The 288358-nt window shown below is 42.8% G+C and overlaps 2 protein-coding genes and 1 non-coding gene across 11 annotated transcripts; 2 read left to right on the top strand and 1 right to left on the bottom strand.

Moving 5' to 3' along the window:
- Positions 1 to 50076: 50076 nt before the first annotated feature.
- On the bottom strand, positions 50077 to 139102 carry snx17 (sorting nexin 17). Of its 5 annotated transcripts, XM_041187443.1 has the most exons (16): positions 138931 to 139094; positions 136363 to 136442; positions 114635 to 114709; positions 113412 to 113529; positions 111917 to 111981; positions 110583 to 110693; positions 106011 to 106101; positions 101149 to 101236; positions 90992 to 91061; positions 86904 to 86996; positions 76033 to 76236; positions 73950 to 74072; positions 63091 to 63168; positions 61123 to 61197; positions 56836 to 56877; positions 50077 to 52536 (listed from the first exon to the last, which is right to left on the bottom strand). In XM_041187443.1, the coding sequence occupies exons 2-16, from the start codon at positions 136414 to 136416 to the stop codon at positions 52417 to 52419; spliced, it is 1407 nt and encodes a 468-aa protein (XP_041043377.1). In that variant the 5' UTR covers positions 136417 to 136442; positions 138931 to 139094; the 3' UTR covers positions 50077 to 52416. The 5 variants fall into 5 exon arrangements, with proteins under 5 accessions (XP_041043377.1, XP_041043375.1, XP_041043378.1 ...); XM_041187441.1 differs by lacking the exon at positions 136363 to 136442 and having other exon boundaries at positions 138931 to 139102; XM_041187444.1 differs by lacking the exons at positions 136363 to 136442; positions 138931 to 139094 and adding an exon at positions 114817 to 114852.
- Positions 139103 to 139312: 210 nt separating this feature from the next.
- On the top strand, positions 139313 to 206000 carry eif2b4 (eukaryotic translation initiation factor 2B, subunit 4 delta). 5 transcript variants are annotated; one of them, XM_041188653.1, is made up of 14 exons: positions 139313 to 139330; positions 147233 to 147321; positions 148310 to 148341; positions 162588 to 162738; positions 164271 to 164462; positions 166246 to 166328; positions 174162 to 174253; positions 175271 to 175385; positions 182234 to 182310; positions 184227 to 184329; positions 191954 to 192081; positions 192637 to 192811; positions 193790 to 193970; positions 205742 to 206000. In XM_041188653.1, the coding sequence occupies exons 2-14, from the start codon at positions 147306 to 147308 to the stop codon at positions 205936 to 205938; spliced, it is 1542 nt and encodes a 513-aa protein (XP_041044587.1). In that variant the 5' UTR covers positions 139313 to 139330; positions 147233 to 147305; the 3' UTR covers positions 205939 to 206000. The 5 variants fall into 5 exon arrangements, with proteins under 5 accessions (XP_041044587.1, XP_041044585.1, XP_041044584.1 ...); XM_041188650.1 differs by lacking the exon at positions 139313 to 139330 and adding an exon at positions 146744 to 146838; XM_041188652.1 differs by lacking the exon at positions 139313 to 139330 and adding an exon at positions 146749 to 146833.
- A 67509-nt stretch (positions 206001 to 273509) lies between these two features.
- Positions 273510 to 273628, top strand: LOC121278593. The gene has a single exon (XR_005943249.1). It is a non-coding gene; the product is annotated as a 5S ribosomal RNA (ribosomal RNA).
- Positions 273629 to 288358: the final 14730 nt, after the last annotated feature.

Raw genomic sequence — 288358 nt, 5'->3', positions numbered from 1 at the left:
TCTTATTTTTCCAATTTATATGTAGATTAAAGTCACCCATGATTATTGCCATCCCTTCATCATAAACACTCAATATTTCTTCTTGTACACTTTGCACTACATTGTGGTTACTGTTAGGGAGCCTATAGACCACTCCCACTAGTGGCTTCTTTCCCCTACTATTCCTTATCTCCACCCAAACCGATTCTACATCCTGATCTCTTGAACCAAGGTCATCTCTAATTATCACACAAATGTCATCCATGATCAGCATCCTTGCCCCTTTACCTAGCTCCAATTCTTCTTGAATGTGATATACCCCTCAATATTCAGCACCAAATCCTTGTTGTCCCGCAATGGTTATAAATTCATATCTCTTTACTTCAATGTGCGCTATCAATTCATTTACTTTGTTCTTGAGCCTTTAGTTTTATCTTATTGTTATCTTTGTGACATCTAGTCTTGATTCTTAGTGCATTCTTTGGCTTTTTCTCTCTTCCTTCCATTCTCCAACCCTCATTTCCCGTATTACTATTTTCCTCTCTTACCTTGTGTCTACTCTTTGATATACCACATCTTTCCACATTTGATCCCAAGCCTCCACTATTTAACTTAAAACCCTCTCTACTTCCCTAGTTATGCAGTTCACAAGGACACTGTTCCCAGCACGGTTCAGGTGTAGACCATCCCAACGGTACACCCCCTGACTTTGCCCAGCACTGGTGCCAGTGTCCCACAAACCAGAACCCACTTCTCCTACACCAGTCTTTGAGTTACATGTTCATCTCTCTAATTTAGTGTACCCTATGCCAATTTGCAAGTGGCTCTTAATAATCCAGAGAATGTAACCATTGAGATCCAGCTTTTCAATTTAGTACCTAGCTTCTCATATTCTCAAAGCGGAACCTCTTTCCTAGTTCTAAGTATGTCGTTGGTACCTATATGGACCACAATAATCAGATCCTTCCCCTTGCACTGCAAGTTCTTCTCCAGCCCTGAGCAGATGTCCCAAACCCTGGCACCAAGCAAGAAACACAAGAATTTGGACTCTCGCTCTTTGCTGCAGAGAACAGTGTCAATCCCCTTTATTATACTGTCCCCAACTACTACTACGTTCCTTTTTAAACCCCAACTTGAAAGATTTCCTGTACCACAGTGCCATGGTCAGTTTGCTCAATCACCTTGCAGCCCCCTCAAACCTATTGGACAATTGCAGAGGCTGACACTCATACACTCCTACCTTCTGGGCCCCCTTACCTGCCTCGCTTGCAGTCACACCCTCCTGTCCCTGACCACTGACCAAATCGGAAGACCCTATCCTAAGTGTTCTGATTGTCTCTTGGTACCAAGCATCCACGTAACTTTCCCCGTCCCTGATATGTCGCTGAGTCTGCAGCTCAGCCTCCAGCTCGATGAATCTGAACTGAAGTTGCTTGAGGCACAAACACTTACTGCAGATTTGTTTGCCCTGGGCTACAATATTATCCAGAAGCCTTGCTGCAGCTTTGACACATCACCTGTCCTGCCATCCTTAATATATTTTAATTTTATATTTATTCATTCACGGGATGTGGGCTTTGCTGGTTGGGCCAGAATTTACTGCTCATCATTAGATGCCCTTGAGAAGGTGACGGTGAGCTGTCTTCTTGAACCATTGCAGTCCATGTGGTGTAGGTACACCCACAGTGCTGTTAGGAAGGGAGTTCCAGAATTTTGACCCAGCGACAGTGAAGTAACCGTGATATATTTCTAAGTCAAGATGATGAGTGACTTGGAGGAACTTCCAGGTGATGGTGTTCCCATCTATCTGCTGCCCTTGTCCTTCTAGATGGTGGTGGTAATCAGTTTGGAAGATGCTGTTTAAGGAGCCCTGCATTGCATCTTGTAGATGGTACACACTGCTGCTACTGTGCGTCAGTGGTGGAGGGAGTGAATGTTTGTGGATGTGGTGCCAATCAAGTGAGCTGCTTTGTCCTGGAGGGTGTCAACTTTCTTGAGTCTTGTGGGAGCTGCACTCTTCCAGGCAAGTGGAGAGTATTCCATCACACTCCTGACTTATGCCTTATTGGACAGACTTTGGGGAGCCAGGAGGTGAATTACTTGTCACAGGATTCCTAGCCTCTGACCTGCTCTTGTAGCCACAGTATTTATATGGCTAGTCCAGTTCAGTTTATAGTCAATCGTAACCCCCAGGATGTTGATAGCGGGGGATTCAGTGATGGTAATGCCATTGAACATCAAGGGGTGATGGTTGGATTCTCTCTTGTTGGAGATGGTCATTGCCTGACACTTGTGTGGCGCAAATGTTACTTGCCACTTGTCAGCCCAAGCCTGGATATTGTCCAGGTCTTGCTGCATTTGGACATGGATTGCTTCAGTATCTGAGGAGTCGCAAAGGGTGCTGAACATTGTGCAATCATCAACGAACATCCCCACTTCTGACCTTATGGAAGGAAGGTCACTGATGAAGCAGCTGAAGATGGTTGGGCCGAGGACATTACCCTGAGGAACTCCTACAGTGTCCTGGAGCTGAGATGACTGACCAAAACCATCTTCCTTTGTGCTAGGTGTGACTCCGATGAGCGGGGAGTTTTCCCACTGATTCCCTTTGACTCCAGTTTTGCTTGGGATCCTTGATATCACACTCGGTCAAATGCTGCCTTGATATCCATGGCAGTCACTCTCACCTCCCCTCAGGAGTTCAGCTCTTTTGTCCATGTTTGAACGAAGGCTGTGATGAGGTCAGGAGCTGAGTGGCCCTGGCGAAACCCAAACTGGGCATCAGTGAGCAGGTTATTCCTAATCAAGTACCGCTTGATAGCACTGTTGATGACCCCTTTCAATCTTCACGGATGATCGAGTGTAGGCTGATGGGGTAGTAAGTGGTTGAGTTGGATTTGTCCTGCTTTTTGTGTACAGGACATACCTGGGCAATTTTCCACATAGCCGGTTAGATGTCAGTGTTGTAGCTGTACTGGAACAGCTTGGCTAGGGATGTGGCAAATAATTAATTATATTATTCACTTAGTTGTGCTTTTTAAAATATATTTTATTAGCTTTACCACCAATTTGTATACTATTTTAAACCTTAGGAATAGAATAGATCAAATCACTCACCAGATACTCACCAAACAACTAGCTCCTTTCCCTGTAGTAGAGTAAGCACCAATTCCAAAGTCCAAGTCTGCACTCAGTTTCCTCAGCTGCACTCTGTCTGCCATATAATAATGTGCACTATGTGGTAGGACTGTAAAGAAATCATAAAACTGAATTGACAGTGCTGTAGATTGGATTGAAAGTTGCCCCAGGGTGATTCAATCACTTATGCTATGGACATTCCTAAATCACCCATGCTATGCTCAGTTTATGGGTCCATCACTCTCTGAACGAATGAAATGCACAAGCGCTACTGCAATTAATCAGCACTTAATTTACACTTACTTTGGAAATCCAGTCATCTCCACGTCCCCCTTCAACTCAATGAATAAAATTCAAAGCATGCTGGACCCTACCAACATCCTGGGGGTTACCAGTGAAATTGAACTGGACCAGCTATATAAATATTGTGGCCACAGGAGCAGGCCAGAGCCTGGGAGTTCTGCAGAGACTAACTTAGCTCCTGACTCCCCAAAGCCTGTCCACCATCTACAAGGCACAAGGATTGTGATGGAATATTCTACACTTGCCCGGATGAGTGCAGTTTCAAAAACACTCAAGGAGCTCATTACTATCCGCAGCCGGCTCAATTCGCACCCCATCCACCACCTTCAACACCCACTCCCTCCACCACCAATACTCAGTGGCAGAAGTGTGTAACATCTACAAGATGCACTGCAGCAACTCATCAAGGCTTCTTCAACAGCACCTTCCAGACTCATGACCTCTACCATCTAGAAGGATAAGGGCAGCAGATGCATGGGAACACCACCACCAGCAGTTCCTCTCCAAGTCACTCACCATCCTGACTTGGAACAATGGGCAGAATTTTGCCCTTGTCGGGCTGGCTTGGCAATGGCAGGTGGGAATAGTCAGGAAGCTGACTGCTGCCCGTGATCGGGGCCGGACCACGATTTCAAGCGTGAAATGTGTGCTTCAGGCTCAGTGCTCAGCGCTACCTGTTTGGGGAGGGGAGGAGGGCGAGTGCACAAGTTCACGCATGCGCACGGGTGCATGCAGGAAAAGCCTCCTGAGGCACAGAGCTGCCTCAGGGAGAAGAAGATATTAAAAAATTTAAAATAAAGCATTTAGGATGCTAAAAAACATGCCCCCTCATGTGACTCTGTTAGAAATTAATATAAACATTTTAATTTTTTTTTAATGACGGATTGAAACCTCATCCTGTCTGTGGATGAGGTTGCGCAAAAAATTCAAAGCCTGCTTGGCATTTTCACCTGCCTGCCAACCGTAAGGCTGGGTGGGGAGCAAAAAATTTAATTCAATTAGATTGTTAATGGCCTTAATAGGCCTTTAATTGTTGGCGAGTACGCTGGCAATTCCCATGCACGCCTGCCGATCGAAATATCGCATGAGTGCGCGATGACACGGGACGCTCGCCTAATGTCATCACGCACCATTTTACACTTCTTCGGGTCAGGCGTGCGCCCACCCAACGAGTGAAAGATTCTGCCCTATATCACAGTGCCTTCACTGTTGCTGTGTTAAAATCCTGGAACTCCCTCCCTAACAGCGCTATGGGTGTACCTATGGACACCCATGGACTGCAGCGGTTCAAGAAGGCAGCTCACCACTATCATCTCAAGGGCAATTAAGGATGGGCAATAAAAAATGCCGGCCTAGCCGGAGATGCCCATATTCTGTGAAAGAATAAAAAAAACCCTTAGCTATCATTGTCAGTGATTCAAGATTAAACAAGCACAGCTAGCTCTCTCTTGAGCAGAATTCTTATTTACTTATTAAGTATTAATAATGTTCATAAATGTGAATTCAGGGACCATTCCCAGTGACCCCTATAACCACAGGAACCATAAACATCGTTATAACTTCTCCTTTGACGGAGGTGTAAAACAGGTGATAACATATCGGCCACACATTCTACACTCAGCCCGATTAAAATTAAATCCAGCAGGGTATATAATGGACGGTCAATACAATATTCCCCGCTTTACATCCATGAAGACAGATTCTTGTTTGTCTTAAATTTGTCTTACCCAGTTCCTACCTGTGTTCCCTTGTCTGAATCTCACAATTAGTATTCCAGATTTACTTTTTCTGTATCATTTCTCACTTTATCTACCTTTAAAAGTGACCACCCTTCTAGGTTGTAAAGCCCAAGTTTACAATCTTTTTATGTAAATTGATCTACTGAAGCTGGGCAGTGGTCTTGTAGCTTTTCTTGAACAACGTCCAAGGCTACAATGTCTCCCTTGTATCTTAGTGACCAAAACACAACACTAAGTAAGGTGTACTCTGACCATTGAATTGTAACCATGACTTCTCCTGACTTAATTTTCCCAGTCTTTATTCAATAGATTGCTTTGTTGATTGTTGCTTCACAGTGACTGAACATCCAAAATATTTTGCAGCTTAAAATTAGGCATTATTGAGTAGAATTTGAGGATGCTGCTGCTGCAATTTACAACTTAATTCCATATGAAGCTTTTTGAGATGTTGCAGTCATAAGACACTATTTAAATGCAGATATTATAATTACTATTAATAATAATAACAAAAATGTCCCTGATGCACTCCATCAGGGTTTTCCCATCAGGCTGATTTGTAACTAAATTATTTGGCCATGCATGTTATCTATCATAACATTTTTTAAGCATGTAAGCATTGTCCTTAGATTTTTGTTATTACATAGTGCATGTTATTTTATTACTGTCAGTGAAAACTGCTGTGTGAATATTGACTTGATTGTTGCAAAGTCGACAGAGGCTTAGGAAAGGTACCATCTGATGTGAATTTGAGGGGCCCAGGTTTGATTGCTGGTCTCTGCTGGGTTATCTCATCCCAGCTGGGACACAGCAGAGGCTTCTTCACGTGGCCCCAGTGAAAACAACAGTCCAGTCAGCTCTCAGTTGTTCAAAATGAACACTCCAGGGTTTCTTTTACATCAAAACTGGCTAATAAGAGATGAATCTTTTAATCACTATCAAAGGAAGAGCCAGTAGCAGGTGCTTTAGTTTTTTTATAATTACAAATATTTCATTATTGCTTGTAAATTTCGGGCATGTGTAAGTGAGAGTAAAATTTGGCAAGAGTAGTGAATATGAAGTGTGGAAATGAGATAAGATCATTCAACCCACTGAGCCCATTTCTTGTTATAGAACCATAAAATTATACAGCACGGAAGGAGACCAATCGGCCTATTGTGCCTAGGCCAGCTCTTACCAATTAGTCCCGCTACTCTTTCTCTATGTCCTACAAATTTCTCCTCATCAAGTATTTATTCCATTTTCTTTTGAAAGTTACTGTTAAATCTGCTTCCACCATGCTTTTAGGCAGTGCATTCACTCATTATATACATTAAAAAAAAATCTCATCTCACCTCTGGTACTTTTGCCAATAAACTCTTCATGTTCCACTTCCTGGCCCTTCTGCATTCTCTTTTTCAAATAATTTTGTAATTGTCCTTTAAAAGAATTTGTGGATTATTTCAACAATGGCTTGAATTGCCTACCTTCCATTTTGAGAAAATCCGTTTTAAAAAATTTTGTGACTAGGATGGGCCTTCTTATTTGAGCACGGCAGAATATTTTTGTCCACCAAGGCACAAGGAAAACATCCTAGAAAAGTTGCAGAGAGGGTCACCAACCTGATCCCTTACTGAGTTATGAGGACTGGATAGAAAAGCATGCAACTCTCCAGCCTTGAAAGGTCAGTGAAAGGGATTCTTGTCATGGTATTTAAGATACCAAATGGAATTAAAAATTGTTAGTGTTAAGCATTATTTCATTAACCATGATTGCTGGGCAGGAGTGCATGGATATAAACTGGTAAATGTTCAGGACTGATTACAGAAAAGACTTTTTCACACAGTGATTAATAAGATAGCAGAAACAAAAAGTCAGGAGTCCTGCAATCATCAGTCAGATTTGTGATGGGAGAATCTTGGTTTCTTTGGTAGGAGCTGAATGGTCTACCTTATCTATACTTATCTTTGTGATTAAACTGTATTGAATCAATTGTGTATCAGTACAAATATTGTAAATAAGCCTAGTTATAACACTGCATGGTATAATGGATCCTTGTGAGATGGCATTTTTTTTTAATTCACCATTGTTCATAGTGCACCTTTATTCCTTGCAGGCACCCACAATATCTTATGATGGTTTAGTCAAGTTTGATTTGTGACTAATACCTTATTTACAGGTTTTAGAAACTCGGCAGATATTCACCACAGTTCAAGTTATCCCTCATGAAAGCACAATAACTTTTATTTCCCAAATAAAGTTTTCATATCCCAACAATTTCAATGGCTTATTTATTACATAATGACATGGAGCTCTTGTTTTTTGTACTGTATTGCATTGTGTATTGTACATTGTAAGGATTCACTAAAACAATGTTCCTTGTTTGCCCAAGTCTATCTGTGATTGATAACCATAATGTCTCAGATGCAGGGATAAAAGGAATGTTGGATAAACGCTAATAAAAGGTCATGTTCAAATTTTAGAACATCCTGCTCTGAAAATTATCAAAATAAAACTTCTGACCTTTTTATCCTTTGTTTACATTTGTTTTTGGTTCTTGTGTTGTTGAAATCATTCAGGTAGTTCCCAAGTAAAAAAATCCTTCCTTTCCAGCAATTACAATGTATTGTAATATTTCTGTTGCAAAGAATATTCTCATAGCTTAATTTCTAGTTTTGTTTGACTGAGTATTTGGGCCCATACCATATATTCAGACATTTCCAAATATGCTCGACCAGATTATGGCATTTTGGGGCTCTAGACCACATTCTTCAACAAGAATAACCCCTTAATAGATTTAAGTTTCTGCCGGGCCCAGGGCAGTCATGAGTATTTTTATAAGTTGTCCTTGCAATGTCAACCACCTAGGCTACAATGGGTAAAAGGTTCCTGTTGGGATTTTTAACACAACCTGGCAGCTTTCACAGTCAGAATACCACATTTACAATTTGACATGGTGAAACTTTAACTAACGACATCTGTGATACATGATCTTCACTTTGCAGCAAATTCAAGAGAAGTGCAAGAACAACACCAAACACTTTACTTGGTATTGTGACACAGCTGATGGTAAATGCTGAGCTGCCCAAATCCCAGAGGGAAACTTGCAACAGCTGCCAAAACGGTTTTTGCAATTTGTAGAGTATGAGGAGAAGTTCTGAAATCAGGAAATGATGCCCCAAAATACTTGTGATGATCTTATAGTAAAGTAAACATTTATCAAAAGAAAATAGAAAAAAACACAATTACACTTAAACACACAAATGGCTTCACACAGCAAACAGTACTTTAAAACAGTTCTGCAAATCTTAACTTAACTACCCTCAGAGCTAACCTTTCCCTTTTCTGTTCAGCAACTATCCTTATAGATTTTAAGACCTATAGAAGTCCAGTAATTTTATCACACAGTACTTCATCTTTGGGGTGTCCTCTGAGGCTAACAGCAACTGGTTCTTCAGGCATAGCCTTCTGCACGCTGCTTTCTGAGAGTTCTGACCAGCTACCCTGCTGTTTTCTGGGAGATCTAAGCAGCTACCCCCTTGCACAGGCTTCAGTATTTCCTTAAATTCCCTTTTATATCTCTATTGTTTCAACCAGTCTCGTCAGAAACGCTTTCTTCCCAGAATTGAATAAATCGTTCTTTACTTTAGCTCTTAGGCTTGTAAAAACAAACTTACCCCCTCTTTAACTCACTTCCTTACACCTTTTTACAACTTGCATATACCCTCCTTTGAACTAAACCAACTCAATTCAAACTATTCCTGTTATTGCTTTATGTAAAACTCTGATTGACATTCCTCTTGGTTCATTAACATATTAAAACCACTTCTTACCGTTGGCTTTAGACCCTTGCCATCACTCTAGCTCGTAATCCAATTACAGCCTGATTTCCAGTACATAAGAAAATATGCCAGGGTTAATACCAGAAGAAAAATATTATGATTTGTTTTCTTGATAATGGCCTTTTTTAACCTCACAAAAGCCTTTGACTCTGTCAACCATGTAGATTTATAGAGTATCCTCCAATTCGGCTGACCATTCTCTGCCTACTCCATAGTGACATGTAAGTTATTATCATCACCAACCACCATAAACCCTATCTCAATGAAAACTGGGGGTCAAACCAAGCTGTGCCATTGCACCAACTCTTTTTTCCATTCTTCTCACTGCAATACTGTGCCTCACCTCTAGCAAATTATCCACAAGCATGGAGACAATCTATGGAATAGACAAGAACCTATTCAACCTACAGTGACGCCAATCCAAAACCAAAGAGCCATAGTTCTTCAGTATGCAGATGACATTTGTGTGTGTGTGCTCACTCAGAAACTGAGCTCCAGGTTATTGCCGACTCCTCCTTTGAAGCGTGAGAAAATTGGCTTTTCCCGAACAACCAGAAAACTAAGGTGCTCTTCCAACCACTTTCAACAAAAAAGATATCTGTCCCCATCAATTAAGATCAACGGTGAGAACCTAGAAAATGTGGACCACTTTCTGTATCTTGGGAGCCTCCTCTCTATGAAGGCAAACGTTGATGATGAAATTCACCATCACCTCCAATGTGCCAGCTCAGCCTTCGGCTGACTGGGGAAAAGATTACTCAAGGACCAGGATTTCAAACCAAGACAGGATAGCAGTGATCCCTGAGCTCCCACATGCTTCAGAGACTCAGGTGACCTACAGCAGCATTTCAAAACACTGGAGAAGTGCCACCAGTGGTGCTTTTCATGATCCTTCAAATCCAGTGGCAAGAAAGGTGGCCCAACAGCAGCGTCCTCTCCCAAACCAAAATGCCCAGCATCAAGGTACTAATCAATTAAAGGAAGTTCTGCTGGGTGGGGCATGAAGTCCATATGCCTGATACCAGACTCTCAAAGCAATTGCTCTACTTGGAACTCGGTTGCGACAGGAAACTCCCAGGAGGACAGCATAAATGCTATCAGGATGTTCTCTAGGCACTCCTGAAGAGGTCAAACATGCCCATTGATTCATTGTGGGCCCTGGTTTGTGACTGACCAAAATGGAGAAGGCTCATTTGGAAAGATACTGAACAGATCGAGAGACTTCGCCGGGAAGGTGCAGAGATGAAGTTGGGGCATTGGAGAGAGTGCACAAACCTCCAAACAACCCATCTATCCAACCATTCAAGCACCACCTTCCCCACATGTGGCAGAGTCTGCAGATCACGCGTTGGTCTTATCAACCATCCCAGAACCCATCATACCAGAGTGGAAACAAGTTATCCTCGATTCCGGAGGACTGCCTGAGAAGAAGACTAATCTAGTAGCATAACTACTAGGCTACTATACAAATTTTATAGCCTAATACATTGAACATAAGAGTGGTAACTGTTCTACTGCACTGACCCAATTTTATCTTTTGTTAATACCTCTGAATGTTCACTGCTATCCCATTTGACGAGTATGGTCTGATCGTCACATAACTGGATTCAATATTGTAGTTAAGACTTAAATGAGATATGGCTTAGGAAAGAAAACTTTGGGCCATAGAAGGAAAGTAGGAGGACTTAAAAGAAAATTTGTGCCAGAAATTACAGGAAAAAAATATTTTTGAAAGATTTTACTTTAAGAGTTGTTGAATTGAAGCATAGAGCTGTCCCACAGACTTGTTGAGCAACAGACTAACATAGTCATAGTCATGGAATCATACCTTAACAGACAATGTCCCCGATACCATCATCACCATCCCTGGGTAAGTCCTGTCTCACCAACAAGACAGACCCACCAGAGGTGGTGACACGGTGGTATAGTCAGGAGGAGTTGCCCTGGGAGACCTCAACCTCAACTCTGGACCTCATGATGCCTTATAGCATCAAGTCAAACATGGGCAAGGTAACATCATTCTGATTACCAACTACCATCTCCTCTCAGCTGATAAATCAGTGCTCCTCCATGTTGAACATCACTTGCAGGAAGCACTGAGGGTGGCAAGGGTGCAAGATGTGCTCTGGATGGGGGACTTCAATGTCCATCCAACAAAGAGTGGCTTGGTAACACCAAGCTGGCTGTGACCTAAAGGACATAGCTGCTAGACAGGGTCTATGGCAGGTGGTGTGGGAACCATCAAGAGAGAAAAACATACTTGACCTCATCCTCACCAACCTACCTGCCGCAGATGCATCTGTCCATGTCAGTATTGGCAGGAGTGACCACCGCACAGTCACTGTGAAGACAAATCACTGGGGGCCATTAGCAGCAGCAGATTGTGTACAACTACAATCTGTAAATTCATAGCCCGAAATATCCCCCTCTCTACCATTACCATCTTCACATTGAGGAAAGCCTCCATCGTATTTTGTGGCACTACAACCATGCTAAATGGGATAAGTTTCGAACAGATCTAGCAATTCAAAACTGGCCTTCCATGAGGCACTGGGGGTCATCAGCAGCAGCAGAATTGTGCACAACTACAATCTGTAAATTCATAGCCTGAAATATCCCCCTCTCTACCATTACTATTAAGCTGGAGGGGTGGGGTTGAGGGGTAATCAACCCTGGTTCAATGAAGAGTGCAGGAGGGCATGCCCGGAGCAGCACCAAGCATACCTAAAAATGAGGCGTCAACCTGGTGAAGCCACACATAGGACTACTTGTGTGCCAAACAACATAAGCAGCATGCAATAGACAGAGCTAAATGATCCCACAACCAACGGATCAGATCTAAGCTCTGCAGTTCTGCCACAAACAGTTGCGAATGGTGGTAGACAATTAAACAACTCACTGGAGGAGGAGGGTCCACAAATATCCCCATCCTCAGTGATGGGGCAGCCCAGCACATCAGTGCAAAAGATAAGGCTGAAGAATTTGCAACAATCTTCAGCCAGAAGTACCAAGTGGATGACCCACTCAGCATCACAGATGCCAGTTTTCATCCAATTCAATTCACTCCACATGATATCAAGGCATATCAGTAGGGGAGCATTTTGGAGATAGTGACCATAATTCAGTTAGATTTAGGATAATTACGGAAAAGGATAAGTTCGGGCTGGGAATAAAAGTTTTAAACTGGGGAAAGGCTAATTTTACTAAAATGAGATATGATTTGGCCCACGTAGTCTGGAAGCAGCTCCTTACAGATAAAACTGTGTCACAACAGTGGGGGAATTCAAGGGGGAAATAGCGAGTGTACAGGGCCAATAAAGACAAAGAGGGGGGACCATGTCTGGAGAAGTTTGAATGTCAAGGGACATAAAGGTTAGGATTAAGAAAAAAGAGAAGCTTTTGTCAGATACCGAGGGCTCAATACAGCAGAGTCCTTAGAGGAGTATAAAAAGTGCAGAGGGGAACTTAAAAGGAAATTAGAAAAGCTAAGAGAGTGCATGAGAAAGCATTGGTGGGTAGAATAAAGGAAAACCCAAAAGGGTTTTTAAAATGTATAAAGAACAAGAGAATAACTAGGGAAAGGGTAGGGCCAATTAGGGACCAGAGAGGTAATGTGTGTGTGAGCCCGGAAGATGTGGGTACGGTCCTCAATGAATAATTTGTGTCAGTCTTCACAATGAAAAAGGGCAATGCAGGTATAGATATCAGGGAAGAGGACTGTGAAATATTAGAGGAAATTAACATAGAGAGAGAGGAGGTTCTAGTGGCCTTAAAGGTGGAATAATCCGTAGGCCTGGATGAGATGTAGCCCAGGCTGTTGAGGGAGGCAAGGGAAGAGATTTCGGGGGCCCTGGCAGGAATTTTCAAATCCTCTCTGGCCACAGGTGAGGTGCCAGAGGATTGGAGGAGTGCTAATGTTGTCACATTATTAAAGAGGAGGAAAGGATAGACCAGGAAATTATAGGCTAGTCAGTCTAACCTTCATGTTGGGCATGTTACTAGAAAGGATTCTGAGGGACTGCATATATCTGCACTTGGAGAGACACAGATTAATCAGGGATAATCAGCATGGATTTGTTATGGGAAGGTTATGTTAGACAAATTTGATTGAATTTTTTGAGGAGGTAACCAGGGGTGTTGATGAGGGTAATGCACTTGATGTGGTCTACATTGGTTTTAGCAAGGCTTCATGGCAGACTGGTCAAGAAAGTAAGAGCCCATGGGACCCAAGGCAAAGTTGCACATTGGATCTAAAACTGGCTGAGAGGCAGAAAGCAGAGGTTAATGCTAGGGGGAAGTCTCTGTGACTGGAAGTTTGTTTCCAGTGGAGTTCCACAGGGCTCAGTACTGGGGCCATTGCTATTTATGGTGGACATAAATTATTTGGACTTAAATGTAGAGGGTATGATGAAAAAGTTTAAGGATGACACGAAAATTGGTAGGGCGGCAAGTAGTGAGGAGGATAGTCGTAAACTGCAGGAAGATATCAATGGACTGGTCAGGTGGGCAAGAGCAGTGGCAAATGGAATTCAACCTGGAAAAGTGTGAGGTAATGGACTTGGAGAGGGCTAACAGGGCAAGGAATTTCACTATGAATGGTAGGACCCTGGAAAGTACTGCAGATCAGAGGGACCTTGGTGTGCATATCCATAGATCCCTGAAGATAGCAGGGCAGGTGGATAAGGTGGTTAAGAAGGCAAATGGGATACTTGCCTTTATTAGCCGAGGCATAGAATACAAGAACAGGGAGGTTATGCTGGAACTGTGTAAAACACTGGTTAGGTCACAACTGGAGTACTGCGTGCAGTTCTGGTCACCACATTGTATGAAGCATGTGATTGCACTGGAGAGGGGTAGAGGAGATTTACCAGGGTGCTGCCTGGGCTCGAGTGTCTGAGCTATGAGGAAAGATTGGAAAGGCTGGGGTTGTTTCCCTTGATAAAAACCAGCGGACATATATTTAAGGTAAGAGATAGAAGGATAAGAGGGGAATTGTGGAGAAATCTTTTCACCCAGAGGGTGGTGGGAGTCTGGAACTCACTGCCTGAAAGGACGGTTGAGTCAGAAACTCTCTTAACTTTTAAGAAGCATTTAGATATTCACTTGCATTGTCATAGCCTCCAGGGCTATGGGCTAAGCGCTGAAAAATGGGATTAGTGTAGTTAGATCTTTGAACAGCATGGACATGATGGACTGAATAGCCTCCTTCTGTACTGTAGACATCTATGAGCCTATGAAATGGCTGAAGACGATGGAAATTGCAAAGGCTAAGGGCCCTGACAACATTCCAGCAATATACTTGTGCTCCAGAAGTAGCCACACACTTAGTTGAGCTGTTCCAGTACAGCTACAAAACTGGCATCTATCCAGCAATGTGGAAAATTATCCAGGTATGTCCTGTCCACAAAAAGCAGGACAAATCCAACTCAGCCAATTAATGTCCCAACAATCTATTCTCGATAATCCGCAAAGTGATGGAATGTGTCATCGACAGTGCTATCAAGTGACACTTATTCAGCAGTAAACTGCTTGCTGAATGCATTTTGGGTTCAGCCAAGGCCACTCAGCTCCTGACTTCATTACATCCTTGGTCCAATCAAGGGGTGAGGTGAAAGAAACTGCCCTTGACATCAAGGCAGCATTTGACCCAATGTGGCATCAATGAGCCCTAGCAGAACTGGAGTTAATGAGAATCAGGGGAAATACTCCATTGGTTAGTCATACCTACCACAAGGAAGATGGTTGTGGTTGTTGGAGATCAGCCATCTCAGTCCCAGGACATTGCTGCAGGAGTTCCTCAGGGTAGTGTACTAGGCCCAACCATCTTCAGCTGCTTCATCAATGACTTTCCTTCCATCTTACAGTCAGAAGTGGGGATGTTAGCTGATGATTGCACGATGTTCAGCACCATTCGCTACTCCTCAGATACTGAAGCAGCCCATGTCCAAATGCAGGAAGACCTGGACAATATCCAGGCTTGGGCTGATAAGTGGCAAGTAACATTCATGTCACTCAAGTATTAGGCAATGACCATCTCCAACAAGAGAGAATCTAACCATCTTCCCTTGACATTCAATGGCATTACCATCACTGAATCCTCCACTATCAACATCCTGGGGGGTTACCATTGACCAGAAACTGAACTAGACTAGCCATATAAAAACTATGCCTACAAGAGCACATCAGAGACTAGGAATCGTGCAACAAGTGACTCACCTCCTGACTCCCCAAAGTCTGTCCACCATCTAGAAGGCGCAAGTCAGGAGTGTGATGGCATACTCCCCACTTGCCTGGATGAGTGCAGCTCCCACAACACTCAAGAAACTTGACACCAACCAGGACAAAGCAACCCATTTGATTGGCACCCCATCCACCACTTCAACATTCACACCCTCCACCACTGACACACAATGGCAGCAGTGTATACCATCTACAAGATGCACTGCTAGAACTTACCAAAGCTCCTTCAACAGCATCTTCCAAATTGGTGACCCCTACCATCTAGAAGGTCAAGGGCAGCAGATAGATGGGAACACCACCACCTGCAAGTTACCCTCCAAGTCACTCACCACCCTGACTTGGAAATATATCGCTGCTCCTACATTGTTGCCCGGTCAAATCCTGGAAGTTCCTCTCTAATAGCACCACAGGGACAGCAGCACTTCCAGAAGGGAGCTTACCACTGCCTTCTCAAGGGCAATTAGGGATGGGCAATAAATGCTGGTCTAGCCAGTGATGCCCATATCCCATGAACAAATAAACAAAATGAATAAAAATAGTGCAACAAACACTGCACTGACTGAATAAAGAGATCATATGCATAAAACATTCGATGAAACAACGAGGTCTGGAAGTCATATAGATATTCAATGACAATAACATTGCAAGTTGGCCATCGTGATAATCTGAATCAATGTTTTTAAACTGTGTGAAAAGGCCAGTTGAACCCATTAACTTATATTTCAGGTGAAACTCGCGTCCAGCATCCCACATTCTACCCTCTGTAACCTTGAGGTCATCTGAAACTCTGCTGCCCATATCTTTACTCACACCAACACCAGGAGTTTTCCTATGATGGGCGGACTGGGTAGGAATGGACAGGGGCAGGTGTGGAACGGATCGGTGCCATGATTGGCTCCGCACCACCATATTATGCGGGCAGGCCAATTAAGGTCCGTTCAGTGTAATATGCAGCCAGTAGCGCTCAGCACTACCTGTGGCGGACGGGGAAGACGAGGGAGTGTCGGGTCCTGCGCTCTTTTGCTCATGCGCGCAAAAGAATGCAGCAATCTCCCTGAGGCATGGAGCTGCCTCAGGGAGACTGAATGGATATTAAAATAATTAAAGAATTGATTTAAAAATTTATTTTAACATGTCCCCTCATGTGACTGTGTCACATGAGCGGGAACATGTTTTTATGAAAATTAATTAATTAATTTAATAAAAGCTTCGGGAAACCTCATCCTGCTCGTGGATGAGGTTGCCTGAAAAACACAAAGGCCGCTTGGGCTCTTCGCCTGTCACCAACCTTAAGGTTGGATGGGCAGCGTTCACAAGTGGTTCAATTAATTTCTTAATGGCCTTAATAGGCCGTTTACATTTCGGCGGGCACGCATCTGACACCGGCGTGCACCCGCCGAACAAAATATCGCGATGGCGTGCGTAACATCGGGATGCACGTCCGACGCCATCGCACATCATTTTACGTGTTGGCATGTCGGGCCCATCCTCGCATGCCGACCGGAAAATTCTGTCCCAAGCCCTATTCAACCATTACTCCTGTGCTCTCTGACCCAGTTGGCTCACAGTCAAGGAATCCCTCAATTTTAAAATTCACATACTTGTTTTCAAATACCTCCAGGTCCTCACTCCTCTCTGTAATCTCCTCCGGCTCCACGACCCTCCGAGATACCTGTGCTCATCCGATTCTGGCCTCTTGAACTTCCTTGACTTTAATTGCTCCACCATTGGTGGCTGTGTCTTCAGCTGCTTACTGGTCTAGAATTCCCTCTCTAAACCTTGACCTATTTTTCCTCCTTTAAGACATTCCTTAAAAACCTGCCCCTGGACCAAGCTTTTGGCCATCTGCCCTATAATATTGTCTTGTGTAGCTCGGTGTCTAATTTTGCATCATAATGCAAAACTGTGAAGTTCCTTATAACATTTTATTAAGTTAAAGGTGGTGATGAGCATTCTCTGCTTCACTTGCCTTCTCTCTTTCAGCTTTGCTCATTACAACGCACCTTTAAATTCTTATTTCATTGGATTTGGGTGTTGCTGGCCAGGCCAGCATTTATTGCCCATCTTCAGAGGGCATTTGAGAGTGAACCACATAGCTGTGGGTCTGGAGTCACATGTAGGCCAGACCAGGTAAGGACAACAGGTTTCCTTCCCTAAAGGACATTAGTGAACCAGATGAGTTTTTATGACAATTGGTTCATAGTCATCATTAGACTCTTAATTCCAGATTATTATTTTTTCTTTTGCCATGATGGGATTTGAACCCAGGTCTTCAGGGCATTACCTTGGGTCTCTGAATTACTAGCCCAGCAACAATATCACTACACCACTGCCACACCACTTAATGTAGTAAAGCATCCCTAAGTGCTTCACATGACTGTTTCCACACAAAACTTGACACTAAGCCACATTAGGAGCCATTAGGCTAGTTGCCCCAAAACTTGGTCAAAAGAGATAAGTTTTAAAGAGTGCCTTACAGAAGAAGGGGGAGCTGGAGATGCAAAGAGATTTAGAGATGGAATTCCAGAACTTAGGGCCTTGACAGTTGAAAGCAATGGTGAAACAATTAAAATTGGGGATGGTCAAGAGGCCAGAATTGGAGATTGCAGGTTTTAACTGGATTATAGAATCATAGAATGATACAATACTAAAAATCCATTGATCCATTATGTCTATCTCCTTGACACAGCTCTCTAAATAGTCCTATTGCTGTTCTCTTTCCCCATAGCCCAGGACATTCTTTTTATTTACAAATATTAATTCAATTGCTTTTGGGAAGTTATTCGTGAATCTAATTTCAAGCAATATATTCCAGATCATTACAACATGCTTTATAAAACATGTTTTCTTCATGTCACCTCCAGTTTTTTCTTTGCCAATTACATTAAACTTATGTCCTCTGCTTACTGACCCTCTGTGCCACTGAAAACATGCCATCAAAATCCTTCAAGATTTTTCACACCTTTGTTAAATTTCCTCTTAACCTCCTTTCCTCTAAGGACAAGCTCTTTAAGATTCTCTAGTGCCTTCATGTAACTGGAGTTTTTGATTTCCTCTGCACCCTCTCTAAGGTCTTGATATCCATCCTGAAGCATGGTGCCCATGAATTGGCTGCAATACTCCAGCTAAGGCTTAACCAGTGTTTTATAAAGACACATAACTTCATTGCTTTTTTTACTCTATGCTTCTGTTCATAAAGGATCCTGTATGCATTTGAGCTGCCTTCTTGTCCTGCTATCTTCAATGAAGTTTTTACATATATCCCAGTCTCTCTTCCTGCAACCCATTTAACATTGTGCCATTTAGTTTATGTTGCCTCTCCCTCATTCATCATACCAAAATGAATCATTTCAGATTCCTTTGAGTTGAATTTTATTTACCATGCGTCCGTCCATTTCATCAGTATATATCCTCCTAAAGTTTCATACTAGTCCCTTCGCTTTTCATCTTTGGTATCATCTGCAAATTTTGAAATTATGTCTTGTACACCCACATCCAAGTTATTATCCTACCAGAGTCTAGTTTGGGTCAGTAAGGGTCACGCGAGAAGACAGGTGACTATGCTGGACTGAGATGGAGACCAAGTGAGTAGCAAATTAGGCTCAGATGGGGATTTGGTGCACGGGGGAAAGAAGTGTGGCATACAAAGGAATTATTCTAATTTGGGAACTGGAGCAGCTGAGCAGAAATGGCCCTGTACATAAACCTCATCTTCAGAGCTGAATTAAAAAACAGTGACATCACAGGAAAACTGTAAGTTCATTGGTTGGTAAGAAACTGCTGTTAGGGTGTGTCTTTAAATAGCTGTAAATTAGATAAACATATTATTTTTAAAGAAGTAGCTACTTGGATTTGAGTAAGAAACACTAGGAATAAGGGGAAGCCAGGACCAACAACATAAAGTAATATAAGTAAACCAAAGCAAAATAATGTTAACATAAGGGAAGTAAAGTTAAGGCATGACAGGGCAGCTTGGTCGGGTGGAATGTGTATCCTGCAATATGTGGGAAGTTGTGGACACTACTGGTGACCTAGACGACCACATGCAGCAAGTACTGTCAGCTGCAGAAACTTGAGCCCCAGGTTTCGGAGCTCAAATGGCAGCTGGAGTCAATGTGGCACATCCGTGATGCTGGGAGCTACATGGATAGCACATTCAGAGAGGTAGTCATACTGCAGCTTAGGAGCATGGAAGCAGAAAGTGAATGGATGACTTCCAGGCAGTCCAAGAGAACCAGGAGTCCCCTGGGGTCCTGCTCGCCAATCGGTTTTCCATTTTGGATACTGGTGAGGGCATTGGTTCCTCAGAGGGGTGCAGTCACAGCCAGGTTTGTGGTACCATGAGCGGTTTGGCTGTACAGAAGGGGAGGAAGAAGAAAGGAAGAGCATTAGTGATAGGGGATTCATTAGTTAGGGGTATAGACAGGCATTTCTGCAGCTGTGGACATGACTCCAGGATGGTACCTTGCCTCCCTGGTGCCAGGGTCAAGGATACAATCGAGTGGCTGCAGGGCATTCTTCTGAGGGAGGGTGAACTGCCAGAAGTTGTGGTCCATGTTGTTAACAATGATTTAGGTAGGAAGGGGGATGTAGTCCTGCAATCAGAATTTAGGGAGCTTGACAGAAAATTAGCAAGTAGGACTTCAAAAGCGGTAATCTCCAGATTATTCCCAGTGCCACGTGCCATTGAGTACAGAAATAGGAGGCAGATGAATGCATGGCTGGAAATATGGTGCAGGAGGGAGGGCTTCAGATTCATGGGACACTGGGACTGTCTCTGGGGAAGATGGCACCTGTACAAGCCAGAAGCATTTCACCTGAACAGGACTGAATTCCTTGTGGGGATTTTGCTAGTGCTGTTGTGGGGGTGGGGTGGAGTGTGGGCTTTAAACTAACTCAGCAGGGGTATGGGAATATTAGAAAGTAATAGAATATTAGAAAGTAATGTAAAGGGGCACAAAATACTGGGAGAGACAGGTAGCTTTAGAATAGAGAATAGTAAGTTAATATGTGGCGTCAGAGTGAGGGAGAAATCAAACAAGTCTAAATCAGGGTTATACAGCATGTATGTGAATGAGTATAGTAAATAAGATTGGGGAGTTACAGGCACAGATTGCATATAATGATGTATGGATAACAGAAACCTGGCTCAAGGAAGTGCAGAACTAGGTGTTAAATATTCCTGGGCACAAGGTGTTCAGGAAAGATAGGACAGGAAGAAAAGGAGGTGGGGTGGCTGCATTGGTTAAGGAAAGCATTGCAGTGCTGGAGAAAAAGAATGTCCCAGAGGGTTCAAATCTGAATCAATTTGGCTAGAGCTAAGGAACAAAAAGGGTGCAATTACATTGCTCGGTGTAATATATAGACCACCAGCTAGTGGGAAGGATATAGCGGAACAAATTTGCAGGGAAATTACAGATACGGGCAAACATTATAGAGTAATTATAATGGGGGACTTTAATTACCCGGATATAGACTGGGACAGTGGTGGTGTAAAGGGTGAAGAGGGGCAAGAGTTCCCAGTGTGTGTTCAGGAGAATTTCCTACAGCAGTATGTGTCCAGTCCAAAAAGAAAGGAGACACTGTTTGACCTGGTTCTTGGAAATGAGGTGGGCCAAGTAGATCAGGTGGCAGTGGGGAACATTTAAAAGACAGTGATAATTGTACTGTAAGGTTTAGGATGATGTTGGAAAAGGACAATGTGCAATCCAGCGCAAGAATAATTAACTGGGGGAGAGCCGACTTCAACAGGCGAAAAAAGGCACTGGGCTGGATAGACTGGAACCAAAGGTTGGCGGAAAAAACTGTAGCTGCACAATGGGCTATCTACAAAGAAGAAATGGCTCGGGCACAGTCAAGTTATAATCCCTCAAAAGGGAAAAGTAGGGTAAACAAATCCAGAGCTCCCTGAATGAAAAAGGAGATAGAAATTAAGGTAAAGAAGAAAAAATGTGCATATGACAGGTATCAGGTAGAAAATACAATTGAGAACCAAGTGGAATACAACAAGTTCAGAGGGGTGGTGAAGAAGCAAATAGAGAAGCAAAGAGGGGTTATGAGAAAAGACTGGCAGCCAACGTAAAGGGGAATCTCAAAGTCTTCTATCGGCACATAAATAATAAAAAGGTGGTAAAAGGAGGAGTAGGGCTGATTAGGAACCAAAGAGGGGATTTACACATGGAGGCAGGGGACATTGCTGAGATATTAAATGAATACTTTGCATCTGTCTTTACCAAGGAAGCAGATACTACCCAGAGGAGGAAACTCTGTCACTAGAAGGGTTCAAAACTGATAATGAGAAAGCATTAGATAGACTGTCGGTGCTTAAAGTTGACAAGGCACCGGGAGCCGGATGAGATGAATCCAAGGATATTGAAGGAAGTGAGAGTGGAAATTGCAGGGGCACTGGCCATAATCTTTCAGTCTTCCCTAGACTCGGGGTGGTGCCAGAGGTCTGGAGAATTATAAACATTATGCCCTTGTTCAAAAAATTTTGTAAGGATAAGCCCAGCAATTACATACCAGTCAGTTTAACTTCAGTGGTGGGGAAGCTCCTAGAAACAAATTATTCAGGATAGGATTAATAGTCACATGAAAAAATGTGGGTTGATTAGGAAGAGCCAGCATGGATTTCTTAAGGGGAAATCATGTTTAACTAACTTTCTGGACTTTTTTTGAAGAAATAACAAAAGGGTTGATGAGGGTAATGGTGTTATGTGGTGTACATGGACTTGTGAGAAAAGTTATAGCTCATAGAATAAAAGGGACAGTAGCAATGTGGATAAAAAATTGGCTGAGTAATAGGAAACAGCGAGTAATGCTTGCTGGATATTTTTTGGGCTGGTGGAAGGTTCGTAGTTAGTAGTTTGTAGTTTCTAATTCCCCAGGGGTCGGTTTGGGACCCTTGCTTTTCCTGATATATATTAATGATCCAGATCTTGGTGTGCAGGGGACAGTTTCAAAGTTTGTGGATGTTATAAAGCTTGGAAGTATTGTAAACTGTGAGGAGGATTGTGCAGAACTTCAAAAGGACATTGACAGGCTGGTGGACTGGGCAGATAGGTGGCAGATGAAGTTCAATGCAAAGAAGTGTAAGGTGATTCATTTTGGTAGGAAGAACATGGAGGGACAAAATAGAAAAAGGGGTACAACTGTGAAAGGTGTGCAGGTGCAGAGAGACTTGGAAGTATATGTGGATATGTCATTAAAAGTGGCAGGACAGGTTAAGAGAGCATTCAATAAAGCATATGGTATCCTAGGTTTTATTAATAGGGACATAGAGTATAAGAGCAAGGAGGTTATGCTGAACTGCACACTAGTTAGACCTCAGCTGGAGTGTACAATTCTGGGTGCCACAATTTAGGAAGGATGTGAACGCATTGGAGAGAGTGCAGTAGAGGTTTACAAAAATGGTTCCAGGGATGAGAAACTTCAGTTATGAAGATAGATTGGAGAAATTGGGACTGTTCTCATTGGAGAGGAGAAGGCTAAGAGGAGATTTGATAGAGGGGGCTGGACAGAGTAGATAGGGAGAAACTGTTCCTGCTCGTAAAAGGATCGAGAACAAGACGGCACAGATTTAAAGTGATTTGCAAAAGAATCAAATGTAAGGTGAGAAAAAACTTTTTCTTACGAGTGGTTCGAGACTGGAATGCACTGCCTGGAAGTGTGGTAGAGGCAGGTTCAATCGAGGCATTCAAGAGGGCAATAGATGATTATTTGAATAAAAACAGTGTGCAGGGGTACTGGGAAAATGCAGGAGAATGGCACTCAGTCATAATGCTCATTTGGAGAGCTGGTGCAGACACAATGGGCCGAATGGCCTCCTTCTGCACCATAAGAATTCTGTGATTCTAGGATTTTGGTAATATATACCAAAATGAGCAGTGGTCCCAACACTGACCCCTGGGGTACACCACTTCACACCTTCCTCCAGTCTGAAAAACAAACATTCGCTGCTCTCTGCTTTCTGTCCCAGAGCTTATTTCACATCCATGCAGCCAATGCCCCTTTTAATCCCAAGGGCTTCAATTTTGCTAACAAGTATATTATATGGTACTTTATCAAAAGCCTTTTCAAAGTCCATATACACGCCATCAAACTTCACCCATGCTCTCTGTTACTTCAAAGAACTTGATCAAATTAGTCAAATATAATTTGTTTTTAACAAATCCATGCTGGATTTCATTTCTTAACATATGCTTTTCCAAGTATAAATTCATTTTGTCCTGGATTAATGCCTCAAAGCTTTCCCATGCTTAGGCTGACTGGCTACCTTCTCCTTTACTGAAGGAGAAATTGGCTGAAATCTTTTTTTTTATTGAACCCATATACAAAGTATTCAATTAGTACCTTGGTTAAACCTTCTGCCTCCATAATATCACCTTTCTGGTCCCCAAGAGGTCTGAATTGTCATAACAGAATGTATGGAGAGGAAGGAAGGACAGCGTTTGTGGAGGGGGACTCTGAGGTATGGGTGTGAGATCACAATAAGCTGAGGGTGAGAATGAACATTGGCTAATCAGATAGGGCTGTGATGTGCCTGAACAGACAGGAATGAGTGGAGCTGGAAATTGTATTGATGTGGGGAGTGCTGTGCAGGAGAATGCTGGGCAACTTTGAGGCCTGGCACCTGAAAGTGTTATTGCCAATCATCCATCATGCCCTCCTAAGGTCCTGAATCCTTTTGGCGCACCGTCTCTATGTTGGGGGGAGTGCAGCCCTGCTACTGATTTCCTTGGCCACTTCCATCCAAGCCTGCTTTTGTTTGCGAGGTTGACTGCTCCTCCTGTTCTTGGAAGAGCGCACCACATTGCATGCCAGATTGCACAGCAGGACATCCATTTAAGAGTAAGAGACCCAGGGAGCAGACTTCCAGGTCTCCTCGCCATTCCTGTGGATGCTGCTGCCTCAAAAGTCCAAGACCTTGTGAGTTCCTGTAACTCATGCTGGGGCCTCTAATTAGAAATCCGCCCTTTGACAGAATGGACACATCATCCTGCACACCCTCCCAAGAAAGACCAGAGGTGAAATGTTAAAGCTTTGGGATAGAAATTTGCAAAGCCTACACATTAGGAAATAGAGCTCCCGACATGAAACTACGGACCAAGTTTATAAGATTTTGCCCCATGTTTCTATTGATAAAGCAGAGAATCGCAAATGCTTTATTAAAAACATTCTCAACTTATACTTCAAAACATGCATTTATACACTTCCAAGTTTTTCTGTTCCTCCACCCCTTTTAAAATTGGATCATTTAATTTATGGTCTTTGTACCCTCAAGGACATCAATCCTTTCCAGTGTGGAAGCATCTTTAATCAATACTTCTATGCCCTCTCCGCAGTCTTCTCTATCGTTCCTGAATAGAGTGTAACAGGAATGTTAAGTGCCCATTCTTCCCCTTGTTAGAGCCACATCTGCATTGTTGTCACTATCTTTTTTTCATTCATACGACGTGAGTGTCACTGGCTAGGCCTGCACTTATTGTCCATTCCTAATTGCCCTTAGAAGGTGATGGTGAGCTGCCTTCTTGAGCCACTGTTGTCCATGTGGTGTAGGTACACCCAGAGTGCCATTAGGAAGGGGATTCCAGGATTTTGACCAAGCGATAATGGCAATATATTTCCAAGTCAGTGAGTGGCTTGGAAGGGAACATCCAGATGGTGGTGCTCCCATGTGTCTGTTGCACTTGCCCTTCTAGATGGTAATTAACATGGGTTTGGAAGGTGCTGTCTAATGAGGCTTGGTGAGTTCCTGTGGTGCATCTTGCAGACGGTAAACACTGCTGCCACTGTGCATCGGTGGTGGAAGGGGTGAATGTTTGTGGATGGGTTACCAATCAAGTAGACTGCTTTGTTTTGGATGATGTCAAGCTTCTTGGTGTTGTTGGAGCTGCACTCATCCTGGCAAGTGGAGAGTATTCCATCACACTCCTGACTTGTACCTTGTAGATTTGTGGACGGGCTTTGGAGAGTCAGATGGTGAGTTACTCGTCTCAGGATTCCTAGCCTCTGACCTGCTCTTATCGCTGCAGTACTTATATGGCTAGTCCAGTTCAGTTTCTGGTCAACAGTAGCCCCCAGGACTTTGATAGTGGGGGATTCAGTGATGTTAATGCCACTGAATATCATGGGGTGATGGTTAGATTCTCTCTTGTTGGAGATGGTCATTGCCTGACACATGTGTAGCATGAATATTACTTGTCACTTGTCAGCCCAAGCCTAGATATTGTCCAGGTCTTGCTGCATTTGGACTTACTGCTTCAGTATCTGAGGAGTTGCAAATGATGTTGAATATTATGAATCATCAGCAAACATCCCCACTTCTGACCTTATGAAGGAAGGAAGGTCATTGATGAAGCAGACTGAGTCTAAGTGGGGGCAGTGTGAGCAGAGAGATTATTAAAGAACAAGTCTACGAGGGAGTAGTGTGAATGGAGAGAGGATTAAAGAGCGAGTCTGAAAGGGTACCTTATGAATGGAGGGAAAATATAGGAACCTGAGAGGGAAGAAGCGTGAGCAGAGAGTGGTGTAAAGAGCAAAGCTGAGAGGGAGCAGTGTGGGTGGAGAGAGGATTATGGGGCGATCTGAGAGGGAGCCATGTGAGTGGAGTGAGGATTAAAGAACCAGTCTAAGAGGGAGAAATGTGAGCGGAGAGAGGATTATGGTACGAGTCGGAGGGGGTGCAGGCTGAGCGGAGAGAGGATTAAAAAGCAAAGCTGAGAGGGAGCAGTGTGAAAGGAGAGAGGGTTAAAGAGAGCGTCTAAGAGGGAGCAGAGAGAGAGTTAAAGAGGTAGCCTGACTGGGAGCAGTAATCTAAGAGAGAGCAGTGTGAGTTGAAAGAGGATTTGAAAGTAAGCTTGGCGGGGAGCAGTGTGAGCAGAGAGAGGATTAAAGATCGAGTCTAAGAGGGAGCAGTGTGAGAGCAGAGACAGAATAAAAGAATGAGCCTAAGGGGCAGAAATGTGAGTGGCAAAGTTATTAATGAGAAAGTCTAAGAGGGAGGACTGTGAATGGATGTCGGATCAAAGAGCAAGTCTGAGAGGGGGAAGTGTGAGCTGAGAGAGAGAATTAAGGTGCAAGTCAGAGGGTAAGAAGTGTGAGTGGAGAGAGGTTTAAAAAGCAAAGCTGAGGGGAGGAAATGTGAGTGGAGGGAGGATTATGGAGCAAGACTGAGAGGGAGCAGTGTGAGGGGGGAGAAGATTAATGTGCAAGCATGAGAGAAAGCAGTATGACAGCTGCAAAAGGATTAAAGAGAGAATCAGAGAGGCAGCAGTGTGAAAACGGTAAGAGGATAAAAGTGCGAGTCTGAGAGTGAATAGTGTGAGTGGAGAGAGGCATAAATACCAAGTCTGAGACGGAGCAGTGTGAGTGGAGAGAGGATTAAAGAGCGCATCTAAAAGGAAGTGGTGTGTGAATGGGGAGGGGATTAATGAGTGAATCTGAGAGGAAGCAGTGTAAGAGTAGAGAAAGGGTTAAACAGTGAGCCTGACGGGGAGCAGTGCAAGTGGAGAGGATTAAACGTTGAGTCTAAGAAGAAGTGGCGTGAGAGCAGAGAGAGCATTATTGAGCGAGCCTGACAGGGAGCAGTGTGCGCGGAGAGATTATTATGGAGTGAGTCCGAAGGGGAGCAGGCTGAGTGGAGAGAGGATTAAAAAGTGAGTCTGGGGGACAGCAGTGTGAATAGAGGGTGGATCAAAGATCGAGGCTGGGAGGGAGCAGTGTGAGTGGAGGGGGGATTAAAGAGTGAGACTGAGAGGGAACAGTCTGAGCAGAGAGAGGATTAAAGAGTGAGTCTAAGAGGGAGCTGTGTGAGCAGAGAGAATATTAAAAGAAAAGTCTGATGGGGTGCAGTGTGAGCAGAGAGAGAATTAAAGACTGAGCCTAAGAGGGAGCTGTGTGACTGGAGAGAGGATTAAAGGGGAGTCTAACAGGGATCAGTGTGAATGTATAGAGGATCAAAGAGTGAGTCTGAGAGGGGGAAGTGCGAGTCAAGAGAGAGAATTAAGGTGCGAGTCAGAGGGGAAGAATTGTGAGAGGAGAGAGGTTTAAAGAGCAAAGCTGTGGGCAAGAAGTGTGAACGGAGAGAGGCTTATGGAGCGAGTTTGAGGGGGAGCAGTGTGAGCGGAGAGAGGTTTAAAAAGCAAAGCTGAGGCAAAGTGTGAATGCACGAGGATCATGGAGCGAATCTGACTGGGAGCTGGTATAGCAGAGAGAGGATTAAAGAGTGAGTTTGCAGGGGAGCAGTGTGAGCGGAGAGTGGATTAAAGGTTGAGTCTAAGGGAGGGCAGTGTGAGCGGAGAGAGGATTAAAGAGTGAGTCTAAGAAGGAGCAGTGTGAATGGATAGCGGATCAAAGATTGAGCCTGAGAGGGAGAAGTGTGAGGAGAAAGAATGAAGGTGAGAGTCTAAGAGGGAGGAGTGTGAGCAGAGAGAGGATTAAAGAGCTAGTCTGAGAGGGAGCAGTGTGAGCGGAGAGGCATTCAAAGAGCGGGCCAGAGAGGAGGAAGTAAGAGAAGAGAAAGAATTAAGGCGTGAGGCAGAGGGGAAAAGTGTGAGCGGAGAGAGGATTAAACAGCAAAGCTGAGGGGAGTAATTGAGAGTGGAGAGATGATTATGAAGCGAGCCTGAGAGGGGGAAGTGTGATTGGAGAGAGGATTAAAGAGCCAGTCAGAGACGGAGCAGTCTGAGCAGAGAGAGGATTAAATAGCGAATCTAAGAGAGAGCAGTGAGAGCGCAGAAAGAATTAAAGAGCAAATTGAAGACAGATCAGTGTGAGCGGTCAGAGGATTCAAGAGCAACGCTGAGAAGGAGCAAGTGTGCGTGGAGAAAGGATTAAAGAGCGAGCCTGACGTGGAGCAGTGCGAGTGGAGAGAGGATTAAAGACCGAGTATAAGAGAGAGTAGTGTGACTGGAGAGAGGATGAAGGCGTGAGTCTAAGAGGGAGCGGTGTGAGAGCAAAGTGAGGATAAAAGACCAAGTCTAAGGGGGAGCAGTGTGAACGGAGAAATTATTAAAGAGTGAGTCTAAGAGGAACAGTGGGATTAGATAGAGGATCAAAGAGCGAGGCTGAGAGGGGGAAGTGTGAGCGGAGAGAGAATTAAGGCCTGTGTCAGAGGGAAAGAAGTGTGAACAGAGAGTGGTGTAAAGAGCAAAGCTGAGGGAATGAAATGTGAGTGGAGAGAGGATTATGGAGCAATCTAAGAGGGAATCATGTGAGCACAGTGAGGATTAAAGAGCAAAGCTGAGAGAGAGATGTGAGAGTGGAGAGAGGGTAAAGAGTGAGTCTAAGAGGGAGAGCTGTGAGCGGAGAGAGGATCATGGTGTGAGTCTGAGGGGGTGCAGGCTGAGCGGAGAGAGGATTAAAGAGCAAAGCTGAGAGGGTAAAAGCAAAAAACTGCGGATGCTGGAAATCTAGATCAAAAACAAAAATAACTGGAAAAACTCAGCAGGTCTGACAGCATCTGTGGAGAGGGGTACAGTTGACGTTTCGAGTCCGTATGACCCTTCATCAGAACTAAGACATATAGAAATTAGATGAAATATAAGCTAGTAGAAGGGGGTGGGACAGGAGAGCTCGATAGGGGGCCAAGAAGAGACTGCCAACGATGTCATAGACAAAAGGACAAAGGGATGTTGACGGTGGCGATATTAGCTAAAGGATGTGCTAATGGGGACATTAAGGGAAGCAAGCAAATGGCAGATGGCCCTAGTGCAGGTGGGGTGGGGGGAAGGGATCAAAATGGGCTAAGAGGTGAAGATGAAACAATAGATTGAAATAAATTTAAAAATAGGAGGGAAGAGAAAAAAATATAGATGTTAAAAAAAATTATAAAGTTTTGGAAAAAGGGGGATCAGAAAGGGGGTGGGGATGGAGGAGAGAGTTCATGATCTGAAATTGTTGAATTCAATATTAAGTGTGGAAGGCTGTAGATTGCCTAGTCGGAAGATGAGGTGTTGTTCCTCCAGTTTGCGTTGAGCTTCACTGGAACATTGCAGCAGGCCAAGGATGGAAATGTGGGCATGAGAGCAGGGTGGTGTGTTGAAATGGCAAGCGACAGGGAGGTCTGGGTCATGCTTGCATTCAGACCGAAGATGTTCCGCAAAGCGGTCACCCAGTCTGCGTTTGGTCTCTCCAATGTAGAGGAAACCGCATTGGGAGCAGCGAATGCAATAGACTAAATTGAGGGAAGTGCAAGTGAAATGCTGCTTCACTTGAAAGAAGTGTTTAGGCCCTTGGACGGTGAGGAGGGGGGAAGTAAAGGGGCAGGTGCTGCACCTTCTGCGGTTGCATGGGAAGGCGCCGTGGGAGGGGGTTGAGGTGTAGGGGTTGATGGAGGAGTGGACCAGGGTGTCCCAGAGGGAATGATCCCTGCGGAAAGCCGCCAAGAGGGGTGAAGGGAACATGAGTTTGGTAGTGGCATCATGCTGGAGTTGGCGGAAATGGCAGAAGATGATCCTTTGAACGCGGAGGCTGGTGGGGGGATACGTGAGGTCAAGGGGGACCCTATCATAGTTCTGGGAGGGAGAGGAAGGTGTGAGGATGGATGCACGGGAGATGGGGCTGGACATGGTTGAGGGCCCAGTCAACCACCGTTGGTGGAAAACCTTGGTTAAGGAAGAAGGAAGACATATCAGAGGAACTGTTTTGGAAAGTGGCAATTTCAGAACAGATGCAACGGAGGCGAAGGAACTGAGAGAATGGGATGGAGTCCTTACAGGAAGCAGGGTGTGAGGAGCTGTAGTCAAGGTAGCTGTGGGAGTTGATAGGCTTGTAATGAATATTGGTGGACAGTCTATCACCAGAAATTGAGACAGAGAGATCAAGGAAGGGAAGGGAAGTGTCAGTGATGGACATTGTGAAAATGATGGAGGGGTGGAAATTGGAAGCAAAATTAATAAATTTTTCCAGATCAGATGAGAGCATGAAGCGGCACTGACGCAGTCATTTATGTACCGGAGAAGGAGTTGTGGGAGGGGGCCGGAGTTGGACTGGAACAAGGAATATTCCACACACCCCATAAAGAGACAGGCATAGCTGGGGCCCATGCGGGTACCCATAGCTACACCTTTTATTTGGAGGAAGTGAGAGGAGTTGAAGGAGAACTTGTTCAGTGAGAGAACAAATTCAGTCAGACGGAGGAGAGTAGTGGTGGATGGGGATTGTTCGGGCCTCTGTTCGAGGAAGAAGCTAAGGGCCCTCAGACCATCCTGGTGGGGGATGGAGGTGTAGAGGGATTGGACGTCCATGGTGAAGAGGAGGTGGTTGGAGGCCAGGGAACTGGGAATTGTTGATATGATGTAGGGCATGAGAGGGAGCAGTAAAGCTGAGAGGGAGCAGTGTGGACAGAAAGGGTTAAAGGTCGAGGCTGAGAGGGAGTAATGACGCTTGGAGATAGGATTAAAGAGCGAGACTGAGAGGGAGAAATCTGAGCGGAGTTAGGATTAAACAGTGAGTCTGAGAAGAAGCAGTGTGAGAGCATCGAGAGGATGAAACAGTGAGGCTGCGAGGGAGCAGTGTGAGAGGGTGAGGATTAATGAGAGTCTTAGAGGGAGCAGAGAGAGGGTTAAAGAGCGAGCCTGACAGGGAGCAGTGTGAGCGGAGTGAGTATTAAAGAGTTAGTCTAAGAGAGAGCAGTGTGAATGGATGGAGGATCAAATAGCGAGTCTGAGAGGGGTAAGTGTGAGCTGAGAGAGAGAATTAAGGCACGAGATTGAGGCTGAAATGGATCGAGGCTGAGAGAGAGCAGCGATGCTTGGAGAGAGGATTAAAGAGCGAGTCAGAGAGGGAGCAGAGAGAGGATTAAAGAGGTAGCTTGACTGGGAGCAGTGTGAGCAGACAGGGTATGAAATAACGAAGCTAAGAGAAAGCACTGTGAAAGGAAAGAGGATTCAAGAGCGAGCATGATGGGAAGCAGTGTGAGCAGAGAGAGTATTAAAGAGTGAGTCTAAGAGGGAGCAGTGTGAATGGATGGAGGATCAAACAGCAAGTCTGAGCGAGAATTAAGCACGAGTCAGAAGGGAAGAAGTGTGAGTGGCAAGAGGTTTAAAGAGCAAAACTGAAAGGACGAAATGTGAGTGGAGAGAGGATTAAAGAGCAAAGCTGAGGGCAACAAGTGTGAACGGAGAGAGGCCTTTGGAGTGAATTTGAGGGGGAGCAGTGTGAGCTGAGGGAGGATAAAAGAGTGATCCTAAGAGGGAGCAGTGTGAATGGATGGAGGATAAAAGAGCAAGTCTGAGAAGGGGAAGTGTGAGCTGAGAGAGAGACTTAAGGCTTGAGTCAGAGGGGACGAAATGTGAGTGGAGAGAGGATTCTGGAGCAAGTCTGAGAAGAAGCTTTGTGAATGGTGGGAGGATTAAAGAGCAAATCTGAAGGCAAGAAGTGTGAATGGAGAGAGGGTTAAAGAGTGAGCCTAAAGAGGAGCAGGAAAGTGGAGAGTGGATTAAAGATCGAGTCTGAGAGGGAGAAGTGTGAGCAGAGACAGGATAAAAGACTGAATCTAAGTGGGGAGGGGGGTGGGGGGCGGGGGGCAGCTTGAGCGGAGAGATTAAAGAGAGAGTCCAAGAGGGATCAGTTGAATGGATAGAGGATCAAAGAGCGAGTCTGAGTAGGAGAAATGTGAGCGGAGAGAGAATTCAGGCACAAGATTGAGAGAGTGCAGAGAAGATTTATTAGGATGTTGCCGGGTCTTAAGGAGTTGAGTTACAGGGAAAGATTAAACAGGTTAGGACTTTACTCCTTAGAGCGTAGAAGAATGAGGGGAGATATGATAGAAGTTTACAAAATTATGACGGGTATAGACAGAGTAAATGCGAGTAGGCTCTTTCCACTTAGATTAGGAGAAATAAACACGAGAGGACATGGCTTTAGGGTGAAAAGGGAAAGGTTTAGGGGGAACATTAGGGGGAACTTCTTCACTCAGAGTGGTGAAAGTGTGGAACGAGCTACCATCTGACATGGTAAATGTGGGCTCACACTTAAGTTTTAAGAATAAGTTAGATAGATACATGGATGAGAGAGGTCTGGAGGGTTATGGACTAGGTGCAGGTCAATGGGACTAGCGGAATAATATATCAGCACAGACGAGAAGGGCCGAATGGCCTGTTTTTCTGTGCTGTAGTGTTCTATGATTCTAAGTCAGAAGGGAAGAAGTGTGAGCTGAGAGAGGTTTAAAGAGCAAAGCTGAGGGGATGAAAAATGAATGGAGAGAGGGTTATGGAGCAAGTCTGAGAGGGAGCAGTGTGAGTGGAGAGGGCATTAAAGAGCGAGATGGAGAGTGAGTAGTCTGCACCGAGGTAGGATTAAACAGTAAGGCTGAGAGGGAGTAATGTGGGTGGAGAGAAAATTAAAGAGCGAGTCTAAGATGGAGCAGTGCGGGTGGAGAGAGATTAAAGAGCAAAGCTGAGGGGGAGGAGTGTGAGCAGATAGAGCATTATGGAGTGAGTACAAGGGGCAGCATGATCTGCGGAGAGAGGATTAAAGAGCGAGTCTGAGAGGGGGAACTGAGTTCCGAGAAAGAATTAAGACACGAGGCAGAGGGGGAGAAATGTGAGTGGAGACAGGATTAAAGAGCAAGACTGAGAGGGAGAAGTGTGAGTAGAGAGAGAATTAAGAGCAAAGCTGAGGGGGAGAAGTGAGAGTGGAGTGAGGATTATGGAGCGATTCTGAGAGGGAGCAGTGTGAGTGGAGACAGAATAAAAGAACGAGACCGAGAGCGAGCAGTGTGAGAGGGGAGAGAATAAAAGAATGAGACTGAGAGGGCACAGTGCGAGGGGAGAGAAGATTAAAGAGCGAGTCTCAGGGGAGCAGTGTGAGCAGAGAGAGGTTTAAAGAGCGAGTCTCAGAGGGACAATGTGAGTGGAGAGAGGATAAAAGAGCGAGTCTGAGACAGAGAAGTTTGAGCAGAGGGGATTAAAGCGTAAAGCTGAGGGGGAGCAGTGTGAGCGGAAAGAGGATCAAAGAACAAGTCTGAGAGGGGGAAGTGGGAGCAGAGAGAGAATTAAAGTGCGAGGCAGAGGGGAAGAAGTGTGAGTGTGAGGATTAAAGAGCAATTTGAGGGAGAGAAATGTGAGTGGAGACAGGATTGTGGGGCATGTCTAAGGGGGAGCAATGTGAGCGGAGAGAGGATTAAAGAGAGAGTCTAAGAGGGAGCAGTCTCAATGGAGATAGGATTAAATAGGGCGCCTGTGAGGGAGCAGAGTGAGGATTAAAAGACGGGTGTAAATGGGAGCAGTGTGAGAGTGGAGTAAATCGCAAGTCAAAGAGGGAGCAGTGTGACTGGAGAGAGGATTGAAGAGCGAGCCTCACGGGGAGCAGTATGATCGTGGTGTGGATTAAAGGATGAGTCTAAGAGGGAGTAGTGTGAAAGTGGAGACAGGATTAAAGGGCAAGTCTAAGAGGGAGCGGCATGAGAGTGAAGAGAGGGTAAAAGAATGAGCCTATGAGGGGGCAGTGTGAACGGAGAGAAGATTAATGAGCGAATCTGATGAGGGGCAGTGTGAATGGCAAGAGGTTTAAAGTGTGAGTCTAAGAGGAAGCAGTACGAGAGCAGAGAGGAGATCAAAGACCAAGTGTAAGGGGGGTCAGTGAGTGGATGGAGGATCAACGAGCAAGTCCGTGAGGGGAAAATCTGAGCGGAGAGAGAATTAAGGCGCGTGTCGAGGGGATAAAGTGTTAGCGGTGAGATGTTTAAAGAGCAAAGCTGAGAGGAGGAAATGTGAGTGGAGAGAGGATTATGGACTGAGTCTGTTAGGAAGGAGTGTGAGTGGACTGAGGATTAAAGGGTGAGTCAAAGAGGGAGCAGTATGAGCAGACAAAGGATTAAAGAGTGGGTCTGAGAGAGCAGTGTGAGCGGAGAGAGGATTGAAGGATGAGTCTAAGAGGGAGCGGCATGAGAGCAGATAGAGGATAAAAGAGCAAATTGTAGAGAGCAGGAAGACTAGTCAAGAGTGAGCCTGATGGGGAGCAGTGAGAGTGGAGAGGGGATTAAAGACTGAGTCTAAGGGGAAATGGTGTGAGTGGAGAGATTATTAAAGAGTGAGTCTAAGAGAGAGCAGCGTGAATGGATGGAGGATCAAAGAGTGAGTCAGAAGGGAAGAAGTATGAACAGATAGAAGTATAAAGAGCAGACCTGAGGGGAGGAAAAGTGAGTGGAGAGAGGATTATGAAGTGAGTCTGAGAGGGAGTAATGTGAATGAGACTGAGAGGGAGCAGCCTGAGTGGAGATAGGATTAAACAGTAAGTCTGAGAGGGAGCAGTGTGAGAGTGGCAAGAGGATGAAACACTGAGGCTAAGAAAGTAGCAGTGTGACCAGAGAGAGGATTATTGGGTGAGACTGAGGGGGACCAGTGTGAGTGGAGAGAGGATTAAAGAACAAGGCTGAGAGGTAGCGGTGTGAGAGTGGAGAGAGGATAAAGAGCGAGTCTAAGATGGGGAAGAGTGAGCGGAGAGAGGATAAATGAGGGAGCCTGACAGGGATCAGTGTGAGAGGACAGAGAATTAAAGAGTGAAGCTAAGAGAGAGCAGTGTGAGTGAAAAGAGGATTCAAGAGTGACCCTGACGGGGGACAGTGTGAGCGGAGAGAAGATTAATGAGCAAGTCTTAGAGGGAGCAGTGTGAATGGATAGAGGATCAAAGAGTGAGTCTGAGAGGGCGAAGTGTGATCAAAGAGACAATTAAGGCATGAGTCAGAGGAGAAGAAGTGTGACCGGACAGAGAATTAAACAGCAAGTCTGAGGCAGGGTAGTGTGATCGGATGGAGGATTAAAGGGCGACTCTAAGAGGGAGCAGTTTGAGAGCAGAGGGAGGATTAAAGAGCAAGCATGATGGGGTAGTGTGAGCAGAGGGAGGATTAGGATTGAGCCTAAGAGGGAGCAGTGTGAAAGGATAGAGGATCAAAGAGCGATTGAGAAGGGGAAGCATGGGCAGAGAGAGAACTAAGGCACGAGTAAGAGGGGAAGACCTTTGAGCAGAGATATGGTTAAAGAGCAAAGCTGAGGGGGAGAAATGTGAGTGGAGAGAGGGTTATAGAGCGAGTCTGTGAGGGAGCAGAGTGAGGGGAGAAAGGATTAAGGAGCAAAACTGAAGGGGGACAGTGTGAGTGGAGAGGGTATTTTGGAGTGAGTTTGAGGGGGAGTAGAGCGAGCGGAGAGAGGATTAATGTTCGAGTCTAAGAAGAAGCAGTGTGAGAGCGGCGAGAGGATTAAACAGTGAGCCTGAGGGAGCAATGTGAGTGGAGAGAGGATTAAAGAGTGAGTCTGAGATGGAACAGTGTGAGCATAGAGAGGATTAAAGAGTGAATCTGAGAGGGAGCAGAGCAAGTGGAGAGAGCGTAAAAGAATGAGACTGAGAGGGAGCAATGTTACCAGAGACAGTATTGGAGAGAGAGAGCCTGAGAGAGATTAGTATGAGAGGAGAGAGGATTACAGAGAGAGTCTGAGGGGGTGTAGGGTGAGCAGAGAGAGGAGTAAAGAGCATGCCTCAGAGGGAGCAATCTGAGGGCAAAGAGAGGATAAAAGAATGGGTCTGAAGGGAGCAGTGTGGGCAGTGAGAGGATTAAAGATAGAGTCTGAAAGGGAGCAGTCTGAGTGGAGCTAGGACTAAACAATGATTCTGAGAGGGGCAGTGAGAGAGTGGCAAGAGGATTAAACAGTGAAGCTGAGGGAGCAATGTGAGTGGAGAGAGGATGAAAGAGCGAGTCTGAGGTAGAGCAGTGTGAGTGGAGAAAGGATTAAAGAGCGAGCCTGATGGGGAGCAGTGTGAGCGGCAGAGTACTAAAGGGCGAGTCTAAGAGGGAGCGGTTTGAAAGTGGAGGTTGGGTTAAAGACCAAGCATGATGGGGTAGTGTGAGTGGATAGAGGATTAAAGAGTGAACCTAAGAGGGAGCATGGTGAATGTATAGAGGATCAAAGAGCGAGTCTGAGAAGGGGAAAAGTGGGCAGAGAGAGAATTTAGGCATGAGTCAGAGGGGAACAAGTTTGAGTTGAGATGGGATTAAAGGGTAAAGCTGAGGGTGAGAAATGTGAGTGGAAAGAGGATTATGGAGTGAGTCTGAGGTGGAAGGATTTAGTGGTGAGAGGATTAAAGAGCAATTCTGAGAGTGCAGTGTGAGACGATAAAAGAGCGAGCCTTACTGGGAGCAGTGTGAACAGAGAGAGAATCAAAGAGCAAGTCTGAGAGGGAGCAGTGTGAGACCAGAGAGAGGATTAAAGAGCGAGCCTGACTGGGAGCAGTGTGAGCGGAGAAAGCATTAAAGAGCTAATCTAAGAAAGCATAGTGCGAGCGGAGAGAGGATTAAAGGGCAATTCTAAGAGAGAACAGTTTGAGAGAGAAGGGAGGATTAAAGAGCGAGCCTGACACTGTAGTGTGAGCAGAGAGAAGATTAAAGAGCAAGTCTAAGATGGAGAAGTGTGAGTGGAGAGACGATAATGGAGTGAGTCCGAGCGGGAGCAGAATAAGGGGAGAGAGGATTAAAGGGAAAACTTGAACGGGGACAGTGTGAGTGGAGGGAGAATTAAAGAGTGTGTCTGAGAGGAAGCAGTGTGAGAGCGAAGAGTAGATAAAAGAATGAGTCTAGGAGGGAGCAGTGTGAGTGGAGAGGGGATTAAAGAGCGGGACTGAGAGGGCACAGTCTGAGCGGAGAGAAGATTAAACAGTGAAGCTGAGGTAGCGCAGTGTGAGCGTAGAGAAGAGTAAAGAGCGAATCTGAGAGGGAATAGTCTAAGTGGATAGAGCTTAAAAGAACGAGACTGAGAGAGAGCAGTGTGTGGGGGAGAGAGGATTAAAGAGAGAGTCTGAGAAGGAGTAATGTGAGAAGAGACCAGATTACAGAGAGAACCTGAGAGAGATTAGTGTGAGAGGAGAGAGGGTAAAGGAACTAGTCTGTGGGGGAGCATTATGAGCAGAGAGAGGATTAAAAAGTGAGTCTGAGGGGGAACAGTGTGAGTGGAGAGAGGATTAAAGAACAAGTCCGAGAGGAAGCAGAGTGAGCAGGGAGAGGATTAATAAGTGAGCATGAGAGAGAGCAGTGTGACAATGGCGAGGTGATTAAAGTGTGAATCAGAGAGGCAGCAGTGTGAGAACAGTGAGAGGATAAAAGAGTGAATCTTAGAGCAAGCAGTTTGAGTGGGGAGAAAATTAAAGAGCAAGGTTGAGAGGTAGCAGTGTGAGCGGAGAGACGACTAAAGAGGGGGTGGTGTCAGAGCGGAGGGATGATTAAAGAGTGAACGGTCTGAGCGGGGAGAGGAATAAAGAGCGAGTCGGAGGGATTAGTGTGAGTGGAGAGAGGATTAAAGAATGAATCTGAGAGGGAGAAGTGTAAGCGGAGAGAGGATCAATGAGCGAGTCTGAGAGGGAGCAGAGTGAGACTGAAGAGAGGATTAAACAGCTAGACTGAGAGGGAGCAGTGTGAGCAGAGAAGGGATAAAGAGCGAGCCCGAGAGGGAGCCTTGTGTGTGGAAGGAGGGTTGTAGAATGAGTCTGAGAGGAAGCAGTGTGTGAGCAGAGATAGGATTAAACAGCAAGACTGAGAGGGAGCAGTGTGAGCGGACAAATGATTAAAGAGCAAGTCTGAGGGTGAGTAGTGTGAGCAGAGAGAGGATTAAGGTGTGAGTCAGTGGGGAAGAACTGTGAGCAAAGAGTGACTCTGGGAGGGAGCAGTGTGAGCAGAGAGAGGATTAAACAGCGAGCCTGAGATGGAAGTGTGAGAGCGATGAGAGGATTGAAGAGCAAGACTGAGATGGAACAGTGTGAGTGGAGACAAGATTAAAGACAGAGTTTGAGGGAGAGCCATGTGAGTGGAGAGAGGATTATAGGGTGATTCTGAGAGGATAAAAGAGTGAGCCTGAGAGAGAGAGTAGTGCGAGAGGAGTGCCTAAAGGAGCAAGTCTGAGGGGGAACAGTGTGAGTGGAGAGAGGATTAAAGAGCGAGTCTGAGAGGGGACAGAGTGAGCAGAGAGAGGATTAATGAACGAGCATAAGAGAGCAGTGTGACAGCGGTGAGAGGATTAAAGTGCAAATCTGAGAGGGAGAAGTGCAAGAATGGCGAGAGGAAAGGGTGAGTCTGGGGAGAAGAAGTGTGAGCAGAGAGGGGATCCAAGAGTGAATCTGAGAGGGAGGAGGATGAGTGAAGGGAGGATTAAAGAATGAGTCTGAGAGGGGGAAGAGTGAGCAGAGAAAGGATTGAAGAGTGAGGCAGAGGGAGGAGGATGTGTGGAGGGAGGATTAAAGAATGAGTCTGAGGGAGAAGAGTGAGACTGCGAGGGAGGAGGATGAGTGGAGGGAGGATTAAAGAATGAATCTGAGAGGGAGCAGTATGATAGGAGAGGCAATTAAAGAGCAAGTCTAAGAGGCAGCGGTTTGAGAGCGGTGAGAGGATTAATGAGCAAATTTGAGAAGGACCAGAGTGAGTACGGTGAGATGATAAAAGAGCGAGGCTGAGAGGGAGCAGTGTGAGCGGATAGAGGATCAAGGAACGAGTTTAAGGGGAAGAAGTGTGAGTAGAGAGAAGATTATGGAGAGAGTCTGAGAGGGAACAGTGTGAGCAGAGAGAGGATTAAAGAGAAAAGCTAAGGGGGATAAGTGTAAATGGGGAGAGGATCCTGGAACAAGTCCAAAGAGGTGCAGGGTCAGTAGAGAGAGGAAGCAGTGTGAGCATTAATAGCATTAAACAACAAGTCTGAGAGGTAGCAGTGTGAGAGCAACAAGAAGGTTAATCAGTGATGTTGAGGGGGATCAATGTGAGCAGAGATAGAATAAAAGAACAAGATTGAGAGAGGGCAGTGTGAAAGAATTAAAGAATGTGACAGACAGGGAGAAGTGTAACTGGACAGGCGATTATGGAGCAAGTCCCAGAGGGAGCATGGTGAGAGGAAAGATGATTAAAGAAACGAGTCTGAGGGGGAGCAGTGTGAGGTGGGGTGGGGGTGGGGGGGGGGGGGGAATAAAGGGTAAAACTGAGAGGGAGCAGTGTGAGTGGAGATAGGATTAAACAGAGTCTGAAATGGAGTGGTGTGAGAGAAGCGAGAGGATTAAAGGGAGAGGCAGAGAGGGAGCAGTGTGAGTGGTGACAGGATTAAAGACTGATTCTGAGAGGGAGCAGTGAGTGCGGAGAGAAGATAAAAGAGCGAGCCTGAGAGAGAGTAGTATGAGAGGGGAGAGCATAAAGAGCGAGTCTGAGGGGGAGCAGTATGGGCAGAGAAGATTAAAAAGTGAGTCTGTGGAGGAACAGTGTGAGCGGAGAGAGAATTAATGAAGAAGCATGAGAGACAGCAGTGTGACGGTGGCAGAAGGATTAAAGTGCGAATCTGAGGGGGGGCAGTGCGAGAATGGCGAGAGGATATAAGAGCGAGTTTGAGAGGGAGCAGTGCGAGTGCAGAGAGAGGATTAAAGGGCGAGTTTGAGGTGGAGCAGTGTGAGAGTGGAGAGAGAATTAAACAGTGAGATTGAGAGGGAGCAGTGTGAGAACGGTGAGAGGATAAAAGAGTGAGCCGGACTCGGAACATTGTGAGTGGAGAAGGGTTAAACAGTGTACCTAAGAGTGTGAGCAGAGTGAGGATTAAAGAATGAATCTGAGAGGGAGCATGGTGACAGTGGAGAGAGGATTAATGAGCGAATCTGAGAGGGAGGAGAGTGAAAACAGGGAGAGCATAAAAGAGCGAGTCTGAGGGGGAGCAGTGTGAAGGGAGAAAGATTTAAAGAGCAAATCTAAATGAGAGCAGTGTGAGCAGAGAGAGGGTTAAAGAGTGAGTCTGAGGGGGAGCAGTGTGGGCAGAAAGAGAAATAAAGAGTGAGTCTGAGGGGGAGCACTGTGAGGGGAGAGAGGATTAAAGGGAGAGTCTAAAAGGTAGCGGAGATAGGATAAAACAACTTGACAGAGAGGGAGCAGTGTGAGAAGAGAGAGAATTAAATACCGCGACTGAGAGGGAGCAGCCTGAGCGGAAATAAGATTAAACAGTGAGTCTGAGAAGGGGCAGTGTGAGCAGAGAGTGAATTCAAGAGCAAGTCTAAGTGGGACCGGTTTGAGAACGAAGAGAGGATTAAAGAGAATATCTGATTGGGAGAACTATGAGCAGAGAGAGGATTAAATAGTGAGTCTGAGACGGAGCAGTGAGAGTGGAGAGAGGATTAAAGAGTGAATCCGAGGGGGAGCAGTGTGAACAGAGAGTAGATCAAAGAGCAAGTATGAGACAGAACAGTGAGAGCAGAGAAAGGATTAAAGAGTGAGACTGAGAGGTAGCAGTGTGAAAACAGTGAAAGGATCAAAGAGCGAGTCTGAGATGGAGCAGTGTGAGGGGAGATAGATTAAAGAGCGAGTGAGATAGTGAGTAGTGTGAGCAGAGAGAGGATTAAAGAGCAACTCTGAGGGAGAGCAGTGTAGGTGGAGAGAGGATTAAAGAGTGAGCCTGAGAGGGAAGAGTATGAGTGGAGAGAGGATTAAAAAGTGAGTTCAAGAGGGAGAAGTCTGAGTGGAGAAAGGTTTAAAGAGAGATTCTGAGAGGGACCAGTGTGAGTGGAGAGTGAATTAAAGAGCAGGTATGAGAAGATCCATGTGAGTGGAGAGAAGATCAATGAGCGATTCTGAGAGGGGGAAGTGTGAGCGGAGAGAGAATTAAGGCGAGAGTCAGAGGGGAAGAAGTGTGAGCAGGGAGACAATTCAAGAACGAGTCTGAGAGTGGAGCAGCCTAAGTGGAGAGAGAGGATTAAAGAGTTATTCTGAGAGGGAGTAGTGTGAGAGGGAAGAGAATAAAAGAATGAGACTGAGGGGGAGCAGTGTGAGCAGAGGATTAAATAGTGAGTCTGAGAGGGAGCAGTGTGAGCAGAGGGGATTAAAGTGAGTCTGAGAGGGAGCAGTGTGAGAGTGACGAGAGGATTTAACAGTGAGGCTGAGAGTGGGAGAGAATTAAAGAGCGAGTCTAAATTGGAGTAGAGTGAGCAGAGAGGGAATTAAAGAGCAACTCAGAGGGAGCAATGCAAGCAGAGAGCGGATCAAAGAGCAAGTCTGAGAGGGAGCAGTGTGGGGGAGATAGATTAAAGAGTGAGTCTGAGATGGAGCAGTGAGAGTGGAGAGTGGATGAAAGAGCGAGCCTGAGTGGGAGCAGTATGAGCAGAGAAAGGGTTAAAAAATGAGTCCAAGAGGGATAAGTGTGAGCGGAGAAAGGTTTAAAAAGGGAGTCTGAGAGGGAGCAGTGTGAGTGGAGAGTGAATTAAAGAGCAGGTATGAGAAGAAGCCATGAGAGCCCAGAGAGGATAAAAGAGCCTGTATGAGATGGAGCCATGTGAGTGGAGAGACAATTAAAGAGCAAGTCTGAGATGGAGGACTGTGAGGGAGGGAGGATTAAAGAGTGAGTCTACATGGGAGCGGTTTGAGAGCGAAGAAAGGATTAAAGAGCAGGCCTGACGAAGTAGTGAGAATGGAGGAAGGATTAAAGAGCAAGTCTGAGAGGAGGCAGTGTGAGTCGAGAGAGGATTAAACTGCGAGTCTGAGAGGGAGCAGTGTGAGTCAAAAGAGGATTAAACAGTGAGGCTGAGAGGGAGCAGTGCAAGTAGAGAGGACATTAATGAGCGAGTCTGAAATGGAGCAGTGCAAGTGGAGATAGGGTTAAGTATGAGTCTGAGGGGGTAGCTGTATGAAATCGGCGAGAGGAGTAAACAATGAGGCTGAGAGGGAGCAGTGTGAACAGAGGGGCGATTAAAGTGAGTTGGATAGGGAGCAGTAGGGAGTTAAAGATTGAAAGAGAGAGACAGTAGTGTGAACAGAGAGGATTGATGAGTGAGTCTATGGCAGAACAGTGTGAGAGCAGAGTGAAGATTAAAGAGCGAGTCTGAGGGGGAGCAGTGTAAGCAGAGTGGGGTTTAAAGGGCGAATCTATGATGGAGCAGAGAGGATTAAAAAGCCAGTCTGAGGGAGCAGTGTGAGCGGAGAGAGGATTAAAGAGTGGGTCTGAATGTGAGCAATGTGAGCAGAGAGTGGATTAAAGAGAATCTGAGGGGGAGTAATGTCTGTGGGTTCACAGCCGTTCAACAACATTCTAAAGAATATAAAAGTGTGACATCACAAGACGATAAGTGATTGGCTGGGGAGTATTTTTCTTTTCCCTCTTATCTAGGCTATTTCTTCAAATTTGGATTTTGGGAAATAAAAAATATTCATTTGTGGTTGGTGTAACAGTAAGTTAATTTCTAATGGTATAAACACAGAACAGGTCTAGAGGTATTCATTCAGGTTAATAGTTTGAACAGGATACTAGCTGGGAACAGAGGGATTGTATTGGCTTCGTGGAAGGGCATCTATAGTTGCTTGCAATTCCTTTATGTGGGATTTCAAGGCATTTCACGTGTCTTGGGTGACCACGTGTGTAGGAAGTGCCTCCAGCTCAGATTCTCGGAGCTAGGGCAGCAAATGGGAGTCACTGCGGAGCATTAGAGAGGACGAGTTTCCCGGATCATACTTTCCTGGAGGTGGTCACCCCACAGGCAGGTTACAATAGTAGATGGGTGGCCATCCGGAAGAATAGCAAGAGGTGATAGTACAGGGGTCATCAGTGTGTGTGCCATTCTCAAACAGGTACTCAGTAGTAGAGACTGCTGGAAGCTAGGATACCCTGAAGGAGCGTATCTCAGACAATGGCACCAATGGGCAAGGGGCTGTACAGGAGGTAACAGCAGAGAGTATAAAGGCAATTGCTATAAGATTCCATTGTTAGGAGGATAGACAGGCAATTCTGTAACCAACAGAGTCTTGCATGGTATGATACCTGCTGGTGCCAGGATAAAGATTACCTCAGAGAGGCTGCAAAATATTCTGTTGTGTGGAGTGAACCAGGAGTTGTGGTACATGTTGGTGCCATTATGAAAGGGCAGTCTTTGAGGTCCTACAGTCAGATTTTCATGAACAAGGGAAATTTAAAAGGTAGAACCCTGAAGGTACTAATCTCTGGATTCCTCCCAGTGCCATGCACTAAGCCAGAGTAGGAATGGGAAAATAGGGAGGATCAATGCATGGTGCACGAAAGCTTCAAGTTCTTAGGGCATTGTAAGCAGTACAGAAGGCACCTATTCAAAAGAGATTGGTTCCATTCCTGTTGAGCTACAACCCATGTTCTCTTTGGGAGGCTGAGGGTTTAAACTAAATTGGCAGGGGTTGGGGCACCTATACAATTATAAGGGAGTAATAAGGTGCATAAAGTGAGCATGTTGGACAGTGCTAGAGAAGAAAGTAGTACCATAGAATTGGACTAAGAAGGATACAAGAAATGCAAAGGTAAGGAAATCACAGATGTGCAAGAACTATGGGGTGGTGATACCCATGGGCTTTAATTACCTCAATGTCAAATTGCAATAATGTTAAAGGATAAGAAAGGGAAGGAATTTCTGCAACATATTCAGGAGAACTTCCTTGATCAGTATGTTTACTACTTATCTCACTTCTGATTAAAGTCACAGGCCTGAAACATTAACACTGTTTCTCTCAGATGCTTCAGATCTGCTGAGTGTTTCTAGCATTTTATTTTCCCTGGTTTTGTTCTTTTTAAATGCTGTTCATCAGTAATATTTTTCAGTACTGAATTGGGATCTACAGCAAAACAGTTGACTTTTATTCCTTCCACAGCAATGGCCTGTAGAATGTTTCCAGCATTTTATGGGTGTGTTATACCCAAGATATTCTTCATGCATGTGGTACTCCGCAGAACGTAAGAGGAATGCATACATTTTGTCATGAGCACTTTAATCAAGAAGATAGTTCATCGTCAAGGACTAAGAACATTCTGGAAGAATGGGTTTTAAAAGAAACTTCCTGCAAGGACTCTGATTGCTTCTCTCGAAAGAAATATCAATTTACAAGTGAAGGTAATTAAGCAGTGGTAAAGAAGTTGGAAACCTTATGACCCTGGTGGGCTCTGCTCAAATGGGGTCATGTGATAGTTTATGGCTCTGGGAAAAAAAAATGTCTGGAACTGTGTTTAAAAGTTGGTTTTGCTTTGAGAGGAAGGAGGACCAACTGCTTGTGAAGGAAGGTAGCAGCCTTTTTGCAGTCCAGAAGCATAAGTGAATATAAGTTGCTTTTAAGTTGCTCTGTGTGCTGGAATGGAGTATCTGCAGGTGTTCCTTGAGTCTGCCTGAAAAGCAGTGTAAGACTCACAGATTGTTTCACAAATCAGTGCTGACAGTTCAATTGCATAACCCTGATGCCATTTCAAGGACCCCATTTTCCTTTTCCCTTGAACTTTAAACCTTTGGCAGAATTCCTGTTTTTTTTTTGGTGAGTGAAAGAGTGTGTGTGAATGACTTAGGGTACCTCGAAAGAGTAATTGATACTTTTGTATTTCATACTGTATGTTAATAAGCTTCACCTTTCTATTTGACAAGATTGGCTTTATAATAAACTAACAAGCTATTGTTTATTGAAATAAGCCTGGTTGAAGTGTTTTATTTTGGGTAACAGATGAAGATAAACAATGGCCATCTTGGGAAGTGAATCAAACTTCTAAACTAATGGTGTGACCTGTGTAGTGGGGCTCGTCTAACTGCACACTTCTCCCATCCCAGTCGTAATAATTTGCATTGTTTTGTTCTGAGAGTATATTTCAATACAAGGTCTGTTAGCTTGATCAAAGTCAAGTACTGTTAAAGAACACACAAAAATAAAATCACATTATGAAAATATTTTTATTTGCATATTACACAATTCAAGCTTTTTTATACAAATTTAAGTCTGCTTATTCATGAAACATCTGCTGGTATAGATACATACAGGAAAACAAGCTATAATACATAACTAGGCAATTAGTGTTACATTAAGGTGCATTAGCATTTATTGGATACCAAGGATTAGATAATCTCAATTTATGCAAGAAGGTCAGTCTTACAGCATTAAGGTTAGACAAAGCAAGTAGTGCAATACCATTTATTGCAACACATGATCTAAAGTATACAATCTTTCACAACTGCATCACGTGAGAAACAGAAATGGCAAGCACAAAGGAAACTGTTCAACCCTTAACATGCTGAAAACAACATGGACTAGAAATCCATATGCAGGCTATGCATTAATCATGAAATTTTTGAATACCTCAATTCATGGTGAGGTTAGTTATAAAAATTCAGTCTACTTCAAGTTGATCTGATGCCAATGTGGCCGTACCAGTTTTGATAGCAAGAAATTTGAACTCTTTAAGAAATGTATCCATCCCAATTATTACTAAATAAAAAAAGTCAGTTACTGCAGCTATTTTATGCAAGCTGTGCGAATCTAATATCTGTAACTCTTTGGATTTGGTTTCTTGTTTCGCCCAGAGGTTTCCTTGCATTCATCTGGTTCTGTTAAATCAACCAGAATGAGGAGTTGACACCTACCCCCCACCCGCCCCCCCAAAAAAGTGAGTTGAAATAGAAAGAATGATATTTGAAACTGAATTATATCTGCAACAGGAGAACAATACAATAAAAGATTTCCTGGATAATGCTCATAATACGGCAGACAAAATTTGCAGCTTCATTCACTCTCCCCAATAACTCAGTCATACACATGTGCAAAGGGTTTCATAATTTAGTATCCATGGTAATTACATTTTAAAATGTTAATAAAAAGTAATTTTCTACTCAAGTGTTTTCATACTCTGACAATTGGTGTCCACTTCACATCCACAACAATTTTATAGGTATACTTTGAAACATCTTAGACTCCGAACACCAAAATATCAAAAAGTGTGAAACTTGATAGAAGAGAGCAAACTTTTAAAATATAAAGGCATTAGATATGAACTTTCTATGGTTTAAAAATGAAAGCTTAGTTTGGAAAAAAATACTTTCAAAACTTTTGGGTTCTCGAGTTAAGCAGGGGGCAGATTTGAAAAAAAACTTGTCAAATATAATCAAGAAATTTTTCCACTGTTATGAAAACATCTTGTATGATGTTCCTATTGAAATAATATTAAGCAGCTCCTTGCATGTGAACAAATCAGATTTACTTGATGGCGTCATTTAATCGTTGCTTTATGAACCAAGTATCCTGGATTAAAAAGCTGAGTATGGATCAAATTCTGGTTTTGAAAAATTCTAAATTCCATTCCATTTTCTTTTCCTGAAGTTTTTTGCAGATGTAAAACAGACACCAAAACAGCCAGAGAACAAGTATTTAACTTCCATCACTGTTTGAATTATGAAGCAATAAGTTCAGATGCTTTTTAATGAAAAGGCCAAAAAGTAATTAGCCTCACATTTATTGATTGCTCTTATTGCACAAGCTGTTGTATCATTAGACTAGAAAGACATGTTTTAATGAATTAATTACATATCGTCTTTCAAAATAAGTATTTTGAAATTAAAATCTGTCTCCCAAAAACTAAATGGAAAACAATAAAATAGGATATCCAAATGATGGCAGAAGCATGCAGACAAAGCTGTTGCAGATCAGGCAAGTAGACTGACTTAAGGTGCCATACTGTGGCCTAAATTTCTGTTCATAATGCAGACATAATTAATGGATTTTATTTTGCCAAATCTTTCCTGTGTTAATGGAAATCGAAAACTTTCATAGACATTATACATTCTAAAGTACAAAAATAGTTAGCTTATGCTATAGACTGCAATATAAAACCTTTTCCTCAATATGCAGAATATTAAAGGGACATTCCAAAGTACCTTGGAGCAACCATGCACTTAGCTGCAAGGCCTATCAGAAGTCTATGAGCGCATATCTAATTGCGCTAGATAATTGTAAATATCTTGTCTAAATGAATAAATGAAGTTCAAGTCTGAATGCATTAAAAGTCTTATTTTGCAAAAGCTGAATTATAGGACTTTCAAAATTATTATAAGCACAAATACAAGTCTACATTTAAGGACAAAGCACAGATTGATTGCCTATGCCCTCCCACACATATGCCAAGAATAACCATAGAAAATACTTTATTTTATACAATCAAAGAAAATGAATTTCATAACTAAACTGGAATGCTTGTTAACACCTCTGTGGTGCATCAATACAATCAGAATATGAATTATCACCCAGAATTTAGTCCCTATAGATTACTATTATAAATGCAGCATCAAAACTCCTGGACCTTTCATGTAGGAATCCTACGTAAAGCACTTGCAGATTTAGGACCAGCAGGTTATAAGGCATTACTTCTGTTAAGTTTCAAAATACTTGATCATTAATAATAATTGTGAAAAGGAAGACTGACCAATACAATCCATAATTGGTTGCCTAAACACCCAATTCCCTAGTTTTCAAAAAGTGGAAGCCGGTAACTTCATTGGACGCTTGGCCACAATTCTTTTTTTTAAAAAAAAGAGAAAAAATCTTTTGAATTTTTCAACAAATAGCAATGAAGGATCTCTAAATTTTGGTAAAATTGGACCATCTGATTTGCAGTGGGCAAGAAATTCCATATGACCCATAAAAATGTACTTATTTACTAATTTCTTCATTGTTATAAAGCTCATCTGTAAACCAGTGGTAGCATTTTCAATATCAGGTGCGAGCAAAGAAATTACTACTGGTGTAAATTTCCAAAAGGGTTCTTCGCTTGTCCACTGCAACTTGGAAGAGCCACGAAACCACAGAAAAAAGTGACATTTCTTTTTGTCCAGGGTCACCACAGCTCTTCCTCTGATGAGTGGCAGTAACCACATGTAAATTCAACCCAGTCTTTTCCTAACAGGGGGGAAATTATCTGCTGGTATGGCACTAGTTCTAGAGAAATATCCTGGAAGGTGGTGAGCCGTTACACCTCATTTCTCTTCCCACTCCATCTACCCAATGATATTTATATTATACAACCATATCAAGGAATTAAAATCCTTTAAAGATAAGCTCTCCATTATCAGTCTTTTTTTTTGTACTAATGGTAGGCAGAAAATGGTAAACAATAAAGCAACACAAGGACATTTAGTACTAGTTTTTTGGAAACCTTTTAGGTTTTAAGTTTCACAGTTGTTACTATCAAGAATTTCTAAAGCAGACTGCCATTTCAGCTTTCTCCCTAGAACTGAGCAATTCTGACTAATATGTCAGTTATATTTACCAGTACATTTCATCATAAAAGTTGAAAGATCCAAGAAACTGTTTACACCCTTGAACTTAATGTGTTTTCCTCTTTCCCTGCTCCATAAGCCCAAAATATGGGAAAGATGGTTAAAACTTGAGCTGTAATACACTCATGATTCCCTTTGCCATGGAACTGAGTATCTGATTGTTAGGCAAAAGCTCATGTAATCATTGTACACACATTAAGCAATGCAAGGTTTATTAAAATTAAAGCCATTTAAGGATGAAAAAGCAAATCCCATTAGGATAAACATCAATAGATGTCTCATTTTTACTGTGCATTTTACTTGGTGTTCACAAATTATTTCAGTAGTAGTCATCAGAAGAGACAATTTCTCAAATCTTAGCAATTAAAATTTTGGTCTTGAATTACGGAGCCAATGACTACATTGAAATTTAATTAAATCTCATCCACAGAGATGCAGAAAATATTAATACATTTGGAAATATAAAAACCATGGGAAAAAGTAGCCTTTTGTGTTGCAGGACCAACATACATCTGAGCTGAAACAAAAACAGAAAATGCTGGAAAAACTCAGCAGGTCTGACAGCATCTGACATACAGACTTGAAACATCAACTCTGTTTTTCTCTCCACAGTTGCTGTCAGACCTGAGTTTTTTCCCAACATTTTCTGTTTCTGTTTCAGATTTCCAGCATCTGCAGTATTTTGCTTTTATTATACATCTAAGCTGTGTTGCACGCTTCCAACAGGAACAATTTCAATGTTCATGTGAAATTTATACATTGATAATGGCCTGGATATGCAATGAAAGATGAATACTACTTTAGTTGCACTTTTAAAGTTTTAATTTATAACTTCCATATTTACATTCCCCAGTACACTTTCAGTTTTGATGGAAGCTCAAAGTTACACATATGTGAGTTGCCCTGCCTAGTAAAGTAGAACTTGATTTTTGTATTTTTGGCACTTTCAATGTTTGACAGAACTTTTTGCAAAATGATATAAACAATTGGGATCCAACCATTACTAAAATTATTTGAGCCGAAGTCTTGGTTATTCCTACAAATCTGTTCAGAGTTGACAGCCATTGAAACGTAGAGAGATGTGAGAATTTTAAGCTCAGTATCACGATTTCAGGTCGAACCACACAAAAGGTGACTTTTTAAAAAAAAATTGTAAAGATGGTTTAAAGGCAGGTTCTGAACTGTACAATTTGTATAAGAAAATTAAATGTTAAAAGTCCTCCTTTCTCAAGTGTAACCTACTGTAAATGCATTTTAGTATTATGATTATAGTATCCTTTCGTCTGACTGGATTCTAAGATTGAAGGGCTTGAAAAGTTCCTTCTAAATATTTTCCAGCACGTTTTGCTTTGCAGAGTGCCAAGCACTCTAATTGCTAATAGATATAATAGGAAACTAATGCAAAAGCTATAGCACTTTATTGGAAGCCTGATGTAATTCATGACATTTTCTAGAAATATCACGCACTGCATAGATAACAGGTACAGATATCATGCTGTGCTCTGAAAATAGTGACTTACGGTAGAAAACATTAAATAAAAGCAAAACTGAAAATTGAGTCAATTTTCTAAAACTATTGAGTACAAGTTTGACCATGGTGTGATCTAAACAGGTCTTGACCAGTCATATTCACCACAGTAATAATTAGACAGATCTGTGTAACTGTGTTCCATATTTTGGGAAAAAAACCCCCCCGCCCCACCCTCCCCTGGTCAAAAAATTGTCCAAGCTATAATGTTAGAATCCTCTCCAGGAAAAGAATTTGTGGAAAAGTCTGTAATGCCAATTAATACATGCTCACAATAAGTCATCTCCTTGTTGCATCAGATTTTACTTTTGATCATTTATTTTATGTTCCAGTTTTGTTATGTGTTTTAATTCAACACTCTTCCTAACAATTCTACATTTTTGTTTTTTTTCTTCTATTAAGATGCACAATTCAGTTATCCCTTTACCACTGTATTCATGGAGATGAATACTACATTCACTATTTTCTGGACACTATAGAGATAGCTAAAGAACACCTGATTTACTGTTCAATAATTATCAAAGTTCAAAATTATCTGTCAAAATTTTACAGGGATAACTAATCAATGACTGGAATCAAGGCAACACAAGGTTTATGAATATAGTTGTATAGGCTTCAATTATTTTTCTTTGGGCTACTTAAAATGGCTTCTGATCCTAACAAAGTTAAAATTAAAGGCATCAAAAAAATTTGGCACCAATGTTACAAATTGTATTAAGTAGCTTCAGGAGTAGGGAAGGGGTATTCTAGAAAGGCGTGGTCTAACATTTGTTAATACTATGATTGATATCAGCAAAGTACAGTACCATTACCAAATGCTAGTATGAAAGAATGACACAGCATTAAACAGCTGTTCAACTAACAAAGGACTTCAGGGTTTTCAAAGCATATGCATTTATTTTTCTCAGACAGGTGGACAGCCAGTGACTGTCAGGATTGGTCAACAGCTGTATTATTGAGGACATCCTCAATAGATGCTTCATCTTGGTAAAAGATGAAACACACTATTTTTAGGAACGAAAGTGAACTGACTTTTACTAACTCATTCAACAGTATCATACTTGCACATGTACTTACGTGGTCAATATTAGTCAGCTAAGAATCAGTCCTCCAGTACCAATGTATATATAAGTTATTGCTTTAAACACTCATAACAGTATAGACAGATTGCGTTACTGAGAAGTAGTGATCTCAACATAAATTTTCAAGATGATGGATGTATTCATTAGAACAATGGTGAGTTTAATTTTTAAAAAAAAAATTCACAGCTGACTCCACATCATTAATAATCTACCAGCAAGCATGGACCAAATAATTCACAGTGGAAGTATGGTAAAATCAAACTCTGTTCAGTTGTTCAGTTTGGTACTATAGTTCCAAATATTAATATTTAGGAAAGGGATAAATAAACATGTGCAACTTCTTTTTAGATCTTTCATTGGCCAACAGTGCAATGCTGAGGGTTTCAGCAGAATTTAAGCATTCTGCCTGCTGCAGTACTATGTGTAAATAATATTTGATCAGCATTATCTTGTTACAATTCTGCTTAAAATTGCTATTGAACTGCTTTGGTTTTCCATGTACCTTGTTCTGAAGGACAGATGTTGTACAAACAGGACTAAACTAGTGAGACCATAGGGAAAGCATATTGGCATACAAGCTTGTACCAGAATGACGGTTAAAATAATTCAACCCTTCTTAAAAAAAAATAGGATCAACACTTTGTGGCCTAATCAGTGAATGAGACAGTTACTTAGATTCAGCCTCCAATCTTCTGCAGTGGAAGTAGAGACTGAGGACCAAAATTAAATCAAAGTAACTGAACAGATTTGACTTGTGCAAGTATAATGTCAGGTCACTAAAGTGGAATTGTAGATGTATTATTGCGTAGATAAACATTTAATGAATTTATACCTATGGAAATCTGATGTGACACCAGGCCGTAAGCCATCAGCATAACATACAAGTATTGTAATGAAGAGCTGACAAAGCCATTTTGATCTTGCTTTGAAATTACAAGATCACACTTGAGAACCAAGGTGTAGTAATTTTACCACACAATGACCACCAATGGAAGCAGGCTAAGCTTTTCTATGCAACTTGGGTTACCTTTAAACTGTCAATACGGTGCTATTCATCTAAAGAAAATCTTTAGCTTCTACGTTAGCTGGGTGCTCTGGTTTGGCAACAAGGTATTTTGTGAAACCACTGCTGTAATTCTGTAAACAAGTTAGTGTCACCATTTGTTTTAGGTTACCATTCATTTTAGGTATAAGACATTACAACTAGTTCCAGTCTGCAACTACAGTTTTTAGGTATTATTCAGAAATACTGTTAAATTTCATTGATATTTTGTGTAAACATAAGTGGATCTTACGAATTTTCAAAAGAAATTTGAATCATTGTGCAAAATACTCTAGTAAACGATAATTTGGTGTTAATCATGATCATAAACAAAAGGTCATGACTCTTTACCCTTGTTGCTACTTGACACGTGTCAATCCATGATGACGCCTTCGGAACAGCAGTCATGGTTCAATCCTTCTAGTTAAATTCTGTGCAAACTGATCAGATGCAAGTGCAAGATTTCTGCTTTGCTCCAGGCAGTCACGAGAACGGTTCACCTGATAAAACTTCACAAATCATCATCGCCGATTCCCTCAAAGGCATAGTTACCATGGAAGTCATTAGCACGGATGTCACTGGAGGAATTAGATGTGCCAATTCCTCGGATGCTAACGGAAGACAGCTTACTCTGCAAGATGAGCACAGAAGCTCAATGAATAAAATGTTTCAGTTGACAAGAATCAGTTAAAAATAGTTAATACTATTAAAATATTTAATGCCCGCAAAAGCTAATATTGAGATTTTGGTAAACTGAATTAACAAAGTAGTTAAAGGATTGAGTGTGTAATGGATTAGAACAGCATTTTATCATCTTTGTAGTACAGAACTTGAATATTGCTGAAAAGAGAAGCATGTTGCTGAAGCTTTTCATCTTGCATTGATCAAACAAACGCAAGAATGCCAAATTTCAAACGATCACAACAATTTATACCACAGGAGAAAAGGGGTGCTGATTGGTTGGTCAAATTACTCTAATTGGCCAAGGTGTTGCCATAGAGAAAGTGATGGGAAACTACAGGCTCATGCCCACGCTGGCTCTTTGAAAAGCTTATCCAATCTAGATCCACATCCCAGCTTTTTTCCATAAACCTATAAATTAGTCCTTGGGTATAAGTACATATTCAATTACCTTTTGAAAGTTCCTATTGCAGCCCCAACTCTAACCCCTATACCGTTTGACTCCCTTGTCAATCAAGAATCTAACCTGGCCTTAAAAATATTCAATGACCATGCCTCCACTGCTCTCTGGGGTAGAGGTTTCCACAGACCAACAACCTTTGGAGAAAATTTTTTCCTCATCTGCATCTTAAATGGAAGACCCCTTATTTTTAAACTGGATCCCCTAGTTCTAGTCTCTCCCATAAGGTGAGACATTCTCTCAGCATCCACCCTGTCAAGTCTCCTCAGGATCTTATATGTTTCAGTATGATCACCTCTTATTCTTCTAAACTCCATTGGATAAGGCCTAATCTTTCCTCTTGAAGATAAATTCTCCATCCCACGAATCAGTTGAGTGAACTTTCTCTGAACTGCTTCTAATGCAATTACTCCAGATGTGCTCTTACCAACAATCTGTACAATTGTACAAAACTTCTCTACTTGTATATTCCATTTCCCGCGCTATAAATGACAACATCCCACTTGTCTTCCTAATCACTTGTAACTGCATATTAACATTTTGGGATTCATGTACCAGGACATCCAAATCCCTCTACACCGTAGGGGTCTGATCTCTCTCAATTTAAATAATATATCCTATTTTTCTATCCTTCCTGCCAAATTAGTCAAGTACACATTTTCCTACATTATACTCCATCTGCCAAGTTTTTACCCACTCACTTAACCTATCTAAATCCCTTTGTAGACTCATTATTGTCCACCTCACAACTTACTTTCCTACACCTTAACAAGATCTTAAGCTTTTGTGGAAAAACTGACTTCTCTTGTGCCAAATATATTAAATCTGTGACCTGTAACCAATTCACTTACCATACTGAACAGATTCACCCTGCTTGGTCTATCAAAACCCCTGAATTTTGAATACCTCCATTAAGCGTCTCCATAACCTTCTTTGCTCTGAGAACAATCCCAATTTCTTAAGTATCTTTATATAACTTTTATCCCAGCAAATCTCTTCTGTACCTCTCTAAAGCTTGATGTTCTTCCAAAACTGTGGTACCCAGAATTGTACATTTCTTCTTTATAGACAGTCCCTCGAAATTGAGGATGACTTGCTTCCACTTCAGTTTGATAGGTTCAGAAATGGCTGATAAGTTCAAAACGTGATCTGCAGATTCTGCCAAATGTGGGGCAATGGTACTTGAAGGGTTGGGTAGATAGGTTGTTCGGAAGTTTGTGTGCTCCATCTGACACCCTGACTTCATCTCTGCACACTTCCAAAGTCTCTGTGTTAAGTGCCTTCCCGAATGAGCCCTCTCCATTTTGGTCAGTCACAAGCCAGGGTCTCCCAGGAGTTGGCGGGTGTGTTTGACTTCTTCAGGGATGCTTTGATAATATTCCTAAAGTGTTTCTGCTGTCCTCCTGGGAGTTGCCTGCCTCAACTGAGTCCAGAGTAGAAGAGCAGTTGCTTCAGGGATTTGGTGTCAGGCATCTAAGCTGGCTTTGAGTGATTAGTGCCCTGATACTGGTCAAGTTGGCTTGGGAGAGGATGATGCTGTTGGACCCCCTTTCTGGATTTGGAGGGTCTTGCAAAGGCAGTGCTGGTGGTACTTTCCAGTGCTTTGAGATGCCTGTTGTGGGTCATTCAAGTCTCCGAAGCATATGGGAGCAGAGATTACTGCCGCCAGGTAAACCATGACTTTTGTCTCAATTTTGAGATCCAGGATTGTACACAATACTTCAGCCGAGGTCCAACTGCTGATTTGTAAAGGTTTAGCATAACTTCCATGCTTTTGTATATAATGCTCCTATTTACAAAGCCAAATAACACATGCCTTCTTAATCAGCTTACCAACTTGCCCTATTAACTTAGAAGAGTTCTGTACCCCAAGAGCCCTATGCTTCTGCACCCCTCACAATTGTACAGTTTAAATTATACTGCCTCTCCATGTTGTTCCTCCAAATGTGCATCACTTCACAATTATCCATATTAAACTGCATCTGCCACATGCCTACTCATTTCACCAGCCTACACCCACCTGAAGCCTGCCACTATCCTGTCTACTATTTAGTGCATTGCTAAGTTTTGCATCATCCATATATCGTAATTATACACCTAATTCCTCAGTTTAGGCCATTTATAAATATGAAAGCAATAGCCCTAATACCTGGGACTCTATTCCATACTTCCTCTAGTCAACAACCATTAATTCACCAGTATACTGGTCCTATCTTTTTGACAATTATGGTTTGATTCAGTGGGCGGAAAAATGACAAATGGAATTCAATCCAGAAAAGTGCAAAGTAATAAATTTGGGGAGGGCAAACAAAGCAAGGGAATACTCAATGGCAAGTTATGGAGAGGGATCGAGGAAGTGACAGACCTTGAAGTGCATGTCCCATAGGTCCTTAAAGGTGACAGGACAGGTGGACAAGGTGGTCAAGAAAACATATGGAACGCTTTCCTTTATTGGGTGAGGTATTCAATACAAAAGCAGGGATATAATGAAGGAACTGCATAAAACACTGGTTAGGCCACAGCTAAGATTTTGTGTACAGTTCTGGTCATCATATTACAGGAAGGATGTCATTACTCTGGAGGGAGTACAGAGGAGCAGATGAATGTTGCCAGGGCTTGAAAATTGCAGCTATAAGGAGAGATTGGATAGGCTAGGGCTGTTTTCCTTAGAATAGAGGTGGCTAAGGGGTGACCTAATTGAGGTGTACAAAATTATGAGGGGCCAAGATAGGGTAGACAGGAAAGACTTGTTTCCCCTAACTGAGGGGTCAATTACCAGGGGCATGGATTTAAGGCGATTAGTAGAAGGATTTAGCAGGGACATGAGGAAAATCTTTTTCACCCAGAGGTTGGTGGGTGCCTGGAATTCATTGCCTAAGTTGGTGGTTGAAGCTGAAATGCTCAACTCATTTAAAAGATATCTGAAGCGCTTTAACCAGCAAAGCTATGGACCAGGTGCAGGAAAGTGGAATTAAAATAAGCCACTAGTTTATTTTCTCTCTTTTTTTGGCTGGCGTAGACACAATGGGCTGAATGGCCTCTTTCTGCACTTTAACTTTTCTATGGTTCTATGTACCTACTGTCCCTTTAATTCCATGTGTTTCTACTTTTTCCACAAAAGACAAAATGTGGTACTTTATCAAATGGTTTTTGAAAGTCCATTTATACAGTATCTTTATCAACCCTCTCTATGGAAAGAACTCAATCAGGTTCATCAGGCATTGACTTTAACAAATCTATGTCAGCAGTTCCTTAACTCATGCTTCTCCAAGTGGGAATAAATTTTGTCCTTGACAATGGTCTCTAGTAGTTTTCCCTTCACTGATGCAGAAAATGTATTATGCTTAATGCAGAAAAATTGTCCATTAACCTGCTTCCCTATTTTTCTCCTTCAGTCTTAAATCATATTCTGAATAGGTGCACTGTGAAAGAGTACAGAACGATTCTGTTGGTAACCTACTCACCCATAAGAGGAAAAAGTACAATCTGAAACTTAACGAAATGTGATCCACCACCCCCACACCTCAGTGGGTTTGCCTTTTTAATGCTCATCAATAGGTCAAATTATATAGAGAATAAGAATATGAATTATCATTAACATGCACATCACGCATTCTCCAAAAAAGCAACCATGCCGGTGGTTGCTTAAATCCAAATGCAGGCTTTTTACATTAAGTTGACAGAACTTTGTTTAGGCATCAGATCATCTAAACAAAACAAGGCAAAAAAAAAAATTAAGTTTACAATATAAAATCCTAATTTTAAGTCAGCTTGAACAGTTTTACTCACCGAGAGCTTGACAATGGGCTCTCTGTTTGAATCAGGAGAATCCTAGAGAAACATCAAATGGTCATTCCCTTAGCAATTTTAAGTGCTGCATCTATTTATGTTTGAACAAAGTGCAACAATATTGATTTCACAATTTACTTCAAGGAAATATTAAAAGTCCAGGCAATGTTACTGCATCAGTGATGCTGATGCTTTTTTTCAGTTTATTTTGCAAAGTTAGTGGATGAAAGACTAACAAATTATATTAATTAGGTCAAAACCATCAAATAGTAAGATTATTTATGGAACCCCATAAATAGTTTATGCAGTCATCACATCTCAGTGAAGATTAAGCTCTGCTTGGATGGAGTCCTCAAATTTTTGCTCTTCTAACACCGGAGACAAGGATGAGTCCAGTAATTTTATACAAAATGAATTAATCTATTATTCATTATGTTGTTGCTTCCAAGATCTGTGTTTATCTTCCCTACAACTCCATGTTTGGATCTCTCCAATCAGGTGTCCGCTCTGCCACAATACTGAAACTGCTCTTATCAAAGTTAAAAATGACATCCTGTTTGGCTATGACAAAGGTAAACAAACACTCCCCCCTCATCCTGTCTGCAATGTTTAACACGGTTAACTACAACATCCTCCCCTAATCTCACTGCACTCACCTGCTTTCATTTTTATCTATTAAAACAGAGAATCACCTGCAATTGCTTCTCTTTCCACTCTAATGTCATGATCTCTAGCATTCCCCAGGGTCTATCCTTGGTTCCCTCTGTATCTGAATGCATGCAATTTTCGTAACAAGATGACAAATTGATAGCACAAATAGAAATAAATGGATATGATTTCATAGCCATTACTGAGACGTGGTTGCAAAGTGACTAAGGCCACAAGCTAAAAGGAGGATAGGAGAAAAAAAAAAGGACAAGGAGGTGGGGTTGCTTTGTTAATAAAAGATGAGAACAATACAGTCATGAGAAATTATCTTGGTTTGGAAGATCAAACTGTAGAATCAGTTAGGGTGGAGGTAAGAAATAGCAAACTAAAATCGTCACTGTTGGAAGCAGTTTATAGGCTCCCTAATAATAACTACATTGTAGGATAGAGCATCCATCAAGAAATAATGGGGACTAAGAAAGGAACCACAATAATCTCGTGGGCAATTTTAATTTTCATGCAATTTGGACAAGTTCATAAGAGTACATTCGGGACAGATTTTTAGAACAATACATTCCGGAACCAATCAGGGAACAGGCTATTTTAGAGCTAGTAATGAGAGAGACAGAGGGTTAGTTAATGGTCTCATAGCAAAGGATCCTCTGGGCAAGAGCGGTCAAAGTATGTTAGAAGTTCACATCCAGATTTAGGGTGAGAAACTTAGGTGTGAAACTAGTTTCCTAAATTTAAATAAAGGCAATTACAAAGACAAAGTTGGTTACAATGGACTGGGAAAATAGGTTAAAAGGTAAGATGGTAGATAAACAGTGGAAGATATTTAAGGAGATACTTCAAAGATCTCAAAGACAGATTCTCTAGAGAAAGTAAGACTCTATAAGAAGGGTGTACCATCCGTGGTTAACTAAGAAATTAAACATGTTGTTAAATTGAAAGAAAAGGTGTACAATGTTGTGATGATTGTTGATAGGCCAGAATATTGGGAAAATTTCATAAACCTGCATAGAATGACTAAAAAAAGGAGAACTTAGAATAAGAGTAAATTAACAAGAAAGAAAAACAGACAAGAAAAGCTTCTACAAGTATATAAAAAGGAAAAGAGTAGCTGAAGTAAATGCTGATCCCTTAGAGGATGAAAATGGAAAAATAATGGGGAATAAGAAAATGGCAGAGACCTTGAAGAAATATTTTGCATCTGTCTTCACTGTGGAAGACATAAAAAGTCCCTATGGTAGAAAATCAAGGGGTAAAAGGAAGAGAGGAACTCAAAACAATCACTATCATTAGAAAAAATGCTAGGTAAACTAAATGGGACTAAGGGCTGAAAGGCCTCTTGGACTTGATGGCCTACATCCCAGATTGCTAAAAAAAAAATTGCTGCAGAGATAGTGGATGCATTGACTGTAATCTTCCAAAAATCTCTAAATTCTGGAAAAGTCCCAGTGGATTGGAAAACCGCAAATGTAACACCGCTATTCAAGAAAGGAGGGAGACAGGAAACAGTACCTGCATTGGGCTGGCCTGAATGGTCCCTGGGCGTCACCACCCAAATCCACTTCGGCACCTTAAAAGTGTGGCTGTGCACCTGGCCAAGACCTGCACGGGAGGGAGGGCAGGGTGGGGCGGGGTGGCCGTAGGCCTGGAGGGAAACTGAATAAAGGGTGAAGGCTACTGACCAGAAACTGAACTGGACAAGCCATATAAATACTGTGTTTACAAGAACAAGTCAGAGGCTAGGAATCCTAAAGCAAGTAAATCACCTCCTGAATCCCCAGAGCCTGTCCACCATCTACAAGGTACAAGTCAGGATTGTGACAGAATACTCTCCACTTGCCTGGATGAGTGCAGCTCTAATACCACCATCCAGGACAAAGCAGCGCTCTTGATTAACAACCCATCCAACAAAAATTCACTCCCTCCACCACCAACGCACAGTGGCAGCAGTGTACACCATCTATAAGATGCACTGCAGCAACTCACCAAGGCTCCTTAGACAGTACCTTCCAAATCCATGACCACTGCCATCTAGAAGGACAAGGGCTGCAGGTAGATGGGAACACCACCACCTGGAAGTTCCTCACCAAGCCACCCACCATCCTGACTTCGAGATATATCATCGTTCCTTCACTGTAGCTGAGTCAAAATCCTAGAACTCCTTCCCTAACAGCACTGTGGGTATACCTCAGCATTATGGACTGCAGCAGTTCAAGGCAGCTCACAACCACCTTCTCAAGAGCAATTAGGATAGGCAATAAATTTTGGCCTAGCCAGCGACACCCACATCCCATGAATGAATAAAAAATTATGTGGCGCAGCCAGCTGCTAGAGGACAGGAATATTAGCAGCCTGGGGAATCAGCAGTTTACCATGCACTGTACAGTATTTAACAAAAATTCAGGTAGTTGTGAAAGCTGAAAGTGAAACTAAATTTTGGCACGCTTCGCAATGCATACACTAATAATATCAACTGTGTTGAATATAAATATGGCTGGTAATGCTATTTGGGAAAGTCCCATTTTTAAAAACCGTTCTAAACTGAAAATGTGTTTCTAGAACACACTTTGGGCAGAGGGTTACCTTTATTTCAACTCACTTCTGGACGGCCTCTTACATCTACCCTCCATAATCTTGAGGTCATCCAAAACTCTGCTGCTGTGTCCTTACTCGCACAAATCCTATTGACCACATCCACCATTATCCTCTTTGATCTATATTGGCTCCCAGAAAAGCAATGCCTCAACATTAAAATTCTCACCCCGTTTTCAAACCCCTCTATGGCTTTACCCCTCCCTATCACTATAGTTTTTTCCAGCCTTACCGAAAATTTGCACTCCTCTAATTCAGATCTCTTGAGCATCCCTGATTTAAATTGCTCCACCTATGGTGGCTGTGCCTTCAGCTGCCAAGGTCCTAAAATTCTGGAATTCTCTTCCTAAACCACTTTGCCTAATTTTTCTCCGTGATGCTGCTTAAAAGCTACCTCTTTGCCCAACCCTTTGGTCATTTGCTCCAATATCTCACACGGCTCAGTGTCAAACTTTGCTTTATAATGCTCCTGTGAAATGCCTTGGAAAATTTTAGTACATTAGAGACAATATGAAAATGTAAATAGCTGTTATTAGCCACCTGGGATACAAGATGTATTTTTTAAAAAAATATTATATACCATTAAAAACCACAGGTTTACAGACAATTGGTAAAAGTTGATAGTTTCAGAGCAACAGCTGACTAGGTTGCATTTCAGAATGTATTTGGCGCGGGGGGGGGGGGGGGGTGCGGTGGATGGGAAGAAAGTTAAGGACCCCTTGAGATTTTAAACAAAAATGCACATAAGAGGGGGAATTGGGAAAAATATTATATTTAATTTTGAAATTAAGGTTTAGATTTAACAGAGCTGTTTTTGATGGATATGATGCAGGCAGGGGCTCTGTATGCACATAATGTGGGACAGGAGTCACCAAAATTATAATAAAAAGCCCACTTGTGTCATCAGCTTTTTGCATTGCAGATCAATGCCTCCTAGTAGTTGTCGATCCCAGGACAGACCATGGGCCATTCAATCCTCCATGGTTACCCATCTTACTGAAGAGGAAACAAAACTGCAAGGTAAAATGTTCTAACCAGAAGTGGAGGGGATTTCACAGCTTGCTGGCTGTCTGACCGGCGTAATGCACCATTCATACGCTTCTTCAGCATCTACAGGTTGATGAAAAGAAAAGAAAAAATTAGAAATGCAAATGCCTGTTAGTTCTGAAGGAACACTCTCCACTTGTCTGGATGGGTGGAGCGCACACAGAGTAAGCCCTATATCCAGAGCAAGATACTGACTTGACTGGCGCCCCAAGGAGGTAGTAGTTAACGGATGTTTTGTAGGCTGGAGGAAGATTTGTAATGGAGCTCCCCAGGGGTTAGTGTTAGGATCTCTGCTCTTCCGAATATATGTTAAAGGCCTAGATGTTGGTGTACAGGATCCAAATTCAAAATTTGTGGACCAAACTAAATTGGAAGTATTGTGAACTGTGAGAAGGGTAGTGCAGAACTTCAAAAGGATATAGACATGTTGGTGGAATGGATGGACAAGTGGCAGATGAAAATTAATGCAGAGAAGTGTGAAATGATTCATTCTGGTGGGAGGAATGCAGAGACACAATATAAAATACAGGGTACAATTCTAAATGGGGTGCAGGAGTATAGGGACTTGGGCATATATGTGCATATTGAAGGTGGCAGGACAGGATGAAAGACCATCCTAGGCGTAGAGTGCAAAAACAAGAAAGGTACAGAACACTGAGTCGGCCTCAGCTGGAGCATTGCATCCAGTTCTGGGTACCACACTTTAGGAAGGATATGAAAGCATAACAGTAGTGGAGAAAAGAGTCACAAGAATGGTTCCAGAGGTAAGGAACTTCAGTTACATAGATAGTAGAAGTGGGATTGTTTTCCTTGGAGAAAAGGGTTGTGATGTATTCATGCATTTGGTAGACGTATTCAGTCACGAGGGGGTCTGGAGAGAGTATATCGGGAAAAACTGATTGTATTAGTGAAAAGATCAAGAAAGGAGGGCACAGATTTAAGGTAATTGGCAGAAGAAGCAATGTGACGTGAGAAAAAACATTTTCACAGCGCGTGTGTGCTTGAGGCAGGTTCAATTAAGGCATTCAAGGGGAAATTGGAATATTATCTGAAAAGAAAGAATATGCAGGGCTATTGGGAGGTGAGGGAAAACCAGCACAGACACAACAAGCCAAATGGCCTCCTTGTGTTGTAAGCATTCTGTGTTCTACCAGCTTAAACCTCTATTCCCTATACCACTGGTGTACCTATCTACAGGATATGCTGAATGACTCACCACAGGTTTCCTTGGCATCCCCTCCCAAATAAGCAAACTCCACCATAGAAGAACAAGTGCAGCAGGTGGATAGAAATACCATCACCTCCAGGTCAGACATCACCACGACTTGGACATATCACCATTCCTTCCTCATTGTTGGGCCAAATTCGAAAACTCTATCTAACAGTGTTGAGAGAGCACCTTCACCACACAAACTGCTGTGGTTCAAGACCAGCCATCACCTGATCCTGGGCAACTTGGGATGGGTAATAAACAATGACATCTACATCCCAAGAATGAATCAAAAACTTCTCACACACTCACCCACCCTCCGCCTCCCTCATTCACATACACTCGCCCTTGCTCACTTACCCTCTCTCTCTCTCACAGAGACGTATGCACACTCTCCTCTCTCTCTCTCTCACACTGCACTAAACGTTGATACATCACAACTGCAGCACCTGTGTTTTTAAAGTGTTATGCCATTTACTGTTAGGATCAATTTTTTTCTGACAAAGCTCCTGTGAAGTGCCTTGGGAAGTTTTGCCAAGTTATAAACACTATATAAATGCAAGTTGTCGGTGTTGATGCAGGTCAATATTCACAATATTCAAACTGTCTCAGTGGACAACAATAAAGTGCTGCACTTCCTCCATCAATGCATGGATCATAATATCCCACACCTGGAGTGTGGGATAGATTATTGCTTAAAATTCATGAGCCCCTGACCTAACAAACATAAAAATAATTGAATTCACCTTCTTTATGTTGCCACCTGATTTCTTCACCATTAGTTCATCCACCATTGCTTGCAAAGAAATACTCATCATTATTGCCTAATTTAAAAAAGAAACATCAGTCAGAACAGATTTCAGCAGCATATTAAATTTCCATGCTGTTGCACGTGATGTTTGGTGTTTAAGACAGAATCATACATTGGAGCATTATAGATTGCAGACAGCGCCCAGCAGGGGCTGAAAGCAAGAAAATTCTGGTGAACAATTGGCTCTGAATGCTTCTGCATAAAGTGGCAGATCCAAGACAGCATCAGCATAGACCTGTACGAAGCTCATTTGTCTTTAAGGTGGTTCCGGATGTAGGAAAAATGGACTTTTAAAACATGCCAAGCTCTGGGAAAACTAAACGCTGATACTAGATTTCTGGGTAGCTGATCCAACACTGGGGAACAAGGTGAACAAAAAAAATTCCTAGAATTAGCAGCTGTTTCTAGTTGCTAGTTCTTGGAAAACAGAGTTCTATGAAGGTTACTTAATAAACGGGTCATATGCTACCTGGCCAGATAAGGAACATCTGGGAGTGTCACCAAGAAAAACTATATTCTTGCTTAATTATATCCGGCCTTGGTAGACAAATTAAACTCAATTAAATCATACTTAGCATATATCTATTTAAAATGCATTGCTTCAGACTCAACTCAGGCAGTGAAAAGCCAAACAATAAAGCAGGTAGAACATGAGCCAGACTTTTAAGAAATTAAATGTATAAGCAATTGTGTTTTTGACACACTCACTAAAAATGATTTCCCAATTCATGGGAAGGTTTTAGAAGAAAGGGTATTGAAGACTTCAGAAAGTCAAAGGAAAGGATGAGAATTAAAGAAAGCATATCAAATAAAGTTTATTTTGAGAAAGGTAAACATTGTTAAGATGACAGCTCAGGAAACAAGGGCAGAGATAACATATTTGCAAGGCTGGATGGTCGCACACGATGATAGAATGAAGGAAGTAATGTGATGATAAGGATGGAGTTCAACCCTGCAGTTAAGCTCAAAGGCGTTCCAAAGGGAGGCAGACTACCAAACTCTACTACAATTAACTTCAGAAGCACAAGCTTATATGTTTGTTAGCGTCACCAAAGGGTAGTCCTGTTGTTAAAGCTGTTAAAATATCAGCAAGGAATCTAACTGTAAACGTAACCTTGCTAACTTCATAAAAGAGATTTGACAGATGTGCTAAAAATGAAAGAAAATAGGTGGAGAGAAACTATTGCCATTAACAGAGGATCAAGACCAAGAAGACACTGATTTAAAAAACACCAAGAACAATTTAAGGAAAAACGTTCCCTTTTAAAAACGCAGCAAGTGTTTACAATCTGGAATGCACTGACCTAGAGTGCAGTTGAAGCAGATTCAATTGTGGCTTTCAAAAGGAATTGGATGAGTGCCTAAAAGAGAAAAAAATTGCAGCACTCTCAGTAAAGTGAGGGGAGTTCGATTATTTGAGTTGCTTTTGCCGAGAGCCAACACGGATGGATGACAAGGGCCAAATGGTCTCCTTCAACGCTGCAACCATTCTATGAGATGAACTAAATATTGAGCATAAGTACTATGAAGCAAATCCTAGTTAATGGTGAGATACTGCAATATACTTCCGTGTTTAATGTCTTAAACTCATCAGCCAATATCTGCCAGAGTACTTTGCGAATTCCCAATGCTTAATCTCATGGTTCAATTAATGTTGCTTTGAGGCATTGGATAAGGGGGAACTAGTAGATGTGGTGTATTTAGAATTCCAAAAGGCATTCGATAAGGTGCCATATAAAAGGTTACTGCACAGGATAAGAGCTAATAGTGCTGGGATTAATATATTAGCACAATAGAGGGTTGGCTAACGGACAAAAAAAGTTGGGATAAATGAATCATTTTCAGGTTGACAAACAGTAACTAGTCGGGTACCACATTATCAGTGCTGGTGCCTCAATTATTTACTCCCAGCACTATTAGTTCTTATCCTGTGCAGTAACCTTTTATATGACACCTTATCGAATGCCTTTTGGAATTCTAAATACATCACATCTACTAGTTCCCCTTTATCCACCCTGCTTGTTACACCCTTAAAAGAGCTCTAATAAATTTGTCATACACGATTTTGCTTTAATAAAACCATATTGACTCTGCTTGAATGTATTATGATTTTCCAAATGTCCTGCTACTACTTCCTTAATAATGGATTCCAACATTTTCCCAGTGACAGATGTTAGGATAATAATTTCCCGTCTCCCTTCTTTCTTGAATAAGAAAGTTGCACTTGTGGTTTTTGAAACCACTTGAACCATTCTGGAATCTAGGGTATTTTGGAAGATTACAATCCGGCCTGCCATTAATCTGCCCCACATTGAATGCCTTTTACTTAAATTTGATACCATCCTCCTCACATTGCTACCCTTTTTCAATAGGTTGTATCTTTAAGATTTAACTCTGCTGATGGTACAAAGATAGGTATGAAAAGAAGTTGTGACGAGAAGTCAAAGAGGTGGGCAATGGGATAGGACAGGTTTGGTGAGTGGGCAAAAATTTGGAAAATGGAGTATAACGTGGGAAAAAGCGAGGTTGTTTCCTTGCTTTGAAAAGCTGCAGGAAAGCTGTGACCTGACTGGTTGGTAGGAAATCTGCACCAAATTTGAAAATAAAACACTGCAAAGCTAATTAATAATGCATTATCTAAGTCGAGATGGCTGGGCAGGTGATATGCTGTAACTATATGATGTGGGAGCTGCAGATCCTATTGCAAACCGCATGACCACATCTGCAGCAAGTGTTGGTTGCTGGAGGAACTCTGGCTCAGAATTGATGAATTGGAGTCCGAGCTCCGGCACACCCGGGAGGGGGAGAGTTACCTGGACGCTTTGTTTCAGGAGGCGGTCAAACCCGGTAGATTAAGAGGCAGGTAGAGGGATCCTGTGGTCTGGAACAGAGGAGCCTCAGCTCTTGACCTTGTCCAACAGGTACGTGGTACTTGCTCCCTGTGTGGATGAGGAACAGGGCTGTAGGGAGGATGAGCCAGCTGACCGTGGCACAGGAGGCCATTCAACAGGGGGTAGCAAAAAGACATGGTAGTTGTAGGGAATTCTATAATTAGGGGAATTGATAGCATCCTTTGTAAGCAGGATCAAGAGTCCCGCATGGTATGTTGCCTGCCCGGTGCCAGGGTGAGGGACATCTCTGACCGGCTTGAAAGGATGTTGGAGAGGGAGGGGGGGGATCCAGTTATTGTGGTCCACGTCAGGACAAATAATAGGTAAGACTAGGATAGAGGACCTGTTTGGGGATTATCAGGAACTAGGAACTAAATTAAAGAACAGGTCCTCAAGGGTTATAATCTCCGGATTACTACCCGAGCCACATGCAAATTAGCATAGGGACGCGAGAGTAAGGGAAGTAAACACGTGGCTAAAGGAGTGATGCGGGAGAGAGGGGTTCCATTTCGTGAGGAACTGGCATCAATATTGGAACAGGAGTGATCTGTACCATTGGGATGGTCTCCACCTGAACCGATCTGGGACAATTCTTCTAGCGAAAAGGGTAAATAGGGTGATCAACAGGACTTTAAACTAGAAAGTGGGGGGGGGGGTGGAAGGAAGGGTATAACTCCAAGATGTATGACTAGTGGGAAACAAAGCAGGGGGTTAAGATGTGGGGGGGTGGATTCAACTTCATGGAAAATTATGAAAAAACTGAAAGGAAAGGAAAGCCCAGGAGAGGCTATTAAAGTCCCCAGAACACAAAATAGGACAGAGTGTTTGGAAAGGGCTAGGAATCTAACTTCAAGCACATCAGATAAAGGGATGACAATGAGAAAGGGGACAGGAAATACAGTACTGAAGGTGTTGTATCTGAATGCACGCAGTATACGAAATAAGGTAAACGAGCTTCTGGTGCAGATTGAAATTGGTGGTATGATGTGGTGAGCACTTCGGAAACATGGCTGCAAGGGGATCAGGACTGGGAACTAAATATCCAAAGATATACATCCTATCGAAAAGATAGGCAAGTTGGCAGAGGGGGTGGGGTTGCTTTGTTAGTAAGAAATGAAATTAAATCAATAGCAAGAAATGACATAGGATCAGATGATTTAGAATCTGTGTGGGTAGAGTTGAGGAACTGCAAAGGTAAAAAACCATAATGGGAGTAATGTACAGGCCTCCAAACAGTGGCCAGGATGTGGGGCACAAGATACACCAGGAAATAGAAAAGGCGTGTAAGAAAGGCAAGGTTACAGTGATCTTGGGGGGGGGTTTCAATATGCAGGTAGACTGGGAAAATTCAGTTGGTAGTGGATCCCAAGAAAAAGAATTTGTAGAATGTCTACGAGATGGCCTTTTGGAGCAGCTTGTGGTGGAGTCCACTAGGGAACAGGCAATTCTAGATTTAGTGATGTGTAATGAGGCAGATTGGATAAGGGAGCTTAAGGTGAAGGAACCTTTAGGAGGAAGTGGCCATAATATGATAGAATTTACCCTGCAATGTGAGAGGAAAAAGCTGGAATCAGATGTAACGGTATTACAGTTGAATAAAGGCAATTACAGAGGCATGAGGGAGAAGCTGGCCAGAATTGACTGGGAGATGAGCCTAGCAGGAAAGACAGTGGAACAGCAATGGCAGGAGTTTCTGGGAGTAATTTGGGAGACACAGCAAAAATTCATTCCTAGGAAGAAGCAGCATACTAAAGGGAGGACGAGGCAACCATGGCTGACAAGGGAAGTCAGGGACAGCATAAAAGCTAAAGAGAAAGCATACAATGCAGCGAAGAGCAGTGGGAAACCAAGGGATTGGGAAGCCTACAAAGATCAACAGAGGACAACTAAAAAAGAAATAAGGAGGGAGAAGATTAAATATGAGGGTAAACTAGCCAGTAATATAAAAGAAGATTACAAGAGCTTTTTTAGATTATATAAAGGGTAAGAGAGAGGCAAAAGTGGACATTGGGCCGCTGGAAAATGACGCTGGAGAAGTAGTAGTGGGGAACAAAGAAATGCTGAGGAACTGAATAGGTACTTTGCGTCAGTCTTCACGGTGGAAGACACAAGTAACATCCCCAAAGTTCAAGAGAGTTGGGGAGCAGAGGTGAATATGATGGCCATTACCAAGGAGAAGGTGCTAGGAAAACTGGAAGGTCTGAAGGTGGATAAATCACCTGGGCCAGATGGATTACACTCCAGAGTTCTGAAGGAGATAGCTGAAGAGATAGTGGAGGCGTTAGTGGTGATCTTTCAGGAATCACTGGAGTCAGGGAGGGTCCCAGAGGACTGGAAAATCGCTAATGTAACCCCCCTGTTTAAGAAGGGAGTGAGGCAAAAGCTGGAAAATTACAGGCTAATTAGCCTGACCTCGGTCGTTGGTCAGATTTTAGAGTCCATTATTAAGATGAGATTTCAGAATACTTGGAAGTTCATGATGAAAAAGGACAAAGTCAGCATGATTTCATCAAGGGGAGGTCATGCCTGACAAATCTGTTAGAATTCTTTGAAGAGGTAACGAGCAGGTTAGACAAAGGAGAGCCAATGGATGTTATCTACTTGGACTTCCAGGAGGCCTTTGACAAGGTGCTGCACAGGAGGCTGCTCAGTAAGATAAGAGCCCATGGTGTTAGAGGCAAGGTACTAGCATGGATAGATGATTGGCTGTCTGGCAGGAGGCAGAGAGTGGGGATAAGGGGGTCCTTCTCAGGATGGCAGCTGGTGACTAGTGGAGTTCCGCAGGGGTCAGTGTTGGGACCACAACTTTTCACTTTATACATTAATGATGTAGATGAAGGAACTGAGGGCATCCTGGCTAAGTTTGCAGATGATACAAAAATAGGTGGAGGGACAGGTAGTATTGAGGAGGCGGGGAGGCTGCAGAAGGATTTGGACAGGTTAGGAGAATGGGCAAAGAAGTGGCAGATGGAATACAACATGGAGAAGTGTGAGGTCATGCATTTTGGTAGGAAGAATAGAGGCAGAGACTATTTTCTAAATGGGGAGAGAATTCAGAAATCTGGAGTGCAAAGGGATTTGGGAGTCCTAGTCCAGGATTCTCCTAAGGTTAACTTGCAGGTTGAGTTGGTAGTTAGGAAGGCAAATGCAATGTTGGCATTTATTTCGAGAGGATTAGAATATAAAAGCAGGGATGTGCTGCTGAGGCTTTATAAGGCTCTGGTCAGACCACTTTTAGAATATTGTGAGCAATTTTGGGCCCCATATCTCAGGAAGGATGTGCTGGCCCTGGAGAGGGTCCTGAGGAGGTTCACGAGAACGATCCCAGGAATGAAAGGCTTAACATATGAGGAACGTTTGAAGACTCTGGGGCTATACTGAATGGAGTTTAGAAGGATGAGGCGGGGGGGGGGGGGAAAAAGAGAATTTGATTGAAACTTACAGAATACTGAAAGGCCTGGACAGAGTGGATGTGGGGAAGATGTTTCCATTAGTAGGAGAGACTAGGACCTGAGGGCACAGCCTCAGAGTAAAGGGAAGACCTTTTAGAACAGAGATGAGGAGAAACTTCTTTAGCCAGAGAGTGGTGAATCTATGGAATTCATTGCCACAGAAGGCTGTGGAGGCTAGGTCACTGAGTGTATTTAAGACCGAGATAGATAGGTTCTTGATTGGTAAGAGGATCAAAGGTTACAGGGCGAAGGCGGGAAAATGGGGTTGAGAAACTTATCAGCCATGATTGAATGGCGGAGCAGACTCGATGGGTTGAATGGCCTAATTTCTGCTCCTATGTCTTATGGTCTTGCTTTGGTAGGAGGAATAGAAAAGCAGAATATTATTTAAATGGAAAGAGACTACAGAATGCCGCAGGAAAGAGACTACAGAATGCCGCAGTACAAAGGATCCGGGTAACCTTGCACATGATCACGAAACATTAGCATGCAGGTACAGCTAGTAACAAGTGAAGAGGGCACTCAGTAGAGCCCATACCTCTGCCATGCAGCATTAACTCAACATTAATACAATTACGCAGCTCTTCCTTGAGGCTTTTCCATGTCTGGTTGATGCTTTGTAACGACAAGGTTGAAAAACAAAATCCTTTTATTCAGATTTTTCATCTCACTGAGGAGACTTCAGACCAATCCATATCTAACCACCTGTAACTTTACTCACATTTTGACAGTTGTGACAAATTTTACCACAACAGCTCAGACAATCCACAATATTCTAAAAAAAAAGCCAACTTACTCTATCTCTCAACGTTGGCGGACCTCGAAAAATTCCAGGGTCTGGATGCGCATCTTTGCCAAAAACTAATTGCTTCTTCCTTGGGTCATACCCAATTTGTGTACCAAGTTTTGTTGAAATCCAGTCATTAGTTTTTGTGATATATTATTTACAGAAAGACAAACAAACAAGGGCGAAAAACATTACCTGCACCACCCACAGGGGCAGAGGTAATTAGGAAGGCAAATGGAATTCTGGCCTTTATTGCAGGGGGTATGGAGTAGAGAAGTCTTGCTACAACTGCACAGGGTATTGGCGAGACCACACCTAGAGTGCTGTACCTCGACTTCTCGTCACAACTTCCTTTCACACCTATCTTTGTATCATCATTGGTCTCCTTATCCAAGGGATCAACTTGGAGACAGTTCAGAGAATGTTCACTAGGTTGATTCCTGAAATGAAGGGATTGTCTTGCGAGTAATGGTTGAGCCTATACTCATTGGGGTTTAGAAGAATGAGAGATGGTCATATTGAAACAACATTTTGAGGGGGCTTGACCGGATGGATGCCTGGAGGATGTTTTCCCTTGCAGGGGAATCAAGATACAGGGTGCATAATTTCAGAATAAGGGGTCACCCTTTAAGGCTAAGATGAGGAGGGATTTCTTCTCAAGTGTTGTGAATGTTTGGAATTCCTGACCCCAACGGGCTGAGAAGGAGCAGTCAAATTCTTGATTAACAAGGTGGTGAAAGGTTATCGGGAGGTAGGCAGGAATATGGGGTTGAGGTTACAATCAGGTCAGCTATGCTCTTATTGATTGGGGATGTGGGCTCGAAGGGTTGAGTAGCCTACTCCTGCTCCTAATTCGTATGTTGAATATAGTTAAGGCTGAGGTAGACAGATTTTTGAACTGCAAGGGAGTCAAAGGTTATGGGGAACAGGCAGGAAAATGGAAGGAAGACTAGATTAGACCGGCCATTATTTTATAGGCCACGTGGCCTACTCCTGCTCCTAGTTTTTAATGTGTTTACCTGTTCCTTTTGCTGTCCAGCTCCAGTGATGCCAACATGCTACTATACTGTGTGTACAGGCTGCGGAAGTGGACAAACATCAGCCAGGCTGCTGCAGTTAACATTACACATGCATGGCTGGGTTAAGGAGAAGGAGGCTGAAAGGCGGCCAAAAAAATAAAAACAGGTCAACAATTGGATTTTACCAGAAGCAGCTTTGGAAGTGGAGGACCCATTGATGTTTTGATGGTAAACGTGGTAGTGTGGGGTTATAGTATAGAATATTTTTGGCGCACCACTTGAAACCTTCTCATGCACCCCTACGAGGCAATGGACCCCCCGATTGAGAAACCTTATTTCAGGCATTTAATTCAGTTGGATCATACTATACAACAATGGGATCAGGAGTTGGCAGATCAAACATGGGTATTAAGGGCAAAGAACAAGTGAAGGTAGAGAGTGTCCAGGCACATGGATCCATTATTTACTGAATGCAAGCATAACATTTATAACCACTCTCGAATGATACTTGAAGTAATTCAAATGAGTAGCTATCTCTAGCTAACCAAGCTACTTCAAGAAACTGAAGATCACGCTGGACGTGTACAGCCAGTAGCATCAGTGGAGTGTCAATTCTACCCCACATAAAGTATGCACAATGTTCTGACTTTATTTCATGGTTTCATGGAAAAATCCCTCCACTTTAAAAGTTCACAACATTAAAAAAGAAAGGAACATATTGTTAAGTGCAACACTGGAGTACCTTTATGTACGATTTTATGTGTTTGATGCTGCCAAGACATCTTACCAGTTACTGATATTACAGTTTCTCTGACAACAGTATCAATTACAAAGACTCCTTTGCCTTCTTGCAATCATTGAAGGCAGCTCATATGAGTCAATGGAAAATTCACTTTGATGAAATTCCTGATGAGATTTTGGGGAAATTCAGAGACTAAGGCTTCATCATGCTGCTCATGATGGGATGAAACTTTGTTGATTCTCTGCACTTGAGCTTCAAATTTCAACTATACTACCAAATGAAGCCTTGTCCTCTTTCCACAGGGCAAGGAAGGAACAGATAAGGCCTCCGACTCACATCTGGCAGATTTAAGGGAAGTGCTCCCTATATGAAAAATGCAAAATTTCGTGTAGCACCAGTAGCTAAAGCTGCCATTTTATTTTTTCAGCCCGTACCCAAATTTAAACAGTTCATGTATACATTAAGTTGATATTTTGGGCATTATGCAAGTAGTTAACATCAGCCATATACTGAATGATAGTGTCTTTCCCAATTTAAATTCTCTCACACAGGCAAATCCTGTTGGCAGAAAACAATCAGCCTAGAAATTAAAATGAGATCAGTGTCCCAACCCTCAAAGAGCACAGGGAAATCCCAAAATAAGCAGGTTTAGGAATGAGCAATGTACCTTGCACTGATAGTTTTAAGCTTGTAACTTGAACTTGTAGACTGAGCTAAAATACATTCATTATTGGGGGTAGATGATTTTAAACTTTGCAAGAAGAGATACTGAAGGAAAAGGATGGCAATGGATAGAGTTGCAAAAGGAGAAAAGTTTAGCAGGAATGTGCCAGCCTTGAAGCCAACTTTCATCAAAGGAAAAAGCAAACCGACAATATTCCTAACCAAATTAGCGATTCAAAAATTGTCACATGGTAATAAAGAACTCAAGTATTGCTGAAAAGAGAGACATGCTGTCAGAGTTTTTCATCCTGCACTCATCAGAGCAGATGCAAGAATGCCAAATTTCAAAAGGGAGCAATCTGAGTGTACTAATTACATTAACAACTAATTTAAGTTTATCAGTCAGGCTCGCAACGTAGTTTACTTACACTTGCTAGAAGCTATATATATTCATACACAGGGACATTTCCTGTGTGCAAAAGGAAAATGCCCAGGAATTGTAATTCTTTTGAACTAAACAAAAGGAAACAATAGCTCTCTGGTACATTCTCCTTGGCAACGCCTTGACCAATCGGAGCTAAATTGCCAACCAATCAGCACCCTTTTCTCATGCAGAATGAATTGTTGTTTGAAATTTGGCATTCATGCATCTGTTCTGTCAAGTGCAAGATGAAAAGCTTCATCAGCATGTCCTTTTTTACAACAATATTTAAAAATTACATTGATTCCTGAATTTTTCACTGCATTGCTAATGGTCAATCTGGAGCAAGGTTATGATATTTAACTGTCAAGTTAGGCAAGCCCTTTATGAGCATTTCTATAAAGTGTGAAATTCAAGTAATTATAGCTTGTTTTCAATTGCTGCAGTCATTCAAAAGACAATAGCTGCTTGTAAATACCATTCCCAAATTGACCACCTTTCCTCTCAAGTATTTTGCATCTTTAACAAATTTATACAGACATTTTAAAAGTACTCTACTTAAGTTTATCAATGCTTTGTCACACATGCAATCTATTATACTTCCCCTAAAACAAAAAGTAGTCATCTACTGTTTAATGTGATGAGTTGATTCACTGAAGCGAAACCACCCCACCTAGCAATGCGGCCGAGTACAAGTACGTGCATATCACATATGATTCAATCATTCTAACAGTGATAAAGAGAGCTGCTCATTTATTTTTACTATTGGGCCACCACAGGTAAAACATTTTATTGTTCAAAACCAAACGTGTGCCTCACCTGAGGGCTGGAAATGGTCACCCACTGGAGTCGGTCTTTGCTCATCAAATACTCAAAAGCCAATTCCAATTTAGTCTCAGTCTTTCCTGGGCTATTTGCTGTGCCATTCATTAGTGGAACTTGCTAGCATTTAAAAACAAAAATAATTACAATTAAAAATACAAATAGGCTTAAACAGATCTCAATTTGGTTCAACATTTTGATCACCAAGTGTCTAAATGTATAGCAATTTGGTTCATGGTAATCTGAACATAACTGCTTTTAGCGTGAGCAGTTCTTATTCAAGTCAGTGTGTACAAAGAAAATAGATGGTTGCTTAACACTATTGTAGATTCAGAATAACCAATTTTTCTAACTAAAGTTAGCATATGGGTTTAAATAGTGGAAAATACGGTTCATAACATTGAGATTCATCACTAAAAGCATCCAAAGAGAAACTAAACTATTGATAAAATCAATTATAAAATATTAAACTGTCATAGAGATCAAAACTAATAAGTTTAGAGCAAAGGACAATTCATTCAAACCATAGGAAGAGGAGGAACGAAGGATAGCCTAAGGAGGACCCTGAAGGTGAATTTCAAGAATGGGGATAACTATAAGAAGAACTCACCATCATTCCTTATTCAATCACCCAACATCAGGGAAATATATCACAGTACTAAAAATGCACTGAAAGCAGGCCGCAGGTGCACGCACTAGATTAGCACCACATCGCTTGTTATTCAAGCAAGGGAATTATGCTTCAAGAAAGTGTGACAAGTGTCTATAGAGACCCTGCAAAAATTATTTTCAAATGTAATCACCATGCAAGTACAATGGCTCTAACTCACCTGCCCTGCTTAGGAGCAGCACAGGATACATTTTACACCATTCAATAAGATAATCTTGTAATTGGAGGGAATGCACTCAATTTTGGAGTGCTGTTCACCATGCTTTTTCTAAGAAGGATCCTGGTATCAGATGCCCAATAGTGAGGCCAAAAACTCTGACTTAACAATAACTAATTAGTGATCATCTTCCTTAAGAGCAGGGAAAGATGAGAGGGAGACCAAAAAGTAAGATGTATTTGAGGGTCAACATGACTTCAGGATGACATAACTAACATTGGGAACAAGTTCATGATAGACTTAGTAGTCAGGCTAGTAGTTCAGGGAATTGTTTTCATTATTTAGGATGAGACACATGCTGGCAATGCCTTACTTACTGCCACCCTTGGCTGCCCCAAGTAGAGTGGGTTGCTTTCTTGATGTAGCAACAGTACAAATGAGTGGTTTGCTAAACAACTTCAGGTGGTGACTGAGTCAACTGTATAATGGGGTCAGAAGGGTAGGAGTAGCAGCTTTCTTCCCTGAAGGATTTAATCTAGCTGCTTTTATAGTAGATTTTCCTATTGCTTACAAATTACTAAATTTGTCATACAAGGATTTGGACTCAACTTCTAGGTTGCTAATCCTGTACCACTCTTGAAATATTAGATTAGAATATTGTGCCCAATAATGGAACTTAAAAGGAGCAGACATGTCACTGGAAGCTGAGATAATCAATGTTCATGATTTTAATTGAGGGATAAATGTTGGTCAGAATTCCGGGAACATTCCCTGCTCTTTTTCAAATAATCCATTAGGAACTTTTAGTCCACCTGAGCAGGCTGATAGAGCCCAAGTTTAACATTTCATCTAAAGGCCTGCATCTCCAACAGTGCAGGACTCCCTTAGTACTCAATCTAAATATTTGTCTAGACTATGTGCTCAAGGCTCTGGAGTTGGGCTTGAATGCTCAATTTTCTGTCAAAAGAGGCAAGTGTGCTACTATTGAGCCAAAGCTGTCACAAGATTATTCTAAGAAAATCAGCTGAATAAAACTTTAATTCTCCTTGGGTTACACAGGATCTGTAAATTTTCCTGAATATTTGAAAGCATAAAACAAGGAATTTCAAGCAAGTTATATTGAACAGTTTGAGCTAAGAGTATAGCTTCTAATTTTAATAACCTTTCAAACAAGTGGAGAACTTCCTGCAGCAAATTTGCCGGTAAATAACGGGTCAGTAAAATATTTTTAAAAACCCTCCTGTAATACTTACTGAGGAAGTGACACGCCAGCATCTCATGCGTGTGACCTTGAAACTACCTTCTTTGATTTGGTCGTTGGGCAATTTGACATGAAAATTCAGTTCATTGTTACCGGCGCTGACTATTACATGACAACCTTTCTCTGGAAAATCAGTGATGCAAGGGTCAAACTTGATATATCCATAATACTTCAGCGTTTGAGCCAGACTGATAAACTGCATAGAAACACAACAATTTACATCTTCACAGCTTGGTCCTTTAAGGGTGACAAAATCCTTTGTTAACATGGAAGAGAAAATTATGCACATTATTAAAAAACATACTAACGCACACAAGAATCTTGCTTCCTTCCATCAGGAAAGCGGGATAGTCCACAACATGGTGACACATTCATTTTTACATATAGAAAGAAAAAGCATTTGCATGATGTCTTCATGATTTCAGGATTTCCCAAAGCATTCTATAGCTGATGATGTACTGTTGAAGTATTGTCACTGTGTTGATGTGGTACCTAATTTGTGTACAGCTAGGTCCCACAAACAGCAAAAAAAAATATGGTTTGGTCATTTATTTAAGTATTGGCTGAGAGATAAATACTGTCTTAGTCATTCGGAAAAGGGGACAAGTAAAAAAGGCTAGTGAAATATTAGCCCTCATCTCAAGGGGGCTGTCATACAAAGAGATAGAAGCAATGCTATAGTTGTACAAACTTCTGGTTACATTGTTTCTGGAGTACTGCATTTAGTTCTAATCATTACACCCAGGAAGGATATATTGGCTTTGGAAGGGGTGCAGCAAACTCACCAGAATGATACCAGGGCTAAATGGGTTAAATCATGAAGACTGGTCGCATAAGGAAATGTCAAAGGCATTGAGCAGGTATTTTGTGTTTATGTTCACTGTTGAAGACTTAGAAAACTTTCCAAACGTGCTTAAATCAAAAGGTGAAAGGGATGGAGGAATTTAAAACAATCACCATCACCGGTCACACAAGGTATTATGAAGACTGGTAGCACAAGGAAATGGAGGAGGCATTTCTCTTCTATTCTCTTGAGTATAGAAGATTACAGAGTGATCCAATTGAGATGTTCAATGGCCAAAGCATTTGATAGGGTTGCTAGAGAATATATATTTCCACTGGTGTGAGAGTCCAGAAAAAGGGAGCATAATCTTAAAGTTAGAGCAAGGGAATGTCATAGGAATATAGGACTTAGGAGTATGAGTAGGCTCTATGGTGCTTTGAGTCCTCTTTGCCAGTCAACCATGGCTGACCCAGTTGTACTCTCAACTTCACTTTCCTATCTGCCTCCCATAACCCTTGACGCTCTTGTCCCATCAAAAATCTATCCAACTCAGCCTTGATTCAATGACCAGGCCTCCACTGATTTCTGGGGAAGAGAATTCTACATACTAACAATCCTGAAAAAAATTCTCCCCATTGACATCTTAAAAGGGAGATGCCTTATTCTTAAACTATGCCTGCTAGTTCTAGTCTCTCCTAGATGAGGAAATATCCTCCCGGTATCCACTCTATTAAGCCCCCTCAGGATCTTATATGCTTCAATATAAGTACCCTACATTCTTCTAAACTCCAATGGGTATAGGCCCAACTTGTTCAACCCTTCTTTATAAGGTAAGCCCTTCATCCCAAGAAGAATCAAGTGAAACTTTCTGAACTGCTTAAAACACAATTATATATTTCTTCAAACAAGGAGACCAAAACTGTAGATGATATTTCAGATGTGGTCTCGCAAAGGCCCTGCACAACTGCAGTAAAACTTCCCTTTTATATTTCATTTTCCCTTGCAATAAACACCAACATCCAGTTGCCTTCCTAATCACTTGCTGTACTTGCATATTAAATTTTTGTGATTCATGTAACAGGACACACAGGGTCCCTTTGTACCATGGAGTTTTGCAATCTCTCTCCATTTAAATAGTATACTGCTTTTCTATTCTTCCTGCCAAATAAGACAAGTTCACATTTTCCCATATTATACTCCATCTGCCAAATTTTTGGCCACTCATTTAACTATAATCACTTTGCAGTTTCTCTACCTCCTCTTGACAATTTACTTTCCTACCTACCTTGGTGTCATCAGCAAATTTAGCTAGCATACATTACATCCTTTCATCCAAGTCATTGCTATAGATTGAAAACAGTTGAGGCCCAGCACTGATCCGTGTGGCACTCCAATAGTTACAGCTTGCCAACCTGAAAATAATCCATTTAACTCTACATTCTGCTTCCTGTTAGTTTAGCTAACCAATCCTTTATCCATGCTAACACGTTACCCCCTACATCATGTACTCTTATGTTGTGTAGTAACCTTTGATGTGGCACCTTATCAAATGCCTTTTGGAAATCCTAGTACACCACATCTACAGGTTCCCCTTTTCCCAACTTGCTCGCTATTTCGTCAAAAAACTCCAATAAATTGGTTAAATAGAATTTCTCTTTCACAAAGCCATGCTGACTCTGACTGATCCTATTATGTTTTTCTAAGTATCTTGCTTTAACCACTTTGAATGGATTCAAGCAATTTCCATTCACAGGTGTTAGACTAACTGGTCTAACTATTTCTGTCTCCCTCCTTTTCTTAATAAATGTGTTACATTTGCCATTTTCCAATCCACTGGGACCCTTCAGAAGGAATTTTGGCAATCCACTGGGACCTTTCAGAAGGAATTTTGGAAGAATATAACCAACATCTCTACTTTCTGCAGCCACTTCTTCCAAGGCCTTTGGATGCAAGCCATCTGGTACTGGGAACTTGTCAGCCTTTAGGTCTAATAGTTTCCCCAGCAACTTTTCTCTGGTAATGGTGATCGTTTTAAATTCCTCCAGCCCTTCATCTCTTGATTTAAGTGTTCTTGGAAAGTTTTATAAGTCTTCAATAGTGAAGATGGATGCAAAATACCTGCTCAATGCCTCTATTTCCTTGTTTTCCACTATCAATTTCCCAGACTCTCTCTAGAGGGCCAACAATAGCTTTAGTTACTCTTTTCCCATTTAAATACTTGTAGAATCTCCATTTTTACACTACTAGTTAGCTTTCCATCATACTCTACTTTCTCCATCTATAATTTTTTAGTCATTCTTTGCTGGTTCTTACAATCTGAACAATTTTCTGCCCCATCAGTAATCTTTGCAGATTTGTACAGTGTTTCTTTCAATTTGATACAATCCTTAACTTCCTTATTTAGCCACAGATATTGCATTCTTCTCAAAGAGTCTCGCTTTCTCACTGGAATAAATCTTTGCTGAGGTTATTAAATACCACCTTAAAAGGTTGCTGCTACATTTCTACTGCCCTACCTTTTAACCTAGTTTCTCAGTTCACTTCAGCCAGCTCTGCTCTTCACAGCCTTATAGTTTCCTTTATTTAGGTTTAAAGCACAAATCTTAGACCCACACTTCTCTCCTTCAAACTGAACATGAAATTCAGTCATGTTATGATTGCTGTCACCTAGAGGTTCCTTTACCATAAGGTTATTGATTAATTCCATCTTATCACACATTACCAGGTCTAGAATACCCTGCTCCCTGGTTGGCTCCAGTATGTACTGCTCTGAAATAATTCTCCTGAATATACTCATGGTATTCAATGACTGATGAAAGTATTCTACAGCCTATTTTCACTAGTCTTTAAATCTGTACATCATAATGAGACTACCATTCTCACCATTATACCTCCATTATTGAATACACACTATTTCCTATGAAATAAGAAAGGAGAGAATAAGGTTACCTGTAGCTTAGAACTTTTAGCACTTGTACTTGCAAAACACATGCATTTATGTACAAATTAACAGGAATAGGAAAAAGCTTCATTTGAGGAGCCTTCTAAGATGTCATCCCTCCTTACTGCTGTAATTGATTCCTTGATCAATATTGCAATACCCCCTCCTCTTATACCTCCTTCTTTGTCTTGCCTGAAGACCCTATATCCTGGAATATTGAGCTGCCAATCCTGCCCCTCTCTCAACCATGTCTCTGTGACAGCAATGACATCATACTTCCATGTGTTAATTTGTGCCCTCAACTCATCTGCCTTATTCGTCAGACTCCTTGCATTAAAATAAATACCATCCAACCATGCCAAACTACCTTGTGCCTTAACTGGCCTATAATTTCTATGTCTTCCAGACTCGCTTGCTCTCTTCTAATTTTAATTTTGGCTGTGCATCTCCCCCTGCTGAACCTCCTCTCAGGACCCCTTCCCCCTGCCAAGTTAGTTTAAACTCTCTCCAACAGCACTAGCAAACTTCCCTGCAAGGCTGTTAGTCCCATTCCAGTTCAGGTACAACCTGTCTGCCTTGTACAGGTCCCACCGCCCCAAGAAACAGTCCCAATGTCCCAGAAACCTAAAGCCCTCCCTCCTGCCACACATTCATCTGGATGAGCCTCCCATTTCTATACTCACTAGTGCATGGCACCGGAAGTAATCCCGAGATTACTACCTTTGAGGTCCTGTTTTTTAACATGTTTCCTAGCTCCCTAAATTCTGCTTGCAGGACCTCATCCCTCTTTCTACCTATGTTGTTGGTACCAATATGTACCACAATTTCTGTCTGTTTGCCCTCCCCCTTTAGAATGTCCTGCAGCTGTTCAGTGACATCCTTGACCCTGGCAGCAAGGAGGAAACATACCATCCTGGAGTCACGTCTACAGCCACAGAAATGCCTGTCTGTTCCCCTTACTATCGAGTCTCCTACCACTATTGCTCTTCCCCTCTTTTTCCTTCCCCCCGTGCAGCTGAGCCATTCAAAGTGCCATGAGCGTGGCTGCACTCCCCAGAGGAACAGTCATTCTCACCTTTTTCCAAACACAGAAAAACAGTTCTCAAGTGAGATGCACCCTGGGGATTTCCTGACTACCTACCTGACACCTTTCTTCTGACTGATGGTCATCCATTCCCTCTCTGTCTGCACTTCCCACTTCCGTAAGCTGTGGGGTGGCCACGTCTAAAAATGTGCTATCCACGAAACTCTCAGCCTCGCGGATGCACCTCAGTGCCTCCAGCTGCCGCTCAACCTCCGAAACTCGGAGTTCAAGTAGCTGCAGCTGGTGGCACTTCCTGCACGTGGTTGGTCAGAGTGCAAGGAGCGTCTAGGACTTCCCACATGTTGCAGGCGATACATAACACAGGACTGAGCTGCCCTGCCATGCCTCTAGTTGAAAATAAGAACCTACTTAAGTTAAATACAGTAAAAAGTTAAATTTATGTACTTTAAATAAAAACTAGAACCCTTACCCTTCCTTAGCTTAATTTATTTTAAACTGGAGGAAAACTGGAAGGAATAAGGAGGCTATATGCTCCTTGGAAAATAGTATAAATGGAGTGAGGAGCTGCGGGCTCCAAAGAATTACTAAAAGTGGCGATGCATTTATAAGGTTATAAAAACAAAGCAAGCATAGCATTGGAATTCATTTTGAGAGATAGAATTGAAAAGCAGAGAGGTTGTGTTCTCATCTTCATATTATGTAAAAAGCACAGGAGAAGGTGCCACAGAAATTTACTAGAATGATACAATTGGAGAAGTTACACCCATCAAAGATCGAACATGCCGAGTCTCTACGTGAAAGAGAAGGCTGTGGGGGGAAACCTGATAGACAGCTTTTAAGATTACAAAAGAATTTGATAGAGTAGCTTAAAAAAAATCCACTTGTGGGCGAGACAAGAACTCGGCCATAAATGTAAAATAATCTATCCCAGAAGAAATAATTTCTGTATTGGTATGAATATCTAATTTTATGATTAATATAGGAGTTTTGAAAATTGAATTTTTCAATGTAAGATAAATGGGAGAAGGCCTGGATTTGAGAAATTGGTAAACACCTCTTATGATAATTACAATTCAAAGGATGGTCTGTGTTTACTTAAAGGGGTTAGAGGTGTGAAAAAGAGCAAGCAACAGGTGGTCCCTCTCTCAGCTTCATAATGGGCCCAGTGAGCCTGGTAAGATGGCAATTGCCCCCATCAGATACAAAATATTCATGTGTGTCCCAGAATCAAAGGGATGTTTTGAAGGTAAAGTTAATTAGTTTAAATCTTTGTCTGGACATCCCAGATGTGCCACATTGCTGTGGGGATAATTGCAGGGGTTTTTTTTGGTTTGGGGTTTTATTGGTATGTTTTCTCACTAAAATCTACCAGCTGAAAAGCAGCTGGAAACAGTAGCAGAGGGCTGTCAGAACCAAGGGTGTTTTCTGAGTTGGAATCATTAAGCAAGAAGACAGTGAGGCCCAAGCTTGAGTTGTGGAGTTCACAACTGTGAGGAGTTGGAGGGTTCGCCTAGCCGAATGCGACTGGAAGGACCCCAAGAAATCTCGTACATTGGAGAATAGCAGGAATACTGAGGAGAATCAAAGTGAATTCCTGAGAACTATGGCACAGTTTAGTTTGGTCCCAGAAGATCCTGTAAAGTATAGGGGAACTCATGGGTGGGAATAAAAGTAGAACAAGGAGTTGTGTTGAGGTTTTCAGGCGTTAAGTTAATAGTGCTTGCTTTGTTCAACTCTAGTACGGTAAAGGTTTTTATTTAAGATGTGAAATCCTGCAGCGTAATTCCTTCAGTTAATAACTGGGAGCTTGAATTTATTTTTTTTAAAGTTATTGGTTTCCAAGGCTGTAACAGTATCCATCCTATTTGAACCACTTGATCAGATTACCCCTTAAGAGACTACAAAGCTTTGGAAATGCCTTCAAAATTTGCCTCTAAGCCCTAGTATCTTTTGCAAATTTGCACTGCACCTGCTTCAAGACCAATATTTTTTCCTGAGGTATAGTGCTCAAAACTGAATGCAATACTCCATATAGAGTCTGATCATGGTCCTGTAAAACTGAAGAATAACTCCTTTAAAAAAAAAAAATCATTCTTGAGATGTAAGCATTTCAGGCAAGGGCAGCATCTGTTGTCCATCCTTAATTGCCCATGACAAGGTGGTTGAGAGCTACCTTCTTGAACTGCAACAATCCATATGGTGCAGGGATGCCCACAGTACTATCAGCAGCAGTTTGATACAACTGAATGGCATGCTGGGTGTTAGGGATTGGGGGGAGGTGGAAAAGAGTTAAGCTGAAACCCCCAATTCCCTTCCCGTCTTTCTGTAATCAATGTTTTGTTCTTTGGAAAGGTAGCTTTGTGTGTTTCTAAGCCCCCTTTTGCATATGGTCAATTAAAAAATCCAGCAGCAGACTCTTGTGGGTTTAAATAAAGTTTTTTTTATTCACACACTCACCCAGAAAAATCCAAATGCTACATCAATCACACACCACACACTCACAAAAGATAGAGCTGAAGACGACAGTGAACTTCTACAAGTGTCAAATCAAAGGAACAGTTAACAGTTCAGATGTCTAGCTCATTGTAGGAAAGTAGTCTTTTTGGGTCCGGTGACGAAGGAATCTTTCCCACTCGAGTTGTTGTTTAGATGCGTTCAAACTGCTCAAGTCAGATATCTAGATTGTTACAGGATCCTCCTCCAAGAGGTGTATGTTCAGCAGGTCATGAAGTTAGGTACTTGTGACTTTTGTATCAGGACATCCAATTCCTTTATAGGTGGGCTTGGGAATTTTGTAATCAGGTTGGGAGGCTTTTAAAGAGACAATTACAGCCTCTTGGTTTTTAAAAGATAAAGATGACACTGCCTTTTCTGCATCTTTGGTATTTTTCTGTCAATTGCAATGGTCTGAGTTTTTCGATAAAACTTGTTATCTTGAGCCTGTTTCGGTCACATGACCGATGCTGATGTCGTCCAACCTGAATGGTTTGGAAGTCCAAAACTATCACTACACAATAGGAGATAGATGGTAAGTCTTTCACACTTAACTGGTGTATATGATAACTGTTCTCGTCAGCTTTATTTTGTTAAATTGCAAACTTGGAGACAGAGTCTAGGAGTCCATTGATTCTGTGCTTGGAGCAAGCTTTGAATAATGTCCATTCCAGGGGGAGGTTCCTCCACCCAGGGTGATTCAATTGGAGCTTTCCAGAAGCTTGAAATATTCTGTTGAATAAGCAAATGTTACCTGACCTCTTGACAACCATTTTAGCAAGTGTCCATTTTAAAATATAAAAGACAGTTCCAGAAGCTTGAAACCTGGAATGTGTTCCTGTCAAGTCTATGAACAGGACATGCCTTTACTGTGCATGACACTAGGCTGTTTCAGAGGTCAGTTATGATCAAGCACATTGCTATGGATCTGGAGTCACGTGTAGGCCAGACCAAGTGAGGATGGAAGATTTCCTTCCATGAAGGACATTAGTAAACTAGGTCATTTTTACAATAATCCAGTAGTCTCATGACCATTATTAATGAGACTAGCATTTTATTTAAAAAATTGAGTTTAAATCCCTCCCGCTGCCATGATTGGATTTGCACTCATAGGCTGGATTAGAAGCAGTCCTTCCTGCTGGGAAGGATTGTAGCTGGACCCAGTTAATTGTGGGAGAGGCCCTGCCTCAGTCTGCCAGCAGCGGCAAAAACCTCCAATTAAGTCAGAGGGCAGAAGGGGCTGGCACGACATTCCTGGCCACCAGCAGCGGGATGTAAAACAGGTTCATTAAATGAGCCAATTGACATCCAATTCTCCAAGCCCACCACAATTTAATGCCAGCTCAAGGATTAAATGGAGGGAGGGTGCATGCTTTCCCACATCTCCTGAAGGCTGCCCACCATTTTGGGGTGGGGGGGATCCCTCAAGGTGCCTAATTGAGGCATGGGGGTGGGCACCATTGAAGGCCAGCCCCTGCCCTGCTCCGATAACTCCTGCACAACCATGCACCCCTGCCCCCCTCACTTGATCCCCATCACTCAGCTTTGGTCTGGGGTCCTGCAATGATCTTGGACCTCTGGTGGGTGCTTTCCGCCAGCTGCCACTGCACCCGATAGTGGCATGAGATGCTGCAGGCCTCTGATTGGCTGACAGCTCCCAGCAGGTGGAACTTCCTCTGCTGGGGAGCCTCAATCATGGGGAAGGCCCATTGATGGTTGTTTAGGCACTTAATTCTGTTGGGCTTTCCCCCCATGGATCTGAGAGGGGGTCCCTGCCCATTCTCCAACAAGTGGGCGAGACGCCCCCTAACCTATGATCCAACAGAATCCAGGCCCATTGCTCCAACACATTTTCCTGGGCCTCTGGATCACTGCTTCAGTAACATTACCACTATGCCATCATCCTCCCTTTGCTGTGTATCCCAGCCCCCTTGACATAATGGCCTACCCTTTTTGATAACTTTGCACCTCTGCACTAGCAGTTAGTAATTTGATGACGTAGGCACGCTAAGTCCATTTCTCTTCTAAAGTTTCCACTCTTTCACCATTTAAAAAATATTACCATTTATCACTTTGCCAGCTATATAATTCACTGTGCCTTACTTGCAGTCATTTGCAAATCTGGATGTACAGCTTTATTTCTTTATGCATGTTACTAACATATATGGTTAAAAACCTGACGCCTCAGTACAGATCCCCAGGGAACACCTACCAGAATACATTGTCTTTACCGATTTATAATTGATCAGCAAGAGAACCAGGGACAACACGAGGAAACCCTTTTTTTATATACAGCAAATAGGATCTGGAATGCACTGCTTGAAAATGTATAGGAGGCAATTCTATCGTGGCTTTCAAAAAAGGGAAATGGATAATTTTCTGAAGAGAAAGATTCATAAGGCTACAGAGAAAGGGCAGAGGAGTGGCACTAGCTTAGTTCCTCTTGCCGAGAGCTGAAATGGCTGCCTGTGTTAAAAATGCTATGATTCCTTCTGTGTCATCTATCTCCCCACCAATTACCAAACATGTTTGCAAGGTTACCCCCAATACTTTTAGTTTTGCCAATCTCTTGTGCAAAACATCAAAGGCTTTCTAGATGTCCATACAAACATCTACAGACTCTCCCTTATTTACAATTGTAGTGACCTCATCAAAAAATTGAACTAGAATAGCCAGATATGACTTTCCCTTTATACATCCATGCCAACATTCTGAACAGTTCATAATGATCCACCCACTCCCGGTAACTTCCCCACAACAAACAGAAAACATCCGGTGCACTTAGTGAAAGGGATAGAAATAAATAAGGTGGCAGTGGTGGTGGTGGTGGTGGTGTTGGGGGGGGGGTGGTGCGGGAGGAAGCTGATGCTGGAAGAAAGAAAATTATTAAAAGAAATACAGGAACAGATGTTGGAATTTGTAATAAAGGTTGAACAAGAAAGTTTCAATAATGGAAGAACAAAGAGGCAGGAAGGTTTGAGAAGGGATTGGCCAAGTGGGACCGAGGCAACTGAAAACTTTGCTTTGGAGTAACTTGATGAGGATTTTCAATTCAATGCATTAGAGGGCAGGAAGACAGTGCAGATAAATAAGAACCAGGAAGGATGGTTGTTCTTAGGCAGCTGAATTGGAATTTGAAATGATTTAGGATGCAACACTGTCCAACGCATAGCAATGATTTCCATCATGTATTTGGCAAACTTGTAAAAGTTTTTCTTGCACCAATTAGTTAACTTACATCAAATGCTTAATAAACACATCACTTTTGTAATTTCCTCACAATATTACAGTCTGTCACTCACTGATGAACAGATTTTCCAAGAGGCAACGTCAAGCCCATTTCAAAGCTAAATGCCATAATCTCAAATTTCTATCTTTTACCATTGTGGAAATGTTTTTTTGGCTCAATCTCCTCTGCTCACCTCTACCATGGGGAAGCTCTGCATTCAAAAAACAGTAGTCACAATGGCATAGGGAGACAGACATGCGATACATCAAGATTAAGAGATTTTATTTTCAAAAGAGGTTGTACTTTTGGCACTAATAGAATGAAAAGTATATAAAGAAAGCCTAAGTACCAGAGTACCTAACTCAACTCACCTCTTTTTTGGAACCTTTTTCTTGAAGTGATTTCAGCTGTCGGTGTTGCTCCTTATTGACAAGGATCCACCCCCGTTCAATGTCTGCTACTGTCTGTTAAAAGGAAATTCTTTTAGTTAGGGAGAACTAGCTTTTGAAATGTCGTTTAAATGCACTAAAGTTTTCACTGAAGGAAGAACATGAGGCAGGCAGTAGTTTTAACATTTCTTGTGTCTGCATGAGCCCATTTATTTTACCTTTCACCCCAAAAATAATCAGGAATTCATATCTGTGTATTGAAGGCGCTGATCTCCTCAATTGGAAACCTTACCTGAATGTATCCTGGATGTTCTTATAAAAATGTATTTTCTAATGCAGTGGTTTCCAAACCAAGCACTGGGACCCCTAGTGGGGTTTTAGGATGAAATTTTGGAATCTCAAGGTCAGACCGTAATGGCGGCCATGAAGCTGCCTAATGGAACTCTGATTGGACTACAGCTCCTTGGCATGTTCTGTGGGAGCTGGCTTCTATTTTGCTGCCTTGAGTTTGATCCAGCAGTATTCACTATGGTGTCCTGGGTGGGATGAGGCAAGCAGCAGGGTTGGGGAAGAAAGCAGCAAGCAGCAGAATTGGGGAGTGAGAGGGAGATGACAATGTTTCTGTTACAAATGCCTCTAGCTTAGTTTGCAATCTGAATTTTAATTGCCCATTCTCTGAGGGCACATTATTTTATTTATTGTACACTTATATGTGGAGCATGACAGCATGTGTGCTCTGATGTCTGTCCTTTGTCAAATATATCCACTCCATGGTTCAATTAGTATACAAACCTTACTGTGCCACTGGAACAGAAATGATTTTAACGCTGCTGCTTTAGACCAGACCTTTCGTATGGCAGGCAAATTGTGTGAGTGTCACTAAGCAGCGCGACTGTAGACAGACTGCTGACGGGGTGGTCGTTTTACTTATAGAACAATCATATAGGCCTTTATTTCAAAGGGAATGCAGTATAAAAATAGGGAAGTCTTGCTAAAACGATACAAGTCACTAGTTAGACTACACCTAGAACACTGAGCAATTTTGGTCTCCTTATCTAAAGAAAGATAAACTGGCATTGGAGGCTGTCCAGAGAAGCTTCACTAGGTTGAACCTGGGTATGGAGGGATTTTCTTATGAGGAGAGATTGAGTAGGTTGGGTCTGTACTCATTGGAGTTTAGAAGAATGAGAGGCGACTTTATTGAAACACAAAAGATTCTTAGGGGGCTTGACAGGTTAGATGCCGAGAGGTTGTTTCCCTTTGTGGGAGAGTCTAGGACCAGAGGGCATAATCTCAGAGTAAGGGATCACCCACTTAAACACAGATGAGGAGGAATTTTTTCTCTCAGAGGGTAGTTAATCAGTGGAATTCTTTACCGCAGAGGGCTGTAGAGGCTGGGTCATTAAGTACATTCAAGGTTGAGATAGACGGCTTTTTAATCAATAAGGGAATCAAGGGTTATGGAAAAAAGGCAGGAAAGTGAATTGAGGATTATCAGATCAGCCATGATCTCATTGAATGGCGGAGCAGACTTAATGGGACGAATGGCCTACTTCTGCTCCTACGTCTTATGGTTTCATCCATGTTAGTACAATTAGGAGAGGCAGAAGCTGTGTAGCAAAGCAACTAATTCCTTACAGCAGCAGTCTACATCACGTGAAGCCTTTACAGGGCTTGGGGCACATCTCTTACAAACAATTAAACATCAATGCAAGTTGCACAAAACCTCCAGCCCACTCCTCGCTCTCACTCTGGGGTCATGTCAACTTAAAAGCATTAAAATGGGGTCTCTGCAGGAAAAAGTTTAGGAAGCACTGATCTGATAGTGTAAAAGATCCCATAAACAGAATTGAGACAAATCACCAGATAATAATTTTTGGTAATTATGCATTAAGAAAGGACCATGTTAGGTTCTCTGCCAATATTTAGTAAAGCACTGATGCGAAGCAGCCACTTAAAACTGCTGGGATATCTTGGGTTTTGACTATAGCATCTACAAATGGAATGCTTTACTGTGTTCTAAGTCCTGTAACACCTCATGTTAAAGATGGCTGGATAGGGACATAAGATTAAAGCAATATTTTGTTCCTACTGGCTAAAAGGGAGAAAGCATATAATGTCATCTCTGGATTCAAGCAACACTGCAGCTAGTGAGGCTACTCTGTAGTCCAGTATGCTGCTTTTTTTAAAAATGGAACCACCCTAGAATTCATCATCTGAGTAAATGGTCAGAGAGGCAGTGTCTAGATTAAGAAAGTGTATTTGTACAATTATTATTTTCCTCTTTTAAAAAAGGGAACAGAATGCAGGAAGTCGGAGTGGGCTGGGGTAGGAGTGTAGAATCAATCAAAAACCATCAACTTTAGTAGGAAGCAATACAGGAGGAATAGTGGCATGTTGAAACATCAGGAGAAGGTAGGGGTAAGGCAAAAAAGTATTCTGCAATATTTAGGGTCATTCATTTTGACATTTTGCTAATTGAAATTCAAAAAAGAGAACAGGCCGTAATTTCAGGCCTGTTCCAGGGTGTCATATTCGGGTGGATACCCAAAAGGCATGCTAGGGAATCCCCTTCAGAAGTTCACAGGTAAGGCTTGCATGGCAATTGCCCAGCAGTGCAATTTTCCCCTGGGCAATTACCCCGCACTGGGAACCATCTGAAAATGCGATTTAAATCGCAAACTTTAGATGGTTCCGACTGTCTGACATCAGTAGTTACTCACTAGTAGAAGAATTAAAATCTCTTCTAACTTCTGGGTAATTATTGCACAGACCCAGACCAACCCCCACTGGAATCTACCCACTACGCATCTCCGAGACTCGCCCTCTCCCACTGGATTCCACCCACCTCACCCTGCCCTGTAAAGGGCTACAAACACTGGATGGGAACTCTCCAACCCACAGGGCCCCCCCGACCCAGTCCCAACTCTCGCCACACGCCAACGCTCCCCCTTCCCCAGGCCGACCCAACAGCACCCCCGCATTGCAACCCCCACCCAAGGTCCAACCCCTCTCCACCAAGCCTGACCAAATCCAATACCCACCCACCCTTCCCAGGCCCCGTCCACTCCCTCCCCCAACAAAGGCGGACCCGAAACCCCCACCCCCCCGTAAAGCATAATCTGACACAAGCCCCTCCGCCCTCCATAGCCCGACCATACCCCCCAAGCCTGACACAGCACAACCCCACCTTGACACCCACCTCAACGCCCCACCCCCACCGAGACCCCTGGCCAGAACCGCTCCTATCCCTCGCCCGCCAAGACTCGATCCACTCCCTCTGACCCCTGCAAGGCCAAACCTGGCCTGCTTCCTCTTTCCCAGCCTGACCCAACCCTCTCCTTCCACCTCGCAAGGCCCAGCCCAACCTGCGCCCCCACCCCCACCAAGGAACGACCCCACCCCCAAGCCAGACACAACCTTACACCCTCTAAAAGACCGCCCTGCCCACCCCACCAAGACCCACCACTTACAAGGCCTGACCCACTCTTCTCCCACCCAAGCCTGGCCCAGCCCAACATCCCCTCAACCCTCCCCCCTACCCTTGGGAACCTACCCCCCAAGAAGGCCTGGCCTGATCCACCTCCTCCTCCCCAAACCTCAAGGACCAATCTGACACACTCCTTCACCACCACTTCTCCCGCCAAAGGCCCAACCCAAACCTCCCCAGCACCCCCACAAGGTCTGACCTAAACCCGTCACACTTTCCCTGTCAAAATCCCCACCTTACCTGTTACACTTACTTTCTCTCTGGCCTGTTAGGGACATGTAAACTCAAGTGGATCTTTAAACTTACCTAGTTTACGGCAGCTAAAAAAAAGGTGGGTGGCCTCCTTCCTTTTGGCTGAGCTGCCCTTTGATGCTAGACCCTGGCAACACACAGCACTATTCGGATCTCGCCCGGCCTGAGTTGGAAGGTTGGGCAAGACAGGATGGAAAAAAATTGAAGGTAAAAACTAGGAGCGGAGTGGCAATCTGACTTGGAGGAAGTTCAGGCCCAATGAAATTTGAAAGTGGCTCACCTGGTTATAGTCGAGTTGCAAATGTTTGGTAACCAAAACTCCTCTTACCTGGGCATATAATAGGTTCAATCCAACCCGGTTTTCCATAACATCATTGTCATAAGCAGTATCCCAGTAGCTGTAAACAAAACACATAGTACAAGGTGATTATCTGCACGTGCCATTTCAAGCTTGCCAAGAAAGTGGTTTGCTTTCATGCTAACTTTTCTAGCTAAATGCAGGTGGACATATGCACAATGTGCTGAATAGCTTCTTTCTGTGCTGTATGATTCTATGATAATCAGGCAATAATCCAAGTCACATAAATTCCTATACAAATTTATGGATCTAAGTACTCTGGATGCTACAATTCTGAATTGAAAACAAAGTGCTGGAAGTACTCAGACCTGTCAGGAAAAGGTAACAGTTAACGTTTCAGGTCTGTGACCTTCCATCAGAAGCAGACCTGAAATGTTAACTCTGTTTCTCTCTCTGCAGGTGCCACCAGGCCTGAGTATTTCCAGGCTTTTCTGTTTTTATTCCAAAAACTCGTGTCAATGTTGCTCAGTATTATATACAAAGTCATCCTACAGCTGAGAAATGATCACACTTTCATAACGAGAAAATCTTTGAAGATACTGAAGCAGAAGGCAAAAAAGCCAAGGAACCTTTGTAAATCTTTGGTTAGGCTACAACTGAAGCGCTGCACTCAACTGGTCACCACATTTCAGGAAAGATGAGGGTCCGTGAGAAGGTTGAGGAGATTTATCAGAATAGTTCCAGGGGTGAGGGGTTTTAACTACAAGGCTAGGTTGGAAAAGCTAGTTTTTCTCTTTGGAGCAAAGGAAATTGAGGAGGGTTTTTAAACAGCTGGGCAAGATTATGATAGGTTCAGATGCAGAAGTATAGTAGACTTTTTTTTAAATTCCCATCACTAAAACGCTTCTTCCTTCCTATAATATCTGATATGAAACTCACTGTGACTCAATACATGTTGAGTTACTTTGTTGCTTTTCCATTCTGTTGCACTTCAACAAGAAACTTCAGAACCAGATTCATTACAGCAAATGAAGCCATTCAGTTCCTCAAGTCCATGCAGGCTCTCTTTATAGCAATCCAGCCAGTCTTAAACCCCCACCCTATCCCTGTAACTCTAAGTTTATTTTCCTCAAGTGCTTATCCTTTTGAAATCAGTCATCTTCTCTGTTTCCACTATCCTCACAGGTAGCAAGTTTCAGGTCATTACCACTTGCTGTGCAAAAAAAGGTTCTTCTTCACATCCCCTGCTTGCTCAAAACCTTAAATGTGTCCACTAGCCCTTGCACATCAGCTAGTGGGAACAGCTTGTCTTTGTCTACCTTATCTAAACCTATCATAATCTTGCACAGCTCTTTAAAAACCCTCCTCAATTTCCTTTGCTCCAAGGAGAACAACTCCAGCTTTTCCAACCTGGCCTTGTAGTTCAAATCCCTCATCCCTGGAACTATTCTGGTAAATCTCCTCTAAACCTTCTCAAGGACCCTTATCTTTCCTGAAATGTGATGACCAGCTGAATGCAACACTTCAGCTGTAGCCTAACCAGAAATTTACAAATGTTCCCTGGCTTTTGTGCCCAATACCTCTGGTTATGATGCCCAAAATGCCAAATGCTTTGTTAACTACTCTTTCAACTACTCTGAGCTAATTAGCACCCTTCTGCTCTATATACTTAATTTCCCCATCCAGGCTCTCAGCTCTGAAATTGACATTCTCTTAATAACAATTGTGGTACCTAATGAGATTTCAATCAGAAATTACACCAAGGGCCTTGCAGCACTTCAGCAGCGTTAATTTGTTACAAAGAGGCCAGATAATCATTCAAGATAGCACACAAAGCACAAGACATCTTTTACCAAGTGCATTGCCAGAGAAAGCAATTATTCATGCTTGCTACCACATAGATAGACTTTTTACTTAATTTTACTCTTAGTTTAATAAGGTGGGTAGGTTAAGGGCAATTTGATGAAGTGAAGCCTTTGTGCACAAGATGAATGGACTCCATGTGTGAGAGGCAGCCAATGGGTGCAACTTTAAACTGTGTTTAATCAGCTGTATGTTACTGTAAGTGATACTCCTCAAGCTGTAATGCCCAATTCACTGATATTCCATCTTCTCCCTTCCAAATTTATTTGAAATAAAAATATACATTAGGCAAGAGAATCAATAAATTGCTCAGCAGCACTACAAGTATTTGCTATCTTGATAATATCTTTGTTCTTGCAATATATGGAAAAAATAATTATACAGTAAACAAGCTCTCAATTTAAAAAACGAAGGCCAGGTGAGAATTAAAGGGTTTAATGACAAAATATTAGTTTTACAAAGTTGCACCCTTTTCAAAAAGTGGTGACTTATTATTCTATAGTATGGATTCGCAGTAAGTATTTTAAATATGTTCTCTAAAATGCAATACCAGCAACCTCATGCTTATTAATTGTTAATACATACATCATAAAACTACTGGAGAAGGGCTACAACATTCCTGACCTCATTCAGTACATTTTCCGATAGGCAATTAAAGGTAAAGACAATCGCTGTTTTTTAAAATTTCTTTGATGGGGTGTGGACGCCGCTGGCAAGGCCAGCATTTGCTGCCCATCCTTAATTGCCCTTGAACTGAGTGGCTTGCTAGGCCATTTCAGAAAGCAAGTAAGAGTCAACCACATTGCTGTGGGTCTGGTGTCACATGTAGGTCAGACCAGGTAAGAACGGCAGATTTCCTTCCCTAAAACACATTAGTGAACCAGATGGATTTTGCGACAACCAGTGATAGCTTCATGGTCACCAATACAGAGAATAGTTTTCAATTCCAGATTTTATTAATCAAATTAAAATTCACCAGCTGCTGTGGTGAGATTTGAGCCTGTGACCCCAGGGAATTAGCCTGGGCTTCTGGATTACTAGTCCAGTCTAATCACCAATATGCCACCATCTCCCCAGGAGGTTTAACTAAAAAGTGAAAACCACAGAAATTACATTCTAAATTCAATCAAAATAAAATGCACATAGCCTGTGAGCTAGTGAGCATAAGAACAGAAAGATTGAACAGTTCAACATGTGGCTGGAGAAATGAAGTAGGAGGGAGGGCTTCAGATTTCTGAGGCATTGGGACTGGTTCTGGGGCAGGTGGGACCTGTACAAGGGCAGGTTACACCTTAATAGGACCGGGACTAATGCCCTTGTGGGGAGGTTTGCTCATGCTGTTGGGGAGGGTTTAAACTAGATTGGCAGGGGGATGAGATCTGAGGGGAAATTCAGAGTGGAGAGGAGAAAAACTGGCAGTGGGAAGGAGAGAAGTATCAACTGATAATGAGGATATATCAGAGTAGTATCAACGTAGATAGAATGGGGTCAGAATAAGGGGGAAATTAATAAAAACCTAAATCAGTGCTAATGCACATATATGTGAATGCACAGAGTGATTAATAAAATTGGTGAACTGCAGGCACAAGTTGGCAAATGGAATTATGGTATTATTGCCTAACAGAGACCTGGCTCAAAGAAGGGCAGGGCTGAGCGTTAAATATTCCTGGATACAAGGTGTTTAGGAGAGAGAGGAAAGGAAGGAAAAATGGGGGGAGTAGCAATATTGATTAAAGGTGGCATTACAATTCTAGAGAGATGTTCCACAGGGGTCAAGGACAGAATCTTTCTGACTAGAGGTAAGGAATGAAAACGGTGCAATAACATCGATTAGTGTATATAGACCACCAGCTAGTGGAAGGGATGTGGAGAAACAAATTTGCAAAGACATTACAGAGAGGTGCAAGAATTATAGAGTAATCATAATGGGGGACTTCAATTATCCAAATATAGACTGGGATAGGGATAGTATAAAGGGGCAAAAGGGCCGAATAGGGAGGGGATGTGAGGAAAAACTTTTTTACCCAGAGGGTGGTGACGGTCTGGAATGCAATGTCTGGGAGGGTGGTGGAGGCAGGTTGCCTCACATCCTTTAAGAAGTACCTGGATGAGCACTTGGCACGTCATAATATTCAAGGATACGGGCCAAGTGCTGGTAAATGGAATTAGGTAGGTAGGTCAGGTGTTTTTCATGTGTCAGTGCAGACTCGATGGGTCGAAGGGCCTCTTCTGCACTGAGAGATTCTGTGATATCCTGGAATGTGTTCAAGGTAATTTTCTGCAGCAGTATGTTTATAGTCCGATAAAAGGACATGCGCTTTTGGACCTGGCTCTGAGGAATGAGTTAGCCCAAGTGGATCAAATATCAGTGGGAGAGCCTCTAGGGGACAGTGATCATTGTGTCATAAGGTTTAGATTGATCATGGAAAAGGACAAGGCACAATCAAGAGCAGGGATAATTAATTGGGGAAAGCTAACTTCAATGGGATGAGAATGCATCCGAGTCAAGTGAGTTGGAATCAAACGTTGGCAGAAAGAATGATGGCTGAACAATGGGCCACCTTCAAAGAGGTGCTGCAGGCAATGTGAATGTATATTCCTTTGAAGGGGAAAGGGAGGACAAATAAATCCAGAGCGCTCTGGATGATGAGGTGAAGATGAAATGGAAGAATTGTGTACACGACAGATGTCAGGTAGCAAATACAATGGAGAATCAGGCTGAACACAGAAGGACCAGAGGGGAAGTGAAGAAACTAATAAGAAAAGCAAGGAGACAGCATGAAAAAAAGAGGCTGGCAGCTAACATAAAAGGGAATCCCAAGGTCTTTTTTAAGCATGTACATAATAAAAGGGTAGTAAAAGAAAGATTAGGGCTGATTAGTGACAGAAAAGGGGACTTGCATGTGGAGGCTGGGGAAGTAGCAGAGGTATTGAATGAGCACTTTGCATCTGGGCTACCCAGACCTAGGTGAGATTGGAGGTAACTGGTACAATTCACAATTGAGATGGAGGCGTTAGAAAAGCTATCTTTACTTAAAACAGATAAGGTACCAGGACTGGATAAGATGCATCCAAGGATACTGAGGGAAGTGAGAGTGGAAATTGCAGAGGCACTAATGATAATCTTCAAGTCTTCCTTAGACACAGGGGAGATGCCAGAGGGCTGGAGAACTGTAAATGTTACCTACTTGTTCAAAATAGGGTGCAAGGATAAAGCTGGCAACTACAGGCCAGTCAGTTTGACTTCAGTGGCAGGGAAACTTCTGGAAACTATAATTCGGGATAAAATCAATAATCATTTAGACAAGTGCAGGATAATTAAGGAAAGCCAGCATTCATTAAGGGAAAATTATGTTTAACTAATTTGGAGTTCTTTGAGGCAGTAACAGAGATGATCAATAAAGGCAATGCTGTTGATCTGGTGTAAAGGGATTTTCAAAAGGCATTTGATACAGTGCCACACAACAGACTTGAGTAAAATTCATGGAATAAAAGGGAAAATAGGCACTTGGATAAGAAGTTGGCTGAGTGACAGGAAACAGTAGTGAAAGATGATTGTTTTTGGATTGGGCAGACAAGTCGCAGATGAAGTTCAATGCAGAGAAGTGTGAGGTGATCCATTTTGGCAGGAAGAATATGGCAAGGCAGTATAAAATAAAGGGAGAGCCTCTAAAGGAGGTGAAGAAATACAGGAACCTCGGTGCATACATACCTAGGTCACTGAAGATGGCAGGGCATGTTGAGAAAACAGTTAATGAAGCATATTGTATCTTAGGCTTTATTAATAGGGGCACTGAGTACAAGAGTGAGGAGGTCATGCTGAATTAGTATAAGACACTAGTTGGGCCACATCTAGAGTGCTGCTTCCAGTTCTGGGTGCCATGCTTGAAGAAGGATGTGAAGGTATTGGAGAAAGTACAGAAGAGATTCACAAGAATGATTCCAGGGGTAAAGAACTGTGGCTATGAGGGTAGGCTGGAGAGGTTAAGACTCTTTCCCTTAGTGAAAAAGCCACTGAGAGAAGTCTTGATAGAGGTATTCAAGATCCTGAGGGGGTATGGACAGGGTAATTAGTGAGAAACTGTTCCCACTTGAGAGCATCAAGAACTAGAGGGCACAGATTCAAAAGAATTGGCAAAAGGAGTAAATGTGATGAGGAAAAATTTTTTCACCCAGGAGGGGGAGTCTGGAACAAACTTCCTGAAAGGGTGGAACAGGCAGGTTCGATCAAGATATTCAAAAGGGAGTTGGACTGCTACCTGAAAAGAAATAATGTGCAAGGTTACGGGGATAAAGAAGGGGAGTGGGACTAGATGGAATCCTCTGAGGGTCAGTGCAGACTCGGGCCGAATGGCTTCCTTCTGCACTGTAAAGATTGAGATTCTGTAAAATGGTTTAAATAGTTAATAAAGACACAGGAAGGGTGGCAGGACAGCGGATGTGTCACAGCTGCAGCATGTGGAAGCTCCTGGAAGACAGCGTGATCCAAGGCAAACATGTCTTTGTATGTACGTCTTGGGGGGGGGGGGGGGGGGTGGTGGAGGAGAGGGAGGGAGTTACCTGGATACTTTGTACCAGGAGTCAATCAGACAGGATCTTCTGATTTTGTCAGCGGTCAGGGACAGGAGAGTGAGACTGAGTGAGGCAGGTATTAGGACACAGAGGGCAGGAGCCTCAGCCTTTGCTTTTGTCCAACAGCTATGAGGTTGTTTCAGCTGGGTTTGGATGAGTGGAGGCTGCAAAGTGGATGAGCTGACCGACCATGGCCACCATGTTACAGGAAGCCATTCAAGTGGGGGAGCAGAAAGGAATGTAGTAATAGTAGGAGATAACAGTGAGGGGGATTGACACTGTTCTCTGCAGCAAAGGCTGAGAATCCAGAAGGCGGTGTTGCCTGCTCGGTGCCAGGGTTTGAGACATCGGCTCAGGGTTGGAGAGGAACTTGCAGAGGGAGGGGAAGGATCTGGTCATAGTTCTACCTGTGTTGTTGGTACCTAAGAAAGAGGTTGTGCATAGTCAGCATATTACGAAGCAGAACCTCAAAAGGTAATAATCGCTGGATTATTACCTGGGCCACTTACAAATTAACATAAAGCAAACAAGATTAGAGAAATGAATGTGCGGCTCAAAGGCTGGTGTGGGAGAAATGGGTTCCAGTTCATGGGGCAATGGCACCAATGTTAGGGAAGGTGGGATCTATACTGTTGGGATGATCTGCACCTGTAGCCTGCTGGGATTGGTGTTTCAGCAAGCCGCATAACCAGGGAAGTAAAAAGAGTTTAAACTAAACAGTGAGGGCAAGGGATCAAATTTAGGAAGATGTGGCGAATCAAAACATAGAGACAAGGAAAGTGAGGAAGGTATTAATGTGGAACAAAAAACAGACCGTGAAAGGAAGGGATAGAGTACAAAGCTAAGAGTACATTAGCAGGTAAGGCTAGAGGTTACAAAAATAATAAAAGGACAAAAATAAAGACTCTGTATCTGAATTCATGTAGCATTCGTAACAAAGCAGATGAAATGAGGCTGCAAATAGAAATAGATATGACATAGATTGGGGCCTGAACATTTATGAGTACATGACATTTAGGAAGGACAGGAAGCTATATAAAGGTGGAGGGGTGGTTCTGTTAATTAATAATGATATTAAAACAAGAAAGAGGAATGATCTAAGTTCAGGAAACCACCATGTAGAAATGGTTTGGCTAGATATGAGAAAGACAAGAAATCACTGGTAGTGGTGTACTGATCTCCTAACAGGAACTACTTGGTAGAGCAGAGCATAAAGGAAGAAACAATGGGAACTTGTCAGAAAGGTACAGCAATAATCATGGGGGATTTTAATCTACATATAGACTGGATAAATCAGATGGAAAAGTTACCTAGATAAGGAGTTTAGATTACTTCAGGGATACTTTGTTAGAACACCACATTCTGGAGCCAGAGAACAGGCTATACTAGGCCTGGTACATTGCAATGAGACAAGATTAATTAATGATCTCATAGTGAAGGCGCCCCTAGGTAGCAGCTCTCGTATCATCATTAAATTTTACATTCAGTTTGAGGGAGAGAAGAGCGGTTCCAAAACTAGCATTTTAAATTTAAGGGCAACTATGAGAGCATGAAAGCATAACCAGCTAAAGTGAACTGCCAAGTGAGGCTAATGGATAGATCAATAGTGATGCAGTGGCAGACATTTAAAGGGATATTTCAGAAAACACAGAATAGATACATTGCAACGAGAAAGAAAAATTCCAAGGGGCAGATTCACCATTCTTGGTTAACTAAAAAAGTTAAAAGGTAGTGTCAAACTTAGCGAACAAGTACATAATTGTGCATGGATGGGTGACAAGTCAAAGAATAGCATAGGAAGTCTAAAAGATCAATAAGGAGCGAAAAATTAGAGTATGAGAGAAAGCTAGCTAGAAATAGAAAGACAGATAATAAGAGTTTCTATAGATACCTAAATAAGAAAATAGTTAACAAAGTGAGCATTGGACCTATAGAAAGTGAGCCTGGGGAACTAATAATGGAAAATAAGGAGATAGCAGATGAACTCACTATAGGGGATACAGGTAACATCTCAAATAGCTGTAAATCAGAATTAGAAAGCAGGGAGGAACTCAGGAAAATTACAATCACCAGAGAAGTGTTATTGAGCAAACTGTTAGAGCTGCGGGATGACAAATCTCTGGGTCCTGATCGACTTCATCCTAGAGTCTTAAAAGAATTGGCTCGTGAGACAGTTGATGAGTTAGTTTTAATTTTCCAAAATTCCCTAGATTCGTGGAAGGTTCCATTAGATTGGAAAATAGCAAATGTAACTCCTTTATTCAAAAAGGGAAGGAGACAGAAAACAGGAAACTACAGGCCAGTTAGCTTAACATCTGTAATTAGAAAAATGCTAGAAACTATTAATGAAGACTTTATGGTAGGGCACTTCGAAAAAATCATGGCAATCAGGCAGAGTGAACATGGTTTTGTGAAAGGGAAATCATGTTTAACAAATTTATTGGAATTCTTTGAAGTAACATATGCTGTGGGTAAAGGGGGGTGGGGGGGGGGGGGTGAAATTCGGTGATTGTACTGTTCTTGGATTTCCAGAAGGCATTTGATAGGATGCCACAAAGGTTATTGCAAAAAATAAAAGCTCATATGTAGGGGGTAACATATTGGCATGGATAGAAGGATTGACTAGCTAACAGGGAATAGAGTAGGCATAAATGGGTCTTTTTCTGGTTGGCAGGATGTAACGAGTGGTGTGCCACAGAGATCAGTGCTGGGGTGTCAACTTTTTTACAATATTTATAAGTGACTTGGATGAAGGGGCAAAAGATATGGTTACTAAAGTTGCTGATGACACAAAGATAGGTAGGAAAGTAAGCAGTGAAGATAAGGAGGCTACTAAGGGACACAGATTCAGCAAATGGAGCATAATGTGGGCAAATTTGAAACTGTCCATTTTGGCAGGAACAATAAAAAAGAAGCATGTTATCTAAGTGGTGAGGGACTGCTGAGCTCAGATTCAGAGGGATCTGGGTGTCCTCGTTCATGAATCACAAAAGGCTAGAATGCAGGTACAGCAAGTAATTACAAAAGTTAATAGAATGTTCTCATTTATTGTGCGTGGAACTGAATATAAAACGGGAAGGTTATGCTTCAGTCGTATAGGGCATTAGTGAGACCACATCTGAAATACCGTGTAAAGTATTGGTGTCCTTATTTAAGGAAGGGTGTAAGTACGTTGGAAAAAGTTCAGAGAAGGTTTACTAGACTAATATCAGGAATGGGCAGGTTGTCTTACAAAGAAAACTTGGACAAGCTAGGCTTGTATCCACTGGAGTTTAAAAAAGAGTAAAAAGGTGACTTGATTGAAACCTTTGATCCTGAGGGATATTGACAGGGTGGATGTGTGCTCTTGTGGGAGAATCTAGAACTAGAAGTCAATGTTTAAAAATAAGATGCCGCCCATTCAAGACAGAGATGGGAGAAATCTTTTCTCTTGAGGGCTGAGTGTCTTTGGAATTCTGCTCCCACAGCCTTTTGAGGAAGAGTGTCGTTGAATATTTTTAAGGCAGATAGATTCTTGATAAACAAGGGGGTGAAAAGTTATCCGTGTAGGTGGGAGGTTACAATCAGGTCAGCCATGATCTTATTGAATGCTGGAGCAGGCACCAGGGGCCGAATTGCCTACTCCTGCTCCTAATTTATATGTTCATTTGCTATCTAAGAATTTAAAACAACGAAAAAAAGCATCTTTATAAACCAGGTCACTTAACCTTTTAAGAAAGTATTTGAAACACAAAATCCTGTTCATTTATTACCTCTTTCGCAGCACAATTCTGTATTCTGTGTTTTTCAAGCTTGTGACTGAAATATAGGGCAGTTCAAACTCCTGTAGCTTTCGTACAACTAAGGAGTAACAAAAGAATTCATAAATTTCATGTTAGTCAGTGTTAAAAATCTCTATAAATAGAAAAAATACTAATGGAATTTGTAGTATCTGTTCAGTTTTTGATTGCAATTCATTTCTTTCATGTTATACTTAGCTGCTTCTTCCTACCACCTGAGCCACCACTTAGTCTTGCCTCTAACCAGTCAGATTGAAAAACAGTGACTGAAAAAGGTTAAAATTTGCAGGGTTGGGAGGTCAGTCAAGGGGAAGATGGAAAGAAGTAAGGGACAGAGGGGAAGGAGAGACGGGAGTCAGGGTGGGAGACTGAAATTGACTGCATTATTCAAGGTGCATTCATAGTACAACTTCAACAGCAAGTTGTTTCTGTCCAGTGCTCATGCTAAATCAGATACTTGCAGCTTAAGGATCCAGCTCACTTTCCAGCCTTCGTATTACATTCAATAACTTAAGAAAAGGGTCACTGCTCATAAAATCATTCTATACATTTAAGTAAACCCCACCAACTGAAATCATTTCTACTGCGCTTTGTGCTGCAAGAATGGTTAGTATGGAAAAGGAGAAACATTCACATTGATGTTTTGGGCAGATGCTCTTAAGTTACAGAAGCAGAGTAGAGGCATTTCAAATATGAAATTATATACGAAAAAATGCCAAGAACAAAAACATGGGAATATTTCTGAAAGGCTAACTAGTTTCTTTTAACATTCAAATGCATGATATAGAATGGAACACCATTTCTAATCTAATTAAGTAGATGGAACTTTGATCTACATGGTTTCAATACATGTGTGAACATTCCCCCTTTTCCACGACACGCACTTCCGCAGTATCATTGACACTGCCAACTCCGTGGGCTATTTTGTGCCGAATGTATGTACTCAAAATAAACTCCTGTTCTCAAAATCATTTCATGGAGGACCTTTACAGCTAGCAAGAAAAGGATGCATTCTACAGTCTGAACTGGACTGAATCTAGAAAGCAGTGAAAGACAAGAGTATTAATTACTGTCTCAGCTAACTCATTTTAGTTCATTACATTTTGTAGAACTTTGCTCTCAGTTTTTATCTATTCCAAAATAATTTTCCTGCCACATGAATTTAAAAGCAAAGCTTTCTTGGCTCTTTTTTCTGATTATGGGGAGAAGGTATTTACTGTCAACTGTTAAATTTTCTGAGTTCACAGTTCTTGGGCTCCCATGCCACACTGCAACTAAAGCCAAGACAATGTGCAAACACGCTGAGCTTTCAAAACCTAGCCACAGAATGCATATTAGCAAGAATGGTGCTTTTTATAATAAAAATAAGAAGTGTTAGAAATATTCAGCAGGTCTGGCAGCATGGGGGAGGCAGTGGCATAGTGGTTTCGTTACTGGACCAGTAATCCTGACACTCTGGGAACTGCCCTGAGCAGCCAGGTTCGAATCCCACCACGGCTGATGGTGGAATTTGAATTCAGTCTAATGATGGCTATGAAACCATTATTGAATGCTGCAAAAACCCATTTGGTACACTACTGTCCTTTAGGAAATCTGCCATTCTAGCCTGGTGCGACTCCAGGTCCAACATGGTTGATTCTTAAATACTCTCTAAAATGGCCTAGCAAGCCATTAGAAATAGCCTACTGAACCGCGAGAAAATCAAGGTGGAATGAAATTAGACAAAGCTCTCAGCATTGACCTAGGCACCAGAAATGACAATGGCAAACTCAGCCCTGCAAAGTCTTCCTTACTACGAACTGCTATTGTCACAGAGCAGTCGCACAGACTAGTCAAGCAACAGCCTGACAGTCATACTCTCAGAATCATGACTTGCAGTTAACGTCCCAGACATCATCACCACTACCCTTGGATACGTTCTGTCCCACCGGCAGGACAGAACCAGCAAAGATAGCGGCAGTGATATACAGTTGGGAAGAAGTTGCCCTGGGAGACCTCAACATTGACTCCAGACCCCATGAAGTCTCAAGGCATCAGGTCAAACATGGGCAAGGAAACCTCCTGCCGATTAAAAAGTATCGTCTCAGCTTACGAATCAGTATTTCATGTTGAACATCAGTTGGAGGAAGTACTGAGGGTGGCAAGGGCACAGAACATTCTCTGGGTGGGAGACTTTACTGCCCATCACCAAGAGTGGCTCGGCAGCACTACTACAGACCGAGCTGGCCAAGTCCTACATAGCTGCTAGACTGAGTCTGCAGAAGGCAGTGAGGGAACCAACAAGAAGGGAAAAAAAACATACTTAACCGCATCCTCACCAACTTGCCTGCTACAGATGAATCTGTCGATGACAGTATCATCACACAGTCCTTGTGGAGCTGAAGTTTCGTCTTCACATTGAGGATACTCTCCACCGTGCTGTGTGGCACTCCCACCATGCTAAATAGGATAGATTTCAAAAGATCTAACAACTCAAGGCTGGACAACCATGGGACACAGTAGCCATCAGCACCAGCAGAATTGCACTCAACCTCAATCTGCAACCTTATGGCCCGGCATATCTCCCACTCTTCCATTACCACCAAGCCAGGGGATCAATGCTGGTTCAACGGAGAGTGCAGGAGAGCATGCCAGGAGCAGCACCAGGAATACCTAAAAATGAGGTGTCAGCCTGGTGAAGCTATAACACAGGACTTCTTGCGTGCCAGACAACATAAGCAGCAAACGATAGACAGAGCTAAACGATTCCACAACCAATGGATCAGATCTAAGCTCTACAGTCCTGCCACATCCAGTCATGAATGGTGGTGGACAATTAAACAACTCACTGGAGGTATCGGCTCCACAAATATCCCCAGCCTCAATGATGGAGGAGCCCAGCAAATTAGTGCAGAAGATGAGGCTGAAGCATTTGCAAGAATCTTCAGCCAGAAGTGCTGAGTAGAATATCCACCTCTGCCTCCTCACAAAGTCCCCAGCATCACAGATGTCAGTCTTCAGCCAATTTGATTCACTCCACATGATATCAAGAAACAGCTGAAAGCACCAGATACTGCAAAGGCTATGGGCCCTGACAATATTCCAGCAACAGTGCTCTAGAACTTGCAGCACCTCTAGCTAAGTTGCTCCAGTACAGTTACAACACTGGCATCTACCCAGCAATGTGAAAAATTTCCCAGTTATGTCCTGTAGGCAAAAGGCAGGACAAATTCAGCCAATTATTGCCCTATCAGTCCACTCTCGCTCACCTGTAAAGTGATGGAAGGGGTCATCAACAGTGCTATTAAGCAACATTTGCTGAGCAATAGCCTGCTCATTGAGGCTCAGTTTGTGTTCTGCCGGGGTCACTCAGCTCCTGATCTCATTACAGACTTGGCTCAAACATGGGCAAAAGAGCTGAAACTCCAGTGTTGAGGTGAGGTGAGAGTGACTGCCTCCGATACTAAGGGAGCATTTGACTGAATGTCAAGGAGACTTAGCAAAACTGGAGTCAATGAGAATCAGGGAGGAAAACACTCCACTGGTTGCAGTCATGTCTATCACAAAAGAAGATGCTTGTGGCTGTTGGAGGCCAATCATCTCAGTTCCAGGATATCACTACGGGAGTTCCAGTGTAGTGTCCTGGGCCTTATCATCTTCAGCTACTTTATCAAAGATCTTTCTTCCATCTTAAGGTCAGAAGTGGAGATGTGCATTGGTGATTGCACAACCTTCAGCAGTCCATGTCAAAATGCAGCAAGACCTGGACAATGTCCAAGCTTGGGCTGACAAGTGGCAAGTAACATTTGTGCCACACAAGTGCCGGGCAATGACCATCTCCAACAAGAGAGAATCTAACCATTACCCCACGACATTCAATGGCATTCCCATCACTGAATCCCCCACTATCAATATCCTGGGGGTTATCATTGGCCCGAAACTGAACTGTACCAGCCATATAAATACTGTGGCTACAAAAGCAGGTCAGAGGCTAGCAATCCTGAGTCATGTAGCTCACCTCCTGACTCCCCAATGCCTGTCCACCATTTACAAGGCACAAGTCAGAAGTGCAATGGAATAATCTCCACTTGCCTGATGAATGCAGCTCCAACAAAATGCAAGAAGCTCGACGCCATCCAGGAGAAAGCAGCCCACCACGACGCTATCACCTAGAAGGACAAGGGCAGCAGACACATGCAAACACCACCACCTGGAAGTTTACCTCCAAGCCACTCACCATCCTTATTTGGAAATATATTACCATTCACTGTCACTGGTTCAAAATCTTAGAATTCCCTCTCTAACAGCACTGTGGGTGTACCTACATCACATGGGCTGCAGTGGTTCAAGAAGGCAGTTCACCACCACCTTCTCAAGGGCAAAACTGGGGATGGGGCAATAAATGCTGGCCTGCCCAGCAACACCACAGCCCACGAATGATTAAAAAAAAACTGGAGAGAGAAACAGAGTTAAGGTTTTGAGTCCAAAATAACTTTTCTTAGTTTCAGTCACTTTCTGTTTTTATTCCTGATCTCCAGCATCCGCAGTACTTTGCTTTTATTATGGTATTTTTGTGATAGGCCAAGGAAGAAGAGGAGATAGAAATAAAACAGATATGGAGTGTAGAAATCATGGACATAAGCCCATGACCCACATTTCTACAAATTAGTGGGTTGGTACTCCAATTCGCTTTCAACTTTCTCTAAGTGAAACGGGTCGTCAGTCAGGACCAACTAAAATTTTTCAATTAAATACATAGATAAGCTTATGTTGGTAAGCTTACTTTTTTCAAAATTTAATTGAAGACAAGAATGTGTGGATACAAATGAGACAGGGAATTTAATCCATCAACTTACAAGAACAACTATCATCACTTCCTTCTCGGATAAGGAAAAGGCTGAAGTATCCAACCAGGTCATCAGGAAGATCCAGTTTTGCTGCAACCGCCTTTAAGAAGAAGAAAAATGTCAAAATATTTCTAGAAATACTTTTGAAATTAATTCAAGATACAGGCAAGATTCCAGAGATATCCACCCATCAACTCAGTATTGGAGAAAATAGACAATCAAATCATTTTTGTACTTGCGCAAAGCTATTTTACACTAGTTCACCTTTCGCGTGTGAAGCAAATGGGAGGTGCGCAGAGAGGGGAAAAGGAGCGAAGGGTGGCGCCATTGTCAATCAGCACTTGTTAACTCAACAGGTGGTTAATTTGTTTTAATGCAGGAGATCTTTTGCATAGCAGTTGGGGGCTGACAATTCAACAAATTTTATGATATAGGTAGCGGGGGATAATCTGATTTGCAATCAAACTGCTGGTGGATTAGGAGTTTGCTGACATGCCTTTTTGTAGGTCACATTCAATGACATGGCATGAATGTCATTTAATTGACTATGTTGACTAACCTTTATGAATTTTCATGATAATGCATCTTGCCTTTTGGCTTATAAATGTGCTCTACATTTCTCTAAGTTTACAACCAATGTATTGCTAACATTTTTATTTTAAAAATGTGTTTCTCTTCATACGCAATTCCAAAGATTGGTTCCTTATCTTAACTTTACTTGGCCGTAGGGCCAAGTAAGCAATGGTGATAGCTCCACCTAGAGATGGCATTAGGGCATGTTGTCACTGTATCCTACTTTTAAAATTACGATAACTAATATACTATAGATTATGTCGGTTTATGTGCAAAAAGAATGAGGAAAAAGGAGACAAAACAGGAGGATTTGCTAGCAGTATTTGGCTAGAAGCTAAGAGCTAAGTTATATCAGTTGCTTAAAACATGAAAACATAACCTCAAGGAAGGTAGCATTAAGGAAAGGAAGACCAATAGCTTGTTTAAGTCATTAAATATCTCTTTCCAATGTTCATTTTTCCTCATTTAACCTTTAGAAAGATATTACCAATTGAGCAAAATAACAAGCTTTCTACTCCTTTAAGGTTTCACATTTGCTCGCCCAACCTGTGATTGATTCCATTCTGGAATCGTACACATTTTGTCTCTCTCCAATCAGCAGCCCTATTACTTTACAGAAAAACATTGCTGTGCATTAATAATTTATTGGTAATATAGCAGTTAACACTCTTCTGAAGTACCAGGCTCCTTGCTCAGCCAAAGCTGAAGTTATTGGCTCCACTCACTCCCAGTGGCGATTCTTCATTGGCAAGCCGCACCAGACAAAATACTATACAACAAAAATCTCAAAATCCATATGGCTTTATGTATGTCATTCATGAAGGGAATCTTGCCACATGACTAGTTCCTTTGAAAATGATTGGTTTCTAATGCTCTCTTAAGTGGCCTGGCAACTGCTACAATATACAACATAAATAAAAGCACTGCTCCAACAATTAAATCAGATGAAAACTTAGCAATCCTAGCCCTGATGATTCTGTAAAATCATCCTCAGCAACATCTGGGTTGCTCCTCAAGATAGAAGAGCTGGACTACAGATCATAATGTAACATAGGTCACTTGTTCTATGACCATGCCAAGTTATGTTGACAGCACCACCTGCAATCTCTTTGGAATGCTTTCACCTAACATAATTGTGCTCATGGAATCTTATCTTTGATCCAGGATCCTTGACTCCTCCGCTACTATCCCTCTAAATGCCCTCTCTCATTGGGCATACTCACCACCTCTTCAAAGGCAATTAGGGATGAACAAAAATGCTAGCTTTGCCAGTGCCGCACATTCCAAGAATAAAAACATGCCATACAGTTGGGGCATTGCCCATATTAATTCCAGAGCCTATTACAATTTATGACTACAGGCCAAACAATCAGTACTCCATGTTGAACACCATTTGGAGGAAGACTTCAACTTGCACTCCAAGAGTGGCTCAGTAGCACTGACCAATATAGCCAAGAGATTGGCTGGCATAGGTGGTGAGGGAACCAACATGAGAATTAACTACTGTAATGATCTTGGTAGACATCAGGAACACTTTCTTTTTTAAAGCCATAAACACAGATATTTCCTAAAAGAATGAAGCCACAATGTTCCCGGTTTAAAACAAAAGAATCTTACTGCACAAAAATGAAAGAACACAAATACTAATAACTTAAGTAGTCAGTTATGTTAAAGATATTAAGAGTGCTATGAACCCAGATATTTATACGTTAAACAGAACTTTCTAACTCAACTTTCCTTCTACAATCATTTGACTTTTCTCCCAATTAGTTCCAAGTCAGACACTTATCAGAAATTGGAATATTAACTACCTAGTCTGAGTGCTGTTTCAAAGATCAGCATAAGGGCTGAGGTTTCTTGGGCCTTCTGCTTACTTCTGGCAAGGTTGTCCTTTCAAATCTCCTCCAGCTGTCCCATTGATATAGACTCCTCATTTAACCCAGGCATTGCTAGCATCTTCAGCATAGCCACCTCGGGTCAAAACTCTCCTGGTTCTAATATTCTTTAACTCTGGAGTCTTGCATCTAAAAGCCTCTATTCTCAGGTTGACTATCCCTAGAAGTTCAACTCATTGTTAGGAGTTTTTCAGTTAACAGTTTGGTCAGGATTTTACGGCCCCGCTGTGGCGTGTCTCCCCCTGGCAGATGTGGCAAGCCATTTAAATCTCCACAGTTTGATGGGGCCCTAATATCCCACTGGGTGAGAGGGGCCTTAAAATCCTGGCCTATGTTTTAGACTCTTACAGCCAGCATATGAAATTTCAAGTGAACTGTACTTGGAGATGTTTCCTGCAGCAAGCTTGTTCTAAATTAAAATTAAAACCGTGCTCGAGGCCAGAACCATACCCACAATCTAATGACCCTTATAATTAAATCCTTGTTGATCTTCTGCTATTCTATTGTTCATCTCCCAGGCAGCTTGGTCACATGAACAGTTACTGGAAGCCAGATACCTTACCAAAAACCATACCCTACAGAAACCCAGCTCTTAAAGGAACCACCATTCAACATAAAATATAGATTCCCCCATCCCCAACCAAAAGCACATGGGCCACCACGCTACTTAAACTTGTCCTCACCAGCCTGTCACACTGGGACAGATTAAGGACAGATCGTGGCCTCATCCTGAAGTCGTCATCATAGGCAAAACTGTCCAACTGATCCTTAAAAGGCTATGGTACCATTCTGACTGTAGCCCTCAAGACCTGCACAACAGAATTAGCCAGTCCCACAACCAAGATTTACTATGCAACTAGCACACTAGCATCTGTCCAACAGTGTGGTAAACTGCCTGGCTATGTCCTATCCACCAGAAGTAGGTCACTTCAATCTGGCGAATTATCACCCTATCACCCGCCTCTCAATCAAGAGCAAAGTGACGGAAGAAAGCATCAATTGTGTCATCAAGCAAAAAGCATAGGTAGGGTAGTGGAATTGAGGCAAATTTTTTCTTTAAAAAAAGCCTTTCTGAAGTGTCTGGAATTCGCTGCCAGAGGAGGTGGTGGAAGCAGGTACGTTAGTGGTGTTTAAGAGGTAGCTTGACAAATACATGAACAGGATGGGAATAGAGGGATACAGACCCCGGAAGTGCAAAATCTTTTAGTTTGACAGGCAATGTGATCGGTGCAGGCTTGGAGGGCTGAAGGAGGTTCCTGTGTTGTACTTTTCTTTGTTCTTTGAATAGTTGGGCCAAGATTAGGACTTTGGACTCCTTCAGCATTTACCTTGTGCTCACAAACAGGAATTAGTTCTGTATTACTTGCAGGATACAACGTTTGTGACCTAGCAACACTAACAGAACTTGCTAATACAAAAAAATCAAATAGAATGGGGTATTCTATAAAGTACTTCCAACGACTTAGAACTCAATTTCACAATGTGTGGTATCTTACAGGTTTACAAAAATCGCGACTTTATTCGCCTTCTATCATAAGTTGTATTACATAGCAAGTCTGATAAAGAATGAAGTCTGAAAATATTGTTAGAACCAAAAGTATGAGTTCTATATTTGATAATGCTAATCATTAATTGAAGCCAATTTTGCATAATTGGGCACAACTTGGTTTCCAAAAGCTAATTCTTGATTTAATGTTCTAAGATTTTAAAAATTATTCTCATTTTTCGTATAAGTGAAAGAACATTGGTATTTCAGCAATACTAGCTGCCACCATATTGGCATTTCAATAAGTTAAAGCTTATCACAGCAAGATTTCTCCAACATAGTAAATAAACTTGAATTTTAACAGGTTGTCGATATTCAATTATTTGGGGAGGCACAGAAATGCTTCTTGGTTGTTCCAAATTTGTAAAATTGAAACACAGAAATAACAAACTGTTTAAAACTGCCAATTCCCCCAGTGAGCACAACTGAATGCCACTTAGCAAACAGACTGAACATTTACACTGGCTATCGCTTGAATATATTTAGCAAATATAAACAAGATCCAAGTTTATTTGCTAAAATAAGACAAGCTATTCCATAATATAATTTGCAGTCTTTTTTTTTTACCTCTAACACATCTTCTGTCTGGTCCGAGCTGAAAATATTGACTTTTACTTTCTGTCCATTGGACAAGTAGACATCAAGCTGTACCTCTTGTGTTGGAATCTGCTGAGTTTCCTAAAGGTCCCAAAAAGTTACAAGAACACAATAAAAACTGTCTAGGTTCACTATAATTTCTAAATAAAAGTTAACTTAAGTTGTTATTAATTACCAATCTAGCCATCTCTATGCAATAGAAATTGTAAGGTGCTGCAGCAAAACCAATGTACAGTTTACTACACATTTTTACCACATTTATGATTGCAAAGGTTTACCTAAGCATTTTGTGGAACAACAAAGCTTTAATATTTTATATGTTGACTTCAGAGACTAATGGGCACTACACTAGATTTTGCTTCATTGCGAGCACTTGAAAATGAAAGCACTTCTTTATCTAGAAATTTTTTGGAATATCACACTGGTAAAAAGCAATGCAAGTTCTAGTGTTTTTCTTCTTTTTGCAAGTGCCCCACATTCATGACCGACAGTACTACTTTGCAGATTAGTAAATTAGTAAAATGCAAGTTTCAGACAATATCTGGACTTCCAGATAGAATAGGAGACACAAACTCTTTCAAGTTATTTAAGAAATGACTGGAAACTGCAGTGGGATGACTTGCCATTCTGACTGGATGAACTAAGATGGGCCAAAATGGCCACCTTTACACGTATTTGTCTTGTGAAATGCAGCAACCATTTTATGTAAGATAACATGAAGGCCAACATAAGTGACCAATTAATCTTTCTGTTGATATCTCCTGCGCAAGAGAGAGTGTCAGCCAAAACAAAAAAGGAAAAAATTTTTGGAACTGCTTAATGTAGTGAAATAGCAGACAGGAGCACAGTTTAATATCTCATTCAGGGGCAACATTCCTTATATACTAATTCCGGTTCCAAAGGAGAGTCAAGTCGGACTCGAAATGTTAGCTGTCTGTTTCTCCACAGATGCTGCCAGACCTGAGTTTTTCCAGCACTTCTATTTTTACTCCTTTAATACTGTACTGCAGTGCCAGCCTTGATCATATGGTTACATCATAAAGTTAGGAATGAATTAATGGCCAAAGGCCAGAGAGTTATCAATTCAGTGAAGGTCACATTAACTGGAAAGAATGAAAAATTACCTCTCAAGCATTAGGAAGCATCACAATAATTAAGATGGCTCCTTTGTAGTACTGTGATGCTAGTTCAGCTCATTATTTAACATTCACCAGTGTGGGAATCTAAAGGCAAGACAGTACACACAACCTTTTCTGCTAACATTCCTTATGATATATTCTTGGTCATTGTCAATATCAACACACCTGTTGCGCTTTTCTCAGAAAGCTGTTGAATGCCTCACTGCCACCCAGCAAGCAATCTTGGCGTACTAAGATAAAGACAAGAATTAGTTTTAACAAACCAATGTTTTCTCAAGTAGAGTACAGGAAAATCTAAATAGCCTAAATAGCCAAGTGGTTATGGTACTGGGTTTGTAACCCCAAGATCAAGAGTTCAAATCTCACAATGGCAAACTATGAAACAATGTAACTTCATCTGAAACAGATGGAAACGTGTTTGTACTCGAAAGAGTTACAGGAAAATCAGTTCCAAATAACACAGATGTAAATGCATAGGTTCTCAGTTTTGGGGAGTTTCTGGAAGTTATCTGATGACTAGTTTAGCTTGAGGCAAGTTGATCCTAAATTAAAATAAATGCGACAATCATTCAATAAGGGATATGGAAGCTGCAAAAGGGCACAAATAATGTAATTTGGCAAAACAAAATCATTGGTTATAAACAAGTCTAGAAACAGAGGTATACTCAAACATTGGAGAACCTAATGGCTTTCAACAAATGACAGATTGACCCTATGAATAGGGCAGGAATATGGTCATTATTCAAGTAACACTAGGTTCTATCCTACTACAACTGAATATTGAATTTTTAATCTTCACAAGCAATTCATCGCAGATCTCTGCTACTCTTCTGTGCCTCTTTGTCAATAACCCAAGGCTAGTAAAAGTATAGAAATATCTTAATTACAATCCCCTCAGTTGGAGAAGGAAGGGGCTGAGGAAGGAAAGAGCAAAGAGCAACTGACAATTCATGTACAATCTTCATGCATATCTTGATGTTAAATTTAAAAAAAAGTTATATTTAAACAACTGATTAGTGATTGCCATGGTAGAAGCAAATATTGAGTAGTCATTCTACTACTCCAGTTTCCAACTCTTGTATTCACTAATGTGATAAGGTTTGAAGTGACACAGGTATTATGTTCCATCTGCCTCTACAGCACACACACATAAGTGATACTTAGAAGATGTCCTGCAGAGCATCAAACTACAGGGATGAGTGAATGAGAATTTAACTCTTAAGCATCAGGTTAAGCAAACAGCAGCAGTAAATCACTTACCAATTAAAATTGCACATATTCCCTTCCCCTCCCCAAATGCATAAGAGAAATAAATGGAAATCAAATGGGTTAAAACAGGAACTTGAGTATCAAAAAACAATCTTCAAAACATGATGCAACTGAGGAGGACTAGGTCAAAAGAAGAGGAAGGAAAGAGACCTTCCCCTTTCATGTTTTTTGAGGAAAAAAATTAACTGCCTCTCTAATCCAGGATCAAACTGGACTCAGTGAAACTAATATTTTTCAGAATCCATTATAATTTACACACCTTTGGAACTATGTTAATAAAGCATTTAAATTATTTCAGCACCAGCAGTGCAGAAGTCCAAATATCAGAGCACAAATTGCTAATTTTGATTTGAATTACAGAATAAAAAGGAAACAGTTAACATGCTCTTACCACTCTGAATGTACTTCTCTAGTTGTTCTCTACGTTGTTCTACCTCTGCAGCTGTTAATGTGAAAATCTTCTTCGGAGGAAAGTGAGGAAGTACGTTGGTCCCATATTCCTTTCTCAGCTGAAAGAAAATGCAGGATCATACATAAGATGTAGAACCAATTGAAAAAGGAAGCTTTTGGAAACAATACTTTAACTTGTATCTAGCTATTCACACTAAAACATGTTGGTTCTGTCTACCTCAGCAGACGCCTGGCCATTTCATTTTTGGTCCTCTCCAACCTTTTACCAAGATAGCCACTGATTAACAACCTGTATTTATATAGCATCTTTAATATAATAAAACATCCCAACACATTTCACAGGCGCATTATATAGCAAAATTAGACATGGAGTCACACATGGCAATATTAAGGCAAATGGCAAAAAACTTCACCAGAGGTAAGTTTTAAGGAGTATCTTAAGTGAGGAAAGGAGAGAAAGTTGGAGGGGATTAGGGAGGGAGTTCCTTAGGTCTGAGGCAGCTGAAGCCAATGGTGCAGCTATAAACATTTTCCTATGTAGAGAAAACTAAATGTACAACAGTGAAGCTCTGAAAAAGCAAAATACAAACAAAAAATGCTAGAAATACTCAAGTCAGGCAGCATCGGTGGAAAGAAACAGTTAACGTTTTGAGTTGATGACTTTACATTTGTAAGGGTTTTTAAACCAGTAAAAGTGGGGAGGGGGCAGGAAGAACTAAAGGGAGGTCTGTGATAGGGTGGAGGACAGGAGAGATTAACTAACAAAAGATTTCATTATGTAAAAGTCAAAGAGAGTGCTAATGGGTATAATTAAAAAACAAAGGTTATGTCCAGATGAGGCTTGAAGGCTATACAGCAGCCAACTGAAACTCTGCAATTGCCTTGCTATTTTATTAAATGCTATGTTTTCTAATTGCTCATGTTAATTTGCAGTGAAAAATCATTATCCCTTTTGATATACATTCATTACCTTCAACTTAAGGAACACTCTCTTCACAAAGGAAATTTTAACTGGTATTTACCAGAAAACAAATTTCCAACATAATTGGAAGCTGAGCAGTGCTACAAGTTATATACAATAGAACGGAATGGAATGATTATTTGCTGTTCACTAAACTATTTCCATCAAACCATTTCCTGATGAGAAATTGTAGTTTCTATTCACTTAAACCATCATGCCTTGCAATTACAAAAATTATTCACCTGCTCATGAAGTCCATAGAGTTCACTGTATCGGACCCGACAGTGTAACACTCCATTCACATGAATATTGTAGGCCTGCAATAGTAAAATTAGAGTTAACATATTTACGATGAGCAAGAATGATCTGGACTTAATTTCAAAGTAATATTGTTGCTTTCACGTGTTTCCAACCATCCACTGACCTCAATGTTCTTGCCAAACATCCCCCTTTTCCAAAGGATATATTTTCACACATTAGCTGTTGGTAAATGATAACATTTTATATCTTATATGTGGTAGCCAAATATACTCACTGAGTTCTTCTGACACTGCTGCCACTGACTCATACTATGACAAGGGCGTAGTAGTCAAAAACATGGATAGTAAGAACAGTAATTTTGCTTCCCCTTAGAATTGCAAGTATTTAAAACAAAAGTTTATTGCCAGAGGCAAGGTCACTTATTGTCACAAGGCAGATTATCATTAAGGAATGCATTCAATCTAGCTCAGTTCATGAATATGGAAATAACCTAATTTCTCACCCCCAGTCCCCTCTCTTCACCTATCCCCACAACCAACAATCACGGCATCTAACTGTTTATGGTCCTTCATAATGTACAACAGTTTACAGCACTGGTCTTCCAAGCTTATACTCCATTTTCCCATGATCTCTTTCTGAAATAGAGTATTCAATATGGTTGTGCATACCCTGTGTCACAGCCAAATTTATGTACAAGAAATTATATTGTGGCATCAATTTATATGTCATAATGCACAAAATGGCTTGTGGTTTTTTTCAGCATGTCACACGACATCATCAGCAGGATTCTGAAAATTCTTTTATTGGACAGTTCAAAGATCAGGAAAAGAAAAAAAACAGGTCTTTCTCCCTGTTGTCCTAAAACTCAAAAGTTTTATGTCCATCTGGCTATGGCTTGAGGGCAAGACCTGGTTACTGGAATCAGCATCCTGAGTGAAGCATAAAAGGTGCTTTAAATGAGTTCACATTTTTTGCCTCCTCTGCTTACCTGTAATTGCTTCAAACATACTGCCACAAGCAAAATCCAGATCTTAGTACAAATCCTAATTGCCTTTTGCTCATTTGAACCAGTGTTCCCTAATCATACACCATTTATTTTCTTGAGGTCCTCTCTTCATATCCTGTTTTCCAGGATGAATAATTCTGTTTTTGTTTTGAATAATTAGTACCCGTGTCCTAATTTTTTCATTGAGCTGCTGAGGAATCAGCATTGTTTTTTTTCTACAGTCTCTCACTCGTGTCTTAATGATCAAAACTTTGTAGAACTCTGACCAGAGGGCTACAGTTTGAATATGACATTGTCCAATTTGTATTCTACTTTGGTTTATGGTTCAGCTTTCTATTTGCTTCAAATTCTTTTCTGTGGTTAACATTGCCAGTACAATTTGCAACATGTTCCAAAACAATTTTTCCCGAGAAAAATAGATGCCAAACTTTAAACAAGTTGCTGGTTATGCCACTATTTAAAAATGTTGGCAACACCGCCTTCCTGAGAATTCGCTAGTTGCCATGAGCTGGTAATAGGTCTTTCACTGAGTTTTGTGGTGCCTGCTTCTACATTTTTCAGCTAAGTCGCTTTAGAGGGATATGAGATTCAGCAATACTAAGTAGGACTGGAGCCACACAAATCAGACCAAATAAAGGCGGTAGACTTCCTTCAGTTAAAGCAAATGAGTTTCCTTTTTTTAAAAAGTTGAAGCATTTTTCAGCCCACAAGTTGCCACATTTCCTGAATTCTTTCACACAACCTGGTATGGTTGGATTATGAATTTATAACCTCTGGGTTGAGTAGAGTATCAGCCACCACACTACTAAGTTACTGTGTATTAAAAGATTGTGTTCAGTTCTAGACACAGTACTTTATAGGAATGATGTTAAGGTCATGGAAAGAGCAGAGATTTACCATGATCCTAGCTAAGAGGCTTTAATTGTGAAGGAGACTTTATAAAAAGTGAGGGTCTTTTTACCACACCAGGGAAAGTAAGAGGGGATCCAATACAGGTTGCAATAAAATAAATTGGGGGAAACTATTTCCATTGAACTATGAATTGGCATTTGAAGGCAGAAGTTTAAGAACACACAATAAACAAAAATACAGGTCAGTAGATTTTTTAAAAAAATATAAAACAGTGAAAGAAAGATTCCTAACAGACTGTAAAAAGATAATGCATAAATACTGGAAAAATGTTAAAAGTGTATGGTGAATAGACAGTGAAATGCGACTAAATGGATGGTTCTTCCAGTGCCAATGTAGACATGATTGGCCAAAACAGCCTTCTGTAAAATTCTACAATTCCATTCATGTACATTTGATAAGTTATAGCATAAGTATCTGAGCATACAGTGGGCAAAAACACAAATTTTGAAAAACAGTATGTTGCAAGGCCAAAGTTCCAAATTTGACTTTTGAATGTTAGCCGAAAACAGGTCAGTTTTGTTATGTAATGCCCTGCAGTCAGGTAACCTGCCAATACTACCTCGACTCATACACAATAGGTAAGAGAAAGTGGAAAAATCTTGGGAGTTACACAAGTGGTCAGCACCTAAAAGAAAAAAGGTAGGCTAGCATTTCATGTTTCTGACCATCATTTGATTTCATATTTTTAATTTATTCCTTCAACTCTGCTGAGAAAAGACACTTGAGTGATGTTCAGGTATTGAAGGGCTGACACAGAAACACACGAGACTAAACGTGCAGGACCAAGGGAGAAATTTGGATAGGGATACAAATGGAACAAGGTCAGCTGCCAACGTATCTTCTATAAATTTATGTAGTAAAAGGCCTATTTTATTATTAGATAAATTGCCAGTGTCAGAAAGAGATAAAAGTTGATGGTTAATTTGTTAACATTTAGCAGCATTAGGATGACAAACCCATACAAAAATATTTACTAGGGTGAAAGAGAAGAAAAGTACATTTTGTACTCACTAACAATGCAGTACAATAGTTTTTTTTTTACTGCTAACAGGATAGGCTCTGGTGCATCAACTAAAACATTTTTTTATTAAAAAAAGTAAAAGCTACTAATAGTCAGCAGGTCAAACAGCATGTGAAGAAATAGGTCAGCCAGTTGACATTTCAGGTCAAATCTCTTTCTGATTATGTCCAGATTTCTACATTTTTACTTTCAAATCTCCAATCTTTAATTTTTCTCTTTTTTTAATCAGGTTGAGGAACATCAGGAAGAACTGCTTGGGAAAAATGAAAGATTCCTCTGGGTCAATTAAGTAATGCCAGCAGCAAGCACTGCCTGCTTTGCCTCCGCCTATCACTGGCCCTCTATCCAGCTCTACCTGACCCACCCCCCTCAACCAGCTTATATTTCACCTTATTTCTATTTTTCCTCAGTTCTGATGAAGAGTCATAAGGACTTGAAACATTAACTGTATTCCTTTCCGCAGATGCTTTCAGACCTGCTGAGTTTTTCCAGCTATTTTTATTTTTGTTTCAGATTTCCAGCATCCGCAGTATTTTGCTTTTATCTTATGAATTTAAATAGTGTTGTATACACAGTAATTCAGAAATAGGAACAGGCCCTTCAGCCACTCTTACCTGTTCCTATACTTAATTAGATCACAGATTATCTATATCTTAACTCCACTTACCCGCCTTTAATCCATATTCCTTAATACCCTTTATCTGTTTCTCTTTGTTATTAAAGATGGTCGTTTCTTGCATGCATAGAGCTATCTGTTGTGCATTCTAATGTGACTGTGGAGCCCGACTGCAGGCATGCATAGTGTGGGAAAGGATGAAGTGTCTGATTTCATTGGGACTGCCTAGTTTTTCTAGTTTGCCTTTTGTCCTTAGTTGTATATATTCTTTGCTGTTTGAGGGAAACACCACCATTACTTGAGATTGCTCCCCAAGTATTTCTTTCTTGTGCGTTTTTCTTCCAGTCTGTAGTGGACATGCCACATTTCCTGAGGTTCATCTTCAAGGAATCCTGGAACCTTAATCTCAGCCAACCTCGCAGGCAGTGTTCAAGTTGTGAATACATGAGCACTTTAGGATTGTTGCCAATCATGTGTATTACATGCCCACTCTATCAGAGTTGGCTCTGATGAGGAGTGGTTCAATTACAGATATTTCTGCTCTTTGAGGTATCTCAGTGATGGGCACCTTTATGCTTCCATTTGATGTCCATAACGTTCCAAATGCATCTCACATGGAACCTGTCCAACTGCTTAATCTGTCTGGAGCAGGTTGCCAATTTCACATGGGCACAAAGAAGGGTAGGTATTCACACATCTTTGTACACAGCAAATTTGATACCTCATTTCCTCCAAAGCCTCTTGCATAAATGGCAATTCTAACGGCCACCTCTGTCAATGGAGACATGTCTGGAGATTGTACTATGGTGAAGTTATCTACAGCCTTCAGGGTGTGTCATTAATACTTACAGTATAGTCAGAATTGTGGTAGTGGTTGGTGGAGTTATGTCTGTGCTTAAACTGATGGTTAGCTCATAGCTGTTAGCTGTTTTTGAAAAACAATCCATGATCCTTTGAAGGTCATGCAATGTGACACGAGGACACAGTCATCAGCAAAGAGCAACAACAGGGCAAACTCCTGCTCCTAAATCATATGTTCATATGCAATTCCCATATCATCTCTAATAGCTTAGTTGAGGATTTCAGTCATCTCAGATTGAAGAGAATGTCATCCATTCTGAATTGGATGTGTATTCAATCAACTGCCCTAGCAAGCATGGCAGTAAGGGAGGTATGAAGAGCACAGAGGCCATGACATACCCCTGCTTCACTTGTTACTTCAAGGCAATCAACGTACTCACCAGTCAGCGACTCTGACCACTGTGAAACTGCTGTATCAGATTTACAGATCGATGAGATCACCAGTTTGGCTAAGACTTTCCACAAGGTCTCTATTTACTGTGTCCAAGGCCTTTGTTTTATCAAAGGTACGGTAGAGTCCCATCTGTCGGCCGCAACATTCTCTTGTATTTGCCAAAGGGTGATGATCATGTCACAAGTGCATCGGCCTTCCTAAACCCTTTGAGTTTCTGGCAATATCGGTTTGTTGATATTTAGTATCATGCATTTAATTTTCTCTCCATTCTTTTGAAGACCAACTTGTGGTGCTTCCAATTCTACCTTGTTTAATAACTTCTATCCATCTTCCACTGAGTCACTGTAGAGAGCAATGTTATCGGCAAAATCAAAGTCTATGATCTTTCTTCTCCTTTTTGGCTGGATAATGTTTTGATTCGATTAAGGACCAGTAACTTTTTGTTTAAAGTAGACAAAGTTTGAAATCCCAGTTACCCACTAAGAGAATAAAGCCACACGATTCCACAGTTTTAAAGAAACAAAATAAACTTTACTATACAAAGTCAGAAAAGCAATACAATATACAATATCTATCTTACACAGTACTTCAACATTCAGAATTAATGAGGTAAGTATGAATTAACAGGCAAACTGTGGTCAAGCACACCACATTGCATATTAAATGGCAGATGCGATCAAGACAGATCCCATGGATTTCTCAGCAACTCATCCAGATATCAGTGACCACTGGGAGTCACAAAATCTTGGTAAAACTCTGTCTTCCTCAGGAGGGATTTCAGCTGTTCACTTTTGAAGATCTCACGTCTGAATTTTCTTAAAAGCCACTGACTCAGACAACCTCAATGACTGCTCACCTTCCCAATGACTCATTCTCTTCCTGAGACTGCACTTCATGGGATTCACAAAGCTGCACTCTCACGTCTACTTACCGGCAAATCCAGCTCTTTTGCAGACCGCTAGCTTCGCTAAACTGGCACCGCCCCTGGGTTTCTCTCAACTCATCTCCAGATTGCACCAAGCTACAAATAGCTCCCAGGGCTTCTGTGCCCTAACTGCCTGTAGCATATAACCAGTGACCTTCTGCCATCTTCTCAGCTCTCCAGTTCTTCTGAGTTGAGAACCACACGAGGTCCGAGCTGCAACCAACCCACTTCCCCAGCAAATACGTATAAATTGAAATTATTTCCATGGCAACATAGCCCGCTGACCTCCAATACAATTATCCCTCCTTTACAATTTCTCCAGCTAAGTAACTTCCTTATTCAATCAAGAATTTAAGGGTATAGGGGGTAGACAGTAGAGTTGAGGCCACAATCACATCAGCCATGGTCTTAACAAATGTGGAACAGGCTTGAGGGCCTACACCTGCTCCTAGTTTGTATATAAACCATACTGTTAAGTTAATGGTGCTTGTTTTAAGTCTTATATAAAAAAAACCCTTTTGTTTAAAAAAAATTACACCTTGTGGCGTAGTTTTATTAGTTAAAAAACGATTAATCTGATTTCTTTTGAAACATTAACTGTCCCTAACCAGATCGTAACAATTGTCAGACATGTGGCATATGAATATCTGGAAAACCACATGCCTTCAGAATTTTAATGACTCCAGTTTAGAGTTCAAGGCCTTCTTAAATTCACAAATAAATACTTGTGAGGTGGACACGAGGCAGCGATTAAGTAATCTGGCCACCTCCAGAAAACAGTTTTGTGCAGATGAGCACCTGGAATATAATGTGACCCTCGATGGCAAAAATACCAACGGTGAGTGAGCTAAGCTTCGAGTTAGTCCACAATATCTATAACTTACAGCTATGTAAGTCAATGAAACAGCAGCTGTTTAAAACGCAGCACATGGGTCGCTTGTGTATGGATATTTCAATAATTTTACATAACATTCTTTAGGTAAGTTGTTTTTAGTTCTCTCCATCAAATCCAGAGACAGCTCATAAGAAAAGGGAGCAAGACTAATCAATCCTGTTCCATCATTCAATAAGATCATGGCTGATCTAATTGTGGCCTTAACTCCACTTTCCCACCTGTCCTCCATAATCCTAACTACCTTGTCAATCAAAAATTTGTTAAGCTCACCCTTGAATATATTCAATGACACAGCTGCCACTACTCTCTGTGGAAGAGAATTCAAAAGACTAAAGGCCCTATGAGAAGAAATTCCTCATCCCTATTTTCAATAATTTTAAAACCATGTCCCAGATCCCCCCATAAGAGGAAACATCCACCCCGCACTGACACCAGTCAAGCCACCCAAGAATCTTACACATTTCAACAAGGTCATCTATCATTCTTCCAAACTCCAATGGATACAGGCCCAACCCACTCAACCTTTCTTCATAACACAGGAGTCAGCCGAATGAACTTTCTCTGAACAGCTTCCAGTCAAGTACCTTAAGGACAATTAGGGTGGGCAATAATTGCTGGTCTAGCCAGCGACACCCATATCCCATGAAAGAAGGCAGGGGAACAAAACAATATACAGCAGTCCAGGTGCAATCTCACCAATGCCCTGTACAACAGGGCCTGGACAATGTCCAAGCTTGGGCTGACAAGTGGCAAGTAATATTTGCACCACACAAGTGCTGGGCAATGGCCATCTCCAACAAGAGAAAATCTAACCATCACTCCATGACATTCAATGGCATTGCCATTGCTGAATCGCCCATAAACAATATCCTGGGGGTTACCACTGACCAGAAACTGAACTGGAGCAGCCATATAAATATTGTGGCTATAAGAGCATGTGAGGCTAGGAATCCTGTGATGAATAACTCACCTGCTGACTCCCCAAGGCCTGTAAACCATCTACAGGGCGCAAGTCAGGACTGTGATGGAACACTCTCCATTTGCCTGGGTGAGTGAAGCTCCAACAATATGCAAGAAGCTTGACACCATCCAGGACAAACCAGTGCACTTGATTGGCACCTCACCTTCAAACACATGCCGATGCACAGTGGCAGCATTGTGTACCATCTAGAAGATGCACTGCAGGAACTCACCAAGGCTCCTTAGGCAGCACCTTCCAAACCCATAACCACTACCATCTAGAAGGACAAGGGCAGTAGCTGTATGGGAACACCACCAACTGGAAGTTCCCGTCCAAGCCGCTCACTAACCTGACTTGGAACTACATCGCCATTCCTTCACTGTCACTTCGTTAAAATCCTGGAACTCACTCCCCAACAGCACTGTGGGTGTTGGGCTGCAGTGGTTCAAGGCAGCAGCTCACCACCATCTTCTCAAGGGCAATTAGGGATGCACAATAAATGCTAGCCTAGCCAGCAATGCCCACAGCCCTTGAGTGAATAAAGAAAGCTGTAACAAGACTTGCCTACTCTTACACTCCATCCTCCTTGCAATAAAAGCCAACATTCCATTTGCTGAATTTATTGCTATACCTGCATGCTAACTTGTGATTCATGTACAAAGACACCCAGATCCCTTTGTACTGCCACATTCTGCAGACTCACTCCATTTAAATAATATCCTGCTTTTCAATTCTCCCTGCCAAGGTGAATCTCAGATTTTCCCACCTTATATTCCATCTGCCACTCACTAGCCTATCTATATCCTTTTAGAGACTCTTTGTATCGTCCTCACAAATTACCTTCCTACCTATCTTTGTATTGTCAGCAAATTTGTCTACAACACAGTCGATCCCTTCATCCAGGTCATTAATATAGCTTGCAAATAGTTGAGGCCACAGCACTAATCCCTATGGCACACCTCTAGTTACAGTTTGCCAACCTAAAAATCCATTTATTCTGACTTGGTTAACTAAAAGGCAACAAATCCTCTATCCATGCTAACATATCATCCCGAACACCACAAGCTCCTCTTTTCTTGTGCAGCGGCCTTTCAGGTGGCACCTCACCAAATGTCTTTTGGAAATCCAAATACGTTATATCTACTGTCTCCCTTTTATCCATCTTGCTTGTTATACCCTGAAAGAACTCTAACAAATGTGTCAAAAAATGCTTTCCCTTTCACAAAACCATGTTGACTCTGCCTGATCGTATTTTAATTTTCTGAATGTCCTGCTGCTACCTCCTTAATAATGGAATCTAGCATTTTGCCAATTGCAGATGTTAAACTACCTGGCCTATAGGTTCTTGCTTTTTGTCTCCCTCCTTTCTCGAATAGAGACATTATATTTCAGGTTTTCCAACCTGCTGGGACGTTTCCAGAATCCAGGAAATTTGGGAAGATTGCATCCACTATTTCTGCAGCCACTTCCTTCAAGATCCTACAATACAGTCCATCAGGTCCAGGCAACTTGTCATCCTTTAGTCCATTATTTTTTCAATTTGTCTCTCGTGATGCTAATTGATGGTGATTCCTCCCTCCCTTTCGTTTCTTAATCTTTTGCCAACCTTGGGATGCCTTTTTGTGTCTTCTACTTCTATTGAGAAGACGGATACAAAATACTTGTTCAAAGTCTCTGCCATTTCCTTGTTTTCCAACATTAATTCCCCAGCCTCAGTCTCCAAGGGGCCAATGCTCATGTTAGCTACTTTCTTCCTTTTTATATACTTGTAGAAGCTTTTACTGTCTTTTATATTTCTTGCTAGTTTACTCACATATTCCAATTTTGCTTTTTTTTTTAAAGTCATCCTTTGCTAATTTCTAAAATTTTCACAATCTTCTGGGCTACAAATAATCTTTGCAGCAAGGTATCAAATTGAAAGAAAAGATGTACAATCATTAATTTCTCTATGGATGGATATGGATGTGCATCCTTCTCATAGCGTCTTTATTTCTCAATGAAATACATCTTTGTTGATACTCTCAGGACCCATAAACTGTGGCTCTCCAGCAGGTCCAAGCTAGGGAGGCCATCAATACCAACTACAGCAGTCAGTAAGAAAAATGCACACTTGACACCAACTGCAGCTTTTATTAATTGGAGATGGGAAGTAGGAAAAACAAACGAGAGAAGGATGATGGGGAGTGTGAACAACACCTCTGTAACCTGCTTGCAGTGGACTATGAACTTGGGGTGTAAATGTGGTAAAAGCGATTTGCAAGGAGCCAATTCAATTTTAACTATTTCTCTGTTTACAGTAACCCATACAAATTCAATTTCTAAGCAATTCATTATGCGATTCCTTGACAAATTAAATTTAACTGCTGAGATCTGGCAAGGTAAGAGCCCTAAAAGACATCTCCACAATGCCTTCCATTTTAAAATCACAAAAGAATGTGTAATGGAAGGAAGTTCGAATTCAAACCGTAGATAGATTTTGAACCACACAACTTTACACCCTTGACTGGTCTAAAATTAAATGAAAAACTTGTACAACAAACTATGTCACATTGACTGAAGAGTTACAACAGCAACCTGAGGTCAGGCTGTGCATTAATCACTACACAAAGATAATGACATTTTCACGAGAAAAGAGTTTCAAAACAGACACTGAATTACTCACTGAAAACCTTTCAACGAGATTGTAACCTGAATTGAAAAAGGCACTTGGATCCTTAAGAAAAACTTATTTACAAAAGAACCCAAAAAGTATAAACATCAATCAACATTGGGATCAAGCTTGAGTAGAGGTAGCAATTCAAGGCATAGAGTCAAGACAGGAGAGCAAAGTAGTAATATGGGAAATGAGGGTCAGAGACTGGACAGAGAGAAAAAGCCTAAAAATACATCAACTGTCAAACCTAAATGTTACAAAGTTAACAAAAAGACAAAACTGAAGGCTCTCTATCTGAATGCGCATAGCATTCAATACAAAATAAATGAATTGATGGCCCACATTGAAGTAAATACATATGATCTGATAGCAATTATGGAGATGTGGCTGCAGGATAACAGGTTGAGTCCTTAATATTGAAGGGTATGTGACATTCAAGAATAGGAAGCTAGGTAAAGACGGAGGGGTAACACTGTTAATCAAAGAGGACATTGACGCAGTAGAGATGACCTTGTTTCAGGAGATCAGGATATAGAATTGGTTTGGGTGGAGATGAGGAATAGTAGAGGAAATAAGTCATTAGTGGGAGTGGCCTACAGGCCCCCTAACAGTAGCCACAGTGTAAGACAAAGTATTCAAGAGAAAATATTGTGTGCTTGTGATAATGGGATGACAATCTACACAAACTGAAAAAATTAGATTTACAGCAGTAGCCTGGATGAAGAGTTCTTAGAATGCTTTTGAGATAGTTTCTTAGAGCAGCATGTTCTGCAACCAGAGAGCAGGTTACATTAGGCTTGGCATTGTGTAATGTGACAGGATTAATTAATGACCTGAGTAAAGACACCCCTAGGTAGCAGCGACCACAATATGATTGAATTTTACATCCAGTTTGAAAGGGAGAAGAGTGGGTCTAAGACTCATATCTTAAACTTAGATAAGGACAACAATGTGGGGATGAAAGCTGAACTAGCTGAAGTGAACTGGGAAACTTGGCTAGAGGATATATCAGCAGTGGCAGACATTTAATAGGATATTTCAGAGTATTCAGAAGACGTACATTCCTACTATAAAGAAAAATTCTAAGGGGAGGACCCAACATCCGTGATTTACTAAAGAAGTTAAGGAAAGCATCAAACTTAAGGAAAAACATACAACTCCGCAAAGATGAGTGGCAGGACAGATGATTGGGCAGAATATAAAGAACGGCAGAGAATGACTAAAAGGTTAATCAGGAGAAAAAAATCAATAGGAGAGGAAGCTAGCTAGAAATATAAAAAGGGATAGCAAGAGTTTCTACAGGTATTTAAAAAGGAAAAGCTTAAGTGAGTGTTGGTCCCCTAGAGAGTGTAAGTGGGGAGTTAATAGTAGATAATAAGGAAATGACGAAAGTGATGAACAAATATTTTGCCTCTGTGTTCACTAGAGGGATTAAAAAGCATTCCAGTAATAGCCACAAATCAGGAGGTGAACAGAAGGAAGGAACTTGGTGAAATTGAAATCACTAGGAAAATGGTACTGAGCAAACTGATGGAACTGCAGGCTGGCAAGTCTCCGGGTCCCGATGGACTACATTCTAGGGTCTTAATGAGGTAGTCGATGAACTGGTGTTAATTTTCCAAAATTTGCTAGGTTCTAGAAAGATTCTATCAGATTGGAAAGTAGCAAATATAACTCCTCTTTTCAAGGGAGGGAGGCAGGAAACAGGAAACTATAGGCCAGTTAACTTGATGTCTGTCGTGGGGAAGTTATTAGAATCTATCATTAAGGAGGCTATAGCTGGGCACTTAGAAGAGCCCAAAGCAATCGGGAAGAATCAGCATAGTTTTGTGAAAGGAAAATCAAATTTAGCCAATTTATTGGAGTTTTTTGAAGGAGTAATGTCCACCATGGATAAAGGGGAGCCTGTAGATGTACTGTACTTGGATTTCCAGAAGGCATTGGATAAGGTGACACATCAAAGATTATTATGCAAAATAAAAGTGCATAAGTGAACATATTAGCATGGATAGAAGATTGGCTGGCTGGCAGAAAGCAGAGAGTATGCATAAATGAGTCTTTTTCTGATTGGCAGGATATGCCAGGGGTCTGTATTGGGGCCTCAATTTTTTATGATTTACATCAGTGACTTAGATGAGAGGAGAGAGGACATGGTAGCTAAATTTGCAGATGATAAAGATAGGTAGGAAAGTATGTTGTGAAGAGGACACGGAGGTTGCAGATGGAGAAAGATAGGTTGAGTGGGTGGGAAAAGATCTGGAAAATGGAGCTTAATGTGGGAAAATGTGAAATTGTTCACTTTGGCAGGAAGAACAAAAAAGCAGTATATTAATTAAATGGAGAATGGCAGCATAATTCTGAGGTGCAGAGGGATCTCAGTGTTCTGGTAGATGAGTCATAAAAAGTTAGTATGCAGGTACAGCAAGTAATTAAGGCAGCTAATGGAATGCTACCTTTTATTGTGACAGGGGTTGAACAGAAAAATAAGGATGTTATGCTTCAGTTATACGGGGCCTTGGCGAGACTGCACCTCGAATACTGTGTGCAATTTTGGTTTCCTTAATTATGGAAGGATGTAAATGCATTGGAGCCGGCTCAAAGAAGGTTTATTAGATTGATACCTGGAATAAGTGGGTTGTCTTTTGAGGAAAGGTTAGACAGACTGGGCTCGTTTCCATGCAGTTTAGAAGAGCAAGGGGTGATTTGTTTACAAGATCCCGAACAGCCTTGACAAGGTAGACGTCAAAAGGATGTTTCCTTTTGTGGATGAGTCGAGAGCTAGGGGGCACTATTTTAAAATTAGGGGTCGCCCTTATAGGACAGAGATGAAGGGAGATTTTCTCCCTCAGAGGGTTGTGTGACTTTGGAAGGTGGTGGAGGCGGGGTCATTGAATACTTTTAAGGCAGAGGTAGACAGATCCTTGTTAGGCAAATGAGCCAAAGATTATCGGGTTTAGGTGGGAAAGTGGAAATCGAAACACAAGATGATCATCCATGATCTTATTGAATGGTGGAGCAGGCTCGAGGGGACGAATGGTCTACTCCTGTTCCTATTTCTTATGTTCTTATAACATTGCAAAGGACAAACAGGCAAACATTTAGTCTGGAAAACAGGTGCTTAAAAAGTAAAGACTATACTTTTCAATGAGCAACAAACTCCATTTCTCGACCCATTGTGTTTCCTTAAGTTGCTGCACGTAGGCACACCCCAATTGAAGTTGGGTACTCAAACTGGTTTAAGCAAACTGCATCCAAATGCAGCCAGTGACCGAGTTCCTTCAACTCAGTCCAGAAGTCCTGTCTTCTGTTTTCATGACCTTGGATGTATCTATACAAATCTTTGAAAGTTGCAGAACAAATTGAGAAGGCTGTTAAAATATACAGGTCCTTGGTTTTATTAACAGATGCATAGAGCACAAAAGCTAAACCCTTATATCCTAATTATTAGGCCCGAGATGGAGTATTGTAGATTGCATGTTAGGAAGGATTTCAAAGTCAGAGAGAGGCGGAAAGGGGATTTACTAGAATGGTACCAAAGATGTGGGACTTTAGTAACATGGACAGACTGAAGAAGCTGAGCGTGTTTTCCTTACAGCAGAGGAGATTACACTAGATTTAATAGATGGTGTTCAACATTATGAAGGTTCCTGTAGACTAAATAAGGAGAATCTGTTTCAGAAGGATCGAAAGCCTGAGGACATGGATTTATGGTAACTTGCAAAATACCAAGAGGCAAGAGGAGAATTCATTTTTTCAAAACATGCAGTGTGATGAACTGGAATATACTGCCCAAGGCTGGTGCAAGAAGATTCAATCAGAACTTTCAGAAGAAAATTGAATGAATACTTGAAAGGGTAATATTTATAAGGTTATAGGGCAAAGTTGATTGGACAACTGTGTCAAAAAGCTAGAACAAGCACAATAGACCAAAAAGCCTCCTTTTATGCTGTACTATCCTATGATTCTATATGTTTCAAACTCCCTGAGCATCAAAGATTATAAAAATCTGCTTCATGATTAGTGTGTTTACACCATTAGATAGAAAGTAACTTTCATGCCCAGGGAATTTAAGGCATGAAAGAGCTGCCACCCTGCCAAGTGTGAACAGCAGGAAAAGCAACAGGATGGTGAACAAGACTACGCTGTTAAAGAATACAGAGGAGAAGAACAAATCAGAATAGCTAAAAATATTCCTGAAGCTAAATCTGTATCCGAGTTCAGTTCATTTTATTGCTACTATCGAAAGAAAGTGTCAAGGGATTAAAACAGTTTTGTGACTCACTAGAGAAGTAGACCTCAAAATTGCAATGAACCTCTAGACATCGGATTACAAAATCCATGATGGAACCTCTAATAGACTTTTTAAACACAACTATGCATTTTGCCACTATGTACACTACCAATTCTTTTTAATTCAATTCATGGGATGTGGGCGACGCTGGATGGCCAGCATTTATTGCCCATCCCTAACTGCCCTGAGGTGGTGGTGAGCTGCCTTCTTGAACCACTGCAGTCCATGTGGTTTAGGTACACCCACAGTGCTATTAAGGAGAGAGCTCCAGGATTTTAACCCAGCAACAATGAAGGAATGGCAATATATCTCCAAGTCAGGGTGGTGAGTGGCTTGGAGGGGAACATGCAAGTGGTGGTGTGCCCATGTGTCTACTACCCTTGTTCTTTGAAATGGTAGGGGTCGTGGGTTTGGAAGGTGCTGTCAGTGAGGCTTGGTGAGTTCCTGAGTGCATCTTGTAGATGGTACACACTGCTGCCACTGTGCGTCGGTGGTGGAAGGAGTGAATGTTTGTAGGAGGGTTAGGGCTGCTTTGTCCTGGACAGTGTCAAGCTTCTTGTGTGTTGCGGGAGCTGCACTCAACCAGGCAAGTGGACAGCATTTCGTCACATTCCTGACTTGTGCCTTGTAGATGGTGGACAGACTTTGGGAAGTCAGCACGTCGAGAGTTACTCGCCACAGGATTCCTAGCCTCTGACCTGCTGTTGTACCCACAATATTTATATGGCTAGTTCAGTTCACTTTCTGGTCAATGGTAACCCCCCAGGATGTTGATAGTGGGGGATTCAGTGATGGTAATGCCGTTAAATGTCAAAGGGCGATGATTAGATTCTCTCCTGTTGGAGATGGTCATTCCATGGCACGAATGTTATTTGCCACTTGTCAGCCCAAGCCTGGATATTGTCCAGGTCTTGTTGCATTTGGATATGGGCTACTGAGCAGTCACAAATGGTGCTATTCAATCATCAACGAACATCCCCACTTCTGACCTATGATGGAGGGAAGGTCATTGATGAAGCAGCTGAAAATGGTTGGACTTGGGACACTACCCTGAGGAACTCCTGCAGTAATGTCCCTGAACTGAGATGACTGGCCTCCAACAACTATCTTCCTTTGTGTTAGTATGTCTCTAGCCAGCGGAGATTTTCGCCCCTGATTCTCATTGACTCCAGCTTTGCTCGGGCTCCTTGATACCACTCAGTCAAATGCTGACTTGAAGTTAAAGCAGTCACTCTCACCTCACCTCTGGAGTTTCAGCTGTTCTGCCCATGTATCAACCAAGGCCTGTAATGAGGTCAGGAGCTGAGTGGCCCTGGCTGAACCTAAACTGACCATTATTGAGCTAAGCATATGCCACTTGATAACACTGCTGATGGCCCCTTCCATCACTTAACTGATGATCAAGGGTAGACTAATGGGGCGGTAAATGGCTAGGTTGGATTTGTCCTTTGTGTGGACAGGACATACCTGGGCAATTTTCCCACATTGCTGGATAGGTGCCAGTGTCAGCTGGAACAGCTTGGCTGAGTCGGGGAGGTGGGGGGGGGGGGAATGTTTTGGAGCACCAAGTATTCAGTACTATTGCCAGAACATTGTCAGGGCCCATGGCCTTTGTGGTATCCAGAGCCTTCAGCTGTTTCTTGATATTATGTAGAGTGAATCGAATTGGCTGAAGACTGGCATTTGTGATGCTGGTTACCTCCAGAGGAGGCAGAGATGGGTCATCCACTCCGTAATTCTAACTGAAGACTGTTGCAAATGCTTCAGCCTTACCTTTTGCACTGATGTGCTGAGCTCCCCCATCATTGAGGAAGGGGATATTTCATTCTCTACCACCATTCACAACTAGATGTGGCAGGCCTGTAGACCTTAGACCTGATCTGTTTGGTTGTGAAATTGCTTAGCTCCGTCTACCACTTGCTGCTTATGCTGTTTGGCATGCAAGTGGTCCTGTGTTGTAGCTTCACCCCATTGACACCTCATTTTTAGGTATGCTTGGTGCTGCACCTGGCATACCCTCCTGCACTCTTCATTGAACCAGGGTTGATCCCCTGGCTTGGTGGTAATGGCAGAGTGGAGGAATGTTAGGCCATGAGGTTACAGATTGTGGTCGAGTACAATTCTGCTGCTGCACATGGCCCATAGTGCCTCATGGCTGCTCAGTCTTGCTAAATCTGTTCGAAACCTATCCAACTTAGCACGGTGGTAGTGCCACATCACATAGAGGAAACCCTCCATCGTGTTAAGACAGGACTTTGTCTCCACAGGATTGTGCAATGGTCACTCCTAGCGATACTGCCATGGACAGATGCATCTGCTGCTGGCAAGGATGAGGTCAAGGATGTTTTTCCCTCATGTTGGTTCCCTCACCTCCTGCCGCAGACCCAGTCTAGCAGCTGTGTCCTTTAAGATTTGGCCAGTAATGGTGCTAGCGAGCCACTCGATGATGGCAACTGAAATCCCACACCCAGAGTTTTTCCTGCATCCTCTCCACCCTCAGTGCCTCCTACAATGTGTGTTCAACATGGAGGAGTACTGATTCATCAGCTGAGAGGGAAGGTGGTGGTGCAGTATGTGGTAATCAGCAGTAGGTTTCCTTGCGCATGTTTGATCTGATGCAATGAGACTTCATGGGATCCGGATTTAATGTTGAAGACTCCCAGGGCAACTCGCTCCCAACTGTATACCATTGTGCAGCCACATCTGTGACGATGGTGATGTCTGGGAAATTATCTGTAAGGTATGATTCCGTGAGCATGACAATGTCAGGCTGTTGCTTGACAAGTCCATGAGGCAGCTCTCAATTTTTGCACAAGACCCCAGGTGTTGGTAAGGAAGACTTTGCAGGGTCAACAGGGCTGAGTTTGCTGTTGTCATTTCTGGTGCCCAGGTCGATGCTGGGTGGTACATCCTGTTTCATTCCTTTTTAGTGATTTGATACAATGGAGTAGCTTGCTTGGCCATTTCAGAGGCCGGTTAAGAGTCAACCACTCTCAGTGACAACAACAGATTTCTAAAAGACATTAGTAAACCAGGTGGGTTTTTACAACAATCAACAATGCTTTCATGGTCATCATTAGACTTTTAATTCCAGATTTTTATTGATTCAAATTTCACCACCTGGTGTGGTGGGATTTGAATCCAGGTCCCCAAAGCATTACCCTGGGTCTCTGGATCCAGTGACACCACCACTATGCCACCACCTCCCCTGCAATGATATCAAAAGATTGCTCAAATGTAAATTGTTTAAGTAGAATGATTGAATTGTGACCCAAGTTAAGTGCATCATTGGTGTGTTACTAGGCCAAACAGATCCAGAAATTATACAATTAATTCCTGGTCTGTGCTGGCTTACCTATTTCAGTGACTCATGTTCAAATTGGTCTTGGTACCTAATTGGAATTGCAACATTTTAAATTTTAATAGTACTACTGAAGTACATTAGTTTCAAACTATAATTTTTAAACTTTAAAATAGAACACAAATGGATAAGCCAGTATCTTTAGCAGGTTTAACATCTCAGTTGCCTAGGTCAAACATGTTTGTATGCTGAATTAGGCTTCTGCCAGACCTGCTGAGTTTTTCCAGGTAATTCTGTTTTTGTTTTCAACTTACAAATGCTGGCTAACGTCAGACAAATGCTGGCTAACGTCAGACAAATGCTGGCTAACGTCAGACAAATGCTGGCTAACGTCAGACAAATGCTGGCTAACGTCAGACAAATGCTGGCTAACGTCAGACAAATGCTGGCTAACGTCAGACAAATGCTGGCTAACGTCAGACAAATGCTGGCTAACGTCAGACAAATGCTGGCTAACGTCAGACAAATGCTGGCTAACGTCAGACAAATGCTGGCTAACGTCAGACAAATAGAGCCCATCCCCACCCCCTTTCCGATCCTCCTTTTTTTCCAATAATTTATATAGATTTTTCTTTTCTCATCTATTTCCATTATTTTTAAAATGTATTTCCATCCATTGTTTTATCTCTACCTTTTAGCCTATTTCGATCCCTTCCCCCCACTTCACCCCCACTAGGGCTATCTGTACTTTGCTCGTCCTGCTTTCTATCCTTAATGTCACCTATTAGCATAGATAATATCACCACCTTCAACACCTCTTTGTCTTTTTGTCTGTGACGTCTTTTGGTTATCTCCACCTATCACTGGCCCTCTATCCAGTCCGTCTGTTCCCCCCCCTCCCCACCTTAAGCCAGCTATATTTCATCTCTTCTATTTTTACTTAGTTCTGTTGAAGAGTCATACGGATTCGAAACGTTAACTGTGTTCCTCTCCACAGATGTTGTCAGACCTGCTGAGTTTTTCAAGGTATTTTTATTTTTATTTTGGATTTCCTGCATCCGCAGTTTTTTGCTTTTATTTTAGATAGAGCTGATGCTGTCTCTACATTTTATTTTTTTTCATGCACTCAAATTAATTTAGTCAAGTTGTTGTCTCACTACCATCAGTAAAATTCAAAGCATCATTTCATCCCCATTCATGTGGGAATTCCACATCTAAGTAGAAGCCAAGTTACCAGTACGTGTGCACAGTCCTGTAGTACTCAGCCCACCCACATTGCCTACATCTGTTATTTGTATATTATATGTTGGCCTGAGGAAGTATAAACTGCAGCACTGACATGAATCTTTATGTGCATTGTACCACTTCTATGCTTAGAGCTTACAATTCAAATCCATAGTGCCGTAGGTACCTTGTGATCCTATCTAATCTGCAAGTCAAGTTTCGTGCCATATCAAAATACTGTGATCCAAGATTAATTAGCCCAAGAACAGAGTCCCAACAGTGCTGTTACATATATTTGGCCTGCATTTTAAATCTTACATTTTAAATATATAGAACAGAATTGACATTAAATATACTTTTCTCCATTCACATTCAAAAATGCTTTCATAATTGCCCCTTCCTGATAGATGATTAAAAATACTATTTTTGCTAAGGAACTGCACTGCCAAAGATTCCTTTTTTATTACATCACTAAATCTGTTCATGCTACAAGAATTTTCCACATTAAGTTAAACACTGGATGGATAAAAGCAGGAAATGTTAAATATCGGGTTACTATGGAATACCAACTTGATTCTTTAAGTAAGGCCACAGTTTTAGATAAATGATTATTCTAGTCACAACTTTTTTTTAAAGAATTGAAATATCTGTTCCACAAGCAGGCACTTCTATAAACAAAGCTCCACTACTCCTTAATAAAATGGGTAAACTTTCAGTTAAATGATATTTTGCTTTCTGTCATTCCTCAACCTACTTTAATAGTTCCACACCAAGTTGAAACTGTTAACAGTTCAATATTTTAAAATTACAATCAAAAACACCATTTTATTCTGTATAAAAGAATCCCCCCTCTAAATTATTCAAATGAAATGCAATTGCCTTTTAATATGTCCTTCGCCACCTTAGCATTGTGACATTTCAAAATTTGACAATGAAACTAACCTTGGAGGTACGGCTGACAGTGAAGGTGATACCAACCGACTTCAATAGGACATGGATAGGCTAGCAGAATGGGCAAATCAAATTAACACAGCAGGGACAGAAGGACCTTGGGGTCCATGTGCACAGATCTTTGAAGTTTGTATAATCAGAGTAGTTAGCAAAGCATATGGGATCTTGGGTTTCATAAAAAGAGAAATTGTATAAAAGCAAGGGGGTAATGCTGAACCTTTATAAAACTCTATTTAGGCCACAACTAGAGTTTTGACCAGTTCTGATCACCATACTTCAGAAGGAAGTGAGTGCCCTTAACAGGGTGCAGAAGAAATTTTAGCTACAAGGTTAGGTTGCTCTCCTCGGACCAATGGAGATCATGGGGAGATTTAATAGAGGTGCTCAAGTTTATGACAGGTCTTAGCAAAGGCAGACAAATAAAAGCTGTTCCATTAGTTGATGGCACAAGGACTAGGGAACACAAGTTTAAGGTTTTGGACAAGAGATGTGGGGTGGGTGAGTGTGAGGAAGAAGAGTGCCAGCTTTGAGGGTGGTGAAAGCAGAGGCAATTCATGATTTCAAAATGAAATTTGATGAACACTAAAGGAGTAAAATTGCAAAGCTGAAGGGATAGAATGGGGAAATGGGATTGGCTGGATTAGTTGCCATGAACTTGATGGGCTGAATGGCCTCCTCCTATGCCGACTTGCTGGACTATGGGGATAGAGCAGGAAATGGGAATGATAGGGTTGCTCTACAGACAGCCAGAAAGGACTTGATAGGCTGAATGGCCTCCTTTGCTGCTGCGATGACCTTATGATCCTATGACTATGTTAAAAAATCTGCATTCTTAATGTCTTAGCAACTTCTTGACTCAATACTTCTTAGTTTTCAAATTAGCTTGTTATGGTTTTATCCAACACTCCTCCACATGCAGAAAAATTTCATAGTCCACGCTTCTAAATGACCCAGAGGCAGCAATGGGGAAACAAAATTAGCTGAGCCAAAGTTGCACTGCTGCAACGCTGAGTCCAAAAAGCCATCAGGAGGAATGGATCCAAGTTAACTGCACACTATTCTTTAATACAATGGCAATCAATATTACCAAGCAAAAGTTTTGCTCACAAGCTATCGATTGATTATTTTTCCTAAGTGTTCCTAAGTGCTTCTTGCACACCAGCAAGCTGAGCGCAAACACACATCATTCTCAAACACAATTAAAATTAATATATGCCAAATATACAAGTTAACACTCCAAATTCACATACTACCGGTAAAAAGGAGAAGGCAGTAGCTTTATGGTACTAGTAACGCAGAGATAAAATCAAATTCCACCTGAGCAATTTGTAGAATTGAGTTGGGAATGTGCCATTTACCATGAAAACTAGTGAATTGTAAGAATCTACCAATGGCCTTAAAAAAGGGGGGAAGCTGCCACATCTAACCAGCCTAGCCTATAAGACACTGTTCCACTCTTAATAGACTGTTAATACTGGACATTTATGAATTAATAATAAATGGTGCCTTGTCAGGAGCCCATGTTCTAAGAACAAATAATGTGACCACTTCAAACTCAAAACAAAATGGCGACATTGTTAAAGTTCATAAAAATGCAAGCAACTAGGAAAACCCACTTCCAACTGCTTTGGGAAATGTTGGCTTTGTTTGCAAATGAGGCCAGTTCAAAAAGTGTACATGTAGTGAAATAAGACTCACATTCAAAGTAGGGCAGCTGTCCCTATAATTGTTTGTTCTCCAGATCACAGCCATATTTCAAATCATGAACATTCTCTAAACTGTTGTATAATAGACAGAAACGCAGAGTATGAATATTACTTCAACCAGCTAGAAGCAGAAGTTAGAAATAACCGCTCACAACAGATCAACTTAGGGCAGCATTAGAATATGGTACAAACCGCGGCTCAGTGATTGGCATTCTCACCAGTTCAAGCCCCACTCAAGATTTGAGCAAATATTCTAGATTAACATGGCAATGCAGTAAGAACATAAGGAATAAGCAGCAGGCCATTCAGCCCCTGGAGTCTACTCTACCATTCAATTTGATCACAGCTGATTTACTGCCTTAATTTTACCTTGCTGTATACTCTGCTTATTCAATGATACCTTACGGCCTGAAAAATCTCAGCTGTGAATATAATATTTATGTAGCGCCCTTACATAACAAAATGTTGCAAAGTGTTTCATAGCAGAAATATAAAATAAAAAATGACACTAAGTCACAGAAGGTGATGGAGCAGATGACCAAAAGTTTAGTTAAAGAAGCAGGTTTTAAGTAGTATCTTCAATGTAGAGAGACTGATAGGCATAGGGAGTGAATTCCAGAACTTAAGCCCCAGGCAACTGAAGGCATGACCACCAATGGTGGAGTAACTAAAGTCAGGGATATGAAAGAGGCCAGGGTTAGATGAGTGCAGCTATCTTTTTTTTTGGGGGGGGGGTGGTTTGAGGCTGGTGGGGATTACAGAGATAGGGAGGGCCATGGAGAGATTTGAAAACAAGGATGATCATTTTAAGATACTACCTGACAAGAAGCCAATGTAGGTCAGTGAACGCAGGGACAAGAAAGAATGTGGGCAGCAAGGTTTTGGATGAATTCAAGTTTATAGGGGATATAATGTGCGAGACTAGCCAAGAACGTGTTGGAACATACTCAATAATGGGGAATCCGCAATCCTCTATCCTCTGGGGTTGACAATTCCAAAGATTCACAACCCTCTGAATGAAGACATTTCTCCTCATTTCAGTCCCTAATGATTGACTGAGTCTGTGCCCGTATTCTAGATTTCCCAGTCGGGGAAAACAACCACAGTCGCTACATGGTCAAGCCTCTTCAGAATCAGAATACTGAGGATTCTTTGCACTCAAAGGTGCATCTTTCAGATGTGACATTAGGTCAAGGTTACACCTCAAGTGTGGTAAAAAATCTCAGTGCATTATTCAAAGGGCGAGGGTGTCCCTCCAATGAACTAGCCAATCCTTCAACCATCATCAAAACTGATATAAAACAGGAAATGCTAGAAAAACAGCATGTGTGGCAGCATCTGAGAAACAATGCTTCAAGTCCATATGCCTTTTCTCCAGAGGTAATCACCAAAACTGATTACCTGGCTATTGCTTCATTACTGTTTGCAGGATTGACTGCATTGTCAGAGTGACTACAACTGACAAGCTGACTTAATTGACTGCAAAGTGCTTTGGAATGTCCTGAGGTCATGAAAAACATTATATAAATGCAAGTTATTTCTTTAAATGGTCAAATGGAGAGGCCTACAAACTGGATTTGCTTTCATACAGCCCAATTTAAAAAATATTGAAGTTATTTAACATATCACAAATATACTGCTATTCCTTCACACATTGATCTACCATAGGAGAATGCAAGGTTAAATAAGAGGAAACAACATATTGAGAGGAATCCTTGGTTTTAGGCTTAGCTTAATCGTATTTGGGTTGTGCTTCCTCAGAAACCTACGCGCTCATGATCACAACATCCAACTGCACCTCGAATAACTCAAATTTTAGACGTTGACTCTTTGCTTAAAGCACTTCTGGATATCTATCCCGAACTGGTCTTTTGCTAGTTTGTAACCATCATAGGTTACTCTGAAACTATGTTCCCAATTTACCTTTTCTACTCCACTCTATACCTCGCATACTTCTAAAGATCCTCTGCGTCTTTAACTAATCCAGCCAGTCACTACATGGATGCTGGGGATCAGACCGTTGAGCTTTCGTACAAATGTTTCCTTCACCGAGGTCTTCACTGACTAATGCAAGGTCCAGCTTCAATAAGAATGCCTTAAACCAATCCATGAATTTGACAGCATTTTCTATTGAGCTTTAAATTTCAAGACACAGTCGAATACGCATTTCAGGTGTAAAAACTCTTGGCCAAGGGGGAGTTGCGAGAGTTAACCGCTGTTGTTTGCATTAGTTTTGTAATCTCTTCCCCAGCACCAACCCCGCCCCCAACAATCCTCCGACGTGTCGGCAAGTGTTAGTTTAATGAGGCATTTTGCAAATTATTTAATGGGAGATTGTGTCCGAGTAATGTACAAAATGTCTCATTAAATTAGCACTTGCCGGGGGGGGGGGGGGGCAGAGAGAGAGATATTATACTCCTAAACTATACGACTACAATCAACCGCCGCCCCGCAACCTCGAGCCTCCGGTGAGAGAAGGGATCCCGTTCTGGCTGAGAAACGTCCCCAAGCAATTGATTCTCAAGGGCAGAAACTGGCGATGGCCGCTCCGTTCACTCACCACATATGTAGATCCGTTATCGGCGCTCAGTGCCTCAGTCTCTGGGATGGAGAAATGCATCGTGTCCGCAGAGCCGCCCCTGTCTTTCCCCTAGAAACTTGCAGCAAGCGGCGGCGCAAGCAGGACAATCACCAAACGCCGTCCACCATCTTGTCCGCGCCAGCGAGTGATCGAGTTAAGGAGAGGGGAGGGGAGGGGAGGGGAGGGGAGGGGAGGGCCGAAGGAAGGGGGCGGGGCTCTTACTCGAGCAAACGAACCGAGCGTCCCTCCCACTGACACCCCAACGCCTTCACCTTACAACATGGCAGCGATGTGGGTGGTCAATAACAACTTCTCCCCTCCACACCCCACCCCTCCTTTTTACATCGTGGTCCAGTCCAACTGAGCGCGATTTGACCAGGTTTGGGCCTTCTAATATCTGAATAAAGGGGTTAAGGGTTGGTGGACGGTGATAAATCCTTACTTTTCAAAGCTCTAAAGTCATCATTTTGAAATACGTTCTGTCAAATCTAAACACTGGACACAAGTGAAGTGCTTTACACAAGTTTATTAGTTATTTATGACTTCAGTGCCGGGATTGATAATGCTGATCTCCACGGTCCTGTCCCCCCACAATGACGGCACCTGGAGCAGCTGGAACCTCGATGAATGTCCTGACTGAGATGAGGCGATGCCGCCCACAGTACAGGGCCAATCCGGGCCTCAAGTAAATACACTGCCTGCTCCCAGATGAGAGTTACTGCTAGGGTTGTAAAATCGCACAATGTAGAACCACCCCCGATACACACACTCTCTCACAGCGGAATTTTGTGGTCCCGCCGAAGTCAATGGACTTCTGAAGGGTTGGCTGAATTTTACGTTCCCCAACGCTCGAAAAATCTCGCCCAGAGACAGACATTGAGCTGATGAATATATATAAAGCTGATGTAAGACTGAGTTTTTAACTGGGTTGGGTTGGGTTGGGTTGGGGGGGGGGGGCAGGAAATCTGTGCAGCTGAGTCCTCGACCACATAATCCATGGCTTTATAATGAATGATGGAGCAGGCTCGAGAGGACAACTCCTGTTCCTATTTATGTTAAGTTCAGACACCAGATATATTTTTCCTGACACCCCAACACACATACACATTCCCACAGAAAACCTTCCTCACACAAAGAAAATCCAAAATCCCTCTTTCCTACCCTCCTCCCACACATAGGCCACCCCCACAGATTCGGATCCCCCTCTCCATCCAATACATAGCCATTTCTCTTAGCCCCAATGCATAGACACTCCTCATCTCACAAACACAGACAGCGCCTCCCTGGTGATTAGTGGTATTTCTCAAGGACCTGAGCCAGGTCTCAACTACTTACTAATTAATACTCGAAAGAGTTACTTACTAATTAATAATGACTTAGTTGATGAAATAGAAAACCAAGCGAAATTTGTTGATGACACAATGATGAGCAGCATGGTAAACCATGTAAATGGAAGTGTAACATTACAAAGACATATTGTCTTTGGCAAAACAAAAACAGAATTACCTGGAAAAACTCAGCAGGTCTGGCAGCATCGGCGGAGAAGAAAAGAGTTGACGTTTCGAGTCCTCATGACCCTTCGACAGAACTTGAGTTCGACTCCAAGAAAGAGTTGAAATATAAGCTGGTTTAAGGTGCGTGTGTGGGGGGGCGGGGAGAGAGAGAGAGAGAGAAGTGGAGGGGGGTGTGGTTGTAGGGACAAACAAGCAGTGATAGAAGCAGATCATCAAAAGATGTCACCAACAATAGAACAAAAGAACACATAGGTATTATTATCTAAACGAATGTGCTAATTAAGAATGGATGGTAGGGCACTCAAGGTATAGCTCTAGTGGGGGTGGGGAGAGCATAAAAGATCTTAAAATATTTAAAAATAATGGAAATAAGTGGGAAAAGGAAAATCTATATAATTTATTGGAAAAAAAAGGAAGGGGGAAACAGAAAGGGGTTGGGGATGGGGGAGGGAGCTCACGACCTAAAGTTGTTGAATTCAATATTCAGTCCGGAAGGCTGTAAAGTGCCTAGTCGGAAGATGAGGTGTTGTTCCTCCAGTTTGCGTTGGGCTTCACTGGAACAATGCAGCAAGCCAAGGACAGACATGTGGGCAAGAGAGCAGGGTGGAGTGTTAAAATGGCAAGCGACAGGGAGGTTTGGGTCATTCTTGCGGACAGACCGCAGGTGTTCTGCAAAGCGGTCGCCCAGTTTACGTTCGGTCTCTCCAATGTAGAGGAGACCACATTGGGAGCAACGAATGCAGTAGACTAAGTTGGGGGAAACGCAAGTGAAATGCTGCTTCACTTGAAAGGAGTGTTTGGGCCCTTGGACGGTGAGGAGAGAGGAAGTGAAGGGGCAGGTGTTGCATCTTCTGCGTGGGCATGGGGTGGTGCCATAGGAGGGGGTTGAGGAGTAGGGGGTGATGGAGGAGTGGACCAGGGTGTCCCGGAGGGAGCGATCCCTATGGAATGCCGATAGGGGGGGTGAAGGGAAGATGTGTTTGGTGGTGGCATCATGCTGGAGTTGGCGGAAATGGCGGAGGATGATCCTTTGAATGCGGAGGCTGGTGGGGTGATAAGTGAGGACAAGGGGGACCCTATCATGTTTCTGGGAGGGAGGAGAAGGCGTGAGGGCGGATGCGCGGGAGATGGGCCGGACACGGTTGAGGGCCCTGTCAACGACCGTGGGTGGAAAACCTCGGTTAAGGAAGAAGGAGGACATGTCAGAGGAACTGTTTTTGAAGGTAGCATCATCGGAACAGATGCGACGGAGGCGAAGGAACTGAGAGAATGGGATGGAGTCCTTACAGGAAGCGGGGTGTGAGGAACTGTAGTCGAGGTAGCTGTAGGAGTCGGTGGGTTTGTAATGGATATTGGTGGACAGTCTATCACCAGAGATTGAGACAGAGACGTCAAGGAAGGGAAGGGAAGTGTCAGAGGTGGACCACGTGAAAATGATGGAGGGGTGGAGATTGGAAGCAAAATTAATAAATTTTTCCAAGTCCCGACGAGAGCATGAAGCGGCACCGAAGTAATCATCGATGTACCGGAGAAAGAGTTGTGGAAGGGGGCCGGAGTAGGACTGGAACAAGGAATGTTCCACATACCCCATAAAGAGACAGGCACAGCTGGGGCCCATGCGGGTACCCATAGCCACACCTTTTATTTGGAGGAAGTGAGAGGAGTTGAAGGAGAAATTGTTCAGCGTGAGAACAAGTTCAGCCAGACGGAGGAGAGTAGTGGTGGATGGGGATTGTTCGGGCCTCTGTTCGAGGAAAAAGCTAAGGGCCCTCAGACCATCCTGGTGGGGGATGGAGGTGTAGAGGGATTGGACGTCCATGGTGAAGAGGAAGCGGTTGGGGCCAGGGAACAGGAAATTGTTGATGTGACGTAAGGTGTCAGAGGAATCACGGATGTAGGTGGGAAGGGACTGGACAAGGGGAGAGAGAAGGGAGTCAAGATAACGAGAAATGAGTTCTGTGGGGCAGGAGCAAGCTGAGACGATCGGTCTACCGGGGCAGTTCTGTTTGTGTATTTTGGGTAGGAGATAGAAGCGGGCCATCCGAGGTTGGGCGACTATCAGGTTGGAAGCTGTGAGAGGGAGATCCCCAGAGGAGATGAGGTCAGTGACAGTCCTGGAAACAATGACTTGATGTTCAGTGGTGGGGTCATGGTCCAGGGAGAGGTAGGAGGAAGTGTCTGCGAGTTGATGCTCAGCCTCCGCGCGCCCTGGCCCCAACCGCTTCCTCTTCACCATGGACATCCAATCCCTCTACACCTCCATCCCCCACCAGGATGGTCTGAGGGCCTTTAGCTTCTTCCTCGAACAGAGGCCCGAACAATCCCCATCCACCACTACTCTCCTCCGTCTGGCTGAACTTGTTCTCACGCTGAACAATTTCTCCTTCAACTCCTCTCACTTCCTCCAAATAAAAGGTGTGGCTATGGGTACCCGCATGGGCACCATCTATGCCTGTCTCTTTATGGGGTATGTGGAACATTCCTTGTTCCAGTCCTAGTCCGGCCCCCTTCCACAACTCTTTCTCCGGTACATCGATGATTACTTCATGCTCTCGTTGGGACTTGGAAAAAATTATTAATTTTGCTTCCAATCTCCACCCCTCCATCATTTTCACGTGGTCCACCTCTGACACTTCCCTTCCCTTCCTTGACGTCTCTGTCTCAATCTCTGGTGATAGACTGTCCACCAATATCCATTACAAACCCACCGACTCCCACAGCTACCTCGACTACAGCTCCTCACACCCCGCTTCCTGTAAGGACTCCATCCCATTCTCTCAGTTCCTTCGCCTTGGTCGCATCTGTTCCGATGATGCTACCTTCAAAAACAGTTCCTCTGACATGTCCTCCTTCTTCCTTAACCGAGGTTTTCCACCCACAGTCGTTGACAGGGCCCTCAACCGTGTCCGGCCCATCTCCCGCGCATCCGCCCTCACGCCTTCTCCTCCCTCCCAGAAACATGATAGGGTCCCCCTTGTCCTCACTTATCACCCCACCAGCCTCCGCATTCAAAGGATCATCCTCCGCCATTTCTGCCAACTCCAGCATGATGCCACCACCAAACACATCTTCCCTTCACCCCCCCTATCGGCATTCCGTAGGGATCGCTCCCTCCGGGACACCCTGGTCCACTCCTCCATCACCCCCTACTCCTCAACCCCCTCCTATGGCACCACCCCATGCCCACGCAAAAGATGCAACACCTGTCCCTTCACTTCCTCTCTCCTCACCGTCCAAGGACCCAAACACTCCTTTCAAGTGAAGCAGCATTTCACTTGCATTTCCCCCAACTTAGTCTACTGCATTCGTTGCTCCCATGCTCTCTGCATTGGAGAGATCGAACGTAAACTGGGAGACCGCTTTGCAGAACACCTGCGGTTTGTCCGCAAGAATGACCCAAACCTCCCTGTCGCTTGCCATTTTAACACTCCACCCTGCTCTCTTGCCCTCATGTCTGTCCTTGGCTTGCTGCATTGTTCCAGTGAAGCCCAACGCAAACTGGAGGAACAACACCTCATCTTCCGACTAGGCACTTTACAGCCTTCCGGACTGAATATTGAATTCAACAACTTTAGGTCGTGAGCTCCCTCCCCCATCCCCACCCCCTTTCTGTTTCCCCCTTCCTTTTTTTTCCAATAAATTATATAGATTTTCCTTTTCCCACCTATTTCCATTATTTTTAAATATTTTAAAATCTTTTATGCTCTCCCCAACCCCACTAGAGCTATACCTTGAGTGCCCTACCATCCATTCTTAATTAGCACATTCGTTTAGATAATATCACCAACTTTAACACCTATGTGTTCTTTTGTTCTATTGTTGGTGACATCTTTTGATGATCTGCTTCTATCACTGCTTGTTTGTCCCTACAACCACACCCCCCCTCCACTTCTCTCTCTCCGCCCCCCACACACACACCTTAAACCAGCTGATATTTCAACTCTTTCTTGGACTCGAACTCAAGTTCTGTTGAAGGGTCATGAGGACTCGAAATGTCAACTATTTTCTTCTCCGCCGATGCTGCCAGAGCTGCTGAGTTTTTCCAGGTAATTCTGTTTTTGTTTTGGATTTCCAGCATCCGCAGTTTTTTTGTTTTTGTCTTTGGCAACTCGATTTCAATGTCGGCAAATGTGAAGTCATCCACTTTGGAGCTAAAAAGAATAGAACAGTACTTTCTTAATAGTAAAAAGCTAGGAACAGTGGAGGTCGAAAGAGACTTGGAGGGCCCGGTACATAGATCTTCAAAATGTCATGAAAAGGCACAGAAAATAATCAAAAATGCTAATGGTGCTAATGGTATGTCAATTGTATTTTCAAGGTTAGCAATATACAGGTGAAGGGCATTGATTGATTAACTACTTTAAAGAAACTCTGGAGTGCATTATCAGCCCCAGAAATGATATTTTAATTTGATTAGTTAATTTTCCTTTTAAAGTTTGATTTTTGGTAGTGTCCCACTAGGGGTTGTCACCCCTGTCTACTAGTTTATTTTATTGATCATTTTTTCATTTTAAAAGAGCTTATAAAGGGAAGACTTATTTTTATGAAGAATGGCTGAAAGCATATCAGGGTATGATTACTCACCAATGTTCTCTGAATCTGAACTTTATGATCAGTGGGAAAATGAAGTGGATATGTTATGATCCAGTTAGGGACTATTAACATTTGAAAAGAAAACTGAATATATTGTTTTAACCATACAACTATGCCACAAAATTTCATTTTTTAAAAACAAAACAAACATTATTGTATATAAAAGAGGATAACGAGTATTACTGAGTGTGGAGGCCTCAGTCCCTTTTGGTTACTTTACCAATACTTCCAAGCTACTCAGTTGGTTACTTTCTTTTGCAATAATCCAGCAACAGACCTACTGTAGATTCTGCCACTAGCTTCAAACCAGGCAATCTTCCAGTTTCCGTTCCCTCACAAGATTCAAACTGAGATTATGCATCACCCTCTTTCCTCACAGTCAATGATGAAGTTAGTTCTTTACTCTGCTTACAATACAGGATGTCTAATAACCATTTATTTTAGCTAACTTTTCTCAGTGAGTTGCAAACCACATGAAGTCCAAACTACAACTAAAATCATCTCCCAGTTAACACCGAGATAAATTGAAACCAAAAGCCTTTCTAAACTCCAACCATTTCCATGACAATGGTCAGTTTTGGACGATCCTCAAACGACCTTTAAGTACTTAACACTAAGTAAGCCCACTTGCTGTTTTAGGGCTCTATCTTCTGTCCCGACTCTACTAAACAAACATGAGTAACATTTTGAATTGTAATTCATATAGGTATTTTGGAAATCATTAAAACCAGCACTTTAATTACCTCTTCTTCACATCTATAATCTTCCCAGAACTAAGCATTATTTTTTAAAGTATTAATGTGAACTCAATGTTCACAACAATGTCTCAGATTGAGGCAAACACTATTACATTTTTAAAGAGAAAAGTAGATAACTATTTGAAACAGACAAAGATGCAGCATTATGGAGAACAGTGCAGTGGGATTAGTTTCAGATTACTCTGGAGGACTGGTCGGTGCACTGGACTAAAATGACTTTCCCCTGCTGTAAATATATTTGATTTTATGGTCCTATTTGCATTTGTTTTCTTCTGAAATTTGTTGGGTTTAGAATTGTGTCATGGAAAATTGCAAAGCTCAACACAAAGGAGAATTACAATAGTTTGTCAGTTATCAGTTGGCAGCAAATAAGCCTTTATCATTTTATTTTATTACAATAATAATACAAAAGTAAAATACTGCAGGTGCTATTGGTATTTGAGATAAAAACAGAAAATACCAGAAATATTCGGCAGGTCTGACAGCGTTTGTGGGGAGAGAAACAAAGTTCACATTTCAGGTCGATGTAAGGTCATCGGTCTGAAACATTAATTGTTTCTCTCACCACAAAAACTGCCAGACCAGCATTTCCGACATCTCCTGTTTTTATGCAAGTAAACATTGTTCTTTTTTTACATTTGTGCCAAATTATTTTCCTTAGCCTTGCACCTGAACCCTTGTCACCTCCCATAAAATGTTTTTTCGAAACTTAACTAAATCCCAAAAAGTGAAGAATCACTGACAGAAAGTAATGTGGCAAGTTCTGCGATACAGTAGTTTTATGCCGTTGAGCTAATGATACACCGCTGAATGATTTTCAACTGAATGGTATTCGGGTATAATGATGCTGGTGCACATTGCTGCACGCGTCCATCTTCTCACTGCGATGTGAATGAAGAGATAGTGCGTGTGCGCAGGCGCAGTAGCGAACAGTGTATAGAATGTCTGAAGGAGATGGAACGAGGCCCGGACAGCCCGGGGTTCCGGGTAGCAGTGCGAGCAGTACCTCTGCTCCGGGTAAGGTTCGAATGACCCTCTCCAGTAATTTCACAGGAGGGAAGGATTAACATTTAAGAATCGGCTTGATTTTTTTTAAACCAAGAAAAAAGTATTATTGAGCGGCCTCATGTCATTGTATCACCGGAAGTTGATGCAATTCCTGCGACCGAGTACATGTTGCTTTACCTAGTCTCCTCCTGGCTTTGCAAAACGAAGACATTTCTTTTGATTTTAGTTTGGAAAGAACTCCTAATGACATCCCCAATGTTGTGAATGACTGTTACAAAGCTGGAAGATGAATAATTTAATTCAATAGATTCCAGCAGCAGAAACTTTTTCTTGAGGCTGATATGCGACTTTATATATTAAAAACTATTCTTTTCACCAATTTATTTTTCTTGTTGTCTTTGGTGATAGGGAAATCTGTGCAATTCAATCCACAAATTCTTTGAGGGGCAAAATCAGAAGAAATCTCAATCTGTCAGGCAGCATGTGTAAAGGGATGGGTGAGTTAACATTCCAGGTATAAGCATCTGTGAGAACTGGAAGATATTGCAGCTGAGAAAAAAAGACTGTTTACACAAGAAAAGTTTAAGAATGCCCTGTAAGGTGATTACTCAGAAGGATAGAAGCTGGTTAAATGATATAAGTAGTAATACCATAAGACAAAAGGAAGCATGATGAGAGAAATGAGACACACATAAGACCCATAGAATGCATGAATTGTTCAAGCAGGATAGCTTGTTGAAGAGAGCTGTGAAAAATTGACAAAAACAGAGCAGGTCCCAATGGCCCATGTGACAGTTGGGGGAAAATGGCAGAGCATCAAGAGTGCAGACCACCCTCCTAGTCAGGTACTGATGGGGGTCCCCATCCCAATACTATCTCCTCCCTCACTAACTTGTGGATAAATGACATTAACTTTGGATAGCATATTAAGTCAATAAACTAATTGTCAGAACTAAGTTTTATGTTAAAGGTCTTTTGTTTTTTTAATGGTTTTATTTCACAATAGGAAATATTCAGTCAGACCTGTTTGAAGGGATGGTATTCAAAAACAATCACGTATTAATAAGTACACTATATGGGGCCATTGCAGAATATGTTCTTAGCATTTTCACGATTTGTTGCTATCTTATAATGTATGAGAAAATGTCACATTCACCGGCATGGAGTGAGTGGCCTGTTTTTGTGCTGTATATCCTATGCAGCCCAGATTGTGTCATTACAAACCCTCAGATGATGTATTTCATGTACTTGAAATTGCAAACTGCCATCATCTGGGATTCATTATATTAATTACATTTAACATTGTAATATTTTTTGGCTTTTATTCTGAGTCGAAGATCTACTCCAAGAATTGGAACAAAGCTATAAGGCAAAACTACACACATTCATAGGCCAGTAAAATGACCTGTTATTGTTTTGTATACTAAAAGTGCGTTATGCTGTAAGTAATTAATCTTTTCACTGCATTGTGTTTGTATTTTTTAGATGGCGAGAGTAAGAAAATCATTCAACAAAAGGTAAGTGTTGACTTTTTTTTCACAGTTCATTTAATATCCATCTGTAGCAAGACTTAAGACTAGCTCCATTTACTCCAAACTTATTTATAAAGAGTGGGGGAGAAAAACTGCATTTTGGAGTCTTTCTTAAAGCTCCCCCCATCATTTTGGATTTTTTCTAATCTAACATAAAAACACACAATTTACAGTTAATACTGTGCAAGATGGATGCCTTGCATCTGCTGTCATTATGACAATATTGTTTCAAACTACTCTTTATCTTGAAGTTACTAACATCTGATTTCAGAAGGATTGCTTGTGTTAAAACAAAACTAAGCCAAATGCTTGGGCTCTTTTGCTAAATTATGTTTCCATGAAAATAACTTTAAAATACAGCGTCACGATCATGTAAAAGGCGATCCCTCAAAGTAGTCCGTGAGCTAAGAGTTTATGTTGTGTAGCCCCTCTTTTTCATTTGTGAATGATTCAGTTTAAAGATACTTAGCAGCAAAGCTTTAGTCTTAAACAGGATAAAGATTAGCTTATTAGAAAAACACTGCTATAAGTTACTAAGTAAAAGTGATACAGTTTCTAACTAAATGCATACAAACATTAAGTGCAGGTAAGAATAAAATATGCTCAAAGATGAAATTCAGTTTCAGTCATTTAAGATATCGTTACACCCCTTAGCTTGAAAGTAAATTGTTGATTGTCTGGCGTGAAGGGTTGAAGTTGAAGGGTTGAAGTTGAAGAGTTGTGTTCATCAGCTGTCATGGCTTCTGTAGTTACATTTTTGGAGGTTTGTCTTTTCAGGTGGACTCAGCAGGTTTTTGGGAGAGGGTTTTCCTATTCACTGATTCTGCAGTTACAGCGTTTGCAGATTGCCTGGACTCTTTCGGCAGAACAGCAGTTGATTTCTTAATACCTTCCTCTTTGTCATCGCTTAGCTAAGAACCCTCTCTGATGTTGTCTCTCAGAGTTCTTCCTGGGGGTATTGCACCCTGCCCCTCAAGATGGCTTCTTACAGCCTCCTTTATATAGTTCAAAAACACAAAAAATGGCTGCTATGTTAATTTTCGCCACTTCACTTCATCACTTCACCAGGCGAAGAAGCTAATTACGTAGTTTTCCCTTGAAGTGCTTTCCTGTCTCCTGTTCCCTCAGAAATAAAAGGATTTTTCACACCTTTAAGATGATTCAATGCACATCCATGGAGTAGTCTTTGCATCTTAATGACTTTTCGTAGTCAGCTCTAGAGATATGAGTCTGTCAAGGTTTGAACAAACACAGAAAGGTGCCAGGTTGTCTGTTCATACTTCCATTTTGAAAAAGGCTTTTAAACTCAATGTGAAGATTTGGAAATAGAAATGTACCTTTAAAATAGTTGTCCTTAAAATCTATAATATCGTAATTACACATTCATGACAACAGGAAGTTACTGATTAAATCCTATTTATATCAAATAAGGAAACATTGTGACAGTTAAAAAGATCATCATATATGGTATAGATTGGATAATGTTTCATTGCACATTAAGTTTAATCATTTAAAATGATTGCAGATAATTTTATAATAATGGATGATTCTCTCTCTCTTTCTCCCTCTCCCTCTCTGTATCACTTGCAATGACTTTCCACACCACACTATTACCACTAGTGTTGCCCCAAGGATCTATCGTTGGCAATCTCCTATTTCTCTTCTACATACTGCCCTTCGGCGATATCATTCAAAAGCACAAATATTAGTTTAACATATACACTGATGACACTCAATTCTTTCTTACCACCCCTCTCTTGATTCCTGCAAACCTCCCTATACTTAATCCTACACACTCTAGTTATCTGGCTCTGCTTTTGTGTATCTCCACCTGTCTTCACCTGACATTTAGTGTTGGGGCCATCAGCTGGGACCTCCTTCCTAAACCTTCAAGCTCACTCCACTTTTCAAAACCCAACTTGTAGTCACTCTTCCTAGGGCAGGATTTTCCGTTTAGGCATGAAATAGCGTGTGATGACATCGGGCGGGCGTCCTGATGTCATCGCATACTTGTGCGATATTTTGTTTGGTGGGCGCGCGCAAGAGTCAGCAGCGCCCCTGCTGACAATTAAGAGGTCTATTAAGGCCCTTAATCAATTAATTAACCTGCATTTTTCGCTGCTCATCCAACATTATGGTTGGCGGGTGGGCGAATCTGCCAGGCGTCCTTTGGATTTTTGAGGAAATCTCATCCGTGGGCGGGATGAGTTTTCCGTAATTAAATTAAAAAAATAAAAATTTTTGGGCAGAATTATTCAAATCTGCTTGTTAAGGTGAGCCCACTGTTTGGACATTTTCCGGAAATTTAAAAACTTTATTCATTGGTTTAAAATACTTCAGCTCCCTAAGGCAGCTTTCTGCCTTCAGGGAGCTTTCATTGCACGCCCCCCCTGCCCTGCCTGCACTGACTTCAGTGCTCACCCTCCTCTTGCCCCCACCCTGGTAGTGCTGAGCTTCTCAGCGCGCATTTCATGCTGGCTGGCCGCACTCGTCCAACGACCCAAAAATCCTGCCCCTATATCTTGCCTTCCTGGCTAGGCATCCATTTTCTCTTTTATTTCCAAAAAGCCAAGCCTTCTTCGACAGCACCTCCAAAATCCATGACCGCTACAAACAAATAGGACAAGGGCGGTAGGCCCGTAGAAATGCCACCAGCTCCATGCCATACACTACCCTGAGTTGGAAATATATTGCCATTCTCTCATCGTCACTTGGTCAAAGACTTGGATCCCCCTACCTACAGGAGTAACTTCATCACATTAATTGCAGTAGGTAAAAAAGGCAGCTCACCACTGCCCTCTCAAAGACAATCAAGGATGGACAATAAATGCTGGCCTTACCAGTGATGCCCAAATCCCTTGAATGAATAAAAAAAGTTAAAGTCCTCAGAGAGTTTTTGTTAAAGGCACAATATCAATTCAAGTGCTTGTTACTGATGGAAAAGTCATTGCAGCGTTTGAGATATACTTTCATGGAGTTATTGGCACACTTTCTGCTCCTATTGCATTAGCAGAGTAAGTTTTAAAGGGTACAAATGGGGATTTTTCTTTCAAAGTGGAGGTGCTGCAGATGGATAGGTTGGTGTTCTTTTTGTGGAAAACATACCGAAAGCTCTTTTCCCTTCTTCCGTCAAAACATTTCTGTTTAATTAGCTTCCTTTCAGTAGCTCTTTGCTCACTTATCAGGAGTCTACAGTAGAGTGTTAGTGTTGCGTGTTATACAGTTTCCTGCATGATCTAACTAAATTAAATTATCCACATTAACATCTTTGAGCTTGTTCCTGCATCTAGTAAACCATAATAACAAGTCATGTAGCAGTTAATCACTGCAACTTATTAGGATTTTTAAAATGGGTTGGTGAGAGCAAACAGTCAGGGCAGAATTTTGCAGTCCCCTGATGAAGAGTTTGCTAGTGAGGGGGCCTGTAAAATTCCTTGGGTGGCCTTCCAGCTGCCCCCCCACCCACCCTCAACCTGTCCACAATTTTACAAGGGGCAGGTGAGGCCTAGGGTGGCCTGCCTGCCCTCTCACCAAACAAGTTGTTTAAAGTGCCACACAAGTGCCAAGCAATGACCATCTCCAACAAGAGAAAATCTAACCATCTCCCCATGATATTCAGTGGCATCACCATTGCTTAATTCCCTACCATTAACACCCTGGGGGTTACCATTAATCAGAAACTGCACTGGAGCAGTCATATAAATATTATGGCTACAAGAGCAGGTCAGAGGCTGGGAATTCTGCAGAGAGTAACTCACCTCCTGACTCCCCAAAGCCATCTACAAGGCACAAGTCAGGAATGTGATAGAATACTCCACATTTGCCTGGATGAGTGCAGCTCCAACAATACTTAAGAAGCTCGACAGCATCTAGGACAAAGCAGCCCTCTTGATTGGCACCCCATACACCAAACTAAACATTCATTCCTTCCACCACTGGTGCACAGTAACAGCAGGGTGTACCATCTACAAGATGCACTGCAGAAACTCATCAAGGCACCTTCCCAACTTGCAGCCTCTATCATCTAGAAGGACAAGGATAGCAGATACATGGGAACACCACTACCTGCAAGCTCCCCTCCAAGCCACCCACCATCCTGACTAGGAAATATATCACCATCCCTTCATTGTCATGGGATCAAAATTCTGGAACTCCCTTCCAAGCAGCACTGTGGATGTACCTACACCACATGGATTGCAGCAGTTCAAGAAAATGGTTCAAGAAGGTGGCTCACCACCATTTTCGCGAGGATACTTAGGGATGGGCAACAAATGTTGGCTTTGCCAACAACATCCACATCCCATGAAAGAATGAAAAAAAAATGTGCCCAATTATTGGCCACTTAAGACCACAATGTTTTGGCTGATGGGAGGAGTTCAGGAATGGGGAAAAAGCCTGGATGTTCACCCTATTTGGGGCTTTTGTGAGAAAGGGGGAGCCTCCATCACTATCCACCTTCCAGATTGGGCGCCGCCCCCACCACCAAATCTTTTAAATTAAATTTAAATTCTACCAGCTTCTGTGATGGGATTTGAAACCATGTCCCTTGAGCATTGGCCTCGGCCTCTGGATCACTAGTCCAGTGATATTACAGGTTGAGCAACCTTTATCCATAAATCCGAAAACCAAACACATCCAAAAACCGCACTTTTTTGAACCTCTTCGGCCTTTAGAGTGGGAAGTCCGTGACGTGAGCCAACATGACCCGATCCTTGCCGACTGCACCCGACCTTTAATATTGAATGGCACACCTTACTTTTCTAGCCATTTATTTACTTTAGACTATAGATAGCCTGGGCTTAAGCCTTTGTAATGTAAGTAGGCCTAGGCCAATATGAGGTATCTGAAACCAAAATTATTTGAAATCCAAAACGCAGTCAGCCCCGAGGATTTCCAATAAAGGACACTTGACCTGTACCACGATGCCACTGATTTTCCCTGTCCACACTCGGAGTACAGTGCACAGTTCTAGTCTCCCTTATTATGAAAAGGAGACAGAAGCATTAGAGAAAGTGTGATCATCAGGAAAGGTGGGATAAGCTGAGGCTGCCTTCTAAGAAAGAGGAGGCTGAGAGGTGATCTGATAGAGGTTTTTAACATTATGAAAGAGTTTGATAGGATTAGTGTAAGAAAATATTTCCACTTGTGGCGAGTCCAAAATGAGAAATAATAAATATTAGCCAGTCACTAATAAATCCAACAGGAAATTCAGGCAAAAATTATTTATCCAATGTTGTTAAGAATTGGGACATGCTGCCATAAAGAGTGGTTGATGTGAATCATCTCCAACCCCATATTGCGTGCACTGCATCCAGTGTTGTTTACATTTTGTGGTCCCAATTGCCCTCTGTGCAGAAAGACTGCACTGAAGTTGATAGAGTCCTGAGCCTCCAGTTGTGACGATTATTATAAAGCTACCATTAAAACTTTATATTCATTAGATGTCCTTGTCTTAAGTCAGTTATTTGTGAGTCTTGTTTGCATCCTTTGTCCATTTTGTTCCTTTGAGTTTTGGAAATAAAGTGAAATTTGTAAATTACAGACACCATAGGGATTGACATCAGCTGTCTTTTTTTTGCAGGTGTCTTTATTTTCAAAATAGTCATTGTTCGTGCTGTATTAAAAATATATTAGAACGGGGAATTCTTTTTCTGGCATCCATAGCAGCAGAAAAACCTAGCTGTGCAAGTATTCAACTCCAGAGTCAGGATGGTTTCTCTACAGCTATGGATGCTGGAGATAAGGCTCCCCATTCACAAAGCTGGCTCTTTCACCAAACCCGTTAAAACCTGTTTTTGTTGTGCTTCATTCTTTGTATAATGTGTCAGTTTGCCAGAGTTGCTGATTTGTAGACATTTCATACATGCTAAGCATCTGGTGACAAAGAGACAAGAAGCCTAATGAGCCCAAAAAGGCTGACTGTTTCAGTTTGAGCATGAAAAATTTCATAGAAATTGAATTGGGGCTGCAAGGGTACATTTACACTGCAGCTACTGTGCTGAGATTAGTAACTGTACTTCAGGCTCTTGCTAGTTCATATTATGTGACTCCTGTCTCAAACTTTTCATCTTCTTGCCCTGAAAAGTACACTGGATACATGGAGGCCAATCTGCAGAGTTTTCTCTGAACATTTAGAAGTCTAAAAGTTTACAGAATGGGAGCGTCTCTGCTCACATGAGCAGCACCCCTCCCCACCACCACCCATGCTCAGCACTTGTTAAGCCAGTTTTGACACAACAGTTGATCTACACTTCATACGGTGCTAAATCTAATTGGTGTGCGGCTCAGAGACAGATTGTCGCGATGCTGTTGATTAAGATGAAATCTAAATTGACATCAGATGCTGTTTGGCAAGGCAAAATGTAAGCAGATAGTGTTCAAACATTTCTTATTGGGTAGATCACTGCCAAACACTTGTGCTGTAAATGTTTTTGAGATTGAGGGTAATTTGTTTATTTGTTTATAAGGAACGCTAAACCTAAACCAAGGGCCCTGAAACATCAAACAGTACTATCGAATTTTGATATGTTAAAAAAATTGTTAAAAGCAGCAGCAGTGGAGTGGGCCCTCTCCTGGATACTTCTGCTATGTGGGCTTGAGGCACAAATATTAATGTGGATATACTGAACAGTTTTCAGCTCTCAGATATATTTCCATCAGTGCACCCTCAATACTCTTCCCTTCAGATATTTTCTAGACTTTGCTCATCTGTCACATCTGTCTCTGAACTTGGATAACTTCATCGATGCTCTGTGCCAATTCCATCCTATCTGTCAACTTTACCCCACCACAGGAGCTGTGACTTTTAATTCTTCATCCTTATTATCTCCCTTGTTTTCTCCTTTTGCTACCAGATATATGTATCCTAATAATTGCTTTGTAATCCAGCCTATTTAACTTGGGCTATCTGGTGTCCATTTGTGGGTGAGTTTTGATTGCCGCTCTATTCTTTCCATGTTTTTTTCTACCCCATTTTGTTAATAAATTTTTACCTATTCATAGGATGTGTCATGAAGGTGGTAGTGAGCTGCCTTTTATTCTGCAGTCCATTTGGTGTAGTTATACCCATCTGATTTTGTTCCAGTGACAATGAAGTAACAGTGATATATTTCTGAGTTAGGATGTGTTGCAGGCGATGATGTTCCCATGTGCCTGCTGCCCTTGCTCTAGGTGCTAGAAGTTTCAGATTTGGAAGGTGCTGTCAAAGCTGCTGTGTCAAGTTTCTGCAGTGCATCTTGTAGCTGGTACACACTGCTGCCAAGGTATTCTGATGGTGGAGGAAGTGAATGTTTGAGATCATAGATGGGTGACTGCCAGACAGTAGAGGAGGACCTGGTAGGTAGTGAAGAAGTCCCCTGAGTGCATAAAAGCAAAATACTGCGGATGCTGGAAATCTGAAACAAAAATAGAAAATGCTGGAAAAACTCAGCAGGTCTAACAGCATCTGTGGAGAGAAGAAAAACAGAATTAACATTTCAAATTTGTGTGACTCTTCTTTAGAGCAGTCATACGGACTCGGAACGTTAACTCTTTTTTTCCCCACAGATGCTGTTAGATCTGCTGAGTTTTTCCAGCATTCCTTGTTTTTGTCCCCTGAGTTCTCAAACGAGTATTCAGTTTTGAATGATGAAGGCAATGGTTTCTCTGGGGAGCACAGCCAGAGCTAAGTAAACAGTCTAATTGGTGAGGAAATTAATGAACCTGTTGGGTTTTTACAACGATCAATGGTAGTTGCCATGGTCACCATTACTGATTTGGCCACCGCCAGGTTTATTAATTGCCATGGTGGGATTTGAACCTGTGTTCTCAGACCATTAGCCTAGGCCTCTGGATTACTAGTCCAGTGGCATTACTGGTATGCCCCCCTGTCCCTCTGCTGCTCCTGCTTCTGCAGTGAATGAAGGTGCTCATCCCCACTGGAACTGCAATCTTTCAACTCTTAGATTCCCTTCTCTTCCCTTTCACCTTTGCTTCATGAACCCACTCCCCAAACTCCATATCTCCCCCTACCCTATTTCAGAGAACTCCTCCAACTACACTCCACTCTGTTGTGGTTCCCTGCGGGGGGTGGTCAGGAGATATCTGGACTGGGTATACTGCAGAAAGAAACTTAATCCAATGATTGGCACATGAATAATCTACCAGCATTGCCCTGGAGACTCATGCCTTATTTTGCCAGAATACCAGTCATTTTTGAGTAGTGACTGGCTTTTGAGGAATGTGGAGTTCTTCATTCATCATCCGTGCAGCAGAGAAACCCCATTATCCTTGGGCGTGAGTTTTGCAAGCATATTGTCCCAAAAATAGAAGGGTGTCTCTGTCACTATGGATTCTGGGTAAAGAGGTCGCCATTACATAAGCCTTTTTTCCCACCTGTTATCACCTTGCACTTAGCTGCACACCTAGTGTTCTCAGTTGCAAATGAACTTTTGATTTGAAAGCTGGCTCTAGTTCGGAATTTGTGAGTGTCCTTAAGATCTGAATGGTCTTGACAATATGGATATGGAAAGGACGTTTCCTCTTGTGGGTGAGTCCAGACCTAGGGGGTACAATTTTAAATTGAGTGCCGCTTTTATAGGACAGAGAGGAGGAGAAGTTTTTTTTCTCTGAGGGTGGAACTCTCTGCCTCAGTAGGCAGTGGAGGCAGGGTCACTGAATATTTTTAAGGCAGAGGTAGATAGTTTCTTGTTAGGCAAGGAAATCAAAGTTTATCGGAGGTAGATGGGAATGAGGAACTCAAAACACAAACAGATCAGCTATGATCTTTTTGAATGGCAGAGCAGGTTCGAAGGGCTGAATGGCCTACTTTTCCTATTTCGTATGTTCATATGTGGTTTTAAAGGACAGTTTTTATCTCATTTAACATAAGTTATTTGGAACTATCAATAAGCATTCATGTTTTGTCGGTTACCCATTTGTACAGATTTTGCTGCATGACTTTATTAGGCTACATCTGACTACATCAACCTGACTCCAGCTACCTTGGCAGACATGAATCCCGAATGGTATGTTACTTCCCTGGTGCCAAGTTACAGATATCACTGAACGACTGTAAAATATTAATAACTTGTTATCTACATCGATATTAATGACATGGGTAGAAGAAGGATATAGGCAGATTTTAAGGAGCTCAAAAATAAATTATAAAGAGGGGCCTCAAGGGTAGGAATATCTGAATTATTTCTGGTGCCATGTGCTTGTAAGTACAGAAAAAAACAGCGCAGATGAATGCATGACTGGAGAGCTGGTGCAGGAGGGAGGGCTGTAGATTACTGTGGCATTGGGGCGGGTTCTGGAGGAAATGGGACCTATACAAGTTGGATGGATTGTCCTCAACAGGGCCCACACCAATATTGTGGCGGGGAGAGTTACTAGTGTTGTCAGACAGTTTAATCGAACTTGGCAAAGGGATTGGTAACCTGAGAGTAGATTCTGAAGAGAATGAAGCAAAGGTGGGAATGGAAAACCAGATTCTAGTAAGCAAATAAGAAGGGCAGAGACAACAAAGGGAGTTGTTCAGTAATTGATGATATATAAGCGAACGGTCGAATGAATAAGGCAGATGAGCTGAGGGCATAGAGCGTCATATGTAAGTATGATATCATAATTATTACTGAAACATAATTTAAAGAAGGACGGGAATGGTAGCTCAACATTCTCAGTGACAGGGTTTCCAGACTGGACAGAGAAAAGATTTAAAAAAAAGATGAGTGGCCACAAAATTAGTTAAAGCAACAATCATAGCTGTGAGGAAGAATGATATGCTAGAAAGATTACCAAATGAGGCTGCTTGGATTGAGCTGAGGAACAAAATGGGGCAAACACACTTCTGGGAGTATACAATAGACCTCCAGTTCAGAGGCGGATAGAAAAACAAAAATGTAGGCAAAATTGCTGAGAAGTGCAGAAATAATAGGGGATTTCAACTTCCCTAATATTGACGGGAATGAATTCCATGGGAAAGCCATAGAAGACACAAAATTCTTGAAATGCATTCAAGTCTTTTTTTTGCCAATGTGTGGCAAGCCCAACAAGAGAAGGGGCAGTTCTAGATTTAATTTTATGGAATGAACCTGGGCAGGTGGACAAGTTATTGGCAAGTTGGTGCCACTTAATTGCACCTTCCACCAAATTACTGCTAATTGAGTATAGACTGAAGAAGTGGTATTTGGCCAAATCAGATTTGTCATGCTTTTTGTGAACAGAACGTAGCTGAGCAATTTTATACTTCGTAAGATAGATACCTGTGTCGTAGCTGTACTGGCTAGTTTGGCTAGAGGCATAGCTGGTTCTGAAGTACAAGTCTTCAACACTACAGCTGGAATGGCTGCTCCTGAAACCTTTGGTGTATGCAGCACTCTGGGCATGCAATTCTTGCTTTAGTCCATAAATGCCCCATAATCTAAGCAAAATAATCAAAGTGAAAGGCCATGTGGAGCTTCGGCACTTTTGCAGAGAGATAACTATTGACTCACTTACGCTGGAAATGTTTTGCACAAGTAGCATTAAAACACAATTTGGTTGGAGCCTGTGAATATACCTTTTGGGAAACTGGCGACTAGGGGCCATGGTAAAAGGTTAAAAATATAATCTAACAAAATAACTGGCAAGTATGTTGGGTTATTTATCACTGTCTTTGATTCTCCAACCTTAGACATAGCTTGACTATAGATTTGACAGTGCAATAAATACAATAAAAACGACTAGTATGTTGTGATTCCAAGGGGTTATATTAGAAAATGAAATCTTAGTTTGAAGCAAGTATTATGGATTGATCATTTTTTTTTTCTATAACCAGACGAAATAAAATAATTATATAATGAATGGCTACTGGCCAGAGTAAGCTCTATGATACTGCTGACTAACTTCCTTGCTCTTAAATACATTTGCTGTCATGTACTGCTGGTAACAAGATTACATTGTGTTTATATTGTTTATGTTGACGCAGTAATTGGCACTGGCCCAATTTAATACCCTTTCTGAAACTCAGTCTGAGTTTTAGGAAACTCAGTCAACCCTGGTTTTGATTTTATGTACAAGATGCTTGTGTGAACCACTAAGCAAATGCATTTTTATTACCCCATTTACAACATTTCACCCACCCCTCAAGAAAGTGGGAAATGTGCTCTGTGAGCCCTTTGCTTATATTTTTAATAGCTCAATGCACTCTGGGATGGTTCCCTTCAACTGGAAAGGGGATAATCTATTTCCAATCTTCGCAGAAAGTAACAAGATGGACCTGTTATTTTGACGTCAGTAATAGGGAAAGGTGCTTAACATTACCGTTTGGGGTGAATATATGACTCTTTATCTAAAGAGAGGGTTATTAGGGATACCCAGTGTGACTTCAGAAAAAAGTCACGTCTTAGAAATGTGACTACGGTTTTTGAAGAAGTCACCGTGGTAGTAGATGAGTGAAGCCCACGCCTGTTTATACTTCCAAAAAACTTTGGATAAGGTGCCACAAACATTGAATCTATTGAAATATGTGCTTTTGTACTGCGCTTAACACAAGCGTAAGTAGTTTTTCCCTTGCATCCTGCCAAACAGTAATGTGGTATGAGCTTTGTAGGAAATTGTGAATGCCAACAGTGATAAGTAAGGCTGAACTTCTTATAGATTCTACATTTTTTTTATTAGATCTCTCAGCCAACTTGAACATTTGTTTATGCCAGTTTATCTTGTTATCATTACATGGATGAAGAACTGAATGTTCATGATTAAAGATTACATTTCTATCATTCCTAAGAAATGGTGGACTGATCTTGATGCTTGAGATAGTGCATCATCTGTCCAATTATTATTCAATTGCATGTTGGCTGGAATTGGTCATCCAACCAAAAACAAATTTGGGGTAGACACGTGAGAGAGAGAGCTTCTATTGTAGGTCCTTTACCTATGTTTTGCATTCATACTAGATTGGAGGCTGTTTCAAAAAGTCATACTGTAGACCAAAAATGTTGCAGGTCATTTTTGGCAATGTATGGCTGAGGTCTTGGTTTACAATTGTAACATTGGGCTGTTTAATGCTGGTGGAATCTGGCAAAGCTCACCCAAGCCAGCTTCAATAAAATCACTCCTTCCTTTGGGAATAAATGATGCAGTGGATTAGGACTCTGTCCTTTGATCTCTGAGGCAAAAATCTCCACGTTTGCAAGGGCTCTAAATGAATTTAATTTTAAGTTTCTACAGTTCCAAAGAGTCTTAATTGACAGCACTAAATTGCCTATAGTTGATATTTTCATGTAAATTTTGTTGCTGTTCTTAACTTGGAGTCATACCCAGTGGGAACTATCATTGGGACAGTAGGTGTGCTCTTGCTTTGTTGATTTAGACCCTCTGCCAGAGCCTTGCTTTGTAAAATTTACCCCTGTCTCAGTCTGATAAACCATATAGAAATCTGGTTTGGGAAAATGAGATTAAACATTTCAGTACAGACTTTTTTTTTTGAAGTTGGAGCGAACAGAACTGTTTTATTTATATAATGTTGACTTGAATGTTTGCTGCTGATGTTACTAAACATGGAAAAGTGCTGCATTTCCCAGTGCTATTGTACCTCCTCTTCAACAGTGCAAAATTTCACCCCAAAAATCTTTAATTTGCTGCATGGTTGTAACTGCACTATTTATTTTTGGTAAGCTTTGTCAGCAGCCTTTTGTGATTTTTTAAAAAAATCGGTTAGACTGCAGGAAATGAATTTTCAATGCCTTCAAATTGTTTTTTGAGCAATTTTAATACTGTGTACAGGTCTTTTTTTTAAAATGTATGTTTCAATAAAGTTCATGAAAACATTGGACCATTTGAGAAAATGGTAGGGAGTTTGGGACGGCTTCGAGCCAGAAGATTCTGTATAAATTTAGCTGGCTGCAAGACAGGAAAGAGAATGTTTAAAAATTATAATGAAGTCCTGCTGTTTAAATTTGGCCTGACCACCACCTCCCGTAGCCCTAATGCATTCCCTGGCTGTTTTTGCCTTCCTCGTAACTATCGGGCTGTTATCTCTGCCCTGTCTCCACAGACTCTGTCTCTGCCTGACTTGTAGAGTGTTTTCTAACATTTTCTATTTTTGTTTAAGAGACTAACAAGGCACAGCTATGCTAAATGACAACACTGAATTGTTTACACCGTTCATAAACTACTTTTATGAGCCTCAATGACAGCTCCAAAAATGTTCCTTTCATTACTTCCAAATTATCATCGACAGTAAAATACATTTGTGTTCTTTGTCAATGGGCTGCTTGCTGGAATGATTGCAGTAGCAGGGCACTATTAACACAACACATGAATATTTTTGAAGCCTGGCAAATATGGAATAGTTAATGCTAAATTTTAATTGCACAGTATGTAGTATTGTATGCGGTGTATCTGCTTTCTTAATAACTCTTTTTGTTTTTGTTAATAACATGGCTGTAGTTATTATCCTATGTTCTGTTGTTATGAATGTGCACACACCTTCGGATCTGATTTTTACTAAGTAAACAATGGAAAACAACCTGCCATTTTTGTCTTAAGTTAAGGAGGAAATTAGTTTTTACCAGTTCACCACCATAAAATTCCTCAAGTTCAGTATCAAGTTTAAACAATGTTTCATATTTCTGTATTTTAATATATATGAATCAATTTTATGTAAAACTGGAATATTTTTAGTCTGATATGATGCATTCCTCAGTCAGGATGTACATTGACTCCACGAACTTTGTTTGAGGATGTACACCCATACAACATGTGTGAATACATCCTGGCTATACAATGACATAAAATGCCTCAGTAAATCATGGAGCAGTTAAAATATGTGAATGTATGCTTATGTGTATAATGCCTTAAGACACTTTAAACACTCAACATTTATTTAAAAGCCAGTTTTTCCAAGTGTTCATTGTAAACATGTTTTGTAAATGTTTCAAAGCTAGTGTGCTTGTTTGTTGCATATTGCATACACATTGCTTCACATTGTTGATATCTTACAATAGTTTGATGAGTGATGCATTTATAGGCAACCCTAGATAACAATGGCAATTATTTCCTGTTGTTTCTCTGACAGAATCTTTTTCTCCAGAATACATTATTAATAAGGAATTATTCACATTTCCAACTAGGAATTTTGTAGTTTTCTACCACATAAATATCATATTCTGTTAAATGGTTTTCCTACCTTATACAAACTGAACTTGCTTTTTCTCAACAAATCCAACCACATAAAAACTGTCCTTTTTTTTGGTTTACTTTGATAGTTAGGAGGACAAGAGGTGTCTAAGGAAGAAAAGCAACGATTGAGGAAGGAGAAGAAACAGCAGAAGAAAAACAGGAGGCAAGATAAGACTGCAGATGGTGAAAATTCTTTTTCGACAGATGTCCCAAATAAACAGCAGCAAAAGCAGAAAAGTAAATTGCTCTCTTTTTCCCCTCTCATGGCTAGTTTATTTTTGCACGTAATGCCAGGTTAGCAGTGTCGGGGTTAGAAGAAGTTTTCCATTTTACGGAGCATTAATGCAATTGATTCCCGCAGGTCAACTGTGATGCTTAAAATATTGGTGTGGGAATCTACATTACAAGTCTTTTGAAGATTCTGATCTGTGCGATTTTGTTAAATTAACAGGAAATGCTGGGTTGCTCTTTAGAATAAGTGTTCACACCAACCAACATCTTGTATTTGTATGTTTAAGAAGTACCACTAAAGTCTTTTTTGGCTATTGTTTGTGAGCTGTTAGTGGATTAAGGTGAATATACATAAGGTTGGTGCCTGGTAAGGTAATGGTCAACACTTTTATGAGGAGGAATCACCAAATTGAGGTTTGACTTTCTCATTCCTTCCCCTTCCCCTCCTTCCTTCCCACCAGGTGGAGGAGGAAAGAGGGAAAAAACCAAAGTGAGTCATGCTGGGCAACACACGCGTACTTTTGTTACTTGGCAGCCAAGAGAGATGATGTTAAAGGCTTGGGAGCAGGCAACCTAAAAGAATAGGATTACAAGTTTGATGTAGGATGGATGGAAGCGAGATTCTGAAGTGAAATGAACTTGCCTGTTGCTGAATATCAGAATCGTGTTCAAAACTCATGAGGGGCCTAGACAGAGTAGATAGAGAGAAACTGTTCCCATTGGTGGAAGGATTGAGAACCAAGGACACTTATTAAGGTGAATGGCAAGAGAAGCATTGGCGACTTGAGGAAAAACTTTTTAATGCTGCGAGTTGTCAGGATCGGGAAGGCACTGCCTGAGAGTGTGCAGGAGGCAGGTTCAGTCGTGGTTTTCAAAATGATATTGATGAACGTGATCATGTTTGCCTTGAAGGATGAACAGAAAAAAAATAGGATAATTATCTGAAGAAAAAAAAGCTTTAAGACTACGGGGAATATATGGAGGAGTGCTGAGTTGGCACAGACACAACAAACTGAATAGCTTCCTCCTGTGCTATAACCATCCTTTGATTGCCTTATTTAATTAGTTTTAGTTTTACAACTGTAGAAGAAGTGAGTGAAATTGGCGTAGTGGTATTGTCACCAGGCTAATAATCCAGAGACCCAGGGTAATGCTCTGGGGACCTGAGTTCAAATCCCACCATGGCAGATGTTGGAATTTGAATTCAATAATAAATAATCTGAAATTAAAAGTCTAATAGTGATCATGAAACAATTGTAAAAAGGGAAGGAAATCCTTACCTGTTTTGATTCCAGACCCACATCAGGTTCTTAAATTCCCTCTGAAGTGGCCTAGCAAGCGACATCCCCACCCCATGAACAAATAAAAATATTCAGTAATTTCTCCACTAATGCTTATTTAGTTTGGATCTTAGGAGACCTCTAACTAGTGCCTAGTTACTAACTGTGTCTTTAGTTTTTCACTGACAGTAGTTTGAAAAGCTGAAATGAAACAAATTTTAGCAAATTAACTTTGCTCTTCATTCTCCTTTGTTTTAGCTTCAACAACAAATGCAGCATCAGGCGACACACCTGTCAGTGAAAAAGCTTCGGCTGGAAAAAGCAAAGCTGAACTTCGAGCTGAGTGGAAAGCAAAGCAAGAAGACCGTGCAAAACAATCCAAGAAACCTGACCAGAGCCAGCCTGCTGCTTTGGTGAAGACAAAGCCTGTACCCAGTGAGCCTCAGCAAGGTAAAAAATTATCAGAATAAGTGGTTGGTGGTGAGTAGGGCACCAGAGGAAAAGGAAGAAACAAGAGGTCATTGAAAACTAAGATAAAAGCAAAATACTGCGGATGCTGGAAATCTGAAATAAAAACAGAAAATGCTGGAAAAACTCAGCAGGTCTGACAGCATCTGTGGAGAGAGAAATAGAATTAACGTTTCGAGTCTGTATGACCCTTCCTCAGAGTCATACAGTTTTCATTTTACATGTTTTCATTTTAGGTAATTGAAAACTTTGTCAACATTGGGACAATTTGCAATTTATACTGTAGAAAAAGTTGGATGCAGTTTCCACCTCCCACCATGTTTTTTTGAGCCGAAAGGGCCAAATGAGCAGTTCTGTTTAATTTTGCACTTTTCATTTCAAAAGATTTCTATTTAAATGTTTTTAATTTAATAGAGCATTTGAATCACAGAATCACACAGTGCAGAAGAGCCCTTTGGCCCATCGAGTCTGCACCGACACGTGAAAAACACCTGACCTACTTACCTAATCCCATTTACCAGCACTTGGCCCATAGCCTTGAATGTTATGACGTGCCAACGTACTTTTTAAAGGATGTGAGGCAACCTGCTTCCATTACCCTCCCGGGCAGTACGGTCCAGACCATCACCACCCTCTGGGGAAAAAAAGTGTTTCCTCATATCCCCCCTAAACCTCCTGCCCCTCACCTTAAACTTATGTCCCCTCGTTACTGACCCTTCAACTAAGTGGAACAGCTGCTCCCTATCCACCCTGTCCATGCCCCTCATAATCTTGTACTCCTTGATCAGGTCGTCCCTGAGTCTTCTCTGCTCCAACAAAAACAACCAAGGTCTATCCAACCTCTCTTCATAACTTAAATGTTTCATCGCAGGCAGCATCCTGGTGAATCACCTCTGCACCCCCTCCAGTGCAATTACATCCTTCCTATAATGTGGCGACCAGAACTACACAGTACTCCAGCTGTGGCCTCACCAAGGTTCTATACAATTCCAACATGACCTCCCTACTTTTGTAATCTATGCCTCGATTGATAAAGGCAAGTGTCCCATGTGCCTTTTTCACCACCCCATTAACATGTCCATCTGCCTTCAGAGACCTATGGACACACATGCCAAGGTCCCTTTGTTCCTCAGAACTTCCTAGTGCCATCCCATTCATTGAATACTTCCTAGTCAAATTATTCCTTCCAAAATGTATCACCTCACACTTTTCAGGGTTAAATTCCATCTGCGACTTATCGGCCCATTTGACCATCCTGTCTATATCTTCCTGTAGCCCAAGACGCTTAACCTCATATGTTTATTCCATTCATGTTCACAGTCATTAAATGAAGTACAGCTCAGTAAACAGCCTATAATATTTCCTATGTGTTTATCTAAAAAAAATGTGGTTCAGTTACAATGGAAAGACATTGTGTATGCAGTGACACATGATAAGGGTTCTGATCAGTTTGAACTGGCTGGCCTAATATTTGATTTGAATCCATAATAAAAGAAGGCACATTGCTTGAGTGGTTTATGGGTTTTGCTCCAAATCCAAGATTAAACTGCCACTCTATCTGCCATCTCCACAGCTTTGTATTGTGTTCTATCATGTTGTTAAAATGTAAACTGTGCTGATTGTTACTGGATGTTACTTTAAGGACTGTTTTGAAGTTCTAAAGAAAGATTTTAAAGGAACTGAGAAGTTAATGTATATGTTTTTATTTCATTGCATTGCCATTCTCCTGGGTAATGAGAAAATCTTCTGAACTCCTTTTCCATAGTGGTAAAACGACTCCCAGATCATGTTCAGGCAGATGACCCTGCGGCTCTTAAAAAACTGGCCAAAAAACTGGAGCGGCAACAGGTACAGTTTAAGACTGAAAATTCATTTTGTTTTGATTATTCTAACCTTTTTATTTTTGTTTTCTATTTTTAAATAGTGTTTAACCCAGTCAGGTTCCCCCACATACAGTTCCTCTGGTATCTTGTTATTACCTGTCAGAAGAGAGGTGTAACGATGTCAAGGGTTGACCTATCCTATTATTTTTAATCTATAAATTTTCAATCTTCCAATTCAATGTGGGAGAATCAAAGATTTGACCCTTGATCACTGTATGTGTCTTAGCAATGCAGTGTGTTGAAACTCTAAGCTGCTGCTTCACTGAAAATCACTTTTGCAATGCCTCAATTCTAGTAGAAGTTTGTCAACACCCAAAATAGTAAAACATTTTTTTACTCATTCACAGATCTGGACATGGCCAGTAAGTCCAGCATTTGTTGCCCATCCCTAATTGTGCTTGACATGAGGGTGAGCTCCCTTACTGAACTGCCAGATCAGGTGGTGAAGGTACTTCCACAGTGCTGTTAGGGAGGGAGTTCCAGGGACTTGCCATAGCATCGGTGAAGGAATTGTGCTATATTTCCAAGTCAGACTATGTGTGACTTTGAGGGGAAATTGGAGGTAGTGATATTCCCATGTGCCTGCTGCCCTTGTCCTTCTAGGAGAGAGATGTCATGGGTTTGGAGGTGTGCTGTCAGAGAAGTTTTGGTGAGTTGCACAGTCTCTTGTACATGGTATACACTGCAGCCACATTGCGCCAGTGCTGGAGAGAGTGGATGTTTAAAGTGGATAGGGTGTGGATTAAACAGGCTGCTTTGTCATGGATGGTGTTGAGCTTCTTGAGTTGTGAAGCTGCACTCGTACTGGCGAGCCATCCTGATTCGTGCCTTGTAGATGGTGGAAAGATTTTGAGAAGTCTAGAGGTGAGTCACTTGCCACAGAATACCAAGCTTCTGACCTCTTTGTCAGTACCTGCACAGTTTTCATTTTAGCTGCCACACTAATTTCTTTGGCTCCTTTGTTCTCAATATTTAAGATGTCTGTGAGTTCTTTGAATAGGAATTTAAGACACAATATATTGACCTTTAGGTCTGGTTTCTGTGCAGCACCAAAGTACTGTGGTGCACTTTTAATTGTGGTAGAGATGCCACAAGGTAATAGAAAGTTGGATCTGGAAGTATAAACCTGAACTTGTGTTTTCGGATTTTTGAAAAAATCTCAGATTTTCAAGTTTTTTTTCTTTACTCCTGTATGGGTTCCTGGATCACACACATTAGAATGATAACATTTTTAAAAATTCATTTACATGATGTGGGCTTCACTAGCTGGGCCAGCATTTATTGCCCATCCCTAGTTCCCCTTGAGAAGGTGGTGGTGAGCTGCCTTCTTGAACCGCTGCAATCCATGTGGTATAGGTACACCCACAGTGCTGTTAGGAAGGGAGTTCCAGGATTTTGGCCCAGTGACAGTGAAGGAACGGCAATATATTTCCAAGTCAGGATGGTGAATGACTTGGAGGGGAACTTGTAGGTGGTGGTGTTCCCATCTATCTGCTGCCCTTGTCCTTCTAGATGGTAGTGGTTGTGGGTTTGGAAGATGCTGTTGAAGGAGGCTTGGTGAATTTCATGAGCCATGACTGTTCCCTGAATACATCAATTCCCGTTTTTTAAAAAATGATGATGAATATCAATATTTTCTTTCCGTCCTTCATCCATAAAGGCAGTATCGAAGATGGAGGAAGTTCAAAAGCTTGCTTTGTAGAGGAATGAGAAGCTACAAAGCTAAATTTTACTGCTCTGTGGTGTTCTATCAATTTTAGAACAAAATCTTGACTCATGTCATGAAGTCCACCAGTTATTTTGTAGGTCTTGGGTGTCTTAATATTTTGGACTTGAATGATGCAAGGGTTTACATTCAACTTGATTTGGGGCTAAAACTGATCAAAGTGTGATTTATATTGCAGGTGCAGAATTAAGTGTAGTTGTGACTGTCTCTTACAGGCTCATTCAACAGATTGCTTTAAAAACGGTCCCAAGTTTAAGGTTTGGAACTGTGTGCTAATTGTTTGTTTTCCTGCTTTGGGAGTGGGATTTTAATTTTTGAGTTGACAGCATAAATGCACGGTTCACATGAGAATTGTTCAAACAGAGTTTGCATTACCTAAAATTATAATGAATATATAAAATCAGTTTCCTGTAGCGCCTACCCATTTTGCTGCGTATACATGCTGAGAAAACTTTTCGTATTGCACGCAATAGGACATATGCAAGAATGCCAAATTTCAGGGAACAATTTATACCAATGAAAAAAGGATGCTGATTGGTTGGCAAGTTGACACTGATTGGTCAAGGAGTTGCCCTGGAGATTGCACCAGGAACCTAGTGTCTCTCAGCGCTTTTGTTTAACTTAAAAAAGGCACAATGCCTGGACATGTTCCTTTTGCCTGGAGAGGACAGGTCTCTGCGTATAAATATATGTAGCTTCTAGCAGGTGTAAGTGAGCCACATTGTGAGCCCGACTGATCATCTTAAATTGGTTGTTAGTATAATTCTTAGCTCGCTTGAGATTTTCAACAATTTCTGTCCAAACACGGAACTACATCTAACTTAGGACATTAAATTCTGACTTTTGTAAGCCTGGGTTGGTCAAGTGCGGTTAGTACTCTGTCTATTGCGAATAGCCAAAGGGATGTGGTGTTTGATATGATTCACTAGTCTTGGGGTGTACGGCCTACGTATATTGCGCTGACACTAAAATACGTATATCACATAGCTGATCTGTGTGGCAGGCAGAAGGAATTTAAGATTATCAACCTGGCTTGCAATGTGGTTCACTTACGCATGTGAGAAGCTACATATATTTATAGGCAGGGTCCTGTCCTTTGCAGGCAAAAGGAAAATGTGCAGGCATTGCACCTTTCTTGAATTAAACAACAGCAGGGTCCATTAGTTCCCTGGTGCATTCTCCATAGAAACACCTCGATCAATCACAGTTGACTTGCCAACCAGTCAGCACCTTTTCCTTGTGTAGCATTAATTGTTGTTCCCTTTGAAATTTGGCATTTTTGCATTTGATCGGATGAGTGCATCGAAAAAGCTTTGACAGCATCTCTTTTTCAGCAATACTCAAGTTCTGTACTATAAATCGACTATTTATATACACATAACCTCACCTAATTTGTTCAGTTTGTACTAAAGTTGAGTTTCTTGCTAGCTAAATTAATGTTACTTGCAGGTGAAGCAGTGATTTACTTGTACTGCTTTCAATTTACTATACTATATTCACTACTCACAATGCAGCCATGTCTACATTGGGGGGAACCAAATGCAGATTGGGTGACTATTTTGCAGATCACCTCCACTCAGTCCACAAGCATGACCCCAAGCTTCCAGTTGCATGCCATTTTAATTCACTGCCATGCTTTCTCGCTTACATCTCTGTCCTCGACCTGCTGTAGTGTTCCAGTGAAGCTCCATACTATCTTGAGGAACGCACCTAACCTTCTGGACTCAACATTGAGTTCAACAATGAGACCATGAGTTCTGTCCCCATTTAGATTCTCTTTTTTTAACCATGTGCCAGTTCTAGTTTTTCATGTTTTTGCTTCATTATTCTGCTATTCACACACAGACTCTGAAGAAAGGCTTCTTTTTTTACTACAACTATTCCCATTTCCTTTGACTTTTGTTCCATGGCATATTTGTCTTTACTCTCTCTGCCGTCTACCCTCTACTCTATTCAAACCTTCCCTGTTTTCTTCCCCCCTTGCTCTTTCAATGGCATAACATCCATCACATCTATACGTTCCTTCAGTTCTGAGTCACATTTGACTCAAAACGTTCTGTTTCTCACTCCACAGATGCTGCCAGATCTGCTGAGTGTTTCTAACACTTGCTGTTTTTAGTTCAGATTTTCAGCATCTGCAGCATTTTGCTTCAATTCTAATGTCACTTGTCCCCACTTTCACTATATTTGTATTAGTTATCTTCCATTTTACCTGTAATATTTCATCTTTTTTGTGCATTTATCTATTTATTGTTTACTCACACTGTCTCGGTCATTGCTATTCAGCCAAGCACTTGTTTGTTTTCTTCAAGGTAACTTTAAATGTTCAGTCTTCCACACAAAAGTCTGATGTACCTAGTGCTTTTGTCAGGAATATTATGTTCAGTTAGTAAACCATGTCAAAATGTTGCATCATCATTGTCTAAGTGCCATGCCGACTGGTGTTGGGAACCATGGTCTTCCAAACTTTCAGATCGTAGCAATACTGTTGTTGGAGTTCTGATCATCTAGCAGCTTCCTTTGCTAAAGGCCTCTTGCTCTTCTCCCATTAATCCTTTCAGCCGTGATTAGGCTTTCCAACTGTTCTGCACAGATACCATGATCAAAGAACTCCATTTGTCTTCTTTTGATATTATTTAAGAGTTCTCTTGTTCTTCTGGCCTCATACAGTATTTTGTTGTTAGTTATTTTCTCCACCCAGCTTACCTTCAGGATCCTTCTTAAGCACCATAATTCAAAGCTGTTGATTTTCTTTTCTTCCTGTTTCCCAATGCTTCATGGTCCATAATTCATTATTGATCAGACATAACATTTTAGTACACGGATCCTGTTTTCAAGATTAAAGCTGGCATTTCTTTGAATTGGTCTTAATTTATAAAATCACTTTTGGCTTTTCCAATCCTTTTTTGAGTTTCTGTACTGCTTTTGACATTGGATGTTTCTGTGCTTTCTAGATAGTTGAATTGATTGACGTGTTCTAACTTGGTTCCATTTGCTGTGATGCTGCATACTGAAATGTCCTTTTCCTTTGTTATCACCATAGTTTACATTTTCTTGCAGTTGAGCATAAGCCCGTATCTACCAATTTCCTTTATGACTGTATCAATTTTTGCAAGTCGTCTTCATTTGCTATAATTACAGTGCCTTCGGCATAGCGAATGTTGTTGATGACTCTCCCTCCTACCTTTTATACCTTTATTTCCATCCCTTCAATTCCTCTGAGAATGTGTTTACTGTATAGGGAGAAACAATCTGGTGAGAGAGTGCAACCTTGTCTAACTGCTCTTTTGACCACTTTCCAATTACTGAGTTCATTCTCACATATGATCACATTGCTATCTGATTCCAGTAAATAGTGTAATTTGTACAACTCAAGTTTGTTGTCAGTTGAATACTATAGTGAGAAAGCTGCCTCTTTTATGTTTGAGAGCAAAAATTGCACCAAGAATTTTAATGACAATGGCTTTGGAGTGGTCTAGTAGCTGATAAAAAGAAGCTGGCTGAAATTGAGGGCTGCGTTAGAAGAATTAACACTACATTAGACAGAAATTGCTTAGAAATCTTCTAAAGATGACGAGGGCTGTATGCTGAACTAAAGGAGGTCTAAATACTTGCATCAAAATTCATATTAGTACTAAACTCAGAAACTGTGGTGTTGAGCATTTATGGAGAGAGAAATACAGTTAATGTTTCAAGTTGATAACCTTTCATCAGAACTGAAAAAAATTAGAGTTTTAACAATTTTGAGCTGGGAAAAAGATGAACGGGGGGTTAGGTTGGAAGAGGAAGGGAGGAAAGAACATAAGGGAAGGTCTGTGATAAGGTGGAAAGTAAGAGTGATTAAATGAAAAAGGAACTGATACCACGAGGCAAATAGCGTGGTATTGGGATAGGTAAAGAAACCAAGATGGGTTGAGAGGAGCTGTAAATGGCAATGGCAGAACCATTAACAGCACCTATCCTCTTAAAAAAAAGGAATACTGTTATGATCTGAAGTTATCAAACCCAATAACTCCACCTAATTCTGGTCACCACACTTTAGACGGATGTGAGGGTCGTTGAGAGGGTGCGAGGGAGATTTACCAGAATAGTTCCAGAGATTGGGGATTTTAGTTAGAAGGTTAGGTTGGAGAAGCCGGGACTGTTTTCCTTGGAACAAAAGAAATTGAGGGGAGATATGATGGGAAGTGTACAAGATTGTGACAGGCTTAAATAAGGTAGACGAAGAAAAGCTGCTCACGTTAGTTGATAATACAGGAATTAGGGGGCACAGATTTAAGGTTTTGGGAAAGAGATGCAGGGGGCTTGTGAGAAACGCAGAGCGTGGTAATGACCTGGAACTCAATCCCCATGAGGGTGGTGGAAGCAGAGACAATTAATAATTTCCAAATGAAATTGGAATAGACATTTGAGGGAAATAAACTTGCGGGGATAGACTAGATTGTTCTACAGAGAGCTGACATGGACTCAATTGGTTGAATGTCTGCCTCGTGTGCCATTATGACTCAAGTGTTGAGTCCAGAGGTTGTAAAGTGCCAGTTACAAGATAAGGTACTGCTCCTTGAGCTTCTGCTGAGTTTCATTGGAATAGTTCGGATGCTGAGGGCAGAAAAGTAAAATTAGAAGTGGGCAGTTAAGATGGCAAGTGACTGGAAGCTCGGGGTCATTCTTGAGAACTGACAGAGATGTTCAGTAGCGCTATGTTTGATCTCTCCAATGTACAGGAGACTGCACTATAAGCAGCAAATTATTATATTGCTAAGCTTTTTCTACAGTTGTGATAAACTCTTTCGGCAGAATTTTGAGGTTGTTGGGTGGGTGTGGTGGGTGGGTGTGGTGGGTGGGTGTGGTGGGTGGGCCCAGGAGCAACCAGGGAACTGCCCGCCACCCGCTATTGGCCCCCAACCGTAATTTCACACTGGCTGGTCAATTAACAGGCAGCCAGTGTGAAAGGTGCATTGAACAGCTTAGGGCTGCTGGGGTGGGGGCGGAAGGAGGGCGAGCGCTGAAGTCAGCCTTGGTGTGGGGGAGCGCTCACAGAAAGCTCCCTGAAGGCAGAGAGCTGCCTCAGGTAGCTGAAAAATTTAAAACCATCAAATAAAGATTTTAAAATGCAGAAGAAAATGCCCACACATCGGACTCACTCACCTAAACACATGGATTATAAAAATTCTGCCCAACCATTTTAAAAAATTAATATTGGAAACCTCATCCCACCCTTGAATGAGGTTTCCTCAAAAATCCAAAGGCCACTTAGCCAATTCATCCACCGCCCAACTGTAACATTGGACAGGCAGTGAAAAATACAGGTTAATTAATACTTTATTGGCCTCAACAGACCTCTTAATTGTTGGCCAGCGTGCAGCCAATTCTCGTGCACGCCCGCCGACTGAAATATCGCATGAGTGAGTGATGATGCCAGGTCGCTTGCCTGATGTCATCGCACGCTATTGTATGCTCTGGCGTGTAGGGCATGCACCCACATGCTGAGTGAAAAATCCTGCCATTTGATTTTCTTGTGCAGTTGTCTGTGTTGCGCTCTGATTTTAATAGATACTCCCTTTCAAGTTCCATGTAGATTACTAAACAGCGTATATTTAGTATCCAGTTGATCTTTGCCCTACTCTTACTGTTTCTAGAGACCAGATGCTTTTGGAAAAAGCAAAGAAAAATTAATTATCATAAAAAAGATTGTTGATTTAACGTGCAATTTGAAAGAGTAAATTGAACCTAAAAACATGGTACTAAGCTCACCAATAAAAATCTACACATCCTTTTTTTGAATATTTGTTGGATTTTACTACAATGCAGCTTTCTTGAAGATAGCTAAAAGAAATATATTTGATTTCAATTTTGAAGTCAGTGCTACCCTTGCTTGGTGCAGTCATGCTGCATGTTCCACCAGGGGATGAAGGCGCAGGCAGTGAATTATATCCACATACCACAATATTCTTGCAAGCTATAGCCACTATGAAAAGCAATTGTTTGTACTGATTGGTGTATTGATTTTGGTTTGATTTTAAAAGGAATACATTTTACTTTAGGTTCTTAAAATACCTTTGTTTATTTTAGGTTCCACTTAGGCAAGATTATGGCAGCAAAGTCATTCACTTTCTACATTTGCACCAGTACAGCCGCAAAATGCCATTGACTCAACAGCTGACGTAAGTAGATTGGTCTTAGTATATTGCTTTATTGCTGAATGTAGTACCAGAAATTATTATAGTTGGGTTGAAACTGCTTACAATTGCAATGTCCTTGACAACCTTTTTACTCCCATGTTGTTGATTGCCATTTATAATATTATTGGAGTTCACTTACAACCACAAAGCTGCTTTAAACATATTTCTTTGCATTACAAAAGAGCCCTTTGGCAGGGTTTATTATTTATTTCCAGTTGAAATCCTGTGCAAAGCTTGTATCTTTTCATGAAGCACGTTCCATGTAATTTCTAGGATATAAGCATGAGAATCCCCACTAGCCAGCACTGACTCCCACAGCATTAAACACTCTGCCTTTTAATTATTTCATTTCATTTTTGTGAATGGCTGTACCATGTGCCTACCATGTCTGGAAAAGTACTGGGTTTACCTTGCTAGTATAGCTGTGAAACTGATTACACGGAGATGCAAGGAAGCCAAACCAGGATAGCCAATCCTCCGTGCCCCTAAACTTCTCTCAGAACATCCTTTACAGTGGCACAGCTGAAATTGTGATTTGATGTTGAAGATGTGAACCCATGTTTTTTTTTGCCTTTTGGAGGTTGGGCTAGTTCTTTGGATGCATTATAACTTGTTGTCAGCAAGCTCATATTTAAACAGAGTTGTAGAACCTTAGAACCTTAGGCAAAATTGTAATCACCTGCTCTGTGTAGCAACCTAAAGATTTTACCTACTGTCATTGAGTTTCAGCACAATTTGAAAAGTGGCTTAATTGCTAGTTTTTAAATAGCTAGATATGAAATCAGCCTCTGTCAAAATTTACTTTTATACCAATCAACAGAATACTAGTTCTAACTTTAATATTGTGGTTTTTACCATGCTGGTCATGTTCAGCAATTAGCTTTGCTCGTCTAGTAAAACTCAGATTACATGCAGGCCTTCAGCTCATTGCATATTTATAGCACTGTTCACGTAGATAATTGTCACTTGCTTTCTTATTTCTTTTTTGATTCTTTGCAGCATCCCCTCGACTGTGCTTCACCCTGCTATTGTACGTCTAGGATTGCAGTACTCTCAGGGCATTATTACAGGATCCAATGCACGATGTATAGCATTACTACACGCTTTTAAACAGGTATGGAATATAGATAATTTACCACCTGCAGAAGAGACAACATCAGTAGTACTAATGAAATGGCCCGCCAAAGATGTGGTTTTGCCTTTATGGATGGTTCTTTTCCTTTTTATCCCAATTATTGGCTTTCTGAGATGAGATAATATAGTTGTAAGCAGTATCAAAATAGTGTGGCCTTCAAGTTTCTGAGCTTGGAAATTAAGTTATTTCTTCTTATGTTGATTAACAGAACAATTTCAGCCAACGAGTAGATCCTTGCAGTGGCAGGTTGTCTCTTTTTATTGGGTAGATTTAATGCAGAGCTCCATCTATGCCATTCTGATGACATATCTACATGTGAAATAATACCACTTCCAATGCTTTATCCTTATGATCATTGGATGAACGTTTCATTTTGTTTGTGGCAGTTGTATTCTTAAGCTCTCTGGATTCTCATCTCAAACTGAAAAGTTTCAATTTCCCTGGGATGTTAACAGTTGTCGAGGAGGGGGGATTTTTAAAAATTCATTCATGGGATGTGGGCATCACTAGCTAGGCCAGCATTTATTGCCCATCCCTAATTGCCCTTGAAAAGGTGGTGGTGAGCTTCCTTCTTGAACCGCTGTAGTCAGTGTGGGGTAGGTACACCCACAGTGCTGTTAGGAAAGGAGTTCCAGGATTTTGACCCAGTGACAGTGAAGGAACGGTGATATATTTCCAAGTCAGGATGGTGAGTGACTTGAAGGGGAACTTGCAGGTGGTGGTGTTCCATATGTCTGTTGCCCTTGTCCTTGTAGATCGTAGTCGTCGTGGGTTTGGAAAGTGCTGCCCAAGGAACCTTGTTGAGTTGCTGCAGTGTATCTTGTAGATGGTACACACTGCAGCCACGGTTCGTTGGTGGTGGAGGGAGTGAATGTTTGTGGATGTGGTGCCAATCGCCAATCAAGCAGGCTGCTTTGTCCTGGATGGTGTCAAACTTCTTGAGTATTGTTGCAGCTGCACTCATCCAGGCAAGTATTCCATCACATTCCAGACTTGTGCCTTATAGATAGTGGTCAGGCTTTGGGGAGTCAGGAGGGGAGTTATTCGCTGCAGAATTCCTAGCCTCTGACCTGTTCTTGTAGCCACAGTATTTATATGGCCAGCCCAGCTCAGTTCCTGGTCAATGGTAACCCCCAGGATGTTGATAGTGGGAGATTTAGTGATGGTAATGCCATTGAATGTCAAGGGGCTATGGTTAGATGCTCTTTAGTTGGAGATGATCATTGCCTAGCAGTATGTGGTGTGAATGTTATTTCCCACTTGTCAGCCAAAACCTAGATGTTGTCCAGGTCTTGCTGCATTTGGACATGGGCTGTTTCAGTATCTGAGGAGTTGCAAATGGTGCAATCATCAGCGAACATCCCCACTTCTGACCTTATGATGGAAGGAGGGTCATTGATAAAGCAGCTGAAGATGGTTGGGCCTTGGACACTGCCCTGAGGAACTCCTGTAGTGATAACCTGGGACTGGGATGATTGACCTTCAACAACCACAACTATCTTCCTTTGTGCAAGATATGACTGCAACCAGCGGAGAGTTCCCCCCTCACCCCGATTTCCACTGACTGCAGTTTTGCTAGGGCACCTTGATACCACACTTGGTCAAATGCTGCCTGGTGTCAAAGGCAGTCACTCTTGCTTCACCTTGAGAGTTCAGCTCTTTTGTCCACGTTTGAACTAAGGCTGTAATGAGGTCAGGGGCTGAGTGATCCTGGCGGAACACAAACTGAGCGTCGGTGAGCAGGTTCTTGCTAAGCAAGTGCTGCTCGATAGCACTGTTGATGACCCCTTCCACAACTTTACTGATGATTGAGAATAGTCTGATGGGGCACTAAATGGCCAGGTTGCATTTGTCCTTCCTTTTATATACTGGACATAAGTGGGAAATTTTCCACATTGCCAGGTAGATGCCAGTGTTGTAGTTGTACTGCAACAGCTTGGCTAGGGGCACTGCAAGTTCTGGAGTACTATTGTGTGAATATTGTTAGGACCCATAGTCTTTGCAGTATCTGGTGCCTTCAGCTGTTTCTTGATATTACGTGGAGTGAGTTGAATTGGCTGAGGACTGGCATCTGTGATGCTGGGTACCTCCAGAGGAGGCTGAGATGAATCATCCATTCAGCACTTCTGGCTGATGATTCTTGCAAATGCTTCAGCCCTACCTTTTGCACTGATGTGCTGAGCTCCTCCATTGTTGACGATGGGGATATTTGTGGAGCCTCTTCCTTCAGTGAGTTGTTTAATTGTCCATCACCATTTATGACTGGATGTGGCAAGACTGCAGAGCTTAGATCTGATCCATTGGTTGTGGAATCGCTTAGTTCTGTCTATCGTTTGTTGCTTATGCTGTTTGGCATGCAAGTTGTTTTATTTTCACCAGCTTTCTCCCTTCCTCTGCTGAAGGCATTAACTTTTACTCAGATACAGATTCATAAGTGCTAGCAGTCCTTTTGTACTTCACCTAAGTGTTCATTCTTTTCAAGTAGAAAAGAATGCAGATAGGGGAAATATGAAACAGTAACAGAAAATGCTGGAAGAAGACAAGCCAGTCAACATGGAGAGAATAGACAGGTTAGCATTTCTTCAAAACTGAAAAATGAGAGACATGTCATCATGTTAACAGTGGTAGGGAGAATATGTTGTTGCCCACTTCAGTAGGGTTCCTTGGCTGAGAGAAAAGGGGGACTTTTCAGAAATTTGGCGTGGCAGGGAGAGTCATCAAATTCAAGAGAGGTCGAGGAATCAATGAACCATACTGCATTAAAGGAGGTCCATTGAGTCCAATACTTATATTGATCAGGAGATCAAGATTCACCTACAAATCTTTATTAGGATATTATCGGGAGAGTCCACATCAGCTCTTTTGAAGAGGAAACCAGTTAGCCCACTTTCCCCAACTCTTTCCTCATATCCCTACAGTTTTTTTTCCACCTTGGGTATTTATCCAATTAATTTTTGAAGGCTATGAGTGAAAATGTATCCACCACCCTATCAGGCATAGCATTTCAAATTCCAACTACTCATGTAAAAGTACTTTTCCTCATGTTGCCTTGGTTTTTTTTTGTCAGTCGCCATAAATCTGTGCCCTCTGATATAATTTGAGTTAACCGTTGGAAACAGTTTCTATCAAAACCCCTTAAATTTAAACACCTCTACCAAATGTCCTCTTCACCTTCTCTATTCTATGGAGAATAACGTCAGCTTCTTCAGCCTACAATTCTGCAACTCTAATCCCTTATCCCTGTAACCATTCTAGTAAAACTTTTCTGTACCCTTTCCAAAGCCTTTACGTCCTCTCTAAGGCCTTAATATCCTTCCTAAAGCATGGTTCCCAGAATTGAACACAATATTCCAACTTGGACCAAACTAGTGTTTTATATTCATTTAGCATAACTTCCTTTTGTACAATTTTCATCTATTTATAAAGCCCGGATCCCATATACTTTATTAACCTGCTTTGTTAACCTGTCCTGCCATCTTCAAAGACTTGTGCACAAACACCTTCATGTCTCTGTCTTTGTACCCCCTTTAAAATTGTACTGTTTAGCTTATATTGTCTCTTTCTATTTTTCCTACCACAATCTGTCACCTCACACTTTACTGCATTGAATTTCATGTGCCACGTATCTGCCCATTTCACCAGCCTGACCACTACCTTGAAGTCTGTTACTATCTCCCTCACTGTTTACTGCACTTACAAATTTTGTATAATCTCTGAGTTTCTGAATTGTGCCCTGTACGCGCATGTCCCAGTAATTCATGTGCCTCGAGAACTTGCCCCTGGAGAACGCTGCTGTACACACCTGCTCCAGCCTGAAAAACTGCCATCCACCACAACATTTCCATCCTTGAACCAAATTTGTATCTGTGCTGTTTCAATTTTGTCATCTAGCCAAAATGTAATACTTTATCAAATGCCTTTTGAAAGTCAATATTAGCATCAACTGCACTGCCCTCACCCACCCTCCCTGTTACCTCATTAAAAACCTCAATTAAGTTGGTCAAACAAATCCATGCTTGCTCTCCATTTTTAGTCTATACTTGTCCAAGTGGATGTTAATTTTCTCCCGGACTGTTGTTTGCACAAACTTTCCCAACACCCAGGCTAAATCGACCGGTTCATCCCTCTCCTTTTTGAACAAGGCTGTAACATTTGCAATTGTTAGGTTCTCTGGAGCTCCTCCTGTATCTAAGGAGGATCGGAAAATTGTGGTGAACACCACTTCAAATTCTACCCTTTTCCTCAGCAATCTAGGATGCACTTCATTTGGACCAGTTAGCTTATCCACTTTTAAGTCCTTTCATCCTCTATACTTTCTGTTCTATTTTGATCTCCTCCTGTGTCTCGATGAAAGAGAAATGGGTGCAATTATGAACAAATGTGTGTGTTACAGACTGTTTGGTCATGGAGGCCATTAGAATTGAAATTGATCATTTTTTTTGCGATAGCCATCCATTTGCACTTTAAGCAGGAGTCAACTGGTAACAATCAAGAATTTGGCTTACTTTGACTTAGTTTTCTCCTTCCTGGTTTAGTTGCAGTAGCGTCCCAACCGTTGGGCTGGTTTAGCTAATTCAACACAGTCCAGGATTTCAACTTGAGACCTTATTGATATTGCTAATTGCTACACACAATTTCTTTGTCCACTGGGTTATTCAGGAGACTTTAATCCCACTTGCCTGATTTGGACTTTGACCAAAGGCTGAAGGACAAGACACAGTGTAAATAAAAATCATGAAGATGAAATGTTTTTGGATTACACTAACATTTATTTGGGGTACAACTAGTAAAAGCATTGAAATAAAAACAGAAAATGCTGGAAAACTCAGCAGGTCTGATAGCATCTGTTTAGTGAGAAACAGAGTTAACGCTTCGAGTCCAGTATTTTGCGTTTATTTTAGTAAAAGCACTGGTCCTGCCCTAACAGTATGTTCATTGAAATGGTTTCAGGGACGGTCAGCATGGTTTTTTGGGAAGATCGTGTCTTACTAACTTAATAGAATTTTTTGAGGAAGTATCAAGGAGGATTGATGAGGGTAGTGCAGTGGATGTTGCATGAATTATGCCCTGTATGCGCATGTCCCAGTAATTCATGTCCCTTGAGAACTTGCCCCTGGAGAACGCTGCTGTACACACCTGCTCCAGCCTGAAAAACTGCCATCCACCATAACATTTCCATCCTTGAACCAAATTTGTATCCATGCTGTTTGTCTACATGGATTTTAGTAAGGCATTTGACAAGGTCCCACATGGCAGACTGGTCAAAAAAGTGAGATCCCATTGGCTACAGGGGAAATTGGCAAATTGGATCCAAAATTGGCTTAGTGACAGGAAACAAATGGTAATGATCGATGGATGTTTTTGTGAATAGAGAAAGGTTTCCAATGGTGTTCCACAGGGCTCAGTGTTGGAGCCCTTGCTGTTTGTTGTGTGTATTCATGATTTGGACATAAATGTGGGAAGTATGATTGGGAAATTTGCAGATGACACAAAATTTGGCTGTGTCGTTGATAGTGAAGAGGATAGCTGTTGTCTCCAGAATGATATCAATGGTTTGGTTGGGTGGACAGAAAAGTAGGAAAATGGAATTCAATCCAGAAAAGTGTGAGGTAATGCATTTGGGGAGGGCAAGCAAAGCAAGGGAATACTCAATAAACGGGAGGATATTGAGAAAGGTTGAGAAATTGCGAGACCTTGGAGTGCATGCTCACAGGCCCCTGAAGTTGACAGGACCAGTGGACAAGGTAGTAAAGAAAGCATATGGAATGCTTTCCTTTATTGGATGAGGCACTGAATACAAAAGTAGGGACATAATGATGGTACTGTATAAAATGCTGGTTAGGCCACAGCTGGAATTTTGTGCAGAGTTCTGGTCACCACACTGCAGGAAGGACATAATTGCTCTGCAGGAAGTACAGAGGAGATTTACAAGAATGCTGCCAGGGCTTGAAAATTGCAGCTATGAGGAAAGATTAGACAGGCTAGGGTTGTTTTCCTTAGAACAGAGGAGGCTGAGGGATGACTTAGTTGAGGTGTGCAAAATTATGAGGCGCCTAGATAAGGCAGGCAGGAAGGAACGACTTGTTTTCCCAAGCTGAGGGGTTAATTACCAGGGGGCATAGATTTAAGGTGGTTGGTAGAAGGATTGGAGGGGACATGAGGAAAAACTTTTTTCACACAGAGGGTGGTAGTTGTCTGGAATTCACTGCCTAAATCAGTAGTTGAGGCTGAAATGCTCAACTCATTTAAAAGGTACTTGAATCTGCATCTCAAATGCTGTAACCTGCAAAGCTATGGATCAGGTACTGGAAAGTGCAATTAAAATGAGCAGCTAGTTCCTTTTCCATCTTTTTCTGGCTGGCACAGATATGATGGGCTGAATGGCCCCTTTCTGCGTTGTAACTTTTCTATGGTTCTAATATTGACATTGAAGCTGCACTGGCTAATCACTTGCTCTTGAAATTAGACACAGCACTGAAAAACCTATAAATGTGTATCATTGGAAAATATGCAGCTCTTCTGAGCTGAGAAAGAAAAGCACAACAATGGTTAACTGCTATCAGACCTTTATAGTGAGAACATAATCAGGAGTGTAGACTAATGTAAAACAAAGTGCATAGCATCATTCTGTATCACTGGGTGTATTTAGGGACAACAATATATCAATCCTGGAAAAATACCCTGTTGATTTTGCATATTTATATTTGTTCCACCACATAAGTAGGTATGCCTTGAGAGAGTTTTGGCACATTATAGATCTTAAAATGTGTGATGCCATCAACCTCCTCAAACAAAAGTTGTAACTGGTATTTCCTGCCCTGCTTCAGGTCATCCGTGATTACTCAACTCCTCCTCATGAAGAGTTGTCAAGGGACTTGGTCAATAAATTGAAACCAGACATCAGGTATTTCTCTATTTTATTCATCAAGCACTATTTATCCAGCGCCTGCTAAGTCTACCAAGAACAAATGTTTTCTATATAACATGATATAGTTTCTGGTGCCAAATGTTTCAGTTTCAGTTAACAGTTGTTTAGTCATGACCCAGAATTAAAAATTAACAGGTCTGATTATACATATATATGTGCCAGTGTATACTTACATGTGCATATAACAAATATATGTTTCTATATTTCACCGTATTGTTTATTCCCATAATTATACACAGCTACAAGTGCCATTTTGAATTTATTCAGGAGCCTGCTAAATGGGGAGCACTGTAAAATTGTGATGTAGGTAAAATTTAAAAGGATGCAGCCACTTAAAGGTAAGTAGCTATATGTGCTAAAGTTCCAACAGCTCTTAAAATGGTTCAAAGGTATTTTGATCCATTGGATGCCTATACCGAAGGAGAGGAGAGGACAAAGGCCAGAATTTTCTCGGCTTTTTAAAAAAAAGCTTTTAGGAGGTGGAATCTTTTATAGGTCCCACCCACTTGTGTCAGAGGCACACCCCGCATTTTAATCTTATGGGAAGTGGTCATTTACCAGGCTGCCTCCATTATCACTGTCAAGTTGGGGTGGCAGGTGGTAGACAGTCATGGGAGGGCAGTTGAAGGGGCCCAGGGAAGGACAGACGTGAGCACCTCTAAAGAAGGTGGGTGCTTCTGAGGCAGATGGAGAGGAAAAGAGCACCACAAGATGGAGGCACTCATCTAAAGGTGAAAATGGAGTTTTTTAACTAGTGGCCAGAACCATTTCACGGATCAGTTTTCAGGGGTATGCCTGCAAATTGCTGCTTACAGCCTTTATTTTTCACTTGAATCTGTAGGTTATCTTAAGCTGGCACTCTAACCTCCCATCGTGAGGCCGTCTCTGATGTGTTGCCAATCTCCCGACACAACAAAGGATTGGTTGGGGACTGTGCTGTGTGTTGTCAGTAAAATTTCCATGTATTGCCAGCATATTGGATCATTGCTTTTTAAGTACCTTAAGGATTACCTGCCATTGCTGCTGGGAGCCAGCCTTTGGGAAGAGCACACAAAGGTGGGGACATGCTAGAGAGCTGGCCTGACACGCTGTATTCCAAATTTCCATGTTTTCCTGCCTCCAAAGCTACCTCCAATGGGCTGGAAAAATTTTTTGCCAAAAGGTGCCCAGCAGAGATGAAGTGGTAAAGGAAACCCAATATGGTGACACAGTGTAGAGTTTGGAGGCAAATGATGGGAGTGGCTCAGTGCCTGGCTTCTTCTGGCAGAGTAGATTTTCTGTTGCTGAAGATATTACAAGGGTTATCCTGGGACTCCCTACCTAAAAGCTCTGGGAGAGTACCTTTACCACACAGACTGGAACGGTTCAAGATGGCAGCTCAGCACCACCTTCTGAATGGCAGTTAAGAATGTGTAATTGGCCCATGTCCCATAGATAATTTTTTAAAAATCACTCCTTAAGATCTCTACCCATAGTGCAGCATATAAGCAGTAGCTTGGAAGATAAATGATGAAAAGGTGCTGAAATGACTGGAGCATGTCTATGGTGGAGTAGACTGCAAATTACAGCATGTGACACAAATCACACTGCTTCTCTGGTGAGTTGAAGCCTGCTTACACAAGTTCCTTCAACGAATCAAGGAAAGTATGCCTTTGCCCACAGAACCTTCTGGTAATCTAATAGTTCTTTATAGTAATGCGCATTCAATGCGTTTCCACGCCTATCCAGATAAATCATTAGATAATAATTTGTGCCTGCCCCGTGGTTGTGCCATCACATCTATCTTCCAAAATAATCTTGGTTGAAAATAACACTCAAGTTAATAAAGAGGGTTTTGTGTGTTCTATTCTTTAAGGATTTACTTTTGTTGATATATTGTTTCTGTCTTCTAGTTTTCTGAATCAGTGTCGTTTGCTCTCAGCAAGTATGGGGAATGCCATAAAGTTCATAAAGAAGGAAATCTCAAATATTTCTAGAAGCATGAGGGAGGATGAGGTAAGAGCACGGTTTTACACTTGAATGTGATGCTTTTCTTCCAAGGAATTTAGGTACTTGACAAGAATCCCAGAAATAACCACAAGAGTTGTTTTGTATCTAAGACAGAAAAGGCTTTGCTTTTTTCTTTATTGTTGTAAAGAGACATGCTGTCATAGCTTTTCATCTTGCACTCATCAGGAGAGAATCATAAGAATACCAAATTTCAAAGGGAACAACAGTTTATTCCGCAAGAGAAAAGAGTGCTAATTGGTTGACACATGGGCTTTGATTGATGGAGGTGTTGCCAGGAAGAATACAACAGGCAACAGCTATTCCCAAGTAAAAACAGAAAATGCTGGAAAAGCTCAGCAGGTCTGGCAGAATCTGTGGAGAGAGAAACAGAGTTAATGTTTGGAGTCATTATGACTCTTCTTCAGCTCTGAATGAGTGAGTTTATCCAGCATTTTCTGTTTTTATTTCAGCTTTCCAGCATCTGTAGTATTTAGCTTTTATTTTAGTTATTTCCTAGCTTTTCAACCCAGGCAAGTCAATTCTGATTGGTCAAGGTGTTGCCATGAGGATTGCCCCATGGAAATGTACCCCAAGCTTTTGCTTAGTTGAAAAAGGTACAATGCCTGGACATGTTCCTTTTGTTTACAGAGGATAGGGCAAAGTGTGTGAATATATGTAACTTAGAGCATACATAAATGAGCCCCATTGCGAGCCCAACTGATAACCTTGAATTGGTTGTTCGTCTAATTCTTAGCACACTTGGGATTGTCAAATAATTGCTGCCCAATCAGGGAATCAAAGTTAAAGTTCAATCCAGTGTTTTGAATTTTACAAGCATGGGCTGGTTGAATACTGCCAGTACTCTACCTATTGTGAACAGCCGAACAGATGTGCTGTTTGATATAGTCCACCAGTCATTAGGATGTAAGGCTTACATTTTTTTAAATCATTCATGGGATGTGAGCATCACTGGTGAGGCCAGCATTTATTGCCCATCCCAAATTACCATTGAGAAGGTAGTGGTGAGCTGCCTTGAACCGCTGCAGTCCATGTTATGTAGGTACTCCCACAGTGCTTTTAGGAGCGTGTTCCAGGATTTTGGCCTAGAGACAGTGAAGGAACTGCGATATATTTCTAAATCAGGATGGTGAGTGGCTTGGTGAGGAACTTCCAGGTGGTGGTGTTCCCATCTACCTACTGCCTTTGTCCTTCTAGATGGTAGGGATTGTGGGTTTGGAAGGTGCTGTCTAAGGAGGCTTGGTGTATTGCTGCAGTGCATTTTGTAGATGGTACACACTACTGCCACTGTGCGTCAATGGTAGAGGGAGTGAATGTCTGCGGATGGGGTGTCAATCAAGCGGGCTGCTTTGTCCTGGATGGTGTCAAGCCTCTTGAGTGTTGTTGTAGCACTCATTCAGGCAAGTGGAGGATATTCCATCACACTCCTGACTTCTGCCTTATAGGTGAAGGACAGGATTTAGGGAGTCAGGAGGTGAGTTACTTGTTTCAGGATTCCAAGCATCTGACCTGTTCTTGTAGGCACAGTATTCATATGGCTAATCCAGTTCAGTTTCTGGTCGATGGTAACTCCCAAGATGATAGTGTGGGACTCAGTGATGGTAATGCCATTGAACATTAAGGGGCAATGGTTAGATTCTCTCTTGTTGGAGATGCTCATTGCCTGGCACTTGTGTGGCACAAATGTTACTTGTCACTAGTCAGCCCAAGCCTGGGCATTGTTCAGATCTTGCCGCATTTGAACATGGATTGCTTCAGTATCTGAGGAGTCATAAATGGTGCTGAACATTGTGCAATCATCAGCGAACATCCCCACTTCTGACCTCATGATGGAAGGAAGGCTGTTGATGAAGCAGCTGAAGATGGTTGTTCCAAGGACACTGACACATACCTGGCATTACACCGGCACTGAAATTCATACATCATATTACTCATTTGTGTGGGAGGCAGAACATCTTTTTGACTTGACATTAGAGGCATCCTGTTAGAGGAGAACACCGATCATGTTGCTACTGCATTGTAGCAGCATGAAATGGCCAGCTTCAGCTGTTGCTCAAATTTTTGAGACACCTTATCCTTCCAGGGTAATCTGAGGTAGACTTGGCACTTTTCCGGACCACAAGTGGTGGCCTTATGCGTGTGTTTACATAATTTACAGTGAGCAATGATCTGTTCAGGGTAGCTATTATCCCACAGGATAGCTTTGATGCGCCCTGTTGTAGCATCAATCTTGCATGGTGAACAAATGGATCTGGCTCTATTTACAAGATGGCCATTCAGGCCAATCTTATAGCATGTGGAGATGTAGGAGTCACAACGTGTTTATTGACTGGTGAAGGTAAGCTTGCGATAGATGGTAGTAGAGAACCCATTAGTGGAGTCCGAGGAAATGGAGCCCGTAGACTGCTCCATTTCAAAGGTGAATTGGAGCATGGGATGGAGCCCATTAAGTTCTTTAATGAAATTCTTACATGTAGCTGCAGATTCAAATATAGCAAACGTATCATCTATGTGTAGGAAATATGCAAGGGGTAGGTTAGTGGCCATCCCTTTCTTGTGGAAACTGACAAAAATGTTCACAACACCTCCACCACTCAGAGTTCACTTGCTAACCAATTAACACCCCTTTCTCATACAGTTTAAATTATGGTTCCCTTTGAAATTTGGTACTTCATTTTTCATTCAGGGGATGTGCGCTTTGCTGGCTGGATCAGCATTTATTGCCCATCCCTAGTTGCTCTTGGGAAGGTGGTGGTGAGCTCCCTTCTTGAACCGCTGCAGTCCATGCGGTCCATAGTGCTGTTAGGAAGGGAGTTCAAGAATTTTGATCCAGAGACAGTGAAGGAACGGCAATATATTTCCAAGTCAGGATGGTGAGTGTCTTGGAGAGGAACTTCTAGGTGGTGGTGTTTCTATCTATCTGCTGCTCTTGCCCTTCTAGATGGTAGTGACTGTGGGTTTGGAAGGTGCTGTCTAAGGAGCCTTGGTGAATTCCTGCAATGCATCTTGTACATGGTACACACTGCTGCTACTGCACGTGAGTGGTGGAGGGAGTGAATGTTTGTGGATGTGGTGCGAATCAAGCCGACTGCTTTGTCCTGGACGGTGTCCAGCTTCTTGAGTGCTGTGTGAGCTGCACTCATCCAGGCAGGTTGAGGGTATTCCATCACATTCCTGACTTGTGCCTTGCAGATGGTGAACAGACTTTGGGGAGTCAGGAAGTGAGTTACTCACCGCAGGATTCCTAGCCTCTGACCTGCTCTTGTAAGCACAGTATTAAATGGAAAGCCCAGTTCAGTTTCTGATCAATGGTAACTCCCAGGATGCTGATAGTGGGGGATTCAGTGATGGTGATGCCATTAATGTCAAGGGGCGATGGTTAGACTATTTCTTGTTAGAGATGGTCATTGCCTGACACAGAGGAGGCCAAGCTAGATCATCTACTTGGTACTTCGGCTGAGTATTGTAACAAATGCTTCAGCCTTATCTTTTGCACTGATGTGCTGGGCTCCCCCATCATTGAAGATGGGGATATTTGTGGAGCCTCGTCCTCCAATGAGTTGTTTAATTGTCCACCACCGTTCATGACTGGATGTGGCAAGACTGCAGAGCTTAGACCTGATCCTTTGGTTGTGGGTTGTGATCCGCTTAGTCCTGTGTTATAGCTTCACCAGGTTTATGCCTCATTTTTAGATATGCCTGGTGCTGCTCCTGGCATGCCCTCCTGCACTCTTCATTGAACCAGGGTTGATTCCCTGACTTGATGGTAATGGTAGAGTGGGGGAATATGCTGGGCCATGAGGTTACAGATCGTGTTCAAGTACAATTCTGCTGCTGCTGATGGCTCACAGCGCCTCATGGATGAGTCTTAAGTTGCTAGATATGTTCAAAATTTCTCCCATTAGCATGGTGGTAGTGCCGCACAACACGATGGAGGGTATCCTTAATGTGAAGACGGGACTTTGTCTCCACAACGACTGTGCAGTGGTCACTCTTACCAATACTGTCATGGACAGCTGCATCTGCAGCTGGCAGGTTGGTGAGGATGAGGTCAAGCATTTTTCCCTCTTGTTGGTTCTCTCATCACCAGCCACAGACCCGGACTAACAGCTATGCCCTTTAGGACTCGGACTGCTCGGTCAGCAGTGGTGCTGTCGAGCCACTCTTGGTGATGGACATTGAATTCCCCCACCCAGATTACATTCTGCACCCTTACCCCTCTGAGTGCTTCCTTCAGGTGGTGTTTAACATGGAAGAGCACTGATTCATCAGCTGAGGGAGGGCGGTACATGGTAATCAGCAGGAGATTTCCTTGCCATGTTTGACCTAATGCCATGAGACATCATGGGATCCAGAGTCGATGCTGAAGACTCCCAGGCCCAACTGCAAGCCGCTGTGCCGTCACCTCTGCTGGGTCTGTCCTGCTGGTGGGACAGGGATGGTGATGGTGATGATGATGGTGGTGTCTGGGACATTATCTGTAAGATATGATTCTGTGAGGACGACTATGTCAGGCTGTTGCTTGATGTTTCTGTGAGACAGATCTCCCAATTTTGGTATTAGCCCGCAGATGTTAGTGAGGAGGATTTTTCAAGGTCAATAATGCTGAGTTTGCCGTTGTCATTTCTGATGCCTAAGCGGAAGCAAGGTGGTCTGTCCAATTTCATTCCTTTTTTGAGACTTTGACATGATTTGATATGACTTCATGGCTTGCTAGGCCATTTCAGAGGGCATTTAAGACTCAACCACATTTACCGTGTGTTTGGAGTCAGATGTAGGCCAAACCAAGTGAGGATGGCAGATTTCCTTCCGTAAAGGACATTCGTCAGGGTAGTCTCCTAGGCCCAAACAACTTCAGCTGCTTCATCAACGGCCTTCCTTCCATCATAAGGTCAGAAGTGGGGATTTTTGCTGATGATTGCACAATTTTCAGCACCATTCGCGATTCCTCAGATACAGAAGCAGTCCATGTCCAAATACAGCAAGACCTGCACAAGATCCAGGCTTGGGCTGACAAGTGACAAGTAACATTCGCGTCACACAAGTGTCAGGCAATGACCATCTCTAACAAGAGAGAATCCAACTATCGCCCCTTGATGTTCAATGGCATCATCATCACTGAATTCCTCACTATCAACATCCTGGGGGTTACCATTGACCAGAAACTAAACTGGACTAGCCATTTAATACTGTGCCTACAAGAGCAGGTCAGAGGCTAGGAATCCTGCAACGAGTAACTCACCTGACTCCCTAAAGCTTATCCACCATCTACAAGGCACAGGTCAGGAGTGTGATGGAATACTCCCCACTTTGCTGAATAAGTACAGCTCCTACAACACTGAAGAAGCTAGACAATACAATCCGCTTGATTGGCACCATATCCACAAACATCCACTCCCTCCACCACCGATGCACAATAGCAGCATTGTGTACCATCTACAAGGTGCACTGGAGGAACTCACCAAGGCTCCTTAGACAGCACCTTCCAAATCCACAACCACTACCATCTAGGACAAGGGCAGCAGACAGATGGGAACACCACACCTGGAAGTTCCCCTCCAATTCACTCACCATCCTGACTTAGGAATATATTGCCATTTCTTCACTGTTGCTGGGTTAAAATCCTGGAACTCCCTTCCTAACAGCATTGTGGATGTACCTACACCACATGGACTGCAGCGGTTCAAGAAGGAAGCTCACCACCACCTTGTCAAGGGCAACTAAGGATGGGCAATCCCAGCCAGCAAAGATCACATTCCATGAATAAATTTTTTTAAATGGTGAACCAGATGGGTTTCATGGTCATCATTAGAGTTTTAATTCCAGATTTTTAGTGAATTCAAATTCTACCATCTGCCGTGGCAGGATTCAAACCCAGGTCCCCAGAGCATTACCCTGGGCGTCTGGGTTACTTGTACAGCTACAATACCACTATGCCATCACCTCCCCCGAATTCTTGTGATTCTGTCTTGAGTGCAAGATGAAAAACTTTAACAGTATGCCTCCTTTTACAGACAAACAGCTGTTTAATTTCAGAAGGGGAAGGAAAAGGAAAATTTAATTCAATAGGAATTGACTTTATGTTAAGTGCTTATTTAATGCTGATTCACTCGTGAAAAGTAGGTCCAATTGTAACCCTGACTGAACTTTCAGTCTGCAAGTATGTGCAGAGTTCCATTATCACCTTAACATCATGCTAATATGCTATGTCCTTTTAAAACTCTGTCTGAGATACTTCATTGTAATAACTTGATTCAAATTTTTCACTCTTTTTGAAAGAGTTTTATAACGCACTTGGCGCAACCTCCCTTGTGAACAAAGGGTCTTTGATAAGAATAGGAAAGAAAAAATAATTGCCTGGCTATCATTAGCAAGGAAGTTCTACACCTTTCTAAACTCTGCAAAACCTAACATAATTCAGAAAAATAATAGTTTATACTTAATGCTTGATTAATACTCTTGATTCCCTTCAAAACCGCCTGGGATGGATATGTGCTCGAATAAAATATCAAAGAAATCCGAAACATTTCTTAGGTCGCAGGCTGTGTTTGCATAACTGAACAGGATCCTAAACTCAGAACCTTCACTTCTTGCATTTGTTTAAGTTACATATTATTGTAAGTAATATAGCTTGTTAAAATAACTTGTCCTTGAAATTTAACTATTAAGTTCAATGAGAGTTTGAAACATTTTGTCAGTGAGCAGAAAACACATATTTAAATAGCACTGTTACCTTTTGAAGAATTTAACAGCAAAGTTGTAATTTCAGTAGATATCTAGCCTTTACCTCAAGTTGGTAGAGTATTTTGGTGAACATTACTGCAGTGTAGTAACATATTTAGTGTGCTGTGCTGATATAATATTGAAACCATCAATAGGCCTTGATAACACATTTTATGAGTAATTATTAGTTCCCATGCATTGATCTCTTAATGCAGTGGAGAAAAATAGTTTGCTTTCTTAGTTTTTCTAATTTGTTTACATGAAGAAAATTTAAACTCTTTGATGATCGACAGGTCCAGGGATCAGAACAGATGAGTGGAAAGGCCATTTATAAGTCTTTTCCTGTATGTACCCAGAAGATGCACTTTGACCAGCTGGCACCAGGCTACTCTGTAAAGGGGCATGTGTCGGCAGATCATATATTCAGAATAAACATATTCTCTATTTTTGTCAGGAGAAGTTGTCAAAAGACAAGTATATTTTCCTGTAACACTATTCCAACTGCTGTAACTGGTTCGCCTAAGTTGAATGATTCAGCTGGAGTATTTTTCAAGTGAGGAGAGCCCTCAAGTTTGGAACATTTCATCATTTTCTGAGCCCACTCTGAGTTACCTGGTGGCATGATGTCGAAAGTACAGGATCCCTCTCTTCCTGCTGAGCTGATTTGATGCCTTGCTACTTTTTTTATGTATGTTGATAGGTTGCTTAAAATCTTCAAGTCTGTTTGGCTTTGTGATATCTTTGAAGGAAGTTCTAGATGGGCTGCACCAGGAGCAACTATTGCTGCCGTCTCTATTACTTTCCTTGTGCAAGATCTATTCTTTCTTACTCTATCTTAAATACCAAAAAACCAAAATATTTATAAAGTCACTTGTTGTATTACTTCTAGGCGAAGGAAGTGCTATTGAATTGTATAGATAAATACGTAAATGAGAAGATTCACCTGGCTGCCGAAGCCATATCGAAATCAGCTTCTGAGAAAATTAATGATGGTGATGTAATTCTGGTGTATGGATGGTAAGATATATTAGAAATGTTGAGTTATTTAAATTATTGATCCTTCTTCAGTGGTTATCTAATACTATAGCACAGTAGCTACAAGAGAAATTGTTGCCCAAAAAGATACAGTGGTTACATACAAAAACTGGCCTAATTTTTAAAAGTTTCTGTTCATTTTAGTCTGGAGACCTGTGTTTTTTTTTGACATTTGCATACTTTGTGTACAGTACCCAGATGTGTATCCTCCATGTCACTGGGTATTACTGTTTACTTGGGAACAGGTCAGCATTTTTTTGGGAGATGGGCTGCCATTGTTGGGGTGGGAATGTATGACATGAGGGGAACTTTACTCTGCAAATTGGAAATATCGAAAAAGATTGCTTGATCTGAGCAAAGTTAATTAAACTTTCTTGAAAATAACAGGGTGGAACCATAGGACAATACAGCGCAGGAGATTATTCAGCCTATCATTTCTGTGCATCATATTCTGTGGTATCTCTGAATTGTAAATCATGGCATGATGTTTCAAATTGCACTTGCTATTTGAAGACATTTTATTTTCTTCTTTCTCAGCTCTTCTTTAGTGAGCTCTATTCTTTGTGATGCCCACGAGGCGAAAAAATTCAAAGTTGTAGTGGTGGACAGCAGGCCCAAACTGGAAGGAAGAGAGACGCTCCGGAGACTAGTACGGAGTGGGATTCGCTGCACTTACGTTCTGATTAGTGCTGTGTCCTATATTCTGCCTGAGGTATGTTTGTAAATTCCCTTTAACACCTGTTTGCCTGTTGCTTAAAAGGTGACTACCTCTTCAGCTTAGGATGTCCTGCCTGTTTTGAAAATCAAATAATTTTTTACGCTCCAGTACGTAGTATCATAAGGAACTGTGCAGTTGAAAAATACTTTGTTTTGTTTTATCCAATTTGGTTCTTCAAGTGGCAATGTCACATTGTTTGGGTATGAACTGGAAGAACCACTGGAGCTGAAACATACAGATGGAGAGGTGTAGAGAAAAAAAATTATAAATGGAAATGCAAAGGCAAAATACTGTGAATGTTGGAAATCTGGCATGAAAACAAAATATGCTGGAAATACTCAGTAGGCCTGGCAGCATCTGTGAAGAGGGAAAGAGTTAATGTTTCAGGTTGTGACCTTTCATCATCAATATATATGTTACATATTTACAGCAAAAGTAAGAAAGAAGCACATGTGGTGAAGAACAGAGAGACTTGTAGAATAAGGGAGACAGAAAGGTCGATTGATAGATAACAGGAGAGAATGTAGCTGAAAGCCATAGGCAGAGGAAAACAGGACGTGCTGTAGAAGTCGGGGAAAGAGTTATGGAATTAGAGAGTGGGAAAATCAGCAAAGAGAGAATTTATTTTTCAAATTTAATTTCTAAATAATGGCACAACAGGTCAATTAGGGCAAATTTAAAATGCAACAACATTGAGACTGCTGGATCAACTTACACATCTTTCTACTATCTTCAAGATGTATGTTATACATCTGAAATTACAGAAGAAATGATAAGATCCGAATTAGATGCACAATTTTTGGTGGCTGAAAAAGTTTGCTTAAGGTTTGAGTAGTGCCCAGAAGTTCTTGCTATAGCTTTTCTAGTACTGCAAATGGCTAATTGAGCTGCTCGTATATGTTTGACTTTGTGAAGTGGTATTTAGTCAATCCTAGACTTCCATTAAACTATTCAATTTAATTTTCTACACAGGTCTCTAAGGTGTTCCTGGGAGCCCACGCCCTTCTGGCTAATGGCTATGTAATGTCACGTGTGGGAACATCACAGATAGCACTTGTGGCAAAAGCATACAATGTACCAGTCCTGGTCTGCTGTGAAACACACAAGTTTTCTGAAAGAGTTCAGACAGATTCATTTGTTTCGAATGAACTGGGTAGGTTTTATGCTTTTTTTCCCCTTTTGAACAATTATAATTTTGAATAAAGGAGAAAGGCATTAATAAAGTTACAGGATTTGTGTTAAATGAAGGCACATTGATATGGTCTTATTCACAACTGTTTGTGGGGATAAAAAATAGACCCCTGCCCATTCTGTTGAAAAACAATAACTGATTTTTCTTTTTAAAAGGAAACTATTACTATTGAATGCCACCTTAACCAGTGCCATCATTTGTGATCTTAAAGCAAAATTCTATGTCAACCTTCTGGTACTAGCAGTGAAAGCGGAGTTAGTGATGGAGGTTGTTGAGGGCTGAAGGTGAATATGAAAATGTTTTAATATCTGGCCATAGCGACATTCAAAGTTCTTTTTTTACCCTGATCAGGAGCAAGCCATAGCATGGTAAAATAAAGTAGCTCATTTAGGCATCATTTATGAAGGAGAGTGGTTTTCCTGCAAAATACATCTAACTATACTGAAGTACAATAATATTGAACAACTCTCTGTTCTCATAGTTTGGTCTGTTATGTTATTGGACAGAATATGAAAAACAGCAAAGAATGGCTAAAAGATTTAAAAAGGAGGGAAAAATTAGAGTACGAGAGAAAGCTAGCTAGAAATGTAAAGGCAGATAATAAGACTTTCTAAAGCTATTTAAAAAAGAAAAGAGTTAACAAAGTTAGCGTTGGTCTTATAGAAAGTGAATCTGGAGAATTAATCATAGAAAATAAGGAGGTTGCAGATGAATTGAACAGGTATTTTGCATTGGTCTTCGCTGTAGAGGGTATAAGTAACACCCCTGCTTCTGTTATACAGGGCATTGGTGACATCACATCTGGAGTACTCTGGACCGTATTGGTCTCCTTATTTAAGGAAGGTTGTAAATGCACTGGAAGCAGCTGGAAAAAACTATATATTAGGAAATGGGAGGGAAGAACTCAAGAAAATTACAGTCACCAAAGAAGTGGTACTGAGTAAATGGTTGGAGCTGTGGGCAAACAAGTCCCCGGGCCCTGATGGACTTCATCCTAGGGTCTTAAAAGAAGTGGCTAGTGAGATAGTTGATGTGTTGGTTTTAATTTTACAAAATTCCCTAGATTTGGGGAAGGTTCCATTAGATTGGAAAATAGTGAATGTAACTCCTTTACTCAAAACGAGACGGAAAACAGGAAACTACAGGCCAGTTAGCTTAACATCTGTCATAGGGAAAATGATAGAAGCTATCATTAAAGGCTTTATAGCTGGGCAGTTAGAAAAATTCAAGGTAATCAGGCAGATTCAGTATGGTTTTGTGAAAGGGAAATCATGTTTAATCAATTTATTGGAGTTCTTTGAAGGAGTCACATGTGCTGTGGGTAAAGGGGAACCAATGGATTTATCGTACTTAGATTCCGAGAAGGCATAAGACAAGTGCCAAATCAAAGGTTATTGCAGAAAATCAAAGCTCATGGTGTAGGGGGTAACATATTGGCATGGATAAAAGATTGGTTAGCTAACAGGAAATAGAGATAGGCATAAATGGGTCATTTTCTGGTTGGCAAGATATAACAGGTGGTGTGACATGGGGGTCAGTGCTGGGGCCTCAAATTTTTTAATTTATTTTATTGGCTTGGATGAAGACACCAAATGTATCATTGCTAAATTTGCTGATGGACACAAAGATAGGAAAATAAGTTGTGAAGAGGACACAAGGAGGCTACAAAGGGATAGAGATAGGTTAAGTGAGTGGACAAAGATCTGGCAAATGGAGTATAATGCGGGAAAATGTGAAATTGTCCATTGTGACAGGAAGAATTGAAAAGGAAGGATATTATCTAAATGAGAAGAATTGCAGAGCTCTGAGATTCAGAGGGATTTGGGTATCCTAGTGCATGATCACAAAAAGGATATGCAGGTATAGCAAGTAATTAGGAAAGCTAATAAAATGTTATCATTTATTGTGAGGGGAATTGAAGACAAAAATAGTGAGGTTATGCTTCTGTTATACAGGGCATTGGTGAGATCACATCTGGGAGTACTTTGGACAATATTGGTCTCCTTATTTAAGGAAGGATGTAAATGCACTGGAAACAGTTCAGAGAAGGTTTACTTGACTAATACCTGGAATGGGTGGGTTGTCTAATGAGGTAAGTTTGGACAGGCTAGACTTGTATCCGCTGGAGTTTAGAAGAGTAAGAGATGATCCATTTGAAACATATAAGATTCTGAGGGGTCTTGACAGGGTGGATATGGAGAGGATGTTTCCTCTTGTAGAACTAGGGGCCATTTTTAAACAATAAGGGGTCGCCCATTTAAGACAGAGATGAGGAGAAATTTCTTCTCTGAGGGTCATGAGTCTTTGGGATTCTCTTCCTCAAAAGGTGGTTGATGCAGGGTCTTTGAATATTTTTAAGGCAGAAGTAGATAGATTCTTGATAAACAAGGGGGTGAAAGGTTATTGGGGGTAGGCGGGAATGTGGAGTTGAGGTTACAATCAGATCAGCCGTGATCTTATTGAATGGCACAGCAGGCTTGAAGGGCTGAGTGGCCTACTCCTACCTCCTAATTCGTATGTTCATATTATATGCTCTACTTCAAGTTGTAGTTTGTGGATTAATGCACAATAATTCTCACATAAAATATTTTCTGACTGTCAAAATAAGATCACTGTAGTGTGCATTCACTTTCAGATCTGAGATTGAATCCTGCTGACAATGTTTGAATGACATTTTATTACTAAGTTTTCAGCTCTGCTTGTGCTAAAAGTAACATTTGCGTCACACAAGTGCCAGGCAATGATCATCTCCAACAAAAGAGAATCTAATCATCGCCACTGGACATTCAATGGCATCACCATCACTGAATCCCCCTCACTATCAGCATCCTGGAGGGTTACCATAGACCAGAATCTGAACTGGACCAGTCATATAAATGCTGCGGCTACAAGAGCAGGTCAGAGGCTAGGAATCCTGCAGCATGTAACTCACCTCCTGACTCCCCAAAGTCTGTCCACCATCTACAAGGCACAAGTCAGGATGGAATGCTCACCTCTTGCCTGGATGAGTGCAGCTCCCACAACATGCAAGAAGCTTGACAGCAACTAGGACATACCAGCCCATTTGATTGGCACTTCATCCACCACTGACGCATAGTGGCAGCAGTGTGTACCATCTACAAGATGCACTACAGCAACTCTCCAAGCCTCCTTACACAGCACCTTCCAAACCCACAACCACTACCATCTAGAAGGACAAGGGCAGCAGATATATGGGAACACTGCCACGTGGAAGTTCCTTTCCAAGCCACTCATCATCCTGACTTGGAAATATGTCGCCGTTTCTTCACTGTCGCTGGGTCAAAATCCTGGAACTCCCTCCCTAACAGCACTGTGGATGTACCTACACCAGAGGGACTGCAGCGGTTCGAGAAAGCAGCTCACCACTGCCTTCTCGAGGGCAATTACAGATGGGCAATAAATGCTGGTCTAGAAAGTGAGGCCAATGTTCCATGATTGGATATAAAAATAACAAGCCTAATACTACGGTAGTTTACACATAGTCCTTACTTTAAGTCACCCTGCTTAACATTTTTTAGCTTTAACATTGTTTATTCTTTAGGGCCTTTCTTTCGATTTGCATTGTCATTTTCAGTTTTATATTGTCTGCACTCTGCCCCTGCACTCTGGGCCATCTGCCACTGCAGTCACCAGAGGCTCAGGCTGCAAGAAGAGAGTGAGGTGTGAGATTCAGGAGCAGGAGCGCAGGGGAGGGAAGTTGCCCAGCCGCTGAGAGGGTGATGAAGTGTGAGTAACCAGGAATGGGATTGGTGAAGCCGAGGGAATGTGGACCCCAGTTTGATCTGAACACCGTCCCCCTTCCCCCACACAGCCTCACCTGTGGCCACCCCTGCCACCTCTGCTCCATCTGTGGCCATCCCACCGCAGCTCCATCCACAGCTTGGGGCAGGGACTCTGCCCCCTGCAAACTGTCAGGAAGGGGTTCATGCTCTGAAGCAAGAGAGATAGACAGAATGGGAAAGGAAAGAAAGACGGAGACAGATCACAAAGGAGGGAGTGTGTAATATTTTGGGGTTTGGGGCCACAGATACCTAAATAGGCAGTCGGCTAGTCCTAAGTAATTTTAAGATGGTTTATTAAGTTGATTAAGAAACAACAGTTTAGAAATTATATATGAACTAATTACACAAAAAAAACTATACAACCCGTAACAGCTTGTGATAACAGCATTCTGCTCTCTAGTCCAAGTATTAGGAACCTCTTCCCTCAATCTCTCGATCTTCATCCTCCTCCTCTGGTCCATCTTCCATCTTAAGAAGGCAGCTGCCCATGAGCTCATGTGCCACCCTGCTCGAGGTCAACGTTTTAGTTAACATCTTGCTGAGGATCATGTCCTGACTCTTTCTAAAAACATAGATTGCATAGATAAGGGGGTACAAAAGACACCATTCTATCAGCTTAGGAATGTCAACATGGCAGCTTGAATGACTGTTTAGAGGTCTAAGTGTTTAGAAATCCTCTTTCCAGAGACAGAATCAGTGCTGCTTGGCTAATCCCTTAAAATGCAAAAAATACCTGCTTATTAAAGACCCCAATTTCTTACAAGAGAGCGAAACAGAGCGGGAAAGGGGAAAGAGCAAGATGGAGTGGGAAAGGGGAAAGAGAGCGAGAGACGGAGGGGAAAGGGGAAAGAGAGTGAGAGAGAGACACAGTGGGAAGGAGAGCGAGAGAGAGACGGTGTGGAAAAGAGAGCGAGCGAGAGAGAGTGGGACTGAGTGGGAATAGAGAGCGAGAGAGGGACAGAATGGGATAAGAGAGCGAGAGAGAGTGACAGATTAGGAAAGAGAGCGAGAGAGAGATGGTATGGGGAAGAAAGCGATAGAGAGACGGAGTGGGAAAGAGAGTGAGAGAGAGACGGAGTGGGAAAGAGAGTAAGAGACAGAGAGGAGAAGGGGAAAGAGAGCAAGAGACAGAGAGTGGGGAAGGGGAAAGAGAGCGAGAGACGGAATGGGGAAGGGGAAAATGAGCGAGAGACAGAGTGGGGAAGGGGAAAGAGCGAGAGACAGAGTGGGGAAGGGAAAAGAGCGAGAGACGGAATGGGGAAGGGGAAAATGAGCGAGAGACAGAGTGGGGAAGGGGAAAGAGGGCGAGGGAGATACAGAGCAGGAAAAGAGAGCGAGAGAGAGACGGAGGGGGAAAGAGAGCGAGAGACAGAGTGGGGAAGGGGAAAGAGAGCGAGAGACAGTGGGGAAGGGGAGAGAGAGCGAGAGACAGAGTGGGGAAAGGGAAAAAGAGCGAGAGAGATACAGAGTGGGAAAAGAGAGCAAGAGAGAGATGGAGGGGAAAGAGAGCGAGAGACAGAGTGGGGAAGGGGAGAGAGAGCAAGAGACAGTGGGGAAGGGGAGAGAGAGCGAGAGACAGAGTGGGGAAAGGGAAAAAGAGCGAGAGAGATACAGAGTGGGAAAAGAGAGCAAGAGAGAGATGGAGGGGAAAGAGAGCGAGAGACAGAGTGGGGAAGGGGAGAGAGAGCAAGAGACAGAGTGGGGAAGGGAAAAGAGCGAGAGACGGAATGGGGAAGGGGAAAATGAGCGAGAGACAGAATGGGGAAGGGGAAAGAGAGCGAGAGAGATACAGAGTGGGAAAAGAGAGCGAGAGAGAGACGGAGGGGGAAAGAGAGTGAGAGACAGAGTGGGGAAGGGGAAAGAGAGCAAGAGAGGGACAGAGTGGGAAAAGAGAGCAAGACAGATTAGGAAAGACAGCGAGGGAGAGATGGTGTGGAAAAGAGAGCGATAGAGAGACGGAGTGGGAAAGAGAGCAAGAGTGGGAAAGGGGAAAGAAAGCGATAGAGTGGGGAAGGGGAAGGAGCGAGAGACAGAGTGGGGAAGGGGAAAGATTGAGAGACGGAGTGGGGAAGGGGAAAGAGAGCGAGAGACAGAGTGGGGAAGGGGAAAGAGAGCGAGAGACAGGGTGGGGAAGGGGAAAGAGAGCGAGAGACAGAGTGGGGAAGGGGAAAGAGCGAGAGACAGAGTGGGTAAGGGAAAAAAGCGAGAGACGGAATGGGGAAGGGGAGAGAGAGCGAGAGAGATACAGAGTGGGAAAAGAGAGCGAGAGAGAGACGGAGGGGGAAAGAGAGCGAGAGACAGAGTGGGGGAGGGGAAAGAGAGCGAGAGAGATACAGAGTGGGAAAAGAGAGCAAGAGAGAGATGGAGGGGGAAAGAGAGCGAGAGACAGAGTGGGGAAGGGGAAAGAGAGCGAGAGACAGAGTGGGGAAGGGGAAAGAGAGCGAGAGACAGAGTGGGGAAGGGGAAAGAGAGCGAGAGACAGAGTGGGGAAGGGGAAAGAGAGCAAGAGACAGAGTGGGGATGGGGAAAGAGAGCGAGAGACAAGAGTGGGGAAGGGGAAAGAGCGAGAGACAGAGCGGGGAAGGGGAAAGAGAGCGAGAGACAGCGGGGAAGGGGAAAGAGAGCGAGAGACAGAGTGGGGAAGGGGAAAGAGAGCGAGAGACAGAGTGGGGAAGGGGAAAGAGAGCGAGAGACAGTGGGGAAGGGGAGAGAGAGCGAGAGACAGAGTGGGGAAGGGGAAAGAGAGCGAGAGACAGAGTGGGGAAGGGGAAAGAGAGCGAGAGACAGAGTGGGGAAGGGGAAAGAGAGCGAGAGACAGAGTGGGGAAGGGGAAAGAGCGAGAGACAGAGTGGGGAAGGGAAAAAAGCGAGAGACGGAATGGGGAAGGGGAAAATGAGCGAGAGAGATACAGACTGGGAAAAGAGAGCAAGAGAGAGATGGAGGGGGAAAGAGAGCGAGAGACAGAGTGGGGAAGGGGAAAGAGAGCGAGAGACAGTGGGGAAGGGGAGAGAGAGCGAGAGACAGAGTGGGGAAAGGGAAAGAGAGCGAGAGAGATACAGAGTGGGAAAAGAGAGCAAGAGAGAGATGGAGGGGGAAAGAGAGCGAGAGACAGAGTGGGGAAGGGGAGAGAGAGCAAGAGACAGTGGGGAAGGGGAGAGAGAGCGAGAAACGGAATGGGGAAGGGGAAAATGAGCGAGAGACAGAGTGGGGAAGGGGAAAGAGAGCGAGTGAGATACAGAGTGGGAAAAGAGAGCGAGAGAAAGACGGAGGGGGAAAGAGAGCGAGAGACAGAGTGGGAAAGGGCAAAGAAAGCAGGAGACGGAGTGGGGAAGGCGAAAGAGCGAGAGACGGAGTGGGGAAGGGGAAAGAGCAAGAGACAGAGTGGGGAAGGGTAAAGAGAGCGAGCAACGGGGTGGGGAAGGGGAAAGAGAGCGAGAGACGGAGTGTGGAGGGGGTAAAAGAGCGAAAGACAGAGTAAGGAAGGAGAAAGAGATCGAGAGATGGAATGGGGAAGGGGAAGGAGAGAGGGTGAGAAAAAGAGACAGAGAGAGTGGAAAAGGAGAATAAGAGAGAAGAGAGCCCACCACTCTCTGGGTGAAGAAATTTCTCCTCACCTCAGTCCTAAGTGGTCTACCCCGTATCCTCAGACTGTGACCCCTGGTTCTGGACTTCACCACCATCGGGAACATCCTTCCTGCACCTACTCTGTCTAGTCCCGTTAGAACTTTATAGGTTTCTATGAGATACCCCCTCATTCTTCTGAACTCCAGCGAATATAATCCTAATCGACTCAATCTCTCCTCATATGTCAGTCCCGCCATCCCAGGAATCATCTGGGTAAACCTTCGCTGCACTCCCTCTATAGCAAGTACATCCTTCCTCAGATAAGGAGACCAAAACTGTACACAATATTCCAGATATGGTCTCACCCAAGGCCCTGTATAATTGCAGCAAGACATCCCTGCTCCTCGAATCCTGTCGCTACGAGGTCAACATACCATTTACTTTCTTTACTGCCTGCTGCACCTGTATACTTACCTTCAGCGACTGGTGTACAAGGACACCCAGGACTCGTTTCACATTCCCCTCTCTGAATTTATAGCCATTCAGATAATAATCTGCCTTCCTGATGTTGCTACCAAAGTGGATAACCTCACATTTATCCACACTTTACTGCATCTGCCATGCATTTTCCCACTCACTCAGCTTGTCCAAATCACACTGAAGCATCTCTGCATCCTCCTCACAGCTCACCCTCCCACCCAGCTTTGTATCACCTGCAAATTTGGAGATATTACGTTTAGTTCCTCATCTAAATTATTAATACATATTGTGAGTAGCTGGGGTCCCAACACCGATCCCTGCGGTACCCCACTAGTCACTGCCTGCCATTCAGAAAAACACCGGTTTATTCCTACTCTTTGTTTCCTGTCTGCCAACCAGTTTTCTATCCATCTCAATACACTACCCTGAATTCCATGCGCTTTAATTTTACACGCTAATCTCTTTATGTGGGACTTTGTCGAAAGCCTTCTGAAAGTCCAAATAAACCACATCCACTGGCTCCCCCTCGAAAAATTCCAGTAGATTTGTCAAGCATGGTTTCCCTTTCGTAAATCCATGCTGTTTCTGTCCTTCCCAACTAAAGAGAGAATGGGAAAGGAGAGAGTGGGAAAGGAGAACAAGCAAAAAGTTGAGCTGAGTTTCAGGAGTGCTATATGAGAGACACACAAGCTGTGCTCCTCGGCTTGTTTGGGTGATTTATTGTTATCCAGTTTGAATTGATATAGTATTCCTGTTATATTTAGTGCTTTATTTTACAAGTCATTACAGCTATGAATGACAGTCCTGCACATGTACAGTACAGTGTTTCAACTTGTACATTAGTTTTTTTCTGGCAATCTTAAAGCCTAATTCTGGCTTTAAGATTGATTCCAGTGGGAACCTATGACCCACTTAAAGCGTTTCGCTTAAAGTCGCGATTTTCAGGAACGCAACCACAGCTTTAAGTGAGGACTCGACTGTGGTTGTTCACATATCATAATTAGCATTAGTGAAATATTAGTCCTTCACAACTAAAGTTAACACAATTAAGAAATTAAAGATACCCATTTATACTTTGCCTGTTTTGTTCCTCTTCCTTCTTTTCCATCGTCTCCCTCTGCTATATTTATTTCAGAATCACAAGATTTTACTGGCACAGAAGGAGGCTATTCAGCCTATTGTGTCTGCACCAGCTCTCCAAGTGAGCATTATGACCTAGTGCCATTGCCCTGCCTTTTGCCCATACTCCACATTGTTTCTATTCAAATAATCATCTAATTCCCTCTTGAATACTGCGATTGAACCTGTCTCCACCACACTTCTAGGCAGTACATTCCAGACCCGAACCATTTGTTTTGTGAAAAAGGTTTTTCTCACATCACGTTTGCTTCTTTTGCAAATCACTTTAAACCTGTGCCCATTCGTTCTTGATCCTTTTACCGAGTGGGAACAGCTTCTCCCTATCTACTCTGTCCAGCCCCCTCATAATTTTGAACATCACTATCAAATCTCTTCTTAGCCTTCTTCTCTCCAAGGAGAACAGTCCCAACCTCTCCAATCTATCTTCGTAACTGAAGCTTCTCATCCCTAGAACCATTCTTGTAAACCTCTTCTGCACTCTCTCCAGTGGGTTCACATCCTTCCCATAATGTGGTGCCCAGAACTGTACATAATACTCCAGCTGAGGTCTAATGAGTGTCTTATATAAATTCAGCATAACCTCCTTGCTCTTGTACTCTGTGCCCTTGTTAATAAAGCCCAAGAAAATATAGGCATCATTAACTGCTCTCTACACCTGTCCTGTCACCTTCGATGATCTATGCACAAATACAACCAGGTCTTTCTGCTCCTTTACCTCCTTCAAAATTTCACCCCTTCCTTCATATTGTCTGTCCATGTTCTTTCTACCAAAATGCATCACCTCACACTTCTCCACATTGAACTTCATCTGCCACCTACTTAGCCACTCCACTAGCTTGTCTATGTTCTTTTGAAGTTCTATACTGTCTTCCTCGCAGTTTACATTGTTCCCAAGCTTCATATCATATGCAAACTTTGAAATTGTCCCCTGCATGCCAAAATCTAGATCATTAGTGTATATCAGGAAAAGCAAGGGTCCCAATACCCAAGACTCTGGGGAGCTCTACTACAAACCTTACTCCAGCCCGAAAAATATCTATTGACCATTATTCTCTGCTTCCTACTTTTCAACCAATTTTGTATCCACGTTGCTTCTGTCTCTCTTATTTCATGAGCAATAACTTTTCTCACAAGTCTGTTGGGTGGCACTGTATCAAATGCCCTTTGAAAGTCCATGTACACCACATCAACAGCATTACTCTCATTTACCTTTTCTGTTACCTTTCAAAAAACTCCAGCAAGTTAGTTAAACACAATTTCCCCTTTAGAAATCCAACCGAATAATTGTTTCTAAAATCTTGCCCACCACTGAAGTTAAATTGACTGGTCTGTAATTGTTGGGCTTATCCTTACAACCTTTTTTGAACAAGGGTGTAATGTTTTCAATTCTTCAGTCCTCTGGCACCTCACCTGAATCTAGGGAAGACTGAAAAATTATGGTCAGTGCTCCTGCAATTTCTACTGTCACTTCCTTCAATATCCTTGCAGTCCCAGTGCCTTGTCAACTTTAAGTACTGACAGTCTATTCAACGCTTCCCCCTTAGCAATTTTCAACCCTTCTGACAGAGTTTCCTCATCTGTCACCGTGGCCTGGGTAGCATCTCCCTCCTTGGTAAAGACAGATGCAAAATATTCATTTAATACCTCAGTCATGGTCCCTTCGTCCATGTGTAAATTCCCTTTTTGGTCCCTTAATGGCCCTACTCCTCCTTTTACCACCCTTTTACTATTTATGTGCCTATAGAAAACCTTGGGATTACTTTAACTTTATTTCTACTTCTATATACACTATTGTATCTATCCTGTACCACTTTTCTTAAAGTTTAAAACACTTATTTGTTTCCCTTTGTATACAAGTCCTATCATCACTTTTAGAGGTGAGAACAACATTGGAAAATTTGAAACAAAAACAGAATTACCTGGAAAAACTCAGCAGGTCTGGCAGCATCGGCAGAGAAGAAAAGAGTTGACACCTTTGACTAAAAAGTGACTCCAAAGCTTCATTCCCCAGCCAGTTGAGGCTATGAGCATTGAGGTTTGGTCTTTTCATTATTGTTTTTGCTCAACCTTGTAAGGGATTTCCTGAGATAAAGTAGAAGACCTGTTGTGGTAGAACAGGCAATCCTGTTCACAGTGCTAACAGACCAGCTGTACCAAGAGAAGATAGCTTGTCAATGATGCAACATGGATTCTGCTGTCTGATCTTTATGTCACTATTAACACCTGCCTTAGTCTTTAACACTATCATTACCACTCCCTTTGTCTGGTGTCCATGACATCTTTGTCACTTAATCTCTCCTGAGCTCCAACCTATCCCCGACTTTCTATTTTGCTCCACCTATTCCACCCCCTCTCTTCAACAGCATAAAACCCACCACATTTCTACCTCTTCAGCTCTGAGGAAGAGTATTACGGACTCGAAACATTAACTCTGTTTCTTTCTCCACTGATGCTGTCAGACCTGTTGAGTTTTTTCAGCATTTCCTGTTTTTATTTCAGTTTTGCAGCATCTGCAGTATTTTGCTTTTATATACATATGTGCTGGCTTATTTAGTATGAAATTGATGTTTCATATGAATAAACTACTGCAGCAATCTGTTCTTATGTTATCATGCAGTGAAAGAAACACTTGCAATGTTACAGCACCTTAGGATGTCCCAAAGTACTCTACAGCCAATGAAGTACAATTGTGGGTGGAAGTTAACAGTAGCACAGTAAGTGAATTTTCAAATTGTTCTATTGCAGATGACCCTGATGACCTTTTAGTGACCCGGAATGGAAGCACTCCGCTGAAGAATTGGCACTCAAATTCCAAACTACACCTTCTTAACCTGGTATATGACGTCACACCGCCTGACTTTGTTGATTTGGTAATCACAGACTTGGGCATGATCCCCTGTACCTCAGTACCAGTAGTACTGCGTGTAAAGAACGTGGAGTAATGGAATATTGCAAAACCATCTGATGTTTCTCTGGCATGTAATAATAAAAGGAGTATTGTTAATTCTTTGTGTACTTCAGTGGAAAGACCATAAGAAGATTAAGCAGTTTGTTGAATTGAAGAATTTATGTCAATGTTGATTGAGTTGGAGATAAAATCACTGGTATGAGCCTCCAGTCTTTGGCTGAGAGGACATGCTGGAAACATGCTCCAACTTTTTTTTATCAGTTTAGCTTTATAACTGGGAGGATGTGAGAACTGCATGATGTGAGTGACTCATCCCATAATACATTACAACAACAAAAACGCAGTATCTTTAATACAGACCAATACCAAGCGTTTTCACAGGGGCTTAATACACCATGCCAAAGGAGGAGATAGTAAGAGATGCAACTAAAATCTTGGTTGAAGAGGTGGACTTTAAGGAAGGAGGTGCCAAGACAGAGGAGTTTAAGTAGGGAATTCTACAGCATGGAGCCTAATCGCTGAAAGCACAGCCAACAATGGTGGGATGAAGGAAATTCACAAGACAATGCAATGAATAACAAAGTTTGGCTGGGAGTGAGGGGTTCAAGATTGGGAGGGGTGAAGATACATAAGGATTTAAACAAGAGGATGTAAAAATTGAACAGTGTTTGGGAGATCAGGTGACAGTATGGGTCAGTAAGAAAAGGGGTGCTAGGTGGTTGGGACCTGATGCAGGATACGAGACAGGCAGAAACCATTTGGATGTACTGAACATTATGGATGATGGGAGACCAGCCAGGAAAACTTTGGAGTAATCGAGTAGGGAAATGAGAAAGGCATGGATGAGGCAGGTAGGCTGAGATGGGATGGAAGCAGACAATAGTATAGAAGTGAGTCAGCAGTCTTTGTGATGGAGAGGATATGGGGTTGAAATTTCAGCTAATTGACTCGCTTGCCATGGCCAAAGCTCCAGGTGCTGATGCTATACTGTCTGAACTCATCAAGCACAGGAAACCACTCCTGCAGCATCTGCACAAATTTCTCTGTCTCTGTTGGAGGGAGGGGACAGTGCCCCAGGATATGTGTGTTGCAAAGTTTGTGACCCTGTACAAGAACAAGGGAAACTGCAGTGATTGCAACAACTGTCAAGGGATCACCCTGCTGAGCATCATGGGAAACATATTTGCCCGTGTTGCCCTTGTCAGACTACAGATCTTGGCTGAACTCATCTATCCCAAACCCCAATGTGGTTTCAAAACTGGAAGATCTCTAATTAACATAATCTTCTCAGTCTGGCAGCTGCCAGGGAAATACCATGAATGAAGGAGACCGCTATATATTCATCAATCTCACCAAGACATTTGAGCATGTGAGCAGAGGTGGTCTATTTAAGCTGCTGGAGAAAATTGATTGCCCACCGAAGCTGCTGAATGTGATCCCCCCCTTCCCATGACAACATAAGGTGCTGGTGTGCAGCATCGGAATCCTTTGAGATCCACAGTGCAGCCAAACAGGATTGTGTTCTGGCCCCGACACTGGCATATTCTCTTTGCTGGTGTTATATGTCTTCAGATCATCTATAGAGGCTGTCTACTTACACACCAGAATTGTGAGAAAGCTGTTCGCCCATGCTCACCTGATATCCAAGACGAAAGTGCCAAGTCCTCATCAGAGAATTGCTCTAAGCTGACGATACTACTAACCTTCCATATTGAGGAACGCCTGTAGCGGAAAATGGACAGATTTTCTCATGCCTGTAAAGGCTTTGGTTTAACCATTAGCTTCAGGAAGACAAATGTCATGATCCAGCACATTGTCAATGCTGGTATGGTAATGTGATGCTGAAGGTTATTGATATCTTCACATGCCTAAGCTCTACAATCACCAGCAATCTATCACACCTGATGATTAAAACAACATGCATCATAAACGCTGCAATTGTTATGTCTAAGCTGTGAAAGAGAGTTTGGAACAACAGCAACCTGATTGAGAACACCAAACTATGAGATAACCAAACCCACATCCTCAGCACATTCCTTTACAGTGGTGAGACCTGGATATCATATGTTAGGCAGGAGAAAAGGCTGAATAGTTTCCACCTTCGCTGCCTCAGACTTGTCCTGCCAAGAGATGCCAAGGATAAGATCACCATCTCATGATCCTGGAGCATGCTAACTCCATCAGCATTAACTCATTGCTAAGCCAATGATGTCTGTGCTGGATCGGCCATGTTCACTGGATGGCTGACGGCTGTATACCCAAAGACCTTCTGTATGGTATACTGGCCACTGGGTCACGATCTCCTGGGCGTCCTTACCTCCGCTATAAGGACACCTGTGAGTGAGATATGAAGATGGCGGGCATTGACACTGACAGTCATGACCTCTGGCGGTTGACTGGTCAGGCATTGGAAAGGTGAGCAGAAACAACAGCTTAGCTAACCAAGAAGAGGGTACAGAGAAACCAGAGGACAGTGAATTGTGCATCATCTCAGCCCACTGTCTTCCTCTGCAGCAAATGCAGAAGAGATCGCCAGGCCAGAGTGGGGCTCCTGAGCCACACCAGGCAATGCTTGAACATAGTTGACCACCATGACGCAAAACATCATCTTACAACCACCAATAATGATCAAATAAGATTACAAACAATCTGGTCCAGCCTGAGAGTGGACAGGGTGAAGTTAAAAATTGGTGGTAAGGGTGCTGATTCTTTGATAGGGATGAAAGGCATTGGTTTCAGTTGTCACAATGTTTGAACAGAGGAAATTACAGTTCATTAACAACTGTTTATTGGGCAAAGCTGTCTGACAACACAGGCAGTTAGAGCTTTGAGAGATGGAGCTGAGTGGCAGCAGTATACATGTGAAAATGTAGATCACGTGCTAAAATGGGCAAAATAGGGCAGTATTTAGATGTTTAAAAAGAGGGTCTAGATGCATGGAGGCCTGGGTGCAATGCGCTGAGGCAGAGAGAGGAGTCATTACTGGAGATGTTTTGGCTACAATTGAATAGGTAAGACTGGACAATCTCATCAAGATGAACAACAGAGGAAAGGTATTGGAGCAGGGTTATGCAGTGAAATGCGCCAAAAGCTGCAGAGAGTTTAAAGAAAAAGAATCATTACAGTCACAGTGCATCGTTTGTTACTTCAGTTATGGTCATTTTAGTGTTCTGTAAGGATAAAACATTAACGATATTGTGAATGGTGTCGTGCTAAATATTTCTTGGTATGGCTGAAGGTAGGGGATGTTAGTGTTTGGAAGTGGAGCAATTTTCCAATAACAGCATCAAACATCCCCAAGAAAGATGTTGATTAGAGCTTCTGCTCTGCCCCACCAATGTACCTTAACCCCATCACAGCAAAAAATGAGCCCTTACTACCAAAGTGTAATGTTCCCAGTTCCCATTTTAAGAGATTTATCATTGTGATCCCAATTCACACAAAATTAAGCAGCATTTTGCTTTGGATCTGGTGCCACTAGGAACAGGCTTGCAATTACCCAAGTTTTATTTATTTGCCGGTCGTCATGGGAGCCAGCTATCTTAATTTTCCCCAGTTCCAATTGGCCAGAGGTGGGTGGCATCAAAGTCTAATGGTGACTCCTTTTGAATTACTTAGGGATTCAAAATTGGGATTTCTAGGAGTCAAATTAAAATCTTCACTTACATAACCATTCCAAATTTATTGAGGCTGTCAAATATATGTAGTGAGAATCCCAACCACTTGATTAGTTAGTAATGGGCAGGCATAAATTTAAGATCATTTAAAAAAAAACCAAGAAAGAGATTAGGAGAACCCTTATATTTGGAAGGTTTTTGAGTATGGAATCCCCTAGCGGAAACAGTGGTGGGAACAGAATCAATAATAGCTTTTAGAAGGGAAGTGGATACATAAATTGAAAATAAAATTAATAAGACACTGGGAAAGTGCAGAGGAGTGGAAATAAATTAAGTTATTTAGAGAGCTGACACAGATGTGATAAACTGAATAACTTAGGCTTTCAACTTACTTTAGAGCATCTGAACTCTTCATTGTTCTGACTTGTTAGAAGTTTATTTGAAGCAGAGAGAGTTGTTGATATAGATTTTCCCAGTTCTGTTCCAATCATCTATTTACTTGTGTTCATTATCATGACCCCATCAAGGATATTCCCTATATTGACTGGTAGGCTAAACTGAGAAACTTAGGTGCTTTCTAGATATTTGCAATCAATTCTTTTAATACCACATGTAGATAGCACTTCTGTTCACTGTTCCCATCTGTGGCATTAATCAGTTTGCTCACAATGACTCTCAATCTACAGCATTCAATAGAAATTATTGATCAGCCACAGATGTGACTATGGTGACACATTTTAACCACAACTTGCATTTACTCGCACTATACAGTAAACATATTTCATGTATATTTGTTTTTTAAATAGTCTAGCGGCATTTAGTAATCAAACAGGTAAAGCTCTCTAGAATAAAAACACTCGCTAGCGCCCTGCTTTTCATCATACAATTTTTTCCAACAAATACAGAGGTTAAAGTACACATGCTTAGACAGCGCTTGTGACTATCAAGACCACATCCCCAGTGACTGTGTGTCTATTAATATTTTTATTACTAATTAGCCACATTTGGGTAATGGCTAATTATTGTACAACACAGATCTATATAACCTGTCACTCACATTGGAGTATTTATCTGTCATTGATTTACATTTGTACTACTTGTTGAAGAGGACCATTACACTGTTTTTAACTAAAATAGATAATACTTCCCATGAAAATGCTTCTCCCTCTTGGTTTAAAAAAAATGCCAAGGATTTTTATTTGAGACTTCTTAAAAAGTTAGCTCTTCCTCTTCCTCTTCCCTGAGCTTTCTCTCACAACACATAATTACCTGAGAGAGAAGGAGTCAATCTATTCCTGGGCCACAGTCAGCACTGTTCACAACTAGTTGTTAGGAATGCCAGTTCTCCTAGTATTTATGATATTTTAAAACAAATTTACTGTTTAAAGGGTTAACATAAATACAGCTTTTAAATGGAAGGGTTTTATCTTTGCCAACAGATGGCAACAATGTTTTGAATAGTGGCAGAAATTTCAACAAATGCCCAATCAATCTCTGGCCCAGAAAGGGAATAATTTAGACTTCAGTCTCATTGCTGCATATTATAACTTCATATATATTTTTTTTAAATCAAATTTTTATGTATTCTTACTTGTCCTTTGTGGCTCAATGTCAGGTTTTGTTTTATAATTCTCTTGTAAAGTACCTTGCGACGTTTCATTACATCAAAAGCACTATATAAATATAAGTTGTCATTGGCATCTCTCTGAAATTGCTGCTATGTCTCCTATATATACAAGTGACTACACTTCAAAATGATTTTATTAGCTGTAAAGACCCCAGATGCCCCATTGCCCTCACTGTACCATTATAAGTTCCCACTTCATGCACCGTTCAGCATAAATTAATTTGCTGGAAGGTGCCTAACCAGTGGCACAGGGTGCAACATTCCCCACTCCAGCAAGCATCAGCCCATTGACTGAAGATTGGATATGGTCCCACATACACCTGCAGTAACTTTTGATACTATGCCTATTTTAGACCTTGTGGTGTATAATGAGACAGGATTAATTAATCATAGTAATGGAACCTCTAGGAAAGAGTGATCATAACATTAAATAATTCCACATTCAGTTTGGGGGTGAAAACCTGGGTCTAAAACTAGTGTCTTAAAAGTTAAATAAAGGCAATTACAATGGTATGAAGGCAGAGTTGGCTACAGTGAACTTGTAAAATAAGTTAAAAAGTAAGACAGCAAAGAAGCACTGGCAGACATTTAGGAAGATAGTTCATAACTCTCAACACAGATATATTCCGTTAAGAAAGAAAGACTCTGAGAAGGATGCACTATATCTGGCTAACTAAGAGATGTACCAATTTGAAAGAATGGGTGAACTATGCTGCAAAGTAGGCCATAAAATTGGGAACATTTTAGAAACTAGCAAAGGATGATCAATAAAAAGGGAGAAATTAGAATGAGAATAAACTAGCAAGAAATATAAAAACAGCTTCTGCAAGTATATATTTTTAATAAGTATATATACATGTACAAGTATATAGAAAGAAAGTAAATGTTGGTTCCTTAGACAATGGGACTGGGGAATTAATAATGGGAAACAAGGAAATGGCTGAGACTTTTAACAAGTGTTTTGTTCCTGCGTTTACAGAAGAATACACGAAAAGCAAGAAGCAAAAGGGAGTGAAGAACTTAAAATAATCACTATCACCAGAGTAAAAGTATTAGGTAAACTACTGGGACTCAGAACTGACAAATCCACTGAACCTGATGGGTCTTAAAAGAGGTGGCTGCAGCAATAGTGGATACATCGGTTATAATCTTCCAAAATTCCTTAGATTCTGGAAAGGTCCCAGCAGATTGCAAAACTGCAAAAGTAGTTATCTATCCAAGAAAGGAAGGAGATGAAAAGCAGTTAGTCTAATATCTGCCTTGGGAAAATTCTGGAATCCGTTATTAAGCAAATAGCTGCAGGACCCTCAGAAAATCATAATACAAACAAGCAGAGTTAACATGGTTTTATGAAAGGGAAGTGTGTTTGACAAATTTATAAGAGTTCTTCAAGGATGTAATAAGCAAGGTGAATAAAAGGAAACCAGTATATGTAGCGTATTTGGATTTCCAAAAGGCATTCGATAAGGGGCCATGTAAAAGGTTACTATACCAGATGAGAGCTCAAAGTGTTAGGGTGACGCATGAGGATAGATAGAGGATTGGCTGACTAACAGGAAACAGAGATTGGATAAATGGGTCATTATCAGGCTGGCAAACTAACTAGTGAGGTGCCACAGGGATCACTGCTGGGACCTCAACTATTTACAGCCTTAATTCTTTCATGGGATGTGGATGTCTCCGGCAAGGTCAGCATTTGTTGTCCGTCCCTAATTACTTTTGAGAAGGTGGTGCTAAGCTGCTTCTTGAATTGCTGCAGTCCATCTGGGGCAGGTACACCCACAGTGCTGTTCAAAAGGAAGTTCCAGGATTTTGATCCAGTGAGGGAATGGAGGTATAGTTCTAAGTTAGGATGGTTTGTGGCTTGGAGTGAAACTTGCAGTTGGTGGCGTTCACATGCCCTTCTATTTCTAGGTGGTAGAGGTCGCAGGTTTGGAAGATAATGTTGAAAGATGTTTGTTGAGTTGCTGCAGTGCAACTTGTCTGTGGTATGCACTAGTGCTACTGTGCGTCGCTGGTGGAGGGAGTGACTGTTTAAAGTGATCGATGGGGTGCCTATCAAATGGGCTCCTTTGTCCTGTATTGTGTTGAGCTTCTTGAGTGTTGTTGGAACTGCACTCATTCAGACAAGTGGAAAGTATACCATCACACTCCTGACTGGTGCCTTGTAGATGGTGGACAGTCTTTGGGGAATCAGGAGGTGAGTTACTTGCCCCAGAATTCCCAGCCTCTAACCTGCTCTTGTAGCCACAGGCTTTATAGGTTGGTCCGGTTGAGTTACTGGCCAGTGGTAACCTCTAGGATGTTGATAGTGGGGTATTCATTGATGGTCTTGTAATTGAATGTCGAGGTGAGATGGTTAGATTTTTCTTGTTGGAGATGGTCGTTGCCTGGCACTTGTGTGGCATGAATGTTTCTTGCCACTTATCAGCCTAAGCCTGAATGTTGCCCCAGTCTTGCTGGATGTAGGCACAGACTGCTTCGGTATCTGAGGAGTTACGAATGGTGCTGAACTTTGTGCAATCATCAGCGAACACCCCACTTCTGACCTTATGATGGAGGGAAGGTCATTGATGAAACAGCTGAAGATGGTTAGTCTAGGACACTACCCTGAGGAACTCCTGCAGTGATGTCCAGGGACTGAGATGATTGGCCTCCAACAACTATCTTCCTTTGTGCTGGGTATGACTCCCAACTTGTGGAGCATGTCCCCCTGATTGCCATTAATTTCAATTTTGCTAGGGTTCCTTGATACCACACTCGTTCAAAAGCTGCCTTGATATTAAGGGCAATCCCTCTCACCTCGCCTTTTAGGTCTATGTTTGGACCAAGGCTGCATGAGGTCAGGAGCCAAGTGGCCGAGGTGGAACCCAAACTCAGCATCAGCGAGCAGGTTATCGCTGTGTATGTGCTACTTGATAGTACTGTCGATGACACCTTCCATCACTTTGATGATCAAGAGCAGGCTGATGGGGCAGTAATTGACTGGATTGGAGTTGTCCTTGTTTTAGTGGACTTAATAACTTGGGTGAATGGACTGAGTGTATTGTACCAAATTTACTGATGATACAATCTGGGTGTCCTCATACATAAATCACATAAGTTAGCATGCGGATACAGCAAATAATTAGGAAGACAAATGGAATGTTAGCCTTTATTGCATGGAGATGGAGTACAAAAGTAGTCTTGTTACAACTGTAATGGGCATTGGTGAGATCGCACCTGGAGTACTGTGTTAGTCTCTTTACTCAAGGAGGGACATGCTTGCATTTGAGGCAGTTCAGAGAAAGTTCATTAGGTTGATTCTTGGGATGAGGGTTTTGTTTTATGAGGAAAGGTTGAGCAGGTTGGATCTATACCTATTGGAATTTAGAAGAATGAGTGGTGATCTTATTGAAACATAGATTCTGAGGGGGCTTGACAGAGCAGAGGCTGAGAGAATATTTCCCCTTGTGGGGGAATCTAGAACTAGGGGGGCAACTTTCAAAATAAGGGGTCTCCCATTTAAAATAGAGAAGAGGAGGAATTTCTTCTCTCAAAGGGTCATTCATCTTTGTAATTTGCTACCCCAGGGAGCAATGGTGTCTGGGTCAATGAATATATTCATGGCTGAGTTAGTCAGATTTTTGATCTGCAAGGGAGTCAAAGAATATGGGGGGGAAGTCAAGAAAGTGGAGTTAAGGCCACAATCAGATCATCCAGGATCTTATTGAATGGAGGAGCAGACTTGAGGGGCTACATGGCCTACTCCTGTTCTTATTTCTTATGTTCTTAATGTGTGAGTTCAGGCAGTGACTACTCAGTCATCATGGCCATAGAACTGAGTCTGACAATAATATGTATAATTGCTAGACTTTCTAACAGGAGTCTCTTCATAGTAATCAGAAATAGGAATCCTGCCTGAAATAATTAGTTTGTGTTTTTGGAACTTCTCAATTGTAGAATGCAACGACCACCATGTCTGGAACCAGCTCATGCAGCACCGCCCTTCTTGCTTTGCAAGGCTTCAGTACCACGGCAATCATTACATTTGCCTACTGTACTATAAAAGAGCTCAAGAGGAATCCCTGAGACGGAGCTGCTGCTGCAGTCCTCATGAAGCCTGAGTGTATTTTTAGATTAAGTATGTAGTTCCCATTTATCACATCAGTTTCAAGATTCATGCAAAGGGAAAATACTGCAGATGCTGGAAATCTGAAACAAAAACAAAAAATGCTGGAAAAACCCAGCAGGTCTGACATCATCTGTGGCGAGAAAGACAGAGTTAACGTTTCGAGTCTTTATGACTCTTCTTCAGAGCTAAAGGGAAGTAGAAATATGGTGAAATATATACTGTTTAAGGGGGGTGGAATATGTGAAGCTGGATGGAAGGCCAATGATAGGTGGAGGGAAAGGATAAATTGCGAAAGATATCATAAACAAAAGGTCAAAGGGTCGTTAATAGTGGTGGTACTGGCCAAAGGAGGTGCTAATGGCGACATTAAGAGTGGAAAGTAGAATAGGATAGTGGCCGGACCAGGGTAAGCACTCTGGAAAGTGACAGCTGGCCCTAATGGGGGTGGGGTGGGGTGGGGGGAGGGGACGGTGGTGGGAAAATAGGCTAAAAGCTGGGGATAAAACAATGAATAAAAATGGAAATAAATTTTAAAAATAACAATGAAAATAAGTGGAAAAAAATAAAAAAAATAAAAATGAAGCAAAAAGGAGGATCAAAATGGAGTGGGGGTGGAGAGAGTTCATGGTCTGAAGCTGTTGAACTCAGTTAAGTCCGGAAGGCTGTAAAGTGCCTAATCAGAAGATGAGGTGCTGTTCCTCCACTTTGCATTGAGCTTCACTGGAACATTGCAGCAGGCCAAGGATAGACATGTGAGCATGAGAGCAGGGTGGAGTGTTGAAATGGCAAGCGACAGGAAGGTCTGGGTCATGCTTGCAGACAGACCGAAGGTGTCCCGCAAAGTGATCACCCAGTCTGCTTTTGGTCTCCAATGTAGAGAAGACCACGGGAGCAGTGAATGCAGTAGACTAAATTGAGGGAAGTGCAAGCGAAATGCTGCTTCATTTGAAAGAAGTGTTTGGGCCCTTGGACGGTGATGAAGGAGGAAGTAAAGGGGCAGGTGTTGCACCTGCTGTGAGTGCATGGGAAGGTGCTGTGGGAGGGGGTTGAGGTGTTGGGGGTGATAGAGGAGTGGACCAGGATTTCCCGGAGGGAACAGTCCCTACGGAATGCTGACTGGGGGGTGAGGAGGGTGAAGGAAAGATGTGTTTGATGGTGGCATCATGCTGGAGTTGACAGAAATGGCGGAGCGTGATGCTTTGAATGCAGAGGCTGGTGGTGTGAAAAGTGAGGACAAGGGGGACCCTATCATGGTTCTGGGAGGGAGAGGAAGGTGTGAGGGTAGAGGTGCGGGAGATGGGTCGGACATGGTTGAGGGCCCTGTCAACCATCATGGGTGGGAATCTTCGGTTAAGGAAGAAGGAAGACATATCAGAGGAAGTTTTGGAAAGTGGCATCATCAGAACAGATGCGACAGAGCCGAAGGAACTGAGAGAATGGGATGGAGTCCTTACAGGAAGCGGGGTGTGTGGAGCTGTAGTCGAGGTAGCTGTGGGAGTCAGTAGGCTTGTAATGAATATTGGTGGACAGTCTATTAACTGAAATGGAGACAGAGAGTTCAAGGAAGGAAAGGGAAGTGTCAGAGATGGACCATGTGAAAGTGGCGGAGACGTGGAAATTGGAAGCTAAATTAATAAATTTTTCCAGGTCCAGACGAGACCATGATGCGGCACAGAAGCAGTGATCAATGTACTGAAAAAAGAGTTGTGGGAGTGGGCCTGAGTAGGACTGGAACAAGGAATGTTCCACATACCCCATAAAGAGACAGGCATAACTGGGGCCCATGCGGGTACCCATAGCCACAGCTTTTATTTGGAGGAAGTGAGACAAGTTTAAGGAGAAATTGTTCAGTGAGAGAACAAGTTCAACCAGACAGAGGAGAGTGGTGGTGGATTTGGATTGTTCAGGCCACTGTTCAAGGAAGAAGCGGAGAGCCTTCAAACCATCCTGGTGGGGTGTGGAGGTGTAGAGGGATTGGATGTCCGTTGTGAAGAGGAGGCAGTTAGGGCCAGGGAACTGGAAATTGTTGATATAGAAACATAGAAAATAGGAGCAGGAGTAGGCCATTCGGCCCTTCGAGCCTGCTCTGCCTTTCATTATGATCATGGTGGATCATCCAACTCAATAGCCTGCTCCCGCTTTCTCCCCATATCCCGCACACAATATTCCAAGTGTGGTCTCACCAAGGCCCTGTATAATTGCAGCAAGACAGCCCTGCTCCTGTACTTGAACCCTCTGGCTATGAAGGCCAACATACCATTTGCCCTCTTGACCGCCTGCTGCACCTGCATACTTACCTTCAGTGACTGGCATACGAGGACACCCAGGTCTTGTTGCACATTCCCCTCTCTCAATTTACAGATAATAATCTGCCTTCCTGTTTTTGCTACCAAAGTGGATAACCTCACATCCATCCACATTATACTGCATCTGCCATGCATTAGCCCACTCACTCAGCTTGTCCAAATCACACTGAAGCATCTCTGCATCTTCTTCATAGCTCACCCTCCCACCCAGCTTTGTGTCATCTGCAAATTTAGAGATATTACATTTAGTTCCCTCATCTAAATCATTAATATATATTGTGAATAACTGGGGTCCCAGCACCGATCCCTGCAGTACCCCACTAGTCACTGCCTGCCATTCAGAAAAAGACCTGCTTATTCCTACTCTTTGTATCCTGTCTGCCAACCAGTTTTCTGTCCCTCTCAATACACTATCCCCAATCCCATGCACTTTAATTTTACATGCTAATTTCTTATGTGGGACTTTGTCGAAAGCCTTCTGAAAGTCCAAATAAACTGGCTCTCCCTCATCAACTCTACTAGTTACATCCTCGAAAAATTCCAGTAGATTTGTCAAGCATGATTTCCTTTTTGTAAATCCATGCTGACACTCTCCGATTCTGCCACTGTTTTCGACATGCTCAGCTTTTAAATCTTTGATAATGGACTCTAGAATTTTCCCCACTACCGACATCAGGCTGACTGGTCTATAATTCAGTTTTCTCTCTACCTCCCTTTTTAAATAGTGGGGTTACATTAGCTACCCTCCACTCTGTAGGAACTGTTCCAGAGTTTATAGAATCTTGGAAGATGACCACCAATGCATCCACTATTTCTAAGGCCACTTCCTTAAGTACACTGGGATGTAGATTATAAGGCCCCGGGGATTTATCAGCCTTCAATCCCATCAATTTCACCAATACTTTTCCATACTAATACTGATTTCTTTCAGTTCCTCCCTCTCATTTAATCCTGTGTTCCCCAACATTTCTGGTTTGTTATTTGTGTCCTCCTTTGTGAAGATGGAACCAAAGTATTTATTTAGTTGGTTTGATGTATGGCATCAGAGGAATCGTGAATGTAGGTGGTAAAAAACTAGGAAAGGGGAGAGAGAATGGAATCAAGATAGGAAGAAATGAGTTCTGTGGGGCAGGAACAGGCTGACACAATCGGTCTATCGGGACAGTCCTATTTGTAGATTTTGGGGAGGAGGTAGTAGCAGGCTGCCAAAGTTGGGGGACTATGAGGTTGGAAGCTGTGGAGGGAAGATCCCCAGAAGAGATGAGGTCAGTAACAATCCTGGAAACGATGGTTGATGTTTGATGGTGGGGTCATGGTCCAGGGGGAGGTAGGAGGAAGTGTCTGCGAGTTGGTGCTCAGCCTCTGTGAGGTAAAGGTCAGTACGCCAGACAACAACAGCACCACCCTTGTCAGCAGGTTTGATAACAAAGTCAAGGTTGGACCTGAGAGAACGGAGTGTGGCAAGTTCAGAAGGAGACAGGTCAGAGTGGGTGAGAGGAGCAGAGAAATTGAGACGGCTGATGTCATGCCAACAGTTCTCAATGAAAAAATCAAAGGCAGGTAAGAAGCCAGAGGGAGGGGTCTAGGTGGAGGGAGAATCCTGGAGGTGGGTGAAAGGATCCGTGGAACAGGGGGAAGACTCCTGCCCAAAGAAGTCAGCACGGAGACTAAGGCGGTGGAAGAAGAGTTCAACATCGTGCCAAGCTCAGAATCCATTGACGTGAGAGCGTAAGGGTATGAAACTGAGTCCTTTGCTGAGTACCAAACGTTCAGCATAAGAGAGGGGAAGGTGAGGGGGTATGGTGAATACACAGCAAGGGCTGGGATGGAGGGTCCTGGATGGGTGTTGGTATCAATGAGTTGTTGAAGCTTGCGTTCCTCAACTTTTGAAAGAAAGAGACAAAATTCTTTGTTAAGGTGTTGGATGAGGTGAAGAATAAAATGAAACTGGGGGCAAGGACAGCTTTGAGATAGAGTGAGCCTGTCTGCTGGAGGGAGAGGTCAAGTGTGTTCATATGGCGGCGCATGGCACTGAGATCTCAGGATGTGACAAGAACAGTAGTTCGAGGAGCATTGTATGTCTTGGAGATACCTGTAATCCTGGGTGGATTCAAAACATGAGGGATGGAACTTCAGTTGGAATCCACATGGGGTAAGTTGGAGATGGAGACAGTCACTGAGGAAGGAAATATGACTGTGAAAGCAAGATTTAGTAAATCCCTTGTCAAACACCAGGAGGGAAATGGAAAGCAATTAAGGTGAACAGGGCAAAAGAGACAAACGGAAATCCTGTCGGAGAGAAGAGCAGTACTTTATCAAGATGGGCATTCCTGGAAGAGAAGTGGCAGTGAATTAAACACTAAGATAAAGGCAAAATACTGCAGATGCTGGAAATCTGAAACAAAAACAAAAAATGCTGGAAAAACTCAGCAGGTCTGACAGCGTCATGTTCTTAATGTGAGTTCAGGCAGTGTCTACTCAGTCATCATGGCCATAGAACGAGTTTGACAATACTATGAATAATTGCTAGACTTTCCAACAGGAGTCACTTCATAGTAATCAGAAATAGGAATCCTAACTGAAATAATTAGTTTGTGTTTTTGGAACTTCTCAATTGTAGAATGCTACGACCACCATATCTGGAATCAGTCATACAGCACCGCCCCTTCTTGCTTTGCAAGTCTTCAGTACCACAGCAATCATTATGTTTGCCTACTGTACTATAAAAGAGCTCAAGAGGAATCCCTGTGACAGAGCTGCTGCTGCTGCTGCAGTCCTCATGAAGCTGAGTGCATTTTTAGATTAAGTATGCAGTTCCCACTTATCACATCACTTTCAAGATTTGTGCAATCTATGATAAAGGGAAAATACTGCAGATGCTGGAAATCTGAAACAAAAACAAAAAATGCTGGAAAAACTTAGCAGGTCTGACATCATCTGTGGAGAGAAAGATAGAGTTAATGTTTCGAGTCCATATGACTTCTTCAGAGCTAAAGGGAAGTAGAAATGTGGTGAAATATATATTGTTTAAGAGGGGTGGAACAGGTGAAGCTGAATAGAAGGCCAGCAGTGTTTCATGCAATCTATTCTTGCTATGTACGTAATGTACATAAGAATATCTTTTGATTAATTGTGTGCAGATATTTTTTCAGTTAACGAACAAAGTTGCGGGAAGAAAATGTAGCCAAACCAACAGGATGAGTAGTAGGCATTGACTTATAATCATGGGAGATCAACTATCCCCAAATAAACTGGCTGGAAGAAGTAATGAAAGGAGTAAAGGGAATCAAGTTTTTACAGTGTACACAGGGCTCAGAGTTCAAATAAGAATAGGATCACTGCTGGATCTTGGAATGGAAAGGAACCAGAACAGATAGGGGATGTGAGGCCATCTTAATAGTGGTGACTACAGTATAGTAAGATTCAAGATTAGGATCAACAATGGAATAAATAGGACAAAGAAAAAAGGTAATAGTTTGGAAAGAGAAAATTATGTTGAAACAAGGATGGAACTAAAGAAGAGAAACTGGGAGAAAATTTTGGAAAAGTGTGACAGAAAAACAGTATGAAATCTCTAAAAGGGTAATTTAAAAAAATTAAGAGAAAGGTATTCCACTAAAAAGCCAAAAGCAAGTTAATTATGGGGTCTCATGGATGAATGAAGAACTAAAGAATTGAATCTGAAGGAAAAATATTTAGATACTGATGGAAAAGAGGATAAAAGGGAATATGAAGAACTTAAAAACATCAAGAAGGCAAAGATTACAAAATCAAATACATACGAACATACAAACTAGGAGCAGAAGTAGGCCACTATCCACTACCCATATATTCCATTATCAAGGAATATCAAAAGAAATAAAGTGCTCTACTGTCATATAAATGACAGAAGTAAAGTAGACATTGGGCCATTAAAGGATGAACACAATAAGCTCAAAGGTGACAGAAATATGGGAGAATATTGAATACCTACTTTGCCTCTGTTTTCACTAAAGATAGCGAAATAGACTCTTCATTAGACAATGAGCTTGTAAAGAATATTGATACAATTCGGATGCAAAAGGAGAAAATAACTGTCAAACTAGCAAAACTAAAAGAGGATAAAACCCCAGGTCTGGATAGTATACACCCATATAAACTCAAGGGAACTAGGGAAGCGATGTGTAGGCACTTATTTATAGATACAAAATTTCCATTGACGCGGAGGCAGTCCCAGATGACTGGCAGACAGTTAATGTTGTTCCTGCATTCAAAAATGGAGGTAGAATGAAACCGTGGACTATAGAGCAGTTAGTTTAGTATCAGTGATAGGAAAGATATTGGGGATATATACTAAAAGAAGCAATACAAAGCGCCTAGAGACAGAAAATATAAAAAGAAATAATCAATGTGTACTCTGAAAGGCTACGTCATACTTAATTAATCTGATAAAATTCTTTGGAGAGAGAATGGAAAAAGTAAATTTGGGTACTACAATGGATGTCATATGCTTGAAATTTCAAATACCTTGGTAGACTCATGATAAAACTAAGGGCATGTGAATTAGGGATAAATAGCTGGATGAATAGCTAATAGGCTAAAAAATAGAAAGCAGAGAGTAGGGCAGTTATTCAGATTGGAGAAAGGTAGAAAGTTATGTTCTGCAAGTTATTCATAATTTGCATTAATAGTTTGGATTTAGGAACTCAATTGATCAAAATTTTCAGATGATAGCAAACTTGGGTGGTTGGGGGTGTTTATGGGGATAGTGCAGTAAGGTTTATAGCTAACACTTGGAAAGAATGCAACATAATACAAGAAGGCAGTATATGCCTTACATATAAGTGACAAATTAACTTTAATATTAATAAATGTGTGTTGATGAACTTTGTTGGGAAAAAAGAAAAGTCACCCACACCTCAGAAAATAAGAAACTGAATGGGGTAGAAGAGCAAAGGGATGTAGGGGTACAGGTGAACAAATAATTAAACACAGCATTGCAGTTCAGGAAATCAATTAAAAATCCTAACAAACCACTTGTTATGGTAAACTTTTACAGGCCATACTTAAGAGTGCTGTGCAAAATTCTGGTCTCCATGTTATAAAAAGGATATAGATCCACTGGAGAAAGTGCAAAAAGATTTAAATAGATGTACCATAACTGAGAGATTCTAGCTATTGGGAAAAATTGAACAGGTTAAGGACTTTTTTTCTCTAGAAAGGGCAACATCTTAGAAGCAACCTGATAGAGGTTTTACAAATTATAGATAGGTTGGACAGGCTACATGTGGCAAAAATACTTCCACTTGTGCAAAACAACAAGACAGCCATTAATAAATCCAATTGGGAAATAAGGAGAAATATCCTTACTCAAGAGAGTGGTCAGAATGTGGACTTCACTACCACACAAAAGGAAACAAGATGAATATATGAGAGAAAAGGGGACAGAAAGATATGCTGAAAGGCTTAAATGAGGTAGATGGAATGGGAGGAGGCTCATGTGGGACATAAACACCAGCATAGACTAGTTAGCTGAATAGTGTGTTCCTGTGCCATGTGTTCTATGAAATTTAAAACATGTTGCTGATCAGTGTTTGCTTTTTTTGACTCCAAAATTAGCTGCCTTGCTTCACCAGTTGATTTCTTAAAATCTCTTAACATTCAGGAGTTTTACAAATTTAGTTCAATACAGTTTGTCATATAGATCTGCCATCATCTGTAGTGTCTCACCACTCATTATGTTCTCCTCACAAACATCAATGCAATTAATTAAATAGAAACTCAATAACTAAATATCAGATAACCATATAGCATAACAGCATAACTGGGGTCACTGTTTAAAAATAAAGGGTTGCCCATTTAAGACAGAGATGAGGAAAAGTTTTTCTCTCAAAGGGTTGTGAATCTTTGGAATTCTCTCCATCAAAAAGTGGTTGAGGCTGAGTCCTTGAATATCTTTAAAGGCAGAGGTAGATAGAAACTCAATAAGCAAAGGGGTGAAAAGTTATCGGGGTAGGTGGGAGTGTGGAATTGAGGTTAAAATTAGATCAGCAAAGATCTTAGTGGTGGAGCAGGCTTGAAGGGCCGAGTGGCCTACTCCTGCTCCTAATTCGTACGTTTGTATGTATGTTCATACAACATTGCATAAAGCCCTCCCACCAAGCTTCCAATGTACTATATATTTTATATATAAACTTAAAGTTCTTTGAGAAATGAAAAAAATGAAAACAAAGAGTCAAGTATATGTTTGTTCAGCTTAACTTTATTGTTTGATTCCAGATATGTAGATGTGAGGTGAGGGTGACAGCCCTTGACATCAAGGCAGCATTTGACTGAGTGTGGCATCAAGGAGCCCTAGCAAAATTGAAGTCAATGAGAATCAGGGAGAAAGCTCTTCACCTGTTGAAGTGATATCTAGCACAAAGGAAGATGGTTGTGGTTGTTGGAGGCCAATCATCTCAGCCCCAGGACATCACTGCAGGAGTTCCTCAGGGTAGTGTCCTAGGTCCAACCAGTTTCAGCTGTTCCTTCAATGACCTTCCCTCCATGTTAGTGTCAGAAGTGGGGATGTTCGCTGATGATTGCACAAAGTTCAGTAGCATTCGTAACTCCTCAGTTACTGAAGTAGTCCATGTCCATGTGCAACAAGACCTGGACAACGTTCAGGCTTGAACTGATACGTGGCAAGTTCATTCACACTACACAAACGCCAGGCAATGACCATATCCAAAAAGAGAGAATCTAACCATCTCCCAGCAGCAGAACTGTCTGTGTGTATTGTGTTTAAAAGCAAAAGCGAAACTAAAACTGGATTGCATGACACACTTCCTTTAGTCATGTCATGCTGCAATTCCTTAAAGGCATATTGTAACAAGCGCCCTGAACATTCAGTAGCAATACCATAATTGAATCCCCCATTCTCAACATCCTGGGGGTTACCATTGACCAGATACCCTACTGCACCAGCCACAAAATTACCATGAGTGGCAAGAGCAGTTCAGAGTCTGGGAACTCTGAGGTGAGAAACTCACCTCCTGACTGCCCAAAGTCCACCCTCAATCCACAATACACAATCAGGAATGTGATGGAATACTCCCCAATTGCCTGGATGATTGGCCTCCATCAACACTCAAGAAGAACCATTCAGGATGAAGCAGCCCCCTTGATTTGCACCTCATCCACAAACTTAAACATTCACTCCCTCCACCACCATACACAGTGGCAGCAGTGTGTGCCCTATACAAGATACACTGCAGCTGCTCACCAAGTCTTCTTCGATAGCACCTTCAAAATCCATTATCTCTACCAGTTAGAAGGACAATGGCAGCAGACGCATGGGAACACTATCACCTGCAAGTTCTTCTCCAAGTCACACACCATCCTGACTTGGAACTATATCGCTGTTCCTTCTCTATGTAAGTTCTTCTTTGAACTTAAATTCCAATTTTGTTCATTTGAGACTTTAACCATTCAGGCAACAGGAGACGAGTTAGTGAAGTAACTCAGGAAACTTTAATAAGTTACAAGTTAATACTTATCACAGCAGGGCGGTGATTTTACTGGCATACCACAGTTCTTGTTTCCTGGTTCAGCTTTGGGCGCAGGTCAACACTTGGTCTTCTCTCTCTCTCTCTCTCTGGAGTCTTCTGCTTTCAGCTGACAAGCAGTCTTCAGTTTCAAATTCAGCGCGCCTTGATTAGTGAAAGCTGCTGCTCATTAACTCATTCCAGGCCACAACCCACAGCATGATCAATGATGTTATTGTATTCTGATTGGCCAAAACAAGGTGAGGCTATTTTCTAATTGGCTTACGGGGTGCATGATCAGTCTGTGATTGGCCACAAGCGTGATGGTCATCAATTGATATCACTTCTCACTAGAGTTTATTTCTGTTATTTTAATAACTTCTTGCTAAGACAGAAGGGTGTTTTATAATATCTTCCTTTGACCATTTGTTTAAGATAGGGGAGGCATGCTATCATGTTCTCATGAATGATATCCAGAGCTCATCGTCTCAGAACCTTTATCAGTAACTGTCTTTACAGGCCATCTGTTGGGTGATGTTTTTCTCTCAAACAAAAACAAAAATATCTGGAAAAACTCAGCAGCTCTGACAGCATCTGTGGAGAGGAACAGAGTTAATGTTTTGAGTCCATAGTTTTTCTCTCTGCGCTTGTTGGTAATTGGAATGAGTTACTTGCTTTTAAAACAAAAGGATGATTTGGAAAAGTTGTTTATAACCTTAAAACTATGTAGGCCTAATACAAAAGATTACAAAATAGGTAATACTTAAAAGTTATACAGTGTGTGTATAAAACCTAAGTGCATATTGAAGCCTAGTGCTCCAGAACTTGCCATGCCCCTAGCCAAGCTGTTCCAGTACAGCTACAACACTGGCATCTATCTGGCAATTTGGGAAATTGCCCAGGTATATCCTTTAGACAAAAAACAGGACAAATCCAGCCCAGCCAATTACCGCCCCACCAGTCAACTTTCGATCATCAGCAAAGTGATGGAAAATGTCATCAAGAGTGCTGCTAAGTGGCACTTACTCAACAATAACCTACTCACTGATGCCCAGTTTGGGTTCCGTCAGGGCACTTAACTCCTTGGCCTCATTATAGCCTTGGTCCAAACATGGACAAAAGAACTGAACTGAAGAGGTGAGGTGAGAGTCACTGCCCTTGACATAAAGGCAACATTTGACCAAGTGTGGCATCAAGGAGCCTTAGCAAAGATAAAGTCAATGGGAATCAGGAGAAAACTCTCCGCCGGCTGGAGTCATACCTAGTACAAAGGAAGATAGTTATGGTTATTGGAGGTCAGTCATCTCAGTCCCAGGACATCACTGCAGGGATTCATCAGGTCAGTGTCCTAGGCCCAACCATCTTCAGCTGTTTCATCAATGTCCTTCCTTCCATCATGAGGTCAGAAGTGGGAATGTTCACTGATGATTGCACAATCTTCAGAACCAATCATGACTCCTCAGATACTGAAGCAGTCCGTGTACATATGCAGCAAGATCTGGACTATATTCAGGTTATCAGCCCAGTAGTAACATTCAAGCTACATAAAAACCAGGCAATGACCATCTTCATCAAGAGACAATCTAATCGTCACCCCTTTACATTCAATGACATTACAATCACTGAATCCCCCACTAACAACATTCTAGGGGTTTCCATTGACAATAAGCTGAACTGGACAAGCAAGAGCAGCTCAGAGGATAGGAATCCTGTGGCGAGTAACTCACCTCTTGACTCCCCAAAGCCTGCCCACCATCTACAAGGTACAAGTCAGGAGTGTAATGGAATACTCTCCACTTGCCTGGATGAGTGCAGCTCCATCCATAACAAAACAGCCTGCTGGATTGACACCCCGTCCACTTCCTTAAACATTCACTCCCTCCACCAGTGACACACAGTAGCAGCAGTGTGTACCATCTACAAGATGCACTGTGGCAACTCACCAAGGCTCCTTCTACAGGCTTTCCAAACCTAGGACCACTGCTACCTAGAAGGACAAGGGCAGCAGATGTATTGGAACACAACACCCTGCAAGTTCCCCCCAAAGCCACACACCTTCCTTACTTGGAAGTATATCACTGTTCTTTCACCGTTGCTGGCTTAAAATCCTGGAATTCTATTCCTAACAGCACTGTGGGTGTACCTACATCACTTGGACTGCAGCGGTTCAAGAAGGCAGTACACTACCACCTTCTCAAGGGAAATTAAGGATGGGCAATAAATGCTGGCCTAGCCAGCGATGCCCACTTCCCATGAACGAATATAAAAAAAAATTGTACATTAATTAGAATTGTAGAATGATTGCAGCTCAGAAAGAGGTCATTCAACCTCTCATGTACATGGTGGCAGAATCCAAGAGTGAATCAGTTAGTCCTGCTTCCCTGCCTAATTACCAAAGCCCTGGAAATTTTTTCCCTTTAGCTGCTTGTTTAATTCCGTTTTGAAAGTTGTGACTGAATCTGCCTCCACCATACTCAGGCAGTGCATTCCGTATCCTAACCACTTGCAGCTTAAAAATCTCTTTCCTCATGTCATGTTGGTTCTTCTGCTCTTTACCTTAAATCAGTGTTCTCTGGTCCTCAACCCTACTGCCAATGGGAAGTTTCTTCCTATCTACTCTGTCTAGACCACTCATGATTTTGAACACCTCTATCAAATCTCTTCTCAACCTTCTCTTCACTGTAAACTTAATTTAGATCTTAATGCAATCCCTTTAAGTATGGCTCCACCTAATATCTAACTATTTCTTACTCTAACATTATGTCGCTCCCAATACTTTGTGCACCTTGTTTCTCTTTCTCATGCTACATCCTAGTCCCATCCTCCCCTATAGCATCAGCAAACTGCACTGCAATGTCAGAGGTCCCAGCTGTGTTGAGGTGTAGCCTGTAAATGTCCCTCTCCCCCAGTAACTGGTCCCAATGTCTCAGGAATCTAAAGCCCTCACTCCTCCACCATCTCTCCAACATACTTTTTTCTATTCATCTGCTCTATCCTTCTGTGTCTATACTCACTGGTGTGTGACTCTGGGGATAATCTGGAGGTTACCACCTTTGAGGTCCTGCTTGCTAGTATTTTTCTTTCCTCCCTCAAATTTGCCTGCAAAGCCTCATCCCTTTTATTATTAATGTCATTGGCACCTATATGGACCATGACTGCTGGCTGTTCGTCCTCCCAGGAATAATGAATTAAAAAAAAATCTTAGAGTCCTCTGCAGCCTTTCAGTGACATCCTCCCTGGCACCAGGGAGGCAACGTATCATCTTGGAATCGTGTCTGCATCCTCAGGAATGCCTACCTGTTCCTTACACTATAGAATCCCCTATCACCATTGCTTCCCAATAATCCTCCTGCCCCCCTGTACAACTGAACCACATCCCAGAGGAACCATTGCTGTTACTGGTCTTCAGCAGTGAATACTGTTGGAGAAAACAAGATGGACTCAGGAGTCTGCATTGTATGTTTAATAGCATTCAATTGGTGGGAATTAACTGGGATTCACCAGTGCTTATGTATATACATAGGGTGGAACTTTCTGCTCTGGAAACTAAGTGCGGAATTTTCAGTGCTCCCCACCCTGCCCCCCACCCCCACCCCCAGCCCCATGGCTGGTTTAATGGTGGGTGGGTGGGAACAATGTAGCGGGAGCTGAAAATTTGGTTTACTGGTGGCATGAAATGATGGCGGGAACGTGGACTCCCACCTATCATGGCGAGTAGCCATTACCACCAGAGGCCGGCATGAAACTGTTTTACATTGCATTAATGGGATGCAGGCCAAGACCCGACCAGAAATGCCCCCCTTCAACTATCAGGACATCATGCCGGTCTGGAACATGTCCGGACCAATGTGGCATGGACACGTCGGTACTCAGCTGGAAGAAGGCCTATGGCAGCCTACGGAGATTGGAAGATGGAAGCCACCAGCGACGATGGACCCTGGAATACCAGCAGTGGGTGGGTGGAGCATCAACCATGTGATTCTTCCAGGAGGTGGATCTTCTAGCCACAGGTGGAAGGTTGCAGGAGGTACTGTTGGGCGGCCATTGTCTGTGCTAGGGCAGATTAGATAAGGAGGTGAGGAATGAAGAGGCGGGGTGGATATGGGGGCCTGGGAGAAGTTGGGAGTGGTAGGGGAAAGAGATGCTGCAGGGGTCATGGAAATGGCTGAGTTGATATGAGGGGGATGGTGGGAAGAGCTGTGCTGGAGTGTGGGCTGTGGGGAGAGAGGTTTGTGCAGATATGAATGGGCATGGGGGGAAGGTGATCAGAGGGAGGTGTCTGTGGTGTCAACTGATGATCCTGGGGGGCATACTGAGGCAACTGGTGATAGGAAGGAATGGTGAGGGTTAAAAGGGACAGTGGGAGCTTGTAGAGTGGAAGCGTGGGTTTGGGGATGACAGATGAAGGGCGCTGAGCGTTTTTGGATCGGATATGGAAGTAGAAGCAGATTCTGGGCGGAAGGCAGGATGAGGGGGGCATGTCTATTGTAAAGGGGGTGGGCTCCTTGAGAAGCTAAGGTATGTGGACTTTCACCTGAATGGGACAAAGCCTGATGGGGGTGGGCTGAAGGGTAACTGTGGGAAGGTCAATGGTTATGTGGGCGGTAGGGCGTGGGTCACAGGGGGACGGGTAAAGCTAGTGGACTGGACTTCGAGTGTTTCACAAACCATAGCTGTTCGCAACTATAAAACGCCTCGTGGTGGAAATCATGAGATGCTGCACGGGAGTTGGGTCATCATGGGTGGGTGGAACGGCAGGTCAGCTCAACTTACAAATGAAGGGGGGGCCCCAGGATGTAGCACTTACAATGCTAGGGCACTGGGATCGATGAGAGTGTGAAGGGCAAAGGCTCAGAGTGCATGGGAGACTTCTTGCACATGGCTCGTAAGGTCCCTGGCAAAGACCTTTGACTTCCTGCACAAACATGATTCCTGGGAACATGGGCCAGCCTGGGGAGTCCCTCAGAAGATGGTGGGGGAGAGGGGTGTGCTTGGCTTAAGGAGGAATCACAAAGGTTAAACCACATCAGACCTCATTAAAGTGCAGGTGTACTATATTTAGAAAAGTGTCATAACATTAACAATCACAGTGCACCATTGCAACCACATATGAAATCAAAACTTTTTAACCTTGCGTCCCTACCACTTCATCTAGGTGCTCCCCCAACATCCACAACTAGGCGAAAGGCAGCCTGCTGACCAGTTTGCTGTTATTTTGGATGACTTTGGTGGCCATCCTCTGGAGACCCAAGGCCTGGAAGGCCCAGCTTGCTTTGACTGTCCTGCTGTGGGGCAGCTATTCCCTCTGTGGTCACAGAGGATGAGACTGAAGGGATCACAACCAAGGAGGATTCCGAAGGGCCAAACACCCTCAGAGAGTACTGAATGCAGGTCCCAGGGATTCAAACAGGTGCTCCTCCTCCCCTTGGGTGTCCAAGGCCCCTGCCTGATTCCTTGAGGAGAAGTGGCACCTGGAGAAAGGAGAAGGTGCCCCATCCCCTTACGCGTAGCCACTGCAAAAGCTCACCCAAGGCTACAGTGATGGAGTGCAAGTCTGCACACATCTCCGGCAGAAACTGGGTGTTCCGCTGGACGAAATTCTCCATGGCATCGGCCACCCTCGCCATGGAGACCTCGATGTGCGCACATGTTGGCATCACTTCAGCCAGCAGGTGGGTGGATTCCTCCACCTCACATGCCACACTGTTGAGGGCCTCTGACACCTCTGCCTGATGTTCCCTGCCTCTTGCAGCTTCCCCAGCATTTAGTGCAGGGTCCATCCCAGAGACTCATCAGACTTGGACATTGCAGATGCCTCTTCCCCAGCAGTTCTCCGAGTGCCCGTGAGCTTAGCTGACCTTGCCTCCTCCTGCTGTGCACACGTGTCTATGCGGCAGCCACCAGAATGTGAGACCCTGCCTGAACTATATCTAGTACCCACCAAGATGTGTGCCTCTGCACTGGTGGAGGGTGCAGGTGACTGCTGTAACCAGGGGTGAGGTGCCAGAGGTCTAAGAAAATGTGTCGAACATATCGTTTCTATATCTACTATCACGGGAAGAATTTTCCATGCCCATTGACATCGGGCATCAAGGCAGGCGTGAGCAGACAATATGCCTGGAAGGCCAAAGATCAATTTCATGCCACTGTGAAACCAGTTTGCGATCGTCGGCTCTGTCCATCAATGGCAAGCTGCTTTTCCACCACTGGACGATGGGAACTTCATTTTAATACATCTGCATATCATTAACAGCCTTGATCACTGGAATCATACCCCCACGCTAGATCATCCAGGCACGTTGGCCTGATTGCATGCCAATGTGTTTTGCAACTGTACATAAGCAATGTGCACCTGGCGAGCTGCGTCTCGCTCGAGACTTCGAGGTTTGTTTGCCTAAGTTGCTTCGGGCAGCACTCATGGTCATTAGTGCCAGGCTTTGGAGGCAGCACCACATCACTTTTAGGGGGACTCATGGGCAGGTCTCTACTTATGAGACCAACCGTAAGGTTGGGGTGGCTTTTCAATGGCTGCAGGGATAGGGCATGCTCCCCTCCAGGAGAGGGAGAAGTAGCCTCAGGCTAGGGAAGAGGCTGCAGGGCAAGGGCTGTACTGGGGAAGTGGGGTAGCCCAGGGGAAATGTGGGGGCACGTTTTGATCTGTGCAAGTGGCCTCAAGAGGGTGAGGGCTGAGGAAGCAGTCTCCAGAGGAGATGAGGCCAGATGGAGGTGTGAGGGTTTGTGTGAGAGAGTGAGTGGTGATGTCCCTTAAGCTGGCAGTGAGCGAGATGCCAGTGAATGTGTGATGGGTTTGTGAGTGCGTGAGTTTAGAGAGATGCCTTAGCCTGGCGGCACAGATGCATCATTCAACAGCTTTCTACACTGGGTGGCTGAACTGTTGTGTGCAGCATTGGTACTGACCACCTCTGCCACCGCCTCCTAAGCTGGAGCAGTGAGAATGATGGGCCTCCTGTGGCCAGAGTGGCGGTAAAGAACATCGCGGCAAGTTTCCACGGTGTCCAGAAGGCTTCTCTGGGATGCGTCACTGAATTGTGGGGCTACACTCTTCTTTGTTTTTGGAGCCACTTCTTCACCGGAGCAGTCCTGGGCCATAAGCACTGAGAAGTGTGTGCGCAGTTGCAGTTTAAATATGGCGTGCTGCATGAGGAAGTGGTGAGATAATGGTGTGGCAGGCAAATTGAAGGCTGCCCGCCAGCAAGGCATCATGTTTCCTGTGGTTGCATAATTAATGAGGCCGGAATGGAATGATATGGTGAGAAAAGCTGTCATTGTGGCCGCGGGTAAAATGCCCTTTTCCCACCTGCTACCGCACTTAGTGCAAATCTGGGGCGATTCCATTCTATGTTGTTTTCCTATGTATTAGTCATGCTAGTCCCCAAATGTCAGTAAAACTGTACTTTTTAAGTGAAAAATATTAGTGCTGGTAGGCATTTTATTTCAAACCATGTGGTATTTTGAATCATTAATCTTTAGCAGAGCTAGAATTTCATTTTGCAACAATTTAATTATTTAATTCAAACATATTAAAGACATGAATTAAGAAAACTTTACTTACTTCAGACTGGTGGATGGTCTATAGAAGGGCCACTGCCTTTCTTCATGTATATTAATGACCTAGACTTAGGTATACAGGGCACAGTTTCAAAATCTGAAAATGATGCAAGACTTGGAAGTATTGTGAACTGTGTGGAAGATAGTGGTAGACTTCAAGAGGATATAGACAGGCTGGTGGAATGGGCAGACGCGTGACAGATGAAATTTAATGTAGACAAGTGTGAAGCGATACATTTTGGTCAGAAGAGTGAGCTCAGGTGACATAAAATAAAGGGTGCAATCCTAAAGGAAATGCAGGAACTGGGTGTATAAGCGCATAAATCATTGAAGCTGGCAGGCAGGTTGAGAGCGCGGTTAATAAATTATACTGAATCCTGGGCTTTATAAATAGGGGTACAGACTAGAAAAGCCAGTAAGTTATGAACCTTCATAAAACACTGGTTCAGCCTCGATGAGAAGGATGTGAAGGTTTTAGAAAGGGTGCAGATAAGATTTTGGGGAATGGTTCCGAGGATGAGAGACTTCAGTTATGTGGATAGATTGGCAAAATTGGGGCTGTGCTCTTGGAGAAGAGAAGGTTGAGAAGATATATGTTAGACATGTTCAAAATCATGAAGGGTCTGGATAGAATAAATGGGGAGAAATTGTACCCATCAGCAGAAGGTTGAGAACCCAAAGGTGATTAACACCACCCAAGCACACATATTAACTCTCTGCAACCCAGCTATGTGGTCTGCATGTCCTGAGATGGCCTTCAGGAGGAAGAAGCCATGTGCCACAAAGTTCAACCATGAATCCTTGGTGGCACTCTTCAAAGCCATCAACAAATGCTGTGCCGTCCTCTTCCTGAGGGATGGAGCCAGAAGGCCCACCAATATCACCTCGCCGGCTTAGGAGGAGGAAGAAGCAGAGGTCTGTGCCATTGGCACCCAAAAAAGGAGAAATGCCCTGCAGTACATGAAGAGGATGACTGATCTAATCTGCTTCACCAGGTTAAGTTAACCTTCTGCTTACTCCAAACTCATCCTCAAAAAGTTACACTCCTCAAGGGTCTCACATACTATTAGCGGAGGAGACATTGGCATTGAATGCCTCACACACTAACATCTCATGTATCATCCTGCACAAACAGTATCTTCAGTCCTTACTGGGGAGGTCTCAGCACACACAGCAGACATGCATGCTTCCCAGTCTTTCCTCCATTTGTTCTCATTTGTCTTCATGCAAGTCAAGCTGGCCCACAACAGCAGGGAGAGATCCCAGACAGGAGGGGGAACGGTGGACATCCATGAGCTCATTCCCTCGAGGAAGAGGCAGCCGAGCTAGCAGGGGAGGACAGGGATCACTGCTGTGGTGAAGGTGAGATCGGCCTCTCTCAGCAACCCAGTACGAATGAGCCCTCCATTAGTTGATCACATTCTGACATTCACAGTGAGTGACATGCAATGTTGCATTCTGCCTGCCTATGAGCTAAATCTATCTTCTCTATCTTACAGGCACCAACGGGTCCAGACACAGGTCCAGCCAGACCATCAGCCCCATCCCCAGTCCACCTCAGATGAGGATCCATTCAATGAGGACCCATCAATGCATTCACTGGCACTGTCCACCAGCGTAGAGACACACACCCCGGTGGGTGCTTGATCTAGATTAGGCTCGGGATTACTTTCTGGAGAACACCTCACTGACACATCTCCGCAGCAGACGGAGGCAGTGCCAGCCCAGGTCTCTGGCACTCGGAGGACTGCTGGAGAACAGGCTGAGTCTGAGTCAGATGATGAGACTCTGGAAACGGCCGTAGCAAACATGCTGGAGATGCAAAGACAGGTGGCGGAAAGTTAGGTAGAGTTGCAAGAGACAGTCAACAGAGAGCGAAGGGTGGAGGAATTCATTTCATCTGATGTCTTGACTCCAACATGCAGGAGGCTCGAGGTCACCATCAAGGGTGGCGGCCGCCTTGGAGATCTTGGTGTCGCAGATATTGCTGGAGTATGCTCAGACCCGCACTCCACCGCTCTAGGCATACCTGGGATCCATCAGTGGCTAGGTGAGACTGGATACCTCGACCTTCCTCCTGAAGCCCCTTCTCCTGATGGAGTTAGGCAGGGCCCTTCAGGCACCTAAAGAGAGGAGGACAATCAACTGGACACCTTGGAGCCAATTACCCAAAAGTGTGTCCAGCCGATCCCAAATCTCTCTGCCCGTTGACGCTATCAGTTCCAGCTGCTCAGGCCAAGAAGGGTGCACCTGCCCCACAGCAGGACACTCAAACCAGGCTGGGGCCCTCTAGGCAACTGCCCTCCAGAGGACACCACCAAGGTCATCACAGATAACAGGGCGTAGCAGTCAGCAGCATGCTTCCTCTTCTGTTTTGGAAGTCAGGAATGCACCTAGGTAACGGTAGGGTAAATAAAAGTAAGAAATACTGAGAGCACAATGGTAGCATGTATGTTCGCACACTGTATACATCATGCACCTTTGTTAATACATTTTGAGTTCATGATAATGGCCTCATCATGTGAATGCCTTTTGCATACGAATCTTGTGCCCTCTTGTTGTGAGGGTGACCCAAGTTCCAACTCCTGTGATTGCCTCCCCTTGTGTGCCTCAGATTCATGTGATGTTTCGCAGACTCACGTTAGTCATGCGCCCCTTGTGTCATGTAAGGGAGATGTGTCAAGCCATATCCTGAAAGTGACAGCACATTGTGATTTGATCCTTTAAGATTTGGAGAGTTAACTGTAAAGTTGTTTCATACTGAGCTTTGATGGTGAGTGTGAAAGCACATGAGCTGGAGCCATATGGTTTCTACAACCATGTGCAAATTCCCATGGCCTCTCAAAGTGTGTTTTCAGTTGGCAACTACTGCACAATGTGCAGTTGATGCAGGGTGCATGCTAGTGTGCTGCCTTTCACCTTGCAGCTCTGGGTGCTGACCTTTCCAAGAATGAGGGCTTCATGATCCTTAAGAATTACAGATCCAAGGACAATCGCTGACCCTGCTTGCAATGTCACAGCGTTTAAAGGCCTTTCCAATCACTGGCATGGCACTAAGGGACAGGAGAAATGCACTCGGGTCCCCTTACCTGGATCTTACTCCTGCTGGAACCTAGTAGCTATCAGTATGTCACGGGCACTTCTTCCGCATCGTGCCACTGCTATCACATCCTCACGTGGAAGCTGACCATCTTCACCCTCCTCAGATTCCTACCCTTCCAAGTTCTTCTCGTCCAAGGAAATCTCTGCCTCCTCCATGTCTCCCTGTGGCAAGGGATTTCCTCTTTGAAGCACGAAGTTTTGAAAGATGCAATAGACCACACTGATGCAGGACACTCTCTGTGAAGAGTACTTCGGAGCCCCATCTGAACGGTTCAAATAGCAGAAGTGCATCTTCAGGATACCAATGGTTTGCTCAATGATAGACCTTGTCACAAAGTGCGCCATGTTCTATCTCTCTTCCGGGACACTTTGAGGACGATGCACGGATGTCATGAGCCATCTCTTCAACAAGTACTGCTTGTCACCCAGCAGCCAACCCTGTAAGTGCCTGGCCCCTCGAATATCTATGGCACCTGGGATTGACTCAGGGCGTAGGAGTCATGAGAATATCAGGATACCTGGCACAAACGTGCACGGTGTGCTTCTGATGATCGTACACCAGCTAAACTTTGAGGGAGTGGGACCCTTTTCTGTTCATGAATATCAGGGCTGCTGCCAAGGAGCTCTCAAAGCCATGTGTATGCAATCAATCACACCTTGCACTCTTGGGAAGCCAGGGATCACGGCAAATGCCAGAAATCTTGCAGCCTGGCTAACATCCATTGGGAACTTTTTTTAATGATGATCCTTACTATAGACAGCATCCATCACCTTCTCTATACATATATGTGTTGAGGACTGAGAGATGGTGTGAAGGTCCCCTGTGAGTCCCTGGAACAAGCTACTTGGAAAAAGATTGAGTGTGGTGGTGACCTTCAGGGGCACAGGCAAGGATGGCCTTCCAGTCCATGCGGCGATAGATGTCCCCGTAGATGTGTGCAGCGCTGTCTCTCGCTCATCTCCAAATAGGAGAGGCATCTTCAGTAGACCCTTGCTTATGCCAGTTGTCTCTGTGGGATAGGTTTGATCTCCTCATCCTCTGGGTCCTCCTGGGGCTCCCCTCCACCAGGCACTTCATGGCTGGGCTCTTCTTTAAGCTGTGCTAGACAGCGCCGGGTGTCCCCCTTCTTCTCCTCCTCAATCTGAGCACTGCCATCAAGAAGGCAACATTGACCATAGCCTCCATTCTGCAATTCTCTTTCTTCCTGTGGACAGATCCAAGAGATGAATGTATTTCATCCAACAATTACAGACCTCCTACTCGAAGCCAGAAAACCACTGGCATACACTTGGGCTGAGCTTTTGCTACTTGCTTTTCTCTGTTCACTGTTGTAGCTGAGGCACTCCCTCACAGATCGCAGGTGTCTACAAAGCCATCCCAACAACTTGACATCTCAATCCCATTGGATGGAAGAGGGTTGAGCACTACCATGTAATTTTGAGCCTCACTAAAGGCACTCAAATGCTGCCAAGTTTGGATTTGAGATTACCCCTGCCTTGCACTTTTGAAAACATTGGATACCTTGTTACCGATATCCAATGGACAATGCAGTTTGCAGGATTTGATGGAGCTTCTTGTTTATAACCAGCAGTTGTGCTGTCTTGATGGCTGGCTGTCCCTTCCCTTCTAACATTCCCCTGATGGTCAAATGCTCAATCGGATGACCTCCAATGTGACCTCAATGCCTTGTGTAGTCTCACGTAAAAGCGCACCTTGAATTACTGGTTCCAACTTTAACATTTCAATAAAGTCTTCATGAGTTCTTTCAGCTGATCCTTCATCTCCATTTGAAATTCTAATAAGTATGAGGTTGCCCCCTGAAACGGCCCCGGAGTCCAGCTGTGGGCTCCTCCCATGTTTCCTCAGACCCCTCCCGTGTGATTATTTTCTTGTTTAATTTTTAAACTGTGTCATTGTTTTGGGGTCTCAAGATGGTGACGCTGCATTTCTACTTCAAAACCAGCTTTGACCCTCTCCATGCCACCATTCATGTCCCTCTGATCATCCTGGAGCCTCACGATGTGCAGGTAGACCGCCCTTTAGTCACTCCCCAGCCTCTCCAAGTAACCGTGAAGCCCATAGCGATTGCTGTGGACATTTTTGCCCTCCCCACTGAACCCATCACTGTAGATGACCCCATGCCCCATGTGGACCTTAATCCACACCATCATGAGGCTGTGTGCACAGTCCCCACCCCCACCCCCCCACCAGTGAGAGCTTTGAGTATCCCACTTTTATTATGTTTTCTCCAGTTAAAGGTTGCAGATGCCTCCCCTGACCATGAGTATTTTATCTGCAGCCCAGTATCTAGCCAGCCACTCCCAGGACCACTGTGTGTGAGGCACTGATCACACCCTGCACACCATGCTGTGCACTAGCCCCATTGAGCAGACAGGTCTTGCCCCTTCCTGGACTTGGACCACAATGTGCCATACGTATCCCTATAGCATGGCCTGCAAAGCCCCAGGGCTGCCTTTAATCTCTCACTCCGACCATGTGGCCTCTGTCCCAGGACTCTGACTGCCTGACACTCATCCCCCCACTTCCTTCAGGACCCACCACCCCTTTGCCCCAGTCATGAGTCCTGTGTGCCCCTTCCCTCTTGTGCAACCCTAATCCAACCTCCGCCAGTCTTCCGTCTGCATGCACCCCTTCCCTCTTGTGCAACCCTAATCCAACCTCCGCCAGTCTTCCGTCTGCATGCACCCCTTCCCTCTTGTGCCATACTAATCCCTCCCACACCCCTCTCGAGTCAACATACACCCCTCCCATGTTGGGCTCCAGCTCCCCCACACCCAGTTATCCCTCTGCTTGCCAACCCTCCTCCCCCCCTTGTTCCTAATACCCAAACCCACCCTCCATCATCCCTCTGCTTGCCATCGGCACCCCCTCCCCATTCCCTTCGCCCTCATGCCTCTGCCTATTCCCCGCCCAACCCGTCATCCTCATGCTGTTCTCTGCTGCCAAGAGTGCCGCCTTGCCTGCGCCCTGCAGCACCCAGTGCGAGCAACCTTGCCTGTGAACCCCACCAATCCCACCTGAGGGAGCAGCTTCAGCAGCGGTGGCGTCATAACAACGGTGATGCAGGTAAGCTTTCAATGTTGTATGCATCTCCAAGTCACAAGTGAAATCAAGGTGGGCAGCTGCATGCTATTTATATCTGGCCATGAAGTCCGACTAGTCTAATTTCCAACTGGCATGGCATGCAGTAAGGAGGGAGAATATGATTCCGGCGAGTTGCATTTTTAATGAGCATTCGTGATATGTTAATGCATGCAAATTGATTTCCTGACATGAATCAGTGGGAAAGCCCACCTGCCATTAAGCTGCCATTAAAGGGCTGAGGGGTAAATTTTGACTCATTTTCCGATCAGCGGAAATCTGACTGTGGCCACTTGGTGGGACCGGAAAATTCCATCCATATACTGAAACTATAGTTGTTGAATTGGATGTGCATAATATGTAATGAATGTCTTGTAACTAAAAGCTTGTAAATTTATAAAGAATGGGCTCCAGTTTTGTCCATCACTGCCTGGCTGTCTGAGTTGTAACAGTTCAGACAAAGCAGAGAATTCTGTTCTAAATCAACAAAGCTTAAAGCCATAGTGAATGGGTGTCAAAGGTGCACTGTTGTCAGTAGAATTTCAGTCACATTTAATGTTTGTTGGATGTGTGGTTTTTTTCATACTGTTTGCTTATAGAACTGTAGAAATTACAGGCAGAAGAAGGACATTCAGCTCACAGATTATTGAAAAAACAATCATTGATTTTGTCCTGCCTGGAGAGCACTTTGAGCATTATAACTACCGATTGCTTTTGGTGTCTGCCACTGCTGTTGGTTTTGCTGGAAGCAATTTTAACTAATTAATTAAGAAGATCTCACAGAAAATGGGCAATGCAATATAATGGAGACAATACAATAGAATGCAATAAATTAAATTTCATATACTGATTAAGGGTATTAAGAACACCAAGATTATTTTCTGTCATTTTAAAAGCTCTGTACTCTATTCAAGGGTAGTATTGGAAAATAAGAAGCTAAATGGGGTGGAGGGGCAAAAGGATCTGGGAGTACATTTATGCAAACTCCTAAAAGTTGCAAGGCAGGTTATTAAGGCCAAATGAAAAACAAAGCACTGGAATTTATTTCTCAAGGCACAGAATTGAAAAACATGTCAAAAATATAATGCTTAGCTTGTATTGAACTTGGGTAAGCCCACATTTGGAGTTTGTGTACAATTCTTGCTGCCATACTATAAAAAGGATGAAGAGGCACTGGAGAGGGTTCAAGGAACATTTACAAGGATAATACCAGAACTGAAAGGTTACACCTATCAGGAAAGGATGAACAGCCTAGGTCTGTTTTCTCTTTAAAAGAGAAAGCTGAGGGGTGACTGAATAACATAGAAACTAGGAACAGGAGTAGGCCATTCTGCCCTTCAAGCCTGCTCCGCCATTCATTATGATCATTGCTGATCATCCAACTCAATAGCCTGCTCCCGCTTTCTCCCCATACCCTTTGATCCCGTTGGCCCCAAGAGCTATATCTAACTCCTTCTTGAAAACATACAATGTTTTGGTCTCAACTACTTCTATGGTAACGAATTCCACAGGCTCACCACTCTCTGGGTGAAGAAATTCCTCCTCATCTCAATCCTAAATGGTCTACCCCATATCTTCAGACTGTGACCCCTGGTTCTGGACTCCCCCACCATCGGGAACATCCTTCCTGCATCTACCCTATCTAGTCCTGTTAGAATTTTATAGGTTTCCATGAGATCCCCCCTCATTCTTCTGAACTCCAGCGAATATAATCCTAATCGACTCAATCTCTCCTCATATGTCAGTCCCGCCATCCCAGGAATCAGCTGGGTAAACCTTCGCTGCACTCCCTCTATAGCAAGTACATCCTTCCTCAGATAAGGAGACCAAAACTGTACACAATATTCCAGGTATGGTCTCACCCAAGGCCCTGTAGAATTGCAGTAAGACATCCCTGTTCCTGTACTCGAATCCTGTCGCTATGAACGCTAACATACCATTTGCCTTCTTTACTGCCTGCTGCACCTGCATGCTTACCTTCAGTGACTGGTGTACGAGGACACCCAGGTCTCGTTGCACATTCCCCTCTCTTAATTTATAGCCATTCAGGTAATAATCTATATTCCTGTTTTTGCTACCAAAATGGATAACCTCACATTTATTCACATTATACTGCATCTGCCATGCATTTGCCCACTCACTCAGCTTGTCCAAATCACACTGAAGCATCTCTGCATCTTCTTCATAGCTCACCATCCCACCCAGCTTTGTGTCATCTGCAAATTTAGAGATATTACATTTAGTTCCCTCATCTAAATCATTAATATATATTGTGAATAACTGGGGTCCCAGCACCGATCCCTGCAGTACACCACGAGTCATTGCCTGCCATTCAGAAAAAGACCCGTTTAATCCTACTCTTTGTTTCCTGTCTGCCAACCAGTTTTCTATCCATCTCAATACACTACCCCCAATCCCAGGCACTTTAATTTTACACGCTAATCTCTTATGTGGGACTTTGTCGAAAGCCTTCTGAAAGTCCAAATAAACCACATCCACTGGCTCCCCCTCATCAACTCTACTAGTTTCATCCTCAAATAATTCCAGTAGATTTGTCAAGCATGATTTCCCTTTCGTAAATCCATGCTGACTCTGTCCGATTCTGCTACTGTTTTCCACGTGCTCAGCCATTAAATCTTTTATACTGGACTCTAGAATTTTCCTCACTACTGACATCAGGCTGACTGGTCTATAATTCCCTGTTTTCTCTCTACCTCCCTTTTTAAATAATGGGGTTACATTAGCTACCCTCCAATATGCAGGAACTGTTCCAGAGTCTATAGAATTTCGGAAGATGACCACGAATGCATCCACTATTTCTAGGGCCACTTCCTTAAGTACTCTGGGAAGTAGATTATCAGGCCCTGGGGATTTACCGGCCATCAATCCCATAAATTTCCCCAACACCATTTCCCTACTAATACTGATTTCTTTCAGTTCCTCCCTCTCACTAAACCCTGTGTTCCCCAACATTTCTGGTATGTTATTTGTGTCCTCCTTTGTGAAGACAGAACCAAAGTATTTATTTAGTTGGTCAGCCATTTCTTTGTTCCCCATTATAAATTCCCCTGTTTCTGAGTGTAAGGGACCTACATTTGTCTTCACCAATCTTTTTCTCTTCACATACCTATAGAAACTTTTACAGTCAGGTTTTTATGTTCGTTGCAAGCTTACTCTCATACTCTATTTTCCCCTTCTTAATCAATCCTTGGTCCTCCTTTGCTGAATTCTATACTGCTCCCAATCCTCAGGTCTGTTGGTTTTTCTGGCCAATTTGTATGCCTTATCCTTGGATCTAATACTATCTCTAATTTCCCTTGTATGCCATAGTTTGGCCACCTTTCCTGCTTTACTTTTGCGCCAGACAGGAATAAACACTTGTTGCAGTTCACCCATGTGCCCTTTGAATGTTTGCCATTGCCTATCCACCATCATTCCTTTAAGTAACATTTCCCAATCCATCATAGCCAACTCGCGCCTCATACCATCGTAGTTTCTTTTATTAAGATTCAGGACCCAAGTCTCAGAATAAACTAAGTCAGTCTCCATCTTGATGAAGAATTCTCTCATATTATGGTCGCTCATCCCCAAGGAGCCTCGCATAACTAGAATGCCAATTATTCCTTTCTCATTACACAATACCCAGTCGAGGATGGCCTATTCCCTCGTTTGTTCCTCAATATATTGGTCCAGAAAAACATCCTGTATACACTCCAGGAATTCCTCCTCTACGGTATTGTTACTAATTTGATTTACCCAATCTATATGCATATTAAAGTCAACCATAATTACAGATGTTCCTTTATTACACGCATCTCTAATTTCCTGTTTAATGCCATTCCCAACTTCACCACTACAGTTTGGGGGTCTATATATAACCCCCACGAACGTTTTTTGCCCCTTAGTGTTTCTCAGTTCTACCCTACAGATTCCACATTGTTGGAGCTAATATCTTTCCTCACTATTGTGTTAATTTCCTCTTTAACCAGCAATGCAACTCCACCACCTTTTCCTTTTTGTCTGTTCCTCCTAAATACTGAATAACCCTGGATGTTCAGTTCCCATCCCTGGTCTCCCTGCAGCCATGTCTCCGTAATACCTGTTTATATCTATCTAAGAGGTACGTCTTTAAAATTACCTTGAGGCTTCCTGATTTTAATTGCTCCATCAATGGTCCTTAAAACCTACCTTTTCGATCAAGCTTTTGATCATCTGCCCTAATACCTTTTTATGTGGTTTGGTTTCACATTTTGTTTGAAAATGCTGTTATGAAGCACCTTTGGAACGTTTGAATGCATGAAGGATGTTTATATAAATATAAGTTCTTGTTGTCATGAAAAGTTTGATAGAGTAGACATCGAGAAAGTGTTTCCACTGTGGAGCGGGGTCAGCGGGGAGAGCAAAGTTAAAGGCCATCACGTTAAGATAGCCATCAAGAGATCAAGTAAGTAACTTAGAAGCAACTTCTGCAGCCAGGGAGTGGTGAGAATGTGGAGCTCATTACCACAAGGAGTCATTGAGGTGAATGGTGTAGATGTTTTTAAGGGTGAACCAGATAGGTATACGATGGAAGAAGGGAATAGATGGTTATGTTAATAGAGTCAGATAGTGGAGGGTTGGATGTGGATTATGCAGTGCATAAATGCCGGCATGGACTGATTGGGCCGGGTGGCTTGTTTCTGTGCTGTATTTTCTATGTGATTTTATATAAGGATGTCCTGAATTCTTCAGTTAGCCCTGACTGACCGATGTGCACTGATGTCAGGGTACCATGTGATGTAGATACGCCCACAATGCTGTTAGGAATTGTTATTCAGATTTTTGACACAGCAACAATGAAGGAATGGCAATATAGGTTAAAGTCAGAATGGTGAGTGACTTGGCAGGGAATCTGCAGGTGGTGGTGTTCCTTCTGCCCTTGTTCTTCTAGGTTATGCGGTTCCAAGTTCGGAAATTGCAGTCGAAGGAAGATTGGCAAATTGCTGCAGTGCACCTTGTAGATGGTACACGCTACTGCCACTGTGTGCTGGTAGTGGAGGGAGTGAATATTTAACGTGGTGGATGGGGTGCTAATCAAGCAGGCTGCTTTGTCTACTTTATCCTGGGTGCTCAAGCTTTTTGAGTGTTGTTGGAGCTGCACTCATCCAGGCAAGTGGAGAATATTCCATTGCACCTTGGAAAGTCTTTGGGAGAGACAGGACGTGAGTTAACCACTGCAGAATTCCCAGCCTGCTCTTGTAGCTATGATATTTATATGGCATTAAATCCATTGGCAGGATAGGCACACCAATGTAAATGCTGTTGCTCAGGCCAACATCCCCAGCATTACGTAACTTTTTCATTTTGGAGGAAGGACTGTAATAGCACCCTCTTGTGGGCACACAAGAGGGTGCTATTACAATCCTCCCTCCTGAATGAAAAAGTTACGCAATATTCAAAATTCATACAACTTTTATACATTTATTGTTTTTCAATTATTTACAATTCAAGCTTAACCACTTGTTTCCTATTAGTAACAGGATATCTCCTTCCTTGACTCCAATTTTCAGAACTTGGGGAAGCACCTCGACCAATCTGGGTCTGAGCGGGAGGTGAAGTTTTCTCCAACAAGGACTAATTTTGCCCTTGACCTTCAACTGAATATTCCACGTCATTGGACATATCTGTCTAGCTTTGACTTGGAAATGAACTGGCTTCAGGCACAACTTGTGTTGGAGTAACTATTGCTACTCTACTCATATCCCAACTATCCAATTCATCAGATTCATTTGATTCTTCCCAACTTCTTTCTCCTTTGTGAACCTCCGAAGAACCTTTGTACAAAAATAAACTTTTCACTGCCAAACATCTTGACCAAATATGTGCGAGGGCCACATATTTTCATAACGCTTCCTGGTAGCCACCTCAACCACTTATAATGATGATTTTTCACCTTAACTTTCTGGTTCAACTTCAGACTTCTTTCTCTCACTCTATCCCTTTCATGACTCTCTTTCTGCCTGGGTTGTTTTTCTTCTACTGACCATGATAAATGTGGCTTCAGCAATGAAAGCATGTTCTAGGCAGTCTTCTAAGGAACAATTCAGCTGCTATTCTGCTGGTAGTAGTGTGAGGTGTGTTGTGATAAAATAAACAAAATATTTGCCATTTTGTGATTCAATGACAACTGACCTTGCGTCTAATTTATAATTAGTATTTGTTTAACAAGAGCATGTTTAACAATTTGTACTTTGCGCTCTGCTGCTCCATTTGAAATAGGTTGATATGGTGGAGCTCTTGTGTGTTTTACCCTGTTCATTCACATGAAATTTGAAAACTCTTCTGAACAAAACTGAGGTCTGTTGTCAGACATCATTTCCTCTGGGAACCCATTAGCATCAAGCAAACTATCTAGAGTTTTGCTAGTTGTTGTTTGATTCTTTGGAAACCCTCCAACACACTTCAAATGGCTATCAAAATGAATATTTGTTACCCTTCAAATACTGCAAAATCTATGGGCAATGTCTGCCACACTCTAGCTCAAGATGGTGGCTTCTTTTCTACTGCTTGACATACTCTACATTGTTTCACTGTGTTTTCTTTGTCCTTATCTAACCCTGGCCACCAAAGATAGCTTCTCGCTCGACTCTTTGTCAAGATAATCCCTAAGTGTTAATCATGAAGATAACATAGCAACTACAAGTTATAGTTGTATAACTTGTATAATTACAACACGGGCTCCCCAAATAACACAGCCCTTATCAATTGACGTCTCACTCTCACGCATAAAAAATGGCCTAATTTCTAAATCCAGTATCTGTGTTGGCCATCTATTTGTGATATAGACCTATACCCTTGCCAGTAGAGGGTCCCCATGAGTTGTTCCACCAATGCCATCTGATGTGACTTGCAACTCATCTACTTGTGAAAATAAAAAAATACATCTTCCCTGTTGGGCTCTACCTCTGACAGGGATAATAATCTGGACGTTTCAGCAGCAACACAAAAATCTTCCGATCGTCTGTGCTTAATGTTGTACTCGTAAGCAATCAAAATCAATCCCCATCTCTGCATTTGGGCTGCAGCTAAAGTGTGTACTGGAGATTTGTGATTCAAATAGCTTTCAGTGGCTTATGATCAGTTTCAATCGTGCAACTACAACCATACAAATATTTAGGAAGCCTTCTTACTCCAAATCAAAGACAATTCTTCACAATCTACCTGAGTGTAATTTTGCTCACTGGCACTGAGGGTACGTGCGGCAAATGCAATTGTTCCCTTTTCACCATTATCCAACACATGAGAGATCATAGCACGTACTCCGTATGGAAAAGCATCACATGCTCGATAATCTTTCTGGACACATTGTAATGTACAAGCATTGTACAATCTATCCATTGACTTTTACACAAGTTGGATACTTTGTTACACTTTATTGTCCAGTTCCATGGAACAACCTTCCTCAAGAGTTAATTCAATGGATGCAGTAAGATTGCCAAATTTGGTATGGATTTACTTTAATAATTCACTAGGCGCAGAAAAGATCTGAGCTCAGAGATATGCTGAGGGTGTGGCGCATTCCCTATTGCTTGAATTTTACTCTTGCTATGATGTAACCCATCTTTGTCTAACCTGTGACCCAAGTACTCTGCAGAGTTTCGAAACATTTGTGTGCCTTTGACCAAACACCATGCTTTTCCAAATGTTGGAGCGCCTTTTTCGGTCAATCATCATGAGTCTGCTTGTTTGGAGCTGAAATATGTATGCCATCTAAATAACACACTTCTCCATGAATTCCTTGCAAAATTTGGTTCATCATCCCTTGGAAAATTCCAGGAGGCTATAGATACACCAAGGGCTGAATCTTCCGGTTGGCATGTGGGGGTGGGCCCGACACGCCGGTGCAAAAAAATGACACGTGATGATGTCGGGCAAGCGTCCCAATGTCATCGTGTGTCATCTTGATATTTCGTTTGGCGGGCGTGCACCGGTGGCCCAGCCAAAAGTCCATTGTCTTTGGTGGGACTGGACGATCTCGGTGGTGAGTGGGGCTGGAAAATCCCACCCTTAGTCTCATTGTCTAACTCAAATTTCAGATAGGCTTTTATCAGATCTAATTTTGAAAAAATCTGCCCTCCTGACAGCATTGCGAGTAGATCCTCCACATTTGGCGAAGTATTGGGTGGATTACATTCCAGTACCTGATTTACAGTCACCTTATAATCACCACATATTTTTACACTACCATCTGACTTTGGTGCTACCAGTTTGGGAGTAGCCCAGCTACTCTGTTCTACCGTAGCGATAGTGTTCTTAGTCTGAAGTCATTTCAGGCCTTTTCTTACTTTCTCCCTTAGAGCCTGGGACACTGGACAAGGCCTGAAGAAAACTGGTCTTGCATTCCTCTGAACCTGTGCATTAGTCTTGTACTGTTGAACTGGTTTGCCAGTTTCACTAAACACCTGAGGGTACTTGTTGCTAACATTATCTTGTGATGTGAATTTTGCTTCAGCTTGAAGAAGATTGTTCCAATTTAGCTTAAGTGCTGCTAACCAGTTCCTTCCCTACAAGGCTAGTTTTTCCCCTTCACCACAATGATGGGCATTGGGCAATTTTGCACATTGCTCGTTATATGTGACCGGAACCGACAGATATCCCTTTATATGAATTTTCTCTCCTTCATAACTTTGTAATTCTATGCTGGTGTTGACTCAACTTTTCAAGGAACAGCAATTCAGGAATCATGCTAACAGATGCACTGGTGTTGACCTCTATGTTTACTGGAGCTCCATTCAATGCTACTTGGACCATGTTGCCCTGCAAATCTCCAATACACATCCTTGGGCTTCGGATCGATAGAGTTCAAGTATCCAGTTGAACTGTTTTATTCTGATTTGATTTAAATATATAAATGGCCACACCAAGGTGCTATTAAAATACACTGCTCTTCCCTCACTTTGCTAAAACCTTTTCACTCTACCATGGCCTCAGATGACCCAATGGAGTTATTAAAGTCATTAGATTTGCTGGTGAGTGTGTCAATATTCAATTTCATGTTTTAAAATTTTAATTGCAAACCAAACACTATGTAGATTAATAAAGAAATTATTATTTGCATGAAGAATGGGTGAGGTACATAGGGAGGCTTCCACTACCTGCAGAACCAGATCCAGAATAAATTATCATTCAAAGAGAAGGGGAAACTATGACATGTGGGAAAAATAGATGTTTTGATTGTATTACTAGAACCTTTTTGTAAGACAAGTACTTAAGACTTCTGATATTGGTCTTGCTGTCTGATCATCTCCTGTATGAGGCAAAGATTTGTCATTACAAAGACATCACATTGAGGAAAAGAAAGACTGCAAACAAGGCTTTTTCTGGTAAAGCTGAAGGACTTCTTTATCTTGGTGCTGTTTTCTGTGGGCTTGCAAAGTGAATGCATGGCTTGCATGACATAAAATTATACTTAGGTCAGGATTTGTTTAAGCAATGGAACAAGTTGAATTGTGTAATTGTATGCTTGAAACAAAAAAAAAATCCATGCCAATGATACTGAATGCAGACAATTGCTTCAGGAGGATACAAACACAGCATTTGATTTTCAGATGTCTCCAATTATATATTTTTGGCAGGAGCATGAAGTATGGCATTGCAAAAGAACTTCTATCCCATAAGATGTCTGCCAGGAAACAAAATATATTGCACAAGCCTTGAGCATGGGTGAAATTAAAATCATTCTGAGTTAGGATGAGAATATGTTTCTTCAGCAAACATCTGCGCATAACTATCTGTGGAAACAAACTGAGTTAGGGGAAGACTGTGTTGGTGCAGAACGACTTTGTGTCAGAGGTCACGACACAAGACGGTAAGAACAAGTCAATTGCAAGTGCTCCACTTGCTTTTCTTCATCTTTTCTACCATAAACCAAATTGCAGTTGTGGCATTGAGTAAACATGCTTGCTTTAAACAATTAAGAATGCATTTAGTTTTAAAATGCATTTGTTTAATTTTATAACCTAACTTATTTGCTTCCAATTTTTACCTACTTTTCTACATGCCTATTTTCATGAAATTACAGCCAAGTGTGCTTCTTACATAAAATAAAAACAGAAAATGTTAGATACACTCAGCCGGCCTGTGGAGGGAGAGCAATTAGAAAGGCAAATTTATTGCAAGAGGATTTGAGTACAGGAGTAAAGATTTATTGTTGCCATCGTATAGAGGCTTGTGAGCCTGGAGTATTGTGTACAGTTTTGGTCTCCTTACCTAAGAAGAGATATACTTGCCGCAGAAGGAGTGCAATGAAGATTCACCAGATTAATTCCTGGGATGGCGGGGTTATCCTATAAGGAGAGTCTGAAAAGACTATGCATGTATTCTCCAGAGTTTAGGAGAATGAGAGGTGACCTCATTGAGACATACAAAATTCTTACAGGACTCGACAGGGTAGACGCAGGAAGGATGTTTCCCGTGGCTGGGCCGGGCTAGAACCAGGGGACACAGTCTTGGAATAAGAGGAAGGCCATTTAGGGTTGAGATGAGGAGGAATTTCTTCACTTGGGGTGTAGCAAATCTTTGGAATTCTCTACTCCATCGGGCTGTGGAGGCTCATCGTTGAGTATATTCAAGCCAGAGATGGATAGATTCCTAGTTATTGAAGATACCAAGGGATACGGAGATAGGGTGGGAAAGTGACGTTGAGGTAGAAGATCAGCCATGATCTAGTTGAATGGCTGAGCAGGCTCAAGGAGCCGAATGGCCTACTCCTGCTCCTATTTCCAATATTCTTATGAGAAACAGAGTTAATGTTTCAGATCAGAACCAGAAGATGTTGGAAATGTACAGGTTTTAGAGAATTTGAACAGTTAGGATCTAAATTAAAAAGCAGAATCTCCAAGGTAATAATCTCGGGATTAGTACCTGAGCCATGGGCAAACTGGCATAGGGTAAATAAAGTCAAGGAGTTAAATGCCTGGCTCAAAGTTTGCTATGGGAGGAATGGGTTTCTGTTCATGGTGCACTGGCACCAATACTGGGGTAGAAGGGAGCTGTTCTGGTGGGACAGGTTTCACTTGAATAACTAGGGCTGTAAAGAGGGCTTTAAGCTAAATAGAGGAGTGGGTGGAGGGCTCCAGAGAAGGGATATGTAGGCTTACAAAGCAAAAGGATATGGCAGCCTTGCAGGGCAGCTATTTAGGTAATGATATCCAGATTGTGACAGGAAGGGACAGAGTGTACAAACATAAAAAACAGCAGCTAATAAGGTCAAAGGGGGAAAGAATGATAATAAGGCAAAATGAATGACTCTTTACTTAAATGTACGTAGTATTCGGAACAATATTAGAATTCATTGAGGAGGTAACAAGCAGGATAGATAAAGGCGAACCAGTAGATGTAAATTTCCAAACGTAGATTTCCAAAGGGCGATCGCTAAGGTAAATGCAAAGTATTTATTCAACTCCTCTGCCATTTCCTTGTACCCCATTATTATTTCTCCAGCCTCAATCTCTAATGGGCCTATGTTCATTTTGGCCTTTCTCTTCCTTTTTATATATTTAAAGAAGCTCTTACTGTCTGTTTTTATATTACTTGCTAGTTTACCCTCAAAATTTATTTTCTCCCTCTATTATTTTTTTGGTCATCTTTTGTCGGTTTTTAAAATTTTCCCAATTCTCTGGCTTACTATTAATCATTTGCCATATTGTCTGTTTTTTTCTTTCAATTTGATATTATCTTTAACTTCCTTGGTTAACCATTGTTAGCTTAACCCCTTCCTAGAATCTTTCTTCCTCACTGGGATATATCTTTGATGTGAGTCATGAACTATTTTCTTAAACGTCTACCATTGGTCATCGAACATCTTTTCTGCTAAACTCCTTTCCCAGTCCACTCCAGCCAACTCTGCCCTCATTCCTTTGTAGTTACCCTTACTTAAGTTTAGCACAGTTGTTTCCAAACTAAGTTTCTCACTCTCAAACTGAATACTAAATTCTACCATGTTATGGTCACTGTTTCCTAGGGGATCTTTTACTCTGAGATCATTTATTAAACCTGCCTCATTACATATTACCAGATACAAAATAGCCTGATCCCTGGTTGGATCTTCAATATATTGTTCTAGGAAACTGTCCTGAATACACTCTATCAATTCTTGCTCATGACTATCTCTGCCAATTTGATTTTCCGAACCTACATGGAGATTAAAGTCACCCATGATTAATATACTGCCTTTTTTACATGCACTTATTATTTCCTGATTTATTCTCTGTCCGACAGCATAGCTACCGTTAGGGGGCCTATAGGCTACTCCCACCAGTGTCTTCTTCCCCTTGTTATTTCTTACCTCCACCCATATAGATTACACATCTTCCAATCCAAGATCATTTTCTAGCTATCGTACTTATTCCATCTTGTACTAACAAAGTTATCCCACCCCCTTTCCTTCCTGCCTGTCCTTTCGAGAACCCCTGAATATTTAGTTCCTAGCTTTGATATCCTTGTAACCATGTCTCTGTAATGGCATTAAGATCATACCCTTTAATCTCTATTTGTGCCCATGGTTAGAGTGATAGAGTGCAGGTCTGCACACATCTCTGGCAGAATCTGCTGGACCAGGTTCTCCATGGTGTCCACCACCCTCCCCATGGAGACCTTAGAGAATGAGGCTAGAGAAATAGTAATGGGGAACCAGGAAATGGCAGATGAGTTGAATAAACACTTTGCATTTACTTTATCGAATGCCTTTTGGAAATCCAAATATATTACATCTACTGGTTCCCCTATATCTATCCTACTTGTTACCTCCTCAAAGAATTCTAATATTGTTCTGAATACTACATGCATTTAAGTAAAGAGCCATTAATTTTGCCTTTTTACCATTTTTTTCCCCCTTTGACCCTATTTGCTGCTGTTTTTTAATGTTTGTGCACTCTGTCCCTTCCTGTCACACTTAGGGTATCATTACTTAAATAGCTGTGTGCACAGGTTGGAATCACTTCATCAGAGAGCAGGTGGATAGATTCCTCTGCCTCCTGTGCCACTTTCTTGAAGGTTTCCAACACCTCTGCCTAAATTTCCCCCTGTTTCTTGCTGCCTCTTCAGCATCTCTTGAAAGGCTGATTCCAGAGGCCCATCACTGGGTGTGAACCTCGCAGATGCCTCTTCTCTAGCACTCCTCTGAGTGCTGGTGAGCTTGGTTGGCTCTGCCTCCTCCTGCTGCAGTGAATGCCAGAATCTGAGACCCTTACTAAACTAGATTTAATACCCGTCGAGGTGCATGTCTCTGGGCTGGTGGAGGGTGCAGGTGTCTGCTCTGATGCTTCTACAGGTGCACTTTCTTCCTCAGTGATGTCCTTGCTCCTCTCTGGGCTTTTCCAAACACTTGACAAAGCTTTATTACTTTGGGGTCTTGTCCTCTTCCTGGTGGCACCTGTAACTGAGAAAAGAGAGAATGAGTGGCCTATCCACTTGCAGGCAAGGTGGACTGCAGTGGGGCTATGAGGCATCACCTTACAGTGTCGCCACTGAGGCCCATGTCCCCTGTACCATTCATGGAGGTGAGTGTGAGCAGTCACTTACCCTGGCAGAGCAGGTGAGGTCATTCATCCTTTTCCAGCATTGGAGGGCAGTCCTCTTTTGGAGAGCTGGGTACTGACTGCCCTGGAGACTTGCTCCCGTGCAGGGTCTTCTCCCTGCGCATCCTCCTCCTTCCGTCCTGTCGATAGATGACTTTTCCCCTAGCCTCTATATGGTTGAGCAGGACGCCCAGGGAGGCATTGCTGAATTTGGGCCCCGGAGCTCCCTGTCCTCTATGAGCCATCTCCTCCCTCAGCATTGTGTAGGTTGCTGTCCGGGCACCTTTTAAAAATGGCACCTGGATATGACAATGGACCACGTGCCATCCAGCCCACCCCACCATGAAAGATGTTGGGAAAAATACAACTGCGCTATTAATGAGACCGGAGTCATGCGATAAGGTGTGCAGTCACGGCAGCCTTTGCTGAGGGAAACAATCCCTGTTCCTGCCCCCACAACCATACAAATTAGGAGCAGGAGTGGGCCGCTCAGCCCCTCAAGCCTGCTCTGCCATTCAATAAGATCATGGCTGATCTGAATGTAACCTCAACCCCACATTCCTGATAACCTTTCACCCCTTGTTAATCAAGAATCTACCTAGTTCTGCCTTAAAAATATTCAAAGACTTTGCTTCCACCGCCTTTTGAGGAAGAGAGTTTGAAATACTCACAACCCGCTGAGAGAAAAAAATTCTCCTCATCTCTGTCTTAAATGAACAACCCCTTATTTTTAAACAGTGACTCCTAGTTCTAGATTCTCCCAAAAGAGAAAACACCCTCTCCACATCCACCCTGTCAAGACCTCTCAGGATCTTAAAGGTTTCAATTAAGTCACCTCTTACTCTTCTAAATTCCAGTGGATACAAGCCTAACCTGTCCAGCCTTTCCTCATAAGACAGCCCAACCATTCCAAGTAAACTTTCTCTGAACTGCTTCTAATGTATTTACATCTTTAAATAAGGAGGCCAGTACTGTACACAATACTCCAGATGTGGTCTCATCAATGCCCTGTACAAATGAAGCATAACATCCCTATTTTTGTAATCAATTCCCCCCACAATAAGTTATAACATTCTATTAGCTTTCCTAATTACCTGCTGTACCTGCATACTTTTTCTGATTTATGCACTAGGACACTCAGATCCCCCTGAATCTCAGAACTCTGCAATCTCTCACCATTTGGATAGTTAGCTTCTTTTCTATTCTTTCTGCCAAAATGAATGATTTCCACATTTGCCCACATTATACTCCATTTGCCAGACCTTTGCCCATTCACTTAGCCTCTCACTTTGTAGCCTCCTTATGTCCTCTTCACAATTTACTTTCCTATCTAGTTTTACGTTGTCAGCAAATTTAGCAACCATCCCTTCGGTCCCTTCATCCAAGTCATTTATATCAATAGTAAAAAGTTGAGGCCCCCAGCACTGATCCCTGTGGCACACCACTTGTCACGCCTTGCCAATCAAAAAAGACCCATTTATGCCAATTCTCTGCTTCCTGTTAGCTAGCCAATCTTCTATCCATGACAACATGTTGCCCCCTATACCATGACCTTTTATTTTCTGCAATAACATTTGATGTGGTACTTTATCAAATGCCTTCAGGAAATACTGTGTGGTGCATAATGTGATGTAGGCAGCATGTGTCCAAGTGGGGGTTGAGGGGTGTGGAGCAGGCCTAGAATCTTTGTGTGAGTATTTGGCAGCATCGGGCTGGGGAGACACTGGAGCCCTGAAATGTCCCACACTGGTTGGGGTAGGCCGTGCGCGAAGAGAGTCCATGTGCAATTTTCACTAATCAATGCTCGTCTCTCATTTTCAGGAGAAGAGTGGACATAACGCAGCAGAGCATGCGAGGATTGGTGGCAGCCTGGCGCAGATCGCCATTCTTAGCTGTTTCGAGCAGTAGGCCCTGGATCTGGAGAGGCGCCATGTGCTAAGGTCCACTGGTGTTGGTGAGGCTGGGGTGCCACGACCAGGTATTTATGCCCAACAGTGAGGTCAACATTGTTCTCCCAACAGCACCGGCACTGCTGAATGTTATTTGATTTAAGTTTGCAAAATGGCTTGACCATTGGTTATGGAAGGATGAGAGCATAATGATCTCGGGGCAGGGGTACACTTTGACGTTGTCTCCACGTTAACTGATCCACTGTCCTTGTTCTTCCTTTCAGCATCATCAGGGCTGGGAGGAGGAGCAGCAGAGGCCCCCTCTCACACCTGAGGGGCCTGAAGTCTCACCAGCGTCACACCATTTCTGTGAGGCAGGCACCAGTGCAGATATTAGCACCTCGATGGGAACTTGAACATCGGTTAGTGTCCCGGGGCACAGCGGTGAGGGCACTTCACAGTCACTGGAGGAGCTGGCAGAGACAGAGAGTGCCCATGGTGCCAACAGTTGGAGGACTGCAGGGGACCAGGCACATGGTCAGTCGGTGCCTGATGATGTGCCTCTGAAATCGTCTGCGAAGCAGCAGGTGCAGGACAAATGGCCGGGTGTGCGGGAGCATCTGGGGGAGATACATGAGGTTATGCTTGGCTTGGTCTCTGCGGTGGAGGATTCTACATGGATGATTGCTGAAGCAATGAGCCACTTGTCCGAGTGCCATGCATCCTCCATGGCGACTCTTGTGGACAGCTTCCTCCAGGAAACCCAGGGGATGCGCTCAGACCAGCAAACCTTCACACTGGCATTGGCCTCAGCTGCTCAGTACCAGTGTGGGAGATCATCTGGGCACCAAGCTTCCCAGCTCAGTGCCCATCCATCCACAGTGAGCAGGGAGGTCAGAAGCGACCTCACGTTGGTGCAGCAGCTACCTGTAGCATCCAGTGAGGCAACGACGACTGGGGCGATGTCAGCAGTGGAACTGGCAGCTCCCTCCCAGGCGGGGCTAGCACACTAAACAAAAACATAATGCACCTTAGGCATGCCACAGGTTTTTTACTGGTGCTTTTGTGTTGGCCCAAGATGAGGTCCATATGATTTGTTTTGTTTGCCAACACTATTCTCTTTTTTTTGGAATAAATTGGTTTGCTTGACACATTAAATTCAGATATGTCACAATGGCTGAGGATGCCTCTTTTCTTCTGCATTTGTATGGTTTCCAAAGCTGTAATGAGTGCTTGGTTGGACATTCAACTTTATTAACAAGGTCCTTAGCGACTGTTCATAACCTGGCAGATTTTGCCGAAGTGTGGAGAGCGCAGCATGCAACCACTATTATCGAGACACGATCTGGGGGGTACTGGAGTGTGCCCCCTGAGCGGTCCAGGCATCGGAAGCACATCTTGAGAAGGCCAATGGTTCTCTCTAGCACAGCCCTTGTGGAGGCGTGGCTCCTATAGTACCGCTGCTCAGCCTCTGTTCTTGCATGGCGGAGAGGTGTCATGAGCCACCTTCTGGGAGGATAGCCCTTGTCACCCAGCAGCTAACCATCCAGCTAGGCTGGAGCACTGAAGAGCCTCGGCACCTGGGAGTGTCTGAGTATGTAAGCGTCATGGGAGCTGCCTGAGTATTTTGAACAGACTTGCAGAATCTGTATCCTATGGTCACACACTAGCTGCATGTTCATAGAGTGGAAGCCCTTCCTGTTGACAAAGGCATACAGCTCACCCAATGGCGCCTTGATGGCCACGTGTGTGCAGTCGCTTGCACCCTGGATGGGGGGGAAACCCAGCAATTGCCTCTGCTCGCTTTGTCTGACTAGTCTTGTCCCAGCGGTAGTGAATGAAAGTCAATGCATGCCTGAACAGAGTGTCTGTCACTTCTTGACACAAGTGCAGACAACTGATTGGGAGATTCTATCAAGATCACCCACCGACACCTGGAAAGAGCCGGAGGCAAAGAAGTTGAAGGCAGCCGTGACCTTCGGTGCAACTGACATGAATGCCCACCCACACGGTTGGCGCTGATCTCAGGGCCTATCACATGACAGATGGAGGTCAATGTCTCTCTTGAGAGGCGAAGCCTCCTTTGGCATTGCGTCTCAGTCATATAGAGGTAGCTGCTTCGTTGCCTGTAAATCCTGGCAGCAGGATAGTGGCATCTTCTGTGACCCCTTCTGCCTTGCACTTCCTTTTGGCCCTGCACCCCTTGTGTCCGCGTCTGTCCTCCCAAAGGTGACTCCCTTGGAGGCTGAATATAGACCCCTGGCCTCCTCCCCCTTCTGGCCGTCTCTTCCTCCTCAGAGGAGGTGCCTCCAGTGGAGAGCACAACTCCCATTCCCAGGCTAAGGGAAGGTTTCCTGAAACCTGCAAGGCCCCAAGAATGATGTTTACTCCAGAGTCCTGACCTGAAGCTTGTTATTCCTATGCAAGCAGCTGTGAAGTGTTTTGAATTTATCCTGTTCACACAAGCAAGTAGGAGTAAGTTTAAACATTAAGTGTCTACCAAAGACCACTCGCGAGCCCACTCAGCCCTCTTTTCCCGCCTGTGGATGAGGTTTTTAAAAATGTGGCCTACCCGGCTGCCCAATGCGCCCATGCGACGATCTGAAGATCAGACAGGCTTTGAAAAATTGCCATCTTTTGATGCCTCAAGGGCCGTTAATTAATGGCGGGCGCACATCGGAGTTCATAGTGCGCCCGCCCACTGAAATATCGCGATGGCGCGTGGTGACGTCGGGACGCACGCTCGATGTCACCATGCGTCATTCTACACATCGGTGTGTTGGGCCCGCCCCCGCAAGCTGACGTAAAAATTCTGGTCTCTATGAACTCTGCTCTACGCTACCTTTGCTCATCTGATCTTTTCCAGTCTATATGTAGATTAAAATCCTCCATGATTATTGCTGTACCTTTCTGGCAAGCTCCCATTATCTCCTCTTTTATACTCTGCCTTACTGTGTAGTTACAATTAAGGGACTTATACATCACTCCTACAAGTGACTTCTTGCATTTATTATTCCTCACCTCAACCCAAACCTCTTCTACATTCTGGTTTCCTGAACTTAGGTCATCCCTCTCTGATGTGCTGATGCCACCATTAATTAACACTTCCTGTCCTTCCTAAATGTCACATACCCTTCAAAATTTAGGTCCCAATCCATGTCATCTTGTAGCCATGCCTCTGTAATGGCTATCAGATCATACTTATTTATTTCCATTTACGCTATCAGTTCATCTGTTTTGTTTCTAATACTGCATGCTTTTATTTGTCCTTTTACTATTTTTGTAGCATCTAGCCTTATCTGCTGATTTACTCTTAGACTTGTACTCTCTGTCCCCTCCTGTCACAGCCTGTTTATCATTTCCCATATTAATACCTGTCTCTCTTGCCTTGTCTCTATACTTTGGTTTACCACATCTTCACGAATTTGATCATTTGCCCCCAGTATTCAGTTTACAACCCTCTCTACTTCCCTAGTTAGGCGGCTCGTGAGGACACCAGCCCCACCCCGTTCAGGTGTAGACCATCCCAACGGTACAGGTCCCACTTTCCCCATTACTGGTGCCAGTGCCCCACAAACCGGAATCTGCTTCTCCCACACCAGTCTTTGAGCCATGCATTCATTTCCCTAATCATATTTGTTTTGTGTCAGTTTGTACATGGCTCAGGTAATAATCCAGAAATTATTACCTTTGAGGTTCTGCTTCTTAAATTGGTGCCTAGCTTGTCATACTGACTATGCAGAGCCTCCTTCCTCATCCTGCCTATGTCATTGGCATGGACCACGACCACTGGATCGTCCCCCTTGCACTGCAAGTTCCTCTCCATCCCTGAGTAGATGCCCCAAACCTTGGCAACGGGCAAGCAACAAAGCCATCCCCTACTACACTACATTCCTTTTTGCTCCCCCCACTTGGATGGCTTCCTGTACCTCGGTGCCATGGTCAGTTTGTTCATCCACCCTGCATCCCCCTCTCTCATCCAAACAAGCTGAGAGAACCTCAAACCTGTTGGACAATTGCACAGGCTCACACCCCTGCACTCCTGCCCTCTGGGTCCCCTTACATGCCTCACTTGCAGTCACGCCCTCCTGTCCCTGGCCCACTGACCAAATCAGAAGCCCCTATTCTAAGTGGTGTGACTGCCTCCTGGCTTAAAGCATCCAGATAACTTTGCCCCTCCCTGATGTGTTGCAGAGTCTGCAGCTCAATGACTCTGAGCTGAAGTTCTTCAAGCCGCAAACACATAATGCAGATGTGTTTGCCCCGGATCACAATGTTATCCAGGAGCCCCCACATGCTGCAGCCTTGACACCATGGGACTTAGTCCTGAAAGGAAAATTCCTCCTACTGTCCTGTAGGCGAATATGATTTTTAAATGAAGCTATTTTGAAGTTTAAAAAAGAGCTGAACAGCTCTGATTGCATTATTCTGAGAATACATTTATGAAAATTATTGTGAATAATAAATTTATTATGCCTATTCCTAACTCACACCATGCACTCTATACAGAGTCAGGTTGTGGGAGTGGAGACTGCTCCCATCTCAATCTGGGATGTTTTACAAATGGTGAAATTACCAGCAGCCATATTCATGGGGCAATTTTGCTTTTTCAATGAAGGTTAATATTGTATTTTTAAAATGTTAATTGTGCTAATGCAAGACTTTAGTTAGTGATTCTGCAGCTGACAGATGCTTGTAACAGGGTGGCTCCTTTTAATCAGGTCAGCCAAATTGTACAGAACATCTTTTATGCTGCGGGGCCATTGTTTGAGCCAAATAGCATCAGCATGACAGCACATTGGAGTGCTGAATGAAGAAAAGATGCTTAAAATATAATTTAGTACTCTGCATACACTTTGGAGCCTTTGAATTCTGTTCAATAAATTTCTTACAAGGCTGAAAAATCAATTATTACAATTTTTATATGAACAATTAGTACTGTATAGCGCAGTGAGTTAAAACAGCAGCCTTTCATTTTTATTGGGAACAGAGGGTTAATTTTCATTCACTGGAATGAAAATCTCTTTCCTGTTGGTTATATAGGTCATTTGCTTTTTAAAAAAATTCATTCATAGGAGATGGGCATCACTAGCCAAGCCATCATTTATTGTCCATCCATAATTGGGCTTGAGAAGGTGGTACTGAGCTGCCTTCTTGAATGCAACTGAATGGCTTGCTAGGCCACTTACAAAGGTGGTAAAAGTCAACTACATTGTTAAGTGAAAAGAAGGCCAGACCAGGTAAGGATGGCAGATTTCCTTCCCTTAAGGGCATTTGTGAACCAAAAGGGTTTTTACGACAACCCAGCTGTTACAGGGTCATCATTAATGTTGCAAGCTTTTTATTACAGAAGTATTTAATTAACTGAATTTAAATTTCCCACCTGTCTTAGTTGTAGTTAATACAATTGGATGTACAGCCTGTATGGTTTTTTTTTTGAAAATTGCTGTAATCTTTATCTATTTGGCTTATAGAGCTTGTCTGATTTTCTTCCAATTGATTTCAGTGTTTGAAAATTAGATGGGTCTTACAACAGTTGGGCAATCATCTCCTAAAAACAAAAAACTGATGCTGGAAATCCAAAACAAAAACAGAAACAGAAATACTGGAAAAACTCAGCAGGTCTGGCAGCATCGGCGGAGAAGAGCACAGTTGACGTTTCGAGTCCTCATGACCCTTCAACAGAAGGGTCATGAGGACTCGAAACGTCAACTGTGCTCTTCTCCGCAGAAGGGTCATGAGGGCTCGAAACGTCAACTGTGCTCCTCTCTGCAGATGCTGCCAGACCTGCTGAGTTTTTCCAGGTATCTCTGTTTCTGTTTTTGTTTTGGGCAATCACCTCCGCTAGGTTGTTGCCCTTCTGTGGTGAAGTTGCATCTCATTTGCTCTGTGTACATTTTTGATTTTTTTTTTGCCCAAAGTTGATTTCTCCCTTTAAAATTGAATTTCTTTCTTTTTATATATCTATGTTTTTAAATTTTGTACGGTAGAGTGCAAAATTGATTACTCAAATGTCAGTAATCAGTTGCGTCAGCTTTTCGGCTTTTTGCAGTTTTGTGCCTTGCACTGTTCATTGCAACATGGGTTGCCAGGACTAACAGGCATCCAGCATTATTATGACAAAAAAAATTCTTTCAGTTGTTTGATTCTCATTTCAGTCTACCACTCAATACAGGGAATGTATTGAAGGTCACAGAGGGGAAATTCAATGGGTGGACAAATGACTGGAGGTGTGGCAGAGCCTGATCTATCTTTCAACCCAATCAGTGCAGTTGCACCCAGAAACCAAGGGACAGAGAGTGGAAGATCCCTGCTTTTTTATCCTCTAGCTCTCTGATTAATGTTAAAACTCATCATCTAGAAAACGACAGAGACTATTCACATATACTAACTCTTATGGTATTGATACTCTGGAATTGCTGTTCATTTTCATTTCCTTACTCTATAATAAAAAACAACCTATTATACAAATCACACTGGAGCATAGATCTCTTTGCTTGGAATGAAATTATGTGAAACCTAAGTTTGTAAAAATCGGAGTTTAAGGTAGGATGGTGCCACCAACATAAAGCCGACAGACAATTCTTCACTTTTTATTTGCCTGGCAGAACATGGCTGAACTTTAGAAAACTGATCAGCAAACGTGCAAGAAATTTCAGAGGATATGAAGCTTGCAACAATTTTTAATCATTGAAACAAGTAAGAGTTGTAAATAAAATTAATGTTTATTAACCATGATAATGATACATCATCGGTATTGTAAAGTTTTAATTCAATATTGTAACTAACAGAAGCCGCGTGTTATGGTCTTCTATGGAGATATTTCTGGATGTGCACTGTGTAGTTCAGTTAACAATGGCTCTCTTCCCTTTGGAGGAACTATCACTCATCACCATCAATATTACCAAATATCATTATCATTATCACAACAATAAGATGCCATCCTGGCTGGTTATTTCATGTCTTCTTTGGAAGTACGGTTTCATTTTGTCAGATATGGGTTCCTGTGACCAACCATGAAGCACTTGTTCTCATATTTGAGATAGGGCTGGGTCCTGACTTGCCCAGAATCTGATCTGTCGAGTCCATACAGGTGAGGAATCTAAGAAGTTTAATAGTAAAACAAGTTCCTGTGGAACTGGGACATCCGCATCATTTTCTTGTAAAGGCAAATGACTAAGTGCATCAGCATTTCCGATTTGATTGCCAGGCCTATACACGAAAAGGTACTCATATGCTGCCAGGATTAAAGCCTTATTTGTATTTCTGTGTCTTCTTTCTACATGCCTTCTTCTTTCCAGCGCTCACTTTAATCTTGGCCTTTTTATTGACTTCGACATTGACTAGACTACTCTCAGATGCAAGCTCGACCTGAGTGGGCTTAATGGTTGAGTCTGCCAAAATTTCATCATCTGGTCTGCTTCTTAGAAAATTCTGTGATTTTTGCCTTTAAAGCCTCTTTGGCTTCCTGCAGCTGATTCTTTAGATTTTCTATCTCTTCTTTGTATTTGTTTGCTGCCTCCTGGAAACCATAAGACCATAAGATGTAGGAGCAGAAGTAGGCCAATTGGCCCAACGAGTCAACTCCGCCATTCCATGAGATCATGGCTGATCTGATAATCCTCAACTCCACTTTCCTGCCTCTTCCATAGACCTTGATTCCCTTACTGATTAAAAATCTGTCTATCTCAGCCTTGAATATACTTAATGACCCAGCCTCTACAGCCCTCTGCGGTAAAGAATTCTACAGATTTACTAGCCTCTGAGTGAAAAAATTCCTCCCCATCTGTGTTTTAAATGGGTGACCCCTTACTCCGAGATTATGCCCTCTGGTCCTAGACTCCCCCACAAGGGGAAGCAGCCTCTCAGCATCTACCCTGTTAAGCCACCTAAGAATCTTATATGTTTCAATAAGGTCACCTCTCATTCTTCTAAACTCCAGTGAGTACAGGCTCAACCTACTCAATCTCACCTCATAAGAAAATCTCTCCATCCCTGTGATCAACCTAGTGAACCTTCTCTGGACTGCCTCCAATGCCAGTATATCTTTCCTTAGATAAAGGGACCGAAACTATTCTCAGTATTCTAGGTGTGGTCTAAATAGTGCCTATAGTTTTAGCAAGGCTTCCCTATTTTTATACTCCATTCCCTTTGAAATAAAGTCCAACATTCCATTTGGCTTACCTATTACCCACTGAACTTATGCGCTAGCTTTTTGTGATTCATGTACTAGGACCAATCCCTCTGTGACGCAACTTTCTTCAGTCTTTCTTCATTTAAATGATGTTCAGCTCCTCTGTTCTCCCTCCAAAGTGCATAATCTCACATTTTCCCACATTATATTCCATGTGCCACTTTTTTGCCCACCCACTTAACCTGTCTATATCCCCCCGTAGACTCTTTTTGTCATCCTCACCACTTGCCTGCCCACCTATTTTTGTGTTATCCACAAACTTGGTGATAGTACATTCATTTCCCTCATCCAAGTCACTAATACATATTGTAAATAATTGTGGCCCCAGCACTGATCTCTGTGGCACTGCACTAGTTACCATGCCCCCTGTATCCCAACTCTCTGTCCTCTATTAGTTAGCCAGTCCTCTATCCATGCTAATATACTACCCCAACACCATGGGCTCTTATCTTATTAAGTAGCCTTTTATGTGGTACCTTATCGGAAGCCTCTGGAAATCCAAATATATTACTTCTACTGGTTCACCTTTATCTATCCTGCTTGTTACCTCCTCAAAGAATTCTAATAAATTTGTCGGGCATGATTCCCCCTTCATGAAGCCATGCTGACCCTGCTTGATTATATTATGCATTTCTAAATGCTCTGCTATTACATCCTTTATAATAGGCTGTAACATTTTCTCAATGACAGACATTAAGCTAACTGGGCCATAGTTAGCTGTTTTTTTGTCTCATTCCCTTTTTGAATAAGGGTGTTACACTGGTAGTTTTACAATCCTCTGGGACTTTCCAGAATCTAAGGATTCTTGGAAGATTACTACAAGTGCATCTACCATCTCTGCGGCTATTTCCTTTAATATCCTAGGATGCAAGCCAACCTTTCCAGGTGACATATCAGCCTTTTGCCTCAATAGTTTCCCTAATACCTTTTCTCTAGTGATAGTTATTGCAAATATATCCTCCCCCACTTTTGCCCCATGATAATTTAATATTTTTGGTATGCAACGTATTTACTCAACTCCTCTGCTATTTCCTGGTTCCCCATTATTATTTCCCCAGCCTCATTTTCTAAGGGGCCTATACTGACTTTGGCCTCTCTCTTCCTTTTTATATATTTAAAGAAGCTCCTAATGTCTGCTTTTACATTATTTGCTAGTTTACCCTCAAAGTTTATTTTCTCCTTCTTTATTATTTTTTGGTCATCTTTTCTTGGTTTTTAAAACTTTCCCAATCCTCTGGCTTACCACTAATCTTTGCCACATTTGATTTTTTTTCTTCCAATTTGATATTATCCTTAACTTCCTTGGTTAACCATGGTTGGTTTATTCCCTTCGTACAATCCTTCTTCCTCACTGGAATGTATCTTTGTTGTGAGTCATGAACTATTTTCTTAAACATCTACCATTGTTCATCAACCATCTTTTCTGCTAAATTTCTTTCCCAGTCCACTGCAGCCAACTCTGCTCTCATTCCTTTGTAATTACCCTTATTTAAGTTTAGCAGTTGTTTCCAAACTAAGTTTCTCATTCTCAAACTGAATGCTAAATTCCACCATGTTTTGGTCATTGTTTCCTATGGGATCTTTTGCTCTGAGATCATTTTTTAAACCTGCCTCATTACACATTACCAGATCCAAAGTAGCTTGAACCCTGCTTGGATCCACAACATATTGTTCCAGGAAAATTGAGGATTGTTGTGTCTTCCCTGCCAACTCATCCTTCAGTTTATTCAGGTAAGTGCTGAATTCTTTCTGTTTCTCTTCGTACTTTTCCAGAAATGCAAACTTTGACCTGAGGGAATCCTGTAGTGTGTGAAGGTCTTTCAGCAGGTTTTCTTTTTCCTTTTGAAGGTTGCTCACCTTGTCTCAAACTCTGTCATCAAACAGGGTCTCTTTGAGTCCTTCTGCTGTCCTTCCATGTTTTGGCTTAAGACAGTCTGCGTTTCTTCAGGTTGCTGAGTCCTTCCATACTCCTTTTCCAAAACAGGAGCACTTCCAGCTTCATTTTGGAATCTCAGTGGCCACTAAGGTTGATTTCCCTTAGCCAATTTTGTCCTAGGAGGCTGGGTCCTCTGCCTCTCAATACCAAAACTGGTAACTTTGTCGATTGGACAATTACTCTACTTATACCTTTGACTCAAATGTCTTCACCCATGTATGTTTTTAATTGGGCAGGTGTTTCTTCCAAATTTAATTGATTATGCAGATATCTGAAGGTATGTTCCCCAGTTACTGTAGTGGAAGCTCCTGTGTCCACTTCCATTCTAACAGGTCTGCCATTTACTTTCACTGTTACAAATATTGGTTCTGTCTCTCCAGATTTCAGATTAACCAACGATTAAATATCTGAATTTGTTGTTTAAGGCTCTTCTACTTTGTAGATCTTATTGGGTTTTTTCTTTTGTTTAAAAGCCTGCTTGATTCTCTCCATGCACTGTCTCATTATATGTCCATTTCTGTGACAATAATAACATTCAATTTTTTTCAACTGCCAATCATTAAAAGACTGCTTGTTCCCACCTTCATTGAATTATTCTTTGTTTTCACAGCTAAGTCATTTTTTCTCATTTTCCAGCTAGCGGAGGTTGTTTCCTGCTTTTTGGCAGAGTCTTGCATTTTCGCTTCCTTTTTGGTTGGGGTTTCGCACCCGATATGGAGGATAGCACCATTTTGCGTGCCCTGTATGGCTTTTCAATATCTTACTGTGCTTTCCATTCCCAGTGCTATATCTAGCACCTTCTTGAAATCCAAATTTGCTTTGGACAATAATCTCTCCTGAATCATGTCCTCGTTCACACTGCACACTAAACGATTTCTGAGCATGTCGTTTAGAGATGTACCAAACTCACAATGTTCCATTAACTGTTTCAAACTTGTCACACAGCACACAACTGTCTGCCCCAGGGCTCTGTTTCTTGAGTTAAACTTGAGCCTTTGCATCATTACTGAGGGCTTTGATTGTTGATGACCCTTCACGAGGTCCACCAATTCATCAAAATTTTTGAATCTGGGGCACTGGGTGGCATCAAACTTTGAAGCAAGCCACAGGTTTTATTCCCCCATAAACTCAAGAGGATCGCTTGGCTCTTCTCTTCCCCAGTAATCTAGTTCACTTTAAAAAAGAACGCGAGTTTTTTAATGTAATGAGACCAATCATCCGTGGCTGGATCAAAAGGATCAATTCTTCTGAATTGCAGCATCCTGAGAGGGAATTACTTCTTAGATTCGAAAGGAACTTCTTTTTACAATTACTGGGTGAGGTACAGTGCTGATTTTTTTTCACTAGATTTCTTCTATTAAACTTGTTTTATCCTCGTCACGAGTTTGTTGTGAGTGGTGGCTGAGTTGGTACTGTTGATAAAGTTGATCAGCAGACACTTCTTAGGTTCTTTAATCAGTTAACTTCTTTAATTTATTTACAAAGCTACTCAGCAGCAACTATACATTTCACTTCAAACTATCGCTACACTACTAACTACTAACTACAGGGGTAGCCTGCGCTACTCTTCTACTGGGTACTAAAGATCATGTGATCTTCCTTAACAAGCATTATTCTTAAAGATATATTACACACTAAATAAAACATAATTACAACACATGTATACTTACTACCACCCACTCAGTTGGTCTTCCAGTGATGGAGTAGTCCTGTGACAGTAGATGACCAGCCGGCTGTTGCTTCCTGCTTATCTGCAGACTCTAAGGCATCTTCTGTTCTTACTACCACCTGCTTAGTTGGTCTTCTAGTGATGGAGTAGGCCTGTGACAGTAGGTGTCTTCTTGATGTCTTCGTCTCATTGGTTTCTTCTCCAAGTGTTCTTCTTGTAATGAGGCTGGTTTTTATATGGTCTTTTTTGCATTATAACATAAAGTTCTTCAATCTCACCTTTTTGCCATCTCAGCAGTTTCTATACGTGGGTAGGGTTTTCTCACGGCCTAGTAATACAATCAACTGTTTCAGGACTCAGAAATACAATCAATTGTCTGTCATTGTTTGACGAAGCTCCACAATTTAGAAATGTCCATCTGTTTGTGTATCAGAGTTCTGCTGAGGCCAATTGATTTATGATCAGTTTTGAATGCTCCATAAGTTTGCTGAACTCCATGGCTTTCTACATCTGTCAGTAATTCAGGGAAGCTCCATAACCAGCTTTAGAGCACATTTTCCAAAATGCCCAATGTGGTAAGATCTATTTTATTAGTTTGAGTTGTATTAATCTAGTCTAGAACTAGGAGGTCAGACAATTTTATTTTATTAGAGATTGTCATTCATTTCTTCAAATTAATGATATTCTAATCCTTAGACCAAATGTAACTCATGGATTGCAGCGGTTCAAGAAGGCAGCGCACCACCACCACCTCAAGAGCAATTAGGGATGGGCAATAAAAGTTGGCCTAGCCTGCGACACCCACATCCCATGAACAAATAATAAAAAGGGTTGGTTGAACTGTTCTTGTAAAAACTGTAAATTTTAGATGTAATGCAATTTCCTTTTTAACAAGAAAAATAATCACATTTTGAATTGTGCAAAGGTTGCCTTCAAATGAAATTTCTGCAGTATCAAGGCCATTTATATGAAAAATGCTTTTGTCTCTATATTGCTGCTAGACAACTGGAACACATCCACTGTAAGGTTTTGGGGTTTTGTGGCATAAACTCCTTTTGATTCAAATATCCTTGTTCTGAATTCTTACTTTAGAACAATAGGATCCTCAGTTCACTTGATAAAGGCAAAATACTGCGGATGCTGGAAATCTGAAACAAAAACAAAAAATGCTGGAAAAACTCAGCAGGTCTGACAGCATCTGTGGAGAGAAAGACAGAGTTAATGTTTCCAGTCCGTATGACTCTTCTTCAGAGCTCAAGGAAAGTAGAAATGTGATTAAATATATCCTGTTTGCGGGGGGGGGGCAGGGGGTTGGCGGAATAGGTGAAGCTGGAAAGACGTCAGTGATAGGTGGACGGAAAGGAGAGATTGCGAAAGATGTCATAAACAAAGATCAAAGGGTTGTTAATAGTGGTGGTACTGGCTAAAGGAGGTGCTAATGGTGACATTAAGAGTGGAAAGCAGAATGTGATAATGGCAGGATCAGGGTAAGCACTCTGGAAGTTGACAAATGGCCCTAGTGGGAGTGGGGTGGGGGAGGGGATGGTGGTGGGAAAAAGGATCGAAAAGGTTAAAAGCTGGGGATAAAACAATGAATAAAAATGGAAATAAATTTTTAAAAATATATAATAATGAAAATAAGTGGGAAAGAATAAAATAAATAAATAAAAATTGAAAAATAAAAATGATTAAGAAAAAGGGGTGGGGATGGATGAGAGTGTTCGTGGTCTGAAGTTGTTGAACTTAATGCTAGGTCAGGAAGGCTGTAACCTGCCTAGTTGGAAGATGAGGTGCTGTTCCTCCAGTTTGCGTTGAGCTTCACTGGAACAATGTAGCAGGCCAAGGACGGACATGTGGGTATGAGAGCAGGGTGGTGTTTTGAAATGGCAAGCGACAGGGAGGTCTGGGCAATGCTTGTGGACAGACCGAAGGTGTTCCACAAAGCGGTCACCCAGTCTGCGTTTGGTTTCTCCAATGTAGAGGAAACCGCATTGGGAGCAGTGAATGCAGTAGACCAAACTGAAGGAGGCACAAATGAAGTGCTGCTTCACCTGAAAGGAGTGTTTGGGCCCTTGGATGGTGAGGAGGAGGGAAGAAAAGGGGCAGGTGTTGCACCTTCTGCGATTGCATGGGAAGATGCTGTGGGAGGGGTTGAGGTGTTGGGGGTGATGGAGGAGTGGACCAGTGTGTTCTGGAGGGAACGGACCCTATGGGATAAAGTGATGGTCTGGCTTCACACTCGCTGGACACATTTGTGATGTCTGTGCCTCAATAGTGCTTGTCATTGCTGCCAGAGTGTCATGGGCAGGCGTCACAGAGTTCCGTCATTCTCTCTGTGCACTCTCAGCATCTTTGAGGTGGGACTGCTTCCCATCTCTTCAGCATCTGTGACCAGTGACTCTTTGCACCTGAAGGGGTTGGGTGCTGAAGGCTGACAAAGGATCAGGTGCATTTAAAGTTTCATGGTATGACCCAGATCACAGGGCACAAGCAAACTGCCCTCAGACAGACAGGAGTCAGATATTCACAGATGCTATGTGAAGATCTATGGAGTGTCTTCACTGCATGTTGTCATCATCCTCCTGGAATCTAGCGACTATTAGGGCCTCTGCTTTGTCTCCATGACAGGAGCCTGAGCACTGGGGGTATGAGCACTGCCATCAGATACACAGGAGTCAAACGTTTGCAGATGCCAGGTGAGGATGTCAAGACTGTCCTCACTGCATCTCGTCATCTTCCTCCTCAAATCTTGCAGCTGTGAAGATCTCTTGAGTGCGCCTGCATCATCTGGCTAGTGCGATGGCCTCATTACTGGCATCCTCACCCTCGAGGACCTCATTCATCATCCCCTTTGACATCCTCCTCATTGGAGGGTATGTGCAGCACCCCATCTCCTCCTCAGCCAGGTCCTTCCCCTGTTGCAGCGTCAGGTTGTGGACAACGCAACAAGTGACGACGATGCACAACACTCTCTGGAGACTCCACCGTTGCAGTGCTCCACTGGACCTGTCGAGACACCGGAGCATCATTTTTAAAGTGCCTATCCTTTGCTCCACTAAAGTCCAGGTCGCGGCGTAAGCCTCATTATACCGTCACTATGCTGCAGCCTGAGGCCACCTGTTGGATCCAGTGCCCTGGTTTGTTGGGGCTAAAGGATGCAGGTTGCAGGCTTGTTTCAGGGTGACCTAGTTGGTACCAAGACAGAGAGGAATGGTAGACCGTTCTTAGAAGAAACACTCTCAGCAGCTACATTTGTGTGCTTACAACTCAAAACTCTGTCTTTATTCTTCAGACTCTAAGGGCGGAATTTTCCAAGCCTGCTGGTGATAGGTGGTGTGTGCAGAAAATATGGAGGGACCCACTTCACGATGGTGTGAAAGTAGGTTGCGATCTTCCGCTCAGCCCGCCAGCGTTTCCTGCCATTGGTCAGCAGGGAGCTAATTCCCACCAGGCACTTGGAACCCCGCCAATTCGTCCGTCCACGTCGGTGGCAAAGCACGCCGACATGTTTCACAACAGCACAATGGCGATGTGCACTTGGCGGCTTTCTCTTTGGGGGAACTGAGGTGGCTGAGCAGCAGTGTTCTCCACAGCTCGCCCATTGTTTACAGGTCTCGGGGTGCCCGGGGGGGGGGGGGGCAGGGGACACTGATGTCTGGCCCCGCGGGCGGCTGCTGTGGGGTGGGGGAGTCCGGGGGAAAATGCTGGCCAGCCTCGGAGGCACTTGCTGAAGGTGAAGGGGGGTTAAGTCCTGCCCTGGCGCTGCATCCCGCGCACAGAAGTCGAAGTGGGGGGCAGGATAAGCGAAAGAAATGGCCACACATTAGGGACACCTGTATAAACTGACCATGCCTCAGCAACTAAGACAGATCGGGTGCAGCCACAATGATATGATTGGGGTTAGGCTCCTAGCCTGCCAGCCCATGCGAGCAACATGGAGGCACCAAAGGGCCACCAAGCATTCCATACCTTACCCTGCAGCACCCCTCCCCCTCACCCCCCTGGCACAGACTTTGAGTCTGCCTCCATTTTATTGGACCGCGGAGCAGTTCTACTGCACCCATTGTACAATCTCCTTGCCAATGCTGGCCATGTAACAGTCACTGCTGGAGGCGCTCACAGCCCCTTGCAATCTCAGCATCCTGGTTTGGACCAGCCATACAGCGCACTCATCTCTGGCCATCCAAGGGGTGACCAGCACTCTCCAGGAAGCATTAAGGGGCAGTCATACAGGACCAGGAAAGGTGCTAAGTACACCCATGATCACCACGTCTCCCTCATTTTCATGCTACAGGAGGACTATGTCAGGATCATGGATTCTGGTGACCTAGCCTATGCCTGATGACCTACAGAGACAGTAGAAGACAGAAGAGAGAGTGACTGAGGCACCTGGCCGCGAAAAGGCAGGAGCAGCAACCTCAGGAAGAGGGGGCAGCTGGGGCTCCCACACACGGTGCCCAGGAGCAACAGCGAGCAATGGCTGGTCAGCACCTAGCAACACCCAGGATCTATAGACACCGCCTGTCATTCTTGCCGATGACTGAGAACCAATGTCGCTGATGACTGAGCATGTCTAGGGACCTGGTGGCCCACATCTGCCACTTACTGCAGGACTTGGTGCCAAGGGGACATTGAGGGCATCCACTGCCAGTGGCTGTGAAAGTGACCACGGCACTCAACTTCTATGCCAGTGACTCCTTTCAGGGCTCCACAGGTGACCTCTGTGGGATTTCACAATCCGCCACCCACAAATGCATCCATGAGGTCACAGATGCCATCTTCTCCATGGACACAACTTTGTGCATTTCGCCCGGAACTGGGACAGCCAGGATGCAAGGGCCATTGGATTCGCCCTGATCTCAGTTTCCCACAGATTCAGGGTGCGATTGACTGTATTCATGCAGTGCTCACGTCTCCATTGCTAAACACAGTGGACTTCATCAACCGCAAGGACTTCCACTCACTGAACATGCAACTAGTGTGCGACCACCAGAAATGCATCCTGCAGGTGTGCGCACGATTTCCAGGGAGTGTGCACGATGGCTAGGTCCTGACTTGCTCGCAGATCCCTGCAATCTTCCAGGGTCCACATAGGCTGCAGGGATGGCTCCTTGGGGACAAGGGCTCCCCACAGAGGACGTGGCTGATGACACCCATGCGGCGGCCTCAGACACTATAATGAGGTTCAAGCAGCTGCTCGCAGCTTAGTGGAGCAAACCATTGGGATGCTGAAGATGAGGTTCTGGTGCCAGGACCAGACTGGTGGAGCCCTGCTATACAGTCCGCAGAGGGTGTCATGCATCATCGCTGTGTGCTGCGTCCTTTACGACCTGGCGCTGCAACGGGGAGGGGAGTTGGCTGAGGAGGAGATGGAGGAGCTGCATGTCTTCTCTGATGAGGAGGGTGCTGACGCGGATGAGGGTGATGGGGTCCTTGGTAGTGACGATGACAGGTATGAGGCTCTCGTACTGGTTAGGCAAGACAGGTGTACTCATAGTTGCCAGATTTGTGGAGGATGATGCCGACATGCAGTGAGGTGACCCCATAGATCCTCACATTGCAGTTTGTGCTTATTCCAGTGCCAATACCCTCTATGAGAATGCTCCTGTCGTGGAGATGCAGTGGAGGCCCTAATAGTCGCTTGATCGTAGGAGGATGATGATGACATGCAGTGAGGACACTCCACAGATCTTCACAAAGCCTCTGAGAATGTCTGACTCCTGTCTGTCCGAGGGCAGCTCGCTTGTGCCCCATGATCAGGGCCAACTCAGAGATGCATCCATGGAACTTTAGATGCATCTGATGCTGTGTCTGCCTTCAGTACCTCAGCACTTCAGGAGCTGGTGCACAGCATCACTGGTCGCAGGTTCTGGAGTGATGGGGGCCAGCCACACCTTAAAGGTGCTGAGACCACACAGAGGGAGTGAGAGAACTCTGTTGCCAGCCCACTACATTCTGGCAGCAATGACCAGCACCGTCGAGGTGCAGGAATCAGTGATGTTTCCAAGGAGTGTGAGGCGGGACCATCACTGTGGTCTGAAGGCCGTACAGAGCACAGGGAAGAGGCCCTGGACTGAGACACCTGCCTTTTATCTTGTGCAGAAAGGTTTCACATCTGAGTGACACAAACATTGCTCATCAGAACAAGGAGACATAGGCAGGGAGACATTCTTTCATTCTTTGAAGTTTATTGACAATAGTGAACATTATGTACAAGTGATTAAACCCGTGCTCAAGCTGTGCAACTTGGCCTAAATAGCCAAGTGGTTATGGTACTGGGTTTGTAACCCCAAGATCAAGAGTTCAAATCTCACAATGGCAAATTATGAAACAATGTAACTTCATCTGAATAGGAACAGATGGAAACGTGTTTGTACTCGAAAGAGTTACATCCTTTTAGCCTGGCCAAGTTGGCTATTAACAGGTCCAGGCAGCGGGAGATCGACGGGGGAGCCCCGCCCGATTGTTTTCCTTCTTCCGTGGCTACGTTCGCGGCCGGATGTCCCTGGAGAGGGAACACGCGGTGTCTGCTGGCACACTCAAGGCCTTCCATGCTCGGTGGGCACCGTGGGGACTGGGGTGTTTTATTGACCCCTTTAATCACATTTTGGTTTAAAGTTTGTAAGTTTCCTTTAAACCTTGTTCTTGGTTTTACAGCTGACCTGAATTAGGGGCTGTGCCTGATTTATCCCAATTTTGTTAATTTGGTTTTATTGGTTTTAACTCGAAAGAGTTACATCCTTTTAGCCTGGCCAAGTTGGCTATTAACAGGTCCAGGCAGCGTGCGATCGACGGGGAAGTCCCACCCGATTGTTTGTCCCTCTTCCGCGGCTACGTTCGCGGCCGGATGTCCCTAGAGAGGGAGCACGTGGTGTCTGCTGGCACTCTCGAGGCCTTCCATGCCCGGTGGGCACCACGGGTCAGGGGTGCTTTATTGACCCCTTTTATCACATTTTGATTTAAAGTTGTAAGTTTCCTTTAAACTTTGTTCTTGATTTTACAGCTGACCTAAATTAGGGGCTGTGCCTGATTTATCCCAATTTTGTTAATATAGTTTAATAGTTTTGACCCTATAAGAGCTACATCCTTTTAGCAGGTCCAGGCAGCGGGCGATCGATGGGGGAGTCCTGCCCGATTGTTTGTCCCTCTTCCGTGGCCACGTTCGCGGCTGGATGTCCCTGGAGAGGGAGCACATGGTGTCTGCCGGTACCCTCGAGGCCTTCCATGCTCGGTGGGCACCGCGGGGACTGGGGTGCTTTATTGACCCCTTTTATCGCATTTTGGTTTAAAGTTGTAAGTTTCCTTTAAACTTTGTTCTTGGTTTTACAGCTGACCTAAATTAGGGGCTGTGCCTGATTTATCCTAATTTTGTTAATTTAGTTTGATTGGTTTTAACTCATAAGAGTTACATCCTTTTAGCCTACGGCCATACTAGTCTGAAAACGCCCGATCTTGTCTGTTCTCGGAAGCTAAGCAGACTCAGGCCTGGTTAGTACTTGAATGGGAGACCGCCTGGGAATACCAGGTGCAGTAGGCTTTTTCCGTGGCTACGTTCGCGGCCGGGTGTCCTTGGAGAGGGAGCACGTGGTGTCTGCCGGCATTCTCGAGGCCTTCCGTGCTCAGTGGGCACCGCGGGGACTGGGGTGCTTTATTGACCCCTTTAATCACATTTTGATTTAAAGTTTGTAAGTTTCCTTTAAACTTTGTTCTTGGTTTTACAGCTGACCTGAATTAGGGGCTGTGCCTGATTTATCCCAATTTTGTTAATTTAGTTTAATTGTTTGACTCAAGAAAGAGTTACATCCTTTTAACCTTCCTAATCCTGCCGCTATGTCTTGGTGCTCCCCGGATAACTACAGCAGAGGTGGAGTCAGCCTGCTGATTGCGATGCCCTGTCTGTGATGACTTTGGCTGGTGTCCTCTGGAGGGCTGAGACTTGGGGCTGCTTTCAGGGTCCTGCTGTGTGGCAGTGGCATCCTCCTTGGCCTGTGAAGCTGGATCTGTGGAAGTCACAGGAAGAGGGGATTCGGCTGATCCGGTCATTCTCAGAGTCACCTGAGTGGATGGTCTCGGAGTGTGCACCCGCTGATTCTCCTCCCAAGGGCCCCTGGCTGACTCCATGAGTGGAAGGGGTAGCTGGAGTGAAGTCGAACTGCCCAGCACCCCTCTCGCGTACACACTGTTGGAGGCCAACTATGGCATGAGCGATGGAGTTAAGCCCGTGCAGCAGTTCAGGAATGACGTCCTGGACCAAGGTCTCCATGGCCAGTGTTGCAATGCCGGTGTTATCATCTCAGCCTGAAGACGGATGGATTCCACCATCGTGCCTTGCAATCTGAGGAGTGCAGCTGACATCCTTTCCTGATGTTCCTGAGCTTGCCTTTGCAGCTTCAGCAACTGTGACATGACCGAGTCCAGAGGCTCGTCACCTGACTCCGACTCAGCAACGTTCTGGCCTCCCGCAGTCCTCCAAGTGCCAGGGATCTGGGAAGTCCCTGCCTCCCTACTGTGGATCAGAAAGTATCCTCTGCAGGGCGTTCGCGCTGACCACCACTGCCACCACCTCTCAAGCCAGGTTGGTGACATTGCCGCCCATCCTGCAGCCACAGAGCATACCCCGGCAGGCCGCCATGACATCCAGCAGTTGCTCGAGGGACCCATCGTTGAAGCAGGGCTGCTGCAGTCTTTTTGCCTTTGCTGGCCATGTCTCCCAGGCAGCAGTGGTGAGTTGGTGGCAATGAGCGTTTTGCTGGTGGCTGCCTTTTAAAGATGGTAGCTGGTGTGACGCAACAGATGGTGAGCGGGCAAATTAGAGCCCGCCCTCCATGGAAACAGTGTGTTTCGCAGGAGTGAATAAATAATGAGGTGATCTCGGGAAGATGCGGTGTGAAAACCCACCATTTTCTTCGGCGGGTAGGACTCCATTTTACCTGCCCGCTACCGCACTTACTGAAATTCTGGGAAAATTCAAGGTCAAGACTACTGACTAGAGAGGTAGCCCACACTACTCTGCTATTGGGTACCAAGATCATGTGATCTTAAATGACAACATTTGTCTCAATTTTAATTATTTTGAAATATATTAAAAAATGTGCAGTGTAGAAAGGCAAAGTATTTTCCAATTTAAAAAACACACACGCACATTACAAGGAAAAGTCCAACTTGGTGGCCACTGTTTTGCAGCCTTTGTCTGAATAGATCTTTTCATTCTCGGAAAAGTACGTCATTTCATTGGCTATTTCAGTCATGATCTGCTCATCCTCCTCGTAACCTCAGGCTTTCATTTGTATATTACACATCAGATTGCCACACTGCTGCAAGGGTGTTCATCAGCTACTTCCTCTGTGGGTAGCCCTTGTCTCCAAGGAGCCAACCCTGCAGCCTCTGTGAATCCTGGAAGATGTCAGAGATCTGAGACCTGCTGAGGATGTAGGAGTCATGAATGCTCCCTGGGAATCATATACAGACCTATGGGATGTGTTAGTGGCAGTCACAGACCAGCTGAACATTCACCGAGTGGACACCCTTGCGGTTGATATAGTTGACTGCTTGTTGCCATGGAGATCTGAGCACCAATTGAGTGCAGTCTATGGCATCCTGCACTTGTGGAAAACCAGAGATCTATGCAAATCCCAGTGCGCTTGCTTCCTGGCTTTCCTGATCCCAGGCGAAATTCACAAAGTTCTGTGCCTTCGCGAAAATGGCTCCCATGGCCTCCTGGATACATTTGTGCATGGAGGCTGGTGAGGTCCCAAACAGGTCGCCTATGGAGCCCCGAAAGAGGCCACCGGCGTAAAAATTGATCATTGTGGTCACTTTCACGGCCATTGGCAGTGGATGTCCTCCATGTCCCCTTGGTGCCAAATCCTGCAGCAGGCAGCATACGTGACCAACCAGTTCTCTAGACATGCGTTGATCTTCGGTGACACTGGTTCTAGGTCTACTGCAGGAACGACAGGCGCCATCTATAGACCCTGGGTCTAGTGAGGCTCCTTACAAGCAACGGCTCACTGTGGATCTTCAGCTGCGTGCAGAGCAGACCCTAGCCCCTTTATCTTGAGGGAGGTGCTCCTCCCTTTGCTGAGCCAGACACCTCTGCTGGTCTCTTCATCTACCTCTCTGCTCCCTGGAAGTCATGAGGCATACCACTAAATCACCAGGCTCCATGATCCTGCTGTTCTTCTTCTGCAGGATCAAAGAGAGAGAGAGACGAATGGGTTAACATGAGTGTACTAAGAACCTCTCATGGTCAAGCCTGAAGGCCCCTTCACGCATGCAGGAGAGTGCTGGACACCACTTGGATGGCCAGTCTGTAGTGGGCTCATTGTGCACTACATTCATTGTTGTGCATTTTTTCTTTACCAGTTCACTGGATGTGGGTGTCACTGGTTAGGCCAGTATTTATTGCCCATCCTAATTGCCCTCACTCAGAGGGCATTTTTAAGAGTTAACAACAATGCTGTCGGTCTGGAGTCACATGTAGGCCAGACCAGGTAAGGACAGCAGATTTCCTTCCCTAAAGAGCATCAGTGAACCAAATGGGTTTTTACAACAATTGGCAATGGTTTCATGGTTATCATTAGACTTTTAATTCCAGGTCCTGCAGGATCTAAATTTTTAATGAATTCAAATTTAACATGCTGGGATTCGAACCCAGGTCCCTAGAGCAATACCCTGGGTCTCTGGAATATTGGCCCAGTGATAATACCACTATGCCACCACTTCCTTCCACTTGATCAAATGTTGGCAGCTTTGGCCACTGAACTGCATGCTGTGCTCTCAGTTCAGGCGCAGGCATTCTCCTAACCCACACTGCAAGGCTGCACTGTTAGCATGAACCATGATGGATATAGATCCAAACCTTAATAAAGACATTGCAAGGGGCTGTGAAAGCCTCCACCATTGACCGTACCATGGCCACCTTTCGCAAGGGGATTGTACATCTTGCCCAGTCGGCCAATTGTTCTGCTGCCTCCTAAAACGCACAATAATTTGCAGTCTGCGCCCGAGGGGTGAAAAGCCCTGGAGCAGTTGGTGGCACTTTCATGCTTTTATGTTGCCTGAGTGGGCAGAAAAGCTTCAGAGGCCCGACTCCAAGCATGTCAATGGAGCTGCGGAAGAATGCTCACTTTTGACAAGATTTTCCAACTGCATAGCCGCTTCCCTTACACCCCCATTTGCCCAACACTCAGCATGAGCTTGAGTATTTCCTTCAGCCTTTGCTGTGTTTCTCCTCCAACCCCCAAAACCCCAACCCCACCTCACCCCACCCCAGCCTAACCTGCAATGGAACTCTTGCCCTGGCACTGCACTGAAAGCCAGCCAGGAAAAAGTCACTTGCCTGTTCCCCCTGCCAATGCACAGCACCTCATCCTTGGTGTCCAACTGGTGATGCTCACAAGCACTGCGCAAGGCTGTGTGCAATCACCTCCGAGTTCCCCTTCAAGTTCAGCTCATCAGGTACACGCCTTTGAAAGGCAGTCGTGAAGCAAGCTGTTCTGACATCGCAGCCGACATGGGCGGTAAATTTAACCTGGGGGGATGATTCTGGTGAGCAGGGCTTATAATTAGATGCAAATGTATTAAAATGATGTTCCCATTGTGTGGCGGTGGGATACACGGCCCGCTATTGACTGGTGGAGTGGACGATCGCAAACGGGTTTCACAATGACGTAAAATCGATTTTTGGCCTTCTTGCTATATTGTTCCCCCCACCGGCCAACACTAACAGGGCTGGAAAATTCCAGTTATAACGTCAGAAAAGATGTCTTTTTAAAATATAGGTGTTCTGTCCTACAAATATAGTTCATAGATTAAGGTGTTTAATAAATCTAATTCTGATTCAAAGACATGATTTTTTTTTTAAAGATAAGGTGTCATCCTCAGTCTAAGCTGCAGAGTTGAAACCTTTTACTTATTTCTTTAAAGCTGACAAAGAGGCCCTCAAATGCACACAGTGCAATTAAGACAAATGCAACTGCTTGAATCCAGATATTTTGGCACCTTTAAAGTCATTGGGCTATAACTTCCTCAGGGTGGCAATGTCAGGCTGCCACTCCGTGTCCAATTACTTATGTCAATTTATTTCCGATGCTATCTCACTCAACCTTCCAGACGAGATTCAGGCAGTGCAGCGTGTCCCCAGGGTCTAGGGTTGAAGTCCAGCTCTGTTGATGTGAAGGAGGCTACGTTTCTTTTTATTTTATGGCAGTAGCTGCTGTAAATCATATAAGTTAAATATCCATTGAAATTTAAAGGTTCTTAACAGGCCAGGGAGAAGGTAAGAGGCTGAGGTAAGTAGGAAGGACTTGGGGAGGTTGGGGGGATCAGAGGTCAGGGAGGGGTCAGCGGATGGTGGGGTGGTTTGGATGTCGGGGAGGTTAGCGGGGTCCCAGTGTTGCTGGAGTTTGGGACTGTTTGAGAAGTGGTTGGGGATTGGTCGTAGGGTGGGGGACTTGGGTCTCAGGCCTTGGGAGTGAGTTCTTGAGTCTCAGGGGTGGGGGTTGGGTCTCAGGACTTGGGGGAAGTTGGGTCTTGGGCTTTGTGGAGTAGGGGTGGGGTTTCAGGTTGTTTGGGGCTTGGGTCTCGGGTCAGGCCTTGGGTTGGGTCAGGCTTGGCTGGGGTTGGGGAGGTGGGAGGAGTCCCTGTAGGGGTGGGGTGAATTCTGTGGGGTGTGGATAGTCAGGGTTGTGGGGAGTCCACTGGGGAATTTGGGGGTGGTGTGGGGGTATTCCCATGGGTGGGGTAGCTTGGGTTGGGTGGAGACCCCTCGGGGGTCAGGGAGTGGGGAAGTCCCGTGGGGGTTCGGTCCGTCTTTGTAAAATAGTTCTCTGAAGATAGAAGTGGTTTTGATCCTTCTAATTTTTTTCTGAGTAACTATTGGTGTAACCCAATGGGAACCACCTGAAGTTTGCGATTTAAGTTGCATTTTCGGATGGTTCCCAGAGCAGTGCAATTGCCCAGAGGAAGCTGCCCTTCTAGGCAATTGCTGTGCAAACCTTTCCTGGGAACTTTCAATGGGAATTCCCCAGTGTATCTTTGGAGTATCCCCCAAATATGCTGCTGGGCAGCTCGGAACAGTTTTTTGCAAGTATCTGCCTTCCTGTTTCCAGGCTACCTTAACTGTAAATTGTCTTACTAGCAGAAATTCAAACTGAACTATTTAAAAGGTGCTTAAGACAAAAATCATAAATATTAGTTCAACCAATACAGAATCCCTTAGAATTTAACATTATCAAAACCTTACAACATCCAACCCAAATAGCCAAGCTACCCCATCTTGAACTATCATGTATCAGACTAAAATTGCAACCTATGAGATAATTAAATTCTTTATATGATTTTGCATGCAATCTTTAAAATTGGATTATGTTGCTTTCCAAATAGCACTGATTTGTAAAGTAAGGAACATAGGATCAAATGGTTTAGCCATACTTTCCTCAATTATCAGCCGGCTTGGTTTATGACTGCTGGAGGATATATCCATAATAGAAGCTGCTGAAATCCAAATGATATACAGTACATCAATGGGTCTGGCAGTCACATCCTACCCCTTGTTCTATCATGCTGTATCTTTGCCATACTCAATCTGAGTTTAATAGTTCCCCAGAGAAACATCTTGAACAATGCATGCATTCTCTTAAGCAAATTGTATGAGAATTACAAAGGTAACATAGGAAAAACATAGTTAATTTTAGCTATAATAGACATCCTCAACATCACTTTCTTCCACACTAGCAGTGGTAATCTAATTTATTGAGTAAGATAATTTTCAATTTTCTTAAATGTGGTGGTTCAATTCAAATATGTTACATTATCAATATATTTCAGAAACCAATTAAGCTTAATAAGTGCTGAAACATATTAAAAGGCAAAGGACCTGAAATTCAACCATGGGGTGTAGTCTACCACTATTAAACATATTTGTCTGAATTCTGCTCGCTGCCATAGTTGTGGAAGCATTAACCCATATAAATTGTGGGATAGACCTTGGCATTGTGCAATAGCATAATCAAGAATGAGACCGATGTACATCTCCCTCCGTTTTTGTCTCTGTTGAGTTCAATTGAAATAAAAATCAGGAGAGATATAAAATTAGTTGTTGACTTGTTATCATCCCTCTTGCACTATTGCAAAAAGACAAGATGCACCCCAATGAGTTAAAGCCTACACAAAAATAACAGAGAGAGAGGAAGTTCAGAAAAACCTGCCATGCGTAAGTGTCCCATGGAAGAATGTCAGGATTGCAACAAATTACCCTCAAGATAAACAGATTTTAAAGATTGCAAACCTTTGGTTAGTTGATCTCTTATTCTTACATATTGCAAAATGCGTTCACAATAGAGGACGTAAAACCAAATACTGGACAAAAACATTAAGATATCATCATCATACAAAAAAATGTTATGTCCTTCTTCTTGTGGGCTTGATTTCCACAGTGTAATGATATATTCTAATAGGACAATTTATTCTAATGAAACAGCAAATGGTAACAGCTTGTGCCTTTAGCTCACATCTCTTGGATTCCAGCCCTGTTGAAATGGCTGTGCTCCCAAGTGGGGATGCTGTAGGTCTCAACTTCAATATTAAAATGAGGGTAATACTCTGAAGCTAAGATTTGTCCAATACTTAAACTCTGTTCCTTTGAATGTTTTTTCAGGTTTAGCAAGACTGCAGCTGTTGTTTCTTGATAGGCTAATGTGTCTATAGATAATCCGCAGAAGATTTGTTTCCAAAGAAGTCAGGCCACAAAGTATCTTTCAACACTTGCACAGGAGTTTTGCATCAATTTGAATCTGTATTGATGAGGCAAATGGTTTAATCAGTGCAAACTTTAAAGCATCTTTGTTTTAAATTTCACTAACAATTTCTTGGTCAAACATACCTGCAAAATGACCTTTTTCACAAGGTTATTTAAATGACCTTAATAAAAGGGAGATTAAAAGCAGTTCCAATGCCCTACCTATAAAAGTGTGATGAAAATCATCTAAGCCCAGGAGCTTTGTGCTGGCATATTAATAACTTTTTGAAGAAGTAATCTACTTCTTTAATTTTTCCAGTATGTGTGGCGATTATTTTGATTATAATTTTGTAAAAAAAAAATTTTTAATATATATTTTTTTAAAGCACTAGAGCTTTTAACAATTTTTGTTAACAAGATTTATAGCTTTTAAAATTATTTGTTAACAAGATTTAGATTTGCAATGAAATTGTCTTCATAGGTTTCTTTAATATTTATGGTGGAGGTATGTGTCCCTAATTTCCTGATGTGGCATGCTAACCTTTTGTCAATGTTTAAACATTCTGTTGTTTAAACGTGGATGTGGTTTCGTAATCTGAGGTGTAATACACCTTTAAGAGAATGTGAGCAGATTGATCATGTGACTGTAAGACCCAATAGCTATGCAACACAGGCTACCATGTTAATATTAGTCTGGAGTAGGGTCTGGTTGGAGAATATAGGGAAAATTATTACCTGGACAAACTCTGGACTGGCAGCATCGGCGGAGAAGAAAAGAGTTGACGTTTCGAGTCCTCGTGACCCTTCGACAGAACTTGAGTTCAAGTCCAAGAAAGAGTTGAAATATAAGCTGGTTTAAGGTGTGTGGGGGGGGGCGGAGAGAGAGAGAAGTGGAGGGGGTGGTGTGGTTGTAGGGACAAACAAGCAGTAATAGAAGCAGATCATCAAAAGATGTCACCAACAATAGAACAAAAGAACACATAGGTGTTAAAGTTGGTGATATTATCTAAACGAATGTGCTAATTAAGAATGGATGGTAGGGCACTCAAGGTATAGCTCTAGTGGGGGTGGGGAGAGCATAAAAGATTTTAAAATATTTAAAAATAATGGAAATAGGTGGGAAAAGAAAAATCTATATAATTTATTGGAAAAAAAACAAAAGGAAGGGGGAAGCAGAAAGGGGGTGGGGATGGGGGAGGGAGCTCAAGACCTAAAGTTGTTGAATTCAATATTCAGTCCGGAAGGCTGTAAAGTGCCTAGTCGGAAGATGAGGTGTTGTTCCTCCAGTTTGCGTTGGGCTTCACTGGAACAATGCAGCAAGCCAAGGACAGACATGTGGGCAAGAGAGCAGGGTGGAGTGTTAAAATGGCAAGCGACAGGGAGGTTTGGGTCATTCTTGCGGACAGACTGCAGGTGTTCTGCAAAGCGGTTGCCCAGTTTACGTTTGGTCTCTCCAATGTAGAGGAGACCACATTGGGAGCAACGAATGCAGTAGACTAAGTTGGGGGAAGTGCAAGTGAAATGCTGCTTCACTTGAAAGGAGTGTTTGGGCCCTTGGACGGTGAGGAGAGAGGAAGTGAAGGGGCAGGTGTTGCATCTTTTGCGTGGGCATGGGGTGGTGCCATAGGAGGGGGTTGAGGAGTAGGGGGTGATGGAGAAGTGGACCAGGGTGTCCCGGAGTGAGCGATCCCCATGGAATGCCGATAGTGGGGGTGAAGGGAAGATGTGTTTGGTGGTGGCATCATGCTGGAGTTGGCGGAAATGGTGGAGGATGATCCTTTGAATGCGGAGGCTGGTGGGGTGATAAGTGAGGACAAGGGGGACCCTATCATGTTTCTGGGAGGGAGGAGAAGACGTGAGGGCGGATGCGCGGGAGATGGGCCGGACACGGTTGAGGGCCCTGTCAACGACCGTGGGTGGAAAACCTCGGTTAAGGAAGAAGGAGGACATGTCAAAGGAACTGTTTTTGAAGGTAGCATCATTGGAACAGATGCGACGGATGAGAAGGAACTGAGAGAATGGGATGGAGTCCTTACAGGAAGCGGGGTGTGAGGAGCTGTAGTCGAGATAGCTGTGGGAGTCGGTGGGTTTGTAATGGATATTGGTGGACAGTCTATCACCAGAGATTGAGACAGAGAGGTCAAGGAAGGGAAGGGAAGTGTCAGAGATGGACCATGTGAAAATGATGGAGGAGTGGAGATTGGAAGCAAAATTAATAAATTTTTCCAAGTCCCGACGAGAGCATGAAGCGGCACCGAAGTAATCATCGATGTACCGGAGAAAGAGTTGTGGAAGGGGGCCGGAGTAGGACTGGAACAAGGAATGTTCCACATACCCCAGAAAGAGACAGGCATAGCTGGGGCCCATGCGGGTACCCATAGTCACACCTTTTATTTGGAGGAAGTGAGAGGAGTTGAAGGAGAAATTGTTCAGCGTGAGAACAAGTTCAGCCAGACGGAGGAGAGTAGTGGTGGATGGGGATTGTTCGGGTCTCTGTTTTGAGGAAGAAGCTAAGGGCCCTCAGACCATCCTGGTGGGGGATGGAGGTGTAGAGGGATTGGACGTCCACGGTGAAGAGGAAGCGGTTGGGGCCAGGGAACTGGAAATTGTTGATGTGACGTAAGGTGTCAGAGGAATCACGGATGTAGATGGGAAGGGACTGGACAAGGGGAGAGAGAAGGGAGTCAAGAAAACGAGAAATGAGTTCTGTGGGGCAGGAGCAAGCTGAGACGATCGGTCTACCGGGGCAGTTCTGTTTGTGTATTTTGGGTAGGAGATAGAAGCGGGCCATCCGAGGTTGGGCGACTATCAGATTGGAAGCTGTGGGAGGAAGATCCCCAGAGGAGATGAGGTCAGTGACAGTCCTGGAAACAATGGCTTGATGTTCAGTGGTAGGATCATGGTCCAGGGAGAGGTCCAGTTTCATTTTATTCTTCGGCTCATCCGACGCCTCAACAAGAAACCTTTTCTCTTTCTCTCAAGTGCTAAGGAACGCAAGCTCCAACAACTCATCGACACCAACACCCATCTAGGACCCTCCGCCCCTGCCTGTCCCTCCGTCCCCACCTCATCTTCCAATCCCAGCCCCAGCCGTGTATTCACTATACCCCCTGACCTTCCCCTCTCCGATGCTGAACGTTCAGTGCTCAGCAAAGGACTTAGTTTCATACCCTTACGTCCTCACCTCAATGAATTTCGGGCTCGGCATGATGCTGAACTCTTCTTCCGCCGTCTTGGTCTCCGGGCTCACTTCTTTGGGCAGGAGTCCTCTACCCAATCAACGGATCCTTTCACCCACCTCCAATATTCTCCCTCCACCTGGACCCCTCCCTCTGGATTCTTACCTTCTCTTGATCTTTTCATTGAGAACTGTCGGCGCGACATTAGTTGTCTCAATTCCTCTGCTCCTCTCACCCATTCTAATCTCTCTCTCTCTGAACTTACTGCACTCCATTCTCTCAGGTCCAACCCTGACATTGTCATCAAACCCGCTGACAAGGGTGGTGCTGTTGTCTGGCGCACTGACCTCTACCTCGCGGAGGCTGAGCATCAACTCGCAGGCACTTCCTCCTACCTCTCCCTGGACCATGACCCTACCACTGAACATCAAGCCATTGTTTCCAGGACTGTCACTGACCTCATCTCCTCTGGGGATCTTCCTCCCACAGCTTCCAACCTGATAGTCGCCCAACCTCGGACGGCCCGCTTCTAGCTCCTACCCAAAATACACAAACAGAACTGCCCCGGTAGACCGATCGTCTCAGCTTGCTCCTGCCCCACAGAACTCATTTCTCGTTTTCTTGACTCCCTTCTCTCTCCCCTTGTCCAGTCCCTTCCCATCTACATCCGTGATTCCTCTGACACCTTACGTCACATCAACAATTTCCAGTTCCCTGGCCCCAACCGCTTCCTCTTCACCGTGGACGTCCAATCCCTCTACACCTCCATCCCCCACCAGGATGGTCTGAGGGCCCTTAGCTTCTTCCTCAAACAGAGGCCCGAACAATCCCCATCCACCACTACTCTCCTCCGTCTGGCTGAACTTGTTCTCACGCTGAACAATTTCTCCTTCAACTCCTCTCACTTCCTCCAAATAAAAGGTGTGGCTACGGGTACCTGCATGGGCCCCAGCTATGCCTGTCTCTTTATGGAGTATGAGGAACATTCCTTGTTCCAGTCCTACTCCGGCCCCCTTCCACAACTCTTTCTCCGGTACATCGATGATTACTTCAGTGCCGCTACATGCTCTCGTTGGGACTTGGAAAAATTTATTAATTTTGCTTCCAATCTCCACCCCTCCATCATTTTCACATGGTCCATCTCTGACACTTCCCTTCCCTTCCTTGACCTCTCTGTCTCAATCTCTGGTGATAGACTGTCCACCAATATCCATTACAAACCCACCAACTCCCACAGCTATCTCGACTACAGCTCCTCACACCCTGCTTCCTGTAAGGACTCCATCCCATTCTCTCAGTTCCTTCTCATTCGTCGCATCTGTTCCGATGATGCTACCTTCAAAAACAGTTCCTCTGACATGTTCTCCTTCTTCCTTAACCGAGGTTTTCCACCCACGGTCGTTGACAGGGCCCTCAACTGTGTCCGGCCCATCTCCCGCGCTTCCGCCCTCACGCCTTCTCCTCCCTCCCAGAAACATGATAGGATCCCTCTTGTCCTCACTTATCACCCCACCAGCCTCCGCATTCAAAGGATCATCCTCCGCCATTTCCGCCAACTCCAGCATGATGCCACCACCAAACACATCTTCCCTTCACCTCCCCTATCGGCATTCCATAGGGATCGCTCCCTCCGGTACACCCTGGTCCACTCCTCCATCACCCCCTACTCCTCAACCTCCTATGGCACCACCCCATGCCCACGCAAAAGATGCAACACCTGCCCCTTCACTTTCTCTCTCCTTAGCGTCCAAGGGCCCAAACACTCCTTTCAAGTGAAGCAGCATTTCACTTGCATTTCCCCCAACTTAGTCTACTGCATTCGTTGCTCCCGATGTGGTCTCCTCTACATTGGAGAGACCAAACGTAAACTGGGCAACCGTTTTGCAGAACACCTGCGGTCTGTCCGCAAGAATGACCCAAACCTCCCTGTCGCTTGCCATTTTAACACTCCACCCTGCTCTCTTGCCCACATGTCTGTCCTTGGCTTGCTGCATTGTTCCAGTGAAGCCCAACGCAAACTGGAGGAACAACACCTCATCTTCCGACTAGGCACTTTACAGCCTTCCGGACTGAATATTGAATTCAACAACTTTAGGTCTTGAGCTCCCTCCCCCATCCCCACCCCCTTTCTGCTTCCCCCTTCCTTTTGTTTTTTTTCCAATAAATTATATAGATTTTTCTTTTCCCACCTATTTCCATTATTTTTAAATATTTTAAAATCTTTTATGCTCTCCCCACCCCCACTAGAGCTATACCTTGAGTGCCCTACCATCCATTCTTAATTAGCACATTCGTTTAGATAATATCACCAACTTTAACACCTATGTGTTCTTTTGTTCTATTGTTGGTGACATCTTTTGATGATCTGCTTCTATTACTGCTTGTTTGTCCCTACAACCACACCAACCCCCTCCACTTCTCTCTCTCTCTCTCTCTCTCTCTCCGGCCCCCCCACACACCTTAAACCAGCTTATATTTCAACTCTTTCTTGGACTCGAACTCAAGTTCTGTCGAAGGGTCACGAGGACTCGAAACGTCAACTCTTTTCTTCTCCGCCAATGCTGCCTGACCTGCTGAGTTTTTCCAGGTAATTCTGTTTTTGTTTTGGATTTCCAGCATCCGCAGTTTTTTTGTTTTTATAGGGAAAATTATGTTTAATGATTAATTTTAGTTTAGATCACACAATTATAGCATATTAATCTTTTAACCTCGTAGTATACTACCCTTTAAAACTGAAACCAATAGAGGATACCAGCAGTTAATATCATGCGACTCTGCTTGGCTTCAATTGACAGAGAAAGGCACCATGGGATTTTATACACAATGAGGTAACATATTAGTGATAAAAACAAAAAAACTGCGGATGCTGGAAATCCAAAACAAAAACAGAATTACCTGGAAAAACTCAGCAGGTCTGGCAGCATCGGCGGAGAAGAAAAGAGTTGACGTTTCGAGTCCTCATGACCCTTCGACAGAACTTGAGTTCGAGTCCAGGAAAGAGCTGAAATATAAGCTGGTTTAAGGTGTGTGTGTGGGGGGCGGAGAGATAGAGAGACAGAGAGGTGGAGGGGGTTGGTGTGGTTGTAGCGACAAACAAGCAGTGATAGAAGCAGATCATCAAAAGATGTCAACAACAATAGTACAATAGAACACATAGGTGTTAAAGTTAAAGTTGGTGATATTATCTAAACGAATGTGCTAATTAAGAATGGATGGTAGGGCACTCAAGGTATAGCTCTAGTGGGTTTTTTTTTTTATTTTATATAATGGAAATAGGTGGGAAAAGGAAAATCTTTATAATTTATTGGGAAAAAAAAAAAGAAGGGGGAAACAGAAAGGGGGTGGGGATGGGGGAGGGGACTCACGACCTAAAGTTGTTGAATTCAATATTCAGTCCGGAAGGCTGTAAAGTCCCTAGTCGGAAGATGAGGTGTTGTTCCTCCAGTTTGCGTTGGGCTTCACTGGAACAATGCAGCAAGCCAAGGACAGACATGTGGGCAAGAGAGCAGGGTGGAGTGTTAAAATGGCAAGCGACAGGGAGGTTTGGGTCATTCTTGCGGACAGACCGCAGGTGTTCTGCAAAGCGGTCGCCCAGTTTACGTTTGGTCTCTCCAATGTAGAGGAGACATTGGAGAGACCAAACGTAAACTGGGCGACCGCTTTGCAGAACACCTGCGGTCTGTCCGCAAGAATGACCCAAACCTCCCTGTCGCTTGCCATTTTAACACTCCACCCTGCTCTCTTGCCCACATGTCTGTCCTTGGCTTGCTGCATTGTTCCAGTGAAGCCCAACGCAAACTGGAGGAACAACACCTCATCTTCCGACTAGGGACTTTACAGCCTTCCGGACTGAATATTGAATTCAACAACTTTAGGTCGTGAGTCCCCTCCCCCATCCCCACCCCCTTTCTGTTTCCCCCTTCTTTTTTTTTTTCCCAATAAATTATAAAGATTTTCCTTTTCCCACCTATTTCCATTATATAAAAAAAAAACCCACTAGAGCTATACCTTGAGTGCCCTACCATCCATTCTTAATTAGCACATTCGTTTAGATAATATCACCAACTTTAACTTTAACACCTATGTGTTCTATTGTACTATTGTTGTTGACATCTTTTGATGATCTGCTTCTATCACTGCTTGTTTGTCGCTACAACCACACCAACCCCCTCCACCTCTCTGTCTCTCTATCTCTCCGCCCCCCACACACACACCTTAAACCAGCTTATATTTCAGCTCTTTCCTGGACTCGAACTCAAGTTCTGTCGAAGGGTCATGAGGACTCGAAACGTCAACTCTTTTCTTCTCCGCCGATGCTGCCAGACCTGCTGAGTTTTTCCAGGTAATT

The sequence above is a fragment of the Carcharodon carcharias genome, chromosome 5, assembly GCF_017639515.1.
Source record: "Carcharodon carcharias isolate sCarCar2 chromosome 5, sCarCar2.pri, whole genome shotgun sequence".
NCBI classification, from domain to species: Eukaryota; Metazoa; Chordata; class Chondrichthyes; order Lamniformes; family Lamnidae; genus Carcharodon; species Carcharodon carcharias.
This window is presented reverse-complemented; position numbering and strand designations above follow the sequence as displayed.

Bases quoted from the DNA above. Each gene is read 5' to 3' on its own strand.
- snx17 (XM_041187441.1), bottom strand. From the start codon at position 138,990: ATGCATTTCTCCATCCCAGAGACTGAGGCACTGAGCGCCGATAACGGA. The intron at 76,237-86,903 runs GTGAGTTGAGTT...GTTTCTATGCAG, and splicing joins AAAAAGGTTCCAAAAAAGAG to TTTATCAGTCTGGCTCAAAC. The intron at 63,169-73,949 runs GTGAGGCACACG...TTTTTAAATTAG, and splicing joins TGACCATTTCCAGCCCTCAG to GCAATAATGATGAGTATTTC.
- eif2b4 (XM_041188650.1), top strand. From the start codon at position 146,771: ATGGAACGAGGCCCGGACAGCCCGGGGTTCCGGGTAGCAGTGCGAGCA. The intron at 164,463-166,245 runs GTAAAAAATTAT...CCTTTTCCATAG, and splicing joins ACCCAGTGAGCCTCAGCAAG to TGGTAAAACGACTCCCAGAT. The intron at 193,971-205,741 runs GTAGGTTTTATG...GTTCTATTGCAG, and splicing joins ATTTGTTTCGAATGAACTGG to ATGACCCTGATGACCTTTTA.